The sequence below is a fragment of the Podarcis tiliguerta genome, assembly GCF_965153285.1.
Source record: "Podarcis tiliguerta genome assembly, chromosome: 2".
Lineage (NCBI taxonomy): Eukaryota > Metazoa > Chordata > Lepidosauria > Squamata > Lacertidae > Podarcis > Podarcis tiliguerta.
In genome coordinates, this window is record NC_139535.1 from 102,432,106 (window position 1) to 102,718,978 (window position 286,873).

General features: G+C 43.4%; 8 protein-coding genes across 22 annotated transcripts; 4 read left to right on the forward strand and 4 right to left on the reverse strand.

Annotated features, from left to right (window-relative positions):
• Positions 1-9,195: 9,195 nt before the first annotated feature.
• On the reverse strand, positions 9,196-63,569 carry RHOT1 (ras homolog family member T1). Of its 4 annotated transcripts, XM_083427493.1 has the most exons (21): positions 63,237-63,539; positions 53,472-53,530; positions 51,861-51,942; positions 48,089-48,132; positions 45,972-46,025; positions 44,800-44,852; positions 43,727-43,835; positions 42,291-42,392; positions 40,305-40,403; positions 37,476-37,584; positions 36,710-36,830; positions 36,388-36,472; positions 35,788-35,933; positions 34,427-34,527; positions 32,608-32,738; positions 31,817-31,900; positions 29,998-30,117; positions 28,385-28,587; positions 24,048-24,170; positions 13,782-13,925; positions 9,196-10,426 (listed from the first exon to the last, which is right to left on the reverse strand). In XM_083427493.1, exons 1-21 carry the CDS (start codon positions 63,271-63,273, stop codon positions 10,309-10,311), a joined length of 2,124 nt encoding a protein of 707 aa, XP_083283619.1. In that variant the 5' UTR covers positions 63,274-63,539; the 3' UTR covers positions 9,196-10,308. The 4 variants fall into 4 exon arrangements, with proteins under 4 accessions (XP_083283619.1, XP_083283620.1, XP_083283622.1 ...); XM_083427494.1 differs by lacking the exon at positions 13,782-13,925 and having other exon boundaries at positions 63,237-63,569; XM_083427495.1 differs by lacking the exons at positions 9,196-10,426; positions 13,782-13,925 and adding an exon at positions 19,332-19,716 and having other exon boundaries at positions 63,237-63,537.
• A 1,202-nt stretch (positions 63,570-64,771) lies between these two features.
• Positions 64,772-74,270, reverse strand: RNF135 (ring finger protein 135; the record flags this gene model as incomplete). Of its 3 annotated transcripts, XR_014508034.1 has the most annotated exons (9): positions 64,772-65,101; positions 66,706-67,026; positions 67,143-67,850; positions 69,236-69,337; positions 70,479-70,571; positions 70,944-71,106; positions 72,109-72,315; positions 73,200-73,289; positions 73,905-74,270. XR_014508034.1 is itself a non-coding variant. In XM_083427653.1 (7 exons), the coding sequence occupies 7 exons, from the start codon at positions 74,268-74,270 to the stop codon at positions 67,321-67,323; spliced, it is 1,551 nt and encodes a 516-aa protein (XP_083283779.1). In that variant the 3' UTR covers positions 66,082-67,320. The 3 variants fall into 3 exon arrangements, 1 of the variants encoding a protein (XP_083283779.1); XR_014508035.1 differs by having other exon boundaries at positions 66,706-67,850; XM_083427653.1 differs by lacking the exon at positions 64,772-65,101 and having other exon boundaries at positions 66,082-67,850.
• A 131-nt stretch (positions 74,271-74,401) lies between these two features.
• On the forward strand, positions 74,402-81,416 carry TEFM (transcription elongation factor, mitochondrial). Of its 3 annotated transcripts, none has more exons than XM_083427862.1 (4): positions 74,402-74,539; positions 76,752-77,215; positions 78,390-78,539; positions 80,814-81,416. In XM_083427862.1, exons 1-4 carry the CDS (start codon positions 74,509-74,511, stop codon positions 81,249-81,251), a joined length of 1,083 nt encoding a protein of 360 aa, XP_083283988.1. In that variant the 5' UTR covers positions 74,402-74,508; the 3' UTR covers positions 81,252-81,416. The 3 variants fall into 3 exon arrangements, with proteins under 3 accessions (XP_083283988.1, XP_083283987.1, XP_083283989.1); XM_083427861.1 differs by lacking the exon at positions 74,402-74,539 and adding an exon at positions 74,937-75,052; XM_083427863.1 differs by lacking the exon at positions 74,402-74,539 and adding an exon at positions 76,482-76,670.
• Positions 81,417-83,824: 2,408 nt separating this feature from the next.
• On the reverse strand, positions 83,825-111,674 carry ATAD5 (ATPase family AAA domain containing 5). 3 transcript variants are annotated; one of them, XM_083427291.1, is made up of 23 exons: positions 111,371-111,674; positions 107,030-108,705; positions 106,802-106,856; positions 105,720-105,878; positions 103,949-104,075; positions 102,648-102,729; positions 100,826-101,007; positions 99,079-99,239; positions 98,699-98,843; positions 97,879-98,124; positions 97,402-97,498; positions 95,737-95,816; positions 95,310-95,455; positions 95,074-95,224; positions 94,380-94,541; positions 93,400-93,512; positions 91,918-92,011; positions 90,755-90,819; positions 89,785-89,950; positions 88,906-89,087; positions 87,212-88,035; positions 84,743-84,910; positions 83,825-84,580 (listed from the first exon to the last, which is right to left on the reverse strand). In XM_083427291.1, the coding sequence occupies exons 1-23, from the start codon at positions 111,431-111,433 to the stop codon at positions 84,502-84,504; spliced, it is 5,223 nt and encodes a 1,740-aa protein (XP_083283417.1). In that variant the 5' UTR covers positions 111,434-111,674; the 3' UTR covers positions 83,825-84,501. The 3 variants fall into 3 exon arrangements, 2 of the variants coding, with proteins under 2 accessions (XP_083283417.1, XP_083283418.1); XM_083427292.1 differs by lacking the exon at positions 107,030-108,705; XR_014507987.1 differs by lacking the exons at positions 83,825-84,580; positions 84,743-84,910; positions 87,212-88,035; positions 88,906-89,087 and having other exon boundaries at positions 89,785-90,039; positions 90,249-90,819; positions 111,371-111,669.
• A 2,149-nt stretch (positions 111,675-113,823) lies between these two features.
• On the forward strand, positions 113,824-142,620 carry CRLF3 (cytokine receptor like factor 3). Its single transcript, XM_083427792.1, has 8 exons — positions 113,824-114,017; positions 122,323-122,530; positions 123,011-123,098; positions 124,283-124,460; positions 126,849-127,071; positions 128,481-128,613; positions 136,674-136,786; positions 138,372-142,620. Exons 1-8 carry the CDS (start codon positions 113,907-113,909, stop codon positions 138,629-138,631), a joined length of 1,314 nt encoding a protein of 437 aa, XP_083283918.1. The 5' UTR covers positions 113,824-113,906; the 3' UTR covers positions 138,632-142,620.
• A 1,518-nt stretch (positions 142,621-144,138) lies between these two features.
• Positions 144,139-177,036, reverse strand: SUZ12 (SUZ12 polycomb repressive complex 2 subunit). 3 transcript variants are annotated; one of them, XM_083427401.1, is made up of 17 exons: positions 176,809-177,033; positions 176,500-176,592; positions 174,792-174,838; positions 174,644-174,708; positions 167,516-167,584; positions 165,392-165,441; positions 164,165-164,250; positions 163,394-163,625; positions 162,551-162,653; positions 158,865-158,970; positions 157,999-158,176; positions 152,683-152,774; positions 152,410-152,553; positions 151,422-151,579; positions 149,556-149,754; positions 146,740-146,819; positions 144,139-146,458 (listed from the first exon to the last, which is right to left on the reverse strand). In XM_083427401.1, the coding sequence occupies exons 1-17, from the start codon at positions 176,855-176,857 to the stop codon at positions 146,107-146,109; spliced, it is 2,103 nt and encodes a 700-aa protein (XP_083283527.1). In that variant the 5' UTR covers positions 176,858-177,033; the 3' UTR covers positions 144,139-146,106. The 3 variants fall into 3 exon arrangements, with proteins under 3 accessions (XP_083283527.1, XP_083283526.1, XP_083283528.1); XM_083427400.1 differs by having other exon boundaries at positions 176,500-177,036; XM_083427402.1 differs by lacking the exon at positions 167,516-167,584 and having other exon boundaries at positions 176,809-177,034.
• Positions 177,037-191,183: 14,147 nt separating this feature from the next.
• UTP6 (UTP6 small subunit processome component) lies at positions 191,184-212,972 on the forward strand. Its single transcript, XM_083427570.1, has 19 exons — positions 191,184-191,396; positions 193,241-193,325; positions 194,143-194,184; positions 194,708-194,800; positions 195,731-195,778; positions 197,031-197,094; positions 197,870-197,988; positions 199,443-199,520; positions 201,925-202,006; positions 203,331-203,412; positions 204,024-204,205; positions 205,382-205,461; positions 205,580-205,657; positions 206,339-206,518; positions 208,727-208,807; positions 209,863-209,972; positions 210,102-210,168; positions 211,476-211,548; positions 212,714-212,972. The coding sequence occupies exons 1-19, from the start codon at positions 191,305-191,307 to the stop codon at positions 212,869-212,871; spliced, it is 1,794 nt and encodes a 597-aa protein (XP_083283696.1). The 5' UTR covers positions 191,184-191,304; the 3' UTR covers positions 212,872-212,972.
• A 2,938-nt stretch (positions 212,973-215,910) lies between these two features.
• LOC310671688 (uncharacterized protein) lies at positions 215,911-222,929 on the forward strand. 4 transcript variants are annotated; one of them, XM_083428113.1, is made up of 4 exons: positions 215,911-216,099; positions 218,160-218,238; positions 220,326-220,526; positions 222,316-222,929. In XM_083428113.1, exons 1-4 carry the CDS (start codon positions 216,040-216,042, stop codon positions 222,483-222,485), a joined length of 510 nt encoding a protein of 169 aa, XP_083284239.1. In that variant the 5' UTR covers positions 215,911-216,039; the 3' UTR covers positions 222,486-222,929. The 4 variants fall into 4 exon arrangements, with proteins under 4 accessions (XP_083284239.1, XP_083284238.1, XP_083284240.1 ...); XM_083428112.1 differs by having other exon boundaries at positions 215,948-216,099; positions 220,317-220,526; XM_083428114.1 differs by having other exon boundaries at positions 216,093-216,223; positions 220,317-220,526.
• The last annotated feature ends 63,944 nt before the right edge of the window (positions 222,930-286,873 follow it).

Below are 286,873 nucleotides of genomic sequence, written 5' to 3' on the forward strand. Positions count from 1 at the left end.
TTTCACAATTACTTCTTTTTTTAAAAAAAGATTTCCCCAGCCAAATGCCCACCATTTTGGATGAGAGAGGTGTGTGTTTATGTGCAAGGCGGGGCAAATGCTATAGAAATTGGCTGCACTTGGCCTGCGATAGATTTTCTCCTTTCAAAGAAGACCCTAAGTGTTCCCTGTGTTTGATCTGTCGCATTGTGCATCATGTTTGTCGTTTGTCAGAGACAAGAGGAAGGAAACACTTTTCTCTCAGCAACATCAATCAAGTCAGATTCTGGGAGGAACGATGACAGCGTGAGAAGGAAGGTGAAACAAGCGGCAGAGCAGGGACCATCCATCTTTAAATGCTATGTCTTGGGATGTGGAAGATCAAAATGTGGTCCTTCGATTCGCAATGTATCTTGTTTATCTTTCTCCACAAATCAGCACCAAAAAAAGTCATGTCCGTGTGCTCGCTCCAGGTTTCTCTGGACACTGGTTGCTGTGAGTTCGCAGCAGGGGCAGAAATAACCAGTCTCTTTACACTTTTGTGAGAATTTGAGGGGGAACGGCTTCTATTGGGTGAAGATGGCTTCTTTCAGAGTATGGAAGAAGGGCAGGGGGATGGATGGAACCCTGTGGGTACCAGGGAAAGCCAGAGATTGCACATTGGCAATCTATGCACGACATATTCTTTGGATAGGTTAAAAAATTGTAGAATACTGAGATGCAGTCTTGACAGAAATTGTTGTTGTTGTTTACTCGTGTCCGACTCTTCGTGACCCCATGGACCAGAGCACGCCAGGCACCCCTGTCTTCCACTGCCGCCCGCAGTTTGGTCAAACTTATGCTGGTAGCTTCGAGAACACTATCCAATCATCTCGTCCTCTGTCATCCCCTTCTCCTTGTGCCCTCCATCTTTCCCAACATCAGGGTCTTTTCCAGGGAGTCTTCTCTTCTCATGAGGTGGCCAAAATATTGGAGCCTCAGCTTCAGGATCTGTCCTTCCAGTGAGCACTCAGGGCTGATTTCCTTCAGAATGGATAGGTTTGATCTTCTTGCAGTCCATGGGACTCTCAAGAGTCTCCTCCAGCACCATAATTCAAAAGCATCAATTCTTTGGCAGTCAGCCTTCTTTATGGTCCAGCTCTCACTTCCACACATCACTACTGGGAAAACCATATCTTTAACTATACGGACCTTTGTCGGCAAGGTGATGTCTCTGCTTTTTAAGATGCTGGTTTGTCACTGCTTTTCTCTTGACAGAAATAATAATAATAAAATCATTGGATACAACAACAACAACAGCAACATTGGATGTTAACTACCAAAAGGTCCTTTAATTGCATGTTTTGGACATCTTAAAAGACTGGTATCCCAAGACCTAGAAATGGCAATGAATCTGCTAACAGATGCTTGAATGGCCATTTGCCAAAAATGGAAGAAAAGCTAGATGCTTCCACAATAGTAGCCTGGTTAATAAGAATCTGGGAAATATATTAAGTTAACAAAGAGAGAAAGCAGCTGGAGAATAAATTTGTTGAGAAATGGTGTGTGCAAGATGCAATGAGTCCGTTCACAATTACTAGTGACATATAGATAACAGTTAGCATTAAATGAGGGCAAAGAAACAAGGTGAATGTAATCAAACAACAAATAACATATATATGATTAGGCATTTCTAAGCATGTAGCACCATTATGAAAGGTAGTTAATTATGTGGTGCCTATTTGAACATATAGTGGTGGTCAGTTAATGATTGAGCAATAAACTGATGCAATTGAGATCAATAAAATACGGTGGGATTTATTTATTTTTGAAGGGTTGGTTTGATGTTCCAATACTTATTTAAGCTAGGTTAAAAGTTATGTTGCATCGTTTAAAGTCAATAGAAGCCAAAAGTGAGTAGTGTGTGTGTGTGTGTTACCTAGTAAACAGAGATATTCCGCCCCAACCCCTTGATGACCAAGTGTGGGGATTCTCTGAAGCACTTAAAAAATGCACCATCCATAAATGTTAGATACACATTCTGGTTCGAAAGGGAAGTCAGTATTATTCCTGTGCCCCACTATGCCTTGCTGGGACTGGAGATTGTTGCAGCAGGCATGGTCTAATCTCACTAAATCTGCAAAATCCCTCCTTCTTCTCCTCCATTCCACTTTAAGACTTGGGACATTTTGGGAGGCCAAGCAAGGTATTTTGCGCTTCCTTCCTTTTGCTGTTCAAGTTCCTTAACATCCAGGCTGAAGACAACATCCAGATTGCAGAAAAGCTTGCTCCCTACTTTGTGACTACAGTGGTACCTCGGGTTAAGTACTTAATTCGTTCCAGAGTTCCGTTCTTAACCTGAAGCACCACTTTAGCTAATGGGGACTCTCGCTGCCTCCACGTGATTTCTGTTCTCATCCTGAAGCAAAGTTATTAACCCGAGGTAATATTTCTGGGTTAGTGGAATCTGTAACCTGAAGCGTATGTAACCCGAGGTACCACTGCATTCAGTTTGGCCCTAATAAAGGGCATTTCCCCAGATGACCTTTTCTTGAGAATTCATCCCGATTGGTTTGCAGCGTTATCCAAAACTTTCTACCATGTTCGCACCACTTTCCTCACGGCAAAATGCAGTCTTTGGGGGGGGGGTGAGTTTGTTGTGCGTGACCCATCTCCTACAGCCCTGAATTTGCTAGCGTGTGATTGAATCCCACTCAAAATTAACAAGAGTCTGGAAGCACCCAAATATAATACCCTGCTGTTGCTGCTTGGATCTCCCCCCCCCCAATGGTCTAAGACAGCTTGCTGCACGATTTGTGAGACCTGTAACTATTTTTACAGCTCATGCTCCTCTGAGGCCAAACCAAGTCCTTTGCAGAGCATGTCAGCCTCCTCTTCCCCTTGGTTAAGGACAACTTGTTATTGAGAACCGTCTTCCTTTTGCCAGCCTCGGCTTTAGTTCAGTTCCAAAATTAATTTCCCACCCGCCTTCCTTGGAGTAGCCTCATTAATTGAAATAGCAACTGCAGAGAACTGGAACAAAACTGATGCGGCAGAGCACTTTAAAAAATAATAATCCAATGCAGTGTGACATTGCTTTAATACAGCTCTGTCTTATTGGTTGGTGGAATTTGCATGAGCATGTGAGAGAGACAAGGATTGATAAAGCAGGCTTTTTTCTTTCTTTCTTTTTCCCTAAAGACTCCCCACACCATCCTAAGCAATGTACATTGCATTGCAGAATAGGCTGTAAATCAGGAAAGAAGTGGAAACCGCAATGGATGTTGCTGAGTTTACAGTTGTTCCGTTAGAACAGAACATTTGTTAAAGTGGACGTCGGTCCAGGAATCAAGAGGAAGTTGGGTTTTTAAGAAAAATACTGGTTCCATCTGGAGGCAGATCAGAGTGCATATTAGCGGCTAGCAGAGAAACCACTGCACGCCGTATCTTATCTTTCCCAAAATGATTCAAGGGAGCTTCTAATTTTTCCTCAGTAGCAAACCAGGTTTATTCCAAATCTAATACAGTGGTACTTTGGGTTATATACGCTTCAGGTTACATGCACTTCAGGTTACAGACTCCGCTAACCTAGAAATAGTACCTCGGATTAAGAACTTTGCTTCAGGACGAGAACAGAAATTGTGTTCTGGCGGCGCGGCGGCAGCAGGAGTCCCCATTAGCTAAAGTGGTGCTTCAGGTTAAGAACAGTTTCAGCTTAAGAACAGACCTCCAAAACGAATTAAGTTCTTAATCCGAGGTACCACTGTAATACAAAAGAGTAGGCATGATCCTACTACAGTCAAGTGATATTTAAATATTGGGTTTCAAAGGCAGAGTTTGAGGCTGCTTGGCTCACTTCTGAGAATGTGTTTCCCTCCTTCAGCAGCAAACCTGCATCCATAAAGTGGATTAGATGGTGTCCCTTATTCAAGGAAGAGGGACCTGCAGCCCTCCATGCGTTGTCAAAGAAAAAGTGCAACTCATTTCCATAGAAATCATAGAGTTGGAAGGGATCCTGAGGATCATGTAGTCCAACCCCCTGCAATGCAGGAATACACAGCTGTCCCATACAGGGGTCAAACCTGCAAGTCTGGTGTTATCAGCACCATGCTCTAACCAGCTCCTGGCATCCTTGATCATTCTGGCTGGGGCTGAATGGAGTCCGATATCAGGCGAGGCCTCAAGTTTCCCACCCCCATTCTAACAGAAGCAAAGTGGCAGGAAAGAATGGTCTTGGGTGATCTTAAAAGTAATTTTTAACTCTGTGATGGAATTCTGCAGCGCCTCTTCTGCCCCAAGGGGGAAAACCTTTGGTGTTTACAGCACAGGAAAAACGCTAAAAATAGATCTGATGCCACTGTGTTCTGGGGGGGGAAGTGTTTTTCCACTGTAGCTGGAGGCACCCTGTGTGTGTCAAGAGTCCCATTTCTGGCTAACGAAGCAATAATAGGAACAAATAAATAACCATGATGACAAAAGTTCACCTTCCTGTGGCGTAAGACTTGCTATGGAAGTTTTTTTAAAAATAAAGCAAATGCATAATTAGCAGAAGGTATTAGAGGGAGAAAAGAATGTGCAATTAAACCAGGTTTCTTACGCAAACCAAGAGGACCAAGGCAGAAGCTGAAAAGCATGCAGACATTTCAAAGCCACACTGCCACCAGGCGGCAACCAGGCACCACTACATAAGCTAATTTTTAAAAAATTCACCGCAAGCTTTATACGTACTGCACATTTTGTAAATTTTGTAGATCTCTGGGCATAGGGCAGTATATCAATTCAAATAATGATAATGATGATGATAAATCAGTTGCTTACCTGTAATTGAGGTTGAGCAGGCTTGAATGATGGAAAATTCTCAAGGTTTGACCAAAAGCCTATATACTTATAGGCTGCCCCTGCCCTGTTGCCTGCCAAGAGAGACTTACGTGTCACAGGACAGGACAAACCCCCCCCCCTTTTCACCTTGTTTCCTGGCAGCTGCAGACAAAGTACACCCAAGAGCAGCGGTAGGCAAGGTGGTAACCCCCCAAGTGTCAGTGGACCCCCCTCAGTCCCAATCAGCACACGCAATGGCAAGGGAAGACGGGAGCTGTACTTTTAACATCATGGGGAGCAGCAATGTGGGCTATCCCTGCATTAGAGGCATTCTGTGGTAAGAGAACTTGGACCAGGTATGTGACTGCAGCAATGCAGAAAACTGCAAGAAGCTGCTTAATTAATCCTGGCTATGGAATACCCATAGCCAGGGATGCAGGTGGCGCTGTGGGTTAAACCACAGAGCCTAGGACTTGCCGATCAGAAGGTCGGCGGTTCGAATCCCCGCGACAGGGTGAGCTTCCGTTGTTCGGTCCCTGCTCCTGTCAACCTAGCAGTTCAAAAGCACCTCAAAGTGCAAGTAGATAAATAGGTACCGCTCTGGTGGGAAGGTAAATGGCGTTTCCGTGTGCTGCTCTGGTTCGCCAGAAGCGGCTTAGTCATGCTGGACACATGACCCGGAAGCTGTACGCTGGCTCCCTCAGCCAATAAAGCGAGATGAGCGCCGCAACCCCAGAGTCGGCCACGACTGGACCTAATGGTCAGGGGTCCCTTTACCTTTACTGAGAGAATGGGATTTGGGATAGCTGTCTCCCAAGAGCGCATTTTGATTTTAAAGTTGATGGGCGAAGAGAAATCTCAATGGAGAGTCAAGGTCACGATGATACAACAAAGATAGAAGACTTGTTATCCAAGACCACTAAGGGCCGAGTCATCAAGAACAAGGCAGGTCAAAAATGGTACCTATTGTTGTGTGTAGAAAACAAGGAACCAATGCAAGCAGCAGAAGAGGCAGGCCGTGACGGTGTTCTGCACCAGCTGAAATCATCAAGGACCACCCAATGGAGGGCCATGCCTAGTAGCCCGTTGTCAAGTTTCAAAACCCTATCCATATCTGGCATTAAATCTGGACCGCTAAAGCATTAAGTGGCCTCTCTCCTTAGGTGAAACTCCAACAGAGATGTTTATTCTCAGTTTCAACACCTGAAGCAGAAACGGTGCAGGTGGTTTCAAGGCAAAACGTCAGAGCATCATGTGGGCTTGTGGTGATTTGCTGTCATTGCATCCCTGTCTCTTTCTGAGAAACTTGTCAAGCCAGATCAGCGGGGGGGCACAGCACATGGCACCCTGCCAGCTTTCTCTAGGTAGCTGGTATAAGGTGGAGAGGAGAAAGTGCAAGATGGAGGGAGGTTGCATTGCCAGTGAAATGGAAATGGTACCAAGAGCCAGGTTTCACACTACAGTAACTTACATCCCACATCCCTAAGAGCCAGTTCTATTTGTATTCTTGTTTAATTGCAAGTATCCTATACTTCATCTTGCTACTCTAACATGCTGTGGCATTGTCCTTAAAGCCCAAATATGATACCAATTAGGGGAAATGTTTACAGAGCTCCAGAAGCAACGTGAACATATATTTGGAAGTCTGTTCCACCTAACGGGTAGACCTGCATGTTCTGCTTGCTACGTATTGTCTTTCGGCTGGCTCCTTCACACCGTCTTTCTCAAGCACCAATCAGCTACTGCATTCCCATCTGCCAAAAACCAGATATAGCAACTGGCTGATGTGAAAAGCTATTTTCACACATTGCCATGGCAATCTGCATCCTATCTCGATTCTTGTTGAAAGCAAAGTCAGCCGGCACCAAGCGTACAAACTCGCAGCAAATGTTTTAAGCAGAGAAGCAAGAAAAACGGTTGGTGGGTTTTTTTTAATGGAAAAAGTAGAAAACCTGATGGGGAAACACATCTATCCAGATGAGTACATGGCATTTTCCCATGTTGACTAAAAACAGATGTAGCAAGGCCACTCACATTCAGCTTGTACTTTTGCACTTATTTACCGTATTTTTTGCTCTACAAGACTCACTTTTTCCCTCCTAAAAAGTAAGGGGAAATGTGTGTGCCTCTTATGGAGCGAATGCAGGCTGCGCAGCTATCCCAGAAGCCAGAACAGCAAGAGGGATCGCTGCTTTCGCTTCTGGGATTCAGAATATTTTTTCCTTGTTTTCCTCCTCCAAAAACTAGGTGCGTCTTATGGTCTGGTGCGTCTTATAGAGCGAAAAATAAGGTATGCGGTTGTACCTTGGAAGTTGAACAGCCTAGTTCTCTAACGTTTTGGCTCCTGAACAATAAAAATCTGGAAGTGAGTGTTCCGGTTTTCGAACTTTTTTGGGAGCTTTCTGCAGCCAGTCAGAAGCTGCACTTTGGTTTTTGAACGTGTTGGAAGTCAAACGGACTTCTGGAACAGATTCTGTTCGACTTCCAAGGTATGACTGTATAATAATAAATAATAATAATAATTTTTATTTATATCCTGCCCTTCCGCAGCCAAAGCCGGCCTCAGAGCGGCTAACAACAATAAATTGTTCATAGTATATTGAGCATAGATATCTTGCCAGGTGTTATTCTCACCCCCCCCCCCGCAAACACCATGAACAAATGTTTCTATTTTCATGGTACTTGAAACTGCATGGGAAATGATTTTATAACACAGCAACTGAGGTAGTAAGGAAGCTTCCAGTGCAAGATTAGCAAGCTCCCCACAAGATAAATGTAACAGGTTTGGCATTGGAATCGACATGGAGGCAAGGCCCAGTTAGGCCCCAGGTCTTAACAGAGTCTGAGATTTTCAGCTGATGATTCTATTAACACTGAAACCCTATTTTAAATTAATTTCCCAGCACCTGAAGTAGGCCTAGAAAGGACCTCTACTTTTCAGAGCAGACCATGCTTGGGTTGGAACCAGTATAAGGCACTAGCTGCAAAGGACATTTGTGTGTCTCACTGTGGGAACAGAATCGTATTAATTCCTCTTGCTCCATGTTCCCCACACCTCATGGCATGAAACCTATTTATCATTCTGCCTTCCACAAGCAGAATTCACTTGGCTCCTTGCAAAAGCATTTGCATATATGAAGAATTCAGCTGCTTCCCATTCCTTTATCCACGAGAATGATTCCATCCCCATGATAGCAGCCACTAGTCATACAAGCACAGTATTACAGTAGGGGATATATATATATACCCTCATGTTCAAGTTGTCCAATGCTCAGCAATCTGTAATTAGGATGTACAGCTAGAATTCTCATTGCTAATGTCTAGTGCTTTTTCTTCCTTCCTGGCAACCAAGTTTCCTCCTATAAGCCAGCATCAACAATTCTGTGGAGATTCTACAGATCCATTTGTAATGAAAAGACATGAAGGGGAACTCCCACGTTTTACAAAACCAAGTTCTCCAAAGAGCAGTGCTATGAGCAGCAGCTTCCTGGTAATTATGGTATAGAAATCCGAGCTAAGTCTTAAACGATGTTTTCTGAGTATCAAAATCTCATGGCATTCCTAACAGCTGATACGTGGGCAGACAAAATCCAACCTAAGCTATAGGAGCAAAGTAGTGCTTAATTGGCTTTCTGAAACCATGCCGTTCACTGTGAACAAAATGGAAGCTGAAAGGGGTCCCCAAAACCACCTTTTCCAACACTCTGAACTAAGGTAATGGCAGTGGTGCCCACCTTTTCAAGGAGCCGGCTGCCTGAAACATTAGCTGAAAGTTGTCCATTTACATCTTTTGAAATGGAACTACAGCCACATGATATGGGGAGGGGGTTCAACAGATAAAAGGCCGCGAGTTCTTCACAAGGGTCTTCCAGTTCTCATGTGTGCCTAGCAAGCATTCTGGGGGTTTCTAATGCCTGAAAGCCCAGGCCAGTCACTGCGCTGCTAGAACTGTGTTCTTCTCAATTCACACAGTATGGCCAAAACTCCTCTATTGTTCATGGGGAGTTTCCCAGTGGAAACTGTGTAATGCATGAACAGGAACACAGAAAGTTGCCTTTTGCAGAGTCAGATCATCAGTCTGCCTAGCTCAGGACCGTCTGGCAGCTAGCAATGCCAGGGACTGATATCTACCCACTGAGCTCTACTGCCGGTAACTGTTCTAGGCCTACAAGCAGTTCTGCTCTTCCTCCTGGGCCCTCTTGAATTTCCCCCATTTTTATGTTAACAGCCCTAGTGGTGATTAGCCAACATCACCCAGTGAGAGTTGTGACTGAGCAGAGATTTGAACTAAGCGAGAGTTCAGCATTTCTTAGACAGGTTTAAACATTTCTTTTAAGCCTTTGGATTGTGCTATAGTGCCGGGGAACCGTGATCATTGCTGTGCACACTGAATCAATACCGCTTAGAAAAGCACAAGAATGAGCGTTCAAAACACAGCACAGTAGAATTATTTATTGAAATACTTGAAAAGGCCAGTGATTGGGGGGGGGGGGGGGAGAGAAATAGGTTCGACAGTGAGGAATTTCCGCTTATGAGGTTTCCTGACCTTCTTTTTTGTTCAAAAATGCCACCTACAGGTAATTCCAGCGAAGTATAGGACGCAGTGCAAACCATGCAACTAATCTACCAAGTAGAGAGTAAAGCACTGTGTAATATTTCGGCTCTACCCCATACGCCCAGCTTTTGGGAGAATGGCTTGCGGAAGTGAGGATGAAACAAAACACTTTGGAATTATAAACAGTTGTAATATACAAATTGATTGCCCCTTTGAAAAGTCTGCAAAACACAACAGAGTGGGAAACGAGAGAGTTGCGGAATGGCACACAAGAGTCAAGATTCTGACAAACACACGGATGATGCTTGCTGCTCTTCTATTGGAGGGAATGCACAGCTCTCTCCCCCCCCCCCCCCAATATCCTTGACCTGCGGCACATTTTGCTGCTTAACCTAGGATGTAAAAATAATCAATCCAAGTCCAATAAAAGCTGCAGTGGGAATGAAACACTTGTGAAATAAGATCTGTGGGGTAAAGGAGCAGTTCAGTTACTGAAAGAGGAGGGAACTCAGCCCTCCCTCAAGCACTGTGAGCCCAAAGAGAGAACATCATACACCTGTGAAATAAATAAATGAATGGTGATCCTGGACTTGAACCTACATTGCTTAAAACAAATTCTAATTACACTCTCGCTCACTCCATTTGAAACATCTATTAATGCCAATTATAATAACTTTGGGGGACATTACGGCTCGCAGCCTTAATATATACAAGTTATATTTACAATAATTCCCTTTGGGCCTTAACAAATGTAGCCATTTTCAGTTAGCCACAGTAATGCAAAAACATCTTCCACAACCATCGCAATACTGCAAGTTTAGAGCTATCATTTAAAATAATCTTATCCATGAATTACAAGTAATAAAGTAACTCGCATATATAAATATTTCTAGCGGATTTAGAATGTACATAAAAGTTTCTTTTTCTTTCCCTTTTGGTAGGCCCCTCCCCTGCGAGAAACGTGCTTTTCTTCCAGATCATCGCTGCTTTAGTAATGCTCTGTACATGGCAAAGCCCAAAACGGCAAAGACTGTAGCACCAAAACTCGCTCGAAGCCAAAAGGTGGAGCTCTTGAGGTCTGCTTGCGTCACATGCCTGCAATACGAAGAGCATAAAAAAAAAAAGTAACTGATTTTGCAGTGGCAACACCAGAAAGAAAACACACAGATAAGCCTGCTTTTGGAAATCTATTACACGAGTCAGTTTCAATCCAGTTACACAAACTCAATTTTATTTCTTGTAAAATCTTAGGAGTCAATGCTTTTGTTCCAACTTTTCAAAGCACTGCTCAGTTACAGGAAAAACCAATTTGATATAATTGAAATTATCATTTGATGAATCAAACTTATTGCGTGGAGACAGTAAAGGGCTCAACGAGGGTGAGTAAACGGAGACTGAATACTGATAAGGCGGAAGAACTTATGAGTAGTTCCTGTGTCCAGGAAATGTGGAGATGAACTGCCTGGACAAAATCATGATCCCTCTCAAAGAGCAGGTATGTAGCTTGGAGGTACTTGTGGATCCAATAGCGTCACTGGAAGATCAGCTGGCCTCAGTGGCAATAAGTGGCTATTTCCTGCTCCAGCTATTCCAGGAACAGGTAAAGGTAAAAGCAAAGGACCCCTGGCTGGTTAAGTCCACTCAAAGGGTACTATGGGGTTGCGGTGCTCTTCTTGCTTTCAGGCCGAGGGAGCTGGCGCTTGTCCACAGACAACTTTCCGGGTCATGCGGCCAGAATGACTAAACCGCTTCTGGTGCAACAGAACACAGTGACGAAAGTCAGAGCGCACGGAAACACCGTCGCAGCAGTACTCTATTTATCTACTTGCACTGGCGTGCTTTGAAACTGCTAGGTTGGCAGGAGCTGGGAGAGAGCAACGGGAGCTCACTCCATCGTGGGGATTCAAACCGCCGACCTTCTGATTGGCAAGCTCAAGAGACTCAGGGGTTTAGATCACAGTGCCACCGGCATCCGGCTATTCCAGGAGCAGGACTGTCTTGCCACAGTGACCCACGCTTTGGTAGCCTCATGCCTGGAGGTGTGTAGGACTTCCATTGAAAATGGTCTAGAAGCTTCAGCTAGAGTATTAGGTGGAATCATATTACACCTATTCTCAAATTTGGCTCAATTCAGCGTGTTGATATCAACTTATAAAGCCCTGAACAACTTAGTGCCCAGATACAGGAAGGACCTGCCCCTGTATCTGTTGGCCCAGGCCTTAAGATCTATAAGGGAGGCTGTTTTTGCAGTCCTGCTTGTTGCCCTGTGACATGGGATAGGGTCTTGTCTGTGGTGGTGCTCCATCTGTGGAACTCCCTTCCCTTGGAGGAGTGCCAGTCACCCTCACTGCTGAGTTTTCACAGAAAGCTTTAGATATATTTCATTTATCTAGGCTTGATGTTTCGTGCTGGATCATTAATACAGATCTGCTGATGGACACTTTCAATGTGTTTGAACTTCTGGGTTTCAATGCATATGTTGGCTTCAGTGATTTTCTTGTACTGTTTGCTGTTCTGTTAATATGAACAGCCCTGTGATCCCAAAGCAGTCTAGAAAGAAGTGATAATCAAACGTAAGATAGTATGATTCATGCATTCATTTGAGAGGCTAATATATGGCACAGACACTAATCCAGTAGAAGCTATTGCTGGCTTAAAGGGGTGGAGCTGGAAGTATTTTGCAGACTGCCCCCATTGAGCCTTAGAAATCTGTTCTGCAGGGTCGAGAGACCCTCTGGAACAGTGCAAGTGGCTGGGGGCTTCAAGAGGGAACTGGCAGTGGCTGTTTGCCCCTCCACCACTGGCGAAAGCCTCCGCTGATTGGAGCTACAAGAAAATTCTCAAAATGGGAAAAGCAGACTTGCGGAAATACTTTGGCTATAGAAAGTTGGTGCAGAATTACACACTAAGATATAACCAATAATTATCTCCTGGTGCATTGGGCTCAAGAATTGCAGTCGATGTGTTAAAATTGTCTTGCCATCATTTCAAATGCTTGAACTCCCATTTTGGGGGGACTTTTGACAATTTAACCTGTTATTTTCTCATGCAATGAAATGGGCCATTTTGAACTGACAAGTGTAATACTTTCCAAAAGCTAGAGCAGCAAAATGCCTGTTAATGTATTTATCATATCAAAACAACACACAATCAGGGCCGGCTATAGGTATTTTAACCTCCTAGGTCTACCCTCTTCTCCCTAGCGCCCACCCCTTCCCCTCTGGAGCTGTTTCTACGGATACCAAGGACTGATTTAGATAACATAAGCGCAAACCCATGCTGGTGATTCCCAGGCTACAGTAATCATCAGCTTCGCAAAACACCTAGAGAGGGGTGCTGGAAAAGTGCTCTTGGGTGGCTTTCATGTGGTTGTTGTTAAGAGCAGTTTTTTTACAATTTTATTTTCCTATTTTATAACTGCAATATTCCCATTTGCTTCCTGGTTTGCTGGGACTGCATTATATTTTTATGTTCTTGCATGTCTCCTTAAAACTTCAATCCAAGTCGTCTTTCAAAAAAACTTGTTAACAACATTTTCTTAGTACAGTAGACAACTACAAAATTATCGCCCTCCCTCCTCCTCTTCATTTTTGGCCCATGTGTAGTAATGGCACAACTGGAGGACTCATAATGCTGTAAAAACAGTAATGTGAGCTAAGAGGTTAGTGAGCCAGGCCTTGATATCAAACGAGGAAAACAAAATGCAACAGAAGAGCATGGGTATGGTAGATGAAAGGAAGCCACAATGAGCTTGACAAGACCAAAGGAAAACACACAACCAGTGACCTGGAAGCTCCCATCACGCACCATTTTGTGAGCATGCTCAGCTAGCCTGGCTAAAATCAGGTGGCTTACCACAATGCGACAGACACGGTCTCAAGCAAAAAGGTCACTGCAGCGACCTTAGTTCAAGGCACAGCGATTCTCAAATTGAGTGTTATGGAACTGATTTAGGACTGCCCTATAGAACAAAAGGCTAGAAAGAATTTTCTGGCCTAGGCGTTTTAAAATCAAAATTAGAAATAATGGGGAAACTTCTAAAGTACACGAGGCAGACATCCAAGTGCACGTACACTCTAACAGATAGAGCAGGTTTCAGAGTGCAAATTCAAAAATGACCAGGGCTCCTTCAATAAAAGCAGGGATTATACAACTGCTACACACTGTTACACAAGGAGGCCACAGCAGATTCTCCAGGGATCTAGGCAGCACTTCAAGCACATCTCGAAATCCCATGCAAATTAAGTGCTTTGACTATTTATTGCGGGCGATCAGTGAAGCCACGTACAAAACCACCTACAGACAAACTCCACATCTTTTTTTGGGCAGGGGTGAACTTCAAACGGATTAATGGCAATTGTTTCTAGCATGGGGTTAGTTCTAAGTATTTTAGAGCAAGGCATTGTCTGAGTTTCTCCTCTAGGGAGAGATTAAGTTAAGATTGTGTTACCTGTCTTCAAGTAACTGAGGATCAAGGGATGACTCCATGAAGATGGAATCCTCTACAGAGCGGACGGCGTGCACCTGGTGAACAATACTGCTCTCCTCGTCTGATAACAGCATGGCACCCAATTCAGCTACAGCGGCTCTTAACCTTTTTTACACACATGCACACAGTGGGCAGTTCATAGCATGGCGAGAAACAGTCAAGTTACGCACCAACACAGCTTACAAGTCAGCTATCAGTCTGTTTTTTAACAAGGAGAGCCTTTGCTTTGTGTGCAGGTTATTAAAGTGGCACGTTAAAAATTAATTATCAAAGTGGAAGGAAAGGAAAGTATTTTTACTTTTTTTTTACAGCCATCCCAAGCAAAAGAACTGCCAGGTGACACGGAAATTGATCCAGCATGCTTGCCAAAGAACAGGTGATATTCCTCAGAGATATTTTTAACTCACAAAAAACCTTTTTGTTTGTTAACTCTGAAATGTGCCTTAATTTTACAGAAGGGCTGTTGGGAAAATTTGAAGTTAGATCACATGGATTGTTTTTTTGCTTCCAAACTCGAATGTTCCGTATTTTATTTGTTTTCCTTCCGCTTGCGTAGAGATTTAAGGTTCTCAAATGCATGGTCCAGTATTAAAAGGATCCACACTCACTCATTATTCCTGATTTTGTGTTGTGCTTCTGTATGCTTGCTTTGTTTAGTTTTACAGTATGCATGGAAACACTGCTTTTTTGAATAAAGCATAGAATTACTGTGCAAGGTCAAGTGGTGCCATCATAAGGGCAGAACGTTACGCCACAAAACAGGTTTCCGAAATGTGCCTGCCACTAAATGAAAATGAGGAGAGGGCATTTGGATCGAGGTGCTTGGTGTTTCTTCCGCCAACTAATTCTCACCCTACAAATGCTCCCAGAGTCTTCTAGACTAGCTGGAGCAACAAAGCAAAAATAGCAATTGGGACATGCACAGAGGAGAATCAGCTGTTAACCAAATGTCCCCTTGGTCCCTCATTAGCATTAAGAGGGGTACATGAGCCTGGGAACTGCCTGTTTTCCTCACAAAACCTGGTTTCATTCTAAGTGTACCACTGTCTATTGTGTGAGTGTGCCACTGTCTATTCTAAGGTAAAAGTAAAGGGACCCCTGACCGTTAGGTCCAGTCGTGGCCGACTCTGGGGTTGCGGCGCTCATCTCGCTTTATTGGCCGAAGGAGCCGGCGTACAGCTTCCGAGTCATGTGGCCAGCATGACTAAGCCGCTTCTGGCAAACCAGAGCAGCGCACGGAAACGCTGTTTACTGGAGCGGTACCTATTTATCTACTTGCACTTTGACGTGCTTTCGAACTGCTAGGTTGGCAGGAGCAGGGACCGAGCAACAGGAGCTCACCCCGTCGCGGGGACTCGAACCGCCGACCTTCTGATCGGCAACTCCTAAGGCTCTGGTTTAACCCACAGCGCCACCAGCATCCCTACTGTCTATTCTACTGTGGTTTAAATATACCGGAAGCTACCTTAAGATCCCCATTCGCTAGGCAAGGCAAACATACTCAAGGCATACATACTCTGTTCATACAAAATATTCATAAAGAAAAAGAAAGAAAGCACATAGCTTTCTTACAGTGTGTTGGGAGCAGATTCTCACTGTTTACTTCTTATATTCAGAAGCATGCCCCATAAAGTCACACACAGAATTAAGGTGCATCTAAAACACCTCAGAAGCAGCAGCTGGCAAAGGATTTCCCCCCGTTTTTAGAAAGGTGTTAATCTAATTCTGCACATTGCTGTGCACTTCATGTGTATAATATCTGTATTCAGGTATCCGTGCCCACAAAGTACAAAATGAAAGAAGGGAAGAATAGCCACTCCCAGCCAGCTAAATGCCATCCATAAGCAAAGCTCTTTATTCTGAAATGTATTTGAGAACTGGGGATGGTGATGTAGGAAAACAGCCAAGAAAGCATCTGTTTACCGAAAGATATATGTTTCATCCATATGCATTTTCTAAAAACTTAAGTTTGGGCCACTTCAAACATATTTTCCTAAGACCAGAATATATCTGTGCTGACTTTGAAGGGTGCTTAGGGTACTTTTGCACTACTTAACTGTTGGAACAGCCAGTCTCAAGTTTAGTTTTAGCCTCTAAGAACTGAAAACCTAACAATTTCATCCAAAAAAATTCCCATGCTAGCAGAGATGGTCTGAGAACAAGCACACAACATGTGCCAGCACAAGCAGATATATTCCATTTATCTTATTTATTTCACAAAATTTATATGCTGCTTGATAGTAACCATATTAAAATGATCAAGAAGTGTTAAAGAACAAGTAATTGAAAATGTATCAAAGCGGTCGAGGAAGGAAATCCTGAAAGTACACAAGGTGTCAAGGGCTTTATATACCCATCGTAACTTGGCCTAGTAACAAATCGGCAACCACTTCAGATCATAGGCGTTATCTGCTGACAGGGTCTCACTCCTATCAGCTGCTGTACTAACTGCGGTTTCTGGATCAAACACAAGGGAAGTCCCACATAGAGTGCATTGCAGTAATCCAGTTTTTAAGTCACTGATGCCCAAACTTCTGTGGTCAGGCTCTCTTGGTGCAGAACAGTTGTGCAGCTGTACCTTGGAATTCAAACGGAATGCATTCTGGAAGTCTGTTCGACTTCCAAAACGTTCGCAAACCAAAGTGCGGCTTCTGATTGGCTGAAGCTCCTGCAGCCAATTGGAAGCCACGGAAGCCCCATCGGACGTTTGGGTTCCAAAAGAACGTTTGCAAACCGGAACAATCACTTCCGGGTTTGCGGCATTCAGGAGCCAAAACGTCCGAGTTCCAGGGTGGTCTGGATCCAAGGTATGACTGTATGTGTTGTACCAGGCACACCTGGTAAAAGGTGCTTCTAGCTACTGAGGCTCCCTGGGCCTCCAGTGACAAAAGAGAGTCCAGAAGCCCCCCAAGGCTGCGTATCTGCTCTTAAAAAGGAAGTGCAGCCCCATCCAGGGCAGGTAATCAACCAATTTCTCAAAACATGGGAGTCACTCGCACACGGTGCCTCCAGGATTAAAGCACAGATTTTTTCCCCTTCATTTCTAAAGATTTCAAGGGAGGGGGATGTAAAGCAATAGCTGGATTATGTATTAGTATCCTATGTGATTATGGAACAGTGGCTTCAACTTGTTTAGGATAAGCAGGAAAGTTTTACAAAGCCATTTACAGTGCAACTTTAATACCCTATAAAATCTCTTTGGATCATACAGGTACAGTATTAATAGTGCATTAGGCTTTTACATTCCCTTTTTAAGAGCACATGCACAAGGGTTTACCAATGTTTCAGAAAGACCATTTTTATTTAATCAACAAAACAAGCATTTTGTGTTAATAAATGCAGCCTGTGCTTTCCAAACAAAAGCAACAGATATTCTATTTTGTAAGCAGAGTGTACACTGTCAATTCAACACAGTAACTGGGCTAACTAGCAGTCGTAAGACAAGTTAACAAACCAGCAGCATTAACTGAGCAGAACCATTAGTTTTGCCTGGGAATGTGATGCTATTCAACAAGCCAGGAACATGCAGAAGCCAAGATGACTAAGACATGAGTAAGCAAACTAAGGCCCGGGGGCTGGATCCGGCCCAATCGCCTTCTAAATCCAACCCGAGGAAGGTCCAGGAATCATCATGTTTTTACATGAATGTGTCCTTTTATTTAAAATGCATCTCTGGGTTATTTGTGGGGCATAGGAATTCGTTCATATTTTTTTTCAAGATATAGTCCTCAAGGTCTGAGGGACAGTGGACTGGCCCCCTGCTGAAAAAGTTTGCTGACCCCTGGTCTAACGCATTGTTCAATCCTTGCTCCCTCAAAGTTTTAGTAGCCTTAACTAGAAAACTGGGAAGAGTTATGACAAGACTCAGGACTTCTGCATCCTAAATATGAGGAAAGCTTTATCACATCACTAACTTGCCTTTAAACGCCCAGATCGGCGTCTGATAGGCAAGTCCTAGGCTCTGTTGTTTAACCCACAGCGCCACCCGCGTCCCTAATGCAGAGATACACATCCACTATTTTTTCTTCCTAGATTCCTTTTCAAAAGCCTACCCTAACCTGTTGCACTTTTGAAACTCTGTCAAGCAGATCTTTTATTCTCCTCAACCACACTTTCCCATAATTCTCTGAATTCAAGAGAGTTTAAAAAGAAATTTGGGAGCTTCTTTTTGGCGACAAGACGGGGGAGATCCTCCTGAATAAAAGGAAAAGAAAATAGGTGGCAAGTATTTCATTTGGACTAATTATTTATTTTTACCTGCCTACAGTTGTATGTCTACTACTGAGTTATAATGGGCCTGCCAGGGTAAAGAGTAAGCACAATATTGACAAGCTTCTTCCAAAGACAAACCAAATGAATAATCAGGATCAGGACTGCACAGACTTAAATCTACTCTTAAGAACTCAGGAGGACATACAGTAAGGCTTATAAAATGTGGGGAGGCTTCATAAGTCCCCAGTTACACATTACTTCATACAAAGAAGGATACAGCTCATCTTGCCATCAATACTGAGTGCTGAATTGATAATCCAACCTCTTGTTCAATCAAGCGTCACACTTGCAAATACCAATTGGCCATTCATGAAGATGGAGGGAGGATGAATCAAGCACATCAAAGACAACCCTCAAATGAAGGCAACATTGTGGGTGGAGAGGTATAGGAGTTTGGAGAGAAGAAATGATGGCCCTGCCACACACAACAATGACAGGCACTTGTAAATTAAAATGCCATGTGTGCCAAGGCTAGTCACTATGGTTGCTGGACTACAATTCCTATGATCCCAGACGAGTTGGGAGTTGGAGTCCGACAATATGTGAAGGGCACCATGTTGGGTTTTTTTCCTGATCTTTGTAGTCTCAATGCCACACCTTTGGAAGGGGGCAAAGAAATTGGGAAGCATAATCATTTCCCACAGCATCAGAAATAATAATAATAATAATAATAATAATAATAATAATAATAATAATAATATATTATTTATACCCCGCCCATCTGGCTGAGTTTCCCCAGCCACTCTGGGCGGCGCCCAATCAAGTATTAAAAACAAAACAGCGTTAAACATTAAAAACTTCCCTGAACAGGGCTGCTTTCAGATGTCTTTTTTAAAAAAGGGAAACAAGCCAAAGAATTGTGACTTTTTAAAAAATCTTCAGGGTGGTAGAGAATATAAAGTAAGGATATACCCTATTTTTCCGTGTATAAGACACCCCCATGTATTTTTGGGGACTAATTAAGAAAACACCCCTCAGCACTACCCGTGTATAAGGCGAGCCCCAATTTCAAACTTTTTTTTTGTAAAAAAACCCCATAAGTTCTATACACAGGAAAATACGGTAATTTAAAGTGAGAGATAAAGATGGCTCACCAACACTAGTTGGAATCATTCTTGGCTCAGCGCATAATCAACGCAACATACCAAGATATTGATTCCATGTAACTGGAGATGCGTGGCTCTTTTCCATTTATGAAACTCACAAAAATGAAAACACTTGGGTTTTTGCTTCTCCTTCTTTTAACACAATGGCCAATCTATATTTATTTTAAGAAAAAGCCTTTCCAATAGGCTTTCAGCTTCAAAGAATCAAGATGGGGGGGGGTGACCTCTCAAATGGAAATTCCTACCATCATATTGAGCTTCAACTTTACCCATGAAGGGATTCGGGCCAGAGTAAAACGCTAATCATACCAGAGGAATAAGGCAACAAGGCAGACACAGAATATCAGCCTCCAATATATACAAGACATGCAGACAACCAAATGGAAACAGCCAAGCTGATGGATTAGAAACACACACATGGAATTAGAAGGCACACTCAGAAACGTCATTTTCAAAGAGAGGCACAAGAATGCAGCAAGAGGAGAGTCAATGCCAGCCAGACAAATGAAAATGAACACCTAAAGGAGAAAATGAATGAAACAAAAATAATCCAGCATGGCTCAACTGTTTTATCAAAGGCATGTGGTGTACAGTATTTGTTCCTAATCAACTCTATAAAGTCAGAATTCCTGGAAAGCTCAAACCAAGACTACTGCATTCAACTGTGCCAGGGGTGGTGAACCTACAGCCAAATAACAGACCCTTTATTTTGCCCCAAAAACTTTCCCCAGGCCACACAGTCTGCTTTATACCTTGGGCATTTTTGCCTTCCTGGAATCTGTCCTTGAATATATCAATGTTTCTTGCTTGTTCAGAAGAAACAATAAAGAAAGCCGACTATATAAAGGTAATAATTAGTTGCTCCTCCCACTTTTGCCTCTGGCCCCGCCCACCAATGGCAACAGTCCTCAAAAGGGGCTCAGAAAAGGGGCTCAGAAAAGAGCGCAGCCTTTCGGCTGATAAAGACTCCACACCCCTGCACTACAGGATATACTTCAGCACTGCAGTGGTTTTCCTTCTTTATAATTTCTTTTTAAAAGGTCTGTGGATCCAGAGCACTTGTTAAAAGTTCCTGTGAAGCATACTGTAGGCTTTTTGCCTCTGCCCCCCACACCGCTGCCCACTCCACCCCCAAGGGTGACATGAGGCTTACAACTTCAGTCTTGCAGCTCCCCGCTTACCAGCTAGAATAAAGTATCATTAAACTTCCAGGCTTGTGGTCCAGAAATTCATTTTCTCGAGACCTCAATTAACGGAATGCACTTTCTTTTTGGGAACAGTACCATCGCAAAGATTAGAAGTGTGTCTAATGTGTGTCAGCTCTAATTCAAGGCTGCAATGCTCTCCTCCTTTACCTCGAAGAGTCCCACTGAGATCAGTGAGATGTACAGAGGAGAGGCACGAATACTCTGAAGTTTCCTGAGAAGAGAACTATTGCTGTTCTCTGGAACTGCAGAACCACTTATCACACTGTTCTTTCTATGGGACTCACACATAAACCTCCCACAGGTAGTAAAATGGGCGCAGTGGGGGATATAGGAAAACCCAGATAGGCTATGCTCACATCCTGAAAACCTGCAGGCAGTTTTGCATATGCACTCAAGAGGTGACAGATCCCCATTTTTTTGTTCTGAGTGCATATATGCAAAGCAGATACTGCACACAAATAAGGAGGAGCCAAAGAAGTGGAGGTTTAGAATACAGTCGTACCTTGGAAGTCAAACGGAATCCGTTTTGGAAGTCCGTTCAACTTCTAAAATGTTCAAAAACCAAATCACGGCTTCTGATAAGCTCCTGCAGCCAATTAGAGCCATGGAAGCCCCATTGGACGTTCAGGTTCCAAAAGAACATTCGCAAACCGAAACAATCTCTTCCGGGTTTGTGGCATTTGGGAGCCAAAATGTCCGAGTTCCAGGGCGTTTGACAACCAAGGTATGACTGTACTCTGTTCTTATTCTGAACCAGATTTTAACGAAGTTAGATGACATTGCCTGTAGCCTTCCCAAATTTCAGGTGCAGGTTTCTCTCAGCCAAAGCACCTAAGATTCTCGTAGTTCCGGTGTGACTATCATCCATAACAATCGGTCATGCTGTCTGGGGCTGATGGGAGCTGGAGTTCAACAACTTCTCAAGCCAAGGTTCTCATAAACAGTGGCCGAGGTGAAAAACTGTGTGTCTGCACTGTGCCACTTCAGTCTATGGGTGGGAGCTCACATGACTGAATGCTGTTCCGTGCAAACACACCCACACCCAAAACATCTGAAAGATTAGGTTCAGAATGAAATCATCTAGCCAAGCCTTCTCCCTGACTTGCTAATGTCTATGTGTAAAGGTAAAGGTAAAGGTACCCCTGCCCATATGGGCCAGTCTTGACAGCCTCTAGGGTTGTGCACCCATCTCACTCAAAGAGGCTGAGGGCCAGCGCTGTCCGGAGACACTTCCGGGTCACGTGGCCAGCGTGACATCGTTGCTCTGGCGAGCCAGAGCCACACACGGAAACGCCGTTTACCTTCCCGCTAGTAACCGGTCCCTATTTATCTACTTGCACGCGGGAGTGCTTTCGAACTGCTAGGTTGGCAGGCGCTGGGACCGAACGAGGGGAGCGCACCCCGCCGCGGGGATTCGAACCGCCGACCTTTCGATCGGCAAGCCCTAGGGGCTGAGGCTTTTACCCACAGCGCCACCCGCGTCCCTCCCAATGTCTATGTGTAGCAATGCTTATTTTGTGGAAGAGCCATGGGTACAAAAAAAGGAGCCCGACAGGCCCAGGTCTCAAACAATGAAGACAGAAAGTTATCTGGGGATCGAGGGGAAAGATCCTTATCCTCTCGCTCCAAGTTCAGATTCTGCCTACCCAGCTCCGGCTGAACAACTGCCCCCCAACCTTTCCGTGCCCTCTTGCCCTCAAGAGGAGATTGTATTCTCTTTTGAGTGCCCATCTTGATGAATGAGGAGAACTGTAAGATTTGAGACCTGTTGCTGGCACAGTACCATGCTCTAATCTAAACAGAGGTCAGGGGAATGACCTCATTCTTCTTGCCTGGGTTGCAGGGAGGCTGCGTATGAGCACTTAAGCTATCCAGGAGTCTTCTGAAAAACCACTGAGAAACTGGCTTCCTACTTAAGTTTTCCAGCTGGAGTTAATAGCTAGCTCTGCAGCTGGAAGGAACAAGCGGCATAGGTATGGGGTGAGGGGTTCAGACTATGGAAGACCCCCCCCCCGCACGAATACTTTCATGTTCCTTACAGATCTTCCTAATAGACAGTTAATGAAAAGCTGTGGTGAAATGTTCGTTGGAAAACAGAACTGCCTTCATGCACCCTGTGTGTGTTGCTAGCCGACGTTCTACAAATCAAGCTACAGAATGCATTTTAAACTTTGCTTTCCAACCACAGGCAACTAAAACAAGGCTACCAGCTAAGGGAGTACACAGGTATACCTCGGAGATGTTGCGAGTTCTGTTCCAGACCACCGCAATAGAGCGAATGTCACAGTAAAGCAATTCACGATTTTTTTTAGGGGGGTGTGTGTTTCCCAGTGCATATAAGGATTATAATTATCCTATACTGTTGTCTATTAAACAAGTTCCCCCTAGCTACGGGGGGGGGGGGGAGAGGGGGGACCCAGCTCCAGCCCCAGCAACTCCAACCCTGTACTACGCCATGGAGATATACTTTTATTTTTAACTCCCATTCATCTGCTGGGTCTGATCTGACACTAGTGAACGCTGGCAAATCCTGTTCTATGTTCACAAAAAGAAAAAGAGGATTTAGCAGACACAAGGAGCAGCGTAAGTAAGCTGCGGGACTGTGTGTAATACAGTAGGCCTGCAACTCACGTTCCAAGGATTGTGCCCCAAAAGCCAAAATCGCGTATAGTCTAAAGCCACTGGGTTCAATGGCGGGTGGGATTGCCAAAGTCCTTTTTTCTGGAACCTTTCCGTCCCTTTATTGTTATTATTATTTATTTATTTGCCTTGCGCATAAAGCTGAATGCATCCAAGTTGCAGGCTTACTGTACTAAAAAAGTATTCAGCCAGTGTTAGTTTGTTGCTAGTAACTTTCTAAAAAATATATATGAATGTCTTGAACAGAGAACGATTCGCCCCAGCTGCATTCGTAAAACTTATGTAAGTAGGGATTATTTTCTAAAGGAGGAATTTGTTGTTAATGCCACAGATCTCGTCGCACCATATCCATTTGCAGGGACTGAGCATTTGTGCTCTAAACTCTGGAAGTGATTTTGACTCATATCGATAAACCAAAATATACACACATTTAGACTGTACTGTGGGCGTGGAGGTCAGCAACCAGAAGCTCTCGGTCAAATCTAGCCCCCTAAAAGATGTTAATTAGCCATCTGGTTGCTGAACAAGAGACAAAATCATGGTGAAAATGGTTTCAGAGGTAACAGAACCCAATGGCAAGTCACTTTTATGGTCGAGGGTACCACTGGTCCACTCCCTTGTCCAAATTGCCTTGTGGGAAACTTAGTTGCTGACCAGGGCTGTACAGTGTTTCTCATGTCTTAACTTGCCTGCACATAGACATTTTAAAATCTACATCAAAGCTGCATATTTTGTATGAAATGACTAGCAAGGGCTTGCCCCCCCCCCCAGCTCTCTAGCAAGCTACATTAAGCTACTTTCGTACTTGCTAAATGGCTGAGATTCAATATGCCAATTAGGATAAGCCCTACCTGAAGAGAAAAGCTTGTATATCGGGTACATTTGCCTGCTCAGTGGATATGGAGCAAAGTGCCTGTGTCTCAGTTACAAAGTTCAACCATTTGTTTTAATAAAAGTACTTTTAAAGCACGCCTGGTACCTAGTAAATAAAAATCAAAGACCTGTTAAGAACTGCGGTGAAGAGTTTGTTCTTTACAGATTGCAGCAAGTCTGAGTTGAGGAGGTTCTGACAGATGCAAAATGTACACCTGTTGCAGGTGCACATACAGCGTAATCGGGCATGGCTGCAAAAACACACAGAAGGATAGGAATTGAGATCTCAGGCAGAAACCAGGGCTGAGCCAAAACCAAGAGCGGTGAGGATAAAACTGGTTACATTCCGGGGGAAAGTGAGGCAAGGGTAGGCTAAAGTTGTACAGATTTCCAGGAGGAGACTATTTTAGAAAAGTGAATTGTGCCCACATGCCTGCATCCCCAACAAGAGGAAGAGAGAGAGAAGGGAGGGGGGATTCAACTTTTATTTTATACAGAGCTTAGACAGAGAAGCAGAATGTAATATGCTCTTGTTTAACAAGAGGCAACTCCTCCACAATCCATAGAAAGAATGGAATTCAGTTCCTTTCTCCTGCTACTGAAACTGAACAACTTCATGAAGCCAACAGCTACCCTTACCTCTTCCATCCCAACCAACACACACATGCTTAAGAATTGGGGAAAGAGAAAGGGAAGGTAAGAAAGTCAAATACACTGTTGCATATATTTCTCAAAACATTTGACTATTCCAGCTGGGCCAAATGCATTGAAGAAGACTTTTTTAAAAAGGAGCCTGAACTTAAGATGTCCTCTGCACCCCACCCCCCAAAAATCTGGACTTCCTGGTGAAAGCAATCAAATTAACCCATTTGAACAAGTGACAGCCATAACCCTTCAGCAATGATGTTCAAGTGCACAGGAGCACAGAACATTAAAAGTGGTTTTCGGGAGGGGGGAGAATTAATTGATTCTCCATGAATCATTCACTATAAGACCAAAAAATGGAAAATGAATGTTTGAAGGTATTCTACGTTTGATTACTAGATGTGAGGACAAGGTTATTGCCAACTTTATTGAAAGATTCACAGGGCATGTAGTTAGCCCTGGAGGGTGAGTCCCTGTGGCAAACACATGGTCCCTCACAGAAAAAATGAAAAATAAAAATAAAATAAAAAGTTCCTGTTCCAGTAAAGTCTTGGATTGCACTGAATATCCACTATTGTACTATAATGAACCTGTCATTTTAAGCGATGTCTAAACCAACAACGCAGAGAAGGTTAGACCTACCAGACTCACAAAGTCTGAGGACTGAACTCGTTTGGCAACAGAGCAAGATGCTTAGTGAGAAACAGCAACTTTGAGAAGCATTCAATCTCTGGGCTCCCAAGCATCTACATGAAATGTAGGCTAGCTATTAATTTGAGTAGCAACAAGTGTGGTCCAAAAGAGAGATAAACAAAAGCAAGAGAACTCCTATGGTGCTGCTAGAGAAAATATGGTGCAAGAATCGTGGAAAACAATGACAGTATTAACCGTGACTGTAGGCCAGCTTGCTTTAGCAAATGTGCAGCTTGAAACCTCCTGAGGGTGTCACATTTTTTCACATCAGTATCTACCTTTCTATAGAGCAGAGCTTTCCAAATTGTGTGTTGGCTGCCTTGTGTAGGTCTCACGCACATGCTCCCCATGCTCCTTGCTAGCAAAACTGAATTACTGTGTTACGAAATGATGCATGTCTAAAAAGTGTGTCACCAACATGAAAAATCTGGAAAGCTCTGCTATAGAGCTTAAAGGTAAAGGTAAAGGGACCCCTGACCATTAGGTCCAGTTGTGGCCGACTCTGCCGTTACGGCGCTCATCTCACTTTACTGGCCAAAGGGAGCAGGCGTACAGCTTCCGGGTCATGTGGCCAGCATGACTAAGCTGCTTCTGGTGAACCAGAGAAGTGCATGGAAACGCCGTTTACCTTCCCGCTGGAGCGGTACCTATTTATCTACATGCACTTTGACGTGCTTTCGAACTGCTAGGTTGGCAGGAGCTGGGACCGAGCAATGGGAGCTCACCCCATCGCGGGGATTCAAACCGCCGACCTTCTGATCGGCAAGTCCTAGGCTCTGTGGTTTAACCCACAGCACCACCTATGTCCCAACGCTATAGAGGTTACTACTGCTGTAAGTAAGTATTGTAATTAGGATTTGTCATGTAACTTGCAGTAGTGTGACTATTTAAACAGAGGAGAATTAAAAATACTTTCAAGTTGCTTTGCTTCCAGCTTGCCAGGAGCTCCAATTCTGAAAGGCAACTGCAAATGCTCCAGTATCCCAAGCTGAAACCAAGCACTTCTTATTTGACAAATCTTTGCTCTGTCCAGTATGTGCACCAATGTCTACACCCCACCCTAGAAAACTGAGCCTTTTTTTTTTAGCAGTAGTCTTCTCTGTAGTTCTTCTCTGTACAATGGGCCTTCTCTGTAGTGGTTCCCCATTATATCACAGTCGTACCTTGGATCCCGAATGCCTTATGAGTCGAACGTTTTGGCTCCCAAATGCTGCAAACCCGGAAGTGACTGTTCCAGTTTGCAAACGTTCTTTGGATCCCAAACGTCTGACGCAGCTTCTGATTGGCTGCAGGAGCTTCCTGCAGCCAATCGGAAGCCGCGCCTTGGTTTCTGAACATTTTGGAAGTCAAACAGACTTCTGGAACAGATTCCGTTCGACTTCCGAGGTACAACTGTATATCTAATATGTTTATATTTGTGTGTATTTTATATATTTCTAGGTGCCAGGCAAACATTCCTCTTCAACCAAGCCTTTGGCTGATTAATATTCTACAGCCTTTTTAATGTATCTGTGGGAAGGTGCGGTTACTGCTTTGCTGTTTCGTTTTACTTATTTCCATGTTTTTATCCTGTATTTTACTCTGTGAACCGCCCTGACATCTTATGATGAAGGGCGGTATATAAATCTAATAAATAAATAAAAAGGATTCGAGAAACATGCTGCCCCCTGCAACACTGTGGTGAAACATAACTGTGATCCAAAAAACGAGTTTACATATGCCTAAGAGCTTGGCTACATCAAGCAGGATTCAGGAAATTTTCTTTGAATAGCAGACTACCATGTCACGTTTCAAAATCTGTTTCCAATTCCCTTCCATTTTGGAAGTGTTTTGCCATGTGGCATAGAGAGCTGCTCTTGAACCCAGAGCCACCTTGGACACCTGGAACTAGTTTCACGATTCTTGGAGCTTGGCCCATATATTTATGAAGGCCTACTGAGGAAATGTGCTAATACTGATAAACCAGATACCACCATAAGAGCCAAATACTCTCAAGTCTATATTTTGAGGTTCAGCTCTTCTTCATCTGTGAAAATATACAGTGTTGGGGACTTCCAAAAAGGAAAAAAAATGTTTTACCTGAAGCCTTGTGTTTTGCCCCCCCCCCCATGTAAATATACCTGTTTTGGTTCCCAGTAACACTGCCCTTGAATCCCTGAGGCAAAGGCTTTGGGACATCTCACATAGCGACCTGCGATCCCAATCTTATGTAATTTGCAGCCTGGTTGCAGCTGGAATCCAATACTGGTACGACTTTCAGATATCCTCATACCTTAGGAATTTGTCTGTACCTACCTATCGGAGTTTATTTACCAAAGCCAGACTAAATGTATTTCCCTCAGAAGTTCTAAATGGCAGACTGAGAGGCATCCCCCATCAGAATAGGCTTTGTTTATGTTCCCAGGAGGTCGACTGTATGAAGAATATCCTATTGCATTGTGGGCAATATGAGCAAGCAAGGGATCAACTGATCAAACCCTTACTGGCAAATTAGCCGGGAAAATCCGAAGCCTCCCACATTAAATATCTTTTGGAAGACAGGTCAAATGATATTACACTGGCCATGGCAAAGTTTCTTTCGGAGGTTATAAGAAACAAAGATCATTATGCCCTAGATAAAACAAAATGACTGCCTTGGTTTCTTCCATCTGTCTGTCTGGTTGTTTTAACTGTATCTAGTTTTGAAATTGTTTGTTGGGTCTTTGGACCGCAATAAAGTTTTGATTTGATTTGATTCCCAGTAAACGAGGGTCCAGTCTCCTTGGGACATGCTCAACACTCTTCGTTAATGAATGAGTAATGACAATGAGCAAGGCAGTGCATGCATTTATGGATAGAATAGAACTAGATGCGATTCTGCAATGTATTCAGACAAACTTCTCAAAATCACATTACGTGCAACAGTTGGTACGCAGGAGCTTTTTGCAGTCAATTTAGATTACTTGCATTTATTGGCCAATTCAGCATTAAAATTCTTTGTTATGTTGCATCACCAACATCTCCCTCTGTTGCTAAACACAAATTTCAGTGAGGCACAGAGTTCCATCCTTATGGCAACATCAACAACAACATGCAAAGTTGTCATGATCCATGCAGTTATGAATATTGGGGTTCTTTGGGTACTTACGGATACATGGCCATCGTTGTCAACTTAACAAAGATGTCCTTACTCGGTGCATCAACCGTGTTACAAGAAAAGGCTTGTGGTGGAGGCATTTTGTGTTTTTTGCAGAATTCGGCCGGGGAAATGCTGTACTCTTGTCTAACTTCATGAAGGTCTGACTTGGCAGCTATCACTAAGCAAGGTATCCTGCTGTCCATGAAGTGTTGCTAAATATTTAAATAAAAAACAAAGCAAAACACAGACAGACACAAAATAGAAAACATATACAAATGGGGAAAATTCATAGAATCTACTTATTCACACTGACTGTCCTTATGCAAATCCAAAAGGGCTTTCTATAAGCTTTTCCTCAAACAATAATCTCATAACCCATGTCCCGCAATCACAAAGCAAGACTGCTTTTGGATTCTTACAGAGAGTTAAACCCAAAACTGTTGTATACAAATGCTCAATGTGACATAGAAGTTCGGAAACTTAGAGAAGTGTGGACTAGAATGCATCATTCAGCCTAAGGAATGAAAATAATCTATATGTACTGCTTCTTTAGATATGAAATTGAGACTGATCCAGCAAAAAAATTAAAAAATTCAGTACAGTCGTACCTTGGAAGTCAAATGGAATCCATTCCAGAAGTCCGTTCGACTTCCAAAATGTTCGGAACCCAAAGCACGGAGCTTCCTGCAGCCAATCAGAAGTTGCGGAAGGCCCGTCGAATGTTCAACTTCCAAAAATAGTTTGCAAACTTCCAGGTTTGCGGCGTTCAGGAGCCAAGTACGACTATATATTATACTCCATAGCACTTCTCCAATGAAGATAGTTTTTGGGAGCAGCTATGCTGAAAATGCCGCATTGAGGTATATGATTCTTTTTAATCTGAAGTTGTTATCTGAATCAAATTTGGGGAAATCTTTGATATTCTGTAATGTTTGAAGTTACACAAGAAACTATTTGTTGGGGAAATCTTGTGAACAATGCCTGAAATCTCTTTACTTTTATGATAAATGCTTCCCTCGCAAAATAAAGTACCAAATTAGACTCCATATGGCATTATCCTGAACACTGTAAATCAGTTTGCTAAGAAGGTGCAGTCAATAAAAGCTTCCCAGAGCATCCATGCAAGTGAAGGAGAATCACACACAATAAATCTACATGCACAATTATTGCAAATTTCAACGTAGACATTATTCCTGTAGGAATCCTGTTGCATGTAAAGCAGCCTTAAGAGGAAACCTATCATACTTCCCTTTGCCAAGTACAGGTGAGAATCACAGGTACCTCAAAATGTCATCTAGTCCAAATCTCCTGCCAATACATCCCTGATGATAGTAACCTGTTTTTAATTCATTTTTTTTTAATACTGTCCTTCTTCTATGGAGTTCAGGTTATAAAGCTGATTCCCCTCCCTCTTGTAACGTAAGATATAGAGAGATTAGAGGGAAGGGGGCGGGGACAAACTATCTTGAGTCAAATGCATTTGACGTATTATTTACAATACCTGCATGTTTCTGCAACATTTATTTGCTATACTGCTAAAAGATATGTGTATTTTTTGTGTGTGTGCATTTATTTTCTAGATTTTTTGTAACTGTTAGAAGAGACACGTAAAACATACAAACCTTAAAAATCCTGGCACAGTATTCAAAGGATTTGGGGTTGCTGACATCATAAACTAGGCATACAGCATCACACATGATTTCAGAATCACATAAGAAGTCAGATTCACAAACGTTATGCAACTAAGGGGTGGGGGGGGGGGGAAGAGATAAAAAATTATTAAATATACTTTGCAAGCATCAAGCATACTTCTTTGCTTTCACACTCAGGTCCCCCGTTCTTTCTTTTAAATGTACCCAAATGCAACTAACATGAGTGTTTTTTCTTTTAAATGTACCCAAATGCAACTAACATGGATGTAGACAGCATCTACTTATAGAGATCGGCCACTCTTTACTAGGACTGGAAGATTTCTTGGAGCGAATGAGCCTGTGTGCCTATATGTGTGTATTTTAAATGCGGTCAGTGATCTTTTCCTATGAATTCAACAGGACATACATACATACATGCTGCATAAAGAAGCCACAAGTCAAGAGTTACCATTGCAAATGACCTATGGGATACGTCTGCACACATCACTATTCGGAATACTGTGTAAGATGCAGACTTGCTGGCATATAACTGCCTGTACTTACACATCCTGGTAGATCAAAAGTCACGTGCCATGCATTTCATTGTCCCAAAACCACTTTAAATGTGGATGTCAGGGAACTGCTATCAGAATAGGGGCGGGAAATAGAGGGGCAGTTGTGTTACAGGGAGCCTCCGGAAATCTTGCGAAGCAGTTCCTCTTCCGGTGATGAGGAAAACCCCACCTCCAGTGGGGAAGAGGTGAAAGGACCAGAGGATGCTGGTGGGAGCCTCAGCACCACTTCTGGCAAAGCCGGCCAGGAGGGAAGCACACCCATTCCGTCGCCCACCCTGCACAGAAGTCTAAAGAGCAAAGAGGGAAGGAAAAGGCTGGGCATAACAAGACTGGGGGAGGTCCAGGAAACAAGCACTCCCAGATTCTGCTAGCAATTGAGGCAGACATGAACTTTGGGGTTCTGCACCATAAATAGTTTTGCACCTAAATAAAACCTGTAAAAGACAGGTCGGAGTCCTGCCTGGTTACTCGTGAGCAGCCACCCTTGCCATCTGATAGCAGCATATCATTGTTCAACCATTTCTTCATAGCCTATCCAATCCTAAGACAGCAAGCAAATGCTTAAGCAGTTAAGGGTTAGGTGGCAGAAAGGAATTAATTGTGTGTGTACTTGATAGCTCTTAAGGCTGCTGTATAAAGGAACGCATGTGGCAATGGAAAACTAGGTGCAGTGCTAAAGAAGCAGGGATAGTGAATGCACACTATGGCCCAGCCTTCATACATCTGTGCCTGAAGATTTCACCACCATGAATCAGCTCAGCATAATATAGAATTTAAAGTTGCCATATTTCAAAAAGTAAAAATCCCGACACAAAAGGTATTGGTTTTTTTATAGGAAATTCGCCCCCAAGCCAACACTTCTGACACTGCCATACGCCCGGGCTTTCCTGAACATTTTTTCTGATTTCTGGAAATTCTGGACTATGGCAGCCCTATTATAGATACAATTTCACCTGTGAAATACTGCATTACAAATCAAAGCCCGAACCGGACAAAGCCAAAAACCAGTGCATTAAAAACAAGTCTCATGGAAGAAAGCAGTTTCAGCTTTCCATTTCTAAATAGCAAGATGTTTCACAATTGGTGCATTTGTATGGTGTCAGAAGTAAACACTGCACTTTTTTTGTATACTAAATGGATTGCAAAACTTTTATAGAATTCCACGGATACTCTGAAAAGAGGCATAAAAGAATAATGCTTCATATTCATATACCAATATAATGATATAGTCTTACCAGTAAGTATTTTTCTTGTCCGTACACATAGACTGTATTAATTGCATAATAAGATTTGTGCTCTGGACGTATATGCTTCTGTCTCTGAAAGCACAAAAGAATTCCATTATTTTAAAAGCAAATGCTTCTCTCATGAACAAACTAATTTACGCTTAATCAGAACAGAACAAATCCTATATTGCCGAAAGATAAATAAGGAGTCTCTCAGCAGAAAACTGTGTTAAAAAAATGAGTACAATCTCATTTTGTACGCAATTAACTCGCACAATTTCAACCTTATGTGGCTGAAAGCCGGGCAGTTGAAATCTGGCAAATCAACTGCATGCAAGGCAAGAGAGTTTAAACGCTCCTTCTGCATTGCATTTTCCTGGTGTGGAAAGAACTTTCAAGCTCTCAGAACTGCTTGACAAGCTCTGGGATTCTCTCAGAAGATACTGCGGGAACTCTGACAAACACACACCGCAGCAGCAGCTCTGCAGTGCTCCTTCTTTGGTCCAGATGGAGCACTCTAGAGAAAATCTGTCGCTTTTTCTCTTGGCCATAATCCAAACCCAGAGAATAAGTGCTGTGGAAGTACGCTAGACACTTCTTCTAGCCTTTGAGAAACAGCCTCTATACTGACCGGCTCTCCATCACCTCAGAAAGAGGGAGCAGACAAACAGAGGGAGAATGAAAGAGAAGCAGCAAAAGAAGGGATAGATTGGGAAAAGAGTTCAGAAGTATGTTTGCAAGGCAGCAGTTACTGCCTAACCACAATACTGTTTTAGTGTCACAGGCAGAATAATTCTTACCATTAGGTTTCTTCCAAGCAGTGCCTGAAGGACTCCACTTTTTCCAGAGCCTTTCAACCCAATTAGATTGCACCTGAACACGTTCCTCTGAGTCTGTTTTTTCTGCAGGTCAATCTTTTTATCTCTAGTTACTTTAAAAAAAAAAGGGGGGGGGGAGAAGATTTCACACAAATGTACATATTACAGACACAGGAACACTATGCTTTGTAACAATGTGCACAACCATAAAAGAATCAAGAGTTTGGGATCCAGAGAACTTAGCTAACTGGATGCCCCATGGACATCTGTAGGATGGGGGAGGTCAAAAACAGTGTGAGAAATGGTACTGGGGGGGTGAAGGAGCGAAATGGCAAAAAAAAGTCTCTTCCCCTCCTTCCATTGGATTAGTTTCACTTCTGCAAAGGGACCCGGAAAGCTGTCTGTTGAAAAATGCCAGCTCCCTCGGCCTGAAAGAAAGATGAGCACCACAACCCCATAGTCGCCTTTGACTGGACTTAACCATCTAGGGGTCATTTAGCTTTACCTTTACCTATATTGTTACAGAGTTGGCAGCCAACTGGATTATAACCAAATATCTCCTATGTAACAATCTTAAGAAGAGATTAAATTAAATTCTTCAGAACTTCCCGTAGCCTGCTGTCCTTGTGCTTTAAAGTGACAGTGGAAGCATTTGTCGAAATACTACCTACGGTAAAAGTACAATCCATCATTTATTATATGGACACAGGACTATCAGTACCCTAAAGGTCCCCTGGATGGGTCTAGCTAGCAACAGGGGAGAAGAATGGATGGTGATCCTCGCATGGGACAGTTGCTTTTTCCTTCTTTGCAGGGGTTGGGATCCTCAGGGTCCCTTCCAACTCTGCAGTTCTATGATTAGCCATTTGATATGCAAAATTCAATACCCAGTCCCCTACCTCTTTGCTCACTGCTAACTTCTAACACAGTCACAATGTTGCCGTCATGGTCAAAGCAACAACTGGCAGAAATATCCCTTGAAGGCAAGCGGCCAGCTTAGGCTCTAGACCTGGCAACACTTTGCCCCTCTTGGCTCACTAGCCAACTATCCAACATTTTTTGTGCAGAATTCTCTATTCCATGGATAGGCAAACTAAGGCCCGGGGGCCGGATCTGGCCCAATCGCCTTCTAAATCCGGCCCGCGGACGGTCCAGGAATCAGCATGTTTTTACATGAGTAGAATGTGTCCTTTGATTTAAAATGCACCTCTGGGTTATTTGTGGGGCCTACCTGGTGTTTTTACATGAATAGAATGTGTGCTTTGATTTAAAATGCATCTCTAGGTTATTTGTGGGGCATAGGAATGCATTCATTTCCCCCCCAAAAAATATAGTCAGCCCCCCCCACAAGGTCTGAGGGACAGTGGACCAGCCCCCTGATGAAAAAGTTTGCTGACCCTGGTTACTCTGTTCCAACGACCCTTCCCTCTAGCCCCCACTTGACAGAGGGGTTCATGGGTGGTGCTGAACAAAGTCTCCTGAAGAACAAACTGAAAAAACTTTGATGCAGCATTACTGGCACCATTATTTACTCAACACTCCAGAAATGGTAGCCAATGAAGTGGATTTGGTGGGGTGGGGAGAAGGTGAATGGGACAAAATCATATGTTTTTTGAACTACACATTACTGGACAGGTAGATGCCTCTCCCCTCCTTTTGTGTCATGCATATCACTTCACGGCTTGCCACTCTGCCCTTTGATACTGCACATCCTCAATTGAAAGGGAAACGGAAACTAAGCAGTGAAATTTTTTTTTTCTAAAATCCTTCCAAAATACAGCGCAGCATTGCAGGCTGTTACCTGTAATTGCTGATGCCTGGGATTCCTGTTCAGTCAATATTGAATATCCTAAGTAGCCCAAATATTCCAGGCAGCGCTGTACATCCAAATACGTAGTTAGTCTGATGGAGAACAAAAAAAGTAATTTTCTAAGTTGTCTAAATTCCTCTGAGTCTAGAATTCAAAGATAAGGCACTTCAATATTTGTATACATTTACAAAGACTTGTAAAGAAACCAACGCAATTGACAAATTTATATTTTCACATGCATTATCTCAAAAAGGCAAGAAGTTGTCAAAAAACAGGGAATGGAAAGGAAGGACAGAGAAGGGCATTCATTCTGTCTGCAGAAAGCAAAGCCATTTCATTCCACTTCTAGTCACGGTAATTAAGTGTCTCCTGGTCAAAGTGTCATTGCAAGAAGTTTTAGCAAGCAAACTCAGAAGGCATTTTCTGGGAGACTTGCTAGCTTTCAGCTATGGCAGAATCAACTGGCAAAGTTTTTCATGGACTGCAGATTTAGAGCTGCAGGCTCCACCCCCCCCCCCCAAAAGCTCCCTACAGTTAGAAAATTAACATGTTAGGCTAGACTGAAATCCTACCCCGTTCTTCCAAATGTGCTTGTTGTCAGTGTACAGTGGTACCTTGGCTCTCAAACGCCTTGGTAATCAAACAACTTGGAACCCAAACACTGCAAACCCAGAAGTAAGTTTTTCGGTTTACGAATATTTTTCGGAAGCCAAACATGCTCCATTTTGTGTGTTATGCTGAGGTCTGCCCATTTTTGCTATTTATTTTGCATTTTTGCGGTTCTTTTTGTTTTGTTTTTGTGACTGTGTGGAACCCAGTTCAGCTACTGATTGATTGATTGTGTGACTGCAGTACATTATTTATTGCTTTCAGTTTATGGATCAATGGTCTCTATGGATAGTAAAATTCATGTCAAAGGGCTGTTTTAGGGGTTGTTTTTAAAGTCTGGAACAGATTAATCCATTTTGCATTACTATCTATGGGAAAGCCGCCTTGGTTTTGGAATGCTTTGGTTTTGAAATGGACTTCCGGATTAGATTAAGTTTGAGAACCAAGGTACCACTGTATAGGTTGTTGTTTTTTTAGAAGGTAAGGAGTGCCTTCAGTCACCTGAGATTGTTACCTGCAGCAGGAAGCAGGAAAAACATTACTAGCTGCTTCTGATGATTGTACAAATTAGCTTTGAGCCTTTCAAACCCAGAATGGACTTTGTCAAATCACTTTGTGCCCTTAAAGCTGAACTGGTTGGATTGATTATGAGGAGTCATCCATTGCCCACCCATCAAACTCTGGCAGCCCTTTCAAAAAGCAAAATAAATACGGGAGTTTCACAGTTTAAGTGTTGCACTTACGTCCACTGAGAGAGAAATCCCTGATACGTTATCCATCCCCTTTCATTTGTACAAACGGTGCTGTTGACATCTGGTCCCCACGGCATATAAGGGAAGATTTTGAACAAATCCTTGAGTTCGTCAGGAGACAAAGCACAATCTCGGTCCTGAAAACAGAATTAGGGAACACTGGTGCTTTTTATTTATTCATTATTTACAAAGATGTGTTCTATGTAAGAAACAAATATGGGCTTGCAAGCAATGTACAGAAGAACAGAAGTGAATGGTAATCACGAAAAGCAGAAAATAATTAACTAAGCCAGTCGAATAACTCCCCATAATGCCCTTGCTTTTCCATAATTCTTTAAGCCTTGCCTCTATTGGCTTAGATCATGAACCTCCTGGACAGGGAAACACCTGTTATGTAACACAGTCACTTGACCTGTGAGCCCTTGAAATAAACACTTTCGATTTATTGCCTAGGGTAAAGGAGATTTCTATGGGTCTCAGAGTGTTCTCCCCACTGCCCACCCACCCAATACTTTCAACTGTGCAGACACTGCTAGAAGGATGCAATGAATATTCCTTACGCAAATAGCCCAAGTCAGATTAAAAGCTTACCAAATCATGCTTATCAAAAATGCTTTGGAGGAACAAATACGCATGGTGATTCAACTCTGTTGTGCAGTCCGGAGGTATTTTTAATCTGGTTAGAGAGCAAGAAACATTTTTTATTTTATTACAAAGGTGTTTGCGAGATGTCCACAAGCAGACAGGGCACGAGGGAAACAATATGAATGTAGTTCTATCCAACATAAACATACACACGTAAGATATTTAAGTATGAAGATGTTGCATTGGATTAAGGAACCTACCTTTCAAATGTAGAACAATTATTTGCATTTAGACTTTTTTAAAAAACAAAAAACCTACTGATACCTACAAAGGAAATAAATACTCTGGTGTCAGCTCAAGGTCATCATCATATCCAAAACGCCGCAATACTGTCCAGGTTGTTTCATGTCTCCCTCGCTGAATAAATAGTGTGTGTAGAAAAAGAAAACCTGGAAAAAAAGAAAGTTCTTAAATTACTAATCTTGGCCACATAGTGATGACAGGTGTTGGGATATTTAGATGTTAACAGAGGGTGAGCAAATAATCTTCAGAGTAAAATCCCCTACCCCCCAAAAAAATGTTACCCAAGAATCTCCTGTAAAAACTGTTGCGTTAAGCTTGAAGTTTTCCAAGTCGCAGCTGTAGTGACAGCACACTGAAAACTGCCTCCACCTCCAAGAAAATAGTAATTGCGATTCCTCCAGCTCACCTCTTGGTGGCAGGTAATATAGTGAATTACCTGGGGGGGGGAGGGGATTAAAATCAAAGGAAGTCCTCCATGTACTTTTGCTTGCATGTTTATCTCAACCTTGAAAATATCCAGAAAGGCAGAGAAATGCACAGATGGAGCTAATTTAAGACGCTGCCATTTTGGAGTGACAGGTTTTGTGGACAAGCCCATTATCTACAATTCAATATATCCATAACATAATGGGTACTACACTTCAGTGTATTAACGCTTAAAAACATGCAGTTGTGTGTGGCTCCAAAAATAGCAAAAATAGGTTAAGTAATGCATTCTTGTCATTATCTTTGTGTCATCTTCAGGCTCCATCCCATCTTCATATTTCAAGGAAGAAACATGTAGTATTTACCCTTTAATGTTAATCCATTATCTGCAACTCCATCGCTTAGATTTTTCCGGACTACATTCTTTACGTCTTCTAGTGCTTGAGGTGCCAACGGTGTATTAAAACAAATTCGCTAAAAAGAAGAAGTAGGAATATTAGAACTATTTCAAACCAAGGCTTGGTAATATAGACTCAATGGCCTGGAACATTTCACTACAGCCCATGATCTCATGTTAGAACCCCAACTTTCATACCAACAAGAAAGCTACCAGATCCTGCAGTAGCAGAAGGTGTTTGAATGCATAGTGCCAACAATGGCTACAGGCTCAGAAACAAGATCACAGTTTCTAAGCCAGTCTTGTAGTTAAGCAGCGGCTTGGGGGCAAATAAAATTTCATTCGATGACCACATGAACTATCTATCTATATCTATATCTATATCTATACAGTAGTAACTCGTGTGAATAACTTATTACGTTCTGGAGGTCCGTTCTTAACCTGAAACTGTCCTTAACCTGAAGCACCGCTTTAACTAACGGGGCCTCCTGCTGCAGCCATGCCGCTGAAGCACAATTTCTGTTCTCATCCTGAAGCAAAGTTCTTAACCCGAGGTACTATTTCTGTGTTAGCAGAGTCTGTAACCTGAAGCGTCTGTAACCCAAGGTACCACTGCGTTTATAATTTAATTACTGCCCTATACCCACAGGTCTCAGAGCAATTCACAAGATAAAATAGCTTATTGGGTTGGATCCAAACTCCATTCCTAAAGGCAGTTCTGTTCAAGGGATGCCCCTGCTGGCAGAGAGGGAAAAGACTTGCCAGTTCACCATCCCACCAGCACAGCCTCCCACACAGTTCCAAGGGGTCCCCCCAATCCTCCAGGGCAGTGTGGGTGGGGTTGCAGGGTTAGAGAGGATCAGTAAAAAAATTAAATCTCTTCTCCCTTCCCCTGCTGCTGGCATTCCTTGGATACATCATAAACCCGTCAAAGACTGAAGATGCCGTTCTGTCTGTGGAAGGTAGTTTGAATCCAAGGTAATATGCATGAGCTCAGAGTTCTGCGTGTGAACCGATTCTGCCCCACGGTGTTCTGTTGCAGTTGCACACCTATGTATTGTTCCTCTCTCTCTCTCAATCTCTCTCTGTCTCCCAGCAGAAAGCACTCAAATTAGGCACACCCAGAGCCCTGTTATTTTCTCCCTGCCTCTCCATAGGAGGAAGCACAAACATACACAATACTGAGGACAGGCAAAGCTTGTCATTTTCCTGCAGAGGCAACAGAAGCAAAGTCAGAGTGCGCAGCTCTGTTTCTGGAGACACAGTAATCCTGGGGCGCTGAATGGCTGTCCCCATTTTTCTAGGTTATTATTATTATTATTATTATTAATACCCCACCCATCTGGCTGGGTTTCCCCAGCCACTCTGAGTGGCTCCCAATAGAATATTAAAAACACAATAAAACATCAACATGATAAAACATATTTGAAGGTGGGGTACAGTATCTGAGTTGGGGGAAGGCTATAAGTTTGATAGCAGTAGTACTGGGGAAGGGGGTGATTAACGTTTTCCAGATGGACCATTTTTATGGTCTTACAGACGTCTTCTTCCAGAGGTATAAAGCAGATGGAGAGAAATCTTCCTTTGATGCTACTTTTTGTTTTTGCCGGATAGGCTCCTGCCCAATCACAGGTATACAAAACCCCTAGATTCTGCATTTCCTCCTTTCCTTCATATGGGCAGTGGGGGAAACAAAAACGACGCAGAAAGAACCCGAAAGCTCCCATTCCAGACACCCGAGGTGCGACTCTACATTTTCCACATCTACAGTGGTACCTCAGGTTACATACGCTTCAGGTTACGGACTCCGCTAACCCAGAAATAGTACCTCGGGTTAAGAACTTTACTTCAGGATGAGAACAGAAATCGTGCTCTGGCTGAGCGGCAGCAGCGGGAGGCACCATTAGCTAAAGTGGTGCTTCAGGTTAAGAACACTTTCAGGTTAAGAACGGACCTCCGGAACGAATTAAGTACTTAACCCGAGGTACTACTGTATTTGCATATGCTAGCTTTTGCTATTTTGACCTCAGTTGTCAGTTTTAAATGTTCTGGTTTATTTCTTACATTGCTTTTATAAGCCAACATGAAGATGTTTGCACCACAAGTCGGTTATAAATCCTATCAACGAATAAATAACAGATGCCAGCTATTTTAGTTATTTGCAGGTAGGTAATTTTGGACCCAGGGCTTAATGGTCTTGTAGCAGACGGGGTGGCTCCGTTACTTCAGTTGTGAAGCAAACCTGTGCTTCAGGTTAAGAACAGTTTCAGGTTAAGTACGGACCTCCGGAACGAATTAAGTACTTAACCAGAGGTACCACTGTACTGCTTTTCTCCCAATCTGGCTGCTGCTAAACAATCCCCTCACACAGGCTGAAATTTTTGCTGGAGAGGCGGGCTTAGGAAATGGAAGGGTGACACCTCTCTTCGCTATCGTATCGCCGTCTCCCCCCCCCCCCCATCTCTCTCTCTCTCTGCCAGAAGAGAAAGCAGCGGACAGGGTCCCAAATGCCGCAGGCTTCTGCTCTCTCCTGTCCTGCCGCAGACCTGCTCTGCCTCCTGGCAAAAGCTTTCCTGTAAGGCTGGGGGGCCCCTCTGGATCAGCACCTCCTGAAGCATAAAGGACTGGATCCAGACAAGAAGCATTCTGCCTCCTGTGAGCGGGAATGTTTTCCACTTTGGGGTGGAAAGGAATGCATTAAAATTACACCACTGGATCTGGCTGGTTTGCTTTCCTTAGGACGGAGGTAACAGCCACAGATGAAACGCAGCAGGCGACAGGAGGAGGAGAGAGGTACCTGAAAGAAGTTGAGTTCTGCATCATTAAGGGTGCCATCGTTATCCTGATCGGAAATCCTGAAGATCCGAGTTAGTGCTTTTATACAGGCAGGCTTCATCTACAGATCAAGAAAAAAACGAGAAGTGGGGTTTCTTTTTATTCTGGCAAGCCTGCCATTTTTTTTATTCAATAGGAAAACCCTAAATCCTGTTTTTTAATGGAACAGAATTCTAACAAAACTCTGCACACCCAGTTTCTTTTCTGTTTGTGTATGCTAGGAAAAGGAAAGATGGGGAGCTGGGACAGAAAGCAGTGCAAGAGACAGGAAGTATTCCCCCCCCCCCCAAGACTTTATTTTAAACCCAAACATTTGATACCTTAATGCAGATTTGTAAAGTGGTGGAACTGCCATTCTGTTTTGCTGTGGGTCTTTTGCAGCACATCTTTAGGATGGGGAAAGCTACTGATTAATCTTCAGGATTGGGCAAATAAATATAAATATTTGAGCATTTTCTCTGTGTGTAAATGAACGTTTTGCCTGTTACAAGCTTGGACTGAGAAACATGCCGAAGAACTCAAGGACTGATCATTATCCATCCCTTTCGTCCAAGTTCTTCATCAGTTCAAGAACAAAGATCAGTAGGAGCTTTCATGGTGGCAGTGTTAAGCCTTGTTAGGATTAAAACAGATAAGCTTTATAATTAAAGAGTTTAATTCCTAAAGGGGCTTAAGTCAATTTTGACTAACATTCCATTTGGAAGAAAATTATTTCTGACTAGGGCCTTTTTGAATGCAAACACAATTTTCAAGGCTTGCTAACGCAGTGACTTAGGCCCAAAAATTATACAAATCCCCCCCCCCCCCCGGGTATTGGTAGGACTCACAGCAATATCTACAGGTCAAAATTGATTTTTTTTGTCAAAACTGACTTAAGCCCCATTTGGAATTACAATCTTCCATTTTAAACTTATTTCTACGTTTGTATTCTGCCCTTAGATTTGTGAAATACTGGTGCATCTGAATATTGAGAATGATAGCTGTTGAATGTCTTAGTCAGGGATTCAGATATCCTAAAAATAACACCCAGAAGATATGGATATTTGTATTCACTGCTGTTGTATTATTACCATCCATTACTGTCATTTCATCAGACCTAGTTCTTCAGAAAACCAAGAAGCCAGACAAGCTCTATCAAGGGAGAGAAGGCATTTAAGGACAGTTGTGCTGGTCACCTAGACAGGCTTTCCTTCATCTCAGCAATCAAATACGATTTCAAATGGGACTGGCCCCAGCATGTAACTCTCCAAGAGCCATCAGGAAACCAGCTGGATCCATCAGTCTCTGAGGGCAGGCTGTTCTAGTCAATCTACCACAGGCTAAGTGCCTGTCTAAAACCCTACGAAGTTGTGGCTCTGTCCTCCACTTTCAGATCACCTTCATTCTGCCCCAAACACACACACACACACACACACATACGAGCAAGCACGACCTACCATGACATGGAGGAGTGGGATTCGGGCCTAAAAATGGTTGCTGAAACCTCCCAGAACTCTCAATCTGGGGCACTCTTGCGTTCAAGAGGGGAGTGTGTTGGGCAGAAATAGGGGCAGTAGAACAAAATCTCTAAAACTGGGAGGGTAGCTGTCACAGCAACCTGGATATCCCTTGGATTGGGAGAACAACCAGAAGCCCCAAGATATTTCATGTTTCTTCTCTTATGATGCCCTGTCCAATTCCCACTGCTGTATCTCCTCTGACAATTTTTCCTGGAATACCTCGACCCAGGCTACCCCAATATCAAATTCACACTAAACGAATATCAGCCTCAAAACAAAAGCAGAGGATAGCAAAGATTTGGGAACTCCAACAGGTGCCTCTTTTAGCTTTACAAGACTGAGAAATACCAAAGCGCTCTTTTTGGAGACAGAAAGGACTGTGCTGGTGCACAAACTTTAGGGTATATTACCCGCAACGCTGATTTTAGAACACAAAAGCAGCAAAATACCTCTTTTTCCTCTGGACAATAGAGGGGTCCTGTAGGATGTAGAACAGCTTTCTGCGCATAATAAAATAGCTCGGATATGTTCTTCAAGTTCTTGGCTGAGCACTAGAGGAAAAAAATGAAATTATGAGTCTTGTCAGCTTAATACAGAAGCAGGGGGAAATCCTTGCCCATATGTACTGGGCTGTTTTCTTTGGCCAAGCAATGAACATTCTACATTTTATTGACTCAGGTCCTGATGGGATTATTTTTTACATTGAATGGTTTTAACTGCTGTTTTATCTTGTGTGTTCTAATGCTGCTTTCATGCTGTTAAAGTTAGTTGACTGATCTACACCGTTTTATTTACTGATGCCTTAACCAGCTGTTATGGTTTTACTGTCAGCTTAAAATGTTAGTTTACCTTGAAAAGCAGGTTATAAATACTTGAAATAAATAACAGACTCTGTAAGAATACAGAGACACTAAACATAGCATCAAGGCAGCTTTAATTCCACGCAATATTATTTTAATGCCAATATCATCCCCAAAGCAGCTCACATCAATTAAAAAAACTGAGATGAGGGCCCAGAGGTGGTGATGGCTCTGGTCTTTTGAAATGGTCCTCAAAATCTCCTGGCCCTTTCTCCCATTTGGAAAAAAAATTTTTTTTTGAGGAGGTGGTAGAATCCAAGGTTGCACAAGCAGATTTCTGCTCGTGCAACCCACTGGAGCAAATTTTGGAGGTGGGCAGCCGAGAGAATTTGTGTACAGGCCTGCATAGGTACCATTCTAGAGAACTCTTTAATTCTGCTTTTAAGCCTCCTGGGTGTACGGCGAAGCCCAGTGCTGGTGAGGCCCCAGTCACACAACTGTCAGTGACTGATAGAAATAAACTAGCATGTGCTAAATGTCATGTAAAAGTTCTGTCATGGGCCTATGCACAGGCCCTTCTATCACGGCTTATAGAAAAAAATGACAGGACACCCAGGGAAAGGGGAGTGGCGTGGGAAAGAAAAAGATAAGGCTCCACTTTGGCATTGTCAAATGTGAGTATAGCCCTGAGCTATACTGGGAGGACAACAATAGCAGTGGAAGAATTTCAAGGGCATTGCAAGAGGCCAAGAGAAACAGAAGTGGGACATATTAGACTGACACACACAGGTTGAAAAGAGTTAGAGCTCCTGACTTGAAATCCTATCAAAAGTTAAATAATGTAACAACACAAATAGAAATCATAAAGAATGCAGATATTATCTGAGTGATTATTGTAACAATTGGAACGTAACTAGAAGTTAACAATAACATGAATTGCAGAAATATAAGAATCTGATGAGAGCACTGGCTATGGAGCGCGGGAAACCACTTTAATAGAATTGTATTAAGGGGAACAAATATTATTAAAGTTAACAATGTAACCATTAAGCCACAGTGAATGCTAAGAAAAAGCTTTTGATTACCTCTACGCAAGTTTCTATCTCTGTATATTGGTTCATAATGGGAAGGATCGTCTCCATACTACTGTATTCAACCAGATCTGATTTGTTCCCAACTAGTATAAGAGGCAGCCTGAAAATAAGTTGAGAAAAGTTTTTGCAATCAAATATAATAGCAGTTATTTGGCACCTTATAATAGACTGTCCATTGAACTATTTTATAAGCAGGTTTGTGTTCCAATTTGGTAAAAAGGAAACAAGTCTGAGTAAAACTGGGTCTTCTTCCAGAGACAGCATTTGCAAAATTGAAGATTCTGATTTCCCTTGGAAAAATATTTATGACTAGCAAACCAGTTCGCCAATGAAAATTACAATGCCTGCTAAACCTAAGTCATAAAAGACTTCACTTTGAAGTTCTTTACAGCAGGTGGCCTCAAAGCCAAGAGCTCCAGCGTGTGTATCAAAAAATGAATTAAGTGCACAATAATTAAAAACAAGGCAGCCTTGCAATTTTAAGTAACCTCTGTACAAATTCATGTACTATACATTCACTAAAGTACCCAGTGTATTAAGCATATTCACAAAGTCTCCCCATATAATGTACAAGCTAATTGGAAAATGTCATTTTTAAAACTTTAGGAAACTTAAAAACAGCTTCCTGAAGTGTTTGCCTAAGATATGACCTGATTTAAGCCAAGCAAAGAAAAAATGTTTAGAAGGTAATTTGAATTTATCATCAACCTTCTTCTGAAACACAATTGCAATTTCAGCTTCCAACACTATTCTTCAGATAGCGCAACAGTTTAACTATTTGGGTTTAAAGAAATAAAGTGTTTTGTGAAGCATCTACTGCCCTTAGATAAATAATTGTCAGAACGCTGCAGCTCGCCAGAGACTATAAATATTACGTTCATAACAACAATCGCCCAAATAATAAAAGACAAATACAGTATAAACGCCACATAAAGGAGATCATGAGTGTTTAAGCAGTAAGTGTTTAGGCCTTATTTCATACTAACACTTTTTGCTTCAGCAAAGCTTGTAAAACAGTCTCAGATTTGCATTTAATCTATTTATATTGTTTTTAACTTATGTACCTGCTGTCTTTGTCTGTTCTTTCATTAATGAGAGGAATCCATCGACTTGTTACCTAAATCAACAAATTAGTGTTAATTAATAATATTAGACTGGGCCGTTATTTACATTCAACCTGAAACTAATGCTTTACCACATGCTTTCTGGATTCAATGAGTATTGGAACCCCTTAAAAAGAGTGGCAGACAAATTCCTCCCAAGAATTGGAATAAAATTTGGGAATCCTGACCCTAAAAAACCGCTTCCAGTTTTTAAATGGAAAATGCTTTAAAAGTATTATACAGATGGTATCACAAATGTAAAAAATGTTTTCTTCTATATTGCCCAGTTGTGGGAGGTGTTGCAGTAAATTTGGTACGCACAGTGGTACCTCGGGTTAAGTACTTAATTCGTTCTGGAGGTCTGTTCTTAACCTGAAACTGTTCTTAACCTGAAGCACCACTTTAGCTAATGGGGCCTCCCGCTGCTGCCGTGCAGCCAGAGCACAATTTCTGTTCTCATCCTGAAGCAAAGTTCTTAACCCGAGGTACTATTTCTGGGTTAGTGGAGTCTGTAACCTGAAGCGTATGTAACCCGAGGTACCACTGTATTAGCATTTATGGTGGGAATGCTAGCTGGTACAAGATTTTTGGAATTTAATTTTGACAGAAATGATAAATACTACTAAAGTTTTCCAGAATACTATGGAAACACCAGAAGAATGGAAAAGCAAGTCAAATAGCATACCCCACAACAGGAAACTCAAAGAAGCACAGAAACGTAGTCACTCTCCACCCAGAGAAACTTGTGTTTCAGTGCATTTTATCATTATTTCAGTGCTTTGGAAGTTGGGAGTCCTTCCCTTCTAATGCAGAATGCTCATGCAGTCAGGTTACAAAAATACAAATGCTAGCTTTTTCTATCTCCCACACCCTTCCTTAAATGTAAGCAGGACAGTTGTCTTCCAGGAGGCCAATGCACCAAGGCAGTTGTAATGTACTTTGCAAGACTGAAAATGCTGTATTTGGGGGGGGAGGGAGGGGGATATTTGGCATATGCAGGTAAACCACGTCTTAACATTCAAAGCTTTTCCAAATGAGAATCTGGACGCCTTAAATATAAACTTGCACATTCAAGGGGTCGGCTACGTCATGAACACCAGCTAGAGAACAAAACAAAAATGCTTTCCTCATACCTTTTCAATTGAGTTCTTGTTGTTAACTGCATATACTATGCAGATTACATTCGCCTGGAACAGAGAAGAAATAGCCAGATGAGGACGGTAAGGTTTTCCGAGATTTTAGCACCTAGAAGAACAAATCTTAGCATACATTACGGGTGGAAATGGTAAAAGCTGTGTAACTGTAAGTAGAGGTTTACTTATGAATATGATTCAGTCGACAACTAAAATCAAGATGACACAAATAGACAATATGCATTTATCTGCATATTGGGCTGTAATGAACGTTGTGAGAGTTGAAGACCAGTTTGCAAAACCAATCTTTCCTTTCCTGTCCAGTCCCCTGCAATGCCTTGTATCCCCAGAAAATCTTAAGAGAAAGCCAGAGGTAGGGAATCACCCAAGATCAGGTGCGGGAATCTTGCATTCTGTTGCAGCAAGATTATTCTGCCTAAATTAGGCCAGAAACACCATTAATTGCATTTATCTTTTGTTTATGGATCTCCAGCATGTGCTTCCTTCAACATTTGTCAGCACACACAAAAAGCTGATGGGAAAGACTTTTTCTTCCAAAGGGTTTTGCAAAGATTTATCCAAAAGATGTTCTATAAAGGAGAAGGAAAATATGTTTTCCACACCAGCATCTGGGTTAGCTGTGCCTAAGAGAAAAGGCTTGCTTCTTATGCCTATTGGTTTGGATCCCACAGAGCAACAGCTCAAGCAGAAGGCAGTTGTAATTGTGCATGGGAAAGCCCTAATTGGCGTGTCATGGAATCGCAGAGTTGGAAGGGACCACGAGGGTCATCTAGTCCAAGCCCCTGCAATACAGGAAATCTTTGGCCCAACGTGGTGCTCAAACCCACAACCCTGAGATTAAGAGACTCATGCTCTACCTACTGAGCTATTTTATCATCATATCCTATGCCACACGGGGTGTCCCAAACCTTGGGAGCAATGGTGTGTGCAGGCAGTGAGAAAATTCTGCTCACAGCTCATTGGATCTAAGCCAATATGTTCATGCGGTAAAAAATGGAAAACGCCAAAGATTACTTCTTGCATGGTTCTGGCTTTTAGGCTGGAAAAGCATTTTTTAAAAAAATAAAAGATAGAGCTTTGTTTTGTTTTTTTAAATATTTTTTATTAAGATTTTTACTTAAAGAAAAAAGAAAATAACAAAACAAAAAAACAAAAAAAATACAAAATGACAAAAAACAGCAACACAAAAGAGAAAAGAAAAAAGAAAAAAGCAAGTAAAAACAGTTCCATCTTCATAATATTCCTTACATTTACTTATTTCCCAGACTTCCCCACACCTCCCTTCACTGTATTCCAATTCATATATTTAATCAGCAAATCCCTTCCCTCTATCTTAGCTGATCTTTATCTTAATTTTAATATCTTAAAATATCCTTAATAACTTAATATATTAAATCTTTTAATTTTGCACCTTTTTGCTAATAACCTTTTACGTTCAATCCGATGTCATTCTAACATTCAATAATCTTATAATGTTTCTTTAAATAATCTTTAAATTTCTTCCAATCTTCTTCCACCGTCTCTTCTCCCTGGTCTCTGATTCTGCCAGTCATTTCTGCCAATTCCATATAGTCCATCATAAAAGATAGAGCTTTGAGGACTTGACTTCATCCAACAGCTGGCCTCAATCAAGGCATTTCAGTTTTCAGCCTAGACATAGCCAACATGGTGTTCTCCAGATATTGCTGGAATATAACTCCAGCCAGCCCCAGCTTGTATGGCCAATGTTTTTGGCCATCTCGAAGGCCCCATGTTGGTTACCAGTGATCTAACCCAATGGCAGGAGATAGTGAAGGAGGGAATTTTACAGTCTGAGCAAAGTAACCAGATCATTCTCTGCAGAAATCAACTTGTGCAATCTTATGAACATTACACCACACATATACAAAAAACCAAAATAAACATCAGTCGCCTGTTATTTTACAGGCAGCACCAATTCTCCACACCTGTGCTCCGAGACCTATGCCACTGAATGACTCCAGAGTAAATTAAAGCCAGTCTAGCCTTTCTTAGGTGGAAATAATTTCACTCTGACACTGTTTTACAAGGCAAATATAAAACAAAGCATTTCGGCGCAAAAGGCACATTTGACTCACTTGCGATATTTCATTATGGAGCTGTTCGTCACTTTGTTCAGATTCTGTGCAAAACAAGAGAAGTTTTGTTATTGTTCGTTTGTTCTGTGATGGTGATGATTCAATCAATGAGGTATATGAAAACTGCTAATTAAGTGGAGAAGCATTTGCCAACCGGAATCAAGTTTTCAGCTAAAAATGCATTCTGTCTAAAGCTGACACATTCACCTTTCTTAAAAAGTTTTATATCGCCTCCAGCAGATACCATCATCTCCTCAGGCCTTCTTTAATCAAAGACCAGGTTTCTTACATTTTTTTTTCTTTAGTAGTCTTCACAATGTTTGTGGCTACATTATGCAAGAGGATTTTTTCAGAAAGCAACAGCAATTTTACTACTGTTTTCCAACACAGCCATGAACATATGTGAATGTATGACAGTTTTACTATTTAAAATGTGCATGTTTTATCTCACAGCTTCATTGCACTGGTAAAATAAAGACTTGGGTGCACTCTTCCTGTGTGGTTTTGTCCAAAAACGTGGAAATATCCTTGGCTACATGCTCTTTAGCCTTCAGCTCCCAAGGGAAATCACATGGAAGTGGAAAATAATTTAGATGAGAATGAAAAGTATATACTGTCATTAGGAACGAATGTCACAGAGAAAAGAATTCTTGCAGCACAGTCTCCAAAGCAGTTTCTAAGATGTCTTTTCCTGAATACCATCTTAAGAGCAATGCTGATACAGATGGGGAAGAATCTCTTGTTTTTCTTGCTTGAACAAGACACTGAGTTTTGGAAATGAAGTGTACAGTGGAACCTCGGGTTGCGGACATAATCTGAGACGGAGGCACGTCCGCAACCCGCAGCATTCGCATCCTGAAGCGCCGCGTCTGCACCAGTGCGATTTGGGGCTTCTGCGCATGGACAAAGCACGATTTAGCGCATGCGGTGAAACCTGGAAAAACCCGTCCCGGTACTTCCAGATTTCCCGCGGTCCGCAACCCGAAAACACGTAACCTGAAGCGTTCGTGACACGAGGCATGACCGTATAGGAAAGACAACCGAAAACTTTACAAATTCAAGAAAACTGTCAGGCAAAAGCTGTTTTGCATGGTTAACTGGAACAAGTTTGGGAACTGGGATTTGCAAAGCCTTGGCTTTAAGGCATCTCAGTTAGTCCTACATAATCCTGGCTAGGCTGTAAGCCTCACACTGGCCCCCCAAGTATTGCTGTGGGTGGTGACACAGAAACTTGTGATTATCTATAGCAGGGCTATACCTTTAAAACTAGCTAACCGGGGGGCCACCAGGTGGCGCACTGGAAGATGGCCGACAATAACATCTCTCCGACCCATACGAGGTAATTAAGAGGCTGCTATGAGAAGTATGCAGTCTTCCTACCCCCCCAAGGAGATGGGGGGGGCTGCCTTGCCAGCGGTGTCCACAACGCACCCACGGATTCGAGAAAAGGGGGTGCCGGTCACTTGGCTGAGCCCTTGATGAGGCTGGCTCTTCCTGACGCCGATTCCAATCAGCGTGTGCTGGTTCGCTTTAGCTCGGAATTATAATTGGAAACATACGATTGGAATGAAGCTAAAGCACATACATCAAGCAACGTTCAGGAGATAAGTATGCTGATTAATGGATCTCTGTGACCGGAGTGACGGACTAACCACAAGCAGGAATTCAAGAACTGTGTGGAGTGGATTATAGTTAAAGAGATGATTGGTAAACAACGAGAACGGAGGAAAATTTTATGACGCAGCATAGAATGGCATCTCGCTAAGACAGGCTTGCCTGAGAAAGAAAGACAGGGGGAGGAGAATCAGGACCATTGGAATGAGAATGTTGGTTGGAATGTGATCTTATCCTGACAGAGCCCTCCTGATATACTTGGTAAGCCTGAGAAAATTAAAGGACAGACTGAAGATAAATTTTTTATGGAAGCGTGGAATGGCGGCTGTCCCTGAGCGATATGATCTTTGGAGAGAACAAAACCCACACAGAGGATGCCTGTCTCTAATCTGCTTGTGAAGATCATCAGAGATCGTAAAGAAAGGAATACATGATAATAACAACAAGAAGATGAAGAAAGTAATAAAGGACTATCTGGATTGAAATAGATAGAACTGTTTAATTAAAGCAGCAATATAAGTGATGTTTGGACTCGTTTGGAGCTTGATGTATGGGTACCCCCAATAAAATTTAAAATTTGGCTGTATAATTTGGAACTAATGTGATTTGGATAATGTGATGTGATTGGCCTGTTAATAAAAATTATTTTTAAAAAAACAACAACAAAAAAACTAGCTAACCACTGTGCTTGAGAACACTTTCGCATGTAGCCAGATAATGAATTTTAGCTATAGCCAAAAAGTTATTCCATTCCATTTACATATATACAGCTGGCCCTCCTTGACAACAAGGGAGAGCGTAAAGCTAGTCCTTGATTCACAGGATGGTACTCTGTATGTGCACCTCAACTTTCATTCTGATGGATGCTGCTGCTTTGAATTTTGCATCATCTTTCATTCTTATCCTTAACTATTCAAATAGTTACCGGAGTACAAATGATCCTACAAATGGAATGCCAAAACAGTTAAGCTAAACGCAAGGGCTTGCTTCACTCAGACAAAAAGCATGGGTGGAAATCCTGCTAAGATGGCTGAGAGCTGAACTGCTCCAGATTTTTTCCATAAATTCTCTCACTTCAAACACTCCCGTGATGAGACGATATAGTTGTCAGAGCACTGCTAGAATGGAAACACTGTGCGGTATCCAAAGAACATGTTCCTCTTGGGCAATGTAACTTTTATCTCCTGCATCCACCTATATCTGTTCCCAGGGTTCTTCCAAACCTCAAGAGCAGATTTGAGGAGGGCGTGCCGGGCTGTTGCGCTAGTGAAAATCCTTGCGCTGATGCAACGAGTTAGTTGGATACCGCCCACTTCTCTCAATAAAGCACAAGGGTTTACAGTGCATGTACAAATAGGAAGCATTGCTATTCAACCAATTAAAAAAACACACTTGCTTTACTCCAAGTATTTGGCAGAAGCTAATGTAGTTCTGCAGCTAGCCAGATGTACATTAAATCCATCTTAAATACCAGGTGCCTTGGTAGCTGCAGGCAGGCAGAGAAGCAGCCAGGCACTCTATACCTGGAAGATACTCTAAGAGTTGCCAGGAGCCTTCTCAGCAATCTTCCTGTCCAAGATCTTCCATCTCAGCTACTGCATGACTACAGGCAGCTTCCAAAGAGCACAGACCATATTTCAGGGTAGCTAAGCGACTACTTCCATTTATGTAACAACAACAACAACTTTTGAACTGTCTTCCAAACACATTTCAAAGAGATTTATAAAAACAGCTAAGAGAGTTTTAAAACCAGTAAAAAAACACAACTAAATAACAATACAAAATGTACACCTAAGCCAGGTATCTTTTCATACATCTGAATAAAGGCCTTTTAGCCCCTGGCTAAAAAATTGAGCATTTTCCATCTGTTGGGTTATATGGGTGTTAATAAGGAAAAAAGTGATGTGTGTGGGGATCATGGGAGTGTTTGGGATATTAGTTTATCAGTGGAAGGATGCATGAACTATAGAGGCAGGGAGCCTGTGTCCTCTTTTATGTGTTGATAGGCAGAGGAAGTTTCTTGGTTCTTTAGTTCTCTGTCTTGTAAATGTACTTTTCACCATCTTCCTTTATAGTGTCAGTCAATTATATTGTGATCTCTCTCTCTCTCCCACCACCTTTTCATTTTATAAAACTGTCAAATCATCAGATCCATTACCTGAATAATCCACTATGTGGGTTGGCACTCTCTCTGGGGTAACATCAGCTGGAATGGTGATTTCTTCTGCTCGTGGAGGAACCTGCATTTGCGGAAAAGAAGCATTCTTGAAACTAGCCCAAATGCCAAAGAAAACTTGATAAATACAATCAGAAACCTTTGAAGCAAACGGAAATTTAGCTAACATACTTCAGATCCTTAACACTTGCATGGTTTTACGGCCTCCATCAAGGAAATTCCAAGCCCTTGCATATTTTGCCAAAGCCAAGTTTTGAAATTGAACACTTTGTAATAAATAGTCCAATATATTTTAAATTAATTTCATGGTTTCTATAAACTTCAGCTATGAATCAGTTTGAAGTATTTTTGCTATGTATCCCCCTGATCAATGAATGAACATCACGTTAAACAGGATTGAGCTATGAAATCCCACTAAATATTTAGCATATTGGCTGATGTCCTCAATAGTCTGGAATGAGCAACAGGATGGATCACAATAATGCTATTCTCAGACTAGTCAGTGACTTTGCCAAGTCTTTCACCATCTCTGTAAATTACCATGTAATTTATTATTTACAGAATTTATATACTGCCCTTCTTTTGAAGAAATCTCAGGGTGCTGTACAAGAAAATATCAGAACAAAAACACATTAAAACAACAAAGCATGATACCTTTTATAAAAAAAACAACAAATCACATCAGCAACCCCCATCCATGATACCAAAAACCAGTCAATAAAAATCATCACTAAAAGCTGGGTAGTGAAAGTTCAGCAAATGCTTGGGTGAACTGGCGCTCATTCAACCCAGCATGCTGACAGATTTTATCCTAATGGGAATTATACTAGTATCACCGTGCAGGCTGGTGAATGAAATCGATTGCCAAAGCCAGCAGACAAACAATCAACCAACTTGAAATGTATAAAACAGTAGCAGTGCACCCTAATGGCATAAAGGCCTTTGCATTTTATTTTGCTTTGTGTTTGCAAACATCCTTCTGACAGCTACTGATCTTTATTAAAACATATTTTAATACCTATGTTAAGAGTTTTAGGTGTTTGCAGAGGAGAGAGAAGAAAAGCAGAGTTCGGTCTGGGTATCTGACTGACTAACAGAGCTTGTGGAAGCTGACATTTGTGCCCCATCCTCAGCGCTTCTCAAACAACCTTCCCCTTGTGACTGGGAAGGGCTGCGGCACAGGGGGAGATGGCAAAAAAAGGAGGCAGAGGCTGTTCTCATCATCATCCGTGAGTGGAGCTGAAAGTGTCTCTGCCTCGTTTTCTGCCACCTGCCCCTTACCTGTTCAGTCTTCCATGCCAACTCCCCCCTCATCAACAAAGTTCATCTGCCGCTTGGGGGAAATGTCAGCTTCTGCCACAACTGTGTTGTGTGGACAGATCTCCAGTTTCAATCCTTCAGATTCCATAAAAACAATAACTGCATAATGCATTGTTTGATTTTATGATTTTTCTACTTCTTTTATGGGACTTTAAAAAAAACAAACACTTTTCCTAATGGAATTATCATGCAAACTGTTTATGAAACTGCAAAATGCCTGGAGGATGCTGTTGCTCGGGAAATACAGAGATACCTAAAATAAACACATCTTACCTCTTCGGGAAATTCTTCACTGACAAGAGACATAATAAGTGATGTCTTCCCAACTCTGGCTGTGAAATTGGAACACACACAAATTAGCAGAGGATTTCCATAACCACACATCTTATTCTGGCAGAAGGCCAGAGTGACATGAAGTTTTATTTGAACTGACCAGCAACAAATCTGTAGTGTAGACATGCCCTGCTTGAAGAAAAGATTCTTCTTCTTTTTAAGTGACAGATACAAAAATAAAATGAACAAGGGGCATGGATGATTTCTAGGTGCCTTAGCACAATTCACATAAACAGAGCATCACATGGGAAAGAAAGAAACATTCCTGCTTGAGTATAAATCAAACACTACTCTGTCAAGAACAAAACCCTCGCATTCCCTGAGTTCTGAGTTTAATTTAACAATTGACAAATTAGAGTTTGTCTTACTGAGTGACTATTTTGAAGTCTACTTGGCTTCAGGGATAGTGACCAGCCCTGTCTTCAGGTTTGCAGAAGTTAAATTTCGCCTGCTTCAACACTAGAGAATGGAGTAAATGGCTTTTCAACAAAGGGCAAATTATTATATTTTGGTGCAAAGTTAAACTTTAACAATAAGCAGTACCAAATCTGAACAAATCCTGTGAGAAATACACCAGGGTAAGCATGCAGAATTTTGACTCTTTTTAGAACGTGACAGTAAGGCAGATACTTGGAAAGCCCTTGAGATGTCACAATGCACATTTCAAGGCAAAGACTTCCACACAACCAGGACATGATGAGTCCCAGTTTCTGGATGTCTAACAGGGCTGTGAACAAAACTGGTTCTGTAGCATTTTGCACAAGCGGAGAAAGGGCAAAATGTGGCTTGGGTGCAGAATTCAGCTTTCTCAGCATCTCAATCTTCATTTGATGAAATGGCGGAGTGGGGGGGGGGAGAGACAACTTGTATACTAAAATACCCACAGCGCCACCCGCGTCCCAATGATTTCTATACTTTTAACTTAATCTTAATTTTTAAGACAACAAATATTTGGAGCTTGATAATACTTTTGGGTGGCACTGTGGGTTAAACCACAGAGCCTAGGGCTTGCTGATCGGAAGGTCGGCAGTTCGAATCCCTGCAACGGGGTGAGCTCCCTTTGCTCGGTCCCTGCTCCTGCCAACCTAGCAGTTTGAAAGCACATCAAAGTGCAAGTAGATGAATAGGTACCACTCCGGCGGGAAGGTAAACAGCTTTTCCGTGCACTGCTCTGGTTCGCCAGAAGTGGCTTAGTCATGTTGGCCACATGACCCGGAAGCTGTACGCCGGCTCCCTCGGTCAATAAAATGAGATGAGTGCTGCAACCCCAGAGTCGTCCGCGACTGGACCTAATAGTCAGGGGTCCCTTTACCTTTAATACTTTCAGGAGTAATATCTTTATACAGTATGGACTGTCTCCTCTAAAGAATCTTGTGCAATTCTTCTCTGTTACCAACATTTATCCTCTCTGTGTGATATTTGGCCAGAAGACTACAGCACGTGCCTCTCAGCTGATGCTGCGTTTCAAGTTTAAATAAAAGCTTCTTTCAGCAAAATCTTCACAATGAATTTTGGCATCAATTACATTATGTTTTGGGATTGGCTAGGATCACAGTATCAGGGATAGTTAGGTAGTTAATTATATCCTGGCCCAAAGTACTATTGAACCAAGTATTAGGTTACAAAAATCACCACAAAATCAACTCACAGTAATTCATAAATTTTCAATATAGAATTATGAAAATCCAACAACACAGAGATTTGCCTGAAACCTCCCATTCCAGCTGTCCTTTCTGCTGGCAAATGCAGTGCTATGCCTTTGAGGCATCTTCTCCTCCATTGTTTCACAGCAGGGATGGGAAACCTGTGTTGGACTCCATCAGCCCCACCCAGCAAGCCCACTAAGTCAGGGATGATGGGAGTTGTAGTCCAACAATATTTGGAGGCTTACAAATTCCACATCCCTTCTTTAAAGGCATTACTCTGCCTCCAACCCTGTTCACACAGCTTTTACCACCTCGGGTCTCCAATAAAGATCTGCCCTGCTGCTGCTTCTTAACCATTTCTACCCCTTTCCTAAAATCTGATCCTCTCTCTCTTCAGACATGGGGAATGCCCCTGCGTCTCACACTACTGCCTAATCCGCTCTCCTTCCTTCAGCAATGTCAGTCTCCTTCAGAGCTACAGCTTCTCAAATTTCTTTCAATTATATTCCTAGACACCCATTAGGACCCAGCTGTTAGACCCCCAGACAAGTAAGGCAGCTAGCTTCTCAAGTACTTATTCAGTCAGGTCAGCACATTATTCTTATCAGAAACACTATGAGGATGAGTAGATTTTGTGCCTGGCCTAGGAAATGTGCCATGTTTCTGGAACACATTTGATTTGATCCATGTTTTAATAAGGATGCTATAATAAAAAGGCTGCATTAACTTTTAAAAAAAGGTGAAGTAGCACAGAAAAATGGTAGAAAAAAGAAAGGTCAGCTTTCAATTTGCAAACGTGAACTGTAGTAGCTCGGGAATAGAGAGCTTTCTTCACAAATCCGTAGTTCCTTATTTTAAACAAGGAGCAACAGAGACTGTACATAACAAGCAGTGTCAGCAACCCAGATATATGAGCTAAGGACCAAATGGTTCCTTAAGCCAGGGTTAAAGTTGCCAAAACAGAACACCTAGTTGCCATTTAGGGCCTAGATGCCTCGAAAGTTGCATTTTTCAATATGGCTTTTTGGTTCCTGAAATTAATTCTGATTGTGCAGATAAAATATAACGTACAGGATGTGTTGCTAGTGTGTGAAAACAGTCCAGATCCAAGGTTCCCCAGGCATGCATCTTCACTTGGTTGCAAAGTGGCAGATAGTCAGGTGTAAAATATGCCTGTCCTATTTTGAACGCTGGTAAAAAGACTTGCAGAGACGTGAGTGGCGCTGTGGGTTAAACCACTGAGCCTAGGACTTGCCAATCAGAAGGCGGTTCGAATCCCTGCGATGCGGTGAGCTCCCGTTGCTCGGTCCCTGCTCCTGCCAACCTAGCAGTTCGAAACCACATCAAAGTGCAAGTAGATAAATAGGTACCGCTCCGACGAGAAGGTAAACGGCATTTCCGTGCACTGCTCTGGTTCGCCAGAAGCGGCTTAGTCATGCTGGCCACATGACTCGGAAGCTGTACGCCTGCTCCCTTGGCCAATAAAGCGAGATGAGCGCCGCAACCCCAGAGTCGGCCACGACTGGACCTAACGGTCAGGGGTCCCTTTACCTTTTAACAATACTTGCAGGATGAAGTCTTCAGCTAAACTTTTACTACTCCCTTTTTGGGCCCAACTCCCTTTATATTGGTAGAATTTACTGTTTCTATAAATGCTATTTCAACAAAATCCAGCAACGTGCAAAAGTTAAGCAAATGCAGCATGTAGTCATGAAGCCTCGGTGTGAATTTTATGGAGTTCACCAACAATGCTATGCGTCACAGCTGCAGAAATAAACTCAGCCTCAACTATGGCTATTAGAGAATACTGGAAAAGTAGGAAAACCACCAGGATACGAAATAATATGTACACTTAGGCCAAGTGCACAAGAGTCTACCTGATGGGAGTTGGCCACAGAAGCCTATGTTTTACGTAGAAAGCCTCTAGGCTCTCACACACAAACCCAAAAAGACCAAATTTAACCCTCTCCAGTCATGATCTGGCAAACGTGAAGGGCAGAAAGGTACAGAGTGAGATGTGCTTCAGTAGCGGAAAGAAGGCAACTGAACGGCTCCCCACCCCACCCCACCAAAAATGTTTTAGCTGTTCTGCCCAAAAGGTGTTCAGGTGTTCAAGATGAATTACAAGCAGTACTTAACAAGACTTCTGCAATTCTAACTGTTGTCCCCAAATGATTTTTTATACAAAACCTGTTGCTGCTGGGGGGGGGATCTCTTGCTGTTTGTTTTCTCAAAAGCAGACTCATATAGGACATTATCCCCTGTGTAGAAAGTGCTTCTTTAGCCTTTATACCGGATTTGGAGAGGGTTTAAGCGCTTGCAACATTAGGCAAACGCAGTTTGTCTATGTTGCATAATGCATCATTTTTTATTTGGTTCAGAATGCTTTCCTGTGGTTTTGGGGAAATGAGGGAGAGGATGAAAGCAAGGCAAGGGATAATCGAGGCAATCCTCCTATGCTGATATATGCCACCAGTTTTAATTCAGGTGATCTTTAATGGCTGTTACTTTGGGACACTTTTGTCTACGCATGATGGATGATGAGCTAGTTCTTAAACCTGGACTGAGAATTTGCTTGTTTGATTCTATTTTAACTCTGGGGAAACAGCTTTATATATACCAATTAGTGTTACACCTCAGAGCTTTATGGCGGTGTGGTATTTAACCTACTTTTTGTGTTTTCATGTACTGCAGAAAAGCCTGCTTCATCATGCCACTTAAAATAGCATTCTGGAGTTTTCCTGCAAATCACTGAAGTTTAATGACCATCTTGTTCTCCCTTCCCCCACCAAAACAAAGACTTTATCACCAAAAAAGAAGTAGGAGAAGGTCCCTGAAGTGAAAATATGGTGCAGGTCAGGGGGCCTGAATTCATTTGAGTATTCAGACAGAGGTTTCTCTCCTTAGGACAGGTTACAGAGATGTGAGGCAAGGCTTGTTTGCTTTTTAAAGGTTTAGTATTAAAATAGGAATAAGTTCCTGAAAAACCATACGTGTTGTAGACAGACAGCACCACCCACAGCAACCCCATAACTGCTCCAATCTGTAATGCACTGCAGGTGAATACAGGGCCAATACTGGCTGAACACCATAGAAGTTATATGCTATGAAAGGGTCTGATGTGCTGAAAGTGCATATGCTATCTGCAGAATTCTCACTTGTGACCTCACAGGATGAATGTGATGGAAAACTGCTACTATCTTAACAGAAGATTCAAAATGATTTTTAATATATGGCACCTTTGTTCGGACCTCTAAAAAGGGTCACCCTGCTGCTAGAAATAATCACACTATTCATTTTGTATTTGATAGCCAAAACAGTTGCAGTAGGATGTTAAAACTCCTTACAATGGGAAAACAGTAGCTAAGAGTTGGGCAAGTTCCTCTTGATGTCAGTTTTGTATAAATAACAGTAGTAAGGTAAAGGTAAAGGTACCCCAGCCCGTACGGGCCAGTCTTGACAGACTCTAGGGTTGTGCGTTCATCTCACTCTAGAGGCCGGGGGCCAGCGCTGTCCGTAGACACTTCCGGGTCACGTGGCCAGCGTGACAAGCTGCATCTGGCGAGCCAGCGCAACACACAGAACGCCGTTTAGCTTCCCGCTGGTAAGCGGTCCCTATTTATCTACTTGCACCCGGGGGTGCTTTCGAACTGCTAGGTTGGCAGGCTCTGGGACCGAACGACGGGAGCACACCCCGCCGCGGAGATTCGAACCGCTGACCATGCAATCGGCAAGTCCTAGGCACTGAGGTTTTACCCACAGCGCCACCCGCGTCCCGTTAATACTCTGGGCGGCTCCCAACAGAATATTAAGAACACAATAAAACATCAGACATTAGAAACTACCCATCTTTAACAGTTCATACAGACTCCTACTTATTTCAATCACAACACACACAAAAAAATGGTGTCCCTCCAAATCTGGATTAGTAATATAGCTGAATACCTCAATTTCAGTAATAATCATCATAATTTTATTATTTTTACCCCTCCCATCTGACTGGGTTGCCCAAGCCACTCTGGGCAGCTTCCAACAAATCTAAAACCATAATAAAACAACAAACATTAAAAACTTCTCTATCCAGGAAACAGTAGTAGTGAAGTAAAGAATTATTCGGCTTGATACCACACACAACCAGTAAATCTCAGTTCCTTTTCCATTTCAAAATCCCGTTGCCTTTAAACTAAGTAAAGTTATCCCATAACTGTCTACCATAAACACCAGGGATTGACTCCAATAGTGCCTTTAGGGGGTGGAACAGACTCTGGCTCACCCAGCTTTCCTCTCTTCCGCACTGCAATCTTAAAATCTTTTCTGGAGGGTTGTGAGCCACTGCCTCCCACCCACTGCAGATTCTTTGAAAAGAAACCGTACATTAACGTCTCACTTAGAGAAAGTTTGCTTGTACATTTATATGAAGGCAAGTTTATTTGTTCAAAACTTTTAACTAGCTACAACTGCACTGAAATTGGGGGGGGGGGGGGGACGACTGTTTTCTAGACAGAAGGGTATCGTAATGCCGTTCTCAAGATACATAATACACACACTTTTTGGCAAAGCAGACTTTAATCCTTAAGCAAAAACCAAAGAGCAGCTGTAAGAAAATAATATGATGCCTGGTTTGACTGCATCCAAAAGTGAGCACATCTATACAATGATGCCAGAACTCATTTTAAGTAAACGTCATGTTCTACATAAAGCAGCATACAGTTTAATAATAATAACTGGAACACACCCACAGCCCTTTCACAATCTTAAAACGCCAACTATCTTCAGCTGACTGGGCTCTACATCTCTGCTTCTACTGGTCAAGAAGCAGTGCAAGATTATTTTGAGCTATATTTTCATTTTTATATTAAGTCTGCAGAATAGGGTGCAATATGAATTCAAATAAATATCCAGCAAGACAACTCAGAATCTCAGTTATCTTCAGTATGAGTACAGGTTGTTTCCATTAAAAATGATTTTAAAAAGTTATATTTAAATGTGGTGTGGGCATAATGGAGAGCTGGGGGAAAGAGGTAGAATGTACTGCATGTCCTACATATTATTCAAAAGGGGGAAACCATATCAAAAGATATACCTGCTTATTGCAGAAGTGCAAGTTTTGACTTTTCCATGGTACAACTTAACGTGTTATGGAAATCTAGCATAACTGGAATCCACAGCAGAACATCAAAGTGAGCATGTATACCGCAGGCCATTACATATCTACAAATCCCACGCATGATCACAGTAGGAGAGCTCTAAGGAGCACTCCAAACTTTACAATTCAAGAATAATTCTACAAATAACAATGCAATTTGAAGGCAATACTGCCTGATATTAGTCCCTCAAATCAAATTTCAGGAATGAATTCACAATCAAAGGCAATACGCCCACCCACACCCTGGACTCATTAATACACAGAACAATGCCAGACATGTTTATTTCCTGGAAAACATGCAGAGGATTGAAAGTCAAAGTCATATATAGTTGTGCCATTTTTTACTTTCCCAATATCCTTCACAAATTAGCACAAACAGCAACAAATTAAAATAGCGCACTAGTCAGGAAACCCTTGCTGTCAGAGCTGGCTCCAGGTCCCAGCTCACAGAGGACCAACGCTAGCCAGTAGTAATGTGCAAAAGTCTTTATTGAAGTACAGTTTCCATTTTCAATCCGTAGCGCCCCAGCTCTACGTCTAGGGTTAGATCGGCGAAGCTCCATCTGAATCTCCGCCCCCTGTACACCAGTTTAAGATTCTAGCCTTACTCCACCTCTTCCGTCTCTCCTTTCTCCTCTGGGTTCTGCTACCCCCCGGGGTCCCTTCCTTCCTGGATTCTTCTGACGCTGACGTTGACCCCCCTGACTCCTCCCGCTCTTTTCGGCGGGCTTTGGGACCTGGCTCCCTATCCGGGCTGCCAACTGTGCCGCCCTCCTGTACATTTGAACTTGGCGCGCGCGCCCAGCCTTCAACCTTCCTCTCGACCGTTTCCTCGCTCCCCGATGGAGGCGTGGCCAATCCTGACTCATGTCCTCCCGCTGGCAGTGCGCCGCCTGATCCCGATGCCTGGGACTCCTCCCCCCTTCTGCACTCTGGTGTGGACGCTGGTCCTGATTTCCAACTGCTGCTCTCTGAGTCCCCTCTGGCCCCTTCGCCCTGGGGTGTCCCCCTAGGCACCCCCCTTGCCCTGACCATGGGAGCCCCTTTCTGTGAATCTTCCGATTCGCTGGAAAGACTCAGAGACCTCGGACCGCTGTCATCGCTAACATTTCCTTCGGACTCCTCCCCCTCGCTCTCTATTTCCTCCCTTTCCTGTGCCTCTGCTCCTGAACCCCTGACACTTGCATTAAGGGAAAGTTGCATTAGGTAGTAGCTGTTTAGCCTACGGACTGGTTAGGCTGCCTGTTTATCTTATACAGCTTCACAAGAATACATTCTTTGCAGATAACATGTTTTTTATCACAGGGAAACACGACATTATTTGCATACGTTTGTGGAACTGCTTTAAAAGTCATCAATCACAAATTTTCAAGACAGCTGTTAAGCAGAAGGGATACTCATAACAGACTGCCACTTTCAAACAAACTTTATAACCATCTGCATTTTGATTCAGCATGAGTCAGTAATGTGTCAGGTAGAAATCACAGACTGAGCTATGGCTAAGTTTAAATAACGAATGAAAGACTATCTATAGCAATCTTTCCCAGTGTGAGACAGCTGACCTATTGGAGAGGAAACTTGGTGAGGAATATTGCGAAGAATTACTGCTGTCAGACTTCCTCACAAGACACTACTGACTGAAGGTGCTTGGTCTGACAGCAAGAATATGAAGACAGAAGAAGCGCTGGAATACACAAATAAATACAATGCCCCACCACACCAAAGTAAAAATTTAAACACTAGTCTCCCCCCCCCCCCCAGCGATTAGAACAGATTGTAAAAGGGTTACTTCCCTTCCCAACCACTTAGGAACATAGGAAGCTGTCCTGTACAGATTCAAGCCATTGGTCCACCTAGGTCAGGAGCAGGAAGGTGGCTGAGGGGATATTGCTGAACTACAACTCTCATCAGCCCTAGCAACAATGGCAAATGGCAAGGGATGATGGGAGCTGTAGTTCAGCAATATCTGGAGGGCTAAAGGCTCTCCATACCTGGTCTACATCAGGCAGGAGCCTCTCCCAGCAGTACCAGAAGATACTGGGAGTTGAACCTGCAATCTTCTGTGTACAAAGCAGTTGTGGTGAGGCCATGGAAATTCCAAAAAGAGTGAACCACAAAAAAAAGTTAGAAAATCATTCCCTAACTTCCTATTCTGAAAAGCAACTTTTTATTTACCTCTCCTTCCAGGATTTATGTTGGGGGGGGCAGGACACCCACCTGTCATCCTCCTCTGTCTGGCTCTGTCTAGCACATTCGGAGTGAAACGTCTCAACAGCAGTTGTTTTAAATTTTCTTCCGACCCCAAGCACTCAGAAAAACCCGGCAACATCTTTCTACGATTCCTACTTTTGGTTAAGTATTTTATTCACTTATTTACTTGATTTAGCGGGGCGCCAGCTATGCCCATGTTCCTTATGTGCCACCCACTTTTTGCCCTGTTCCTCAACCATCATTCCCACCCCCCACTGCCCATTTGACCAGCCTCTCCTCATCCTGTCTCTGCCCGAGTCCTGCAAAACTTTCTTTTTCTGCATCTTCAGCCTCCCCCTTCGTGCTCTTTCCAATCCACCTTCGTCCTCTTTTAGATATCCCCACACACCCCAAACACACACACACACACACACACATCCCTGTTTGTCCCAGGCGCCTGTTTTCCTGGACTCCCTTTTAAGTGAGCCCAGGTAAGCCTTTCCCTTGCCCAGACAGACAGAAAATCTTCCATAAAAACAATTTTTGGAAAAATAAAAAGCCACGTGCGCCCCAATCTCCCCCCTCCCCCCTTCGCCCCCTCCCCCCCCCAGCATCCCCCTCCCCGTTTATCTGGCCATGGGGGGAGCGGCCGTTGACCTGCGCCCCTCCCCCCTCGCGCCCCCTCCCCTCACAACCTTGACCTTCCCTCTCCCCTCAACTCACGTTCTCCCACCAGCAGGATCCTCACGTCCTTCTTCATCGCCCCGCTCCTCTCTCTCTCTCCCGCCGGGCCCTCGCAAGCCGGGGGCCCCGCTCACATGAGGGCGAAGGGAGGGAAGGGGGAAGGCGGAGAGCCCCGCGGCCTGCTGAAACCTCCCGCCCTCTCTCGCCTCAGCCAGCAACCGGCTCCTCGTTGACTCCGCCGCCCCGCTCGCAACCTTCCCCCCCTCCGCGGCCCATAGAGATGGGGAGGGGCGGTGGCGGCCGGGCTAGAGTGACAGGGCGGAGGGGAGGAAAAGGGGGCCGAGCTTCCGGTGGCCGCCATTGGAGGCCGCCGCAATGCCTCCGCCGAAGGAGCGCTGCCGCTCTAGCCAATGCCGAGCTCTATGGTGAAAGGCCTTGTGCAGTATGTTGCCGCCGGTCCGCCGGGCGCCTTCAAGTCTATGAGCCTAGAGCGGCACTACCCCCCCCCCCCCCGCTTCGTTTTCGCGACGGGAGTGGAAATGAATTCAGCGCGGGAAGCTGCGCCCAAAGGGTTACGGGCGCGAGGGGATTAGAGGGGCGCTTCCGGTTGTCAGTTGAACGAGCGAGGTAACCCGTGCGAAGAAATAGGAAGGGGCGCCATTGAGATTTGGATGTGGAACGGCTTCCTAGCCTGCAATATTCTTCTTACAGAGAAACACAAAGGCTGAATTAAGAGGGTCACTCACACACACCTTCCTCCAGTTTTCCAGTGCTTTTTTTTCTTAAAATGTTCAGGGGTACTCATTTTGACTCAAGTAAATTACCATTTTACATTTCAGATTGGGAAAAATAAATACAGTAAATGGACAAAAGTACAAAGATTCACAAAATGTTTAGGGGTATGCGTACCCTCCAGAAAAAAACACTGCAGTTTTCTATCTATCCATTCCCTGTGTGCTGTTAACTCAGAAGTGTGCTGTCTCATAGAATCACAGAACTGTAAAATTCAAAAGGGACCACGAGGGTCATCTAGTCCAACCCCCTGCAATGCAAGAATCTTTTCGGCTAACGTCAGGCTAGAACCCACAACCCTGGGAGAGACAGACGGAGACGACATGAAATACAGGACAAAATGTCAATACAGGATGTAGCATTTTACATTGAAATAAGGGACAACTCTGTACTGTATTATACAGGACAGGTGGCAGCCCTACTTCTGGCCAACGTCAGGGCTTGAACCCACAACCCAGAGATAAGAGTCTCATGCTCTACCTAATGGGCTGTGTTCAACGTGATGCACTTTGGTTGTTTCCCAATGCACTCTCCACAAGAGTTATGGCCAAACCTGCCCCCCCAGACAACAGTTCCCTTCATCCCTGACCACTGGTCCTGTTAGCTAGGGATGATGGGAGTTGTAGTCCCAAAACAGCTGGAGGGCCAAGTTTGGCCATTACTGTTTCACAACAAGTATTTGTATGGTTGTTTTAAGAGATATAGCACGGAGCAAAGCTGGTGGGGTGCCGTTATCCAAACAGAAATGGTTTATAGAAACAGCACAAGGGAAAGTCTTGTGTGCTAAAAAATAAAGCCATTTTATTAGAGAATTTTAGAAAGTTATTTTGGATGCCTCGTGTTTCACAATTTTAATTGTAAGATTCTACAAAACAGCCAGCGAACATAAAAAAGCAGAACGATATTATGTAAAAAAAAACCCCAAACATTAATATTCCTTCATTTATTCTTGACCCACATTCTAGACTTTATCATCTCTACAAAGTGTGTCTGAACCCTGCAAAGTTCTTACTATCCTTCTGCATACGTAAACTATAAAAAAGTGAACATAAGATTGCAAAGGAGGTCAGCCTCAAAGCAGCATCAAAAGATATATTTCAGAGGTTAGGAACCTGTGGCCCTCCAAAGATTGTCGGATGACAATTCCCACCATCCCTGACAGTATGGCATGCTGGCTGGGGCTGCTGGGAATTGGAGTAGAACCAGTAGTGTAGGTAGCCTGGGGGGGGGGCAGTCCACACTGGTTGGGGGGGCGTTGGGCATCATGGGTGTCTATAGGACGGCACAGCAGTCTTTTGTGTGGCATGCTGACTGCCATGCCTTGGGGGCTTGCGGTTCCTTGGTTTTTTGAGCGTTGCAGGGTGGTGGAGTTCAATAACTTTAGCCCCTCCCAGGTGCCAGTGGGGGTTGCTACACTGCTAAGGAGAACATTTGGAGGGCCACATGTTCCCCAAAAAAAGGTAAAGGTAAAGGACCCCTGACAGTTGAGTCTCAGACAACTCTGGGGTTGCGGCACTCATCTCATTTTATGGGCCTAGGGAGCCAGTGTTTGTCCGCAGACAGTTTTTCAGGGTCATGTGGCCAGCATGACTGAGCCGCTTCTGGTGCAATGGAACACCAAAACCAGAACAGTGCACAGAAACACTGTTTACCTTCCCGTCGGAGCGGTACCTATTTATCTACTTGCACTTTTGGCGTGCTTTCGAACTGCTAGGTTGGCAGGAGCAGGGACAGAGCAACGGGAGCTCACCCTGTCACGGCGATTCGAACCGCTGGCCTTCTGATCGGCAAGCCCAAGAGGTTTAGACCACAGCGCCAACTGTGTCTGCACCCCTGGTGTAAATAAAGGCTCCTCTCTAACTGGGGAAGGAATGGAGCACAGTAGTTATGATCATTTTGGATTCCTGGCCCCTGTGGAAAGGAGACCTTTGTAGCACATGAAATGAAACAATGGAAGCTGATTCACATACAAATAAACACTTGCCTTCTTACTAAGCAACAGCTGGTATTTTGTGCTGCAGCTGTATCAGTCACTGGATTACAAGCTGGCTCCCAGTAACAGAAAGTTGGTTTATTGTTTTTTTTTTTGGGGGGGGGGAGACGGGTGAACAAAGCTTGTTCATGCTAAACTAATTTGTTACATTTGAACAGAAGAGAAAAGACAACCTTCTGACTTCTTTTCAGTAAATTGGTGAACTTCCAGTGCGGGGGTGGGGGTTGTTATCAGCTACTGGAAATTGAAGATTTGTGTAACTATAAACACTGGTCAAGCATTTGAACATGTTCTAAAGTGCAAAATATGGCTTAAAAAGAGACATCCAATATTTTTCTGCCTGCCTTATTTAGCATGAATGATAAATCTGCTTTGCCAGATATGAAACTGCTGCTAGGAACAAAACTAAGATAGGCAATTTAGTACAACTTGAAGAGCACTCATGTGCTAGGCTGGGCATTCTGTTCAAAGAGCCAGCGATAATATTCCAAACCTGAAGCTCTTTCTACAGCCATAATTCTGCAGCCTCCATCCTGTGACAATGTACAGTACAGTGGTACCTTGTTTCCGAAACGGCTTAGCTGATGAACAAATTGGATCCTGAATGACACAAACCTGGAAGTGTTCCAGTTTGTGAACATTTTTAGGAAGCCGAACATCCGTATCGGCTGTCGGAATTGTTTCCAGGCCAATTAGCCAATCAGAAGCCGTGCCTTGGTTTGCGAATGTTTTGGAAGTTGAACGGACTTCCAGAACGGATTGAGTTTGAGAACCAAGGTACCACTGTATTGGCACACTAGAGTCAAACTGGCTTAGTAAGTACAATGGTACCTTGGGTTACATAAGCTTCAGGTTACATACGCTTCAGGTTACAAACTCCGCTAACCCAGAAATATTACCTCGGGTTAAGAACTTTGCTTCAGGATGAGAACAGAAATCGTGCTCCAGCGGTGTGGCAGCAGCAGGAGGCCCCATTAGCTAAAGTGGTGCTTCAGGTTAAGTGTGGACCTCCGGAACGAATTAAGTCCTTAACCTGAGGTATCACTGTAAATTAATTTCCTCTCAGAGGGGAAGGGGGAAGCAATTCACACATCAAAAAGGGAAGCATGCTAACCAAACTACAATTCTCAGGAATCCCCAGGGCAAATCGGCATAAAGACGGTATGTATTTATAGTTCTGGTATAAGGTAATAAAAGGTAAAGGAGCCCTGGATGGTTAAGTCCAGTCAAAGGCGACTATGAGGTTGCGGCACTCATCTTGCTTTCAGGCCGAGGGAGCAGGCGTTAGTCCACAGAAGCTTTCCGGTCATGTGGCCAGTATGACTAAACCGCTTCTGGTTAATTCCTTTTGATATCTTTTATAGTTAAGGAGCCACCTATTTCTGTACCATAGATCCAAAAAGCCGGGTAGACAGGGTTTACCACATGGATTTCAAACTGATGTAAAAGGGTTACCTTATCAGTGAGAGAATAAAAAGATAAGCGATTGCTTGGAATGTCCAGGAGAACGCCAACCTGCAGAGGTTTCTCTTCACTAATTGGAGTTTCTTGATTTCTGTGCCATGCCGAGAGCCATTTCCTTGACCATTCTATGCACCAGGATACCTCACTTCTCCCTAGCTTGTCACTCCTACCAATGTCCTCACTGGCGACACCAATAGCCCATCCTGTGCTGTTTCTGGTGCTAACTTCCCAGTAGTGACACCCTTCAGAGAAACTCTGGGAGCCCAACACCTGGCTGATGCGGAATCTCTTCGGACAATATTCATAGTCAGATTCCCAAGGGGTCACAGAGACTGTCCTTTTATTTTCTGCAAGTTGAAGCATGTTGCTGACCCTCTTGGGATCGAAAGTCACGTAGGATGCCCCTATAATAAGCAAAATCATTAAAATTAAACAAGATCAACGTGCTGGATCAAGAGAATTTCTTTAACAGGCAAGGACCGCCTCTTTCTATATGAACCTACCCGGACTCTGAGATCATCTTCTGAGGCCCTTCTATGTGTGCCTCCTTCACAAGAGGTCAGGAGGGTGGCAATAGGAGAACGGGCCTTCTCTGCAGTGGCTCCCTGTTTGTGGAAAGCTCTCCCCAGGGAAGTTCGCCTGGCGCCTTCATTATACACCTTTAGGTGCCAGGCAAAAACGTTCCTTTTTAACCAGGCCTTTGGCTGATCTGATTTACATCCTATGCCCTTTTGAAATGTGTTTTTTTGTAAGGGGGGGGGGCTATTGGGTTGTTGTTTTTATATTTATGTATTCTGTGGTTTTATATCTTGATTTTATTCTGTGAACTGGCCTGAGACCCCTGGATATAGGGTGGTATATAAATTCAATTAATCAATCAATCAATGTTCATTTTGTATCATGGCTATTTAATTAAAACTCCCAAAGTACATTGGTGGGGTGAGTACTGTATATGATAAATATTTCTCTGTGGCTAGGAAATCATTTAGAACCAGATCCTATCTCCCACAATCTGGAGAAGTTTACAAAACATCTTGCAGCTCAATAAAACTAAATGTACCAATGAACAGGCTTTCTGAAAGCTGTCAGTTAACAAAGCTTAAGAGATGCCATGCTGTATTTTCAAAACATAGGATTGAAAGAAAGCAAGTTCATGACTTCAGTGTGAAGGTTTGACTCTTAAAACAGACAAACAAACAAGTATGACTCTTCAGGGCCAGATTTAGGTTTGATGAGGCCCTAAGCTACTGAAGGTAATGGGGCCCTTTATATGTCCAGCTGTCCTTTGTCAATAACAAATTGTCACTATTTTTGTGTGTTGAATATATGCTATATGGTAATTTATGGACCTAATAGGTATCTAAAGCCATTTGCACATAACAAAGTATGTATTTTATCAAAGTTATTGTTGAACTGAAATACAATTAAGAAGAAGTATATTAATAGAGAAATACAATTAAGAAGAAGTATATTAATAGTGAAATTATTATTAAGCTCTAATTGTATGTAGGTTTTATTTTATTTGTTTTTTATCTTATATTTTGGAAATGTACATCCAGTTGTTTTTTTCCTTTAATTTTTTGGGGTGCCCCCAAGAGAGTGGGGCCCTAAGCTATAGCCTGTTTAGCTTATACGTAAATCCGACACTGCTTTAACTGGACATAAGCTGACAGAATTCAGCAGCAGGACAATCAATCTAGGTCTTGCAGTACCAAAACAACGGTTCATTGAATGTCTTGTCCACACTTCCAAACACCACTATCTTGTATATACAGTGACTTATACTTACATTGAGAAAACTGACTGGAAATTGCTGGCATTGGACTATCTCTGGCCGATAACGTTGCTGAAGAAGAGCAGCTGGTTCCCTCAAGAGAATCTTGATGGAGTGCTAATAAAGAGAGTCCTCTTGTTAGCAAGTAAGGTAAAGGTAAAGGGACCCCTGACCATTAGGTGCAGTCATGACCGACTCTGGGGTTGCGGCGCTCATCTCGCTTTATTGGCCGAGGGAGCCAGCGTACAGCTTCTGGGTCATGTGGCCAGCATGACTAAGCCACTTCTGGCGAACCAGAGCAGCGCATGAACACGCCGTTTACCTTCCTGTTGGAGTGGTACCTGTTTATCTACTTGCACTTTGATGTGCTTTCGAACTGCTAGGCTGGCAGGAGCAGGGACCGAGCAACGGGAGCTCACCCCATCGCGGGGATTTGAACTGCCGACCTTCTGATCGGCAAGTCCTAGGCTCTGTGGTTTAACCCACAGGACCACCCACGTCCCTTTGTTTGCAAGTAAGAGGTCCTTAACCAACAACAGAGGGATGCTATCATGTGATAGCTGCAGAATATACAGGTGGCCCTAAAAACTCCTCCCTGGGATTATACATTTACAGTCGTACCTTGGAAGTCGAATGGAATCCGTTCCGGAAGTCCATTCGACTTCCAAAACGTTCGGAAACCAAAGCGTGGCTTCTGATTGGCTGCAGGAAGCTCCTGCAGCCAATCAGAAGCCGTGGAAGCCCCAGCTTCAAAAAATAGTTCACAAACCGGAATAGCCACTTCCGGGTTTGCAGTGTTCGGGAACCAAAACTTAGCAGTTCGAAAACCAAGGTACGACTGTATTTATTTACTTTTCTTACATTTCCATTCAATCTTTCTTCTGCAATGCAACCAAAGGTAGTATCCATGTGTTTTCCATGTGGTCACCCATCCGGGAACTAACCAGACCTACACCTGCTTAGCTTCACCAACCTCATGTGCTCTGAGACCACGCAGTGTGGGACTATACAGAGAAGTTACTTGATTTCTTACGGGGCTCAACATTTAAAGCACTGTTTTTCTTGAAAAGATCCAGGGGTCCATTGAACGTTAACTAGAGGGAGCTGTGGCTTTCAACTCAGAAAAAAACTTCTGCCACAACTTGAATCATGAGGCTGCAGTCCCATGAACTTCTGTGCAGCTGCTCAAAGTTGTAAAATCACTCGTGTGCATGAGAGCAACAGAAAAGGAATAAGATTCAGTTAGTTAACTACTCACAAGAATTGCTGGTGGAGGCAATTTCATCCTCTGCCACGTTGGTTTGGATATCATTAGAGGCACAAGTCATGTTACTTGTTCCTGGAGAAAATTCTGCAGTAAAAAAAAAACGCACGCTCAGTTAAATTATTGAAACGCAACCCGAAGTCTCTGTAACCCAAGGTATGACTGTAGTGGGAAATTCCAGAGATTCAGAGTGCTCTGTGGTGGGGCAAATCATCTATGAATCCCTTCTCACTTACCTCCCAGGGGCATTTGGCTGCTATCATTGTCAGACACAATGCCAGACATGGTCTGATCCAGCCAAGGCAGTACTACCTGAATGTTTCTGGCTGTCAGCACTACACTGGTGTAAGTATGCAGACTCCTATTTACTTCTTCAGCATCTTACAGGACTCGGCTTGGTAATGATCAAACACATTTCAGACTTCCTTTAGCTAGTGGAAAATTTCAAACTCCACTCACCATAAGGCTGCTGCCTGGGGCATTTTTCCAGCACTGCCCTATCCAGCTGCCTTCTGAACTCTTCCACTGCATATATGATGCCAGAAATCTTCTGAACACCAAGAACAACTTCGGTCACTCTGATAGGCTCACCGATGGAAACTTCTTGTTCCGATGAGGTATTCTAATAATTGGGGGGGGGGGGGGATGTCACAACAACAAGCAACATTTCCAGCAAGGATTTCTGACAACTCTTAAGTTAGAAAAGTATAGATTCAGAGCGGTGGACTGAAAACATCCAATGGAAAAAAAATATCTGGAATACATCTGTATATAAATCTATCCAGGGCAGTCTAAAACCTTCCAAAGAATGCTGATAATATTAATAGAAAGTTTAAAAAAAGTATTTTAATTCAGGGGCTAGTATGAATGAATGGCGTTTCTAAAATCCTCCAGTTCTGTCACATATATTTGTTATTCCTTTTGCCCTAAAATCTTAATCCTGGAGCTCCTGGAAAACAATTTTTTATTTGTTTGTTTATATGCCACTTTTTAAAATCACAAATGATTTCTGCTGTAGTCTATGGATGAATGCAATAAATGCTATTCTATATTCTATTCACATAAGAACTCAAGGCTTGCTACAATATTTTTAAAAATCATGAAATGCATGACTAAAATCAGCAGGCAAAATGTTAAAATCAGCCTATCTGATAAACCTGGCGTAACAGAAATGTTTTTACAAGTACTGTGCCTGACAGGTTCCATTTGAAAGAAGTTGCATATGGTCCTTAAGATACAGCCAATATAAACTGAGCCCATTCAAATATGATTCTCAAGTTTCTGCGTAACTCATAAACACTTTTGGGCAGGGGGATGAGGACTGAGAAAAAGGAAATTTAAATGCTGCTTTAGGGGTTTATGTTCAGAAGTGCTACAACAAAAACAAAAGGGGAAGTTTTCTCTAGGTTCAGGGATTCTGGGAGTTGGTCCAAATTTACATATCATATCTTTAGAATTGGAGAGTAAGGTTAGGCATTGTTTTTGTATTGCACTGGAAAAGCCACAATGGCATGCATCTCGATCCTATACTTGTTTTCCCAGAAAACAAATCCAATTTGTTCAATCGATCTTATATCCAAGTAAGTGTGCACCGTTAATCTCATTCCTCCCCCACCACTTTTACCTTAATCACTTCCTCAGAGTTACTTTGCAGTTCCAAAAGCCTGTCAATTCTTGCTGTGAGTTGCTCATTCATTAAGTCTATGCTTTGTTGAGCGGCAGCACATTCTTTGTCAATAACATTCAGCACCTTTTCCTCTTGATCATTAATATACTTCTTCATAAAACTGAAGCCTTCTCTAATGGAACTTTTGATCCGAGATACAGAATCCTAAAACCAAGGGAAGAGAAGCTGATTTAGGAGGACACATAAGCTCAGAGCTTCCTAAGAGGTGTGACACAACTCTTCAAATGCTTTTGGGATAGTTCAGCTCCCCCTCTATCCCACAGACAGGAATTCTCAACCCCTACATGGGCTTCTGCCTCTTTAAAACTATGGGATTTTGTATAAGAAGGGACATATCAATATCTGGCTTATGATCTACAGACTAGGATAGCACGATTCGAAGTACAACTTTACAACTTGACTCAATTGAATTAATAAATGCCCTCTTGTGGTATGTGGAATATTGGGGCGAATGGATGTACAGTGGCACCTCGGTTTTCAAACGTCTCAGAAGTCAAACGTTTTGTTTTTCGAACGCCGAAAACCCAGAAGTACATGCTTCGGTTTTCAAATACTTTTCAGAAGTTGAACATGCTACATGACTTCCGTATTGACTTTTCCATAAGTAAATGTTTCCGTAAGTAAATGCTTTGGTTTTCTAACGTTTCAGAACTCGAACAGTCTTCCAGAACAGATTACGTTTGAAAACCAAGGTACCGCTGTAATAACCAAATTGGATAGCTCAGTCGGTGGAGCATGTGGCTTAATCTCAGGGCCCCAAGTTGGGTGAAAGATTCCTACATTGCTGGGGTGTGTGTGTGTGGACTAGATACATGACTCTTGCGGTCCCTCCCAACTCTTCAGTTCTATGATACTAGAACATGCCATCCCCCTGAAATCTTATGAATTATGAGGAAGGGGCACGGCAGACCTCAACTGAACACTCTCTGACCAAATAAACAACAACCCTGAAAGGCCTCTACGTGTTCCAGAAGAGGAGAGGGTAGAAAGAAGCCAAACATATCATCGCAACTCATTCAAGGACCAACCTTCATTTCAGCGCTGTCCTTCGTGCACTTGTCGATCGCTTCAAACGCCACTTCTATTTGTTTGCAGACTTCACTTATTTTCACCACTTCCTGGAGGTTGGAAAACCACAAGCCACATCTAAACCTAGATCTTGAAAACAATACCTCACAGACCGCCTCTCCCCATATGAATTGACCGGGATCCTGCGATTCTCATCCTAGGCTCTTCTTCCCCAACAAGAGGTCCAAAGTGTGGCAACAAAGGAATGGGCAAAGTATCTGCTCTGGAGGGTTAGAAAACCACAAACATATTTTTGGGGGGTAGGGTCAAGGGGAGGAGGGGATTTTCCACTTTCCCAAGGAAGCACTTAGCACTACTTTCAATACAAGCCATTATCAAATTTTCTTTGCTATACAGCGGGAGATATTTTCCTTCGGTCCCTTTGAAATGAAACACTTAGTCCTCCTGCCATTAAGGAATCAAACACCCCTGCTTGAAGTTCTAGAACCAGTTCATATGAGCATGTACACCTCCTAATTTTTTATTGCTTTATCAAAACTCAATATTTGACCAGTCCCAGCCTAATATGTGTACTAACCACCGACAAGAATCGCCTTTGGTATTTGATCTTTGCCTGTGGCATTTGATAGTTGCTTATCCTTTCCCACATGCAATCTGTTGACAAATGCATGTGTCAACAGCGTCCTAATCAAGCCCGTACATACCTTGAGCTGATATGGGAAAACTCCAGCTGACAACTTCAGATCCTGGGATCCACTGGCTACTTGGTGCTCTCTCCAGGAGGGTCCCAACAATTCCTGGTGGTTTTTCTTCATCTGCTGGTAAGTTTCCACTATGTTCGCAAGTGATCTATGGTCTACCAAATTATTTTGACGGAGCTCCCCCCTGCACCTGGGGCACAATGCCTTGGGCCCCATCTTTTTGCAGTGCTCAGAGATGCACTCCTTGCAGAAGCTGTGGGAGCATTTTATAATCAGTACTGGCTTGTTAAAAAAATCCAGGCAAAGGCAGCAAGTCAATTCGTCCTGCAAATTCTTAGCAAGATTAACAGCCTCCGCGGCGGTAGCCATGGCTGAAGGGAGGCAGAGCTCTGAGGGACTTTCAGTTTCTTTTACAGTATTGGGATAGAAAAGTTTCTGCACTTGGAAGGAAAAGAGAGTAGTTTGCGCTTCCGCTCCTCTTCTCTATCGCAGGGCTTGTTGCTGTTTTTAGATGGGGGCGGGCGAAGAGCTGTGAATTTGTGGCTTTCAACAGCCTCTCCGCCGTGTAAAATGTAGTCCCGGTTGCCGGGCAGGCCTGAACGTGCGAATGCAAGAGTGCAGAGTCAGGAGCAGCCGAGGTACGTCGCCCCCACTAGCCTCCCCCTACCCAGTTGCGCGGGGAAGGGCCGCGGGCTGTGTGTGGTCTCCAGCCTCACGTTAGAGCGGACATGAGTATAATAACCCTTTGCGATTCTCGGCCTCCGATCGTGAGAAGGGACGCGCTCCCGTGTAGAAAACAGCTGCGGGTCACACGCGAAGCAGTTCTCTCATCTTCTTTTAAGGGTGAAAACAAGGAGCAGCCCTCCCACCTCCACCCCCGGCAAAAGACAACGGGTGGGGGCGTTAGGAAGCGCGGGTTCACACGAGCAGCGGCGGCGGCCGAGGGAAACACGCGTGTTAACTTTCTTAGAGCCGCGGGAGGGAGCCGGAACGATGCGCACTGGCTTCGGTTGCCATGTGGGGACGGACGGACTCCTTTTGAGGGCGTGCTAATGGAACGGAGGCGGAGAAGGGGGAAGGAGAAGCGTGTTGCACCGAGCCGAAGTGGGCGAGGATGGGCTTGAGAGGGCTTCCCGACCTTCTCCGGGCAGGTAGAGACGGCACTGGTGCTTTCGAGGGAAGGTTTCCTAACGGGGTGGAAATTGGAAGAGAAGCGGGTGGCCTCTCTGAGGCCTTCTTGCATCTCTGCCTCCCAAAGGCCTGCACAGCTGGTTGTTGTTGCAGCAGCAGCAGCCCTGGCTGCAAGCTCCCTGCGTGAATGGTGCCTCTGGGGCTGGCAGTGTAAGGGGGCACCTCTCTTTGGGGCATCTCAGAGACCAGGGGCTGCAGCTGCCCAAGGAGAGGGGAGAAGAGAGGAGGCTGAGGGAACTCCCCACAAAGGGAGGCGTTTGAAAAGGGTGAGGGGTTGCCGGTTCAGCAGGCAAGGGGTGACCTATCTGGGCTCCTGAGCCCCACAGGGGTGCTGCAGAAAGAAGGTAGTTGCGTCAAGGGAGCCGTAGACTCAAAAAGGTTGAAAAGCTCTGCCTTAAAGCAAGATGCTGGGCTATCTTGGAGGCCCCCAAAAAATAAAAGGAAAAAAAAACACTGGATGTACGTTTCCAAAATATAATAATAATAATTTATTATTTATTCCCTGGCAAGATAAGTTCAACAATTACTTTGATAAAATACATACAGTTGTACCTCGGGTTAAGTATTTAATTCGTTCCGGAGGTCCGTTCTTAACCTGAAACTGTTCTTAACCTGAAGCACCACTTTAGCTAATGGAGCCTTCCACTGCTGCTGCGCCACCGGAGCACAATTTCTGTTCTCATCCTGAAGCAAAGTTCTTAACCCAAGGCACTATTTCTGGGTTAGCGGAGTCTGTAACCTGAGGCGTATGTAACCTGAAGCGTATGTAACCCAAGGTACCACTGTATTTTGTTATGTGCAAACGGCTATTAGGTCCTTAAATTACCATATCTTATATTCAACACAAAAAAACAGCGACAATTTGTTGTCAACAAAGGACAGCTGGGCATATAAAGGGCCCCATTACCTTCAGTAGCTTAGGGCCGCATCAAACCTAAATCTGGCCCTGCCTAAGGGTCATCTAGTCCAACTGCCTGCAATGCAGGAATCTCAGCTAGATCACCCAATGACAAATGGCCATCCAGCTTGCTTAAAAAGCTCCATTAAATGGGAGTTCTCCAACTCCCAAGCGAGTCTGTTCCACTGTCAAACAGCTCTTACTGTCAGAAATCTCTTCCTCATGTTTATTCAGAAACTCCTTTCTTGTAACTTGAATCCATTGGTTCAGGTCTCCGGAGCAGGAGAAAACAAGCTTGCTCCATCCTCCATGTGACAGCCCTTTAAATATTTGAAGATGGCTATCATATCTCCTGTCAGTCTCCTCTTATCCAGATTAAACATACCCAACTAACTAACCTTGGATTCTTGAGAAAGAATACATAAAATATTCTTTTTTTGCCCATCACACAGATTCTTCTTCCAAGGATGAAGGGCAGGATGTTTAATAATAATGTCCTGTTCAATACACCTACTTGTGTCTTTTATTGCTGACTGGCACAGAAAAGTTTGGCTAAACTATTCCCTATTATTTGGCATAACAATTACAGGACATTGAGAATCTATTTACAAGTTTTTGGAGAGGAATGTAGAGAAGATCCTGACAGTGTGGCCTTTTTGATAGATCTGTGATGAGAATTGGTGTGTACGATCCACTGAATTTTTCAACATATTACTCATGCTGGTGGAATGACTCAAACATGACAGGCGCTTTATTTTCAGGTAGAAGATGCTTTCTGCAGGTTCCATTTGGTTCATCTTCACTTCAACCTTTATATCTTCTACTGTGTCACAAGAAGTCAACATATGTCACACACCTGAATTCTGCATCAGCAGCTGAGAATTTTAAGGAGACAAAACGTGCAATAGATGACTTGTATTCTACCGAGCAGAAATCTACTGTTTTGCAGCTACTAAATTCAGCATCTGAGAAAGAACTTAGTGCTGTGAAACTAATGCGAGGAAGGAAGTCCATGAACATAATAGAGTACAGGAACAAGCACGGGCCATTTCGGAATTTACAGTGTTTACTAGAAGTGCCTCTTTTTCAGTATAAAACAGCTGTTAAAGTCTGCAACTTTATTCTCAATCCCAATGCAAAAGAAGAAAGAAAAGAGAAAAAAATACAGAGTGTCACGTCTGCAATGAAATATATCAAACCTGATATAGAAAGAGAGCGGCTAGAGGTATCGTTTTCATTGGGTCCTATGAATATTGCCATTTCCCTCATAGTAACATTAAGTCTTCAGTCATGCAACTTGGGAACAAGTCACTGAATCCCATTAAATCAAGCAGGGCTTACTTCCGAGTAAATATCAATGAAATTCAGCTGTGTGGCTTTTAATATTTTAGATGGTTAGGCAGAATTATGTGTAATGGTGGATTCAAAGACTTCCTCCGAAGGTACCAAAGGGCTTGAATTTTCTCAATGAGATTATTTAAAAAAAAAAAAAAACTTGTCCAGCAAACCCACTGCATTTTAAAGCTTACTTAATAGCAATTGTCTGGTTATTTTGTAGGGAGGGGGGCACTGCTGTTCAAGAAACATGAGGCAGAAGTTCCCTCGGGTGGGCAGAACTTGGTGTACTGTTCTTTGGACAATGTACATTTTATAAGAAATGTCTTAAAACAAGCTCACCCACAGCCCAAGCATGTGGGTATCAGTGCAGCAAGGTGAAGGAACGTATCTGCACATACTGCCTATGAGAGTAGGTCATTAATGCAATTCAGCTATTTTCATGGCAAGAAGATTGTGCAGTCGGGCACTGCTTGTGGTGGTGCTTAGGATTTATACAGTGCTTCATATTAGTAGCTATTTGTTCTGTGAATAAGGATGGATAAGCCAACTACTCACTTCTGTATTCTGCCACGTGTTTAACCTGCATGTGTGAAGAATTGCCCCTTAGCTTTTACAATAGGGGTCACCAACCTAAGACACATGGGCCAGAAGCAGCCCACGGAGGTCGTTTGATCGGCCCACGAGCCACCCCCAAACTGAGCTGCCCGCTCATGCGCTGTGCTAAACCAGCGCGGGGCAGGGACTTGCTTCCTCAGTGCCGGAAATCGCGTCAGATGCCAAGAATCTCAGGCCTGCGATCCGGCCCCCAGAGGAATCTCTACGGGACCGATCCGGCCCAGGCAAGATAAACCTTGCCGACCCCTGATTTACAACCATCTTAGCATGACTAATTGCCATTCTTCTTTTGTAAAACTCAAAGAGAGATGCATTTACAGTGTTATACCCTTCATTCTGGGGTGATTCTACAACCTGTAGCAAACAGATGGGGGAATTATGTATTAGAAAACATGATGTTGTTAATGCTGTAAGTACCAACAAATCTTTCCTATGCTCCCTTTTAGACTGCCAATAGCATTGTATCTATTGTTTTTGGCACTCGCAAAATTGCATGGGCTCATGTTAATAGACGCTTGGCCGTTCAGGATTGGCAGCAGCAGGAGTGCACTATGTTTATGAAAGGTGCTTATATGCCAGCCGTCTATCTTGAAGAGGTAAGCCACATTAAGTTTTGATTGTATGCAGTTTTTCTAACAGCATATTTCTTTTGCGAGCAGCATGGTTCTGTTAGCTACATATAGACCCAGTTTGCAGAAACCACGAAGCCAGATCATGGTTTGGTACAAGTGTGTGAGGGATTGTGGCCACTTGCTCCTCCTCCAGTCCTGCTTTTGTGAACTAAGCCATTGATTGGATTAGTGCAGAGGTCACTCATCTGGCACCTGTGAAGGCTTCCAGTGGCACCCCAGACTCCTGAGATTTTAATATTTTTTTGAAGTAGGTCTCTAAGCCCTCCTAGAAAGTAAGTTATGGAGCAAAAAGTGCAGGTACCTTTAAAGCCTGTGAACTGAGTGTAGCTACCTACACTCAGAAGGACACTGACAAACTGGAACGTGTCCAGAGGAGGGCAACCAAAATGGTCAAAGGCCTGGAAACGATGCCTTATGAGGAACGGCTAAGGGAGCTGGGCATGTTTAGCCTGGAGAAGAGGAGGTTAAGGGGTGATATGATAGCCATGTTCAAATATATAAAAGGATGTCACATAGAGGAGGGAGAAAGGTTGTTTTCTGCTGCTCCAGAGAAGCGGACACGGAGCAATGGATCCAAACTACAAGAAAGAAGATTCCACCTAAACATTAGGAAGAACTTCCTGGCAGTAAGAGCTGTTCGACAGTGGAATTTGCTGCCAAGGAGTGTGGTGGAGTCTCCTTCTTTGGAGGTCTTTAAGCAGAGGCTTGACAACCATATGTCAGGAGTGCTCTGATGGTGTTTCCTGCTTGGCAGGGGGTTGGACTCGATGGCCCTTGTGGTCTCTCCCAACTCTATGATTCTATACCTTGTATATTTTTCCTGGTATGATAAATGATCCCTGTTGCTATTAGGTAGCAACAACATCTGTGTGCATGTGTGATCTCCATAATCAGAATCAGCAGGACTTCCCAGGGTAAAAATAAGGTGGTTGGGTGTGGTTGTCTAATTTTGTGTTATGTCGTGGCACCCATTTTGTGACTGGTGCCCCCAGCACACTCCTTGCTCAATTGGAAATGCCTATTTACTCACGAAAGATATTCTTCATCTAAGCTAATGATTCTAGCTCTACTTATGTTGCATATTTGTTTTTAAAAAAAAATGTGTAAAATTCCCCTCATTCAAAAAAAAAGAAAAAAAAAAGGATTTCAGAGAAATTCTTTCATATGTTGAACCAGCCTTACTTTGAAACCATTCAGGGATCCAGTAGGTTAAATAGAAAAATGTTAACTTGTTCTGGATCCTTGTAGAAACAAGCTTTAGCCACATCTCAAATTTCTTTGTATTTCATACTGGCAGATGAATTTCTTAGAAGCCGTGACAGCTTAATCCTAAAACATGGTTTTACTCCCTGTTGAATCCATTCGTTTGAAAGAGAGTTAAGAGTCTCCCGAGGTACAAGGTTGTGCCACTAGTCTTAGTTTTTGGGCCAGTAGAGGAAAAGGCTGGTACAGTCATACCTCAGCTCCCAAACGCCTTGGGAGTCAAAAGTTCTGGCTCCCAAATGATCAAAAACTGGGAGTGTTCCGGTTTTCGAACATTCTTTTAGAAACCGAATGTACGACGGGGCTTCTGCCGCTTCTGATTGGCTGCAGGAGCTTCCTGCAGCCAATCAGAAGCTGCACTTTGGTTTCCAAACGTTTCGGAAGTCGAATGACCTCCGGAACGGAGTCCATTCGACTTCCGAGGTACGACTGTACTTCTATTGTAAAATGTTTTTTTGCATGATGCTCTGTACAGGAAAGGGAGCCGCTTTTGTACACTAGGATTGATGCTACTGCAGTCTATGTGCTGAGCTAGTGTCAGCTCCCAGGGGACAAGTTGTTCCTTGTTTCTAAATCCCATTGCTGGAACTACTGAGCCTGATCTTTTTGTTAATTATCAAAGTATAGGTGCTTATAGGAGTATGAACAAAAATAGCTGAATACATTTTGTGGGTTGAAGTCAAAAGGTCCAATTCCTCCCGCTTCCTTAATGGTGATACAATTTGAGTTTGCTGCCCTTTAAAGGATCCCCATAATCTGCTACTTGAGACAAGCCATATCACCCTTCCTAATGATAATGTACAGAGCTAGCTAGTTGCAAGTCCCAAAACCTTTTAAAATGTACTTCATCCTACTATATATAATTACTTGCTTGCTCTGGGTAACAAAAAAATAGTGTAAAACATTTCTCATAGGACTGGAGATACTATATTTATGGTGGATTGCTACTATTTATTATGTGCTTGTTTATTTCAGATTTCTTCAGTAATATCCCGGCTTCCTGAAGCAGATTTTTATGTCTTGGAAAAAAGCGGACTTTCTGCTCTGAATGCAAATCTGTTTCCAGTAACGTTACATCTTCGTACAGTGGAAGCCATGCTCTATGCGTTGTTGCAAAAAATATTTTCGCAGGATGGCCAGTACAAAGTACTAAGCATGGCCCGAAGTGCTGTAGGAAAGCACTTTGAGTTGATGGTTGGGGACTCGCGAACTAGTGGAATAGACCTTGTGAAACAGTTTCTCTTAGAATCCGTTACGCAAGCTGAGCCCCGTGTGAACTTTTCAAGAGAGCAGGTAGTAAATTATCGAAACGTCTTGTCATCAAACAAACAGTGGAGAGACGAAGAGCTGTGCGATTCCTTGCTGCAGGCAATAGCTTTTTATGAGCTACTGATACTGAACAATACGACTTAGTTCTTATCTTATTCAGGTTTGTTCTTTGCTGTCATGGATGATCTGTACAATAAGTTCCAACTGATTCACTGTATACGGGGTGCTGTACAGCACATGGAAGACTGTGATAGGAAAACAGCATTTAATTCCTGCTGACCTATTAAAATTACTAAATGTGTAGAAACACTTTGTGTCAGGATTGCTGATAGTAACATGGTGTTTTTTAGGTTAGGATTGGCTGAAAAAAAGTGGAAGAACATAAAACAGGATCATTTTAACCATGGTTAGTAACAGCCTAACAGAATGAATTAAGTGACTGGTGCATAAACCTGGGGTGCAGTGCCTAAAACTAGACATGGGGAACCTCTAAGCCCTCCAGCTGTTCATCAGTCACAGCCAACACAGCTAGTGATCAGGAATGATGGGAGTTGTCCTAAAACACATGCAGGCAAGCAGGTTCCCCATTTGTAACCTAAACCTAGTTCTTGTTATATTTACATGAGACTTGCATCAAAGCCAGCGTTAGCTAATGTGGCGTGTTCTAGATATTGTTGGACTCTCAACTCCGATCAGCCCTGGCGAGCATGTGCAATGGTCAGGCATGATGGGAGTTAGCATTGAGTAATATCCAGAGGGCACGCAATTAGCTAACCCCGCCTTAGATGCAGGTCTAATGTGAATGTAACAGGGTTTACATTGAGATTACAGATGGGGTACCTGCTCCCCTTCCGACAATCGTGGTATCATTAATACCGGGACGCGGGTGGCGCTGTGGGTAAAAGCCTCAGCGCCTAGGGCTTGCCGATCGAAAGGTCGGCGGTTCAAATCCCCGCGGCGGGGTGAGCTCCCGTTGTTCGGTCGCAGCACCTGCCAACCTAGCAGTTCGAAAGCACTCTCGGGTGCAAGTAGATAAATAGGGACCGCTTACTAGCGGGAAGGTAAAAGGCATTCCGTGTGCGGCTCTGGCTCGCCAGAGCAGCGATGTCACGCTGGCCACGTGACCCGGAAGTGTCTCCGGACAGCGCTGGCCCCCGGCCTCTTGAGTGAGATGGGCGCACAACCCTAGAGTCTGTCAAGACTGGCCCGTACGGGCAGGGGTACCTTTACCTTTTACCTGCATCAAAGCCAGCGTTAGCTAATGTGGCATGTTCTAGATATTGTTGGACTCTCAACTCCGATCAGCCCTGGTGAGCATGTGCAATGGTCGGGCATGACGGGAGTTAGCATTGAGTAATATCCAGAGGGCATGCAATTAGCTAACCCCGCCTTAGATACAGGTCTAATGTGAATGTAACAGGGTTTACATTGAGATTACAGATGGGATACCTGCTCCCCTTCCGACAATCATGGTATCATTAATAACATGTCTATACGTAAACCAAATCAGATGTTTAGATTCATGCAATAGGCCCATTTCCTTTCAGAGCTGCTACTATCCTCATAGCTCCACATAGCAACTATGGAGGCTAAATCTAAATAAAAAGTTGCCATCACTAACAAGTCTTAGATCATCTACTGTTTGCCTCTGCTGTCCAAAGTAACAAAACAAAGATGCAGTATGCTAAATGCTTGGATTCTATGAAACATTTTGGATTCCTGGTGGAAGATCTTAAATGCTTGTCAGTTGATATGCTTATGTGGTGGTGCAGTTTCCATATACAACAGGGTTGACCACTGTGAGAATGGAACAGTGGACTAGATGAGCATTTGGTTTGAGCAGACAGAGCTCTTAAAATTATTACTGTATTTTTCGCTCTATAGGACGCACCCGACCATAAGACACACCTTGTTTTAGAGGGGGAGAACAAGAAAAGAAAATCTCTCCCTCTCTGCGCAGCGCCCCTTCAGCAAAGCAGCAGGAGAAACGGAGCCCCTTCCATTTCTCCTCCCGCTTCACTGAAGGGGCACTGCGCAGCTCTCCCTCTCTGCGCAGCGCCCCTTCAGCGAGGTGGCAGGAGAAACGGAGCCCCTTCCATTTCTCCTCCTGCTTTGCTGAAGGGGCGCTGCGCAGAGAGGGTAAGCTGCGCAGCGCCTCTCCAGCGATGCAAAACCAGGAGAGCGAGAGGGATCGGTGTGCAGCGACCCCTCTCGCTCTCCAGGCTTCAGCAAAAGCAACGTGAAGCCTCCGGAGCACAGCGGGAGCACTCCCACTGCGCTTCGGAGGCTTCACATTGCTATTGCTGAAGCCATGGAGCCTGCATTCACTCCATAAGATGCACACACATTTCCCCTTAATTTTTGGAGGAGGAAAAGTGCGTCTTATAGAGTGAAAAATACGGTACATTTTGCTGCTACTTCAAAAAGCTTTCCACAGCTCTTGATACAAGATCTTCTTATTGCTTCAAAGAGAACGGCACTAAGGATTTTAATGGTTTGGGACTGCATTTTAGTATAAGCCATTCAGAGAACCTCAGTGATGGAGTGGCAAAGAGTTGTTATTAATATATACATATAGGCTATTTTTCCAACCTATCAACATGTAGGCAGCAGTCTTCAGCAATTTTCAAATGCTTTCCTAGTTCGGAAGTATGATTAATGGTTATAACTGGGGATAATGTATACTCTTACATCTAAAAGTCACCCTGCAAGAAATAGGTTTCAAAGCCCATCCAGATATTTATTATTTCGCTGTAGGTAAAAAATTAAAAAATAACCCAGAAGAACTTCAAGTGTAGTGGTAGGAAAATATCAGATAGTATAAAAATAAAATGTACAGGGTTACAGATAAATACAGATAAATACGACTATACAACCCAGTAGAACTTTTAGTATAAATTTACAAAACACAGATTATTTCTCCAAACTGATTGAAGACCTTACTGTGTTGGTGAAGAAAACATTACTGGCTCACATGCACACACATAAAACCAAGCCCAAAAGCAGCCTTTGCAATGTAACAGCAAAAAAGTTTACGGTTACCTCATTATCAGCTGGCTAATCTTTTCCCAAGTAGCACCATACTTATGTGGAAATTAGAATAGCACCTTATAAACACAGTATTATGCCTAAATATATGGGACAAAACCCACACCCTAAAAAGTCAGCCAATACAGTAGTTGCAGCAATGGGCTTGATATGCTTCAGATTGTATTTGAATGCATCTGGTGTAGATTTCAACACATAGTCACTTCACATTTGGAATGTGGAATGTGGCAATAGATATATACAAAATACAGTTTGTATTTTTAAATACTTAAAAGATTCACAATATAAGCAATACTCTGTACATATAAAATCATTAATGTATATTCAAAGGTCCTACAGGTTTGTTTTATGGAAAGTCATTTGCCAGGCTGTTCAAAATTTCTCTTGGAAAATCAAAGTGAATTCCTTCAAGGTAGTGGAGAAATCTGTTGAAAAAGAAATGAAGAAAAATGGTCTGTCTTTTTGAAAGAAAGAAGGGAAAGAAAATGAAGCATGCATGAGTTTAATGTTAAGTGAGCATAGGATTGCAGTGTGTGTCTCCTGATAAGATATGAACATGATTGTGTTGCTAATAACATGAAGATTACCTTCTTTTGGCTTTCCCCTGTTCTTTCTGTTTCTCCAACTTGCAGATGTTGCGGAGAATAGGCAGGTAGTCCACTACACTTGCTTGTCTGTTACAAATATTTAAAGAAGGTCTACTGGAAAATACAGTTTCGATTATTTCCAACCTCTTCTGTGCATTATGGTAAATGCTGCAAAAGAAAAGCACATAAGTTTTTCCCCTGTCCCAGCTATAGTTTAACAAGAAATAACAGATTAAATTTCAGCAAATGTGCCCAGTGTACAATCGCTGTTACACTGTGCTGAACCAGCATCTATTTAATTCCTGATTTTTTATGATCTAGTTCTAGTATTTTTGCCCTTATAGAACCCAGGATTTAGCCTCAAGCATCCCACTGAAGGCAAACATTTTTCAAATATACTACAATAAGTAGTTCTGATGTAGATCTCAAAGCTTGTATCTTTCTTGGGAAGAGTAGATTGCAGCCCTTTTCAGTTTGAATCTGCTTGGGCATTTGACCAATATTGCCTCTGGCACGTCTGAACAGACAAAAGCTGTTGTAGATGGTGGAGCAATACCTGCCTTTATTTCCTTGCTGGCTTCCCCCCCATATGCACACCTGTGAGCAAGCTGTAGGGGCTTTAGGAAATATTGCAGGTGATGGTTCTGCCTACAGAGACCTGGTTATTAAATATGGTGCACTTGAACCGCTTTTGGCTCTGCTTGGTGTTCCTGATCTCTTCTATAGCTCTTGGCTACCTGCACAATGTAACCTGGACTCTATGAAACCTCTGCCGTAACAAGAACCCTGCGTCACCCATAGAAGTTATTAAACAATTTGATTGACACCCTATGCCCTTTTAAAATGTAGGGGTTTGGGGAAGGAGGGTTATTGGGTTGTTGTTTTTATTTTGAGTATATATTTTGTGGTTTTATATTTCGATTTTGTTCTGTGAACAGCCCTGAGACCTCCAGGTATAGGGTGATACATAAATTCAATCAATCAATCAATAGCGTAAATTGTTTTGTGAGATTTGCCTGAAAAATGTTATATGCATTACCAAAATTAGGTTGCATGTGTCCCAAATGACAGGCTTAAAAGAAAGCCAGCCATAGAACTTATACATGTTGGCTTGGGGGGTGGGGGTGTCATCTTTTTACATTGGTACCTCAGGTTAAATACTTAATTCGTTCCGGAGGTCCGTTCTTAACCTGAAACTGTTCTTAACCTGAAGCACCACTTTAGTGTTGGTGCTGACCTTTAAAGCCCTAAACGGCCTCGGCCCAGTATACCTGAAGGAGCGTCTCCACCCCCAGTGTTCTGCCCGGACGCTGAGGTCCAGCGCTGAGGGCCTTCTGGCGGTTCCCTCATTGCGAGAAGCAAAGCTACAGGGAACCAGGCAGAGGGCCTTCTCGGTAGTGGCGCCCGCCCTGTGGAACGCCCTTCCAGCAGATGTCAAAGCGATAAACGACTACCTGACATTTAGAAGACATCTTAAGTCAGCCCTGTTCAGGGAAGTTTTTAACGTGTGATATTTTACTGTATTTTTGGTTTCTATAGAAGCCACCCAGAGTGGCTGGGGAGGCCCAGCCAGATGGGCGGGGTATAAATAATAAATAATTATTATTATTATTATTATTATTATTATTATTAGCTAATGGGGCCTCCCGCTGCCGCCGCCAGAGCACGATTTCTGTTCTCATCCTGAAGCAAAGTTCTTAACCCGAGGTAATATGTCTGGGTTAGTGGAGTCTGTAACCAGAAGCATATGTAACCTGAAGCGTATGTAACCCAAGGTACCACTGTACCTGTGTCAGCCCACAGTCAGGCAGCTGACTCAGGATACTCATCCAAAGCTTACTGACATCTGCAATCAATAATGTTGTTGCTGTTTCAATTCCAGAACATTGTTTTAGCTGTTTATTTCTATGTTTTACCACCTCTTCCCAGTTCACAGGGGCTTGCTGCACATGGGCACGCAAAAGGCTCTAACTGTGGGGAGGTGTAACATAGCTGGCAGAGAAAAGATTCCATGTATTTTACTTGCAAGGTCCTTTTGCTGTTAAAATCTCTTCCTTCCCTACATTTCACACATGACTGGGCAGCCCCGTATTTAAAAGATGGTTCTGCTACCATCTTTGTTATAGCTAAACTGAGGCTGAAACCGGACCCAAAAAAACCACACCAACCTAAAAACCAGGCATCACTAAGACTCCAACTAATGTTAGAGTATTAGTGAATATTTGTAATAATTAAACACTATAATTAGCTCACAACCAACATTCCATGGCTCTTCCAAAGCATACATGGAGCCACTGTGTAAGCAGTCTCCCTTGACTGCTTCAACTGCTTAGAAGTACCTCTGCAAATAAATATTCACAACATGAAAACAGAAGGGGGAAGCCCTTGCTCTCCCTGGAACTTTATATACTGAACAAAGCATCCTTTCCCCTGTTCATTCAGCATACACCTGTGGTATTTTGACCTTACCTGGAATTAGCTATTGACTGACCAAAGTATAAATCAGCTCTGTCTTTTGAAACATTGAGTGCAAGTTCTTCCAATTCATCATTCCCAGGAGTCCTGCAAGAGTTACTTTCCATAATTTTTGAAATTGTCTTAATGCACTTGTGAAAACTGAGTGCTTCCACAGATGCTTTCAGCTCAGCAGAGCTTTTGAAGTTCCACCAGTCATCATGCTCCATGCTGAACTCATCTGACAGACCATTTTTTATCTTCCCTTTTGTCCAAATAAATTCCTCATATTTACATGATTGTTTTGATTCCTGACACCTCCTGTTGAAGCAATAATCTAAGAAAGACATGTTGTCCACAAATTCAGTTACTGAATTTAGGCACTGGTATGCTGGTGCAGAGCTCTTTGCTTTTGCTGGCGTTCCACTGTCCAGTGCTGCTGTGTTACCCATCGCAGGCTCCGGTCCACCCTTTTCTTCTTCCAAGCATGAACTAGGCATGCCAGATGGTAAAGTAATGAAACCAGAATAGTCTAAATCACTTTCAAATAAATCACTATCATCTAAGAAAGCTGTAATTCTTTGGCGCTTTGTCCGTTTAACCTTTTTCACAGGGCTTGTTTCCTCTAAGCAATCGCTGTCCAAAGACTTATTACTTGAATCGTTTTCTGTAACTGTGTTACATGAAGGATTAGCCATTAGCATTGGTTCTGGAAGTATATTAACTGGTAAAGGTAAAATGAATTCAAGATTACTATAAATAAAGTCTATATTCTTCATCTGGAATTCTGTGAGCAGATCTGTCAGTCTACTCCAGTCTTCTTTTGTTGTGATTTCATGCTGTGAAAGATGGAATTAATGAATAAGTTTTAAAATTTTCCTTAACAGATTTGTAGCATATACAGTCACTCTAAAGCAAAGGTGTCCAACTTCCAAGAGACTGCGATCTACTCCCAACTATAAATAAACTGGCAGTGATCTACCCATTGGGTTGACCAGAACTGTTGAGCTTTGGGGGGGGGGGGGGGGCTGTCGATCCCACAATCAACCAGGGACGCCCAGCGATTGAAGAAGGAGAAGAGTTTGGATTTGATATCCTGCCTTTCACTCCCCTTCAGGAGTCTCAAAGCAGCTAACAATCTCCTTTCCCTTCCTCCCCCACAACAAACACTCTGTGAGGTGAGTGGGGCTGAGAGACTTCAAAGAAGTGTGACTAGCCCAAGGTCACCCAGCAGCTGCATGTGGAGGAGAGGAGACGCGAACCTGGTTCCCCAGATTACGTGACTACCGCTCTTAACCACTACACCACGCTGGCTCTGTAGATCGGTTGGACAGGCCTGCTCTAAAGCATGAAAGCAATAAACAATAAACCAGATGAAACAGTATTTTCTAAAGCAGCCATTATGAGCGCAGAAGTGCGCAACTTTGGTTTAAGTGAGTAAACAATATTTGTCTGTGTGTGTGTGTGTGTTTAATTCCCTAGGAGTTCCCTCTCTAAAGTATTTTTCATGTGCCAACATGGTTGCTCATCCATTCTACTTGGATAGTGCTAATTTGACTTCCACCTACAAAAATGCATGAACCAAACATTTTTTTAAAAAGTCTTTGAGATGCCACAATACAATTTGTTGTAATAGTATTCTGTTTCATTTATGTCATTAATCAGCAGCATGCCCTAGGGATTGTACCATTGTACCAAAATAAACGTACCTTAAGAAATTGGAACAAATCTTCGGAAGGCAAAAAGATGTTCTTAAGGCCAAGCAAGTTCTCAGTGCAGCCAGTGTCACATTTTGGAAGAGTCACTGGAGGGCCAGGTTTACTGATCTTGGAGCTGGTTGCATCTTCAATGCAAATAATCTGTTCTTTGCCACTTACCTCTCTCTCTCCTCCTATAAACAAGAGTTTCAAATGGAATTCATAACAATGATAAGCTCTGACAGCAGAGTAGCAGTTCTGTTCCTTTTTTAAAAAAAAAATATATTCTTGGTATAGATTTTTTGAAATTTGGATATTTTCTCTGCTGCCATTACTCATTTGATTGTTTACTTCTTTTAGTCTAGTTTCCCCTTGTTGCAGCTTCATTCTGTAATTTCCTCATCTGTTCTATGGTGCTTCTTCATCTATCCAATAAAAATCACACTAATTCTCTCTAATAACAAATTCTGGTGACTGAGTGCCAACAGGATTGGATCCTAAAGGGTGCCATATACTCAGGTGAAAGCAGATGTATGCAAAAGTTAAAAACGTTAAAAATACCCCAAAAAGCAGCCCGAGAATGCCATCAGCTGGAATAAGAAACCAAAAAAACCAAGGGGGAAGGACAATGAATTGGCCTGCTTTGTCTCCTTACACTTTAGTATCCTGGAGGAGGACATAAGCTAGCTGGAACAAGAGCTGTCTGTTAGGGATCAAGCATACATTGCAAAGTTTTCTTACCAGTTCTATTGTTCTTTCTAATAGACAAATAGAGTGGATTTTTAAAAAGCATTTTAACTGTTTACCAGGTAAACAACAACAAACACTTTTGACATGCGAACTACTTTGTTCACTACCCCAGCTGAGCAGACTTGCTGCGCAGTTCCATACCTTTTTCTTTTAAATAGCCGCCGCCACTCCGAACCCAGAACTGTAAGTATAGAATACTTTGTCTGACGTCACAATTATTTGCAGTTAACAAAGCAGCAAGATCTCTTATATCCATTCTTAAGTTCTCAGCCAAACAGAGAACTTGGAGATAGCTGGCAACATTTATCTAAAACAAAACAGATTCAAAAATTAGTAATACAATTTGGAAAAGAAGCACAACAGCAGAATGTTACTTTACATGCTAAGAATCTGTACCTACAGAGGCTACATTTTAATATTTTAATGTTCCATTATTTTAATGTTGTATTTTACTTTTGTTTTTAAGTTGTAATCATTCATCTTGTTTTTATTATTGCTTGTAAGCCGCTCTGAGCCCGGCCTTGGCTGGGGAGGGCGGGGTATAAATAAAAAATTATTATTATTATTATTATTATTATTATTATTATTATTATTATTATTATTACCTACTAACTAATGTTGTCTGCCATGAATGGGTAGTGTTTAAATACAGCACATGTAAGCAAAATTTGAGCCTTTAGGGGAAGAGCTGTAGCTCACTGGTAGGGCATCTGCTTTGCATACAGAATGTCTCAGGTTCAGTCCCCAGCATCTCCAGGTATGACTGGAAAGCTGCTGCCAGCCAGTGCAGACAAAGCTAAGCTAGATAGAGCAATCATCTGACTCAGTATAAGGCAGCTACCTATGTTCCTAACTGCAGTGTTAAATCTTATTTAACTACTAAAAAGTAGATGGCTATAAGCCAACTGTGCTGTATGGTGCATTATTTGTAAAGATTTGGTGTCATTGCAACAATGTCTTAAAACCCCTTGCATGGGTGATGCTTTAACTAATGCATAAATTTCAGAAATCTATGAATTCAACTGCAGTTGCAATAATAGTCGGGTCCACGTTTTGTCATACTATGAAATCGTAAACTACTTATTTTATATTCCAAAAGTAAAAGACTTACCATAGAAGGTATACTGAAGGTGATTTCTTCAAGGCAGCCATCAAATATTAAACTAAATGATGGATCTACACAAAAGATTCAGAAGTAAAGCCTTTTAAAATTTGACCATTGAGAATTATTTTAATGTAATATTAAAATGTGAGCCCTGAACATATTATAGTTAACGTATATTACAACAGGAGAAAAGGAGGAAAAGATGCATGCCGGGGGGGGGGGGGGAGAGACAGAAGCCAATCTTCAATGATTCTACTCTCCAATAGCTCTTGAATAGGAAAAGAGCTCCCACTGCTCTTTGTATAAATGCCAACATTTATACAAGTCCTAGAGGAAGAGTTCACTCAGTGTGAAAACAGGTAAAGAACTGCCCTACATTTTGTGTAGTATGGTGTAAGGTAAGGTAAAGGACCCCTGGACAGTTAAGACCAGTCAAAGGTGACTATGGGGTTGCGATACTCATCTCACTTTCAGGCCAAGGGAGCCGGTGTTTGTCCACAGACAGCTTTCCAGGTCATAGGGCCAGCCACTTCTGGCGCAACGGGACACCATGACGGAAACCAGAGCACACGGAAACGCCATTTACCTTCCCGCCACAGCGGTACCTATTTATCTACTTGCACTGACGTGCTCTCGAACTGCTAGGTTGGCAGGAGCTGGGACAGAGCAACAGGAGCTCACCCCATCGCGGGGATTCGAACCGCCGACCTTCTGATCAGCAAGCCCAAGAGGGTCAGTGGTTTAGACCACAGTGCCACCCGCGTAATATGGTGAACAACAAAGATAAAGGTGAAAACAGAAGTAGGGTGCTGACTTGTGGGGCGAGACTCAGAAAAGACAAAATGTGGGCACAACAAATAGGGTTGCAGAATGAATTAGATCCACTATGCTGTTTCTAAGAGAGACCAGCCTACAAACAACCATAAAAGGAACAGCATGTTTTGTTCCCTCAGCATAGGGTACTGAAAAGTAAACAGTTACATTGAGCAGAAAGCACCCGTAGGGAAAAGGGTTAGGCATCCCTCCTGCATTGCCTGAGAAACCTTCTTGAATTCAAGATTCCAAACTGTTTTCTCAAACTCCAAAACAGAAATTTCACTGTTCTAATGTTCACTTATTCAAAGCATTAACAAGATACTTGGAATCATCATCATAATAATAATACTCACCATTGGTAGTAAGAATGACAGGTCTCTTGGTAGTGCTCATGAATGTTTTTATTGCATTTAGAAATCCAACATCTTCATCAAATATTACATCAACCTATGAGAAGTGGAAAGTGTTTATTCATATAATGTCCAACAGATTTCATATTTGGAAGCCTTAAAAGAAGCTCCTGCAGGAGAGACACTGTGAGCAACAGAGGGATGTTTCTAGGACTCTGGTGAAACTGTGATGCTCCCTTCTTATTTTTGCTATTGGATGCTACATGCTGTTTAAGTAATCTTGTTACTAAAATATTAAAAACAAGAAATCTTGGTTTTTTGTATGTTATTGTTTTGCTATGTTATTATGAAATTGTTACGTTATGTTATTATAAAATTGTTTTGTAGTGTATGTTTAAAATGCATCCTTATCTCTTTGTTGTAAGCCACTTTCAGCATGATCCTTTAGTGGAAAAGCAGCATACAAATAAAATGTATGAACGTTTGGACATCAAGTTAAACCATGGTCTAGTGTTTAACATAAATGAGCTTAAGCTCCTCCCCAGTTCTTCAGCCTGCAGGGACACTCAGAAGCTTTTGCTTTTTATTTAACTATGGGTTGTCATTTTATCTGGAGTGATAAACTATGTATACATTAAGGATGATTCATTCAATACAATCCAGCTTCAAAAAATAAAAGATAGTTGATGTTAGGCAGTACAGAATGTGGGAGCTGCCATATAAACTTGAGCACTGCTACAAAAACTGTGCTGGCAAAAAAAAAAATGTCTAAGGTTGTATGCAAAAGTGTCAGAGTGAATCATGCAAAGGAAATTATTCTTCCTCTTGTCCGCCGCTCCCCCCTCCCCCCGTGGCACCCCATGCTCCATCCAGCGTTTGCTCTGGAAGCTTGGAGGCCCCTCCAAAGTAGGTGTTGGGTATGGGGACTGCAGGGGTGGGAATGTGAAGTCCCATTGTGCAAATGGATTTAACCCATAGTAAGGTTGTATGGGACGCGGGTGGCGCTGTGATGTAAACCACTGAGCCTAGGGCTTGCCGATCAGAAGGTTGGCGGTTCGAATCCCCGCAATGGGGTGAGCTCCCGTTGTTCAGTCCCAGCTCCTGCCAACTTAGCAGTTCGAAAGCACGTCAAAGTACAAGTAGATAAATAGGTACCGCTCCAGCGGGAAGGTAAACGGCGTTTCCGTGCTCTGCTCTGGTTTTGCCAGAAGCGGCTTAGTCATGCTGGCCACATGACCCGGAAAAACTGTCTGCAGACAAACGTTGGCTCCCTCGGCCACTAAAGCGAGATGAGCACCGCAACCCCAGAGTCGTTTGTGACTGGACTTTTCTGTCAGGGGTGCTTTACCTTTACTTTAAGGTTGTATTATGGGAGTTGGGGGAGATAGATACATCATAGGCTGGCCAACTCTGGCCCTCTTTCCTTTATTTTGGATGGTGCTGAAACTTTTTCTTCAGAAAGCAAGACCTGCATTTATGTCTTACCTCTTCAAAGAGGATAAGAGAAGTTGCACTTTTTTTACTGGAATCCTCTTCTCCATTTTCCTTTTTTAAAGATTGGATCTGCGCTTTTTCTTTAGGCAAGCGTTCTGTATATCCTGCATGAATAATATAGTAGGATCTGTATCAGTGGAAAAGAAAGGTCCAGCAATGCTGCCAAAAAAATCACTTAAGCATGTGTGATTTCTGCCACATATACATAAAAATATCTTCAGATTGCCTTTCCTCTCAGATCTGATTTTACAATGATTTGTAATATCTAAGCAGTACATCAAGAGTTTGCTCATGCTCTCTACATTTTTATTCTGTAACATTTGCAATCATTCCCCAAGCAGCAACCTTTTGATTTATCACTTGTCTGGTCTTAAATGCATAGCCACTAACACAGAATGCACCCATGGCTCTCATTGTTTCTCTGCTGGTACCGAAAGGATAGAAAGGAGGCAGGGAGCGCTGCGTGTGACCTTCATTGTGCTGTTCTAACACAGGGCTAGACCATGGAAGCTATACACAGTGCTTCTAAATCCATTCTATCTGTTTGCAAGCAAAACTCCAGAATAAGGCAATTATTTCTACATACTCGAAAAACCACTGAGATACACTGAAGTATATTTGTTTGTAAAGGAGGGAAAAGTTTTTTTTAATAAAGAAACTTGTAAGACTCAGTGGCTTCCAGCACCTCAATTAGGTTGAGGGTGTTAGTTGGGGAAGCGGCGGAGGAAAAGGAAGACCAAGGAGGTGAGGGAGAGGACATTGTTCTGCTTTTGTACCTGGAATAGTACATCAACAGGTGCTGAGTTGGCAGAATGAACAACCACCCTACATTTACATGGCTGCCATAGATTATAGCTCAGTTTTCATGTCTGATTATACATGCTGGGAGTTCATTTCTACACAAATACACTATGATCTTTTGTTTCCCATCTCCAAAGATCAAGCACACGCATGTGATGTTAAAAACCTACCTTTGTTGTTTTCTTGCACCTTTTCTTCTTCATTCTTAGGCCTAGGAGAAATTTTGAAGTAGTTTGCTAGTGTTTTGGATGCCGAGCTTTGCTTTAATCCAACTTTTCTGGGTGAAAGGGGAAACTTTCTTGGGGACTTCTCTTTTCTGGGAGAGCTTTTTCCTGAAATATACATTTTATTTTTGTCTTAAACTTGAAAGAGAAAGCATTGGCTTGCATAATCCAGTTGCAGAACTCCACACCCTTTCCTCGCAGGACTATGGTGAGATGTGCTGCCATGTCCAGCAGGGGCAGATTGCTTCCATCATAGATGAGAAAAATTCAGCTGCCCAATCCCTTATTAACTGCAGCCCAGCAGCAGAGGTTTGGGATATTGGCCAGGGAAGGGGAAGTAGGAGGAGGTCAACCTCACTCCCTTCCAATTAGCAATATGTATTATACCATCAAAATGTACGTATACCACTTCTATAAATGGCAACCATGACAAGCTGACACCTGAGTTCTGCCTACATGAAAATTAAGGCATTTATTTTACAGCATAGATTCCTTTTAGTCAGCAACTGTGACAGTACACTGCCCTGAAACTCATTTTTTAAAAAAATGGTGTGGTGCATAAAATCTTAAAAAATAAATTCATGTTCCAACCAATTTTGTTCACTTCTCTACTGATAAAACAATGAAGCTCATTACTTACTGGGTGATTTAGTGCTACTGTAATTGTTAAAGAAGCATGGCTTATGAACATTTACACCTTGTTTGTCCACCTGATGAGACTGAGTAGCTTCCTTTAGCTGGGAGAGAATCTGCCTTCCGCTGCGCTGACAAGAAGCATTAACTTCAAATATCTGCAAGAATGTTATAAAATTAAGATTTGCTAAAATCACTTTGCAGGTTCCACATCTGTTATGTAAGTAGCTACCCAATACAAACCTTGAAGCCAAGCTCCTGTGCGCAGGCATAAACCGCTGCTGTCTTCCCGATGCCTGGGGGACCGATAAGCAGCATTGTATTGCAAAGAACACTCTCTTCCTCGCTGTCCGACTTCTCATATTTAAAATCCGCATTGTCAAAGGATTCTAGAAAGGTATATCAGAGTAAACACACACATTTGGCTGTGTTATTTTATATATTTTTTCTGCCTCCCTTTCTAAGAAAAAAAAAAAGCAAACTCAAACTAACTTCCATTTTTTTTAAAAAAGCAACAACCAATAACCCTAGATGAAACAAAATTTAAAACAATCTTACATATTCTAAAGCTTACATCCAACTCATAAGTCTTCATTTGGTTTCTGAAATAAATCATTTTTATTAATATAAAACACATTATTTTACAGATTGAAGAAAGGTTCTGAAGTACCATCTTGGCTGCCACCTTTTGCTTCATTTTGAGTTCTGTCTTCTTCACAGTCAGCTCTTTTTTTCCATTCACATAGCCACCTAAAAATAAAGACAGGACTATTTTGGTGTCTTTGTGCACATTTGTACTATTTACCGGGACGTATAAGACTGGTTCTCTTTTCACGCTAAGCTATGGCTTAGCAACACATGCATGAGCAGGACTGCCAGCTGTTATTTTTGCTTTCCCTTAAAGACACAAGAGATAATTTCGTATCCGATGAAGTACTGCATCAGAGAATCTGTATTATTAAGTTATATATGTGGTATATTAATTGTCGTCTTCATCAGTTTCTGCTCTCCAAAATGTTCCCGTTGGCGAAGGCTGACTTTCTGTATTATGTAGTCACCCACCCTGCAACCATTAGTTGAAGGGTGGGATATAAATACTGAAAAATAAATAAATTGGACCGAGTGGGTTATAAACCACAATCTTTGGTCTGGATGGCAGGACAAGCTGAGAAACTGGGGAGTGGGAGAAGCCGCTGAAGTCATGCGTGGATGGTATGCAAATTAAGCCACTATCTAAATGTGCGGTGTGTTCTAACACGACACTGAAAGGGTGGTGGTAGGGAGAAGGAATAGCACATCACCAGAGACTGTTTTCACCAGGGGGTGGGGTTCTTATGTGAAACCCTCAGTGCTTTTAAAACTGAAAGGTGTTTATAAAAGTCGTTTAGGAGCTTCATGAAGCTGCCAGCATGGACCCAACAGAATCCCAACTACTGAGCTGATATACGCTTAACACTGTCAATTTTCCTAACCAGTTAGGAGACTGGCTCAAGCCACATACTCAGGTACTCTCCTATGCCAACACGGTGCAGAGTCACACCTAGTTAACCAGAATGACCTTTAACTAGCAAAACATATCACAAAAATCTGGAGGGAAACCCAGTTGCTGCAATAAGCACTTAAAAGTGTTGCACGGATTTTTAAAGTACCTGTGACCCAATCAAATTGTGTCCAAGAATTGACAGGCACAGCAGTGGAGAAAAAGAAAGTGATATTTATTGCTGAGCAATAACTGACCCAGTGGAATCTTTTCCAGAGACTGGGCACCCCAGATCTAGTGCCCTGAGGCTTTATACCTGAGTACATACATGACATAATCGAATACAATCGCAAACGGCAGCAAAAATAAAACTAATGAGCACATTCAAGCCTTGCCCCTGATCATACAAAGAGTTCCCTCCCAACTTCTGCTTTCTTCAGTCTGTACATCAGTCCGACCTTTCCCCTGGTTTATGGTAAAAGGAGAAAGGAAACCTAAAGAGAAAGGAACTGTATTCGGCCGTTTTCGCTGTTGATAACTTCTCCTACGCAACATCTGTTATACAGGGACACTTGTGGTTAGCATTTTCCTGTTTTAGTGGCGAGACATTTGAGGACATAAGAAGAACAAGGGGAGAGAACTGGGGCAGAGGTCATTTTAGATTTTCCAAATCTAAGCATTTTGCATTTAGCTGTGCAGAAGCCTTCATGATTCAAGCATGGATTATGTAAAATATATATGGTTATATATGGATATGTGGATAACTGATTATATGGAAAGCATAAAGATAAAATTCCTCCAGGTGGTCCTGCTTCAAAAGGAAAAAAAGATACAAGAAATTCAACAGTTTCTAACCTGTGTAGTTTTTGAACTGCTGCTGTGTTTCCTACAAGTTCACTGGAGTGCTGTGGCTGGTATTTTTCTGTCCAGAGCACATCTTCATTTGAAAAATCTGCAGATTATGAAAACAGAAATTACCTATTTTAATAATCACCCCAAGCAGAAACAAGGAAGATTTATTATTTCATTTTCTGAAGATGTTTTTAGCCCAAATGTCTGGCCTACAGAAAGGAAACGCTGGCTCCCTCGGCCTGAAGCGAGATGAGCACCACACCCCTTAGTCACTTTTGACTGGATTTAACCATCCAGGGGTCCTTTACCTTTTTAAAGAATTTGTCATCTTGAGCACAACATGTATTAATTTGAGGACATTTCAGATTAGCCATTTTAGAATGGATTCACTTCCACATCTAGTTAAATAAGAACTATGTTCTTAATCACAACAGCCATGCTTAATATGTTCTAAAATATTATGGATTAAGTGTAAGTTACCAGAAGCAAAACTACTTTCTGATCCAAGTTCAGAGTCTTCTGTCTCATCTAAATTTATTATGGGGATTATGTTTTCCATGCCAGTCTGTGTTTCACATGGAACCTGGTCTGGAAATTTAATCTCTGCTTTTCCAATTTGTTTCCTCCTTTTGGATTTGTGATCTTCAGCTTTTCGTTTTCTTTTGGTTGCTTTTCGATTGTCAGAGTCTGCATTTGTCCCAGTGCTAACAGGTTCACATTGCTTTGCTAGACAAAGAAAAACAAAACATGCAATGTGTCATACCGCTGAACAATTCCTAGCACCTCTTACTCTTGCCACCACCAACTAATCTAGACAAATAGGCTTTACTCACGCTCGTTAATATGCAAAGTACTGTGTTCCACAAGAGTGTGGGGTTTTTCCAGCTCCCCCCTGCAACCCCATGTTCTAAGACATGGCCCCACTACCTGAAGATCTATGTGGAGCAGCAACACCCATGAGGAAGTGCGGGGTGCTGTCAGCAGCAAACCAAACCATCACTACCACTACTTGCTTGAAGAAGACTCTGCTTGCATGCATGCACAGACTCCCACAAAGATCTTTTAAGTCGCCTAGGCTGAAATCCTGTGTATACTTTCCTGTGAATAAGTTCCATTGAACAGGCTTTATTTCTGAGCAAAAATGCTTCAATATAGCCAGGCCTCCACTTTGTCTGCCCCCTCTAGGGGAAGGGACTGCAGTGGTAACGGTTAACAGCAAACATGCTTAGGATTGTGCTACTAGAAATTTACTTGCTACCCATGCCTGAATTTTACATGTCAGTTACATATACTTGCCAACCTTGTTTAGTAGTTTGGTAAGCAGCTTGTTTTTTCAACAGCAAATGAAAAAACCGTTTCACAGGAAACTGGGCATTGGAAGACTGAATCTCCTCCATCAAACAATTCCTTTGTGTTTCAGAAAAAACTGGTCGCCATCCAGAAGACTATAAAACAGAAAAAAACCAACACAATATATTTATACCCAATTAATATTTTTGAAGATAGAAAACAAAGTTTAGTAGTACACTAACAGACACAAGGAAGCACGTGATCTATGGAATTGAAAAACATTAAGCTGCTACGTGTCAATTTAATAAAAACAAAATGATAAGAGCTTTAATAACAATAGATCAACTGAACTGAAAGCCATCATGGCAACAAAGATTTGTAAATACTAACCACAACAATTGGAGAATCAGTACTGTCAGGCTGTGTTTTTAACACAGAAAATTCACCAAGCGGAAAAGTGAGTTTTGCAATATCAGTTACTTCAGAATTCACCTCTCTCAGATTAGTTAGAAGAGGTGATGAGGGTGGTGCCAACCTCCACATCAAACATCCTATGAAAGAATAAAGACTCAGTTAGCAAGTTAGAAATAGGTAACAAGGAATACATTATAGAAGAATATTCACCTGTTGGTAAAACTCTGTTGATAGTAGCCAGGCTCCTTGCAAAGAGCATTACAGACAGTGCAGCACAAAAAGGATGAATTCAGACTCAGATGAATTCAGACACTTGAACTAAAAGAACTTGACAAGTAGGTCCCTTTAACTAAAACCAGTGATCCACTTACCCTGGCATGCACTGTCAGCACTTTGCAGTCCCATATGTGCTGTTAAAAAACCAATATCTGCTTCTTAAAATGGGTGCATCTTTATATCTAGGTTGCTCCTATGCAAGCTGTCCTTAACATTTTATCTCTTATGGCTCTTCTACACAGCTACTCTTCTTCTAATATGATACATCTCTGGAGAAGCACAAAAAATTATCTGATCGTATGCTATTTCTCCCAACTATTAAAATGAACATTTAGCAGCATTAATGTCTATAGTTGGAGCAGAGGAAGGACTAAATTAGTGCTTGTTTTTGTCGCTGCCTTCTTCCTTATGAAAGAAGCTGTCACTATTCCCACTGCTCTTTTCATCTTCAAGTTCCTGCAAAGTAAGAGGCAATCATCTTCTAAGCTAGGAGTGTGAACAGTGTCTAGGCTGAGAACCACATTATAAAAGCAGTCAGAACCTGCATCCGCTGGTAGATGCACACACAGTCACATAACACAGAGAAAGCTATTCCTCATGGGGACAGAGGCATAACTTAGTAAGTCAAGTTCCATCTTCCATTTTCTCCACATTTCGTAAAACTTGGGTTTTTTTAAAAAAAGCTGTCCAACATCCTTTACCTGCCCTGACTGCTCAAAAATGTAAACATGACTCAATCTCTGTAAAATAACACAAATGTCAATTCACAAGTGAGCTACAAACCCTTGCCCTATAGCTATTTAGAGCCCCTAACTTCAAAAATGCAATTGCAAAGTGTGTGGACGTGTTTTTCTCATACAGTGGACCCTCCGGATATGAACTTAATTCGTCCCGGGGGTCTATACTTACCCCAAAAAGTCTGTATCCAGAGGTGCTGCTTCTGCCCATGTGCGAAGTGCGCAGAGCGCTTCTGCGCATGCAGTGAAACCCAGAAGTATACACTTCCAGGTTTGCCGCGTTCGTAACTCGAAATCATGTTGCCCGAAGGTAACGCAACCCAAGGTACCACTGTATTTGAAAGGAAGGCAATCTACCACTCTTGCTGAAGCATTTCCTCCTCTTGCTTTGATCTTCTTGAAGCAGATACAGTATACTGGCAGAAGAAGGATCTGTAATTGCACACTCTGCTCAGTATCAAAGCCCTTTCCCTTATCAGCTGATACCTACTGAACAGCTGATGAACAGGAGAGGGTCCAGGGGCCCCAAGCCGGGGTGGCCACCTCTGGCCTAAGCCCAAACAGAATATAGTTTTATGAAACTCCTCTAAATTTATGCCACCCAAACATTTGTTAGTCTCTTGTAGTAACAAAAAGTCAATAAATGTTATTTTAAGGCAAAAGCTCCAATAATGTAGTCATTGCAAGAACTTTAGGAAGTCAATACTCACCACAATCCTTCTGCTGAACATGGACCACTGTTCGAAAAGAGGAATTAGCTGAAGAATATGCTTCCAATGCTGCTGCTTTCTTTGCAATCTGCCTTTTTAAAGACTCTGGCAAACCACTCATTAAAAATTCACGTTTCGCTTTGAACTGCTTGCCATCTTGAGAATTTTCAGAATCTTGATCACTAGGCGGAAGTGACAACCAAAAGCAGATAAGCTTCACTATTTAATATTGGTTTGCATTCCTTGCAGCAAAGGCTTTGGAACTGTTCAGGAGAACCTGAAGATTCCTGAGCAGCTTACCACAATCTACAATGATATGATCAGTAATGGGAGGAAAGCTTCTCCGAAACATTAGGTAAAGGTAAAGGGACCCCTGACCATTAGGTCCAGTTGTGGCCGACTCTGGGGTTGCGGCGCTCATCTCGCTTTAGTGGCCGAGGGAGCCAGCGTACATCTTCCGGGTCATGTGGCCAGCAGGACTAAGCTGCTTCTGGCGAACCAGAGCCGCGCACGGAAACACCATTTACCTTCCCGCCGGAGCAGTACCTATTTATCTACTTGCACTTTGACGTGCTTTCGAACACGTCAGGATTGTAGGCAAATACTACTTGCCTACAATTACTGACTGTTCTCTGGAGCATGCAGCTCTGAGAAGAACCGTCAAACATCTCCTGCCACCCACTTTATGCTGCATTTTTGCTTGTTACATTGCACCAGACAACCCTTTCACCAAGTTTCCACTTGTGTACTAATAATGTTAACACACTTCTCCTCCAAGGGGCTCAGGTTTGAATACAGTGAAACACACCGCCACATTTCACCCTCTGTAAGATTAAGCTGGGCTGAGAGAAAGGGGACGTCCAGGGTCACCCAGTGTGCTTCATGGATGAGCAGGGGTTGAAAACTGGGTCTCTCCAGTTCTAGTTGAACAGCCCATTCATTCCATTATGTTGCTCATGGTTCTATAAAAATGGGTGTGGATTTATGCAGTTCCATCTCATTCATTAACACACACACACACACACACACACACACAAACCTCATTTCTAGTCATAAAAAGTATCAGAGCAGTTTACAACAATCGTACCATAATATATAATAAATCGTATCATAATATATAATAAAACCATAATATAAATGCCATATTAAAAAGTTGCTGATCAGAACTTGCTGATCAGAAGGTCGGTGGTTTGAATCCCAGCGACGGGGTGAGCTCCCGTTGCTTGGTCCCTGCTCCTGCCAACCTAGCAGTTCGAAAGCACGTCAAAGTGCAAGTAGATAAATAGGTACCGCTCTGGCGGGAAGGTAAACGGCGTTTCCGTGCGCTGCTCTGGTTCTCCAGAAGTGGCTTCGTCATGCTGGCCACATGACCCGGAAGCTGTACGCCGGCTCCCTCAGCCAATAAAGCGAGATGAGCGTCGCAACCCCAGAGTCGGACACGACTGGACCTAATGGTCAGGGGTCCCTTTACCTTTACAAATGCCATATTAAAAAGTTGAAATCAGCTATTATGGAAATAGGAAATTCTTAATTGCCTGCATAAGGCTGATGAAACAGAAATGTTTCCAGCAGGTGTTTAAAACTTGAAACAGAAGGTGCCTATTGGCAGAGTATTTCATAATACTGAGCCAATGACACTTAAAGGCTCAGTTTCTTGAGGTCAAATGAGCCTCACCAGCTTGGGGAATGAGCAGTGATGCTCCTACAGATGATCACAGTGATCGTGCTGGGATAGAAGGGTTTAGACAGTCCCTGAGGTACTCTGGACCTAAGTTGTTCAGGGCTTTGTAAATTACTACAAGGATATATGTGACAAACTGACCTGCTTTCATCCAAAACATAAATTGCTGCATCTGTAGTCTTGTGGACCTTTTTCCTAATTGATGAAGACACTTTCTCTTTGCCTTTAAAAGTAAAATATTGCCAGATTAGCAAGGCACAAATATAGCCCTAACTCTGTGCTGCAATATGAAGTTATGGAAGGAACAGACAGATATACATCAAATTAACCACAATAATAATTAACTGCACACTATATCTCAGATTCTTAAATTATAACATAATATGTTTTCAAAATTATACTATTTAATTTCCCTGATGATATATTAACTATGTATATTTTAGCTGAATTCCATGGTTCTGTTTTACATAGTCATAGGACAGATATTCTCTCGGTTTCTGAAAATCTTAATATTCTGTGACCACAAAACAGTTACCTGAATGAGCATGTGTACCAGGGTGCACATATTTCAGAAAAAGCGAACAATTTCATTTTCATATTTATAGTTTAAGGAAGTATGTTACAAATTTTAGGAAATTTTTTTAGGAATGTGAAGTTTTCAGAACACTGCACAAAACTCCTGTGAACTTAGTTGTTTAGCATCTGCTCATAAACATGTTTTAGCTGTATTTTAAGTTCTGACAATCTGCACAAGCATTTCTCTCATTATGCATGTAAAATTGATACCAACCCCCCCCCCACAGGAGAAGACAACCAACAGGGTTATACCTGTAACACATACTAACACACAAAATCCAGATAGTATTACCTTAATGGGGCACATAACATGAACCTCCCCACCCATTGAGGCTATATTCATTGGGCAAATAGTGCAGCTTGAGAGGGCTAAACTTTGCCCCTAGCATCATGGTCCCAATCTAAATAACTCCCATGGCTGCTTTTAAAAACATATAAAGAGATCGGAGATCAAAGATCTCCAACATTTCAATATATTTTGGCTCTGTGATAGTTGCTTAATACTGTACTCATCTCATGTTGAGTGAAGGACACTGTGTGGTGACACAGACTAGGAACCTTCTTTGTGGTGGCACCCTGACTGTAGAATGCCCTTCTCATTAATTTAGGCTTGGTGTTGATATTGCTTACCTTTGACACCACTTGAAGACGTGCCTCTTTCCCCAGGGTTTTATAGCAGCCCACATAGTGGCTAACACAATGCAGTGAGTTGAAAATTGAAGAAGTGTCCACCTGCTTTTGCTACAATGCCTTAAAAATGCTATTATTTAAATTGTGAGTTGTTTTATCATTGAAACCTATTCCAATTTTATGAAACACTGAAGTATGAGCTAGAAATTGGAAAGTTAGTGAGTAAAATTTGGTACCATTTGATTTCATAGCTGTCATCACATTTCCAGTCTTCTTCCCCAATACATCATTCAAGTTTCGAAGTTTCTTTGGATTGTTCACATTTTCTGAAACAGGACTTGAATCCAGAAAAATCACTGAATCCTGAACACAAACAGGATAAATATTACAGGTCTCAGGGTGGTTCACAGAATAAAATCGAAATATAAAACCACAAAATACATAATCAAAATCAAAACAACAACAACAACAACCCAACCCACCCACCCCCAAGTAATTTTATTGTGCCTATGGAGCCCTGCATGAAAAAGCTCTTGCTGCTGTTAGATAACTCACACATTCCCAGTGCATAGTCCCTGACAAGGAAGAGAATGCAAAAATACATGCTTCTATAGAGCTCTTGCATACACTACAGTTCACTAGACATTTATTTCATTTTATTTAAAGTATCAGAAAATTCTAGGGTAGTGCACAACATTTTTTATAAAAGCAAATATAAATGAATGCAAACCGAAAGACATGATACTAAGTAACAAAATAAGCTTCAGCAACTTGCATTTGGTTTCTATATTTTTGTGGTATCGGCTGCTACTATATTTCAAATGAACAGTTGTATTTCATACAAACTTCTGTCAGTATTACATCAAATAAAACTGAGCCTCTCTATCTACTCAGTGTAGTATGCAAAAACTAATGCACAGCTGGAAGTGGAACTTGAGCTCAATTCAAGTTCAGCATTAAATTCACTTGGTAACAGTGAACAAGCCACTTTCCCTTTCTCATTTTTCCTTGTGTAGAACAGGACTAGTGAGAGATCAAGGAAGCACACTGCATAGGTACAGTTAACAAAAAGTTCATTTTTTATAGAAACCGTGTTATACGTTCACTGAAAATGTTAGAAGAAACTATACAATTTCTGCTTACTTTTCATAATCTAAGGAAATGTTATATTATTATAGCAAATACTCAAGAACACTAACAATCACCTAAAATGTGATCATCAGTATTTATTGGAGTATGGCTGAAAAGTGAGAGCAAACAATTTTCAGTTATTCATGAAATTAATCTCAGCGTTTACACCAGAGGTCGGCAAACTAAGGTCCGCAGGCTGGATGTGGCCCACCAGGCTTGTTAATCCGGCCTGCGAACCTTGCTGCCCAGTCGGTCAGTCCCTGCGCTAAACAGGTGTGGCGTGGCGGCCTCGCAGCACGGAGACTGACTTCTGCGACGCAGCACGGAAGCTCCTGCAGCCAATCAGAAGCCACGGGTGCCTCTGGGCTCCGCCCCTTCCTTCCCACTGAGGCGGCTGAGTGGGAGAAAGCAGCCGAGAGGGAAGGAAGCGGCAGTGGCGCGGAGGCTGCCTCCGCCGCCCAGGCCAGCGGCTTGGGCTCTGCGCCCCACCGAGACAGAGGATGCTGACGCTGCTGAAGATGAGGCGGCGGCATGAGTGGCATCGGCGGGGAGGTGCTTTTGGGAAGGGGTCCATCCAGCCCGCCACAAGGTCTCAGAGAAAGCTGCATATGTTCAGAGCTACCGTCTCTAGATAAAGTTTAGGTACTTAAACAACTCTTCTGAAAAAGTTTGTTGACCCCTGGTTTACACTCATCTACTTTATCACTAGAACAGATACTTTAAAAAATTGTTTTCAGACAAACTCATAGCAACGACTACAAGTTTATTCAAACCCTTTATACTATAGAATAGAGAACAGGTCAAAGACAAACTGTTGCTTAAAGCAAGTGAACAACAATGCTGATTCCATATATAAGCTAGAGTTTATGGACTTACTTCTGTGTTCTGTGACTTTTTCTTTTCAGTCAAGGCCTGTTGTCTAGAAGAGCGTCGCAGAGGCACGGGTAATGTCTCTTCAGTAATCTTCGTTGCTCTGTTATGCTTTAGAGCCTTTGCTTTCTCAACCAATTTCTTTGCTTTCGATATACTGTTCATCTACAGTAAAATTAAAAGGAATCATTAATGGGCCAAGGGCCAATGCACACTGCGGCTTGGATCGAAAGATGCAAAGGTGGAAATGTTCTTCACCAATTCCTCCTTCTTATTAAAGCACCCCCACAAAAAAACCCTGCTGCTGAGGGCTGGGGGACTCTCCAAAATAGCATGGCAAATGACACGGGGCTGCAGCAGGTAGGGGGAAGCCCGGGAAAATCAGACACCATGCCTTGTATGAACAGAAATCCTTTCTGCTCAACAAGGCACTGTTCAATCTAACGTGCTATATTTAAATCTATTAATCCAGGTAAATATTTAAAAGCTGTGTATGTTGTACTTTTTTAAAATAATTACATAATTATATTAAACCATTTCTCACTGAACAAAGAAATATTGTGTATGCCAGTGTATTCAAGTGTATGACCAGATATATATTCAGGGCCTTTTCATACAATAATTTCCCTCAGAAACCTAGACATGCACAAAGATCAAAAGAGGTTCCAGATTTGTCCTCCTCACACTCAACATTCATTTGTGTAAACATAAAGCCAGAACAGGAAATTCTAGGTGATATGCAATGTAAGTCATATAGACCAACTGAAATCAATGTGCTTGAAGTCCATTAATTTCAACAGGTCTATAACTCCATCCTTATTTCAAATTTATTTTCAAATTTGGATTGCAAGTAATGAAGATGGTTATTCCTGGTTTCAGTGTTACACTCTAAATACAGTGAGGAGGTTGGAAGAACACCTAGAAGTAGTACAAGGCTTACTTACATCCTACTTTTGAGGGGGAAGAATAATATCATCCAAAGTATTCTGTGCATAATTTAAGGGCGTGCAACAACTTTTCACACTAGTATATTTAATTCTATTGGGCCTTCATATTCAAATTACAGTGAAATTTATTCAAAACAATACCTTCACACTCTGTTGCGTAAATCTTTCAGATGTACTAATTCGAGTGAATTTCATCCTGTATGAGGGGGGAAAAAATCCCACTTATTATATATTTATTAAAAACCACTCCTTAATACTGTTTTGGGATAAACAGCAAAGTGCTAAAGCTGCATATGTTCAGAGCTACCGTCTCTAGATAAAGTTTAGGTACTTAAACAAAAATTACTTACACTCTAAAAATATGTTTACCTTATTGGGCTCGTTGAATCAAACGGTTCAGTAATCACCACAGCCTTATACAAGGCACTTTTATTAAAGGATTTTTTTGTTTGGGGTGTAGAAGCCTGTACAGGAATAGGATCTGATGCATTTTCATCAATAGTCTCTGAAAACCTTGCTTTTTCTGGTGTAATATTTATGGAACTTTGGCTTTTCTTTTGCCGTGGACTTCTTCTCAATCCATTCTTTTTGGGGGACAATGTGCTTTCTGCTTCAGTTGAAGTGGTTTCCCCAGCAGCATGGTCCAGGCTTTTGTTTGTATTTAAATCTTTCTCCTCTCCTCTTAGTATCATCTTTTTCCTGCTGAGTTTGCTGTTTCTTACTCTGGTACGATCTTTTTTAACTGTATTACAATGGGAATCACTACCAACAAAATCAGATGATAATTCATTTCCTAGTTTTTTATTAGAAACATCCTCAGATTCTTCCACTTCCAGTTTGTGTTTTGAAGATTTTTCTACTTCCTTCTGTTTACTGGGTCCTTTTTTAGATCCATTTTTTACCATATCAGATGCCGGTTGTCTAAAAGCTTTCATAAACTGGTATCTTTCTTCTGCAGTGCATTTTGACTTCATGCTCTCGGAACCTGCAGCTTCTAATACTGCCAGTTCTAACTCTTCTTCTGCTATCACCACATTAGATTTTCGCTTCTGTGTAATTTGCTCAGCATACATCTCTTCTGAGGCAGGCGGACTGCTTTGTCTTCTAGCTGCTTTGGTTTTTTGCTTTAAAAAGATAGAGGCTATTTTCCTAGAAGAGGGAGATTTTGGAGGCACAGAATGAATTTGTGCAAGGACAGTTACTTTCTTAAGTGGGAGCTGCTGAGCAACTTGGCAGCTCACCGTTTCACAGGATGCAGTGGGACTATCTGCTGTTTCTGCTTCAGGAATTTGATGGCTTTTATTTTCACCTTGGCTTTTTAGAAAGTCTTCAAATGATACAGTAACTGTGCAATCATTTAAAAGTGGTGTCTCATGTGCATTAGTCTCAGGATGCATAATATTTTCTATGCTTTCATTTTCTGGTTTACTCATAGATATACCTTGTTCATTATCAACTTCTCTACTATTATCTTTCTGTTGGGTTTCAGTAGAAAAATGTTTAGGCAAGTCCACCTTATCTTTGTGTTTCCGTTTCTTTAATCTTTTTATGTTACTCTTTATTCCTTCTTCATGTTTCCTGTCAACAGTACTGAGACGGTGTTTACTACAATCATTTAACATTTCTTCCAGGTTTGTAGGGCCAACCAATGCAGGAACACTATGACTATTGAAACTACCTTTAGAGTCTTCTTCTTTCGGCCTGAGAAATTCTTTACTATCATCACTATTAATTTCTATCACAGGGTCAGGCCCAATTGTTTTTATATCTTTTAATTTATTATTTAAATTACATCTCTTTCCTTTCCTCTTGAGTCTTGATAAAGCCTTTGAAGAATTTTCCAAGGATGATCTATCTGTTTTACTTTTCATCTCTGTTACAGGTGCAGCATTATTCTCATATGTGGGGGAAGTTCTTTTAAAATAATCCATTATATTGTTGGACTTTGGTGGTGACAACAATTTATCAACATTTTTTCCTAATGGTGAAAAATATTTTGTAATTGCTTTTATAGAAGGATCATCTTCTTTCCGTTTCTTACATGGCTATAAAGGAAAAGCAGAGTGGTTTTGTATAAATGAACAGCTTTAGCTAGCATTAAAATTGCTCGTGTTTATTTCTTATTTGTTATTCAGAATGCAAATTGTCTAAAAAGCTTGTCATGCTTATTACACAAGAACTACATTCACACATTTCTTTTTAAAACAAATATGGGGCACCATGTTAATCGGTAAAGCTATGTTAATTGTTAAAGGCAAAATAAAAAATAAAATATGATCTATCTATTCTACCTCAGAAGCGGTTAAGCTGGACATATTATTAAAGCAGGCTGTCACCTATGAGACTGGGTTGAATGAAATAACAAATTATTTAAAAGCATACAAGCAGCCCCTCATTTATGCATGTTCAATATGTACGTGACCTTGGAAGTGACACAAAAATGTTTAAAGATTTCACTGAAATATCATTAAAAGGGCAGAACAGGAGTGGGGTGGAGGCGGAATGAGATGTTTGCGGGCTTTTTCTATGAGTTTCAATTATATGTGATTTTATGTAACCCCAGTATGAACAGGGGGCTGCCTGTATTTAATAGCAAACATACATTCTCCTTTCTAAACTGACATGAACTTTATTGTTCGTTCTGAAGATCCCAGGTATTATTTTTATTTTAGCCCGTGAATACAAAATTGGGCTCAGACCCGGGAAGCTCAGGTTCTGGCTAGAGCTCAACTACTGGGTCAGGCTTGCAAAACAAAAAAGGACAATGTAAATAAATACCCGAACTTTGGCAGGTACTTCTGCACTCTCAACATCCCCACTATAGGTCAGCCAAATGGAACTGCTCCTCATCCCGAGCTTTAGGGCCCAAGTGGGATGTTTAACAGTTAAGCTAGACTGTGACTGTAAAAATATTCCCTAACGAAAAACATTTGGGGTTAATTTTTTTTTAAAAAAATACACATATTTTCTCTGAAAGATGATCTCTTTCAGAACATGGGATATAGCAACAAACCAATCACATAATGCACCCTTGCAAGGTTGCTACGTTTTCTCTGGGACAGGCCACTATGCCCTCTCACCCACAACTACCATTCCCAAGATTCCTTGGGGACAGAAAAATGTGGTTCTAAACCGGTTTAACGCCACACACCCTCAACAGCATCACAAATGAAGTTTTTCACCGAGGCCCTCATGCCTGCCTTTGTGTGTACCTTACACGTTTATTTTTATTCTATTTATTTATTAAATTTATTTACTGCCCTTCATCAAAGGATCTCAGGGAAGTTCCCTGAATAAAATACAAGACTATTATAAAATTATGGAGGAGAAATCTGTAATGGAAAACTCACCGACCCCACTGAGACAGTAAAAGGCGGTATTTTTCCAGATCTCCCCCATCAGGCTATGAGAGACAACCTTGAGCCACCAATCTGTTTCAAATGTTTAGAATTTGCATGGGGGTGGGAAGTGAAAACACGCCTGATGGCACACAACCCGGTAAATAGAAAAACATCAAGACTGCTATTTTAAAAAGAAAATAAGATGGTTAACCACTTTCACAAGAGCCAACTCCTAGGGGCAAATAAATAAATAAATAAATATCTGAGGGGGCTGCTTCCCCCGAAAAAGTTGATGAGCATTGCCATCCAAATGGTGCGAAAGTGCTGAGCATCAATGCGATCAATGACACGGGCTGAGGCTTATCGGGGGGGGGGATATTTTCTTCAAGTTATTATTACTTATTATATTTGTAATCTGATTTCTTTCCGCAGGGCCTGTAAGACAGAGTTGTTCCACTTGGCCTTTGGCTTAAAATCAGTTTGATTCCCTCCCCCTCTTTCTTTTTCCTTTCTCCTCCTGTGAAGAGGATGCATCCTAATGTTTTAATGTTGTATTTTAATCTTGCTTTTTAAATTGTATTTTAATCAACATGTTTTTATTATTGGTTGTTAGCCACCCTGAGCCTGGTCTTGGCTGGGGAGGGCGGGGTATAAATGAAATTTATTATTGTTGTTATTATTATTACATTTGTTATTATTATTACATTTGTTAGTTGCTTTATCTTGACCAAGGCAATCCAGAGCAACTTAGTACTGTACAACAACAAAAATCTAGCCAGTAATATGAATTTGAAATATGGAATAGACGGGAGGTTGGGTCTTTAGTGTTAAGACCAACAGATGTCTTATTGTTTGCGAAGAAAATTATGTGTCTATGGTTATTCTTGTGTGTAATTTGGTATTTGTGTTTGTTTTTTTCTTGTTGTATCAATAAAAAACTTTATTAAAGAAAAGAAAAACATCTAGCCAGTTTGCATGGCACAAAGTAGCCCAAAAAGTTGGCACCGCTGACTCCTTTACCTCTGCCACAGGAGCCAACTCCTGGGGGTTGACCTCTAATAAAATAAAATATTTGAGAGAGCCGGGCCAGCCCTCCCCCCCAAAAAAAGTTGACGGCCGTTGACATTCAAACGGTGTGCGTGCACCCACGTCATATGATCGATCATGTAGGGCTGGGCTTACCTACCCCCCAAAAAAAACATTTTATTCGAGTTGGCACTCCTTGGCTCTGACAGCTGCAACTCGTCCACAGGCGGAGCCGCCTCACACCTATCCCTTTCCAAGCCCATTTCACTCGCTTGCACACGCACCAAGTCCGCGAAGCCGGAGGGAAAAGGAGCTTCGGCCTCTCTCTCTCTCTCTCTCTTACCTGGACGTCGCCGTCGGTTGAGGCAGCCGCAGTTTCGGCGGCCATGGCCACCCTCCCCACCATCCGCCTTCTTCCCTCAGCAACGGCCGGCGATTTCTCTCGCCTCTCAGCTCAGCGGAGGAAGGTCCTCGGAGCCATGAAGGAGGCAGGCGCTCGCTCGACGGAGGCCGCCTTTGGACTCCCGCCTACCGGCCGGGCGGCCCGGTTTGGGAGGGCGCGGAGAAAAATCCTGTCAGAAATTCGCGCGCCAGACAACAATCGGGCAGAACTAGAAAAGCGCGCGCTGGAGGGATTCCGAGCTCCGCGGCTGCGGTGGGCGGGGCGTGCGCCTCTGGAGCTCACGTGACAGGGGAGCGCGCAGCCGCCTTCGTTCCCCCCAACCTTCTCCCGTGTCACGTGAGCTGCTCCCAGCCCAATGTACTGTAAAGGGACCAGACTTATCTCGGGGTGGAATCGCGCCCCAACCCCCCCTCCTGCTTTTCTGTTTTCTCGCGAGAACTTGGCCTCTCTCGAAGGAAAAAGCCTCACGCGCGGCTTTTTCGAACTGCAGTTCGCCGGCGGCTGGAGCTCCCTTGACAGGTCCTACACCGTGCATTTAAAGCACGTCCGGCGCACATAGAATTATAGAACCGTAGAGTTCGAAAGGGACCTCCTAAGCGTCATCTAGTCCAACTCCCTGCAATGCAGGAATGACTTTTCAAAATAATAATAATCAAATCCTGGGAACTGTAAAATGTGTTATTAAAGGTGCTGGGAATTGTAGTTCTGTGTTGGGGAAAAACTGCAGTTCCCACAATTCTCTGGGGGAAATGGCATGTCATTTTTATTTTGGGCGTGTTGTGCTCTTAAACAACTAATCTGTAAAATAATTTTATATTTATCTCTTGTGTTGTATTCACCTCTATCATTTCGTTTAGAATTTTTAAAAATTATTGTCATTTTTCATATAAGAGGTTGCATTTTTGTAAAAACAAATAGTTGCTGTTTTAGTTCTGACTTCAATACTGTTTTGTAGTTATTACTAGTATTTATTAAATTTATATGTTGCCTTTCATTCGAAGATCACAGGGCAGTTTATAGTATAAACACACACAAAAAAGCTGTAAATACAAATAGGAAATTGTTTATGCAGTTGCGCTGAAAGAATATGCAGACTAGAATTTGTCAGCTTTTTTTTTTAAGTGCCATATTGTTTTGAAGAATTTCCCATCAAGAACTGTAAATCCAGATATTGTTTAGTTGTTTCCCACTCTTCGTGACCCCTTGGTCCAGATTGTTTAGTCGTGTCCGACTCTTCGTGACCCCATGGATCAGAGCACGCCAGGCACTCCTGTCTTCCACTGCCTCCCGCAGTTTGGTCAGACTCATGTTCGTAGCTTCAAGAACACTGTCCAACCATCTCGTCCTCTGTTGTCCCCTTCTTCTTGTGCCCTCCATCTTTCCCAACAACAGGGTCTTTTCCAGGGAGTCTTCTCTTCTCATGAGGTGGCCAAAGTATTGGAGCCTCACCTTCAGGATCTGTCCTTCCAGTGAGCACTCAGGGCTGATTTCCTTAAGAATGGATCGGTTTGATCTTCTTGCAGTCCATGGGACTCTCAATAGTCTCCTCCAGCACCACAATTCAAAAGCATCAATTATTTGGCGATCAGCCTTCTTGATGGTCCAGCTCTCACTTCCGTACATCACTACTGGGAAAACCATAGCTTTAACTATATGGGCCTTTGTTGGCAAGGTGATGTCTCTGCTTTTTAAGATGCTGTCTAGGTTTGTCATTACTTTTCTCCCAAGAAGCAGGCGTCTTTTAATTTTGCGACTGCTGTCACCATCTGCAGTGATCATGGAGCCCAAGAAAGTAAAATCTCTCACTGCCTCCATTTCTTCCACTTCTATTTGCCAGGAGGTGATGCTTAAAAAACCATACAGTGGTACCTCATGTTAAGTACTTAATTTGTTCTGGAGGTCCGTTCTTAACCTGAAACTGTTCTTAACCTGAAGCACCGCTTTAGCTAATGGGGCCTCCCGCTGCTGCCGCGCCGCCAGAGCACGATTTCTGTTCTCATCCTGAAGCAAAGTCTTAACCTGAAGCACTATTTCTGGGATAGCGGAGTCTGTAACCTGAAGCGTATGCAACCTGAGGTTCCACTGTATTTACAATTTGAACTCAGTCAATGTATTGCTCATTGCATGCCGCAGGCATGCATCACTGAACATTTTTATAGCAAAATAAATAAATAAAACCCCCAAGTAACTAAGACTCCCGTCTTAATTTACCCATTGTCTCAACTTCCTCTCCGTGCCCCGCCCTGCGATGCCTCTGCGAGAGAAAGCGAGCCAAAAAAAAAGCGGGCGCGAAGCCAGGAAGAGGCGAAGGGGATGCGGGGCGGGGTGAACCCCCGAACCCCGCCCTTTTCCTGCGCCTGCCGACGGCGCTGGGTGCCCGGATGCGGACCGCTTCCGGGTGTGAGGCCACTGCCAGCAGTAGGTCCGCCCGCGGCCTGCGAGCCTCTCTCTCTGTGTCCCCGCCGACGGGGACGGAATGGAGACGGAGGCGTTGTTGCTGGAGGCTCGCGAGAGCGTCGAGGCGGCGCGCACCTACCGCCGCGAGCTGCAGCAGCGCCTGAAGGGGCTGCAGCTGGCCCGGCAGCAGGTAACGGGGGCGCGGGGCGGGGGGTGGAGCAGCTGAAGGGGACCGGGAGGTGTTGCAAAGCGCTGCGGAGCCCCTCTCAGGCTGCAGCTGAGATATCCCTGCCGAGGGTCGGGGCAATTCGGTATGGTGTCGGTATTGCTCCTTCTCTACTCCTGACAGGGCTTTTTGCGCCTTCTCTGCAGCGACGGCTGCTGCTCCTCCCGAGGGCGCCAGGAGGAAACGTTTTTATCCCTCTCTCTAGCTATTTCTTTAGCTTTTTTGAACATCCTTTTAAACGTGTTTGCTAGGCGGGGCTTATTAGTTTGTTCTGGGTTTTTGCGTTGTGTTTTTTGTTGTTCTCTTTTCTTTTCGTTTTTTGAATAACATTGTTATTATTATTATTATTATATTTTCCAAGATTTTTAAAGCAACGTACTTCCATATATATATATATATATATATGAAAGTACGTTGCTTTAAATATAAATACGAATTAAGTACTTAACCTGAGGTACCACTGTCTGTGTATGTGTGTGTGTGTGTGTATATATATATATATATATATATATTTGAAAGTACGTTGCTTTAAATATATATATATATATATATATACACACACACACACACACACACACACACACAGACAGTGGTACCTCAGGTTAAGTACTTAATTCGTTGCGGAGGTCCGTTCTTAACCTGAAACTGTTCTCAACCTGAAGCACTACTTTAGCTAATGGGGCCTCCTGCTGCCGCTGCGCCACCGCTGCACGATTTCTGTTCTCATCCTGAAGCAAAGTTCTTAACCTGAAGCACTATTTCTGGGTTAACGGAGTATGTAACCTGAAGCGTATGTAACCCGAGGCTAGGTACCACTGTGTGTGTGTGTATAATATTTGTCCAGTAGCACCTTAGAAACCAACTAAGTTTATTCTGGGTATAAGCTTTCGTGTGCATGCACACTTCTTCAGATACCAACATTTTCCCATTCATCTTGACACCAAATTCATCTTGTCTGACTTTCCGCGTCCCCCCTGGTTTCCAATTTTATTTTATTTTTGCATTTCTTCCCCTTGCATACAATTACTTTTGCATTTCATTTTTTAATTCTTATTTTTTAACTAAGATATCAAATTACTTCATAAATGCTACACCAATCCTGCTAATCTTTTAACATATTTACAGTGTTCTTTGACATAATCTATAAATTTTATCCAATCTTGCTTGAGTTTCTTCTCGTCTTTTTTTGAATAACTTTTTATGAGGTTTTATAAAACAAGAATAATGTTATACAAATAAGTATGCCAAGTTTTCTCATGTCATTTGTATGTCAGAAAAAATAGCATAATAAATGTGGAGTAATATGGTTCATTATTAGTGGTCAGTGTATAAGTTATTGGTTCATGAACTGGTTTAAACAAAGGGGAAATAGGATAGAAGAGAATCTTTTTTTTTTTTTTTGTAGGAAGAAAAGAGGGGGAAAGAAGGGAATGGGGGGGGAATGGTAAGTGGGATGGTGTTGGGTGGTTATGTTGTGGTGTTGTTCTCGTTTTGAATTTTTCATGCCACAAACCACCTTGGTAATCTTTGGGTGAAGGGCGGTATACAAATTTAATAAATGATGATGATGGTGGTGATAATCAGTGCTTTTTTTCCTGGGGAAAAGGTGGGGGAACTCACCTTGAAAGTTAGTTGGTTAATTATGGGCCTAGTGCCCCCCCCCCACACCAGTGGCGTAGCGTGGGTTGTCAGCACCCGGGGCAAGGCAAGTAATTTGAGCCCCCTAACCAGGTAGGGGCAGAGATCTGCGAGTGTGAGCGCCCCCCCCCCAGATGTTGCGCCCGGTGTGGCCGGCCCCCCCTGCACCCCCCACGCTACGCCACTGCCCCACACACATAGACACCCCGCAGGCGGTAGCAAAATATTAATATGTATGTGATTAAGGAACTTCAGCAGACAATGATATGGATCAGAAATGGCCACAAATTTATTGATTACAGGTATAGGTGGATTTTGGTCTCAGGTATAGGGTGTATGTCCGTTCCGGCCCCCCCAGATATTATTATTATTATTATTATTATTATTAATTTGATTTTTTTAATAAAAAAAGGTAAGGGAACTCAAGATGCCCCGAGTTCCTGTTCAAAAAGCCCACTTATTATTAATAATAATAGGCATCATCAGTGTGCTCTTGTGCCATAGCCAAGGGCAAAACTGGGCATTATGTTGCCTGGGTCAAAGACTCAGTTTGGCATCTAAGAGCAATAGCTATTGGGGGGGGGGGGAGTTAGCTGAGTTCCATTGAGGCTTCCATCCATGGATATCTATGTAGCTGGCTGCACATTGTTTTTTGTATTTTGAAAAGAAGTTCTTGCTTGTTTTGATTATGATCAAGAACTGCAAGCATGACCCCTATAGGACCTAATTTTTAATGAGCTCAGACAGCTGTGTGTCTTAAATAGACAGGAATTAAGTAGATCTTAGATCTGCTTGCTGACCTCTTCCAAATGTTTGAAGATGTTTTTGCCTCTTTAGAACCAGGTTAATTAAATAACTCTGAAATTATATAAAAGACAAACATAAATTATAAAAGCTATTTCACTGAATATGCACCTCACTGTAGTAACGGTCAGAGAGGTAGCCGTTTTAGTTTGTGTTGCAGCAAGAAGTAACAAACTTATCATTAAATAGGGTCCACTTCATCAGATGCATGAAATATTATCCCCACTTGCAGGAGGATTGTAATCGGTGAGATTAGGGGGGAATTAAGTCCAAAAAAATTCAGATAGTGGACAATTCAATAAAAGCTTGAAGGTGTGCAAAAATAAGCACAGTGACCTTTCTCTTCATAGCAGAAGTGACAGGTGAAACACAATCAACTTAGCAATACTGGGTTAATTAATATCTGCAGTGAGACAGGAAACTCTTGTTTTTGTACAGACCCAAAAGAAACTCTTAATAAATTGTAATCCATCTGCTTTACATTGGAGCTCCCTTTGAAATCTCTTTGTTCAAGAATGCCCCCCTTATGATCAGCAACAGGAATCAGCTGGTTTTTTTAATATTGCCATTTCACCACGACAGATTTGTACTCATTGATTCTTTTCCAAAAGCCTGCTTGACCTATCCGGAATGTGCTGCCTTGTTGTAGCGTGGTTAAATAAGGGATTGGAGCTCCTTCCCAGTGAGGAAAGGGTTTTTTATTTAGAAATAAATATTCGCAGAACATAATCAGGTCACTGGGTTCACTGCCAGTGGCTTGTGTCTGGAATGGGCAATGGCTTGTTTGACTTTAAAAGTGGATTAGACAACAGTATGGAGGATTGGTCACCTAATGAGACCAACCTGTTCAGAGGCACTTTGCTACTAAAGAGCAGTTGCTATTAGGAAGTAGGCTGGCAAGCTTCCTTGAATTCCTTGGTTGGTAGATCTTTGGTGGTCTGTTTCAGCTAGGCTACTCTTGCATGCAGACAAGACCTGCAGCCGGATACAAAGGGTTAGTTTGAGTGGGATTTTCTTCCAAGGAAGTTGGTGTTGAATTTCAGCCTTAGGAAATGTCTACAACAATGTAACAGTTTCATCATCAAGGTACAATCTGGAAAAGTGCCCACGGTTACATACAGGGTTGTACAACAGCCAGTCTTGCTTGCCACAGTGTAAGCAACATTGAAAACATGCGTTGGTGGTGTGAGCATTTAATCAAGAGAGAAATCTGTACTGCACATACTTCATTCTAACATTTGGTTTATTGGTCTTGCCTTCTGTTTAACCTAGTGTTGTGTGTGCATATTTAAGCTCAGTACTGTTTTGAGAATACTTGCTTTGATTTCTTTGAGTTGTTATCAGGGCACATGTTGATATTTGGGTTATAGGGGCTCAAGGGCAGGGGAAGGCTAAGACTGAGTGATTGCTCTGAAAGCGTTATGCTCCTCTCATTCTCAATTATTTTTCTATGTAGCCGTGAACTTTAGCATAGTGGCTGAAATGCTTTCATAGGTTACCAAACTTGGTGGATCTACACTCTCTTACACGAACCTCAACATATAGGATGCAGTGGAGTATTTTGACCATTATGCGTCACTGTCATTTTTCTTGAAAGCTTTGGCTCCAAAGCCATAATTTTGTGAGCATGTATGTGCACGTCTTTCAAGTTCCCACAGTTGGATAGTCAGGGCAGATTGAGTAAAACTGATTCCTTTATGTAAAAGGAAAGCTTGGACATGCTAGGTGGTGGGTGCTATGAAGCTCCCTTGCTTAAACATTAACCATAGTTTATAGGATTCAGATGACATGCTAAACTGTGATTAATTTCAGAAGTGAAATCTTCCAGAATTTGATTGGTAAATGAAAGCAAAACTTCTTGTCTATTGCTGTCTTGTTGGCCTGTTAGTTCTGTGCCTCCAGCAACAGCCAATACAGTGGTACCTCGGGTTAAGTACTTAATTCGTTCTGGAGGTCCGTTCTTAACCTGAAACTGTTCTTAACCTGAAGCACCACTTTAGCTAATGGGGCCTCCTGCTGCCGCCGCACCACCGGAGCACAATTTCTGTTCTCATCCTGAAGCAAAGTTTTTACCTGAAGCACTATTTCTGGGTTAGCGGAGTCTGTAACTTGAAGCGTATGTAACCTGAAGCGTATGTAACCCGAGGTACCACTGTAACTGCTTTCATTTAGCCAATATTTTCATGGCACTCTCTTTACCACAGAAAAGGCAGTATTTAACTACAACTGCTTATCTCTAAAACTTCTCAGACTCTTGGTGCCTGTTGCTGCCAACGTCTTCTGTTAGTGCCAGATAAATGTTTCCTGCAAAATCCAGATGCTATTTGGCCTTGTATTTGTGCATCTAATCTCTCTAATCCAAACAACTGTAGGTGGATCGGCGTAGTTACTTCCATTGTTGATGCTGTTCAGGCAGTGAGATAGCCATATGTTGACTTTAAGGCCAGGTGTTGATTTGAACCTGGAGAATGTCAAGGGCCAGTGTGGTGCAATGGTTATAATGTTGAACTTGGACTGGAGAGATTTAAGATCAGCCATGGAGCTAACTGGGGCTGCACCCTTCTCCCCACGTGCCTGGGCATCAGCCTCATTGAATTTAAAATGACTTGCTTTTGATTGGGCGCTGTGAATAACCTTGTTCTTTTTGGAGCATTCTTGTTCTTGGCCTAATCTTCCTTAGTCCAAGCTGTGACTGACATGCTCCAGGAATCCTGGGACAACGGAGCCTTTAGTATTGAGATTCTGTTAAAAACATGAATTTGCAGTATAGTTACCCAAGTTTTCAAGCAAGTCCACATAACTCACTGGTCCACAATATTAGATAGAACACCTGTCCACATGGGCTTTTGGTCATCATTTGTGGCCCAAATAAGAGAAAACAGAACCAACTCAGAGCTGTAGCCTAGAGACACTTATTGCTTGCCCCAGATGTGCAAGCAAGAAGCCTCTTCTAATCAAATGTAGCTGCCTGCAGGCAGTGTTTTTTACGCCGGGGCAAGCTGGCATCTTAGATGGCATCCTGTTCTTAACCAAAGTCCTGTTCTCTGATTAGCCTTGGCATTAACGTTTCTGAATAAGATACAGTACTTGCATTTTCTGACCAAAGTATTGCAAGGATCCCTGACGCAATTGATGGAATCACACTTAATGTTACTTTTTCTCCACTCTGCTTCTGCGTTCTGCATCCCTCTTCATACTCAACTGTCCATTCATGCAAGTGCCTGCTCATAAATTCATAGAAATGGAGGAGGCTGTATTATAGACCATCTTGTGTGACTGCCTGCTTGATGGAAGAAATCTAGAACTCTAGAGAACATTCTGGCTGAGGCTTATAAGAGTTGGACTCGCAACAACCTTTCCAGGATCCCAGATTGCCCATCCCTGACCTAAAGTACAGTGGTACCTCGGGTTAAGTACTTAATTCGTTCCGGAGGTCCATACTTAACCTGAAACTGTTCTTAACCTGAAGTACCGCGCCGCCAGAGCACAATTTCTGTTCTCATCCTGAAACAAAGTTCTTAACCTGAAGCAATATTTCTGGGTTAGCGGAGTCTGTAACCTGAAGCATATGTAACCTGAGGTACCACTGTAAATACTTTTTTTTTCTTGCCCAGGCATTTTATATGCTGTTTGAACTGTTTCCTTTGCTAACTTTTTTTAAAAAGTATATTCTTTTTATTCCAATGTGAATGTAGCTTTCATTACATCACCTTTCATCACCTTGGTAAACAGCCCTGGAATCTGTTTCAGTGAAGGATAATATATGCGATTAATTTTTAAGAGACCTTACACTACTGTAGTTGTTCTGTCCTGAGTTGCTGCATCAGTGGTTTGTTCCACTGGATGCTTTATTTATTGTGCTGGATAAATAATATACTGTACCAGCTGATAAGTTGAGATTTACTCATGCAGCCACCTGGCCCTATGTCCCTTTTTTTGCCTTGCACACCATGGTGGAGGATCTGGCCTGAAAGATCTAGGGGGAGAAAATAGTGCTTCCCTTCTCTTTTTCCTGCCACTTCTGTTTTATGTATACTTCCTTTTTTTTTTCTGAAGCACTGAAAGAGCAAGTGAAGTCTTAACTGCAAGGGGACTTCAAAGTCCTTTGAATGTGGCTTAAAGAGGAAGTTGAGCTTTACATAATGGTAGAGCATCCTGTGTTTTTCTGAAGATCAAGAAGTTACATCTGGCTAACATCTCTGCAGCCTCTCTGATTGAGAGAAACGTTTTAAACAACTTTTCCATCTGGACCAGGATTGATTTCTCTCCTACTGAGTAGCTTAATTCTCTTTCCAAAACCAGATTAAATTTACAAACTAGCTCTATTCTTTATCATGTGAAATGGTTATTGCAAAATCATTTTGGCATCTTGCGGAGGTGATTGCTCACAGAAAGTCTGTTCTGAAATTCGGCTGCTCTGCTTAGCATAAATTAGGCACGTTGCCGTACAATTAGTGCCACTGGCTTCTCTTTCCTTGCATCGTTGCATTGCTGATTGCATGAAGCTGTTGATTAAATGAGGGTGGCAGCAGTGGACCTTTCTGGAAGGGATGAGAATGACTTGTGCCCAATCACTCTTCCCCCCCCCCTTTATGCCTGGTTTTCAGGACAGAAACTGCCCACGCTGCTTTTCTCCTTAATGTAAGCAAGATGCTTTGTTCTGTTTTGTTAATCAAGGATGTGTGGAGTTCTGGGGGGGAAGTTCCGCCTAATTCTGTCGTAGTCATTCTGCTTCCCCATTGCAGTGCAGATCCTTTTGATGAGCGATGCCAAGTGACATCCACAGGCTGCGCCAGATGTGGGGTGGGAAGACCTGTAATCAGCTCTTCTGTTTTCTTTTTTAAACTTTAAATTGGATGCAAGGAGACCAAGTTCAATTGCAGCGACGAGAGGGGGAGATGCTGCTCCTTCCTGTGCCAGTCTAAATCGTATTGTTAAAATAGTTTGTAGGGATCAGCACAAAATGTCAAGGTGTCTGTGTATTCAAGAACATGGGTTATGAAAATAAATGAATAACATTGTAGTTTCACAAAGTGCTTACAAATGTGTTTATAGCCCTGCTCCCCAATCCAGTTGTTAAACTGCCTGGGGAGGGGGGATATGTCTCTTCCCCCTTCCCCATGGAGCTAACCGTAACTTTGAGAAGCGAGTGGTTTTTACTTTGGAGACCTTGTTTCTTAGATTTAGGAATACCGATTGGGCTGTTCATTCTCGTTTTCTGACAGGTATAAATACCGTATTTTGTGCTCTATAAGACTCACTTTTTCCCTCCTAAAAAGTAAGGGGAAATGTGTGTGCGTCTTATGGAGTGAATGCAGGCTGCGCAGCTATCCCAGAAGCCAGAACAGCAAGAGGGATTGCTGCTTTCACTGTGCAGCGATCCCTCTTGCTGTTCTGGCTTCTGAGATTCTGAATATTTTTTTCCTGTTTTCCTCCTCCAAAAACTAGGTGCGTCTTGTGGTCTGGTGCGTCTTATAGAGCGAAAAATACAGTAATTAAATTAATGATGATGATGAGGATAATTGTATTCCTGTAATTTTTCTCTGTTGTGCTACATGGTTTTGAGAGCTCTCCTGAACCCTGTGATGTTACTACAGTCATACCTTGGTTTTTGAACAGCTTAGCTCACAAACAACTTGGAACCCGAACGCTGCAAACCTGGAAGCAGGTGTTCTGGTTTGCGAACTTTGCCTCGGAAGTTGAACGGACTTCTGGAACGCATTCTGTTCGAAAACCAAGGTACAACAAATTCTGAATGGCAAGAGCCCGATTGGTTTTGGCCCTGCCCCAGTTGGCCGGGCTTCTCATGCCTTTTGTCTCCTTCCAGATCAAAGAGAGTGCGGCACTGACAAGGGATGTACTTGAACAGCATTTTAACGACTTGAAAGGGACCTTGAGGAAGCTTCTGGATGAGCGGTTGGTGTCCTTGCTGCAAGAAGTAGATGCCATCGAAGAGGAAAGCATCAAACCCTTGGACGAGTGCCGAAAGCTAATAGAACAGGGTGTTGGCACAGCTGATGAACTCCTCCGGGAAGGTAGGAGGCCATCTTAAAAACATGCCAGTTCTTTTTGAGCATGGGGGCTTCCCCCAAAAACCCCTCACTTGTTTACAGCATGCATGCAGGGATTACACTGTCTTGCCCCACTCCTCTGCCAATGATGCCCCCTGCATCTTAGGTGACAGTTGACTGCTCCTGCTTAGGTACCAATATAAACATACAAGACACCTCCAAGCGAGGTGTGGGTGGAAGGAACCAAATGGACCTATGGTACCGTATTTTTTGCTCTATAAGACTCACTTTTTCCCTCCTAAAAAGTAAGGCGAAATGTGTTTGCGTCTTATGGAGCGAATGCAGGCTGCGCAGCTATCCCAGAAGCCAGAACAACAAGAGGGATCACTTGGCATAGTTCATAGCTTCTCTGAGTTCTTCAAGCCCCTTCGCCACGGCAAGGCAGTGATCCATGAAGGGGACTTTTCTAAATTGGAACCTCTTAATTTTTATTTTTTATTCCAGGAGAAACTGTCATCCATGGTGTAACAGGGGAGGAGAGTGACAAGCTTTGCAGCTTTACCAAAAAGGCATTGCATATTCAGCTGGATAGGTAAGAGCATGGGTAGGCAAACTAAGGCCCGGGGGCTGGATCCGGCCCATTCGCCTTCTAAATCTGGCCCGCAGATGGTCCGGGAATCAGTGTGTTTTTACATGAGTAGAATGTGTCCTTTTATTTAAAATGCATCTCTGGTTTATTTGTGGGGCATAGGAATTTGTTCATTCTTTTTCTCTAAACTATAGTCCGGCCCCCCACAAGGTCTGAGGGACAGTTGACCAGCCCCCTGTTGAAAAAGTTTGCTGACCCTGGGTAAGAGCCGTGAATTGAGGGTGGAAGTTTGATACTTGTGTGACTGGATGATAATGGGTGTCAGGGTTGATTTAGAGCTCCTTTTCCCCAATTTAGGACAGTTGATCTGAATGAGAAACACCCTTTCTTTTTTTTTAAGGTACAGTCTAGACCAGCCTTTCCTGACCCGGTGCCCTCCAAATGTTTTGGGACTGATGGGAGCTGTAGTCCAGAACATCTGGAAGGTGCAAGGTTGGGCAACGCTGGTTTAGACTTCCCTGGCCTGTTAGTACATGAACTAGCAAGACTGGTGTTCATAGCAGCATTTAACCTTCCAACTCAAAGCACTGTCTGGTCATCATTTGAAATGCCTGGATTTCAGAAGAGATTACAGTGGTGCCCCGCAAGACGAATGGCTCGCAAGACGGAAAACCCGCTAGACGAAAGGGTTTTCCATTTTGGAGGTGCTTCGCAGGACGAATTTCTCTATGGGCTTGCATCGCAAGACGAAAATGTCTTGCGATTCCTGGGGTTTTTTCCCGCTCCCCACCCCCTTTTTCTAAGGCACTAAGCTGCTAATAGCCTTTTAGCAGCTAATCCGCTAATCCCTTAAGCCTTTAATAGCAGCTAATAGCCGCTAAACCGCTAATAGCGCTAATGGGCTTGCTTCGCAAGACAAAAAAAACGCTAGGCGAAGAGACTTACGGAACGGATTCTTTTCGTCTTGCGAGGCACCACTGTACTATGAAACTCAAGTAGGCTAAATTTTGGGTTTTGTAAAAAGCTTTTTGAGGTTGGGGAGATAATCAAATACATGTGCACTCTCTTGTAAATTCTGTCTCTGTAATCAAATCAAGAGCGCCAAACCTTTGTTGATTCTTTGAAAACAGTTGCTTATCAAGTTACTAGCAGTGCTGAATAGTCTCTCTCTCTGTCTCTCTCTCTAGTTTGCCAGAAGTACCATCCTTAGTTGATGTGCCTTGTTTATCTGCCCAGTTGGATGACTCTCTCCTTACAGTAGTGAGAAATCAGATCTTTAACCATGGAACAGTAGCATCTCGACCACCAATACAGATAGAAGAGCTGATTGAGAAGCCTGGGGGCATCATTGTTAAGTGGTGCAAGGTGGGTGGAAAAGAGTCTTTTCAAGATCATTCTCCAATATGCACTTACTTTCTTTTTGTTTGTGCTTTAATCACTTTAATCACTTTCGTTTAAGTGGGTGGCACTGTGGGTTAAACCACAGAGCCTAGGGCTTGCCGATCAGAAGGTCAGCGGTTCGAATCCCTGCGACAGGGTGAGCTCCCTGCTCCTGCCAACCTAGCAGTTCAAAAGCACGTCAAAGTGCAAGTAGATAAATAGGTACCGCTCTGGCGGGAAGGTAAATGGCATTTCCGTGCTCTGCTCTGGTTTGCCAGAAGCGGCTTAATCATGCTGGCCACATGACCTGGAAGCTGTATGGCTGCTCCCTTGGCCAGTAAAGCGAGATGAGCGCCACAACCCCAGAGTCGGCCGCGACTAGACTTAATGGTCAGGGGTCCCTTTACCTTTAAGACAGTTTGTGATTATTGATTCTCAGGCAAGACAGTTTGCAGTTACTCTGACCTCATAGACTGAAAGTCCAATCCTAATCATGTATACTCAGGAGTAAGTCCTGTTGAATTCAGGGGAGCTTACTCCTGGGTAAGTGGGGTGTAGGATTGCAGCCTTAGCTGGCTATGATATTTTTTGCGTTCCATGTTTTCAAAAATCTGTCTTTTTCTGCTTTGCCATGGAATGTTTTGGACAGTTTCTGCAGACGTCTTGAAGTTCTTTGCAAAACCAAAATTAACTTGCAGCATCTATAAGCAAAAGCAAGAAGAAGGGTACAGAAAAGATGCCTTCCTCTCTCTGTGCGTTGACCCAAATTATTCCCCTTTTGAAATTACAGTATGTTTCATTGCTTCATATTTTATAGACTCAGGAATAATTCTCCACAAATTAAAGATTTTCTCATGAATTCATATTACAAGTAGCAGTTTTTAACTCCATGATTGTGTGGCTTACAAATACCTACTTTGAGATGGTTCCCTAAACAGATATACAGTGCATTTTTGGATAACTTTTTGCTTTTTAAAAAAAGAAGTAGCCAGCCTACATAGTGAGTGAAGACAGATATCCCGCTAATGATTGCAAACAGCTACAATGTTCACATATTGATTTATTATTATTATTATTATTATTACGTCTTTAGGCCAAGGTTAGGAACATTACACATAACATTGCTGTATAGGAGAGCAGGATACAAATGCAATACAATAGTAAGCACCCTCAACAACCCATTAAAGAAAACACAACTCCACAAGGATTGTCAATGCAGTAATAATATAGGACCATCATGTCATCAGCTGCTTCCTGGTCTTCTCTGCCTCCGACAGGATTTATGCTGCAGTCAATGAAACTCCAGTGTTCAAGGGAAACTTTGGTGGTCTGCATGGCTTCCTTTTCCCTTCCTTGCGATTTATTGCAATTCTTGACTGCCATTCTCCTTTGTTCCGTCCTTTTCCTTCTGAAACTGTGCAGGTTGTTTGTTTATTTACTTATATGCCATTTGCATGCCAAAATAGCTTCTAAGCAGTATAAAATGACACACAACATAATTTACTTTCACAATAAAACAATGCCCTCAAAAAATAATTAAAAACCATCCACGATTAAGACATACAGTAAAAACAAGCCCTTTCAGAAGCATAGGAATTAAACTGACTCAAAATACAATTAGAACAGTTGGATCAGTTACCGTATTTTTTGCTCTTTAAGACGCACCAGACCACAAGACGCACCTAGTTTTTGGAGGAGGAAAACAAGGGGACAAAATGTTCTGAATCTCAGGAGCCAGAGCAGCAAGAGGGATTGCTGTGCAGTGAAAGCAGCAATCCCTCTTGCTGTTCTGGCTTCTGGGATAGCTGTGCAGCCTGCATTCGCTCCATAAGAGGCACACACATTTCCCCTTACTTTTTAGGAGGGAAAAAGTGAGTCTTATAGAGCACAAAATACGGTAGTTTAAAGTTCAAGGGAATGCTTTTCTAAACAGGTTCTTGAGCCCCCATGCCTGTTTCTTTTTCTTTCCACAAAAATTACAAAGAGTGAGTTCAAATGACACATGCAAACTGAGTCCCTTGCAAATCGAACATTGGTTTGCATAATGATCTGTTTACGCTTTTTTATTCAGAACACACAACTGAACTTTCTGGGCACCCTAATTTTTATTTATTTATTTATTTGCTGCAGAAAGCAATTACCACTAAGATTTTTCTCCTTTCGCTGCTGTGACATGAGAGCTTGCGTTGCCCTCCTTCCCCTTGGAAGAGGTTTCGTCAGGACTTCCCGACCCGTGTGACCCTGAGCCAGAAAAAAATAACGTGCTTTGCAATATTACCTTGCCAACATTTCACTTTGGAGAGCTAGTAAGGTAGTTGAATTGGAGGAAGATTAAAGGCAGTGTGTTAATCCAATAACTGGGCTCTGTTTCAGGTTGATGAGGACTTTGTGCCACAGGATTACAGGCTTCAGTATCGTAAGAGTACGGCCAGCCACTTTGAAGATGTGTATGTCGGCTCGGACACAGAATTCATAGTGCTCCATATTGATCCCAATGTCGATTACCAGTTCAGGGTTTGTGCACGAGGAGATGGCCGCCAAGAATGGAGCCCGTGGAGTGTTTCTCAGACTGGTCGTTCCACCTTGGTGCCCCACGGTATTATTCTTTGCATTTATTATTATTATTATTTACTATATGTATCCCGCCCATCTGACTAGATTGCGCCAGCCACTCTGGGCGGCTTTCAGCATATGTTGTTGTTTAGTTGTTTAGTTGTGTCCAACTCTTCGTGACCCCATGGACCAGAGCACGCCAGGCACTCCTGGCTTCCACTGCATCCCACAGTTTGGTCAAACTCACGTTAGTAGCTTCGAGAACACTGTCCAATCATCTCATCCTCTGTCGTCCCCTTCTCCTTGTGCCCTCCATGTTTCCCAACATCAGGGTCTTTTCCAGGGAGTCTTCTCTTCTCATGAGGTGGCCAAAGTATTGGAGCCTCAGCTTCACGATCTGTCCTTCCAGTGAGCACTCAGGGCTGATTTCCTTCAGAATGGATACGTTTGATCTTCTTCCAGTCCATGGGACTCTCAAGAGTCTCCTCCAGCACCATAATTCAAAAGCATCAATTCTTCGGCGATCAGCCTTCTTTATGGTCCAGCTCTCACTTCCATGCATCACTACTGGGAAAACCATAGCTTTTACTATATGGACCTTTGTTGGCAAGGTGATGTCTCTACTTTTTAAGATGCTGTCTAGGTTGGTCATTGCTTTCCTCACAAGATATACATATACAGCATATACAGAAACATAATAAAACGCCAAACATTAAAAACTTCCCGAAACAGGGCTGCCTTCAGATGTCTTCTAAAAGTCAGATAGTTGTTTATTTCCTTGACATCTGATGGGAGGGCATTCCACAGGGCCGGTGCCACCACCAAGAAGGCCCTCTGCCTGGTTCCCTGTAACCTGACTTCTTGCAGTGAGGGAGCCACCAGAAGGCCATTGGAGCTGGACCTCAGTGTCCGGGCTGAACGATGGGGGTGGAGACGCTCCTTTAGGTATACTTGGCCAAGGCTGTTTAGGGCTTTAAAGGTCAGCACCAACACTTTGAATTGTGCTTGGAAATGTACTGGGTGCCAACATAGGTCTTTTGGGTAACTATTAATATAATTACCATCATGATGCCCAATTGATGCGAGGGCTTGCAGAGGACTTCCCCCAAAAGGACTCACTTGGATCCTGCGCTTAGGCATTGATTCCAGCTGGACCTCTCTGTGAGTGTACATATTTGAGTCCGGATGTAGGTGTGTTTAGGAACAGAGACTTGTCATCTTCGTAACGCTGCTGGTGTGGAGTCCCCCGCCCCCACTTCAAAAAAATGCAGTCTTCCCATTTGGAAGTGCAGACAAACGTTCTCTAAACATGAGAGTTGCAGCCCCTCTTTTCCTAGATGGTGAGCTGGGGTCCCAACATCCTGGGAAGGCTGTGTTGCATCGCACGGCCACCTTGCACCTCCGAGTGATGTGCACGTGTGTGCTAGTTCCTGTTTGCCCTTCCTTTGTTAGAATGGACGCCTGGCTTTGAAGGCTATAGCTTGAGCAGCCGAAGAAACATTGCGCTTCGAAATGATTCACAAGTGGGCGGGGTGCTGTACTCCAGAGCTCCAACCTACTATTGCGGTCAGACATTGACATTCCGGTAAGTCGTTTTGCTTAGCTAACGTGCCACAGCATGTTTTCCCCAGCAGGATTTTGTGTGTGTGCTTGCGTTTGTTTCTTTCTTCTTTGAGAATAGCTGTCAACCGTCCCTTATTTGGCAGGAAACTCCCTTATCCCAGTGCTGTGTCCCACTGCTGTCCCTTATTGATGATGTCCCTTAAATTTCCCGGGTTTCAAAGGAAGCAGCTCCTCTCCCTCCCTTCCTGCCGGCCAGGGAGGAGGGAGGCTCCAACTGTGTTGCTTGGCTGCGTTGCTCACCCAATAAGGAGTCTAAGAACGACTGGGGGTGGTGGAGCTTGCATGCTTTGTGCCGATCAAATCAGCCGCGTTGCCTGGGGACTCACCTTTGCTCAGCGCTTCCCAGTGGAGAGGTGGCGATGGTTTTCCTTGCTACATCCCCTTTGCCGGGTTGCTGCGCTGTAGGAACCACCGCTTGAGGCTTCGTTTGGATGCTGGCTGGGCTTTCTGCCTTTGGCTCGGAGGGGCTCAGAAGTTGAACTTACCTGTGTTCGGAACATCCCTTATTTTGGCTGCTGATCCCTTATTTTGAGGCTGCTGGTCCCTTATTTTCAAATCTGTAAATTGACTGCTATGTCCTTGAGAGATCTGGCCACCTGTTGTTTTGACTCAGTTTGACGCATTGTCTGATTTTACCCAGCATTCCTTGAGCACAAAAGGGGCAAACCTGTAGCACCAAGGGCAGTGTTAGAAACTCAAGATATATAACCTAGGCACCATGTGGCTCTTTAAACCAAGGTTACAGTTGCCAAATTGGAATGTCTAGTTGCCTTTTGGGGGGCAAGATGGCTCTAAAAGTCTTTTTCTTTTCTTTTCCGAATGATGGACTGACTGTGATTGATTTTCAGTTAAACATCTGGCTAGATCAGATGACAACCTTGAGCTAGGTTAAGAACTTTGAGGACTTAAAGAAGAAAAGTAACTTTATCCAGGGACAGTCCACATATATATATACTGGCCTGTCCCAACCTCTTTTTCTTAACGGTGCCATGGATCATTCATAATGTGAGAATACTTTTCACAACTGTGAGTGGGGCAGTGGGGTGGGGTAAGTGAAGACAAGCTACAACAATTAAATATAACGTTGTTCACAGGTCGTGCTCAGGCTGCACAGAAAAATGCATTTTGGTTCCTGAAATTCATTCCGATTGGGCAGATGAAATATAACCGGTAGAATTCTACAGCATGCAGTATTAGTGTGTGAAAACAGTCAAGATCCAATGATCCCCAGGCACGCACCTCCAGATGGTGGAGAGGTCAGGTGCCATCCTGATCCCCAGGCATCTTTACTTGGTCGCAAGTGGCCGCTAGTTTGGTGCAAAATGCGCCTGGCACTTGGCTAATTTCGAACACTGGCCAAGGGTTGGCGTGGATAAAGGGCTGCACGCTGCTGACCCTCAGAGATCCCTGACACTGCTGCTTCTCTTAAATAGTGGTGCAGACTGGGGTCAGAGCAGAGGTGGGGCGTCTGCAGCCCAGCTTTTCTCTACGTTCTTCTTTCATTAGATTCCAAGACGGACCATACCCACCCAACCCATCAGTCTTAATTCAAAGATATTTGAAGCCCACAGTGCCCTAAATTGTCCTGAGTGATCCCTTATCTAGTCATTTCCTCCCTTGGCAGAGGAGCTCGCTCGTTCCGCTGGAGCCGTTGCAAAGATTCCAGCTGCAGTTGCTGGTTCATTTGTGTCCAGTATTTGCCACCTCCCCCTTAATTATAGATCCGACTATGCTACGGATGGCTGACTTCAGCGGAACTCCCAGCGGGAGGCGGCTGCTCAGGCAATGTTGGCTTTCAGACTTAAACTTTCTAATTTGATGTTAGAAATTCTGGCACTGCTCCTGTCCCCAGGGCGATGCTGTTTGGGCCAAGGAAGGGACCCTGTGGAGCTGCCCTGGTGCCAGTTGCTATTAGTAGGGTAAGAGACTGAGTCTCTGATTACACAGATGCTTAGCTTTAGGAAGCCTCATTCAATAGGCTTCCCACTCGCTCTAACCAGCTCCATATGGCCCTGGTAAGCTATTGGCAGAGGCCCTACATTGCATCCTCCTTCCTTCTCCAGCTAGGAGACCCAGGAGTGGACCTACTTGGCTGCTGCACCCAGGTCTTGAAGCTGGGTGTGGCTGCCCTCCTCCCCTCTTGACTTTCCGTCAGTGTATCCACATTCCCACCCCCTGAGAGCACATAATGCAGCCGCCTTGCTGGAGCTGAGCTTAATCTACGTCTGTTCAGCGCCTGAATGGGTCATCATCTGAGAACCTCGCATAGCTTTGCTTTGAGTTCCACGACCAGAGAAAGGTGGGGTGTCGTTTTTCTTTCGTTTTTAAAATAATAACAACCCTAAAAAATAAAGCAATCGTAAAACACTGCAGGTATAAAATATCAGTTACTACTAAGCTCCTCCCCGGCTCGGGTGGTGAACCTATTTGGGCTCGTCCGCGAAAACTGATGGATCCTGATAGATTCCGACAAGCCTTGCGGAACCCTGCTCCTCCTGGCGACTCATTAGATGACCTTGTTGAGGACTGGAATAACCGGCTCTTGGCAGCCATTGATGAGATCGCGCCTAAGCGCCCTCTGCGACCCCGTCGAAACCGGGCCCCTTGGTTTACTGAGGAGCTCCGGAAAATGAAGCGGGATCTCAGACGGCTAGAGCGAGTATGGCGACGGACTCGTGACGGAGCCTCAAGAACATCTTATAGGACGCTTATGAAAGCCTATGAGATGGCTATGAAAGCTGCTAAGAAATCTTTGCAGCTTCCATTGCATCCGCTAGCTCTCGCCCGGCACAACTTTTTAGAATAATTAGGTCAATAACGTCGTTAGGAGGACAACCAAATTTAAGCACAAATTCGACCCACAGCTGTGAGGCATTCGCGAGCTTTTTTGCGGAGAAAGTCCTGTTGCTCTGCCGTGACCTCCCTGCCAATTTAGATACAGTGACTGAACTGGAGGCCCCTCGACTGACTTCGGGTCCAGTGTTGGACCATTTCGATCGGATACTCCCTACTGATGTGGATAGATTTCTCCAAGTTGGTAGGCCCACCACCTGCCTCCTTGATCCGTGCCCGTCTTGGCTGATTAGGGAGTGTCCAGATGTTGCGTGGACCCCCCTGGTTGAAATTATCAATTTGCCCCTTGACATGGGGACATTCCCAGGGGAACTGAAGGAAGCAGTGGTGTGTCCACTCTTAAAGAAAACTTCATTAGATCCCTTAGACCTATCCAATTACTGCCCAGTTTCAAATCTTCCATACCTGGGTAAGGTAATTGAGAGAGCGGTTGCTGAACAGCTTGGTAGGTTTCTGGAGGAAACATCGGCATTAGATCCATTTCAGTCCGGTTTCCGTCCTGGTTTTGGGACGGAGACGGCTCTGGTTGCCCTAACAGATGATCTCCGTAGACAACTGGATCGAGGCGGGTCAGGACTGCTGATCCTTCTAGATTTGTCAGCAGCCTTTGACATGGTTGATCATGATCTTCTGGACCACCGCCTCGCAGACGTGGGGATACAGGGCATAGCCCGTAACTGGTTGTGCTCTTTTATCTCTGGTCGGGGACAGAGGGTGGCACTAGGGAGGGAAATGTCGTCACGCCACTCCTTGGTGTGTGGAGTGCCACAGGGCGCAATTCTCTCCCCGATGCTTTTTAACATCTTTATGCACCCCCTTGCCCAGATTATCCGTAGCTTCGGGCTGGGCTGTCACCAATATGCTGATGACACTCAGCTCTATCTGCTGATGGATGGCCACACCGACTTGGCCCCGAACACACTGACCAGATGCTTGGAAGCTGTGGCTGGATGGTTTCGTGGGAGCCGATTGAAACTAAATCCTTCGAAGACAGAGGTCCTATGGCTAGGTCGGGATGGCATGGGGTTGAGGGACCAACTCCCTTCTCTTGCGGGGGCCCAATTAGTGCTATTGCCTTCCGTTAAGAGTTTGGGTGTAATCCTTGACGCCTCCCTTTCCATGGAGGCGCAAGTTACAGCAACAGCCAAGGCTGTTCCATTATTTTAATGTTGTGTTTTATTTTTGTTTTTAAGTTGTAATCATTTTTTTAAAAGTAATATTTTATTGATTTTCACAAAAAAGAAGAAAGAAGAAAATTACAAAAATAATAAAGAAAAACAGTTAAAAAAACAATTCGATTTTCATAATATGTCTTGCATTTGCTTGTTTCTCGGACCTCCCCACACCTCCCCTGTTTGTATTCCAATTCAATTTATTTATTCAGCAAATCCTTTCCCTCTACCTTATCCTTATCTTATAAGTTGTAATCATTCATCTTGTTTTTATTATTGCTTGTAAGCTGCTCTAAGCCCGGCCTTGGCTGGGGAGGGCGGGGTATACATAAAATATTATTATTATTATTATTATTATTATTAAAGCCAATAATAAAACAGGCTCAGAACTTCAGCAACATAACTTCAGCAACATAACGAGAATCCTGCCTCCATCCAGTGAGCGAGACAAAAAATTGCTCTGGGGAGGCCAGCTAAAACCAACAAGTCTTTAAGGCACTGCAACAAGGCTGAAGTGCAGCTGTCTCCCGCAGTTCTACTAGCAGGGAGTTCCAAAGTTTGGAGCCACTGCAGAAGAGTCGGTTTGCTCGTGTTCTCTTATGGACGCCCACCTCACAGATTTAGACTGTTCCAAGTTACATTTTGAAGAGTAACCTTTTCATGTCCTTAGGGTGTTAGTGGATTCATTTTCTTTCCCCTCATTTTTGTGTTTTTCCTCTCTGCCTACTGTTCCTTCCTTTCAGTGGGAGTAGGAATGGCTGTTTTTAAAATGCGTTTTGCTGCCGCGAGCTTCCCTGGATGCTTTTTAAACAGAAAAATGGGACAGAAATGTTTTCAAACAACACGCTGCCTCAGAGCTCTTTCACCCACAAGGCTCACTCTTTTTTATTACTCTTCCACGGATGCGTCTCTTGACTCAGGCATTGCTTTGACAGAGGTCTTTCTTCAGGGTGATGTCAGTCATTTTACAGCCCCCGCTGTTCATCCGTCATGGGTGCGTTTACCTGTCATGGACTCAGAGGAATGGTGGGAGGCGTCAGCTGGGGAACAACCAAGGGAAGAAGGCTCAGAGCCCAGGGGTGGGGGTAGGACATTAATGAGTGGTCAGAGGGAGAAGAGGGGAAAGACTAGGAAGAGGCAACAGGGCTTAGTGAGCTGGGAGAATCAGTGACGGAGAGAAGTCTAGAATCAGAAGCAGCTGCTGAAGCAGGAGACTAGGAGGAGGGAGGCCAAGAGGCAGCGCTGGGTCAGGATGGTGAGACACAGGGGTCTCCCACTCTAGCTTTGACAAGCTTCCCTCCCCGCTGGTATCCCAGAACCAGAAGAGGACTGAAACAGGTGGAGCAACAGCATATAGGTGCAGTCTCTGATTGCTTGGGGAAAGCCCTGGAGAGGAGGTGACTTAGATGGCTGTGGGGAGGTGGGGACTTTCAGCCTCGGCAACTGAATCATGGGGCAAGGCCTACTGGGGATGAGATGAGCTGCTGTGCTCATTTGGCTTGACACTCAGCCAAGGGTGAAATGTGAAGGTTGTGTTTTTGCTAATAAAGGGTTGTTAGAATGGTGTGATTTATTGCCGGCCGACATCAACTCAGTTTCTAGAGCCATCATTCCCCAAACACAGTAGCGTTCCGTGTGCGAGTAGTTAATTAACTGAATGAAATGCTGTTGGGTCCATAGTTGTTCCCTGCCTCCCCCTCCCCACAACTTGGGAAGAAACTATAGGTCAGTCGTAGAGCGTATGCCTCACATGCAGAAGCTCCCAGCATCTCCAATTAAAAGGAACAGGTAATTAGAAAAAACTCTTCTCTGCCTGCGTTAGATCCTAGAGAGCTTCTGCAAGAGTAGACAATGCTGTCTGGTTTAAGCACATCTGAGCCAATGGCTATAAATAAGTGCAGAAGTTTAAAATCGTATTTTAAAAAAAACACATTAAAAAACCAACAACATTGGCTGACAAAATCTGATTGTAATTCTCGGGTTTACTTTTCCAAAGAGAGCTAGATTGCTTCCAGATGGAAGAGATTTAGGTTTTCCCTACGCTGCCCCCCATTTTGCAATGCACATTTTGGGAGACAGGAAGGCTTGGTGGGAGTATTTGCAGTGCAATATGGTTACAAATTTGAGCTGTACTCAAAATGTCTTGACAGGCGTCTCATTATTACCCAACCTGTTCTTTAAAAAAAAAAAAAGCAAGCAAAACAAATGTAATTTCCTCCTGAAAATTTCAAGCGATACTTATCGCTCAACACATGTTCCATATCCAGTTTGTTTTCATTGCTGGCTATAGGAAATTGCGTCATCTCCAAAATAAACTGGTGTGTTTTCTTTTATGTCTGCCACTATGATCAGTGTCTACAACTTCACTGGTATGTTTAACCGGCAAGAAGCAGGGCTGTAAATGTGCTCCTCTTCTTGCATAGGTCCAATCTGCAGGTGTTTTGTCTCATTGGTCAGGCAGATAACATTCTTCCATGAATGGTGGGGATTTTTTTGAAAGGGGAAAAAGAATGATGTCTTCCCCATTAATAACCCTCTGAACAAGGATAATGCATTGTTTTCACATAGCGGTGCGTATGACGCATTGATGAAATGGGAAGATAAATGGGTTATTTAACTTGAATCAGAATGAATACTAGACTAATTAAAACTTGAAAAACATTTTTCATAAAATAAAAAAGAAACTGTCTAAAACTGTAAGAATACTAGAATATTAAAAAAAAGCACCTGTGGTTGTTTGCCTGGGGGTCTAGGAACATGATGTGGCCAAATATTGGGTTGTTTTTGTTTTGAGTATGTATTTTATGTTTTTATATCGTCATTTTATCCTGAGAACCACCCTAAGACCTGCGGATATAGTGTATAGGGTTCATGGGATACGGGTGGCGTTGTTGTCTAAACCACTGAGCCTCTTGGGCTTGCCGATCAGAAGGTCAGCGATTCAAATCCCCATGACAGGGTGAGCTTCCATTGCGCTGCCCCAGTTCCTGCCAACCTAGCAGTTCGAAAGTGCGCCAAAAGTGTAAGTTTCAAGGAATGTGAAGTGCAGATTGCTGCTCTGCTCCTTCTGGGGGCGTGGGTGGCGCTGTAGTCTAAACCACTGAGCCTCTTGGGCTTGCCAATCAGAAGGTCAGCGGTTCGAATCCCCGTGATGGCATGAGGTCCTGTTGCTCTGTCCCAGCTCCTGCCAACCTAGCAGTTTGAAAGCAAGCCAGTGCAAGTAGATAAATAGGTACTGCTCCAGCGGCAAGGTAAACGGCATCTCCGTGCGCTCTGGTTTCCGTCACGGTGTTCCATTGCACCAGAAGTTGTTTAGTCATGCTGGCCACATGACCTGGGAAGCTGTCTGTGGAAAAATGCCGGCTCCCTCAGCCTGAAAGCGAGATGAGTGCCACAATCCCATAGTCGCCTTTGACTTGACTTAACCGTCCAGGGGTCCTTTATCTTTTTTTTTGAATAGGGCAGTATACAAAATTTAATTAAATTAATTAATAAGTAATAATAATTTGTGTCTCTTTCCTAATGTGATCCCTCAGCACTTTGAATGTCATCTCTTTATCTGTGTGATGGTTCAACATTCTTAGATGTGCCTATATCCAAAATGGCACATGACCCATGAATCCATGCGATCAGCTTACACCCTGAGCTGTCGCAGTTTTGCCAGTTTACTTCAGTGCTGAATGAGTTGCACATAGTGTGGTTCCATGTGCTGAGAATGAATGGGCAAACCCTCACCTAGAGGGATTTTATGAATTGGGTTTTTTTTGCTTTAGTTTGCTCCACTTTAACAAAGAGGCAGCCATTCCAACGAGCCGCAGATTCAGCAATAAAGTTTCCTCTACCAATTTACTGCCGCTGAACTGAGGCAAACGTCCATTGAAAATTGTTGCCATAATTTTCAGGGTGTGGGTGATACCATAAGAAAGGTGCATTGTCATTGATAAAAACTGATGCAATTTATATTAATAGCACAAAATGCATCCAACTTTCTCCCCAGAATTGAAACAGTCGGTCAGCCGGACAAAAAAGACAGTATAGGTGTTTGTGTGGCGCAGCAGAATGGCGCTGATTCCCTGCAGAGAGATAAAGCGGTTTGCGTGAGCACCAACGGTGAGTTGCCCAAGAATTCACTTGCACAACTTTTTTTAAATGAAAAATAATCTGATTAATACCAGATTTTGCCCTCTTCTGTCCTCTAATATAGTCTACAAATTCCAGAACTATATAAAACCTTAGAACTGTGAATTTCTTTATTTTTAGAACTTACTTGTTTTATTTTTATTTCGTAAAATTTTTATCCTGCTTATGAAGGTGAAGCTTCAAGAATCTGGGAGCTATCGCCAAACCTGGTGACCTCCAAACAGCAACGGGAAATTTATAAGTCTCTCTCCAAAGGCAGCTTCATTCAAATACAAAAGGCATAGGCAAACTCGGCCCTCCAGCTCTTTTTGGGACTACAACTCCCATCACCCCTAGCTAACAGGACCAGTGGTCAGGGACGATGGGAATTGTAGTCCCAAAACATCTGGAGGGCTGAGTTTGCCTATGCCTGAAATACAGTACAGTAGTACCTCAGGTTAAGTACTTAATTCGTTCCGGAGGTCTGTTCTTAACCTGAAACGGGTGTTTTTAACCTGAAGCATCACTTTAGCCAATGGGGCCTCCTGCTGCTGCCGCGCCGCCGGAGCACGATTTCTGTTCTCATCCTGAAGCAAAGTTCTTAACCTGAAGCACTATTTCTGGGTTAGCGGAGTCTGTAACCTGAAGCGTATGTAACCTGAGGTACCGCTGTATAACTTAGCTTTATATCCATAGCAGCGGCTCTCAGCTGGAGCATGATGGAGGAGGTGTGCCTGGTTGCTGATAGCCGCAGCAGAAAGTGTGCCTATTTAACACACATTTAATTATCGCTGACTTTCATTTTTGCATCTCATTGGGATTCAAACACACACACCCCTTACAGTTTCCCCCATTATTTACCTGCCAACTAACATTTCACTTCGTGCATCGTGACAAAGCAGGACTGTGTCCACAGAAGCTTATGCCTTAATAAATGTATTCGTCATTAGGGTACTGCAGGACTCCAAGAGACTTAGCATGGCTAGCAGTCTGGAAATTTATAGTTACTTCAGGAAATCAACGCATTGTGGAGCAAAGGGTAGGGCTCTTGAGAACAAATTCAGGGGAACCTTGGTTCGCAAACTTAATCTGTCCCAGGAGTCCGTTTTACTCCCGAAACCATTCAAAAACCAAGGTGTGGCTTCCGATTGGCTGCAGGAGCCAAATACAGATGCCAAAAATATATATAATTTGGCATCTGTATTTGGCTTCTTCTTTGGTTTTAATTGGTATAAAATGGAAAGCTTAAAAAAGAAAGAAAGAAAGAATAAAAATTGGACCGATTAACTAATGCTGATTTCTTGCTGGCCTAATAATATAATACTATATAATAATAATTTATTATTTATACCCGCCCCCCCAATCTGGCTGGGCTTCCCCAGCCACTTTGGGCGGCTTCCCAAAAAATATTAAAATACTGCAAAACATCAAACATTAAAAGCTTCCCTAATAACCTTTATGAAGTTGTTTGCAAGGCTGCAAAGGGGGATAGAATAGTCAGATCACAGGTCCAGACCTTACTGGGTTTTCATGTCTAGTTCATGAAAGCTAATGTTTTTTGCCTTACCTGTTCCAGGTGCTGTCTTTGTAAACGGAAAAGAGATGACAAACCAGTTGCCTGCGGTTACTTCAGGATCAGCTGTGACATTTGACATAGAAGCTGTGAATTTAGGCCCTTCCAATAATAATAATGAAGGGGGGAACTTCAAACTCAGAGTGACCATTGGCTCCAACAACAGGGAAGTGGTCTTTGACTGGGTACTCGATCAGTCCTGCGGTTCTCTTTATTTTGGGTGTTCGTTCTCCTATCCAGGCTGGAAGGTGCTGGTGTTCTAACTTCTCCACCTCTGAAACGATGCCAATTGCTTTAAACTGTATCATTCCTCCAGTGGTTGGACTTGGTGATACAGCGATTAACTAGCGCAGGCTCTGAGTACACAGGTGTGAGTCTGTGCAGGAGGGAGCCCTCTTAACGCAACCTGCCGATGTGATAAACGTTACTTGAACTATTTACTGTATACAGTTTAAAATACTGGTGGTGTGTTTATGTAATCTGGGGTGGGGGTGGGGAGTAAGCCTTCACTGTTGCTATCAAATTTGTATTACTATTATTATTAATTTTAAGGGAGGAAAAGCCAGAGTTGAACCTTTTTGCTGCGCTCCTGCCTGTGTGGTTACGCTTAATGAACAGCCCAGTTTTGCTAAAGTGCTGTTCTTTTGGCTCAGGGTTTATGGACCAAAGTTCCTTGTAGGCTTATCCTATTCATCAGAGTACGGTACTGTAAACTGCTGCTGGGCAGACACTCAGCAAATGCTTCATTTTTGTCAGTCGAATACCAGGCATTAGTGTTTCTTGAATCCTGCTCCCCCATTTACTGCAGCAAGCTGAAGTATTTGTTTCCCCATGGGCAGTACCTCGGTCTCATCTCTTTACCTGTGTGCCTTGGTTTTTATTCAAAAGTATTGTACAGGACAGATAGATAAGCTTTCCAACAGTGAACATGCAGTGCCCAGTTGGGTGCCATTGAACGGCTGATATTTAACTTGGGCTTTATTATTACCTCCTGCTTCAGAAAGTGCCTCTACCAAGATGATGTCACATGTTCCCAGGGGAAATTCTATAGTAGGGGAGGCCAGCCTGTGGGGCAGATCCTGCCCAGGAGGCCATGTGTGGCAGCAGCCTGTTAAGATCAGGCAATTTTGGTTACCTTCGAAAAGTGTCTCTTTTCCCTCTGGCTAAAGTAACATTGCAGGAAGATCTAGAGTAGCGGTTCTCAACCTGTGAGTCCCCAGATGTTGTTGGACTACAACTCCCATCATCCCTAGCTAGCAACGCCAGAGCTCAGGGATGATGGGAGTTGTAGTCCAACATCTGGGGACCCACAGGTTGAGAACCGCTGATCTAGAGGCTCTGAGAGGGAACACACCATTTCTTGCAGTGGTGGCTCCCAAAAGGAGGAAGAGATTTTTTACAAGGGAAAAGAAGAAGTCCTGATCTAGGAGATGTTCCTCTCCTAGCCCAGTACTCCCATCAGGAAAAATGCTATTGAAAAGATCTCTGTCTCTCCCTCCCCGCCGTGTTTTTCTGCTAATCAGCAGAAGGGGAGGGTGTGTCTGATATATGGCTAGTGACTGTGTTGGCCACTTCTGGCACATGGCTGTCAGTGGGTTGACCTCAACAGCGTCCTTCTGCTGAAAGAATTAGGCTACACTCATTCTGTAAGGAGGTTTTGTAGAACTTCTGAGCATTTGTGGGTGGGTGGGTGGGAATCTATAGTAGGTGGCAGTCAGAATTAACTAGCATTCTTATACATTGTTGCTTTGCCTTTTCTTACCCATCAGTGAGTTCCAAGAACAACTCTGCAATAACTTACTTAGGATAGCGTGCTACATGAATGATGCTGAAGTTAAGGTACCATGTAGACAAAGGTGTCTGTAAATGCATCATCTATCAGGGATTTTATTATTTTGCTGATGTAACAAGGTCAGTGCATAGACAGGGTAGTGATATTAAGAGGGAATAACTGCTGTGTGGCACAGTTGTGCACTCAATCGGGGTTTCCCAAACTTGGGTCTCCAGCTGTTTTTGGACAATTTCCACAATCTCTGAGCATTGCTTCTGCCAGCTAGAGATGGCGGAAGTTGTAGTCCCAACAGCACCTGGTCTAATGATAGTTTAGGCCAGGTGTCACCCTCCAGATGTTGTTGAATTACAACCCCCACTAGCCTTGGTCATTGGCCATACTTGCTGGGACTGATGTGGCTTCTGGAAGGCCAAAGGTTTCTCTCCCCCCCCCCCTCCACCCTTTGTTTAGGCAAATTCAACCATGCAAGTGACGTGAAATGCCCTTTTTACATGTTTAAAATATAGTACAGACCAGTATTGCTTGCAGACATGTCCTGTCACAAACTGTAGCTGTTCAGTGCCAGCCAGAGGCTGCTTACCACAGCATCCTGTTGAGGACAAACAAAGTAAGATGTTGTTGATGAAAAACAGAAAAGCACTTTGCTGCATATCCCAGCTGCTCTAGGGCTGCGCTGATGCAAAGACCTGGGGTGCTGGCACAAGAGCTCCAGTGACCCTTAAACTGGAGCCTAAGAGGATGCCAATATCTCCTTCCTGCACCAAGATAGGGCCTCTCCCTTGTCCTGAAGCCTTAAGGCAATTACTAGTGGGGATGTTGCTAACGACAACACCCATCAGCAATAGCAAGCGTAGCCAATGTCCTAGAATGATGGGAGTTGTAGTTCAGTAACATCCAAAGGTCTAAAGGTTCACCCACCTTCTCTGTAGCCCAACAGCTCTGCGGAACGAGGCTGTTGACATTTTGCAAGCGAAAGGCTCCCCCCCCCGACACTCCCTTGGCCTCAAAGTAAAAAGCTGGGGTTTGTCGGGTTCTCTTGTGCCACGTGCCGGTATATTTCCCTTGCACTCAGGCAAGCAGCCTGCCTTAGTCATGTTAACGCAGGTGGCATCGTAGAATTGGGAGGGACCCCCCCTCCCCGAGGATCATCTAGTCCAACCCTCCGCAATGCAGGAATCACAATTAAGGCATGAGCTACAATTAGGCAATATAGTAAAATCTAACGTAAGCAAGCAGAGCTCTGCAAACTTGAAATGGAGCAAACAACAACACTGTATGAGATGTTAAAGGTGGCTAACTCGCCTTCCCCTCCAGATCTGTTTCCTAAACCTCCCATAAGATTTTGAGGGCGCATTGGGGAAATCCTGTTGCATGATCAGGCCAATCCTGTCGGATGTCACCCTGCTGTTACGTAGAGAAATGTGATGGCAAAGACGCAATTCACATTTAGCTGTCAAGTGTGTGTACATGAGATATATACACCGGAGGGTGGGAATCCTCTTCCTCCCTCTCGAACAGCCTTTCTCAACCTGTGGGTCCCCAGATGTTGTTGGACTACAACTCCCATCACCCCTAGCTAGCAAGGCCAGAGCTCAGGGATGATGGGAGTTGTAGTCTAACACCTGGGGACCCACAGCTTGAGAACCGCTGCTCTAGAATGGGTTATAGATGAACTGGAGCTTGTAAATGTGCCTGACCAGGAGGCGGCTGTGCTGCCTTCCACAAAGGCACACATATGGTGGGAATTGTGGCCTGCCACATGCTGTTGGGACTACAGCTCCCATCATTCCTGACTGCTGGGTATGCTGCCTGGGGCTGACGGGAATTGAGAAGTCCATGCATACAGTGCTTGGTTCATGGAAAACTTGTAGACAGAACTGGGTGGCTGAAGTTGCTTAGCTTCACTCCTGCAACAGTAGTTTCCAACCCTGTTTTCCCAAATGAGGAAAAGGCAAAGGGCCCCATAAATAAATGTTTTACCAGTTCTGGTGCTTTCATTTAGCCCGAATGCCTTTCTACCATTGACTGGGGGGCAGGGGAGTTTACCTAGGATTGATAATCCTTTGTGGTGGGGGGGAGAGCATGTGTGAATGAGTTGTATTTGGGAACAGCAGCACTGTGCAAAATATTGGTTTGAAAGCTTACCAATAAAGCGGATACGAGGACCAAAAGGCTTGATGGAGATTAAAGGCACCTAGCAATTGACCAGTGATAAACTGCTTCGCTAGTGAAAAATGTATGTAAAAGGGGAAGGTTCCCAATACATTTGCAATATTTTTGTACTTTAACAATACCTTACAAGTATTTGGTCCTTTGGAAGACATTTTACCCATACAGTGTTAAGGTAAAACATGGAGACAATGTTGGGAAGGGAATGTGTTTATAAAACTTGTATCTATTTACCTCAGCATACGTACTTTGTATTATGACTTTTTAATAAAAGTTTGTCCATCTGCTTGACTAGTGTTATTCCATTACTATTAACTTACTATACACTGGTGGCACTGTGGTCTAAACCACTAAGCCTCTTGGGCTTGCAGATCGGAAGGTCGGCGGTTCGAATCCCCACGTCGGGGTGAGCTCCCATTGCTCTGTCCCAGCTCCTGCCAACCTAGCAGTTTGAAAGCATGCCAGTGCAAGTAGATAAATAGGTACCAAGGTAAACGGCATTTCTGTGCGCTCTGGCGTCCGTCATGGTGTTCCATTGTGCCAGAAGTGGTTTAGTCATACTGGCCACATGACCCGGAAAGCTGTCTGTGGACAAACGCCGGCTCCCTCGGCCTGAAGCGAGATGAGCGCCACACCCCCTAGTCACTTTTGACTGGACTTTACCATCCAGGGGTCCTTTACTTTTTAAAAGAATTTGTCATCTTGAGCACATGGATTAATTTGAGGACATTTCAGATCAGCCATTTTAGAATGACAGCCCATAGCTGTCATTGACTGGACTTAACTGTCTAGGGGTCTTTTACCTTACCTTTACCTTACTATATTCATCCCACCTTTTCTACAGAAGACCTAAAGGTGGCAAACATGGCTTCCCTATTCTTCCTCACCTAATTTCCTTTTTATCCTCCCGAAAAACAAAGTGGGAAAGGTTACACCCAGTGTGGTTTACCACAATGCTACTCAAAAGTGGTGGCCCACAGACCACTGCCTGCCTGAATGTCATCAGCTTCTACTTGACAGTAACTCCACCACATCCCAGACCAGGTGGGACCCCTCAGGGACCAGATACGGTATTTGTCCCCGACAATGGGGGAGGGGAGTTGCCAGACTACCACATCCAATAGCTTGAGAAGCCCTTCCTTAGCAGAAATTGGCCTGGTTTTGATACATCATTAATTCTTTTGCCTGGAGCGTGTATATGTCTAAGGTGGGGGACTGTGACAATGTTCCTTCTCCTCCCATAAAAGAAAAAGGTGCCATTTTTGAATATTTCTCCATCTCAACAGCCTCCTACATGTTCCAATTAGTATTTAGAGTGCTGGAGACATTTAAATACCGCACACTCAAAGGGAGAGAAAAAAAATTGGTGTCATGAATCAATTTTTATTTGACCCATTTTGATTTAGTCACCAATCTAGCAGCCGCATTCTGGATTAGTTATAGTTTCCAAGGCACCTTCAAAGGTAAACCCACGTAGAGCGCATTGCAGTAGAGCAAGTGGAAGATAACCAGAGCATGCACCATGACTAAAGGATTTCAGGCTCAAGAGATACAGTCAGTCCTCATTTCATGCAGGTAAAAAGGGAAAATAAACAGAAGTTACTTCATTTCAAGAAACATATAATGCACAAATTAATGCATAGAGAACTGTCCATATCAGGCTGCAGATCACAATACCTGTTCCAAATTAAAAAACTCGATATGCCTGGTTCCAAGTCAGAATCTCTCTCTCTCTCTCTCTCTCTCACACACACTACACACCCCTTACCTGGTTGCTCCTTTAAAAAAGCAATAGCACACCACAGAAGATTTTTATATTATTGAACTTTATGTACAAAATCCAATTTCAAATAAACATTTAATGTAAAAACAAAAAGGTCCATTAAACACTTCTTTTATATCTACTGTACCATTCAAATGTTCACCCAGTTTACATGATTTATTGAAAGTCTCATTAAGGGTACATATAGAAAATCCATCTTTATTATAAATAGAAACAAAGGGATTCTCAGCTTTTATTATAAATTGACATGACATACAAAGTTTATTGGACAGAAGTAATTTCATTACTATTTTGGGAGGGGTCACCAACTTTTTTGTGCAAACAATGCTAGCCTCCTTTTAAGCATTAAGAGCGCGGCTGCTTAAGAAGTGACATAAGCAATAGTTCTACAACTACGTCTCTCCTAAAATATATTTTTTTACATATGTGCACAGCTTTAGCAAATTAAAGCCCAAGAGAAATGCTTGACCGGCTATTCAAAGGTGTAATAAGAGTTTGCTACAACTCAAGAGCAGGAAATTCGAGAAGTCTAAAGAAAGCTGCAGTCTCCCTCTTTCCTATTGACACAAACCTGTGACCAAGAACTTAATACTGGATGACAAATCACATCCACACCATTAGTTAAATAGTCTCACAGTTAAACACATCTTTAGGGACCAAAGTCAGTATTTACAGTTTTATAAATTTCTGGAAAAAAACCCATTACAAAGCTTACCCCCACCCCCCACCCCAAACAAAAACCAAAAACCAACAGGGATCTGCCTTCTTGTGGTGGTGGAATGAAATAAAAAATTAGAAACACCTGTATTTACATAATCAATCCTTTATAAATAAAGAATATGAAAAAATGAACTATTCAAGAATTTTAAAAAAATGAGGCGATGCCACTCAACTACAGTGCTGGCTGGAATAAACCCTTGAAGCTGATACTGTACCAGTAGTGAAGCTACTTTCCATTGGAAAAAAGAAAATCTGTAAACATGTGCATAAAATGTGTTAGCAGTGCAAGACTGCACAGGTTAGCATCTGTATTGAATGCAATACATCACAGAGTACTTGCATAAGAAGTGCCACACATTTCCTGGCCTAATTTTACAGTGCATTTCCCCTTCAAAACTAGCAACCAAAAATTTAACGCCATGCTTCGATCTTACAGTCTGTATATAGGCAAAATAGGTACGTATCCAGGCACTGCCTACCATGGCCTCCAGGTGTTAACACTTGACCTCTTAGCCAAAAGGCCGAGAAGCGATCTCCTAGGTGTTAAACAAAGCATTCTATTAAACAACTCTCAACAGTTATGCTTGATTAGGTTAAAGGTTGGATCTAGTACACCTTGTTATCTGCAGATTCGTTCGGACTACTGACAGAATTAATATGGTACTTCCCCTGTGTTTGTAATGAGAAAAGCAGAGGTGGTTGTTTTTTTTTTTTCCAAAAAAGGTTTGAGGCAAAGAAGTGCTATGTTACAGCTGAATGTTTAAAAAGTGTTTAGAAATTTGCAATCTGTAGTTTGACACCTATAAGATCAAGGTAAACTTTAAATGGTGTGTTATTTGCCACAAAAAAAAGTTAACCTAAGGAATTTCTAAGTACAAAGCATAAACTGTCCGAATCTCTTTCCCTAATTTTCAACTCCATGGTAGGAAAGACAGCCAGTACAGATGCAAAAAAAAATTATCAAAAAAAAATCTTTATATAAAAACTGGTTTACATATACTCAAGTTATGTAAATTCAGTACAGTTCATAATTAAAATTCCCAAAAATTGTATTGCTCTTCATGCTCAAACTTTGAGTATTGTCATTACACCACTAGAACTGATATACATGTAGTACTTGCATAATCAACTCAAAAGGAACCATATTGTTGAAATCCTGTTTCCAGCAGTGCCTGTTAGGAGCCTGTGTGTCATATTAAATTCCTTATAAGAGTTCATGCATCTTAAAATGTCACTTCATTGTTTGTGCATTGAATGCCCCTTTGCTCTTCTTTTCAGATCTTCTGTTTTCTATTCTGTTTTGCCATACATGAGATGGCATCCATTTCTGAGGATCTTTCCCTAGTGTTAGTTTCACTGCAGCCATTGGTAATTCCAGTTTGTTCTTCAGAAATCTCCTCCATTGTTGGGGTAGCAGCAGTAGACTCTCCTTTTTCCAATTTCTGCTGCATTTCTCGAAGCTTAGTAACAGCTTTGTCTATGGACATTATGCTTATAAGGTTAAAGTCATGCATGCTGACTAGGTGAAGCATGAAGTTTTGACACAAGTTCTTCTTAATTATTTTGTGTCCATAATTTTCAACAAACAGCATACAGGCATGATTCATTTGATTGTCTGCAATAAACCTGTAACATAAAAAAATGACGCAAGGCATTATTACAGATTTGGGTGCCCAAAGATGCCTACAATATCAAAATCCTGCTCAGACATGCTGTCATGTATAACTTGCTTCTCCACAATTCCTACATAGGGTTTTTTAAATGCTCAGTAGTTCACACAATAAAAAAACACATTAAAATAACAGATATGTGAAAGGCTTAAAAGCATTTCAGGGTTGTTGTTTTATTTTTAATTGTAATCTAATCAGTTTTCATAAATTTATAAAATTGAAGTTCTAAGTACGCACCCGTGCTTCATAACGTGTAGATTCCATAATTTCATCACTTCTTTTTCTCCTTCATTCACATCTGAAAACTCTTCAATTTGCTGCAGTGAGACAACCATTTAAAGATCATTAGCATGCATCTATTTAAGTCAGGCATTGCTTGGCTTGTTTTCCCCATCATCTGCTTATTATTGTCATAATTGCTTTGCATAGTCAGTACAATTCCACACAGCCAGAACTAAGCAGCAAGAGCTGGGGAAAGGCACACAGTTTTGCTACAAATGTCCCTGAAGTTACTTTTGGAAGAAAGTGAAGAGATAACTGTTAATGTATTTTGGGAGGGGAAGGGGGAATACAATGGTACCTTGGGTTACATACGCTTCAGGTTACAGACTCCGCTAACCCAGAAATAGTGCTTCAGGTTAAGAACTTTGCTTCAGGATAAGAACAGAAATCGTGCTCTGGCGATGCGGTGGCAGCAGGAGGCCCCATTAGCTAAAGTGGTGCTTCAGGTTAAGAACAGTTTCAGGTTAAGAACGGACCTCCGGAACGAATTAAGTAGGTAACCCGAGGTACCACTGTATAGGGAACGTGCCTTGTGCTCGCATCTAAGTGTTTACACTAACAGAGAATATTTGGGGGGTTTTGCGCAATGGCAGAGAGAAATGAGAGGGGAAAGTCTATTAAATCCCTTCAGTAGGTTGATGCAAAGGCTCTTTCACTTCAGTTTACACATTATTTGAATTGGAGGTTTCATTTAAAATAATTGTTAGATATCACTTCATGTCAAATCAAAAGGATGAAACAGGAACAGAAAGCTGAATGCTGTCAAAAAGCAGGGATGTTACATTATTTGGTGGTGTGGTCCTGCGATACCAACATTATGGAGGTGAATTAAGGAAAATTAAGGCTGTAATGGAGGTAAATATTTCTTCAGAACTTTTAAATAATTTTACTTTAAATAATTTTATTAGGATTTTTGGAAGAAACAGAAGAACTAGATTTTGTGGGTTTTTATTGGTGGCAGACAAAATACTAATTGAAAGGAAGAAGTCCAAAAATGATTAGACGTTTAAATGTTAAAAATGATCAAGTTGGCAAAGTTAACCTGCTGGATTAAAGAATAGAGAATAAAAAAGAAGTCTGTAAAATGAATTATTTTGAAACTTCAAAAAAAAATGTAAAAGTAATCTAATTTTAAGCAGAAATTAGATCAAATTAATGGAATTCTAAGCAGGTGTTTATAGAGATGGAATATATAGAGATTTAAAATAACTGTTGTATTTAAATGATCAATGTATAGGTTAAAATATTAAGTTGCTATCTGAAGAAATGTATTTTCAGATTTTGTGATTGTTATGAGCATTTTGTTTCTAAAGCTGAAATTAGAGCAGTAATAAGAAAAAGAACAGGTTCTTTCATGAGCCTAAAATGGGTTATGACAAATGAGGATTGCCATGCCTAACTTCAGTTTCCTGAACAGTCCACAATGTTTTGTATTACGATTATTTGTGTGGCATCCAAGAATGTCAGTCTGCCAAAGGAATGGACAAAGCAGGTGGGATTCCTTTTCCTCCTACCGCACTCCCAAACAACCCTGCTCTGGAGAGTTGGGGGTCACACCAATGCAGATTTGGGGAGGGGTGTGTGGGAGTTGCAAGGGCGAGGAGAGGAAATCAAAGCCTGCTCATGTGACGTTAGAGGTCACTCCGTGGTATGCCCCATGGAGAGCCTCAAGGTCCATAAATTGCAACACCCTAGTGGTCCCGGGCCCTAAGGAAGTTAGATTGGCTTCAACCAGAGCCAGGGCCTTTTCAACTCTGGCTCCGGCCTGGTGGAACGCTCTGCCTCATGAGACCAGGGCCCTGCAGGATCTGATTTCTTTCCGCAGGGCCTGTGAGGCAGAGTTGTTCCGCCTGGCCTTTGGCTTGGAGCCAATTTGATTCCCTCCCTCCCTCTCTTTCTTTTTTCTTTTCCTTCTCCTCCTGTGATGAGGCTACATTTTAATATTTTAATGTTCCATTATTTTAAGGTTGTATTTTACTTTTGTTTTTAAGTTGTAATCATTCATCTTGTTTTTATTATTGCTTGTAAGCCGCTCTGAGCCCGGCCTTGGCTGGGGAGGGCGGGGTATAAATAAAAATATATTATTATTATTATTATTATTATTATTATTATTATTATTATTATTATTATTATTAAATCTTCCTTGCCAAACTAGAGTCCTAGGCCATTACTGAATAGTCTAGTATTGTCCAAGTCGTAATATTCTGTTACGTAGCTTCTAGCAGACATTCGGTATCCGGCAATTCCAAAATGTTTTTAGCACAAAAATGTGTGTGCATGTAATTTTAACTGCCTCTGACAATCACAACTTTCTATTTAGCGGGAAGAAATCCCAATGAAACATGGATGATTTATGATGGCCAATACTTGTAATGCCTAATAAAAGTTTGGCAAAGTATGCAAGCTAGTCACAACCATCAATTTGGTCCCGTTTTATCACCAAGCTCGTCTATTGCCCACATCCAATATTTCACCACCCCATAAAAACTAATTGTGTTAATAGATGGCTTCCTCAACCTCGGCCCTCCAAATGTTTTTGGCCTACAACTCCCATGATCCCTAGCTAGCAGGACCAGTGGTCAGGGATGCTGGGAATTGTAGTCTCAAAACATCTGGAGGGCCGAGGTTGAGGAAGCCTGGATTAAGACATAGTATCGCAATGTGCCTTTTCCAAGAATGCAAAGTGGGAAACACAGTATGTAGGTTTGTCCCATGGAAAGCAGGAATATCGCTCAGCAAAAGAAGAACTATCTGCTGTCGGACAAAGTTACCGTGATAGTTTTCTCCCTTAGCCACTCAGGGTCCTTTTCATCTTCACTGTCAACTTCCATTTCTTGTGGACGGAGAGGTAAGCATGTATCACTGTGGAAGTATAACCGATTGTGTCCACTGCTGTATGTTCTTTGCTGTTCCACTTCTCCATCTTCAGATTCAAGGAATTCAGACATGCTGGCTTTTGTACGCTTTGGTCTGGAAAAAAAAAAAAAAAAAGATGCACGTAGAAGAGGAAAAAAATAGTATGTATGGTTTGTAGCAGGTACCTAAAAGCCTGGCAGCCATATATCTGCAACGTATAGAACAGATGATACCTACAAAGCTCACTTTTCAGTCAGATCAGGGCTATTCTATGATCCTAGAGTTGCTGCCCATCTGCAATTTACCAAGACCTTAACCACATCCACGAAAAGAAGGCCAGAGGGGTAGCCATGTTAGTTTCTTGCAGAAAAAACAACCAAAAGTTTTATATGGGTAACCTTTAAGGTGCCACAAGACACTTTGCTGCATTTGTAGGGGGGAAATGGAAACATATACAATGGCTAGCAATATGGAGTGTCTTTGCTGCATATTTCCAACTATTTCAAGAACCCAAAATAGTCTGTTTTGACAGGTTTCTGCCTCTGCATAGCATGTCACTAACGAATTATCTGAGCCTGACTAAAAATCAACCTCTGATAAGTGGTGAGTATCACAGACAATGTCCTAGCAACCAAACTAGCTGGGTACCGCAGAGTAAGAATAAAGAGCTTTGTTTAATTTTCTGACTTCTATAGCTATGGGAGTAACATTCTGATCACTACAGCAACATTAGTAACAGCACAATCCTAACCTTGTCTATGCTACTGAATGCACTGGGGCTTACACACAAGTGGGGTTAGGACTGCGTCCAAAGTTACTAGAAAATAGGAAGATTTAGATCGGATGCTATAAATTAAGCCAATTTTTGTTAGGCCTGCAAGCTTTAATAGGTTTTGCTTGGTAGAAGAACCAAGTGATCAGGGGAGACCAATTGGAATCAGCAGAGCTGTGAAAGAAGAGCAGACTATTTCATTTTTTGAGGCTGTGGCATTGCAGGAATAGCAAAGTATTAAGGATGGCCTTTACTTTCAGTGGGGGGTAATGCTTATTAATGGAATTTCTTCAGTGTGTCAAAGCAGGCTTCCACATTTTCATTTGTCACAGTGGCTATGGACACATGTAACACTGAACCAAACTATGGCTTAGTACGAAGCAGCAGGAATGCTAATGCGGTGAAAAAACAGCAGTCATTGTGCTCTTACGCTGCTCCTGCTACACTCCTGCGAGCTAACCCATGGTTTGGGCTTAGTGTTACATTTGTTTGGGGAGCCAAACAATGAGATGTAATGCTAAACCAAACCATGGCTTAGCATGGCAGCAGCAGGACTGGAGAGAAGCACAGCGGCCATGGTTAAAGTCCAAATGTTTCAAAAGGTAGGCATAATAAAAGTTCCTCAGTTGACGGTCCTAAATTAAAGTTATGTTTAGGTTTGTTGCTGAATTTATGTACTCTACTTTGATCAATCCCCACCACTGGCTTTATTTAACAAGCAGCACATATACCAATGAAGTTAAATGGATGTACTATTGTGCACCACTATAATATGCATGTCCTACAAAGAGGAGGGCAATTTTTAATATCCACTGAGGAAGTGGGAAGAAAACATGGAGATCGAGAACTTACAGTAATAAAACTGCTGTAAGTCGCTTTAAGATTTTCAGCAGCAGGCAGTACAGAAACATTTTAACAGAGAGATAGCTATATAAACAGATAAATAAGATCTTACAGACAGGGAATGCAAACAGTTGCAGATATCTGCAGAACACGGTTTCCTACCAACCTGCATACAAGAATGTGAGTAATTGGTGTTCGCTTGACTGGCCCATTACGGCTGAATGCAAACCCAGGCTGGCGATGAATATCCTGAGGATTTCCTGCATATGAGCCATCATAACACTCATTGATGGAAACATCTATCCTAGCACCTTTGGGATGATACTGTAATAAATAAATATTTAGCATCGTAAGTGTTAATTGCAACCACCCATTCCTTCTGCGACGTGAAAACTCTGCTTTCCTTGACACATCTCTTACTCTGGCTAAAGCCCCTGAACACAGCAGCGTTAACCAAATTTAAAATAACATTTTCCAGTCCTATCACACAATGTCTGGGAAACCAAGTCTCAACCACTGTTAGTCTGCTTTCGGGCATGTTATTTATGATAGTTATTGTAGCTGCACTTTTGTCACTCTGCCTTGAAAGTATCAAATTTGTTTCACTTGACCTTCTGACTCTGTATCATACCAAGAGCAGTCCTCTGCCAAGGTAATAATATCAACCGCTGCCCTTGTGCTCACAGAAGTGCTTTTGACCCAGTGAAAACAACTGCCAATGAAACTAGTGGGGAGGCTATTTCCCCAAATTCCATTTCCCCTGCACCCCCCCCCCCCAATGCATAATTCTACCCTACAATGGTACCTCCGGTTGCGAATGGGATCCATTCTGGAGGTCCGGCCACATCCCAAGGAATTCGCAACCAGAGGACCGCTTCTTCGCATGCACGCGGTTTAGCACTTCTGCGCATGCGGCGAAACCCAGAAAAACACTTCCAGGTTTGCCACGTTCACATCCCGAAGTTTACGTAACCAGAGGCATACGTAAGCGGACTGTATTATGGAGGATCCCCCAACCCTCTAGAGCTGATCTTCCAGGGTGCCATCTCCCTTCGTCTTGTTAGTGGATCAAGAGTCCTTGTGTGAGCATAGGAGCAGCAACTGGATTCCCTCCGCACCAGAGGTGTTACAGAGATACAAGGAAAAATACTTACCACATAATTGAAAATAAACCGGCTGTGACAAAGCTTGAGATGTTTGAGTAAGCTGTAAAGTTTACGGCAGTTCAGGGTGCACCACGGGCAATGCAAGTCATCTCTAGCTTCAGTCTGCTGCCTTGTATTGTTATTATACAGGAACTGGCAAAAACAAGAGCTTGTTATTAGTATAAAGTTGTCTCCTCTTTTTCTACTACGCAGATGGGAAGCAGTACTTGCTAATGGTCAGGTCTAATCATGCACCGTCTCAAATATTAGATTTTTCAATACCTGATAAAATATTCTCAGTTTCTGTCGAGGCTCATTTGAAACATCCCTTTCTTTTCTTGCTTGCAGGTCTGGCGGCAAAGATTCTTTTACAGCTGCAAAAGAACACGGATGTCACTAACTGTACTACTGTTCAAAACAAACCTGTACAGGACTCAATGTTTTGTAAGTACCGTATTTTTCGCACCATAGGGCGCACCGGACCATAGGGCGCATCCAGTTTTTAGGGGGGGAAATCAAGAAAAAAATATTCCCCCCCCAGCCCCAAAGAGCAGCGTACAGGCTGCACACAACCTCTCCCTGCCAGAGGGGTTGTGTGCAGCTATGGAACAAGCCAAGGCAGCAAGCGGGATGGATCCCGCTCACTGTTTTGGCTTCCCCTTTAGCCCCGTGCAGCCTCTCCGTGCCGGGAGACGCTGCGCAGGGCTAAAGAAGCCATAGCCCCGTGCAGCCTCTCCCTGCCGGGGAGGTTGCAACGCGCAGCTATGGAAGAAGGCAAGGCAGCGAGTGGGATGGATCCTGCTCGCTGTTTTGGCTTCCCCTTTAGCCCCGTGCAGCCTCTCCTTGCCAGAGGGGTTGCACGCAGCTGTGGAAGAAGGCAAGGCAGCGAGTGGGATGGAACCTGCTCGCTGTTTTGGCTTCCCCTTTAGCCCCGTGCAGCCTCTCCTTGCGGAGGGGTTGCGCGCAGCTATGGAAGAAGACGAGGCAGCGAGTGGGATGGATCCTGCTCGCTGTTTTGGCTTCCCCTTTAGCCCCGTGCAGCCTCTCCTTGCCGGAGGGGTTGCACAGGGCTAAAGAAGCCATAGCCCCGTGCAGCCTCTCCCTGCCAGAGAGGTTGCACGCGGCTATGGCACAAGCCTGCATTCGCTCCATAGGATGCACACACATTTCCCCTCAATTTTTGGAGGGGAAAAACTGCGTCCAATACAGCGAAAAATACGGTAAAGTGCCCCCATTTTGTTATAAGTAGCTGCTTAGCAAAAGGGAATTGAGTGGTCTCATTGAATAATACACACATTTCAGAACACAAGACAGGGCTCCTAATTAAGACAAGTAGGAGAGCATAGCATGCTTTTAGCACTAGCTTCAACCTCTCTTCCTTCCACTTTTTAGTGCATAAAAAGTACAAAAGAAGAAGAAAACAAAAAGAACCTCTTGTAACATATGAATGGATTGCTGATAGACTGTGTATGGACATTTCGAATGCAGACATTAACTGTGTATGGACAAATACACTGACAATTGGAATGCATTTATAAAAAATATAGCAGGAAATAAATAAATGAATAAATGAATGAATGTATTAAAATAATCATTCCACTTATATACCTTTGTATTAGACAAGCGTGTACGCAATCACCCCTACTTGACATACTACCTAGATTTGTTCTTGGAAAATAATTATGTTAATCTTGCAAACACAGACTCCAAGCCTATACTACATTTGTATCAGCCCTTCCTTCCATGAAGCTTATTATCCCATTCTATGATTTTAAACGCTTGCCTAAAGCTATCCACAACCTTCATGGCTGAGCAGCTATGTCTAACACACCATCTACTAAATCACACAAGAACCTAGTCAGTGTATGAACTTTTTAACAATTGGCTGAACAAAAAAAAACACCTTTATTATAATTCCTCACGGTAGACCACTCCTTTTCACCCACCAGCATGGCAGCATACCATGATTTTCAAGAACCTTTTGATAAGAAGAAAAAAGTATTTCCACCCTCAGAAATACAAGGCAAACGATGCTTCATACATTATAATACTGCCACCACTAAAATTCTCACATCAATTTCACTTTTCCCACCAATCTTTTTTGGAGTGAAAACTGCTCTGCATCTAAATCTTCCCCGTACCTGTGCCACTGCTACATGCTGATGACAGGAACTGGAAGCAGTACAGTTGCTTTTTAATGGATATTCTCAATATTATTAATTTGAACCCCCTTGCTTTGGCACCTTGTGTGAGGGAACTGCTTGCACTGCCCTAAATTCGGCGCTGGCTTAAGAGTCGTACAGCTAAAGACAGCACTAAAGGTCTTCAAGATCCACACATTGATTCTTTGCAGGTATAAGAACAATATATCCAATTCATTCTGGCCAGTGACCGAAATAAATCAATTCACTCATTCATTCAATATATCCAATACCATGACACTAAGAATGGTTCTTACCTAAAAGGTGACATGGGTGGTTATACTGTCCTCTTGTGAGACGACAGAAAACAGAGCTCTTTGCCCATTACACACACACACACACACACACACACACACACACAAACCCCTGCTCTGAGTCAAGACGAAGGTTGCCAGGTTTTTTTCAATGAATCCAGGGACACTTTTCAACTTCAGTAGGAATGATAGGATTGTGTATAGGGACTAATTTGTAAAACTGGGGACTGTCCCAGGAAATGGGGACGTCTGGCAACCTTAGTCAAGACAGGGAAAGGACTGGTCAAGAGGAGAAGGAAAGTACCCTAAGTAGCTAACCATGTGATTCCAGTCTTATGGCACTAGAGGGCAGCATAACCCACCATGTGATGTGCTTACCACCTTTGGAGAGCTCAAAAATACGATGTTTTACCTTCTGTACCTTGTTGAAAGGTGAACTACGCAAAATTTCATCTGGCAGAATGAGAAAACCTCAGCAACCACATTTTGTTGTTATTTTGACATACACTTCTAATACAGGTCATGATCTTTTAACCATTACTGAGATGCTTGCTTGCCTTCTGTTAGCCTGATTCTGCTTAATATTAGCTAGGGTTTCTCTTCACTGGAATTTGCTAACAGATAGCACTGTTAAAATCTGTAAGAACAATGTGCTTGTTTGCGTGAGGTGGGAGTACTCAATGGTTAGGAGAGGTTGCCTGCACTGATGTTTAATATCATTTCTAATTGTTATAATTGTCAGAGTGTGTGTCGACTGCCCCCAGTTATTTTAACAACTGGCAGCCCCCATTCTATGGAACAGCATTTCTGTTGAGATACAACAACAACAACAATTTATTATTTATACCCCGTGTATCTGGCTGGGTTTCCCCAGCCACTCTGGGCGGCTTCCAACAAAATATTAAAATACAATGGTCTGTTAAACATTAAAAGCTTCCCTACACAGGACTGCCTTCAGATGTCTTCTAAAAGTCTAGTAGTTGTTTTTCTCTTTGACATCTGGTGGGAGGGCATTCCACAGGGCGGGTGCCACTACCAAGAAGGCCCTCTGCCTGGTTCCCTGTAACCTCACTTCTCACAGTGAGGGAACCGCCAGAAGGCCCTCGGCACTGGACCTCAGTGTCCGAGCATAATGATGGGGCTGAGACGCTCCTTCAGGTATACTGGACCGAGGCCGTTTAGGGCTTTAAAGCTCAGCACCAACACTTTGAATTGTGCTTGGAAATGTAAAGCATCCATTATTTGTACTTTCTGGAAATAATTGAGGACATTTTTGTTTTGACAAGCTCAGATGTTCATATTGCATCATTTTAAAAACCACATTCAGTTGGTTTTTGTACAGTGGTACCTCAGGTTACAGACGCTTCAGGTTACAGATGCCGCTAACCCAAAAATAGTACCTCAGGTTAAGAACTTTGCTTCAGGATGAGAACAGAAATTGCGAAGTGGCGGTGCAGCAGCAGCGGGAGGCCCCATTAGCTAAAGTGGTGCTTCAGGTTAAGAACAGTTTCAGGTTAAGTACGGACCTCCGGAACGAATTAAGTACTTAACCCAAGGTACCACTGTACTGCTGTACAAAACCATATTCCAAAAACCAAAATGAGCCCAATTCACCCTAAACATCTTTTGTATTTATCAGAAAACTTCGTTTCTTCTATCACATATGAACTGCTATAGATGAAAATGGAAACTCTTACAAAATTAATCAACCTAGATAGAAATAAAAGCAACCACAAACAAGCTGCAGATTTAAGTGCAGGGCTCATTAGGGAGTGGAGCTCCGCTTATGGAGGGACGGGGTTGCTTTCGTCTGACTTTTGGCAATTCCCCTCTTCCTTCTCAGGTTCTCCTCCCCAACCCCACCCAAGATATACTGTGCGTTTATAAGCTTCATAAAAACAGGTAACAAGAGCATTCGCCAACAACTTTTTATCTATTCCATACTGAACATATCCAACTCATGTAAACATTAAAAAAACAGCATAGAAATATAAATGTAAGTAGGAAAAAAAGCTATTAACACAATAGACTTAAAACAACATAAATTGAGGTCACAGTCAGCAGCAGAACACAGTCTAGAAAATAAGGAAACTGCAATAATGGGCAATGACGTTATATAAAGAAGGGACCGACTGGAGTTCCCTAGGCATAGAAATTCCTAAGAGGATACCATGATGGGGGAAAGTAAACTCTTACAGATCACACCAACAAAAGGGATGGGGTACATGCAGAATTTCAGTTGCTGATCTCACAGTGTGATGAGGCAAGTATAGAAGCAGGTGTTCCCAAAGGTATGCAGGATGCAAACGTTAAGGGCTTTAAAGGTCAACATGGTCATACTGAATTGGGTTCAGGAACAAATCCAAAACAGTGCAGTTGGACCAGCACCCGACTGAAAGACTCTCTCTTGCGCAGCCAGCTAGGAAGCAAACAAGCACATCCTGAGCTCTGACACAACAGGATCAATTTCCCATAGATTTCCAAAGAGAGATTTCCACCAGATAAAGACATTTAAGCATTGTACACGTTAATCCTACCCAACTTTAGACAAATCCCCATAAACATATATATTTCTCTTGATTCTAGACTAGTAATAAAGGTAAATGGTCCGCTGACCATTAGGTCCAGTCGTGGCCAACTCTGGGGTTGCGGCGCTCATCTCGCTTTATTGGCCATGGGAGCCGGTGTACAGCTTCCGGGTCATGTGGCCAGCATGACTAAGCCGCTTCTGGCGAACCAGAGCAGCGCATGGAAACGCCAATTTCCTTCCCACCAGAGCAATACCTATTTATCTACTTGAACTGGTGTGCTTTCGAACTGCTAGGTTGACAGGAGCAGGGACCAAGCAATGGGAGCTCACCCCGTCGCGGGGATTTGAACCGCTGACCTTCTGATCAGCAAGTCCTATGCTCTGTGGTTTAACCCACAGCACCACCCGCGTCCCTAGACTAGTAATAGAATCACAAAATTGTAGAGTTGGAATCGACTCCCAAGGATCATCTGGTCGAACCCCCTGGAATGCAGAAATCTCAATTGAAGCGTACGCATGAAACGCATTAGAACAGTGTTCAGAACTAGGCAACGAAAGAAAACAAAATCCAATGTATGCAAGCAGCACTATCTGTATGCCAACACTTCCTTACCTATAGTCTGTGTAGGTTTCACAGAGCTGGGCTTGTTTTCTTGAGGGAAGCTCTCCGAATTCCGTGTTGAAAGCGGCTTCGCAGTAGGAGTTGTCGGCTTGTCGTTTGCCTCTCCTGACCATCGTAGGGTAAACTGAAGTGTGGGTCCCTGAGAAAATGTTTCAAATGGAGGTAACCTCTGAAACAAAAATATATTGCTTTGAGAGATTTTCAAAGGAGCTTCAAATTGGGACCGTTACAGATGCCACCGCCAGCTACTGACATCAGGCACCTTTTCGGCGCTTGCAAAAAACAGCAAGCGTATCCAGAAGTACAGATGTTTTATGCCTTTAATCTGTTTTTAGCTTACTGTTGATTTCATGTTTATTTTTAAAGTACCAGTTTTTAACTCTTTTTACTGATAAATTTAATGACTTGTGGGGTGTTTGTTTTTTGTTTTTTTTGTAAACAGCTTTGAGGTTTTATTACAGTTAAACAGTACAGTGGTACCTTGGTTTGCATACGTCTTGGTTTGCATACATTTTGGATTACTAACACATCAAAACCGGAAGTGTGTGTTTGCAACCTTTTTTGGGGGGATTACAACCCATTTTCTTACAAACAATTTTTTTGGGGGAGGCCCCATTGGCGAAAGCGTGCCTTAGATTACAACCTGCTTTGGTTTACAAATGGACCTCCACAACGGATTATGGTTGTAAACCAAGGTAAATAAATTTTGTTAATTAAATAGTCTACTTCGCTTCAAGGCTTCGGTTCTACAGCTTTCAAGAAGCATCACTATTTTCAAGGTCCTTAAGTGTTTTGAAGCTCCTCATTTTATATACACTTTTCAAGAAGACTTTTTGGCAAATACCAGTGGCACAAACCTTCCCATCCAGTATTGTCTCCCATGTTGCTCTTTTCTTGCTGACAGGGCACTCTTCCATTTCTTGCATGGCTACTTCATATTCCCCATCAAGAAGCTGCAGTCGTCTGTTGCGCAAAATATATGTAAAGAGAAATTAACTTCATTAGCTGGTATTCAATAACAAGTCATGTTAATTTGCATGAATCCATCATCCACATCATCATGCGAAAGACTGGGCTGGATGAATCCCAAGCCGGAATTAAGATTGCTGGAAGAAATATCAACAACCTCAGATATGCAGATGACACAACCTTGATGGCAGAAAGTGAGGAGGAATTAAAGAACCTTTTATTGAGGGTGAAAGAGGAGAGCGCAAAATATGGTCTGAAGCTCAACATCAAAAAAACGAAGATCATGGCCACTGGTCCCATCACCTCCTGGCAAACAGAAGGGGAAGAAATGGAGGCAGTGAGAGATTTTACTTTCTTGGGCTCCATGATCACTGCAGATGGTGACAGCAGCCACAAAATTAAGAGACGCCTGCTTCTTGGGAGGAAAGCAATGACAAACCTAGACAGCATCTTAAAAAGTAGAGACATCACCTTGCCTACAAAGGTCCGTATAGTAAAAGCCATGGTTTTCCCAGTAGTGATGTATGGAAGTGAGAGTTGGACCATAAAGAAGACTGATCGCCGAAGAATTGATGCTTTTGGATTATGGTGAATCCCATGGACTGCAAGAAGATCAAACCTATCCTTTCTTAAGGAAATCAGCCCTGAGTGCTCATTAGAAGGACAGATGCTGAAGCTGAGGCTGCAATACTTTGGCCACCTCATGAGAAGAGAAGACTCCCTGGAAAAGACCCTGATGTTGGGAAAGATGGAGGGCACAAGGAGAAGGGGATGACAGAGGACGAGATGGTTGGACAGTGTCTTTGAAGCTACAAACATGAGTCTGATCAAACTGCAGGAGGCAGTGGAAGACAGAAGTTCCCCATCCTATTGCAGTTCCATGTCACATACCTACCCCAAAGCATACCTGAGCAAGGGCTTCTGTGAATCCGCCAGTTCTCTCAATAGTCCAACGTACATAACAACCGAACACAAATATTCCTAATCTATTTATTCCACCCCCCCTCCCGGAAAATTAGCAGCATGACAATAAGGTGTATAGTTTCATTAGAACAGCAGCTGCACTTGTTCATCCAATGGAATTTATTACTTAAGTAGCAAATACCTAGTTAAACCCACCACAGGAAGCCCTTAAAAACTATGATGATGGTGCACAGAATGTGCACAGAATGTTTAAAAACCATATTGTCAGGAAAGTATTGTTCAATGTTTGGATAAGGTATAAAGACCTACTCAAAAATAAAACCCAAAGGTGGTTGTCACCGATGGAAGCGAAGGCCTTGAAAAAGCTCAATATGGAGGCCAAATGGCCGAAATATTGGGAAATCTTGGAACAAGAAGGAGACAAATTGAAATTGCAGAGCTTTGAGAAGTTAAAAAATAAAGTGCGAGATTGGCTTCATTATTATCAGATAATGGAGTCATACAAATTGGACAAGAAAATTGGCTTCCAGGTGGAAAAATCAAAATTGGAAACAGAATTACTAGAATCCAAAACTAAGACTTTGTCAAAAATGTATAATCTGCTGTTGAAATGGAACACTCAGGATGAAACGGTAAAATCTGCTATGATTAAATGGGCACAAGATGTTGGTCATAATATTATGATGGCTGATTGGGAACAGTTATGGACCACAGGTATGATGTTTACGGCATGTAATGCCTTAAGAGAGAATATTATGAAAATGATATACAGGTGGTACATGACACCAGTCAAGCTAGCAAAAATCTATCTCTTGCCCGATAATAAATGCTGGAAATGTAAAGAAACTGAAGGCACTTTTTTTCACCTTTGGTGGACGTGCCCAAGGATTAAGGCTTTCTGGGAGATGACCTATAATGAAATGAAAAAGGTATTTAAATATACCTTCCAGAAGAAACCAGAGGCCTTTCTCCTGGGCATGGTTGGCCAATTGGTGTTAAAGAAAGACAGAACTTTTTTTATGTATGCTACAACAGCAGCAAGAATACTCATCGCGAAGTATTGGAAGACACAAGAATTACCCACTCTGGAAGAATGGCAGGTGAAAGTGATGGACTATATGGAATTAGCAGAAATGACCGGCAGAATCCGAGACCAGGGAGAAGAGTTGGTGGAAGAAGATTGGAAGAAATTTAAAGATTATCTACAGAAACAATGTAAAATTAATGAATGATGGAATGATGTTGGATTGAGGCTAAGGGGTTTTTAGCAATAATGTTTGAAAGACTAGGAAAAAATGGAATGTTAATAGAGGGAAAGGTAAAGTTAAAAATATTAAGACCAAAATTAAGATAAAGGTAAAGAGGAAAAGGATTTGCTGAACAAAGAATTGAAATGGAATACAAAGGGGGGAGGTGTGGGGAAGTCCGAGAAACAAGCTAACGTAAGATAGGTTCTGAAAGATGGAATTGCTTTTTAATTGTTATTATTTTTTGTATTTTTTTGTATTTTTTCTTTTTCTCTTTTTTGTTTGTTTTCATTGTTATTTTGTGAAAATCTTAATAAAATATTATTTAAAAAAAACAACTATGATGATGGCACATGAATTCTAGACATCAAGTTCCAATATAATCCATGAAAGGAGAGTACAAAGACAGTGAAAGGCAGCTACTTATAGTTTAACCAGGAACTTAAAGCTGCAAGTTTGTAACTTTTGTTTGCATGTGAAAAATGTATAAATTCAGGAGTTTAATCACAATAGCACAGCCCACTTGAAGGATGAAAGCTCTACCCTTTTCCATAATATTTTGAGCATTCCACCAGATCAGGACCCCAGCAGTCACATGTTTTAAAACAAACACAGACCTCAGAAATGTGTGGGGTTTATTTATTGACACTATTTTGATACTATTATGTACACGTGAGCAGCTTGCATTTTAAATAGAGATGGGGCAGTAGGCATGTTTCAGGCAATTCTTTTTACTATGCCACTACTAAAAATGTGAAGGCTGGGGGTGTGGAGAGAGAGAAAAACTGGGGAGAGGAATAAAATGTTCAGAACAATATATTTATTCCCCCTAAATGATTTCTAAAAACTATGCGAGAGGAAGACTTTTATGTAAGGTTATGTACTGGAGGAAACAGTTTCTGGAATACTTAACATTCTTCTTTGTTTTACTATAATGCCAGTGGTTTCTTTTATTTATTTTTTTCTTGTTCCTCATAAATTGGTGCAAATAAAAAATGTGGTGGCTTCTTATAGTAGCTCATTTGTAGCAAAAAATTAAAAAAGGAAATTTGCTCATTTGTTTAAATGAATTGTGTTTTTAATACACCAAACATGATAATTTTATGGCTAACCAATTCACACACAATACATTTTATGCTTCTAAATTGATGGTTGACTTGTAAAGGCGGTTTAAAAGTAAATCTTGCATTTTTTTCATTTCCCCCAAAATTTCTGATTTCCTCCTGTTGCTTCAAAATTTCACATCTCTAGCCATGACAAAGAATTTCTCAATGCCATTTTGGGAAACATGAATCTCTAAAATTAGGATTTATTTTACAGAAGATATTTAAAAGATTAAAATGAAATTCACGCAGAAAATGCAATACATGCCTTGGGAGAAGTCTCTTTTTAAAAAGTATTACCTGTTTTTATCAAATACAGTCATTTGTGCTACAAAAGTCTTCTCCCCATCTTCACGGTTGGAAGAATTGCGTTTTCTTCTAGCTGGAAGCTCCTCGTTAACATCTGCGTTTAAGCACACTAAATATTATACTTTTAAGGAATAAATATACACAAATTTTCTGGCATAGCTGTTCAGTAAGAGCCACTGAATTAGATTCAATGAGGGTTTATTTTAACGATTGTTTCAAATTTTAGACAAAGCTCTTTGTTCAACCCCTGGTAAAGATTACATTATTAGAATAACGTTCACTTCCAAGGACATCGAAAAACGGAAGTTCTATTCTAGCATGAAAAAATGCATATAGAAACCTCAAAGTTAGTATTTTTGCAAGGAGTGCAGGCTTCTTGAAATCTTACACACACATTTCAGTTGTAGTGGTGGTTGTGCAATTGTGTATGCCAGTGTAACATCCAAACAGTTCCCATGTTGATCCTCAACTTTTTAATGGGAGGGAAATTATTTACACCAGTTCCTGACGGGTTTTTAACCATGGAACGAATAGGCATAGATGTGCTCTTCCTCTATGCCACCCACTTCACCAGCAGAGCTTGTCTGCAGTACGTGGGGGAATTTCCATGGACACATCTACAGTCAAGGCAGTGGATCTGCAACCTCCACGGTTGTCAGGAACACTTTGTCTCATCCTAAAAGCACTCACCCAGGAAAACTGTTGAGTATAGGATTGGAAGTATAAAGCAATTAACGCCCACACATTCAAAAGCCTGCTTAATATTTTTCTTTTAAGCAGCTAGCTGATTTCCCCCGATTAAATGAGTAAGTTCTGGATATACTTCATGCTTACCAATGTTTTCATTAGTTTCACCATTTATCATCCCATTAAATTCTCTTCTTCCTGGACGCGTTACTCTGAATAATAATGAGTAAGACTTCACCATATGGCTGTTACTGGGTTCAAATTCGTTGCTGGAAACTGCTAGTGATGGAAAGCTGCCTGGTTTCATTTGGTTGAGGTCTGGATTCAAGGGCACCTGCTTTTTACCAGTAGGGACTTGCCTTACTGGACAACTAACATCCTGTAGACATAGAACACATTTAATACTTTTCAGTATCTGGATAAAGTGAAAATGAAATGCCTGTGAGGTTTAACGAAGACCCATTGGGGGGATGGGAAACAGTTTATAAATGATGAACATGTATTGCCAAACTCCCTCTTCTATAGATTATTGTGTAGTCTAAATCTAGGATATGACACATGATGAAGTTAACAAATCTGCTTAAAGTGAGAGAGAAGACAGCCAGTAATCTCTTTCAACGTTTATTGAATTTATTATTTTATTAGAGCAACAAAGCACAAGATTCTGTGAACCCATACTCTTTAGGGGAATTTTAAAAGCAGAGAATACAGACAAAATATTAAAATAAACTGGAAAATGATTATTACTTTTTTCTTTATGACTTGTAGAAATACTCAAATGATTGATTTTCCACCAGGGAAAATGTGGGCTATAATTAATGATGATGATGATGATAGCAGCAGCATTTTGGAGATCTTACAGTATCTTACAGTAAAAGCTGCTTTCTCCTGCTACTGCTAAACCATGCCTAAACTTACCTTTCGTTTCTTGTGGCAAACTTTTATAAGCAGTACTTCCAGAGTTACAGAACTTTGTTCATTTTCTGAGTTTTGCAATGGCTTATCTAAAAAGAGCCCAAGGGGGAAAATGTTTTAAACTTCTGAAAGAGAGGTTCTACTTCAGTGCAACCCAAATACATATCTGCCAGTCTAGGTGCTGTCTTTTTGCTTTAATGTGTCACTGGCCCTTTAAACTATATAGAGAACCTTAAGCACAGGCCCTGTAGCACTGTACTGCATTACCCAATTTGCGTGCAGGGCAGGGAGGAGAGAGATCAAGGGGAGAGTTGAATGGAGAAGTGCATGTTAACTCGCAGCTGTGCTCACTGGAGCCACTGCTGAAGCCCAGGGTTAATAGCCGCAAGAAGGGGCAAATGACAGGGCCCACTGAGGCTGATACTGGATCCCTGATGTCCCCCTCTTCTTTTTCAAGCTGCTGCTAGGGTGGCAGTGCTTAGCCCAGCACTATAAAGTGCCGTGTCAGGTGAGGATGAACCCACTACCAGGTCCAGAGTAATTCCAGGGAAATGAAGATTACATGCAGCTGCTTCGTCTATTCTATCAAAGGACTGGGCCTTACTGCTGCCAGCTCACCACCTCCCTAGTAACTATTTTTTTAAAAGCAATTTCATTAGCTATTGGTTAGCTAATGAGAAGAAATCCCATAGGACAGAGCAAGGGCTCCAGCAGGGCACTTGGACCACGTTCCCCTGAAACCTGATTCCAACCCTGCAACAGCTATTCATTTTGGGGAGCCAGCAAACAGCAATTTGCAGAAAAAGAGGACTGTTGCCAATTTTCATGGACATGTAGAGCTCAACACTTTCTGACAATTTAACACCATTCAACCAAGAGGCCAGTCTTTAATGTTGTCTGCCTGCACATGTACCAATAAATTTACACGGGTTACAACACTAAAATTTAAATGTATCTTGATTCTAGCTTAGATCATTTCTACTGTTATTTTTCTCCATGATAACTTATCATCCCAAAATGTTAAGTGTACTATAAAATGATATACAGTTCAGCTTAGTCATAATGAAAGGATTTTATAAGGACACATTTCGCAGTCTACAAGCAAATCACAATAAATACTATTTCACCCAGTGAAAATGCAGAGGTCCATGAACCTCAGTTACACACCAAAACATTCCTCTATCATCAGTAAGCGACATTGAAAGAAAAAATGTATGATGAAATACGTACCATTTTTATGGAAGAAACCAGTAAAGGTGAGTTGTAGATGAGCAGACAAGCTAAAATAAGGAAAGAAATATTGTTTCACTCTTCAGACATTCTAGGCACATTTAAGAAATGTGAGAGAAGACAACAAGTAATCTTTTTTAACATTTATTTTCTTAATCTAACCTGGCCTCATTCATGCAATAATTGCACCAAGATTATGTTACAGCAATGCACTTCACACGTGGCTGCCTTTTTAGACAGTTTAGGAATTTCTAGAAGTATCTGGCTGGCCAATGCGGGATGTTAATCAGATGGGTCCTTCTCATGTTCTTATGAAAACATGAAACATGCCTCCCTTTAGCAACATCATGGGACAAAGCATTGGCCCAGGAATTTCCTAAAGGCATTATACTTAATGGTCAAATCAGTGTTTTTCACTCATACTTTGGATCGTATCACAACTAGATGATTGTGCTCGTAGAATGAGTTCAAGTGCAACAATGCTTCCCTTCCTATTACTGTATTTTTTGCACCATAACACTCACTTTTTTCCTCCTAGAAAGTAAGGGGAAATGTCTGTGCGTGTTATGGAGGGAATGCCTACGGGTGGCGTGCCTACGGATTTTCCTCCTCTAAAAACTACATGCGTGTTATGGTCAGGTGCGTGTTATAGAGCGAAAAATACGGTAATTGTATCTGTTTTTCCTTTATTTTTATTGTGTGCCCTCTTACGTGTTTTATGCTTAAGCAGCCTATGATTTTCTTCTTACAATAAATAATTGATAATAGGGTCACCGATTCATTAACAAGTTCAAAATAGCTTTCTTTGTTTTGTATTCAATTCAGGTTTTTAAACAGGTTAATTTTAAAAAATCATTTATACCCTATATTTCCAAATAGTTCAAGGTGGCCAACAAAATTAACATTAAATTTAGATATGAACGATAACACATAATTAAAAACTGTACAGCAACAAAAAACAAAAACAAAAAACAAACAAAAACAAAAAACACCTTAAGGATGGTCAACCAAGTGCACTAAAATAACTAACAGACCAAGGATTTCCCTAAAGTGGAAGGTTTTCACATTGCAGTGGAAGACATGTCAGGTAAAGAGTGAGGTACATGTGTCTGGGAGGCAATTCCAAAGTGTGACCAAGGCCACAAAAAAGGCCATCACTCTGGTCCCAGGAGCACAAAAGTTTTCCTGTTAATTATCTTAATATATGAACAGACTCATAATGGAGAAGATGGTCCATCAAGAATCCTGGTCCCAGACTTCACATGTCTTAACCAGCACTTTGAATTGGTCCCAGAAACCAACTGGAGGCCAATTCAGCTGTTCCAACAATGATGGAATTTACCCCTGGCATTCATCTCTAGTTAATATCCTAGCCATCACAGTTTATTTTTCTGAACACTCTTCAAAGGCTGCCCCATGAAGTAGTTCAAGCATGTGATCACCAGAGCTGGGCAAAAGCATATTCCACCACTGCTTGTCACCTGGTCACCCAAGGTCAAGGCTGGGTCCAGAATTACTCCCAAAATATGAAGCTGCAATTTCAAGAAGATACTTCCCCATCTATCAACTGATATGTTGACAATTGGGAGTCATAGAAATAATTAAATAATGACGATCAATAAACTTATTCCTATCTACAACATAGCACAGGCATTTTATGAAGGTTTTCTGGCAAGATTTCAGCATATTCACCTAACACAAATGCAACAACAGTTTTGAACAACAACAAGCAACCTGCAGCAATAGATGGAAAGGTGTGTTTTCGCACATGCACTACAGAATAAACTGTGATTCAACTACATAATGGAAATCAATGAAATTTCAAAAACAAATAAATTACTAGAGCCGGTTGGCATGTTTTGCCGCTTTTCAGGAAGTGACTGTATGTTTTATTTCATCCATATTAAGAGCTAAACACTGTAGCGCAAGTTTACCAGAGAACAGACAGACACCACACACAACACCTCTGGTAAAATTAGTTTACATTTATTTTATTATGGGAGGAGCAGAATTTCATTATACTTCCAGTCATATTTCAGTATGACTTCTACTGACATAGAAAATACATAATCCCATTTGAAACACTGTTACTGAAACATTCTCGGTAGATAAAATGAATGTTACCTTTGCAAGTCGTGTTCTCCCTGTTTTTTCTCTACTTTCGTCAGCATCCCGTCTACTCTGAATGTTTTCCTGTAATAAAAGTTGTGTTTTTTTGAAATTTCACTGATCTCCATTATGTTGTTAAGTTTTGCTTCATAAAGATTTGTTCCAATTGCTTTTTTTTAGGACCTGGAAGGGAGTCGGGTGCACCAAGTTGTGAAATACTTCACAATATGACACAGAAAGCTAGTGTTTAGCCGCATGATGTTAATCCCTAAATATTTTGTCTTTCAATCATGGCTATTTTCAAAACGTTTCAATATTTACGCTTAGCTCAAGAACACTTACAGAAGTAAAATGTACTATCACTTAAGAATCACCACAGGCATAAATAGACAAAGGTATCAGAAACTGAATTCTAGAGTTACAGAACTAGAATTCAGAAAAGCTGTTTTTGCTTTGTGGGAGCTCAGCTGAACACTAGCGACATTCCTTGTACTAAAAACATTCAGGTCTGGCAGTGTGCCAGTGTCTTCATATGACAGCCCTTTACTGAATATTGGGGTATAGTACAAGGAGGACTTAGGCCAGGCATCAGCAAGTGGTTGCTAGATGCATTTCTCTAAGAAGATAACTGGAAAAGGTTACACAATCGTTTAGATCAGCCTGTCAAACTGAAAATAATTCACAATTGAGAAAAAGCTGGTTTCTTATCAAATAGATCTTGAAATCCCATACCAGACGGCACTCGTCAAGCTTTAATACTTTTATTTCTCAAGTTGTAAAAGACTGAGAAATTAAATAAGCATATATAATTGGAAGGTACTTCCCTTTCCAATTCTAAGGACAAAAAATACAAATATGAGAGAATGTTCATACAACGATAGGAAATTTCAAATAAGGTCTAAGTATAATCTGTAAGGCAAAGGACAAAAGTAAAAAAAGGAATAGTACAAGTTCCTTAAAGGCTTAAGCAATGCTATTTTCATTGCTTTGTAAATAATTTACTCAAACGGAAACATGAATATATATTTATACAAGACAATCCATGCCAAACTCACTCAGCCGCCTTATATTCAGAAAGCTAGTAACTGTGGTCGTAGCATTTTATACTTGCTTTGACTACTCTGAAGAATAAAAGGCGAACATTTTGACATCTCTGCAGCTTAGGGCTTAAAATATATAGTTTAGTCTCTGCAGAACATAAGCACTTGAAGGCTAATGTGTGGAACCGGTGTTAAATATTTGGGAAATGCTTTTTGACTGTTTATATTGGGAGTATGTTTCTGAAGCGAGACAGATGGGGCCATGTTACTGGATATGTGTAGGAAGGTGTATGGGATAGGGAAGAACACGCCAGGTAATCGGAAGCTGAGATATCACACAAGTGTCTCTCCTGATCCATCCTTCAGTCCTGGGAACTGAGGTAGCCTTGCTAGCAATCCACCAAGTCTTCGAATGTTGAGGGTCAGTTAACAAAGAAACCAAGTTCATCCACGATTTGATTCTTGGTGAGAAAATAGACATGTTGCATACTAGAGTATCTATTTGGGGGAAGGAAGCATAAATCTCCTATCTCTGCCCACTAGGCTGATTGATGCAACAATCTCCTGAATCAGATGAGCATGCGTGTGACCCTAGGATTCAATACCCTTTTTCAAGGAGCCTTGTCCAACACTCTGCTAGCTTCCATTGTGTGTCCTTACAACTGGGTTTATAAAGACAGGATACTAAATTTGTAGAATTTGTACCCTGTTCTTCAGCCAAAAAGGCTTTCGGAGCTGCTTACATGAGCAAAACAAAACAGTCGCTACCCGCAGGCTTACAATCTAAACACACACACACACACGGAGGGAAGATGGGGGAAGTGACACCAAGGGTTATCTAGTCCAAAGCCCTGCTATGCGGGAATCTCAGCTAAAGCATCCTTGACAGGTAGCCATCCAACCTGTGCTTTAGAACATCCAAGGAAGAAGCATCTGCCACCTTCCAAGGGGGTCAGTTCCGTTGACAGCTCTTATTGTCAGAAAGGTCTTCCTGATGTTTACTAGTAATTTCCTTTCTTGTAACTTGAATCCATTGGTTCAGGTCCCAAGCCTGCTCCGCCTTCCATGTGACAGCCCTTTCAATATCTCCTCTGTCTCCTCTTTTCCAGGCGAAACACATCCAACTTCCTCAACCACTTCTCATAAGGCTTTGTTTCCAGACGCTTGATCATCTTGACTGTCCTACTCTGCATGCATTCCAGCTTGTCCTTCTCAAATTGTAGCACCCAGAACTGGACGCAGTGTGGCTGACCAAGGCAGAATAGAACAGTACTATTACTTCCCTTCATCTGGACGCTATATTTCTGTTGATGCAACCTAAAATAGCACTGGCGTGGTTTTTTGCTGTTGCATCACACTGTTGACTCTTTTGGTCTATTATGATCCCAATATCCTTTTCATATACAGCGGTACCTCGAGTTAAGTACTTAATTCGTTCTGGAGGTCCATTCTTAACCTGAAGAACCACTTTAGCTAATGGGGCCTCCCACTGCCGCAGCACGATTTCTGTTCTCATCCTGAACCAAAGTTCTTAACCCGAGGTACTATTTCTGGGTTAGCGGAGTCTGTAACCTGAAGCATCTGTAACCTGAGGTACCACTGTATACTACTGGCAATCCAGCTGTCCCCTATTTTATATTTGTGCAGCTGGTTCTTCCTGTCTAAGTACAGAACCTTGCATTTCTCTCTACTGAAATTAATTTGGTTAATTTTGACCCAGTTCTCCAATCTGTTAAGGTCATTTTGAATCCCAATTCTGTCTTCAGTGGCATTAGCTGCCCCTCCCAGTTTGCTCTCATCTGCAATTTTGATTAACACCCCCTCAATTCCATCATCCAAATCATTGATAAAGATGTTGAACAACAAAGGGTTCAGGACAGAACCCTGCGGCACCCTACAAGGAACCATTCATGAACACTCTTTGGGTTTGGTCAGTCAAATTCACCTAAAAGTTACTTTGTCCAGTCTACATTTTACCAGCTTCTGTACAGGAATATTATGAAGGACTTTGACAAAGCCTTACTGAAATCAAGGTACACTACATCCACAGCACTTCCCTAATCCACTAAGCTGGTAACTATAAAAAAGAAAAGAAAAATGAGATTCATCTGGCATGACTTCACCTGTTCTCCAAGAATTCTCAAAGATTATAGACAGAGGTTCTGAGATTACATCCAAAAGCTCCTACAGTAAGATCATGTTCTTTCCCTTTCCTACAATTTTTACACAATCTGCCTTCCATGCTCAAAATCTTAGATATCGTCACAAGTGTACACATCATTTATTTTGAGCAGGTTGTACCCCTCAGTTTCTACATTCCAGCCATGAGTCTCATCTCACCAAGTTTCAGCAATGCTTATTGGGTCATATTTGTCATCCTATAAGAGCTCAAGTTCTTCTTGCTTGCTTCCTGTACTTTGTGCATTCGGATAGGGACAACTAAAACCACCAGTCATTCCTCCACACATTGCTGCCCCGTCCTCTGCCACCACACATCTTTTCTTCTCTGGGGAGCGACAGAAATCATTCTGTCCACTGTCCACTACTACCTCAATGTATTCCAAGGCCTGCAGTTGTAGTTCTTGCTCCTCAGGCTGAGAATCAGTATCTGAGGTGAGGACATGAAATTGATTTTGTAGCTCCAGAGACACAGCATGGCTCCTGACAGTCCTGGTTTTCTGCCTCAAGTTGCTGTAGCTTCTCTTCCAGCAAGGCAACTAGCTTGTACTCACTGCAGGTGCAGTTTTGCATTCTCAGGCAGGAAGACAAACCTGGCACTGGTGTTGCAGGTCACTGAAGCAGCTCCCTTGCTGTCAATGTCTCTTGGTCCTACATGCACCATGAGACAGCACTGCAGGCTTCCCCCTCAAACTTCCCTCATAAACACCCTTGTTTACAAGTCCCTCCAATGCTCCAAACACATTCCTTCCTCCCTGGAACTCTCGACTTTGACTCTCTTGACTTTGTGGAATTTAAATATCGTTCCCCGCGAGGTCATTTGTTCATGTCCCCTAAAGCACCTTTGTCTTGGTTGGATCCAGCTTAAAGCACAGAACTCTCGACTTTGTGGAATTTAAGTATCATTCCCTGCGGGTCATTTGTTCGTGGCGAAGGGAAATGTGATACGTTTTGTTAATAGGAGGGTGGGTGTGGACAACTCTGCTAAGTAACCCTTTTCTCGCTAGAATCTATATGGGATCTCCTGCTTTGTACTGCCCTTTGCAAACATTAAGAGCCCCGATGGATCAGACGAAAGGCCTATTGTCATGTTTCTGATAATGTCCAACCAGATGCCTGTGAGAAGTCCTGCAGTTTGCTCTAAAGCACCTTTTCAGACCTCCCCATGCCTTATACTTTCCATTTTGCACAATCTGAGAATGTGGACAAGATTCTTGAAACTGAAAGACTCAGCATGATCTTTGTTCATCATGGCTTGTAAAGGCAGTCAGAACAGGGTTTGGGTTGCAGAGGTTGTTTGACAGCACTTAAGTAATTGTGAAGACACTCTTGAAGATATCCTTGCACTTCTCTCCAATATGAATGAGTTTTGCCCAGTTTCTAATCTGCATTTTTGATTAAGATACCTGACCATGTTGTGGTGAACCAGCTCCAGCCTTTGATTTTTGGAGTCCTAAACAGTGAGGTGAGGAAACACTGACTCCTGCATGAATCTGTCCAGAAAGTCTGTTATGGGTCTCCTCTAGATTCCATAATGGGAGGCCCTCTTCCGTGTTCCCCTGCTATCTGAAGAATGGTGAGCAAGCACAAGAGTGGGCCTTCTCACCTGTGGCATCCATATTGTGAAATAACTCTTTTACAGAGGTATGGTTTGGCCCCCATAATACATCCTGTCCTTTGGCGCGTGGTAAAGACAATTTTATTTCAGCAAGCATTCTCCTAATTTGGTCTCTCTGTTTAAACTGATGGCTTTTACAGTTTAATTCTTTGTACTTTATTATTTGTAGCTGTGAGCTGCCTTGAGAGTACACTTCAGGAAAAGACAGAAAATGTATTCAACAACATTGTTGTTTTTGCTTCTCGCAGAACAGTTGACATGACCATCATTCACCTACAATTCAGATGACCTTATTTTGCAATTCTCGTGGCTGTGCTTGCACATTAATATTCTTATGAATATTACACATAGTTACTAGCCCTTAACACATTTTAATAGTCATTTATGTCCACACTGTCATTTATACCACATTGCTGGAAACAACCAACAGATCTCATTTACAAAAGCTTCACTGCCTGGCTTCTTGGATGCAGTTCTTTCTTACCACATGTTTACCAGTCAACTAACTATATGCAAACATGAATTAAAGATTAAAGCTAAGAATCTAGGCCTTTTGCATATCACAGTAAGCTATGACTTACTATGCACAAGAGAATAGCAGCTATTTTGCTACTTCCCTCTTGGGATGGGAGAAAACAAACCCATGACCCCCAATTTAGTGTTACAGCACCAATTAGGAACCAGTTTATTTTGCTCAAGCTATAACTGGTATGCCAAGAAGAAACATTGGCTTATCAGTATGGTTTTCTTTAAAGAGCAAACCAAACCAAACCATGATCACTTGTTTGGACTGCTAAGCCAGTGATCACAATTTGGTTCCTCCCAATGTGGCTGAGAAAGCACAATTCATTTGAACATGGCAATCCATGGTTTATGGTTTACCATGATGTGCAAACACAGCCAATTTCATCTTTCTCCATCACACTGCAGAAATAAATACTAAGTATGGATGTTGCAGTAAAAAAATATTCTTTGGCTATCTGCAGTAGCAGAAAAAGCAGGCTCCCATACTGTCGCTAAATGTAAGATATTTCTGGAAAGAAAACAGTTTTAGTTTGAGGAATTCTATGAGTCCTTAAATAGCCATACTCTTTCAATACCACAACTACATTGAAACAAAGACATACCAAAAAAATACACCTATATGTAGCTGATGCTCCCTATCATCCAGTAGCAGCACTGACCATTACAAGTTATTTGACAAAACGTCCCAGACTCAGAACATGATCAAGGATTCATCCCTCTGTTTGCACTAACACCCTACAGCACACAAACCTAATTCCTAGATGTCTACTGACCTATACTCCACTATAGTCTTCTGACTAATTAGACCTATTTTTACATTATTTAAATCTGTTGGTTCTTGCTTTATTTTAAATGGCTTTCGAGAACAATTCATGTTAATGGGCAACAGCAATGCTATATGCCTAAGAATTAACTCCCATTGTAGTTCCCTTTTCCGTGGCAAGCATACCCCATTCCTTCAGTGTACATTTTATCGCTTTGTTTTTTTCCATCCTCTGACGTATCTTATGCGTATCTTGTTGACTCAAACAATGTTTTGCACCACTAATTCCATTCAAGTGGAGTTACAAATTTAATCTTTATAGGTTATCTGAGATAAAAACATTACGTTGCAAGCACTCAAAGCTAAAGGCAGTTTTAATTATTTTGAAGTGTATTAGTATTTCAAGGCTCCTGATTGCTAAACCGACTGCAGAAGCTCAAAAATGAAGTTAGTTTGGATTACCATTTTTCTTTACTTTCCCACAGACATTGTCTATAATTATTTTTTACTGAGAGGCTAAGTTTAAAGAAAATATAAAGTATTACCTACATTGACCTGAAGCAAAGCATTGTGACTTAAGATGGAAGTACCACAAGCAGTAACAGCTAAATAGCAAGCACAATACAATGTTAATTAATTACCAAACACTCCCAATTACTTATGAAGTATATACATTTTTTATGCAATGTGATTTCATCTTTGACAGCAAACAGTTGATATTTTTCATTGCTATGCATCAGCAAAGTGAATCTCTGAAAAACTACCACTTGCAAGCTCACATTGCAAACCAATCCACATGAAAATTTAAGACAAATACAAGGCTTCATTACATATGTACATGTGGTCATTAAGTTCATTTCCAAGTGAAGTTTACAAAAAGAATTTAGGTCCCAATTTTGGAGAAAGTTATCATTCATACTATACATAGGCAGTACCCTACTATTATCATCATCTCAGTTGCTAAAGAGGGGACGACGCTAACATATTAAATAACAAACATTTTTAATATGTGAAGTTACCTTTTGATATTTGTTCGAGAGTTTCTGTGGGACATATACGTGAGAGTTCTGTGCAAGAATATTGGCTGCAACGGAAAATGAAAAAAGTCAATTCAACATTGCCACGAGTGGATCAAAAAATTAAAATAAAGGATTAACAGTTACTCACAGCTATGAGATTGCGGGTGCGTAGAAATCTATATATTTGTGTTGGTTCTGTGAGAGAAAATAGAGCAGTCTTTTACAAAGCAGAAAATTTGACACTTTACTAGCTTTTCCCTGAAACACATTAAATTTTTGAATATACAACATTATCCATTCATACCAAACATGTGTAGTACATAAATACCTAGACTGTAATGAAGCAAGTGGGCACTTTCAAGCAGCAACCTAATCACTATCAGCTACAACCAAGTGACCACTACTGGGACCACTACCCATCTACTACTGTGAAATATGGCAGTATATATTTGAAAATAAACACCCATAACATACAGCAATAGATCCAATAAGATAGATTAAAAATACTTTTGTGGAATGGAGTATTTCCAGAAGCTAATTTTGCATCCCTTACACTTGAATAACCAACAGCAGCATTATGCCCTTGGATATAATACATTCTATCTTGCTAGCAAAGTCTTGACTACTTAGCTCCTATGAAACACAAAGTTCACAAAGGAGGAAGAATATTCAGATGCTTAACCAGAGTTATGCCTGTCAGCGTAGAACCCTTCAACATTTCTACACCATCTCTGAAAATATATAATTTAGTGGAAGAAAACATCTTAAATTCTTAGAAAACTGACCTCTGGGAAACACACTAGTTCCTTCCTAATCCAACTTTATTTAAAATCTTACTCTATAAAGTGTACAGATTTATCATTCACAATTTCATTTTACAAGAATCAGAAGATGTGCTTTAAGTGTTCTAAGAGCAACTGCTGTCCCCCCCCAATGTTTTTGTTAAGCTGCTGTCTTGTTAGATGAAAGTTCTAGGGAATGAACCTTTTCACTTTAAAAACTAGTTGTTGCAATGTTTAAAAAATGGGTGGCAGTTAAAACCTTTTTTCTATACATAAGGCAATTTTGTAAGGCTACCAAATAATCGGCCACATTCTTCAGACTAATTCCTGATCACAAGTTTCCTTCTCGAGTTCTCCACTCCTCCTTGACCAGCCTTATCCATACCATCAGCCTTCACCACACAACTCAAAAGTCTGCAATTTTTGCCCCAAATAGAATAACCAACCTTTTTAAGGTCCAAAACCAGAGGCCAATTCCCTAACCCTCCATACATCCCCCCTTGACTTTCCTTACAGTTCATAAAACCTCAGCTTCGAAAATGATCTTTTGTGGGACAATCGCTTAGGAAAACCAGCTTCCCAATGAGATCTCAAGGGGTTGGGAGGGAGGGGGAGAGATGAAGAAGACACTCGTAGCAACATAGTATCAACTTACAACGCCCCCCGCGGCTCTCCCGAGCCCCGAAAGGTAATCCTACCGAGAGGCGCAATCTGACTACTCCTAAAATCCTTCGAGGTGGAGCGTGTGTGGCACGGCCTCATTAATGTAACAATTAGGCAGGGCGCGGGTTCCCCCCCCCCACGGGCAGCCCTGGGGGCTGACAACCCTGGCAGAGGAGCAACAGCATTGCTTGCAGAGCACCCCACCCCAACCGAAAGAAGGGGGGGGACCACCTCCCGCCGAAGGAACCGCGCGCGCCAGGGGGGAAGGGAAGGCAGCCCCGCCGCCCCACGATAAGCGGCCGATGCTGCTCCCTCTCCTCCGCCCATCACGCCTCGACTCGGGCGGGAGGGGGGAGGGAGGGGAACGGTTGTTATTTTCGGACCCCCCTCCCTCCTCCCCACGAAGCTCACTCTCGAAGGCCTGCAGAAAGAGCTCGTGGTCGGCCTGGATCTGCTCCATCTTCGGCTTCTTCACCGGCGGGAGGGCCGCAGCCGAGGAGGCCGCTGCCGACGACGCCGAGGAGCCGCAGCCGCTGCCGCCCCCCGAGTAGCCGCTGCCGAGGCCTCCCACGGCGCCGCCGGACTTGCCGCCCGGCGCGGCGGCCGAGGTCGAGCCGCCGCCGCCGCCGAACCCGCCGCCACTGCCACCACCGCCTCCCGCGCCTCCGCCCGTGGCGGTGGCCGCGACGGCGCCTCCCCCTCCGCTAGGAGCAGCAGAGCTGGGCCCCGCGCCGCCGCCTCCTCCGCCGCCGTGCTTCTGAGGAGCCATGGTGGGAGGGGGGGAGAGGGCCCTTTCCGACGGGGCCGGGTCGCGTGGCGGGAGACGCGGGGAGCGGCGGCCCGCTAGGGCCAGGAGGCGCGGCGCGGCGGAGGAAGTGGGCAGCGCTTCGACTCCGCCAATTCGCCCCGCCGCCGATCGGTTCTCCTCAAGCGCCCTCTCTGCTCCAGCCAAACCCGACGGCGCCGCCGCCAGCCGCTCCCGCCCCCTCCGCCCAGCGCCCATTGGCCCGCGCCCTGGCGCCGCGCCGCTCCATTGGCCGGCCCAGAGCCCGCCCAGAAGTGACGGCAGAATGATTCCGCGAGAGTTTGGTTGGACCGCGCGCTTCGCCGCTGGGAGCTCGCCTCCCCCCCTCCCCCTCCTGCTTCCTTTGAACTGAATTCGCGGGAAAGCGGAGCTGCTCCTTCCTCCCCCCACCCGCACGCTTTCGCCGCTGCGGTGCATGACGGGAGAGGACGTGGGCTTTAGGGAACTTCTTTTAACCGACGGCTCACGTCGAGGCGCGAGGGGCTCTGAGGCGCGCGCCTTCGTTCCGTGGAACGCGCCCCGATTGGAGCCGGAATTCGAGCGCGCGGAAACAGGAGTGGGGGGGGGGGGTGCGCATTCGCGCGATAGCGAGGCTAGGTCCACACGTGCCGCGCAGAGTAAGGTGTCGGCTGCCATCTTGGTCTGTTTCCCTCCTGCAGCACCAGGTGCTCTCTGCAACTCCCATTAGCCCAGTGGGGGGAAACTGCCCCCCCACTAAATAAAGTAAATAAATGACAATTTGCATCGTAGATAACTACACCCCCACCCCCAAAAAAATCTTGGCTATGCCCATGGCCGCAACCAAGCATATGGGGAGATGGTCATGGCCCTCTTGTTTTATACCCCTTTGCCTGGGGTGGGCGGACACAGGTGGCATTGTGGGTTAAACCCACAGTGTTGGTGCTGACCTTTAAAGCCCTAAACGGCCTCGGTCCTGTATACCTGAAGGAGCGTCTCCACCCCCATCATTCAGCCAGGACACAGATCCAGCGCCGAAGGCCTTCTGCCGGTTCCCTCATTGCGAGAAGTGAAGTTACAGGGAACCAGGCAGAGGGCCTTCTCGGTAGTGGTGCCCGCCCTGTGAAATGCCCTCCCTTCAGATGTGAAGGAAATAAGCAGCTATCTTCTCTTTAAAAGACATCTGAAGGCAGCCCTGTTTAGGGAAGTTTTTAATATTTAATGCTGTATTGTTTTTAACACTTGATTGGAAGCCGCCCAGAGTGGCTGGGGAAACTCAGCCAGATGGGGGGGGGGTATAAATCATAAATTATTATTATTATTATTAAACCACAGAGCCTAGGACTTGCTGATCAGAAGGTTGGCGGTTTGAATCCCTGTGATGGGGTGAGCTCCCGTTGCTCAGTCCCTGCTCCTGCCAACCTCGCAGTTTGAAAGCACGTCAAAGGGCAAGTAGATAAATAGGTACCGCTTCGGCAGGAAGATAACCGGCGTTTCCGTGTGCTGCTCTGGTTCTCCAGAAGTGGCTTAGTCATGCTGGCCACATGGCCCTGAAGCTGTACGCCAGCTCCCTCGGCCAATAAAGCGAGATGAGCGCCGCCACCCCAGAGTCGGTCACGACTGGACCTAATGGTCAGGCGTCCCTTTACCTTTACCTGGGGTGGGCAGCCTAGGTTCAAATGGCAGGAACTACAGTACCGTATGTGTTTTTGTTAAAGGAAAGGGTGAAGGAGCCTAATATTTTACTACTTATCTGCTTGGCTGACTCCTAGTGTCTGCCTCTCCCAGGTTGGCAGCTACTTCTGACACAATGTGGTTGATATTGTTGAGTGAGAACTTGCACAGGTTTTAAAGGTGGAAGGTATTCAGTTGTTCACAAACCACAGAGTGATGCCTTCTTGAGGAGAGGTGATTCGGGTGCACTAGCTGACAGAAGAGGTGAGAACTGTTGCTAAGGCCATTTGCTTCCTTTAATGATGGTCCACAGGGGAGGGGGGAGCTCTTCAGTGAATCACAATCTGCAGACCACCCCACCACCCCTGCTTGCTTTCTTTTTTAAAGAGAGCTGCTAGCCTTTGTAGAACCTAAAACACGATGTACATATTCTAATAATCCTTTTCTTTTTTAGAAATTGGGCTGCTTCCCTTTTTGGTGTTTTATTCCTGCAGACACCTGTGGTTAAATGCCGTATTTTCTTTACCTAGGTATTTTGTTAAAATGCAAACTCTTAACTCTTGTTTTGCTTTACGATGGAGCTGTTAATTTGATTGTTACTTGCTGGACTTTTTTTTTATAGGTTTTGCCGTTTTTGTATATTGCTTTTTTTGTATCATCTTACTGTTATTTTGTTTCACTGTTCCCCACTTGAGGATTGAAATGTTCAGTGAAGAGGATTTATCAATAATATCCATAACGGCAAAAAGTGTTTCTCTTTTCAACATCTTTGAAAGGTAACCCAGAAGGCAATTTAAAGAATAAAATTCCAGAATTACTACTGTGTGATTACCCTTGTAGCTTTGATATGCCACCTTTCCACAGCGAACTGTTGATATGCCACCTTTCCACAGCGAACTGTTGATATGCCACCTTTCCACAGCGAACTGTTGTTGAAGCAGCTAACAACAGACATCCATTCTTCAGAATTCAAAACATGGTGGGGAGAAACTAGTTTTGTAAAGTTTAATAAATTCAAATAATACAATATCAACAATTCAACAAACAATTCATGACTGCAGATAATCAACCCAGGCTTTATATGTAAGCACAAATAAAAATAAAAATTAATGGGCAAGCAATAAACACAGTTCAGTGTGGAAGAGGACTCTTCTCAGCATGCTTGATGCTTCAAGGCTGATTCCCTCAGCTCTCCATGGAAGAAGGGTGAAAGCAGCAAAGAGGACAATGATGGTAAATTTTATTTGCCACCTTACCCAAAACAGCAGCATTTATAAAGTATATAATAAACAATGTGGTGGTTCTGGTAATCTCTTGGAGTTTGTTTTTTAAAGTATCAAGTGCTGTGTAGCAGCAACCTATTTTGCCTTGCAGGACCTTGACATATGGTGTCCCCCGTCCAACTTTAGTACTTAAAGGTTCTAGGTAGTTTCTAGGATGAAACCCCACTTCTTGGTCTTCTCCAGATGTTTTGGAAGAAACATCTGTTTTACTCCAAACATGCAAACCACTTTCCATCATGAGACATTTTCAAATTCTACCTCTAAACTCATTAAAAACTGGGTTTCCCCCAATTCCTGAGTCCAAATAATTATTATCTATCTTCTCCTTTGAAAAGGCAAAACTATAGAAGATCTTCTTCTTTGGTGATCACGCATAGCCGAGTAAGATTGTCTTCCATGAACACTGTCTTAACAGTGAGTCTGTCTGTAAGTGACTGTGGAGGCCAATTCTGGATCCACACAGCCTTACACAGTGGGGACACAGGTTTCTGGGCGGGAGACTGCAGTGCTAGGGAGTGGGCAGGCTGGTGAGGTCCCCTAGATCTAGAGGCCCTAGGCTTCAGCCTACTTAGCCTATACATAAATCTAGCGCTGGCGGGAGTTGATCATGGTGAGGGTTTGCCAAACGTGCCTCCTTCTTGGCACCTTTCTCCCTTTTGTCCCGAGTTTGAGTGTCTTCAAAGTCCACTTTGATAAAGGCTGTTCTCCAGTTGCAGCGCTTGCAGGCCAGTGTTTCCCAGCTGTCGGTGTTTATACTACATTTTTTTGAGATTTGCCTTGAGAGAGTCCTTAAACCTCTTTTGTTGATCACCAGCATTATACTTTCCATTAACTGCTACTGAATCATGATTCTGAATCTAAACTTTTTATGAGTCATAATTGCCTACTATTCATATTCAGAGTTAGCTCTGGATTTGAACATCTGTAGGCAGGACATTTTCCGTAAGTGATAGGTTTGGCATGACCCTTAAATATTACTGAAATACAGCTCACATTGTTAACCATAGGTAGCTTATCTACTGGCTGCAGGAGCTACAAAGAAATCTGCTGAGGTTTTATATTCAGCTTGAGCCCATTAATATTAGCTATAGGAACATCTGAATACCAGCAGGTGAATCTCCAGAGAGGCATATTATGCTTGACCAGACATTACATGTGGAATAGTGATGCTTTTAAAGAGGAATAGAAGCCTTTCATTTTGGGGGGGAGGCATACAGAGTGGTAGCAGAGCTATTTCCAAGTGCTTATTTCAGAATGGGTCACTATTCTCTCAGTGGAGGGAATTGCTCAGATTTTGTTTCCTTAAACAATTTAAAATGTGATACATACCTTTCCATAAATTACATTTAAATTGGTTAAGCGGATTATCCTTACACTGATAAACCCTGATCATATTTTTTTGGTCAATGCCCCATGTTTTGATGGGAGCTAGCAGCATTAGCCTGGGTGACTTAAAATAACTTTTACCATGAGAAGGGAGAGCAGTGTATGGTACTTGATATATGTGCTCAAGGGAAAATTGCTCTTAAGCAAATAAAAGATTAAACGATTGCAGCAGCAACAGAGCATGAGGGACAGTAATGGGCCTCCCTCTGATTATCCTGTTGTAGCATTTCTGAGACAGTCTCTCCCCTACTCTTAAAAATGTGTAATAGATCCTTTTTGCCTAATTTTCCGTGATCCGTTCAGATGATAAGCTTACAAAAAGGGCACATGGGAAGCATTTAAAGTGGATTTTCCATGGGGGAAAGAACAAAGGACATGTCAGGTTGCATTTTGATTTGCATTCCAAATCTACTGTGCACTGTTCTCGTGGGTCTGGTCTTTGCTTGCCTGCCATGTGCGGCATTTGTTACTTTGGTTTGAATACTTCTGACAGTCCATAATGTTAATTGTTCTAAGGATCACTTTGTTAGACTGTGAATTAGAAATGAGGTCTATTTTGGTGATTTCCCCCACCCCAGAAACAGAGTATTATTTTCAGTTATTGGTTATACTTAGGCTGGCTATTTAACATCACACGCCAGCATTTTAAATATATTTGTTGTTGTTTCTTCAATGTTTGTGTTTCTAGCAAAGAGACTTCAGGCACTCCCGAAATATAAAAGCTTTGGAATTCCATTGTCCTGCTGTACTGCTTTCTTTTTGTTCTGCTTTGAGCCTAACAGCTATAGGTCATGCAGAGTGGTTTCAGCTTTGTCTGTGTGCTCATATCAGTTGCAATATTGTAAGGCTGCATACACCCTAACCCGTTTGTAGCGCAAAAATAAAGTTTTTCTAAATCTGTAATCATTCGTGCTCAACCACAACGTAATCTAGATTGATTCTAGATCCTGCCACCTGCAAGGGTGGGCGTGGTTACTTGAAACATGTTTGAAAGCTTTCCCCTTGAACAGGTTATCCATGTGTTTTCCTCTCTGCACATGCCCCAAATGAATTGAGAAGGAAGTGGTTATTGCAGTATTGGCATGTGCACAACATAAGTAGGAAGGCATGGATGCATACACCACCCCTATTGACAGGACTGCCCACATCTGTTTTCAAATGGACATGTAATGGTATCATGCACAATCAATCCTCAGCAAGGTTTTATTTCCAGAATAAAACCAGTTTCTCAATAAGAGCTTTTCAAGGGCAAAAATCAATGCAATAGATCTAGAGTGTGTGAACTACATAAGAAAAAAAAATATTTGGTCCTTGATTCTAAAATAAAATGTTGTGCGTACATTGACTCTGACAATGGCAATGGCCAGTTAGCCAGCTTTGCTTTATATTTTTGCTCTTATGTGGACAGCATCTGAATAACTTTTCAAAAGCTGGTGAGTAGATTAGTATTTTGGCCTAAGGATGACTAGTGAAGTGGCAACAAAGAGGAAGAACCTACTGTTTCTCTCCTTCTGTTCCTTTTTTCAGAAGGCAGTGTTAGAAACTATAGGCAGTGTTAGAAAGGTAGGTATACAGTTGTACCTTGGAAGTCAAACAGAATCCGTTCTGGAAGTCCATTTGACCAAAGTGCGTCTTCTGATTGGCTGCAGGAAGTTCCTGCAGCCAATCAGAAGCCGCAGAAGCCCCATTAGACATTTGGGTTCCAAAGAACATTCGCAAACCGGAACACTCACTTCTGGGTTTGCGGTGTTCAGGAGCCAAAACGTCCGAGTACCAAGGAGTTTGGGATCCAAGGTACGACTGTATAAACTATTCACCAAATGGTACCTTAAACCTAGTTTATGGTCACCACAATAGAATGTGTAAGCACCTTTTTTGAGGTAGGATGTTGTTGTTATTATTGTTATTATTTCTATACCACTTGATATTTTAAAGAAAAAAATCTCAGAATGGTTTACAGCACATTAAAACATCAGATAAAACAATCCAGAAACAAACACATTCAAGATTCAAGGAAAATATTTAAAATCCTTCTCTAAGTGACACATTGCTTTCCCCATAATTATTTACCTACTTTATTTATATAGCTGCTCCATAGCAGAAGTGCTCTAGGAAGTCAATGTGGTGTAGTGGTTAAGAGTGGCAGACTAGGACACAGGAGATTAGGGTTCGAATCCTCAGTCAGGAAACTGCCTGGGTGATCTTGGGCCAGTCAGAGTCTCTTAACCTACCTCACAGGGTTGTCGTATGGATTAACAGGAGGTGGGTGAACCATGCACTCCTTGGAGGAAAAGGTGGGATAGACAGTAAATGCAACAAATAAGTTATTCTGCTTACCTGCTTAAGAAAGCTGGAGGGGCCAGCCAGATGGAGATGTCAGTTGCTAACCTAGCATCCAGAGATAGCCACATGGTCGCAGTTGGACTCAGGCCAGTTGCAAAACGTGCATGGCATCTGGGGAGGTTTCTAACACTGCCTGTAAGAAAATGAATCACACAGCCTGTCTCCAGCTTTATATCATGCCAACCAGGGTTAGAACACAAAAGTGTTTGGGGGGTTAGCATACTGATACAGCAAAGATGCTGAAGTCATTCCATTCCCAAGTCAGTAGACCTGCTTCAGAGTTGATTCTTCCAATGGTGAATCCAATGTTCTTACAACCACCACCTTGCTCTCTACTACCAACGTTTGTACAGTGGTAACTTGGGTTAAGAACTTAATTCGTTCTGGAGATCCGTTCTTAACCTGAAACTGTTCTTAACCTGAAGCACCACTTTAGCTAATGGGGCCTCCTGCTGCTGCCGCGCCACTGCTGTGTGATTTATGTTCTCATCCTGAAGCAAAGTTCTTAACCCAAGGTACTATTTCTGGGTTAGCGGAGTCTGTAACCTGAAGCGTCTGTAACCCGAGGTACCACTGTATTAACTGCTTTGCCAAGTTGCAACACTGAGCACCTGTAGTTGAAAAAACGGCTGCCGTTAGGGCTCACGTTGCTTTTTATGGTATTGTGGCTGGTTCTGTCATCGCTGTTTCTTCACTGACTGGGTTATAAAATTCCAGAGAGCATAATTATTTTTCCAGGTAAGGGGGCAGAACACAGTGGTTGCTAAGCAGAGCCTTGATTTGTTCTCCACTGCTTCCTGTTCACAGCTCAATTCTGGTATGTTCGCTCATAAGGAAGTCCTAATGTGTTGAGTGATTCTTATTTCCGAGTAAACCTGCTTGGAGTTGCATCAGCGGGTGAAAACAAGTTATATTTTCTAGTGATATCACCCCTTTTTATAGTAAATAAGTACCTTGATGTAACTGTAATATAGTTCTGGTTTTGCCATCAAGGATGTTTCTAACTGATATTCTATAAAGTGTTTCATATAATCTACGAACTACAGAGAAAGGCATTTGAGGCCCCATATGGTGACAGTGCAATCCACTTTTCTGCAATTCCTTTGAGCAGTAGAGTAGCAAATATAAATATATACAGTGGTACCTCGGATTACATACGCTTCAGGTTACATATGCTTCAAGTTACACACTCCGCTAACCCAGAAATAGTGCTTCAGGTTAAGAACTTTGCTTCAGGATGAGAACAGAAATCGGACTCCGGCGGCGCAGCAGCAGCAGGAGGCCCCATTAACTAAAGTGGTGCTTTCAGGTTAAGAACGGACCTCCGGAACGAATTAAGTACTTAACCCGAGGTACCACTGTACTTCAGATGTATGAATTCCAGATTTACAAGGAATATGATGATCATCGTTGCACCAGAAGATGGGCATCTTTATGGGTGTGAGCTACAAAACAACTGGATCTGTAGCTATTGGAGAATAGACCCTACTATAAAGGATAGTCAATGAGGTGTTGTAGTCACAGAAAGGTGACGCTAATGTAGTATAATATATAATGTAGTAATAATGTAGTAAGAGGAGAAGAGTCCTCCTCTTATGACTCCTCCTGAATAGTCTTTTGATATATTAAGAAGAAAATACTGTTAAGGCAGGTAGTGGTCATGGTCATGTGGCCAGCATGACAAACCCACCTCTGGCGCAATGGGGACACTGTGATGGAAGTCAGAGCACACGGAAACGCCATTTACCTTCCTGCCGCAGTGGTACCTATTTATCTACTTGCACTGGCATGCTTTCGAACTGCTAGGTTGGCAGAAGCTAGGGCAGAAAAATGGGAGCTCGCCCCATGGTACAGATTCAAACAGCTGACCTTCCGACTGGCAAACCCAAGAGGTGCTGTGGTTTAGACCACAACCCCACCTGAGTACCAGTAAAATGGTACATAAGTATATATTGTTCTGTAGATCCAAAATGGTGAAGCTTTCAGTGCCTCCAAAGCAAACATACAGAAGCATGTAAGAATGGTCAGAAAAAAAGCTTATCACAAAACCTGGCACACACACACATTGCGTTTCAATTAATGTCAGTCTTCAAGGTTCAGAGAAATGAGGACAAGCCAAGAATCAAAATTTCAGAACATTGCTAGGAAATCAAGGATGTTGCTAGGGATCTAGAAAGAATGCTTCAGATGTGTGTTAAAAACGTTAAAATACAGACTTGCTTAATTATATTCATGAAGCCATATTCTTTGCACACATATAAGTAAGGGAAGAATGATAAGGAAAACAGAGGAATGTAGTCTACGAACACAACCTGATTTTACTTTATAGCGTCTGGTAAAAATAATGTATGTGCAAAATCATTGATTTTTATATGGGTTTGGATCCTTAGTGTTAACGGAGAAATCTGAGGGCTCCCTTAGACAAAAAACAAGGACACCAGCCAGAAATATCAGAGCAAAACAGCAGCCAGTAGGCTTGGTCTTTATTGAAGACTGTCACGACAGGACTCCCACCTGCCACAAGATGGAACAAGATGGAAGCCCCAAACAAAAGAGCCCCCAAACTTTTATTAGCTGCTAATCCCCATGTTACACCCCCCCCCAACTTCATCACTCATACATCACGGTTACATCATGAAAGGGGAGGTTTGGTGGCAGTAATCTGAGCATCCTGGACCCTGCCCCATGGTTCTCCTTGCCCTCCACCAAACACCCATCAAGTGTAACAAAATATCCGCCCTCCCTTCCCCACAGGTGGGCGGGGTTTGCGGCACCAAGCGAGGCTCACCTGGGCGGGTGCCACCCACCTGCCTGAGCTGGCCTTTGACCCGCCCTCGGCCAGGGAGGACAATGGACGGCAGGGCCGGGGGTGGGCCTAAGGCCAAAGAAAAGAGGCTGACTCCTGGGCTCAAGCCTCTTTTGCTGCTCTATGAGCATTACCATATTTACATTTCCCTGTTTCCCAGCCAAGTTAATCACACCCTTTTGTCTTCATCTGGGTTTGTTATTTATAGAATGGCTACCTGTCTGGAACTCAGGTATCAGGATGCCTGGAATTATCACTCAGGCAGAGGGGCTGCTGAGTAGCTGAGCTCACATGTCTATATGAATTTCTGAAGTTTTCCCAGTGAGCCAGTACATAGATACATTTATCAGTGAATTGTTACATTTGGTATGGTGCAGCAAAGGCCCTTTGAATGGATAGGAAGAAACTGATGAAGTGTTTTGTGGGGACAGCTCATAAAAGTCACAAAAGTGATTGTGCTGGTTCTGGTAGTGGGTTGCATGTGCATGATATCTGCTGGAGGGGCAACCCCCCCCCAACCTATACATAAATTCCTGCAACATAAGAAAAGTTAATGAAGTTCATGGAAGGCAAATTTTTTCTTTCCTTCTCCCTGTGTGGCACCGTAAAAGACCCCCTGCAGGGTCAGAGGATTTCTGAGCAATGTTTGACAGAGGCATGGGAGTCTGCTGCTGGGAGAAAAGAACAGGAAACCTTTCTGTGAACTTCCCTAAGTAAATTTACTTAGGGTGATTCCCCCTAACAGCAGCAGCCCCCTCTACCCCATAAGACTACCTGTACATTGTTCCTATCTAGACTTTTAAGGGAGCTGTAGTGGAAGGGTGAGGCAGAACGCCTTAATTCCATTGACTTTTGTAAGTTAATTTAGGATCTAAGTGGTTATGTTCAATTGCCTATCATATACACGGTGTTGTAAACAAAAGTTGCCCTTTTCCCTTATGGGGTATCCAAAAGCCCATATAGAGTCCTTACATAGGTTCCCTATTGATAGGAGAGAATAACCCTGTAGATCAAGACCACCCCCAGAAACATCATACATACATCACAGAAGGGGTGTAACCTAAGACCACCCCTCAGATACATCACACCTACATCACAGAAAAGGCGGTCTAAATCAGAAATTTTAATACTGTTTTTCTCCTGTTGTTTATCTCCTGTCTGGCAGGTTATTTGATTGGATTGCCTGGGGAGCCCGCTCATTCTTTTGTAGTGATACTTAGTTCCTGGGCCAGGTCACAGGCTCACACCCTATTCATATCTTAAATGTGTCCTTAAGACAGGATTTGTGAGGAAAGAGACAATGGGGAGGTTTCCCACTTTGACCTTGCAGAGAAAACATTTGGTCAGTTTAGGAATCGAAATGGTTCCAGGTTGGCCTTCCTGTGCTGATCTATGTATGTGCTTGGTTGGTACACTTATGAACATTACCATATATCTAAGACCAGAAAATTCCTATCACAAAATCTGGATTTGTTTCACACACACTGGAACATATGCATTCGTCAACACCTCTACAGTTTGTAGCAGCTACAATGTACTGCAGCTGGCTCTTCGAGGCCAGAACTCCTCCTAAAACAGCATACAAATACATCCGTTCTCAGGGCCTGCAGCAATACAGAAATACAACTATTCTCAGCCTGACCTTGGCACAAGGGTGAGTCACAAAATGTGAGAGCACGTTTTGAAACCTGTTTGTTATGAAAGGCATTCTCAAGGGCGGGGAGCTTTAAGCATTTAACCTGTCCTGCTGCCCTATCTGTATGGGGATGGCAGCAGTGGCGTAGCGTGGGTTGTCAGCACCCGGGGCAAGGCAAGTAATTTGCACCCCTAACCCATGGATTTTAGCACTCGAGTGCGAGCGCGCCCCCCAGATGTTGCGCCCGGCCCCCCTGCACCCCCCACGCTACGCCACTGGATGGCAGTAAGGATGCTCTCTTTAAAGAGAGCTTGCATTAGCTGTTTAAACATGTACCAGGAATGATCTTTTTCGACAGGAATATAGCTAAACATTTGAAGTTATCCTGGCCAAAGCACACTTTCTGGGTCAGGGATGAACCTTTATTATTCCCCTTTTGCCAAGCAGTCACATCTTCTAATCTGCAAGCCCCTTCCCTTTCATCTCAGGCTGGTTTTATTCAGGATCAATTCAAACAAACAAATGTGTGCTTTGAAAATGACAATAAGATTTGAGCTTGAGAAGTTGCAAAATGTTTTACACAAACATTTAGTCAAATAGTCCCTAAGGGCTTAATTGGAACCAGGGCTCAGGTGCCAAGCCCTAGTTTTGTGTCAGGCTTAATCCTGGAACAAGATTTAATTATAGTACAGTACCTCTGAGCCATGTTCAAAGTGCATTTCCCACAGCACTTGCAGTCTGATGCTACTTAGACATGTGCTCAGTGAAAATTTAAAGTAATTACAGCCCATCTTCAACATACTCAGATAGGGGAAATATTTCAGGTCGGGGGATATAGTAAGCTCCATCACCTCTCTTATATGTACTGGTTAGTGAACCCTGGCATTGAAAGTAGGTTCTGGAGCAAAGCCCTGGAAAACTCTGGCTCAGTCTGAGCATTTCAAATCCGATGTGTTTGGTGTGACAGGGAAATAATGCCCTTTCAAGTCTTCCTACTATAGACTCAAAAAGCCTTTTAAGGCATATCTAAAACAAACCTTATATTGGCTTTCTACCAGTTTAACACCCAGCAGAGCCAGTGTGGTGTAGTGGTTAAGAGTGGTGGACTCGTAATCTGGTGAACCGGGTTCGATTCCCCGTTCCTCCACATGCAGCTGCTGGGTGACCTTGGGCTAGTCACACTTCTCTGAAGTCTCTCAGCCCCACTCACCTCACAGAGTGTTTGTTGTGGGGGAGGAAGGGAAAGGAGAATGTTAGCTGCTTTGAGACTCCTTAAAAGGGAGTGATAAAGCGGGATATCAAATCCAAATCCAAATCCAATCCAGTGCCTTCTGTGAAAGAATCCAGAGAAACTGTAGTTTGGTGGAAGGGTGAAGTTCTCACCAAAGAAGAACCGATAAGTAAAGTGATGAATCAGGAAAGTTAACAGCTAAAAGAAGAGAACCTAATGCTGATTGTTTGAAAAAGGCCTCCATTCTTCCATAAAACAATTTAAAGAAATATGATAGTATGACGAATTCACGAGCTGGACTATGAGCAACAGAAGGAATTAAGAGACTATTGTCTTATTGCCATGATATAACAGAAGAGAAGACAAAGTGCAGCAAGGAGGGAAATTGAAAAAACATCATGGAAAAACGGGATGGGAAGTCGACAAAGAAAAAAATCTATTGTGTATTGGAATGTATGAGTGAAATTTGTGGAAATTTAATAAAACATGCTGGGGAAACAAACAAACTGCAGTTTGGGAAGGATGAAGGGAATTCCTGGTGCAGCTGCTCTCAAAACTGGTCAAAAGGAGGGTTTTTTCCCTCTCAGGGGGAACTCGGCGGAACTCAGTTCTGGCTCCTCTCAGGTGGGCGCCATTGCCATTCTAAGAGAAAGAGGGAGGCATTCGTGGTGAACTCTGGCACCTCTTTTTATAGAAAAAATAGTTTTATATCTTGATTTTATTCTGTGAACTGCTCTGAGACCCCCGGGTATACGGCGGTATATAAATTCAATTAATAATAATAATAATAATAATAATAATAATTTTTAAATAGATACATTTCCACCTAGCTTTGACCCCTAGTGGAGAACAACGGCTGTCATAGATAGTATTAATATATATATATAAATAAAAAATTGTCCAGTAGCACCTTAGAGACCAACTAACTTTGTTCTTGGTATAAGCTTTCATGTGCATGCACACTTCTTCAGAAAGCTTATACCAAGAACAAACTTAGTTGGTCTCTAAGGTGCTGCTGGACAATTTTTTTAATTTTTAAAATATATTTCGACTGCGTCAGACCTACCTGAATAGTACTGTGAACAATAATTTATCCTACACATTCAGATTGGGACCCGGGTGGCGCTGTGGGTTAAACCACAGAGCCTAGGACTTACCAATCAGAAGGTCGGCGGTTCGAATCCCTGCGACAGGGTGAGCTCCCGTTGTTCGGTCCCTGCTCCTGCCAACCTAGCAGTTCGAAACCACGTCAAAGTGCAAGTAGAGAAATAGGTACCACTCCGGCGGGAAGGTAAACAGCGTTTCCGTGTGCTGCTCTGGTTTGCCAGAAGCGGCTTCGTCATGCTGGCCACATGACCCGGAAGCTGTATGCCGGCTCCCTGAACCAATAAAGTGAGATGAGCGCCGCAACCCCAGAGTCGGCCACGACTGGACCTAATGGTCAGGGGTCCCTTTACCTTTACACATTCAGATTGCAGGTTGGATTTTTGTTTTGTTTTATTGGGTGCTTCTGTGGGGAAGGTACAGCTAGTATTTTATAGCTGGCACTCGATGCCATTATTTTCATGATATTTCACACTATCTGTGCCAGATAAATGCAACTCCTTTGATTTTAGAGTGTTGCAGATGATATATCAAAGAGGGAGATCCCGAATGAGAGCGTTTGTAGTATGGAAGACAAGATTAGTAGGAATTTGCTGGGGGTGTTTCACAGAAATTGGTAAATTTTGATTAATGAAGTGTATATTCCTTGAATTAACGAAGTGTATAGTCCACATCTTAGCAACTCAGTTGTCACCAGGCCCTCATCGCACCTCAGGTCTGGACCAGGTTTTCCTTTCACAGGAGCGGAGGAGGAAAGGCTGACAAAGCGGCCCTGATCTGCCCTGACCCCTTTTCCCGGCCGGTGCCAGAAATGCTGCAGTTCCCCTGGGAGCCGCAGGGAGGCAGCGAGCCCTGCGCGGAAGGGAAACGCGGCGATACCCCGGCGGAAGCGGAAGCCGAGTCTCTCTCCTGGCGCGGGCATGTGTTGCTCGCTGCTGCTGTGCATCTAGATAGAGACCGGCGCTCGGAGGCTGGTCGCCTTTCCCGGTTATGGCGGAGAGGACCGAGCAGCGCATCGAGGACCGGATCCCCGAGCTAGAGGAGCTGGGGAGGGTCGGGCTCCTCACCACCAAAGAGATCAGGTTGGGCGAGGCGGGATCTCCGCGATCCCCGGGGATCTAGGGAGGGAACGACCCCATGGATTGGGGGTGGAAGCAGGAAGGTGGGGAAAGGGAACCTCGTTTGTGTGGGTCGGTTTTACGTATAAGCTAAACAAGCTCTAGCTTAGGGTCACACTCTCTTGGGGTCCCCCAAAAATTTAAAGGAAAAAACCCCCTGGATGTACGTTTCCAAAATGTAAGATAAAAAGCAAATAAAATAAAACCTACATACAGCAACAGTGTTTTGTGTTGTGTAGGCTCCTGTGATGTAAGTAATGGGCCCCCAACCATTTTAAGTTAGAGCTTAATAATTATTTCACATTTAATGTACTTGGGACGCGAGTGGCGCGGTGGGTTAAACCACAGAGCCTAGGACTTGCCGATCAGAAGGTTGGCGGTTCGAATCCCTACGATGGGTGAGCTCCGGTTGCTCGGTCCCTGCTCCTGCCCACCTAGCACTTCTAAAGCATGTCAAAGTGCAAGTAGATAAATAGGTACCACTCCGGTGGGAAGGTAAACGGCGTTTCCCTGCGCTGCTCTGGTTCACCAGAAGCGGCTTAGGTATGCTGGCCACATGACCCGGATTCAGCTCCCTTGGCCAATAAAGCGAGATGAGCGCCACAACCCCAGAGTCGGTCACGACTGGACCTAATGGTCAGGAGTCCCTTTACCTTTACCTATTAATGTACTTATTAATTGTATTTCACTATTAATATATTAATATACTTCTTCTAAATTTTATTTCTGTTCAACAATTACTTTGATAAAATACATATTTTGTTACGTGCAAATGGCTTTGGATACGTATTAGGTCCATAAACGACCTTGTAGCATATATTAAACACAAAAAAATCAGTGACAATTTGTTGACAAAGGACAGCTGGACATATAAAGGGCCCATTACCTTCAGTAGCTTAGGGCCTCATCAAACCTAAATCCAGCCCTGGTCCTACTCCTTCAAGGGTGGTAGGGAGCAAGCTGTTCACCTTACTCGGCAGACCTGCAAGCAGCCAAGCCATAGTATCTTCTGTAAAAAAATAAATATGATTTTTATTAGTTTTTACTATTTCAGAGAAACATTTAACATACTTAAGATATCAATGACTTCCCTTCTTCTCTTTGCATGGTTCATTTTACATATCTTACATCCCTGTATTTTTTTTTACAAAAACTATACCATTCAGTTATTCCATTATTGCATCCATCAAAACTTATTTACACTGTGGAATTTATCTCAGTGCTACCAACTGTGTCTTTTGTTTCTCATAAATGCAAACTGAAAATATAATGCCAGGAAAGCACTGCTTAGTGCTCAAATGCACATTCTGATATATCTCGTGGGTTCTAAATTTCACAGCCAAGCCATTACATCTTTTATTTTTAGTAAATGTGATTTTTATTAAATCTTCTGTTTTACAAGTTCAGATAAACATTTTACATACTTAAGACTTCCCTTCTTCTCTTTTCATGGTTCATCATATATATTTTATATCCCTGCATATTTTACAAAAAACTATGCCAGTCGCTTTTCCATTGTGACATCCCTCAAAACTTATTTACACTGTGGAATTTATCTTAATGCTGACAACGTTGTCAGCTGTACGCAGTTATTTTCCATATATTCAGTAACATCTTTTCAGGATTTTATCAGCCCCCCACCCAGACCATTATAGCAGCCAGGCACCGATTTAGAACCTGCATGTCCCTCACCAGACATGGACAATAAGGAGGAAATTGAGTTGTTAACACCTCAATTTGTTGTGATACCTATGTTTTTCTGTGGATTGGGAACCATGGAAGCATGTTGCCTTTTTGTATTTCTGCAGGGCGGTTATTAAGAAGACATTAGCCCTTGAATATAAAATACAACGGAGAGCACTCCATAAGGAAAATTTTATCAGTTACATTCAGGTAGGTTTCTTAAGAAGATTCATTTTCGGTATGCTTTCATCTCTTGAGATTTATCTCAGTTAACAAGCATAATATTTTCTGGTGTTTCTTAAAAATGTGAACTGAAAACATAATGCAATAAAGCTTGGCTTAGTTTTCAAATGCACAGTCTGGTATATCTCTTGGTTCTAAATTTTGCTGCAGCAGTTTTATACATTAATTACGATGCAGTTGTAAGGATGTAGAGAGGGCCTTTTAAAAACAGAGGAAGCTGCCTTATATCACCAGACGACTAGATAACTTATTGACCCTCCAGATGTTGCTGGACTACAGGTCCCATAATCCCTGACAATTGGCCATGCTGGCTGAGGTTTAAGGGGTTTGGACTACCAACATCTGGAGGTTCGCAGGTTCCCCATCCCTGGTCTATGCACTGATTAGCAGCAGCTCTTAGGAATAGACAGAAGTCTTTCTGGACCCTACCTAGAGAAATAAGTGTGTGTGTGTGAGAGAGAGAGAGAGAGAGAGAGAGAGAAAGAGAGAGAGAGAGTGGTAAATGTATATTTTTGGTTCCATCAAAATCCAAGAGGATTCAGCCCACTGATTGAGTGGGGGGGGGGAGCGTTTCTCCATGTTTAGTAGCTAGGATGAATGGGCACTGGATAATTCTTGATTTATTCACCTCATTATTACAGGCCTTAATTGCAGTTGTTATTATATAATATCACATAAAATCTATATAAAGCAATAAATGCATGGCTTTACTGTGCTAGCTATTGCTCGGTTTTTATCATCCTTGAAGTATTGTTGACCTTCTAAATATTTTCTTCCCGTTCAGTATGAAATCAATCTGTTGGAATTGATTAAGAAAAGAAGAGCGGTAAGTTGACATGTAACTGAAAACTTGAAGGGGTCTGTAATGGTTCTAGGGGTTGCTCGTGCGTAAGTTGCCGCCACTCCTGGCTAGGTTACCTGGTTGAACCCTTTCTGTCTGGACAGCCTCAAGTTTCGTGGCTGCCTCAGTCGCTGGCAGAATCCGTCAGTGGGCGTTTCTTGAACCTTTTCCAGCATAAAAGCTGTTTGACGCCCAGTCTCCTCCTACTCTCCCTGCGCGGAAGTCTTCTGCGCAGGGAGGGTGTGGGCAGCGGAGTACCCGTACTCTCTCCGCTGGTCTCTGGCGAGGAGTCCTGGAGCCACCTCTCCGATTCCCCCATCTGCCCCCCTTCTCCACTGGTGTTACGCTGATTTCCTTCCCCAGTGGATGGGCTGCCTCTCTCCCTACTGGGACCCTCTCCGGCATCCCTCTGGAGCCTTCTCTCCGCCTCCAGCTCCGATGGCAGTTCCCTGACAGGGTCCTTATGGAATTTACCAAGGATTGTAAAGTTGGTCATTGTTTTCCATAGCGCACTGGCTACTCGTTCAAGAAAGATGAGATTGAGTACTCCATTCTGCAGAGAATACATGGTGTCTTCAAACGGGCCACAACAAAATGGAGTGTAAGGCTGTTTTATTCTATAGCACTTGGATGATTTTGTATAACCTCTTGTGTAACATGATGCATAATTCTAAAGCATAATTTGTGCATAATTCTAAAGCCAAACTGCAGTTAAGTATGAATGAGCAGGTGTCCTAGCGACATAGTTAGAAAACAGCAGCTGTTTCACTCCTCTCCTGGTGCTGCTGCTGTTTTTCTTGGAGCTGTGACAGAGTTTGGCTTAGTGTTCTGTTCAAACCTGGGCTCATGGGTTGTCTTGCTCCAAACAAACCATGAGTGATAAGCCAAGAACAAACCAGTTGCAATTTGTAGCTTTCTAGTTTCTAAAATAGGGACACGGGTGGCGCTGTGGGTTAAACCGCAGAGCCTAGGACCTGCTGATCAGAAGGTCGGCGGTTCGAATCCCCACGATGGGGTGAGCTCCCGTCGCTTGGTCCCTGCTCCTGCCAACCTATCAGTTCGAAAGCACGTCAAAGTGCAAGTAGATAAATAGGTACCACTCCGGCGGGAAGGTAAACGGTGTTTCCGTGCGCTGCTCTGGTTTGCCAGAAGCAGCTTAGTCATGCTGGCCACATGACCCGGAAGCTGTACAGCAGCTCCCTCGGCCAATAAAGCGAGATGAGCGCCGCAACCCCAGAGTCGGCCACGACTGGACCTAATGGTCAGGGGCCCTTTACCTTTTTAGTTTCTAAAATGCTTGTTTTAGAATACTGGTTCTTCCTCCTCCTGAAAGACAGGTCCATCACTGACTGCTAGTTGAGACACTTCTTCATTCCATAGTTTCTTTTCTCAATTGCTGGCTGTGGAAGCTTTGACTTTCCCATATCTTGCTCCTTACGCCATTGTTGTAAAAAGGATAACAATTCTGGATTAATGGTACTTGTTGTGTTCTTAGCTTACCCGTACCCTCCTTTTTGTTTCACTTCCATAGGATGATCTTCAGCTGTGGTTGTCTCATGTGGCCTTTTGCAAGAAATGGGTGAGTATCAGAGTGTAATTTCCTCATTTCAGCTGTGAGCTGATAAGCAGTTGAACCTCCTTTCAAGGGAGCCACGGGATGTGGTCTTTGCATTGTGATAATTTGGAAGAACCTTGTTGAAATGACCGGATTTGTTGGAACGACTGGACTTGCTTTTGATATTTTTACCTGCCAGTACTATCAGTACTGGGAATTTGTCTCCGTCTCATATATATATATATATATATATATATATATATATATATATGCACGACAGAGTTTACAACAGCCAGAGTTTGTGATAAATAAATAAATGCTAAATAAATATTCACAGTCTTGCTGCTGTTTGAGCTTTGTTGTTCTGCCTGACCACCCCAAGCTTTTGTTATGGGGAATAATAATAATAATAATAATAATAATAATTTTTATTTATACCCCGCCTGCCCCGGCGAAGGCTGGGATCAGGGCGGCTAACAAGCAATAATAAAAACAAGTTGAATGAATACAACTTAAAAACAAAATTAAAATACAACATTAAAATATTGAAACAATAAAATATTAAAATGTAGCCTCATCGCAGGAGGAGAAAGGAAATGAAAAAAGAAAGAGGGGGAGGGAATCAAATTGGCTCCAAGCCAAAGGCCAGGCAGAACAACTCTGTCTTACAGGCCCTGTGGAAAGCAATCAGATCCTGCAGGGATCATGAGGCAGAGCGTTCCACCAGGCCGGAGCCAGAGTTGAAAAGGCCCTGGCTCTGGTTGAAGCTAATCTAACTTCCTTAGGGCCTGGGACCACTAGGGTGTTGCTATTTATGGACCTTGAGTCTCTCTGTGGGGCATACCGGGAGAGGCAGTAGGTACGAGGGTCATAGGCCATGAAGGGCTTTAAAGGTCAAAACCAGCACCTTAAATCTGACCCTGTACTCTACCGGGAGCCAGTGCAGCTGGAAAAACACTGGGTGAATATGCTCCCATGGCAGAGACCCCGTGAGGAGCCTCACTGCAGCATTCTGCACCCGCTGTAGTTTCTGGGACAGCTTCAAGGGCAGCCCTGCGTAGAGTGAATTACAGTAGTCAAGCCTGGAGGTGACCGTCGCATGGATCACTGCAGGTACTAAAAACTGTAAGTTGCCTGCTGTGCAGATCCAGGTATATTTCACTGTAAGATGGCAAACCAAACAGTATCAAAGTCCTCTGTAATGAAGGTGAATCTGTTTCACTTGAAAAGGTACACAATATAAGAGAGTGATATGATGCTTTCTGTTTCCTAATAGAACAGGAAAATACAGCTGAGCAAGGTCTTTTCAGCCATGTTAGCTCTTCATCCCAACAAACCAGGTACGGTACTTAAGCTTGTATATGAAGTGAGCAGGATAGGCAGTCTTGGAAAAGATGGGTGGGATATCCTGGCAGTGGCACAATTCGCTTGCCTGATCTGGCTCATTTAAGCTGATGGAACAGGTTGTGCTATACTAGAGTTATTGCTATACTAGAGCAACCTTCCCCAATGTTGTGTCCTCCAGATCCCATCAGCTCCAGCCAGTGTGGCCAATGCCCAGGGATGATGAAAGTTGTAGTCTAGCAGTAAGGGACGTGGGTGGCGCTGTGGGTTAAAGCCTCAGCGCCTAGGGCTTGCCGATCGAAATGTCGGCTGTTCGAATCCCTGCGGCGGGGTGCGCTCCCGTCGCTCGGTCCCAGCGCCTGCCAACCTAGCAGTTCGAAAGCACCCCTGGGTGCAAGCAGATAAATAGGGACCGCTTACTAGCGGGAAGGTAAACGGCATTTCCGTGTGCGGCTCTGGCTCGCCAGAGCAGTGATGTCACGCTGGCCACGTGACCCGGAAGTGTCTTCGGACAGCGCTGGCCCCCGGCCTCTTTGAGTGAGATGGGCGCACAACCCTAGAGTCTGTCAAGACTGGCCCGTACGGGCAGGGGTACCGTTACCTTTTACCTTAGTATCTGGAAGGTACCAAGTTGGGGAAGGCGAGGCTAGCAGAACAAGGCATAAGAACCATTACTTGGAATGACTTCTTGGTTGTCAGCTGGTTTTGCAGTGACTGTCTTAAAATAGCACCATCTCTCTCTCTCTCTCTCTCTCTCTCTCTCTGTTGTAGCTCTCTGGATCATGGCTGCAAAATGGGAAATGGAGGACCGTCTGTCATCTGAAAGTGCCCGGCAGTTGTTCCTTCGTGCGTTGCGTTTCCATCCAGAATGTCCCAAACTGTATCAAGAGGTAATATGTGATTCTGATGCTTCCCCCCTCCTCCACTGCAAATGTTTAACTAGTTCGTTTCAGCTAAGATCTGCTTGTTGATTGACTGCTAGTTTGTTGAACTGAAGAATAGAACGCCATTCTGGTTTTCCATCCTCACTGGCAAATTATTCTTTTTTTTTAGTTGTAGTAGTTGTATACTGCCCTTCCTCCGAAGATCACAGGGCCATTCACAACAGAAAAATACAAAATGAAAACACAAAATGCATAATAAAACGAAGCAAAACAAACCAATAACCCCCTCCCACAGACACATTTAAAAAGCCATATAATGCTAATCAGTCAAAGGCCTGGTTGAAGAGAAATGGTTTCGTTTAGTGCCTAAGGAGATGTAATGAATGTGTCAAGTGAGCCTGGTTGGACATACTGTTGCTTTTTTATATACGTATAACTTTCGATATAATAGTATGATGCCCTTCTTTCATTGGTAGGCATTGAGTCTGAGTGTGTCTGCCAGGAAAAACTACAGATGTAATTCTCTTTACCATGGGTGGGAAAGTAAGATATGCAATAGTTATTGTGAAGTCCTTCGTGTTTTGTCTTTGCAGCCTGAAAATGATGCAATTTAGTATTGCTTTTGTTGTTAAAATCATCAAAAGTCCAGGGGAGCTTTAAAATTTCTCTCTAAAATTTTAACATGCCAACTTGATCGCCACTGTTGTCATTATTTTTATGTGTCAATAGTAGCCTCTGTTGTTGTGAAACAGCCATGTTTATCCACAATCATGGCGTCAGTTTCTGGTGAAGCGCTTAACCGGGCAAAGTCTTCAACAGTTTCAAGAACAGTAGTGAGGGAAAAGTCAAAAGAACCACGAATGCAAAGTATTAAGAAGAAGACTGCTAATTTTTTTTTTAGTAGTACAGTGGTGCCCCGCAAGACGAATGCCTCGCAAGACGGAAAACCCGCTAGACGAAAGGGTTTTCCGTTTTTCGATGCGCTTCGCAGGACAAATTTCCCTATGGGCTTGCTTCGCAAGACGAAAATGTCTTGCGAGTCTTGAGATTTTTTTTCGCTCCCCACCCCCTTTTTCTAAGCCGCTAAACCGCTAATAGCCTTTTAGCAGCTAATCCACTAAGCCTTTAATAGCCGCTAATAGCCGCTAATAGCTCTAATCCGCTAAGCCACTAATAGGGTTGCTTTGCAAGATGAAAAAACCGCTAGACGAAGAGAATCGCGGAATGAATTAATTTCGTCTTGCGAGGCACCACTGTAGTTATAATGCTGGGAGTCCCTGAACCATGGTTAATTGGGAGCGTGCCACAAAATGGCTGATTTCCTATTCCAGATTTTACTCCAGTTACGTTTTACATCAGCACCACTATTAACCACAGTAGTAACAAGGAATCTTTCTCCACTGGCGTTTGAAGCCCTTGCCACCTCATTTTCCCCTCTTTGCCTTTCTTTGTTTCTGTAGTATTTCAGGATGGAGCTCATGAATGCCGAAAAGCAAAGGAAAGAGAAGAAAGAATTTGAGCAAGCGAAGATGGACCTGGTAAGAAGTGAGATGTCGTTGTCACGGAAAATTTCTGCCTGTGCCAGAAACAATTCCACTTGGGTCAGGGGTGGGGAAACTCTAGACCTGTCCGTTGAGCCCTTGGGATTTTTTTCCAGGCTACATCTCCTGTCCCCAGGCCACTCTCCTCTTCTGCCTGTCTCTACACCCTTCTCAAGTGCTTTTGCTTGGCTGAAATAAGTCCTTGAACTGTGCAGGTGCCTCTTACCTCCCTGGGTGGAGATGCGTGTGTGTTTGTGGAAACCTGTGAGCGTTGTGTGACTGGCACTGCCGGATTTACGTATAAGCTAAACAAGCTATAGCTTAGAGCCCCATTCTCTTGCGTAATAATAATAATTTATTAATTATACCCCGCCCAAAGGTAGCCCCATATAGAGCACATTGCAGTAGACCAAGCGAGAGATAACTAGAGCATGCACCACTCTGGCGAGACAGTCTGCGGGCAGGTAGGGTCTCAGCCTGCGTACCAGATGGAGCTGATAAACAGCTGCCCTGGACACAGAATTGACCTGCACCTCCATGGACAGCTGTGAGTGCAGAATGACTCCCAGGCTGCGCACCTGGTCTTTCAGGGGCACAGCTACCCCATTCAGGACCTCCACACCCGCCTGTCTCCTGTCCCCCCAAAACAGTACTTCTGTACCCAATATACTTCTTCTTAATTGTATTTCACTGTTAAGATACTTGTTCTTAATTGTATTTCAGTTCAACAATTACTTTGATAACATACATATTTTGTTACGTGCAAATGGCTTTAGATACCCATTAGGTCCATAAATTACCATATAGCATATATTCAACCCAAAAAACAGCGACAATTTGTTGTTGACAAAGGACAGCTGGACATATAAAGGGCCCCATTACCTTCAGTAGCTTAGGGCCTCATCAAACCTAAATCCGGCCCTGGCGACTGGGATGCACTTAACTTTGTACGGTAAAGTGTCACAACAGTTGCTGTACTCACTTTCGGCTGCTTCTGGCCCTCTTCCCATCACTGGTGTGCATCCCCCAAAACATGGCCCAGGAGGGTATGGGGACCCTTAATCTGGAAAACGTTTTCCCGCCTCTGACTTAGACAGTTAAGTTGTATCATTTGAAGTGTTTGTGATACAATAAATTACGACACGCTTATACAGTACAGTGATGCCTCGCAAGACGAAATTAATTCGTTCTGCGAGTTTTTTCGTTCTACGAGTTTTTTCATCTTGCGAAGCACCACTGTGTATTGACGGTTTCCCGTAGGAATGCATTGGCGGTTTTTAAAAAAAAGGTGCAAGACGTTTCGCCTTGCGAAGCAAGCCCATAGGGAAATCCGTCTTGCGAAGCAACTCAGAAAACGAAAAACCCTTTCGTCTTGTGAGTTTTTTGTCTTCCGAAGCATTCGTCTTGCGAGGTACCACTGTACAGTCATACCTCGGGTTAACAGACGCCTTAGGTTGCATTTTTTGAGGTTACAGACCGCCAAAACCCGGAAGTACCGGAACGGGTTAATTCTAGGTTTCGGTGGTCGCGCATGCGCAGAAGCAGTAAATCACGCTATGCGCAGAAGCGCCAAATCGCAACCCATGTGTGCGCAGCTGTGGGTTGCGAACGTGCATCCCTCACAGATCACGTTCGCAACCTGAGCGTCCACTGTACTTTCCTGTGCTATGTGTCCATTTGAGACACCTGAAGCAAAAACAGCTATCCCTTAATTGGTCTTGTGCTTGCCCTTTAAGTGCAGCTCAGAGTCTACATGACTCGAGGAACGTCGCTGGCGCAGCTTTCTCCTGTGGAGCCATGTTTCTGTGCTCCTGTAATAGTGCCGAGTCATTAGCTTGGGACATGTGCTGTGGAACAGTTCTTGTAACTTGTACAGCTGTTAACAAACGCAAGGCCAAAACCAGATTGTGTTTTGTTGAGTGACTGCGCTCTTTCAGAGACCACACACCTCTTGTGAAAGGTTCTTTGCCAAGTTTCTTTTTAATTTATGTATTCTGTTGAACATGTAGTCCACCCCATCCAAATGGCTTGTGGTGGGTAGGAAAAAGCTAAATTATTCCATCTTGACCTTCCCTGACCCTGCCCGCCAAAGTGTATTGTGTTGCTTCTAGAAGACGTTGACAAGCTGCAAGTTTCTTGTGACCTTCTGTGCCTTATGGAAAATATATGTCAACAAAGCTAACCAGAGGCCACACTATTGTTGCTTTTTCAATATTGGGGAATGTCCACCTATCAAGATATGTGGAGCATTTCTCTGACAGTGCAGTGCAGTGGCCCATATGTGCAGTGGGGCCCCGGCTGCAACTCTGTGGAAGAAAAAGTGTTGGTTGTGTGTCATGAATTGTTTTTTATCTGAAAAGGGTCTAGGACATGAAAGCTTGACTTTTGCCTGCAATTTTAGGGTGAATTCAGCTATTCTGAGGAAATACTTAATGGTGCAATGGCCCGAGTTGTCTACAGAAATGCTGTTCAGAAAATCAAAGGTAACTCCATGTTGTGTTTCTCTCTCTCTCTCTCTCTCTCTCTCTCTCTCTCTCTCTCTCTCTCTCTGTGTGTGTGTGTGTGTGTTTTAAGTAGCAACCTGCCTTAGGTAAAGGTAAAGGGACCCCGACCATTAGGTCCAGTCATGACCGACTCTGGGGTTGCGGCGCTCATCTCGCTTTATTGGCCGAGGGAGCCAGCGTACAGTTTCCAGGTCATGTGGCCAGCATGACTAAGCCGCTTCTGGCGAACCAGAGCAGCGCACAGAAACGTTGTTTACCTTCCCGCCAGAGCGGTACCTATTTATCTACTTGCACTTTGACGTGCTTTCGAACTGCTAGGTGGGCAGGAGCAGGGACCGAGCAACGGGCGCTCACCCCGTCACGGGGATTCAAACCGCCGACCTTCTGATCGGCAAGTCCTAGGCTCAGTGGTTTAACCCACAGCGCCACCCGCGTCCCAGCAACCTGCCTTAGGTTTTTTTTAAAAAATATAGGCCACTGGTGACTGAAGTTTGGTTGGCTGGGGTGAATATTGCGGCACCCATTCTAACAGAATGGCTTGGGCATGGCTACAACCCTGAAGGTGTTACTGACAAAGGGGTACTTTCACAGACAGTTAAAAGACCTCTCCTCACCCTAGCTTTCCACAACTGTTGATAACCGAGTTCTGGTTTGGTTCTGGCTGCTGAGGTTGCTGAAATTAAATTAAATTGACTATATGGATGTTTTCACTTTTGTTTATTGTTTCGAATGGTTTTATGAATTTTGGGACTGATTTTAAATTCAAAAGTGGCACCTAGCTTTTAAAGAAATATATTTACTAGTATGTAGGATGAGTTGTTCAGCTTTCTTGTAGCATCTGGATTTGGCTGCTCTCAGGATGCTCATGTTGATGGGCCAGTTGTCTCTGACCTGGTATTACCTGCATATAGAATCATAAGAGTTGAAAGGGACTCTGAGGGTCATCTAGTCGAACCCCTTCAATGCAGGAATCTTTTGCCCAATGTGGGGCTTGAACCCATGACCCTGAGGTTAAGAGCTGCATGATCTACAGACTGATCTGTCCCAGCTGCTGAGCATTCATGAATTGTGTAGGCAAGTTCACATACAAGTCAATCCAAGCTTTGCGGCAAAATTTGACACTCCGCATTAAAGAGATGCATTTCAAGCAAAGTTTGGAGAGTTCTTACGGTTTTATTCATTTTTTAAATTAATCCTCTTGTTATAATATTTTATTTGTTAAATATTTTCTGGCTTAAGAGAGACTGTTTATGAGGTTCTGGACCCCCCCAAATTACTGTCTGTCTGTCTGACTCCATTCTAGGTGCCGAGTTTCTTCTGTCACTGCTGTCAATTGCAAAACTTTTTGATTTTACACAAGACCTTCAAAAGGAAATTTTGGAAAAGTAAGTTTGGGGTGGGTGTGGAGCACAATTAGTGTGGTCCATTCAGGTGGTCTACAGCGTGTCTGTAAAAATACAGTTTTTTTTTTAAAAAAATCATACAGCATTTTTTGCATTTTACTGTTTTGTTGGAAGCTGCCCAGAGTGGTTGGGGAAACACAGCCAGATGGGCGAGGTATAAATAATAAATTATTATTATCATCATCATCCATTGTAGCGCATTGCAATTGTTACAACAGGCAGAAAAATCATTAAGTGGTCTGCCAAGACCTTCAGCAATTTCCAAGTGGTCTGTGGGAAAGAAAAGTTTGGAAGCCACTGTGCTAGAAGTATTATTTTGTTTAACATGGAAAGCATTCAGATGTGATCTCCTCGCTTTCAGTCTACCACCTCATCCCCATTCTGTTCTTCAGCCTGTGTAGACCAGACTGTGACTTGGCAGACTCTGGCATGTCTGACGTGGCTTCACCTGAAGTGGTGCCAAGAGTATCTCAGGATAAATAAAATGTCACTGTTGTGATATAGCCGCCTGCTTGGAGAGCAAAGCACTCTTAATGCTCCCTCCTAAGAAGAGGGTAGTGAATGGAACAATAGCATGATAGTTTTCCTCTTAGCCTGCAGGCAGAATACGCCAATGATCCTCTTATGTGGGACTACATAGCACGGCAGGAGCTGGAGAAGGACTCATTGCCCACCTCAGAACATCGGTCCAAACAGTCAAAAGCACAGGAAGCAGCCCTAAAAGAAGAACGGTGTTGCATGGTGTTTGATGAAGCAGTTGCCTCCCTTCCCACAGGTTAGAACTTGTGCCTCTAATATATACCAGCATTTATAAAGTATAAAATCTCTAAAACATAAAACGATACTTCCAGTTCTTGCGGTAGAGCTTTGAAGATGTATGTAGTCATGATTCCCTATTTAATTATGAACTGATGGACTTGAGCTCAATACGTGTGTGGTTATTTATTAATTTTTAACTGTTCAGATTTCCCCCGAAAGGGGTATATTTGAATGAAAATGGGAAGGCAATTGGTTTTTGCCAATGATGTCATGCAGATGCTGCGAAGAATTTCCATGCGCGATGAGCCTCCTTCCCACGCTTAAACACCCATCTGGAAATGCAAGAGAGGCAGCAAGCTTTCCGAGTGCTTGTCCATTTGTCCTTCTCATCCGCTTGCAATTGTTAATCAGGTTTCACGATGCGGGTGGCGCTGTGGTCTAAACCACCGAGCCTCTTGGGCTTGGCTGATCAGAAGGTTGGAGATTCAAATCCCTGCGACCGGGTGATCTCCCCCCGCCTGTCTCAGGTCCTGCCAACCTAGCAGTTCGAAAGCACACCAGTGCAAGTAGATAAATAGGTACCGCTGTGGCGGGAAGGTAAACAGTGTTTCCGTGCGCTCTGGTTTCCATCACGGTGTCCCATTGCTCCAGAAGCAGTTTAGTCTTGCTGGCCACATGACCTGGAAAGCTGTCTGCAGACAAACGCCAGCTCCCACAGCCTGAAAAGCAAGATGAGTGCCTCAACCCCATAGTCACCTTTGACTGGACTTAACCGTCCAGGGGTCCTTTACCTTTATTGGCCGAGGGAGCCGGCGTACAGCTTCTGGGTCATGTGGCCAGCATGACTACGCCGCTTCTGGCGAACCAGAGCAGCACACGGAAACACTGTTTACCTTCCCGCCGGAGTGGTACCTATTTATCTACTTGCACTTTGAGGTGCTTTCGAACTGCTAGGTTGGCAGGAGCAGGGACCGAGCAACGGGAGCTCACCCCGTCGCGGGGAATCGAACCGCCGACCTTCTGATCGGCAAGTCCTAGGCTCTGTGGTTTAACCCACAACGCCACCCCCGTCCCTAGCTTTTGCTTAGGAGTTGAATTTTTCTTTAGTGGGTCTTGGAAAAGCAGTGTTGTTGTTTTCGTTCAGAAGGAGTGACTGCCATTTTTATTAAGAAAAACATTTTTAACCTTCCAGAGGACATGTGGGAACGTTACGTCGTTTTTTGCTTGGAAAGATATAACCGGAAGACAAACAGTGAAGAGTTAAAGCAGAAGGTAAACGCTTTAAGTATTCCTGCAGACAATTTCAGAAGTTTACTTTTGTTTTTGTGGAGGCTAGTCTGCGTGGCAGTGAAGCTCATTCTTTTTTCCTTATCTCTTCTTGTTTTTTTAGAGGTTGGAAAGGATATCAAGTGTTTGCAGCCGGGCTCATGAATTACAGTTGCTGCCAGCTTCTCTCTATCAGCAATGGGTAAGGATGTATATGGCTCTTGCTGGGTCTTTTTTTAAATATATAAAAAAGCACCACACTGCATGAAACGAGAAGACTTGACTTCTCTGCTCTGTTCTGGTCAGACCTCACCTGGAGTACTGTGTCCAGTTCTGGGCACCACAGTTCAAGAAGGACACTGACAAACTGGAACGTGTCCAGAGGAGGGCAACCAAAATGGTCAAAGGCCTGGAAACGATGCCTTATGAGGAACGGCTAAGGGAGCTGGGCATGTTTAGCCTGGAGAAGAGGAGGTTAAGGGGTGATATGATAGCCATGTTCAAATATATAAAAGGATGTCACATAGAGGAGGGAGAAAGGTTGTTTTCTGCTGCTCCAGAGAAGCGGACACGGAGCAATGGATCCAAACTACAAGAAAGAAGATTCCACCTAAACATTAGGAAGAACTTCCTGACAGTAAGAGCTGTTCGACAGTGGAATTTGCTGCCAAGGAGTGTAGTGGAGTCTCCTTCTTTGGAGGTCTTTAAGCAGAGGCTTGACAACCATATGTCAGGAGTGCTCTGATGGTGTTTCCTGCTTGGCAGGGGGTTGGACTTGATGGCCCTTGTGGTCTCTTCCAACTCTATGATTCTATGACTTTGGGTCTTGGGACACATTTCTCAATAAAGGCTTCCGTTTTATCTTTGATTTGCATCTCGTCAGCTCCAGCTCTTACTGGGGCTCGACCTCCGAGAAAAGGCTGAAGAGGTGGCAGCAGCGGCAACGAGACGATTCAGCCACTTGGTAGAAATGTGGGAGATGAGGCTGAAGTTGCTACTCCAGCTGAACACGGATGGTGTAGGCCCTTGTTTCCAGGAAGCATTTAGAGCAGTTAAGGCAAAGGTAAGCGACAAGCCCCTGGAATGAAAGGATCGCTGTTTGCAAGCCTGGAGGGGCAGTGTGGCGATCCCACACAGGGCCCCCAGACGTCTGACGGTCTATTGACCCTGTGCCGCCACTGCGATTGCTTTTTCCCCTGCCACCACCCCGTATCTCACGGGGACACACGGAGTCCAGTCAGTTGTTAACATAAACAAATAATCAAGTTTATTTTTAATACAGGAACAAGCTTATGGTTTCAGTTAGTTTTCCTTGACAGTTTCTTAATCTTAGTTCCTAACAACTCCAAACTGATTATTCCAACTATCTATCTGACTCCACCTAACAATTCCTCTCACTCTCTCACAATACAACTCTACCAACCCACACCTAAACCTCCCTCTTCCTTCTTCAACTCCCAAACCTCAACTCTCAACTCCCAAACCTCAACTGACTTTCAAAACCTCCCACTCTAACTTTTATTCCCCCCTTGCATTCTCACTGGCCAATCACATCACACCCATTTTAACCCTTTCCTTATGACCCATCCTAGGAGGCAAACGCCACAGGCACCTCACTTGCATTGGGGGGGGGGGGCATGTGTTCTGATCTTGGGTGGGTGGGTGGGAAATGTTCCCCTCATCTTGGGGACAGATGGTGTTCAGGGATGTTTACTGTGATGACAGGGGCAACAACTCTTCTCATTTGCTCCTTCCATTTAGCGATGAAATTTATTACGGTCAGAGACCAGCTTGAGAAACAGAAATGGAACTACCATCCCAATAGCAAAACAAACATTTAAAACAACATACAACAATGGATTTTAAGTTTAAAAGTGCGATAGCCATGTAAACTCATAAAAACTTCAAAATAGACTACCTTAGAGAAATAACCTGAAGTCGCCCGTGGATCCGGGTTTGGGAATTTTAACAAACTAGATTGAATTGGGGGATGGTCTGCGCCTACAGATCTGTGCGCAGAATCTGGCTACAATCCGGGTCATCTTGTGGTCTTTGCCTAACAGGAGAAGATCGAAATTTTGCTTTACCGGGAGGTCAGCAAGCCTCACCAGCAGGGGGGTCAATGGTTTCTCTACATGCCTCATCATAAAAGGGACATCTAAAAAATATGTGTTCAGGGCTTCCTATATCCCCCAGTGGACAGGCGCAAATTCTCTGGACCTTCCATTTAGTGTTTTTCCCCCCAGAATGCCTTTGGAATGATGCTAGACTATGGGTTTCCTCAGCCATGGTGGGAGGGTGTCTTGTATGCATGCCTTTGTGCTTAGAGTACTGCAATGCATTCTCTGGGGGGGCTACCTTTGAAGGTGACTTGGAAACTAAAACTAATCTAGAATGCCACTGCCAGACTGGTGACTGGGAGACCACATTGGCTGAGACCACATTGGCTCCCAGTACGTTTCCAAGCACAATTCAAAGTGTTGGTACTGACCTTTGAAGCTCTAAAGGGCTTTGGCCCTGCATACTTGAAGGAGTGTCTCCACCCCTATCATTCAGCCCAGACACTGAGATCCAGCTCCAAAGGCCTTCTGGCAGTTCCCTCACTGTGAGAAGTGAAGTTAAAGGGAATCAGGCAGAGGGCCTTCTCGGTAGTGGCGCCCTCCCATCAGATGTCAAGGAAGTAAACAACTATCTGGCTTCTAGAAGACATCTGAAGGCAGCCCTGTATGTTTTTAATGTTTGATGTGTTTTAATTTGTTGGAAGCCACCCAGTCAGATAGGCAGCATAATAATAATAATAATAATAATAATAATAATAATAATAATTTGTATAAGTTGCACTCCATGGGGGTGGGCAGCAGCTGCAACTTGGGGAAAGGCACATGACTATGGGGACACCCCAGAGTTACTAAGATGGTGTGCCACACACCCCTTGCTTGTAATGCTTAAGTTAAGGGCTAAGTTACTTGCCTAAACACCTGTAATTAGAACAAAGGTATCACCTATTATTGTCCCCATTGATATTATCCTCTGCAGCAAGGGGTTCCAGATGCTTGATATGCCTAGACCCCTCCAATAGGAAGATAAGTGCATTAATTCTGCTGCCATCCTAATCTCCTAGCCCACGCTGGGCTTTCTGGTGGCTTTTAAAAATAGCTGTCATATAGCCTCAAATGCTGGGTCTGGCTCCTATGTGTTTGCCTCGCATCCAACATATCATGCCCAGTATTTCCATGGCCTAAAATTAATTTTTCTCTCTTCCTACCACTAGGACAGCTTGCCGTTATGGATTCTATGTACAGAATGGAGTGAGAATGTCAATAGCACTCCTGAAACGGAAGCACTCTATCAGGTATTACATATCCTATTTGAAAACAACGACAGCTCGGCATGGGTAGAACTATTCAGGAAAGCAGATGGGAAAAGTTTTACTAGCAACATTATCATGTTAGCATTAATTTTAGAACCAGCACTGTGCTTGGTAATCTGCAGGTCAAAGAAATTATGTGATCCCGAGACAGAGCCTTTTAGAGTACAGGAGCCAGACTAAGTTGGGCTCAAGGGCTTTGGCGAGGGAAGACAGTGTCCGATCTGGCTGCCATACTTGGGGAAAGCCTTTGCTGAAGATGTGAGTTGTCTCTGACAATAGAGAAGTGGATGCCAAGCAGGAGGGGGGTGCAAGAAAGGGGGCGAAGGAGGAGAATGACTGGAGACAGTAATACTCAAATGGGGGGGGGGGGCGCACACCCATTGAAAGCACCCCAGATATAAATGTGTGTATGAATGCGTTCAGACACAATCTCCATTTCTAAATACAGTGGTACCTCAGTTTTCGAACGTCTCCGTTGACGAATATTTCGGTTTTCGAACACGCCTCGGAAGTCAAACATGCCACGTGGCTTCTGCTGAGTGCAAGATCCTGAGGCCAAGCTGTCAGCTGTTGAGTTTTCGGTTTTCGAACGTTTCGGAAGTCCGTTCGACTTCCAAAACGTTCAGAAACCAAAGCACAGCTTCTGATTGGCTGCAGGAAGCTCCTGCAGCCAGTCGGAAGCCCTGTCGCATGTTCGGCTTCCAAAAATAGTTCACAAACCAGAACAGTCATTTCTGGGTTTGTGGCATTCGGGATCTAAAACGTTCAAGAACTAAGCTGATCGAAAACCAAGGTATGACTGTATATTGATTTGGAAAGGACAGTCGCAGAATTACAAGATGTACTCAGATGTACTCAGAATTATTCCATCTGTGTACACCAGTCCTGCTCTCTTATTTGAATCCTTAGCTCTCTGGGTTGAAATATCCCACTTCGGATCAAAATATGGCAGCTCCTCATAGTCCATGACATGTGCTTCAGAGCTTCACAGGTCTTCTCTGAATGTGCTCAGGTTCTTTTTATGTTTAAACTTGCAGAGATCTTTGGCAGCCACACTGCCTGCTGACTCGGTAACCATGAAGGAAAAGTATATCGAATGGGCGTACAGGGCTGGTGGCTATAAGAAAGCAAAGAAAGTCTTTACCAGGTTAGAAGAACTCCTTCTGAAACACACACACATATACACACACATATAAATACAATTATTTATTTCTTCCGCTTTCTCTGATGGTTTTTAAAACACTGAATCCCTCACACACCATCTTTTATGTCCTAGTTTGCATGAAAGCCGTCCGTTTTCCCTTGAGTTCTTCAAGAAGATGATTCAGATTGAAAAGGAGCAAGTAAGTAACGTAACTTAGGCAGTGGCGTAGCGTGGGTTGTCAGCACCCGGGGCAAGGCAAGTAATTTGCGTCCCCTAACCCGTGGATTTGCGCCCCCCCAACCCTAACCCCCAGATGTTGCGCCCAGTGCAGCCGGCCCCCCCTGCACCCCCCACGCTACGCCACTGAACTTAGGACAAACTTAGTTTTAGGATGTTCTGTATCATTAGAGGCATGTGCCACTGTGAATTTTCTAAAGGGAGCAGTGGTTAATATGCTGGAATATGTTGGGATTGGACTACTAAAAGGTGCCTTTTTAGAAAACATCTGGAAACTTTTTTAAAGGATTTGACCTATATCAAGTGCATCGTTGCTATTCCGTTTCCTGACATGACTCAAAATGTTGTGTTGTTTTCTGAAAACCCTAAACAGCTAGAGATGTTGCTTATTTTTTAATACTTTTTTTGTTTGTTTGGGGAAAAGGTCATATCTCCACAGTGTCAGATTATACGTTGTGGATGCCTAGTACATTTTTTATTTTTATTTTACCAACCAACAATTTTAATAAACCAATTTTGATACATTATTGCAGGGGCACTAAAAGGTGTGGGGCCCATAGATCAGTGCCTACTCTGCCTATTTGGTAGTCTAGCATCATCATCATCATCATCATCATCATCATCATTGTACCCTGCCCATCTGACTGGGTTGCCCCAGCCACTCTGAAAGGCTTCCAGCACATATAATAAAGATACAGCAAAACATTGAACCTTTAAAAGCTTCATTGTGCCTTCAGTGGTAGATCATCTGTTTTGCGTGCATAAGGTCCCAGGTTCAAATCCTGGCAGCTTTGAGTAGGGCTGAGAGATAACCCTGCCCCAAACTTTGAAGAGCCACTGCCAGCCAGTTCTGAGCTGGATTGACTTGTGTTCTGTCTTGGAATAAAGCTTTCTGAATGTTTTTAACTTTCACGTTATTTGCTGCCCAAGGTTGCATCTGGTGGGATAGGAATATGTGTGTTTTACATATAGTTTTTGGGGAGCTCCAGGGGGTATGGTGGGGTAGTGGAAAAGGAATATCAGGGGAAGCATTCAAGGCTATGGGTTTGGGTGGTGAGGCAGGAAAAGTGCCATGTGAGAGGGGAAAGCTTCTCAATACTTTATTGCCCAAGCCTGTCACAGCTTCTGCTCTTATTCCTGTGCCCTTTTAATTCATGGGCTGAAGGACTAAATAGCAATACACTGTTTTATGTACTTGGCAAATCTATTTAGCAGCTGTAACCTTTGGCTCAGCATCCTTAGTTACCCCGCTTTTTTTCTACCTCCAAGGAATCCTGTAAAATGTCCAATATCCGAGAATATTATGAACGTGCCTTGAGAGAATTCGGTGCCACAGACCCCGGTAAGAAGTTTTATTTCTTCAAGTGTTGTGGGTATAACCAGAGATCTTCTCTTCCTTCCATCTGCATTTTGATTAGAGTAAATTTAAACACACGCACGCAAAAAACTGGATTTTATTGCGTGTCATCTTGAGAACCTACTTAGGCCAGAATCATAAGAAGCAGGCATAGGCAAACTCTGGCCCTCCAGATGTTTGGGACTACAATACCCATCATCTCTGACCACTGGTCCTGTTAGGTAGGGATGATGGGAATTGTAGTCCCAAGCATCTGGAGGGCCGGAGTTTGCCTATGCCTGGTAATAAGGATGAAGCAGGCAGCCCAAATAGCAACGTCTCTCAGATGAAATCCCCACACCACCCCTCAAATCCCCAGAATTAAGCATCTGGCTAACCTGGGGGCTGGCCATAAGGCTGTGGTAGCCAGAGCCATCCAATGTACAGGAAAGGGATATTTTTTTAAAAGTTGTGCACAAGTTATTTTACTCTGGACTTTGCCCAAAGGTTGCTCATCATCAATGTCTGCATTGTTCAACATATAAAGGTAAAGGGACCCCTGACCATTAGGTCCAGTTGTGACTGACTCTGGGGTTGCGGCGTTTATCTCGCTTTATTGGCCGAGGGAGCCGGCGTACAGCTTCCGGGTCATGTGGCCAGCATGACTAAGCCGCTTCTGGCGAACCAGAGCAGTGCACGGATATGCTGTTTACCTTCCCGCCAGAGCGGTACCTATTTATCTACTTGCACTGGTGTGCTGTCGAACTGCTAGGTTGGCAGGAGCAGGAACCACGCAACGGGAGCTCATCCCGTCGTGGGGATTCGAACCGTGGACCTTCTGATTGGCAAGTCCTAGGCTCTGTGGCTTAACCCACAGCGCCACCCGCGACCCTTGTTCAACATACACCATAACGTAAATCGAAACCCACCACCTCTGCTGGAAGCACTTTCTCATCTTTGATGCGGAGTACATAATCTTTAAAAAGGAGCTATTGTAAGTACTATAGCAACTGCTAAGTGTTTAGTCCCAGATTTTGCAAAAAAACCAACAACACTCCACACATATACCCCAATGGTGGAACATACATAGGGTCATGTGTTTCTACGTTTTGGGCCCATGGGGGCATTTCCATTATCACAATATTAACTAGCCTTTTTTCTTCCTTTGAAGATATTTGGCTGGATTACATCAGAGAGGAACTGACTCAGTCCCAAGGCAAACCTGAGAACTGCGGCAGCATTCACTGGAGGGCGATGAAAATGTTGCAGGGAGAACACGTTGAAACTTTTATTTCAAAGTACACATTGCTGCAAACTGGACACCTGTGAGAAATGTAATCCTAGATGTGTCTTATCTTAAGAGCTAAACCTACTTTAAATGTTGTTTGTAAATTTGTAACCCAAAGGCAAATAAATATATTTTTGGGGGGCCTTCTCTCTTCATTGTTGGTTTTTTGATGGGTGGATCAAAGATTCTGACTGGTGTTCATACGGCGTACTCCAGTGGAAAAAAAGAACTATAAGAAAATGAGAGTGGAGTTAGAGGAAACAGTTGGCACATTGTTATGTGTGTTCTGTTGATCCGTAATACGGAAGACACGGAAAGAAAAGCTTACATTGGTATGAACCACCTTGAGATCTTTGGATGAAGAGCGCTATACAAACAAACAAATAAATTTATTGCATTGTCCAGTAGCACCTTAGAGACCAACTAAGTTTGTTCTGGGTATAAGCTTTCGTGTGCATGCACATGAAAGCTTATACCCAGAACAAACTTAGTTGGTCTCTAAAGTGCTACTGGACAATTTTTTAATTTATTTTGACTGCGTCAGACCAACATGGCTACCTACCTAAATTTATTGCAGTAACCACTTTGTCCCTGGCTCTTCCAGCTGTTTATTGTTACACAATTGATTAATTTGTTATACCCATCTTAAACTAGCTCATTTGGACTCTAAAGTTGTTACAAGAGACATCTCTAGTTCAAAGTAATAGCCTGAACTAGGGTTCCCCCTGCTTAAGAGAAATCCCCCCCCATCCCATAACACTGTTTTGTGGTTTTACTGTGTGTTTTTTGTAAAATCTATTTGTTTTGTCAAATTTTTCAAATCCACCTTGTGACATACACTGAAGAGTGGTCTACAAGTACAATAATAAAGAGTATTTAAATAAATAGGATTTCTGACTCTTGGACATTAACTAGTTAGCAGTGCATATAGAGCCAGTAACAGTGGTGTCCAAAGTATCATTAACAATCTAATATCCAATCACTGTCAGATTTTTTTGGAATGCATTGATATTACTCAAGTTGCAAGGAACTTAAGACTGACTGGTCAGTTTGGTCTCATAAAGTTTTTAAATTTAAAATGTACCAATAGATTGTATCTAAAGATGTCCTCCTGCAAGCAGAAAGCCTCTTCACTTCAGACTTTTGCCTTAGCAAGTACCGCATTGCACTAAAAAGTAATGTGAAATCCAAGTACAGCGGTGCCCCGCAAGACGAATGCCTCGTAAGACGGAAAACCCGCTAGACGAAAGGGTTTTGGAGGTGCTTCGCAGGACGAATTTCCTATGGGCTTGCTTCGCAAGACGAAAATGTCTTGCGATTCCTGGGGTTTTCCCCCTGCTCCCTACCCCCTTTTTCTAAGGCACTAAGCTGCTAATAGCCTTTTAGCAGCTAATCCGCTAATCCCTTAAGCCTCTAATAACCGCTAAACCGCTAATAGCGTTAATCCGCTAATCCGCTAATGGGCTTGCTTCGCAAGACGAAAAAACCGCTAGACGAAGAGACTCACGGAACGGATTCTTTTCGTCTTGCGAGGCACCACTGTACATCCATTTGCACAAAATCCTTTGCTGTTTTTCCTCCCGTCTGGATTTATTTTGTTTTGATTATTTTATAAACACCTTGTCTAGGGCAGATCAAGCCCAAATAAATAGCTGGGTCACGTGCTGTTGCACACTGCAAAACGATACCCCAGTGGCTGGAAGACAAATGCTGGAAAGCGAGGTTTGCTGGCCCAAGGCTTGAGATCTCAGAGACGCTGCTTGCAAACATATTTTAAGGGGGAAAGTGCACTCCAGCTATTGCTTTCCACTAACAGACACGCAGTTGCAGGCATATTGGCTGCACTTCCACATTCTTCCAAGACCTAGCAGAAGGGTTCGCACAAGAATGCAGTTAACAGAACGTGCTCATCGGTGCACTTGCATTTAGATTTCAATAGATGCAACCCAAAGTTTGCGGGCATACAGTTGAAAGCTAAAATATAAAATACAGTGGATGCTCGGGTTGCGAACGGGATCCGTGCGGGATCTACGTTCGCAACCTGCAGTGTTTGCAACGCGCAGCGGCGCATCTGTGCGCACATGGGTTGCGATTCGGTGCTTCTGTGCATGTGCAAAGCGCGATTTAGCACAACTGCCGAAACCCCGAAGTAACCCGTTCCAGTACTTCTGGGTTTCGGCAGTCCGTAACCCGAAAAAACGCAAATTGAAGCGTCTGTAACCCGAGGTGTGACTATAGGGTACTACTACGACTTCCAGGCAGTATTCTTGCATCCATTATTTTAGGGGGAAAACAAAACTCTGTGCCACTGTTCTGTGTCAAGACTCCAAATGTAATAAAATGTTTCCACTGGCCCATGTTTTCAAACAGGTGTCATAACACCACTGCCCAGTTGAAACCTGTAGCATGCTCTGGGTAAATGATTTTATAAGTTTTAAGCATAAACACGAGTTTAGAAAGCATAATAAGGCAAAACTCGTGCAGTGCTGGCTCGCATGCCAACAATCCTTTCGGACACAGGACAAAGCGAATTCCTCCTGAGTACGCGTGCATACCCAAAAATAAATAATCACCGGAATAATAATGGATGATGTGAGGTGGAGTTCAAACTTCTATACAGTAATAATAATAATAATAATAATAATAATAATAATAATGGATTATGTGTAGTGGCGTTCAAATTTCTATACAGTAATATAATAATAATGGATGATGTGAGGTGGAGTTCAAACGTCTATACAGTAATAATAATGGATGGTGTGAGGTGGAGTTCAAGCTTCTATATAGTAATAATAATGGATTATGTGAGATGGAGTTCAACCTTCTATACCAGCAATAATAATAATAATGGCTGATGTGAGATGTAGTTCAAACTTCTATATACTACTACTAATAATAATAATAAGGCAAGCTGCAGGGCGCAACCTCCTCTGCGCCCTCACCCACGCATGCGGCGGGCAGGCGAGACACCGGCAGGGGCGCGCGCGGGGGAGGGTTCCCAAGGGATCAGCTTCTTGGTTCCGTGATCGGATTGGTCGGCTGCTCAAGGGGAGCACCCCGAGGGTAGGCCACGTGACACACGCGCGCCTGCGGCCGCGGAGTAAGTGGCGGCGCAGCTGCATTTCGGGGCGGGCGCCGGTTGTGTCCGGTTGACTCTGCGACTGAGGGGAGGACTCTGGCCGCGCGGGGCGGGGGGCGGCAGCGCGCGCATGGAGGCGGTCGGGCAGCGCGAGCCTCCGGGGCGCCTCCTCCTCCTCCCAGAGCAGCGGGTGAGGGGAAAACGGCCACGGGATAGGAGAGAGAGAAAGAGGCTCTGGAGTTCACGTGCAGGGGGAGGAAACACGTGTTAAACTTGTGCTCACCTTCGAAATGTCCAGCTACTTTTTTGGGAGGGTGAGGAAGGGAGGTCTCACGAACAGCTGTCGAGCGGGTCCTTTAAAACAGTGGTTCCCAACCTTTGTTTTTGGTCATGCCCCACCTAAGCATCTCTCAAATCCTAATGCTTCACATATCCTAATGCTTCCTGAATTCTTATTATTCAACAACAGGTTAACTCCTATTCACGTGGAGGAAGCCTAAAATGCCATTCACTGAGATATTATTTTCGAATTGCCCCCCCTGTGGTTGGGAATCACAGCTTTAACATGTAAAAGGAAACCTGGATGCCCCCCCCAAAAGAGGACATTAGGTGGGGGTGTGGCAGGCTTCTGTTAGGAGGAGCAGAACTTTAGTTTGTTGAAGTGTTTCTATTGATTTTTAATACTTTTTTTTGGGGGGGGGCAACTGCCCCTCGTGGGTTATGCCCATGTCCCCCAACAAGGGGGAATTGAGAATTGCTGAATTGGAAGGAAACCTGTGAGGGTCGTTGAGTCCAACATTTTGCTGCTAATTTTGTTCTGGCAAAATGCGGGGCGGGGAGGTTGGGGGATGGGTTTTTAAAATAAAAAAATTGATACTGAAGTGATTTCAAATAATAGGTGCCAAGGTCCACGCCCCAATAAAATATTTGAGGGGGCCAGGCTACCCCAAAGTTGTTGGGCATTGCCATTCAGATTGTATGTGCCGTGTCTAGCGATGGATTATGTGGGTCCCCCAATGTTTTATTCAAATTGTCATTCTCCCTTCAAAGCAATCCGTTGCAAGCTGCTGCAGCCTAACAGGATGGCTGCTCTGAAGTTTGTCACACACACGTGCACACATGCATACACATGAAATTGTAAATCTGTCTTGCGCTTGGCTACGCACAACTTGAATGCATGACCTTTTTCACAACCTTTCCAACACATGCATTTGGAGAGGATCCCTAACTTGGCAGAAAGAGAGCCCTGAAATACAGGACAAAACTGTTGTGAATACAGGACTAGCATTTGACATTTAAATACGGGACAGTCCTGTAGTATACAGGACAGGTGGCAACCCTAAAATGCAGGAACATGAGGTTCCCCATCCCATTTGAAACCATACCGGACCCTGCTTAGCTTTGCAAATGTGCTAGTGGTTTTATTGCCTCAGACTCACATTTCCTCTGCTCTTGTAAAGAACAGCTTCCCAGGGTACCGGCTTTTTCTTGGATGAAGTAAGGTGGAGTTCAAACTTCTATACAGTCCTCCAGAATTATTATTACGTTTTGGAGGGAGTGGAAATTAATAGGGGCCTTTTGCATCTGAGGCATTTTGTATTATTCTGGGGAATCGCTGGATAAATTATTTACTTTCTGAGGGCTTTTAAAAAATCTGTAGAGTGTTTCCCTGTGGTTGATCCTATATCTTCTGTTGTTCTGCTCCTGACAAAGACAAAGAATGAGCATTAGCGGGTGAACAAATGGGTGGAGTCTTAGAGGTTTTTTGTTCATTTGGATAAACTTGTTGACACCCTTCTTTAGAAATAAAATTTCCTGCCTCTGAGCAGGAGGGTTGGAGTGTGTACCTCTTTATACGGCTTCCTTTTTTTACTCCAGCGAAGCAAGTGTGCCAGTGCATTTGTATATTGTGGCAGAAGGAAACATTTTCTTAAGACAAGTGTTGTGATTGTTCTCATGAGGTTACACGAGGAGGCTAATAATTTGCATAACATACGTTAGGAATCATCATCTAACAATTTAGTTAACCAAATAGGTCATAACGGTGAAATCAGCATTAAAAATATACACAAATAGGTCACAAACATTTTGCTCACCGAAAGGTAATTCAACACAATCTTTCAAAAATAAAGAGATGGTTACCAAAAGCTCAATAATAGGATAATTTATTGTCCAGTAACAGCCAATCTCATGAGGAATCCAATCAAAGATGTGGATCATTTGACTTCTTAAATGTTTTCCCCCCGCTAGAAAAAGGCTGATGCATCTGCTTTTGCTGGACAGGAGGAATTTGAAGTGGTGAAGACTTTCAGCTGGAGGCCTGGAAAAGGTACTTTTTTGGGGTGGGGAGGAAATGGCTGAGAAGTACAGTCTTAGCTTTGAATACCAGAGATTCCCATATTCCTGGGAGAAGGCCCTATGGTTCAGTAGTAGAATACATACCTTGTACAGTATATCTCCCAAGCTCTCAATCCCTGTAAGAGACTTTGAGTAGCAGAACTGGGAAAGAGGACAGCCACTGCTAGTCCTTGCTGGTTTAGGTGACACACTGGTATTGTTCAGTAGATGGTGGCTCCTTATAATATTATATACATATATTGCTGGGATCTGCCCTCTCGGGAGACAGTGGAAAAGTGCGCCTTCGGGGATGAAGTCCAACTGTTGGAGCCTGTTGTGGCTATGTTTTTATCTCCATGAGCTGGAACGTGTGCTGAGGAGGACAACCAAGATGATGAGGGGTCTAGAAACCAAGCCTTTTGAGGAACAGTTGAAGTTGCTGGGTATGTTTAGCTTGGAAAAGAGGAGACTCAGAGGAGATACGATAGCCATCTTCAAATATCTTAAGGGCTGTCACATGGAAGATGGAGCAAGTTTGTTTTCCCCTGCTCTAGAGGGTAGAACTCAAACCAATGGCTTCAAGTTACAAGAAAGGAGATTCCGACTAAACATCAGGAAGAAGTTTCTGACAGTAAGAGCCATTCAACAGTGGAATAGTCTGCCTCGGAAGGTTGTGGACTCTCCTTCCTTGGAGCTTTTAAAGCAGAGGTTGGATGGTCATCTGTCAAGGATGCTTTAGTTGAGATTCCTGCACAGCAGGGGGTTGGAACTGATGACCCTTGCGGACCCTTCCAGCTCTTACAATGAGAGCTGTGAGGCTATAAACCGAACAAGGAAGTGCTACCATGAGAGCTGGAAACCAAGTTTGCGACCTGGGAAGGGAGTTTTGAAGATTACACAAACACCTTTGCTAGCTGAAACAACTTTTGTTATAAATGTTGGATGGAGTATCCATCCCATAGCATGTATCCATCCCATAGGAGCCAAGGGGTCTTTGCGTCTCCCCCCCAATAAAATATTTGAGGGCACCCCCCCGGCTGATGGTCATTACCATTCAAATGGTGTCTGTGCACCGTGGCAATGTGATCAATCAATTATGCAAGGCTTACTTGCCCCCCACCCCACCCCGCAATATTTTATTCCAAGATGGTACCCCTGATCCACTCTTGTATAACGAGACCAACACTTCTGTCCTGTCCCCCCGTGTCCCCCAGGTATTTCACACTACTCTATGAGTGTTGCAGGCTCCCTCACAGTTATTCTGCACTCCATCATTGTGAGAGCCAGCGTGGTGTAGTGGTTAAGAGTGGTAGTCTCGTAATCTGGTGAACCAGGTTCGATTTCCCGCTCCTCCACATGCAGCTGCTGGGTGACCTTGGGCCAGTCACACTTCTCTGAAGTCTCTCAGCCCCACTCACCTCACAGAGTGGTTGTTGTGGGGGAGGAAGGGAAAGGAGAATGTTAGCCGCTTTGAGACTCCTTAAAAGGGAGTGAAAGGCGGGATATCAAATCCAAACTCCTCCTCCTCTTCTTCTTCTTCTTCTTCTTCTTCTTCTTCTTCTTCTTCTTCCGTCTCTCTCTGCCGCAGTCATTCCCAGAACGACCAGTCTTCCCTCCTCGGATGTGCTTCACAAACCCACGGCAACATTTTCTTCTTTTTCTCTTAACTGCACCATCCCTTCCTCTCTCTGCGCTAACTGCCCCAACCGCCACTTGACCAACATTCAGATTCCCTTCACAACAGTTGCCAAGGCTTCCCTGAACTGCCTCTCCCTCCCAACTAGTTACGTTTTTACTTATCCCTTGTTTTCCTCAGTCAACTAGCTTTATGAAATAATAGCCGTTAAAACTGAAAGGGAAACCTCAGACAATATCTGATACTAAAAGATTACCAGGTGGGAATTTGTAATATTCAAAGATCGCCTCAGTTATTTTCTGCTGCCACGTACAATGAAGTGAGGAAATGGCTAAGCTGATTTATCGCCTCAACCTATCAAACTCCCTAGGTTTCTGGATCCATTTTGCTGTTTAATTTTTCCAATAAATCAACAAAGGCTTCTTTCTTTATAGGTTTGGCAGAACATGCGGCGGAGAAAGCGAAAAGCGCCCTTGAGGAACTGGAAGACTTTGAGTCACCCTACGAAGACTCTGAGTCAGATGGCGAAGACTTAAGCATGCCCACAGATGCAGCTTTTATGGAGACGAAAACTGTATCTCACTATGTAGAAGAGGACTGGGATAAAGAGTTGGAAGACAACGAAAACAATAGCAATCCTTATGGTAGGTGGATGCTTCAACATGGTTCTTTTTAAAAAAAGGAAAGAAGAAATGCTAGAAAGCCAGGTGTCTAGGGAGAGGTGCATTGTGGGAAGATTTCTTTAGAACTGCTCTTGCGATGGGCCAATAAAAGTGTCATAAGAACATAAAAAGAGCCTGTTGGATTGCTAGTCCAGCATGCTGTTCTCATGGTGACCAGCCAGATAAATGTCTGTGAGAATCCGATAAGCAGGAGGTAAGTTTAATAGCACTTGTGATTCCCAGCAGCTGGAATTCAGAGGTATACCAGCTCTGATGCCTGTGGTGGTACATAGCTTCATGACTATTAGCCATTCATAATCATATCCATGATTATTATTTTTTAAAGTATTCTTTGAATAAGTTGTACCAAATTGAGTATGAGATTAAAACTTAAGGGGTGTGGGTGGGTGTTTAAAAGGAAGCTACTATGGACTTCTTCTTTTTTTACCCACCTGTCTATAGAGGACAGAGTGTGGTGTAAAAATAGGGATGTTTCAAGAACACAAAGGTATCTCTTTTAATCTGTGAAACTTTGGAGATACGCAATCTAAGACTACATGTGTCACTCAGTTCATAGCAACAGCATTAGATGTGTGAGAGAGTGGAGCAGTCTGGGAGAACAGAGTAGGCCGGGCATATGCACCAGTCTTTTGAAAAAGCAGTTGTAAGACAGCTAAAGATCAAAATCTACTTGGCACCTAGATGCAGTGGTTGTCGAGACTACATTGACAAAACGTACATCCCATCTTCTTGTAGGGCCAGCCCTGTCATGAGGCGGAGTAAATCAGCCGCTTCTGGTAGCAGGTGCTGTTGGGTGGCGGCGGCAGCAGCAGTTTGTTGAGCCGTTTCTCCTGAGCCCTCTGGCCATTCCCATTCTGAGCTGGTGCTCTGGAAGCAGCGATACTTCCTTGCTGTTGGTCTGGGTTGGCTGACTGTCTCGCCTAGTTACCTTCTCCCAGTACATCACAGATGGTTGGGAAAAGCCCCCGAGAAAGCAAGCAGAGAGGGAAACAGGCCAGGGCTTGTAGTCTAGCAGCCATCAGACATACACACATATTGCTCTACTCAACATGATGTACTCTGGTGCTACCACTTCTGGATTACGTACAGCATTGGTTTGAGCAGTTAGTGAGCAGTAGCGCTGGAGAATATTATCTTCCTGAAACTTCTTCTAATCAATAGAGGAAGTTTCCATTTGTTCTGCATGACTTGCTGACATGCTTATTGCAATATGTGTGGAGTGGTGAAGGAAGGGGAAATTAATTATTCAGTGGTATAACAACAACAACAACAACAACAACAAACAACAACAAATTTTCTTGCCATGCCATGTTATTTTACTTAACAACTTGGATCCAAATTTCACTGTGTTCAGCATAGACCTTTACAAGGCTAAAGTAAGTTGACATACTGCTTAAGTAAGTTGATATCCTTTGATGAGAGTTGCAACCGAATTGCAGAATAAGCACACACTGATAAACACTCTTGAGATCCAATTTTGTGCATGTATTTAGCTTTCTGTTCTCTTGGCTCAAGGAAGAAAGCTGACAACATGGCCTTAAGGGTTGTTGGGAAGATAAAATGATATCCTCTCCATGTATCCTGCCCTAGGCTTATTGGAGGAAGGGTGGGATGAGAGGAATAATTGTTATCAAAAATAATTTGCTCTGATGCCAAGAGGGCCTTATTCCCTAGCGTGGGTTCTTAGAATTGCAGCCTGTTGAAAACAGCTTTATAGACATAATCAGATTGATTTAAAATCACTCAACAGATTTTGAAGATGTGATTCACGGCGGAGGTTTCTTGGATCAAGAGCCAGTGGCATGTTCAGTTCGAGAAAAGCCTTTGTATGACCCAAGCTTGCACCATGTAGCACCGGTGACTTGGAGACAGGTAGAGACTATGCCAGTGGAAGGCCAATTTGACGATGCTGTTGACTGAGGTGACACTGGGGTAGAAATGTGGACTTCTAAACTTATATCTCCTTGAAACTTACTCGAGACTCAACATGAACACCTCTTGTATTTTATGGAATAGTTTATACAACTTGGAAACTAGAGAAGTGGAAGATCAGAAACTAGGTGGATGGCAATTTTGTAGCACTTTTCGCTTTAAACTGGCTTGGAAACGGTATAGGTTTTATTTTTCAGTTCAGCATGCTGTTACTTTGAGCTGCTTCTTACTTTCCCCTTGTCTTGTGTGCAATTTTAGTTATTTGATTTGACACGAATGACCTCATTGAGCTGTCAATCCATATTTGTATCCATGTTACAAACTCAACATCGTAACTGTTGCGCTTCAGTTTTCTTGTAAATGTTATTTATCGGACTTTAGTGTTCTGACAGGATCGCTCCTGAAGAATACAGGCTTTTTGAGTGTGTACAATGTGTGTGTCTCATTTAATGTGATTGTCAATATAAATGTGGGGGAAATGGCTGATGCAACATAATGCTTTGGCACCTGAATGCTTTTGCCTGCCTTCCATTGATTTAACCATGCAAACACAACGGAGCTCTTATCAGCAAACACAAGATAATCCCCAATTAGTTTGAGAGCTATCATCCCCTTGTCTTGGATTGAGCCTCAAACTTGCTTCCATGCACCTGATTTCCTAGAAGCCAAGGAGCTCCTGTGCTGACCCTGTGCCTTTCCCCAGTAAAAAGTTAAAGGACCCCTGACAGTTAAGTCCAGACATGAATGACTCTGGGGTTGCGGTGCTCATCTCGCTTTTTTGGCCGATGGAGCCGACGTTTGTCCGCAGACAGTTTTTCCGGGTCATGTGGCCAGCATGACTAAGCCGCTTCTGGTGAAACCAGAGCAGTGCACGGAAATGCTGTTTACCTTCCCACCGGAGCGGTACCTATTTATCTACTTGTACTTTGACATGCTTTTGAACTGCTAGGTTGGCAGGAGCTGGGACCGAGCAACAGGAGCTCACTCCATCGCGGGGATTCAAACCGCCGACCTTCCGATCGGCAAGCCCAAGAGGCTCAGTGGTTTAGACCACAGCGCCACCCACGTCCCTTTGTTCCTGTAGTTCATTGCAGTTGCAGCCTGTGCATATGCAGTGCCATTTACATGGTGAAAACATACACAGAAATCTGTGCAACATGGCACCTTTTCTGTATATCGCACTTTGCATAGCTGTCAAGTGTCCCTTATTTGAAGGGATAGTCCATTATTCCAGCGCCATGTCCCGCTGCTGTCCCTTATTGATGGATGTCCCTTAAATGTCCCTTAAATGATGTCCCTTAAATTTCAAAGGAAGCAGCTCCTCTCCCTCCCTCCCTGCCGGCCAGGGAGGAGGGAGGCTCCAACTGTGTTGCTTGGCTGTGTTGCTCACCCAATAAGAAGTCTAAGAATGACTGGGGGGTGGAGCTTGCATGCCTTGTGTGTGGCTAGTTAATGCAAGCTGAGGGGTTTTTTGAATGCTGGACGCCATTTTGTTGCACGTGCTGCTGCAAACTTTGCAGTGCAAAGCCAGGCCAGGGAGCCATCTTAAGTGGAGGCTGCATAGGCCTTGTGGTGCATGTGATTCAGATTCTATTCAGTTGAACCTCTGGTCACAAAGTTGGTTGGACAGTGTTCTCGAAGCTACCAGCATGAGTTTGACCAGACTGCAGGAGGGCAGGAAGACTGGAGTGCCTGGAACAGGTGAGGTTGCAGGTCCCTTATTTTGGCTGCTGGTCCCTTATTTTCAAGGCTGCTGGTCCCTTATTTTCACATCTGTAAGTTGACAGCTATGCACTTTGGCACTGAATTGAGTTCACTAGATGCTTCCCACCAGCTGTTGCCTTGAGTCTCTGGTTATTTCCCGGAGATACAAATAGAACATTGTGACCTGGTGTTTGATGTTGATGCCGAAACTCTTGAAACACTTCTATGTACGTGTGTGAAGGCTGATCCCTCCTTTGAGGATTAATTTGAGTGACACCTGCTATTGCAGTCCATGCAGAACAGCCCCTAGAGGGCAGCACCAACCCAGCCCATAGTTTATGGCCTGTTTCCTCAGACAATAGGCTCTTACAGGGTGCAGCGGCAAAGCGATATAGTCCGAGACATGTTTAAGTGTTGATCAGGTGATACTGTGCAGGTGAAATTGTGCTTAATTGGGCCAGTGAGGTTCCCCCACCCACCCCCAAAATTGTAACATCTTGAAACTCACATATTTTATCTGCCAGTTATCAGAATAATAATTTAAAAACTAATGATGATTTATATTTTTTGGTTCAGTTTAACTGGTATCCAGCTGCACCTGCCATATTTGAAAACAAATTGAGCTGCCCTTTCCTATGAGCTCAGAAAGAATATCGCCTTGTCCTTACTCTCATTTTCAAGGGATCAAAATTAATACGTCGAGAATTAGACTGCACATCATTCCCTCATAAAAAAAGCTCAACAACTTTGACCCAACCCCCCCCCCCCCCAAAAGGGGTAGATCACTGCCAGTTTATAATTGTGTGAGCAGATCATCGCAGTCTCTTGGAAGTTGGCCGTCCCTGGTCTATCCCATCCCATTGCTAACAATGATTTCAGTGTCTGCGTGTGGATCTTACATACGGTAGCTGAAGCACAAGAAGGAAGTATTCATTTGGGGAAAACCCCACGTTTGCAGAAATACGATAAATGTTTAGGAAAAAAATAAAACCGGGTGAGCCCCTCACCCCAAGCCCCATAAGGACTGAAGCCTACTCAGTAGTCACAAAATGCCGGCTGACTTTTGGGTGTGGACCCAGGGATAAGAATAATGGAACAAAGTATCTCAGAAAAGTGTTGCTGGCTGCCTGCTTGGTCAGAATCCTGACTAGGAGCACCCCACACTGCAACATTTTGTTGCCATTCCCCCTTACTTGGAAATAATTGTCATACGCAGACATTCCTCCATTTATTTATTTTTTATTATCAGGAGATGCAGAACTGGGTGTCACCAGCACAGTAGTAGCGGCACTTGAGCTCAAACCTCTGGCAAATCTCCCCTGGGGATTTGAAACAAATGTTAAGATGGTACGGGATATGAATACAGTGGTACCTTGGGTTACATACGCTTCAGGTTACAGACTCCGCTAACCCAGAAATAGTGCTTCAGGTTAAGAACTTTGCTTCAGGATGAGAACAGAAATCGGGCTCCGGTGGCACGGCAGCAGCAGGAGGCCCCATTGGCTAAAATGGTGCTTCAGGTTAAGAACAGTTTCAGGTTAAGTACGGACCTCCGGAACGAATTAAGTACTTAACCCGAGGTACCACTGTATTTGTGGCACTGTGTGAGACAACACTTAAGAGATGGAGCTGCTTTAACCTGAGGCACCATCTTCTGGAACCTGTCAAACAGGTGAGAAAGGGATGGCTGGGAAAAGACGCCTCTGTTCCCTAACCCTGAGAGCCAGTCCTGAAGGGTACTATGGTTGATGGGAGAAAAAGCTACTGAGAGATCTAGGGTTCACTATTCTTCTTCCAGAGATAGTCATCAAAGGCAGACTCCACGCGGAAACTGGGCCAGAAGCCAGACCGATAAATTATCGCAATCAGTATTATGCAACAGTCTCCGGAGTTGTCCTGCCACCACATGCTTGATCACCTTCCCCAAGAATAGGAAGCTGCAGAGGAAGCAAAAATAACTCTTGGCTGCTTATTTTATTTGATGAGAGAATGCTCCAAAGAGGCAACCCCTCCATTGTGCATTCTGGAGTCATTTTGGACTCGCAGCTGTCCATGGAGGTGCAGATTACTTTTGTGTCCAGGGCAGTTGTCTACCAGCTCCACCTGGTATGCCGGCCGACCCTACTTGCTTGTGCACTGTCTTACCAGAGTGGTACACGTGCTGGTTATCTGCTGTTTGAATACTTCAATGTGCTCTATGTGGGGCTACCTTTGAAGGTGACTTGGAAACTAAAACTAATGCAGAATGCGGCAGACTGGTACTGGGAGTGGCCCCTGGGACCATATAAAACCAGTCCTAAAGGATCTTCACTGGCTCCCAGTACATTTCCGAGCACAATGTTGCATACCTTCCAACATTTCTCCAAGGAAAATAGGGACTTCCTATTCCATAATGATCATTTTACTATTTTTACTCCACACATCTTACTGGGTTGCTGCAGCCACTCTGGGCAGCTTCCAATATATAGAAAAACATAATCAAACATTAAACAGTAAAAACCTTCCATATACAGGATTGCCTTCAGACGGCTCAGGGGTTGGATAACTTCATACCCTCCAACATTTCTCCAATGAAAATAGGGATGTCCTAAGGAAAAGCAGGACATTCCCGGGTCAAATCAGAAACCGGGACGGCTTCTGTGAAACAGGGATGTCCCTGGAAAATAGGGACACTTGAAGGGTCTGGTATTGGTGCTGACCTTTAAAGCGCTAAATGGCCTTGGCCCTTCATACCTGAAGGAGTGTCTCGACCCCCATCATTCATCCTGGACACTGAGATCCAGCTCTGAGGGTCTTCTGGTGGTTCCTTCACTGCAAGAATAGAAGCTACAGGAAACCAGGCAGAGGGCCTTGTCAGTAGTGGTGCCCACCCTGTGGAATGCCCAAGATGCTGATTGACTATACAGTGGTACCTCGGATTAAGAACTTAATTAATTCTGGAGCTCCGTTCTTAACCTGAAACTGTTCTTAACCTGAGGTACCACTTTAGCTAATGGGGTCTAACACTGCCACCGCTGCACAATTTCTGTTCTCATCCTGAAGCAAATTCTTAACCCGAGGTACTATTTCTGGGTTAGTGGCGTATGTAACCTGAAGCGTCTGTAACCCGAGGTACCACTGTGTAACCTCTAGAGAACATCTGAAGGCAGCTCTGTATAGGGAAGCCTTTTAATGTGCAATGTTTTATTATGTTTTATATACATATGTTGGAAGCTGCCCAGAGTGGCTGGGGCAACCCAGTCAGATGGACGGGGTACAAATAATAAAATGCTGCTGATGTGGTAGAAACCAAGGAACAGCATCAACATTGTGGATACAATTAAATTATGCTTGTAAGTGATGCATGCTTTAGTGAAGCACCTGCCAAAGATTGTATTTTGTGTGTGGAGGTGGTTGGGAGATCTTTGACAATCTAATTCTTTCTTTCGCAAGGAAAATGTTCAACACCCCTCCCCCTTAATTGCATGGAATTCCTCAAGCTGTGCATTTCTTACCATTTCCTTAGAAAAAGAAGATAACTGAGGAGGTTTTGTTGTTGTCAGTTGCCTGGCGAGCTGTTACATCATTAAACATGTTTAGCCTGAAAGTGTCTCAGTTAGTGTCTGCAGTTCCAGATGTAAAAAAAAAAAAAAGGGGGGGGGATGCAAATAATTTCACAGACTGGGGAAAAAATGCTGAAGACAGCAGCTCTTCCTAGCCATCTGCTATTCTTAGGGATTCTAGTCTAAATCCCTGAGAGTCTGGCAGAGGTCACCTGGATTAAGCAGGCCGATAAATTCTAGCACTCTCATGAGCGAATGGCAAAGCTCACAGTTTAACAAGGACATCCTGTGGATGGAAGCCAGGACCAACTTTGGGAACTTCCTGTGACCGTGTGCTGAAGTGCTCCCTCCAGATGCTAAAGAGTATTGCAAACATCTTTATTTTTTATCTGCATTTATAATAATAAATATACAGTATACCACTAATATCAGCATCTTAAAAAGTAGAGACATCACCTTGCCAACAAAGGTCTGTATAGTTAAAGCTATGGTTTTCCCAGTAGTGATGTATGGAAGTGAGAGCTGGACCATAAGGAAGGCTGATCGCTGAAGAATTGATGCTTTTGAATTAGGATGCTGGAGGAGACTCTTGAGAGTCCCATGGACTGCAAGAAGATCAAACCTCTCCATTCTGAAGGAAATCAGCCCTGAGTGCTCACTGGAAGGACAGATCCTGAAGCTGAGGCTCCAATACTTTGGCCACCTCATGAGAAGAGAAGACTCCCTGGAAAAGACCCTGATGTTGGGAAAGATGGAGGGCACAAGGAGAAGGGGACGACAGAGGACGAGATGGATGGATAGTGTTCTCGAAGTTACCAGCATGAGTTTGACCAAAGTGTGGGAGGCAGTGGAAGACAGGGGTGCCTGGTGTGCTCTGGTCCATGGGGTCACGAAGAGTCGGACACGACTAAACGACTAAACAACAACAACAACAACAACATACCACTAATTCATAAAATATATCAAAACATTAAAAATATAAAACATACAATAACAACATGAAAAGGCAAAAACAACAGAAGTTAAAAACAAGCATCAATGAACTGCTGATCTAAAGCATTAGCCTCCTGTGATTGGCAGGCACTGTAGAACCTCTGGATTGGCCAGGCCTGGTAGAGGCCTTTGACAGCTCCCAATACAGCATCACCTGTTGCCCTGTGCCTTCAGCATCTTGCCTTTCCATGTCCTCCAGGCTTAGATTGCAGCGTGGCGGTCCAGGACTCCCAGATCAGGACTGGTAGAGTTGCCACACAGACTCATTTAGCTATTTTATAGGTTGGAACTGAGGAAATCAGACATATTTAATGTCCAACAAAATACTGGCAGATAATCAGAAGTGGCTTCAAGATTCAGTGCTGCACTTTTGAGAGAAGGATAAGAAATCTACCCTCTCTTGCAAGCTTCCCTTGCCCCCCTGTAGAATCTTCCCTGGCTCTTTCCCCTTCTGCTCCAGATGTGGATTTCCTCTTGTTTTGCAAATTTGCAGATTCTGAATGGGGAATGGCTGATGGGATCTGGGTTAGCCGCATCTCCCTGCACCACGCCTCTGCTTGGATCTGTGGCCTCTGGAAGGAGATTTTTATTACCTGCTGGGGTCATGCACAACTACCGTATTTTTCGCTCTATAAGACGCACCAGACCACAAGACGCACCTAGTTTTTGGAGGAAGAAAACAAGAAAAAAAATATTCTGAATCTCAGAAGCCAGAACAGCAAGAGGGATCGCTGCGCAGTGAAAGCAGCAATCCCTTTTGCTGTTCTGGCTTCTGGGATAGCTGCGCAGCCTGCATTCGCTCCATAAGACGCACACACATTTCCCCTTACTTTTTAGGAGGGAAAAAGTGAGTCTTATAGAGCAAAAAATACGGTACTTGCCCCTCTGTCAAGGGATAAACAGCAAAAGAGCCCAGCCATATGCACCAGCTGCCCCAATTACATGCTCTTGTGGAGAGCAAAGAGAGTCTGGACCCTGTTAGAAACATCCTGCAAAGCGCATGTGGGCGTGTGCCACAGCTTCTTGCACTAGTCATTAAGGCTTTGATTAAGCTCCTTTGTGCAACTGGTGACAGGATGTTGCAAACTAGGCCATGCTGCTGCTTGCCATTTACTCTATTGCTGGTACTGCTTGAAGTTTCAATGTAGTTGAAGTTTCAATGTAGTAAACAGCTCCCACCTCTTCAATACAGTAATCCCATGATCTGGCAGGAAGAAAAGTGAACCTAGCCTTATTTTTGCTGCTCAAGGTTGATTCCAACGCAGGAGATGGCTTGTTTCCATGCAGTCACCGTGTTTCTGTAACTATCGGCAAGAGGAAGCTCACAAATGGAACACGTTCAGTTCTGGATCAGAGAAATTGATTGCTTTGCAGCAAACTCTTATTATCAGTCCTAGGGAGGCTTGACTGGATCATAGCTGTCAACTTTTTCCTTTTCTTGCAAGGAATCCTATTTGGAATAATGGAATTTCCCTTTAAAAAAAGGGAAACGACAGCTATGGACTGTCGTTCTGCTGGCCTTATAAGCAGAAGTAGCACCCTGTACCTGTGGCAGAAAAGCAGTGGGGGATGGCTGTGAGTGAGGTCCATAGCTGTCAACTTTTCCCTTTTCTTGTGAAGAATCCTATCCAGAATAAGGGGATTTCCCTTAAAAAAAGGGAAACGTTGACAGCTATGGTGAGGTCCTAAGAGATGGAGAGTGATGGGAGAATCTGGATACGTAGGGAGGAGCTGCAACCCTGAAAAGAGATGAGGCGAAGAAAGATGAGCACCTGGTCATTTTCTGCTAAAATGCTTAGAAGGCCCTGCTGGGCTTAAGCCATTCCCATCCTTAAAAGTTTGAACTGGATCTTGAATATCCTGTGCCTTTAAATCAGGGTTGTTATGGACCCCCAGCTCCCAGCGTGGCTAATCGTGGTCAGGGATGAGGAGAGATGCAGTTCAGAGACATCTGGAGATCCACATCCTGGTTTTTAAGTCAAATACAGAATGCTATCTTGAATGAGGGTAAAGTGAATTGAGGCTCCTTTCTGCTAGCTCTCATTAACAAGACTCTCAGAACAGTGGCGTAGCGTGGGGGGTGCAGGGGGGGCCGGCCGCACCAGGCGCAACATCTGGGGGGGGGGCGCTCGCACTCGCAGCTCTCTGCCCCTACCTGGCTCACTCACTCTCTCTCACTGCAGTGCTGGCTGTGCGAATCCGATCCGAGCCGCCGGGTCGCCGCCAACTGTGGAGGGGAGGGTGCCAGGCGTGCGGTGCGGTGCGGAGAGAGAGCGAGGGACTATCTGGGGGAGGGACAGTGCAGCGGGGGGGGGGCGCAAATTACTTGCCTTGCCCGGGTTAGGGGGCGCAAATTACTTGCCTTGCCCTGGGTGCTGACAACCCACGCTACGCCACTGTCTCAGAAAAGCCCTTGAGAAACACAATCAGATTTCCCAAGCAACAGGCACTCCCTTCGTGCAACTGCCCTTCCAAACAGTTCTTTTTAAGGGCAGTGATTCTTAAGGTCACTATACAGTGATTAGTCCTGTAGTAAAAGAGCCCTGTTGGATCAGACCCAAGTCCTATCCAGTCAAATATCCTGTTTCCCATCATGACTATCAGATGCTTCTGGGAAGCCCACAAACGGGGCGCGAGCAAAAAGAACACTCTCTCCAGCAGCTGATCTAAATAAAGGCATCGCCAAGATTGAAATACTGTTTAAAATACTGTTTAGGATACACAGATACACACAAACATTATGGTAAATCTTGAACTGTGTTTATCGGAAACGAGCCAACTTGAACTTCACAAAGGAGGTGGCAAAAAAATACCAAGCACCTTTCTTATTGAAAGAAGCACAATTCCTTTAATTCCACACCATTCCATAAACACAACCACTTCAGTCATGGAGAATCTCAAGACATTTCTTCGTACATCACATGACTTCTTCAGTTCCTTTGAAGTTTGCCAAGGAGTCTCTGATGAAGGAATTGCCTGCTCCATTCCAATATACCACTTGCAGCAGCTAGGAAGTAAACAAAATGACTCTGGCAATCATTATTGTGTGGAATTCCCCCCCCCGACAATCTTTTTTTAAAAAAGTTTAATTATGTGTCAAATTTCTTTTTAATTGATTAAATCCAGGTAATTCTAGTTGTTACCAATATCTGTGTCTTTGGCAGATATTGAAAAAACAAATGACTGAGCAACAGCTACTCATTTTTAAATTGAAAGTCTATTTTTAATATTTAATTCTTCTCATTATTGTGCTAAAATAGCCTCAATTAATTCCCTATTATAATAACAAACAAAGCCCAAAATAGCCTCATGACTCATACTATAAACTGTTTGTTCTTCCCCCAGCCCTATGGGTTCATCAGCTAAATATTTAGTTGATTAGCCAAATGATTAAAATGTGCAGCATTTAATTAGAATTTTTTCAAATCATTGCAGGATACTCTATAATTAAAAGCAGCTGCCACAAGGGGGCAGCCTTTAGCAGTAGCCTGCAACATTCTCTGGAAGCACCGAATATAAATCTACACCATTGTAGATTCTGCAGAGACAACTAGCACTGTATTTGCACTAAGACACTGCGGAACTGGCCAATCAAGGGAAAGTAAAATGGCAAGCCCCTTTCTTAGTTGAAAAAAAGAAGGAGGAGGAACTGGTAATAAGAAAAGTAAGAAAATGTTAGAGTTGGGTCTGCAAAGTTCGTCAGCATAATACAACCTCTCCTGAGCTAGTCTGGGCAGGTGCTAAGACAGAATGAATGCAAAAAAGAGGGGGGGGGGACAGTATTTGTCAAAATGAGTTCCAAAATGCCCACTTAAAAAGTGTTTTTCAAAAGTTACCCTCTTCTCCCGCATAGGAAAACAACAACACATTTGGTCAATTAAAAATTGGTTACTTACAAACTCTCCAAAGGTCAGATTCGTGTGCCTCAGAAAAGTTCAACAGGGAGTAAAACTTAGTTTAGTTACAAAGTGGTGAAAGTTTCTAGATTCTTCTCTGGTGATCACTCATACCCGAGTAAGATTGTTTTCCATAAACACGGTTTTAACAGTGAGTCTGTAAGTGACTGTTGAGGCCAATTCTGGATCCACACATCCTTCCAAAGTGGGGACATTGGTTTCTAGGCGGGAGTTGATCACGGTGTGGATTTGCCAAGCGTGCCTTCCTCTTAGCACGTTTCTCCCTTGCGTCCTGAGTTTGAGTGTCTTCAAAGTTCCTAGATTATTAGTATAGTGGCTTGTGCGAGCCATGTGGTTTTGCTGGAGCAACCAGTTCAATTCTCTTCATACACTGAGCTGCAGGAGAACAAAGGCTTGTTTATCTAGTTCCTCCCAAAATGAAGGGCCATGGACATAGCTAAGCCTGGCAGGACAGCTTGCTTTGTGGTATTAACCCTTTCATGCATTAATTAAACTTAAGCAAGTTGGTTATATGAGGCTGGTTAACCCCACAGTTGCCATGTTAAGCCAGCAGAGCTGATAGCTGTGGCCACTGATCCTTCTCAGTCTGCTTAGGACAGTGAAGTTCCTAGTTAAACACCTACCTTTTCTCTGCTATTGAAAAGCGAGGAGTGAAGAAGAACTGCAAGAAAGCTAATGGTATTGCAGGAATCAACCAAGAGCAAGCAGGGAAATAGCCTTTTATAGCTTCCAGACAGAGGGATCCCAGAAATACCATATACGTTAGCAGTTGAATTGACATTTTGAAACAGGTACATCTCGCCATCATTTTAGCACCCTATTTGATTTGTGTGTGTTTTAAGTCAGCATCATTTTTTAAAAAATGTATGAAGCTGCTGGAATAGGACAAAATGGGGAGTGAATGGATGGCTAGACCCAAATAATGTTCTTTATTTAAAAAAAAAATATTTTTGGAGACAGGGAAGGCTTTTCCTCTGTTCTCCTCTTTATTGCTAGTTTGTTTTTTCATCCATTAATATATTAATCCCATATTAGTTGATATAAGAGTGGATCCTGCAGGGAGACATGATGAAATGGGTGAACTATTGTTGAAATTGGTTTGGACAATTTCATGCCGTGATTGTTCAACGCTATTTGAGAAAAGAGGTAACGTTGTTCAAAGTGGACCGTTCCTCTTGAACCTTCTCCTCAAGGAGGCACCAAGGCTTGTTGTCTTTTATACACCTCAAATATTGTTGATCTCCACATGGTCATCACATTACCCAGCCACTTCCTGCCTCCTGAGGGGAGCCATTTTTGACGCAAGTCTACCAAGTAGAAAAGGCCAACCAATCAGAAGTCTGGCGGTCAAAACAATAGTAATGTCTATTAGGTTTGGCTAACCTATTGAGCAGAAATGGTCAGTGCCTAGACATTTGTATTCTGTTGGGCCCAGATAATGCTTGATTACTTGGCTTGCCCTCTTTTCAATAGTTGAACTTTTTATGAGAACATTAAATACGCTGGCAAACACTCCGTAAAAAGCTCCCAGTGTGTTTTAATCCAAAGCGATGGTGCCGATTGCATTCCTAGACAGCAGAATTGAGAACAGAAGTGCCAAGTGTACAAAAGCAGAACGTTTAAGATCATCGAGAATAAAGAAGAGCCTCACTGTTAATATTATTAGCTCACTGTAGATACTTGAGAAGTGGGACAGGGAGAGGCTGACCCAAATGGTTTGTGCAGTTTTAAAATAGCCCTAGATGGGGTAGGTTGCCAAGGGTCAAGCTACAGGAAGAAGATCTAGAAATAAATATCTATCTGCATAGCCTTTTGCAAGCAGGTGCACAGCTACAAATCAACATTTCTTCTCTAAAAGATGTCCTGGGCCAGATGAGTCTCCAAATCCCCAAACCCGAATCGCTTTGATTATGGAGTTGCACTAACATTATAGGACTTAACACCATAGCTTTGTTTGGATCAGGGAACACAGTTGACAAGGTCACTTATCCAAGGCATGTCCCCCTGAACACATCACCCTTCTAGATTAAGATTATGCAGCACAGCCAGCCCTGGCAGAAATGTGTCCCAAGCCGCAGGCCAACTGCTAGTTTGTGTTTTTGTTACATGGAACAAACAACATTTTATATTATATCACTGTTGTAAATGGGAAAGCTGTTGGAACTCCAGCAGGTGGGCCATGTTGCATTTCCTAGATAGGTCATATTTGAGCTGGGCAGCATCTTAAGAGAAGCGACGAGGACCAAACTGGCACTGCCATGGTGAGATGTTCCAGCTGGAATATTTAACAGCACCCTATGAATTGGGTAGAGTAAATTCCCCAATCCAGCTTCAATCCATGTCATTGGGGGCAACTGTCAGGGAAGCAAGGAACTGACAGCAACAATCTCTAGTAGCTTAGTTCATTGGTGGCGGGGGGGGGGGGAGATTATTGGTTTGTTATTGGTTGTTTTCTTTGTTTTTTATGCTTTTATATTGTATTTTTGTGTTGTGAACCACCCTGAGATCTGCGGATGCCAGGCGGGTATACAAATTTTAACAGCAACAGCAAACCACATTGTGACCACCACTTCAAATGGTGGTGATGACAGTTGAATCCAATTATTAACTGGATCTTATCTGCCACTTTTCCCCATAAGGTGAGACTTTGACATTGTTGTTGTTGTTTACATGTTTACAAGCAATTTCCCTAATATGCATTTTGGCATCTTCTTTCCATGGATATGTACACTTTTACCTAATAACTCATTTTTGTAAACATTGGTTGGTTGGAGAACTGCATTACAAAATTCGGTTGAGTGTGAATTTCAACAGAGAGCTGTGCTTTGGATCATCTATTCAGAATGAGCAAATTTGAATGATTCGGCTTTAAATACAAGCTGAATCAAATTCCGCCCTCACCCCTACTTCCAGATCTTTAACTTTTGTTGTTGTTTAGTCGTTTAGTCGTGTCCGACTCTTCGTGACCCCATGGACCAGAGCACGCCAGGCACTCCTGTCTTCCACTGCCTCCCGCAGTTTGGTCAAACTCATGTTTGTAGCTTCGAGAACACTGTCCAACCATCTCGTCCTCTGTTGTCCCCTTCTCCTTGTGCCCTCCATCTTTCCCAGCATCAGGGTCTTTTCCAGGGAGTCTTCTCTTCTCATGAGGTGGCCACCAAATTTTCAAGAAATTGGCATTATGGGTGTTATACCTCCAGCAAATCCTAGAGGACCAACCCATTTTGGAAGTCTAGCAAATGTGTGATACCACAGATGTATAATACTGATGTACAAGCCTTTCTGAAAGTTTTTTTTTTTAAAGCTGACATGCATTGAAATATCCAATCCTTGTTTACATAAATAAGAACATTCTTCATTATGAATGGAATTGCTTAGGACTCTCTCCCATCTTTTGTTAGCTTTGTCTTTCCCTAATTTCAAGTTCAAAAGAATATTATATAATAGTAATCTTTTAATAGCTGTTGAGTCTGTTAAAGAAAGAAGCATTTTTATTACTCTTGATTAATGCAAAAAAGTTATCATTAAACAAATAGCATAAAAGACTTTATCTATAATATTGTAAAACTGGAGGGCCTTTAATGTAATAATAATGGACACACAAAACAGTGGCTGGGATGGCTGGCAGCCTTAGCGGGACTGCATGTATTTAAGAGTGGAACTGCACGTTGCAAAGAAAACGGACCCACTGCCCCAAAGAGTAGCATTGCCTGAGATTTCCTTTCCCCTCTCCGCAATGCCTTGGTCAACTTAAGCCCTTGCTTGGTCCTTGGTGGGCAATTTATCAACGTGGAAGTTTGCTGGAGTGGCAGAAATCACGATGCCTTTGTTTTTGTAAATTCTGTACTTTGCCAGGCAGTGGATGAGGGGACATTTATGCCTTGCATCCCTACCATAACAGTTCACAGCAAACAGAAGATCCCCCCCCCTAATTCTTGCATATGCTGCAAATCCACTAAGGAAGTGGTTAATGAAACCATATGGTGGTGCATATTTGGAACCCAGAAAAATGCTTTTCAACTGCAGCTTTAATAGATGCAGAAATGTAGTGGAAATAACATTTTGACATCTCAAAGGGATGCTGGTGTTGTCTCACAGAGTCATTTAATGTTTTTTTTAAATGTTTGACATTTTATTAAAATTTTTATGTATGCCGGAAGCCACCCAGACTGACTGGGGAAACACAGCCAGATGGACGGGGTATAAATTATAAAATTATTATTATTATTATTATTATTATTATTATCATCATCATCATCATTATTATTTCCAGTGACTGCTGTATACAGCCTGTGTTGCAATATATATATGAATCGAATGGGCATTCATTAGGTGGAATTGACTGTGCAGAACCTGCTATCATTTTGTCCCCTTACATAGAAGATTATCTACCTCACCAAAATAGGAGCTTAAGTGAGGGAGAAGTGGTCAGAAACATGATATCAAAATTCATGCTTGAAAACGATGGTTTCCAAAATAAGATTGTTTAAAGTTCCTTTTAAAAAAAATATTGAACTCAGTTCAGCTAAACAAGCACATTTATGATAATGTTATGAGTGGCTGCTATTTCAGCACTAAATAAATTCATATTTTTTGGGGGGTAGAAAATTGCATTCTGTGTATTAGAATAAAGCTATTTAGCAGCGATGTTTTTGAATCAGAAATGCTCCTGTTGATTTGAGTGAATACCTCTCAACTTCTTAACATGGCTGTTCTCAGGGTGAAACAGAGGAGGGGGATACCACCATCTTGAAAGACAGGGAGACTGCAATCCTAAATGTGCACTTACTTGAGAGCAAATGGCATAGAACTCATTGCGACTTAGTTCTGAGTGAGGATTGCCCAAGTAAACTGTGAGCCAGTGTGGTGTAGTGGTTAAGAGCGGTAGTCTCATAATCTGGGGCCAGTCACACTTCTTTGAAGTCTCTCAGCCCCACTCACCTCACAGAGTGTTTGTTGTGGGGGAGGAAGGGAAAGGAGAATGTTAGCTGCTTTGAGACTCCTTAAAGGAAGTGAAAGGCGGGATATCAAATCCAAACTCTTCTAAATAAATAAAAGACTTTGGGTCAACAACAACAACAACAACAACTTTATTATTTATACCCTGCTCATCTGGCTAGGTTTCCCCAGCCACTCTGGGCGGCACCCAACAGAACACTAAAAACAGAATAAAACATCAAACATTAAAAACTCCCCTAAACAGGGCTGCCTTCAGATGTCTTCTAAAAGTCAGATAGTTGTTTATTTCCTTGACATCAGATGGGAGGCCATTCCACAGGGCGGGCACCACTACCGAGAAGGCCCTCTGCCTCGTTGCCTGTAGCTTCACTTTTCGGAATGAGGGAACTGCCAGAAGGCCCTCGGTGCTGGATCTCAGTGTCCGGGCTGAACGATGGGGGTGGAGGCACTCCTTCAGGTATACTGGGCCAAGGCTGTTTAGGGCTTTAAAGGTCAGCACCAACACTTTGAATTGGGCTCAGAAACGTACTGGGAGCCAATGAAGGTCTTTCAGGACCTGTGTTAAATGGTCTTGGCGGCCACTCCCACCAGTCTGGCTGTCGCATTCTGGATTAGTTGCAGTTTCCGGATTACTTTCAAAAGTAGCCCCACATAGAGCGCATTGCAGTAGTAGTCTAAGCGGGAGATAACCAGAGCATTCACCACTCTGGAGAGATTGTCTTTGGGCAGGTGGGGTCAACATGTGAAACAGCAGACAGGCCAAAGAGCAGCAGTCTGACAGACCAGAGGAGGAATCTGCTGGTCTTGCACAGGTATATAAGCTGCCCACACTGACAAGCATTCTACCAAACAGACATAAGGTTGGTCCTCTAGTTTCACCAGACTCCCTTGATCAGGATTCTGGGAAGTTGCATGAACCCCATCTACAAATTCCTGCAGATCTAGTGCCCAATAACTTATTTTATTAATTAGAAATGCAGCATGATTCATGACCAGATCAGATCAGAACCCTCCTTTGGCGGAGAAAGAAACTTGATTTTTTAAAAATATATTTTTTCTTAACTTTACGACCTTGGAGTTCACAATGCCACGATTGGCATTAGCAGCCGCCGCCGCCACTGCTTGTTGCCAATTTGTATCTCTTACATAAAGCAAACATATGAAAACACTTAGCTTGTTAAAACATTGTCAAGAGCAATGATGGCAGAAGTGGGAACCGTTTAGCAATTTTTCTTTGTCAAAGTTGATAGGAAAATTATATTTGCAGAGCAGCTGTGTGCCGAAGAGCTTCAAATTTCTCTGGCTGCAGGCACAAACAGCTTTGCGAAGAGAAGTTTAAGAAGCAGAACACTCTTTCTTGATGCGGCTGGGAACTCTAGTTATTCAAATTCACCACCGCGGCTCCCTATGATTATCATCAGATGTTAATTACAATAAACAGTAGTTGCCATGCTAGCTCCAGAAATGAAAAATGCAATCTCAAAACATGTTTACTCGGAAGTGAGCCCCATTGGGGTTAGTGGGACTTTTTTTTCTGAGTATTTACAAGGTTGTACTGTCAGGCTAGAGTCCTACAGTCAGGGTGAACTACACATTACTCAGTGGCTGTTTCATTCAATCACAAACAAACCCAGGAGGCTGCGAATTTGAGCAGCGGAACAGCTTACCGTATTTTTCGCTCTATAAGACGCACCAGACCACAAGACGCACCTAGTTTTTGGAAGGGGAAAACAAGAAAAAAAATATTCTGAATCTCAGAAGCCAGAACAGCAAGAGAGATCGCTGCGCAGTGAAAGCAGCAATCCCTCTTGCTGTTCTGGCTTCTGTGATAGCTGCACAGCCTGCATTCGCTCCATAAGACGCACACACATTTCCCCTTACTTTTTAGGAGGGAACACACTTCCCCTTACTTTTTAGGAGGGAAAAAGTGAGCAAAAAATACGGTAATCCTTTTCCCACTAGCTGACTTCCTGCTCCTAATTGCCCCCCACCCCTTTGGACAGCAAATCCCATCGAACTCTGTGGATAATAGGATTGTTGAATCAGTTTGCACATGTGTTCTGGGCCAGTTGTCCCACACAGTTTCCCCACATGAGTTTTGGGACAGTGCCCAGATAGGATCCACACCATTTTTCCGAGTTGGAGCTGCTGAACGTAATATGGACAATCCTATCCATTGGGGGCTGGACTTGAAACTCACACCTCTTGGCTGAGGAAGAAGAAGAAGAAGAAGAGTTTGGATTTGATATCCCGCCTTTCACTCCCCTTCAGGGAGTCTCAAAGCGGCTAACAATCTCCTCTCCCCTCCTCCCCCACAGCAAACACTCTGTGAGGTCAGTGGGGCTGAGAGACTTCAAAGAAGTGTGACTGGCCCAAGGTCACCCAGCAGCTGCATGTGGAGGAGCAGAGATGTGAACCCAGTTCCCCAGATTACATGACTACCGCTCTTAACCACTACACCATGCTGGAACTGCTGCAATAGCTGGGAAATGTTGGTGTGAGTTCTGATACTCCCTGCCGCTGATGCGCACTGAACTTCACTTGGTTCAGCCTCTTCCGTATTTATTACCTATTCCACCATGTCTCTCCAGCACATCCCTTTGGATGTTGTTCCGTTGATGCATTGTGTTTTCACCTGGCTGCTTCCTTGAGAACTACCTAAACTATAAGTTAGCAACCACAGGTTAAACTGAGGACTAATCCACACTGTGATTTGTTTGTCCTGTGATTTCCAGATATGGTTCTGAGAGGTTTTTTATTTCATTCTGGTGCTTTGCCCAGGAAAACCCTCTGCTTACTGCTGAATCAAAGAAAGTCAGTCGGATTTTCTGAAGAAGAAGAGTTCGGATTTGATATCCCGCTTTATCACTACCCTAAGGAGTCTCAAAGCGGCTAACAATCTCCTTTCCCTTCCTTCCCCACAACAAACATTCTGTGGGGTGAGTGGGGCTGAGAGACTCCACAGAAGTGTGACTGGCCCAAGGTCACCCAGCAGCTGCAGGTGGAGGAGCGGAGACGTGAATCCAGTTCACCAGACTACAAGTCTACCGCTCTTAACCACTACACCACACTAGCAGTTTAATAATAATAATAATAATAATAATAATAATAATAATAATAATAATAAATTATTTATACCCTGATACCCTGCCCATCTGGCTGGGTTTACCAAGCCACTCTGGGCGGCTTCCAACAAAAGATTAAAAATACATTAAAACATCAGTCATTTAAAAACTTCCCTAAACAGGGCTGCCTTCAGATGTTTTCTAAATGTCAGATAGTTGCTTATTTCCTTGACATCTGATGTGGGGGCATTCCATAGGGCTGGCACCACTACCGAGAAGGTCCTCTGCCTCGTTCCCTGTAACTTCGCTTCTGGCAGGGAGGGAACCTCCAGAAGGCCCTCAGAGCTGGATTTCAGTGTCCAGGCTGTACAATGTGGGTGGAGACGCTCCTTCAGGTATACAGGGCCGAGGTTGTTTAGGGCTTTAAAGGTCAGCACCAACACTTTGAATTGTGCTCGGAAACGTACTGGGAGCCAATGTAGGTCTTTCAGGACTGGTGTGATGTGGTCTCGGTGGCCACTCCCACTCACCAGTCTCACTGCCGCATTCTGGATTAGTTGTAGTTTCCGGGTCACCTTCAAAGATAGCCCCATGTAGAGCGCATTGTAGTAGTCGATTTTCTTGGTGAAAGTGGCAGGACTAAAGAAAAACTTCTCAGACCCATGGCTATAAATCACGGGACAATTGGAAGAAATTGCAGAACAAAGGGAAGTGAGGATAAGCCCCAAATTAGCAGATTTGTCCCTTGGCATATTCTGAATTCATTCTTAGCACTAAGTGTGCTATGAAGCTGTGAATGAGATCCATGCCTATTTGACACATGAATTGTCCCCCCCTTTTAATGGTTTTGTGGGTTTTAAAGGTTAAGCAGGGGTGTCCAAACTTTTTTCAGAGGGCCAGATTTGATGAAGTGAACATGCGTGAGGGACGACCAAAGGGACAACTAAAGTTGTTGAGCTTTTTTTAGGATTGAAATTGTTCAGCTGGTTTTGGGATTTTACCCCAGAAAATAAACTGCCAGACCCAGCTGCCAGTCCCAGAAAAATGTACCACCTAGAGAAAAGTACTATCCCTTTTTTAGCTCACAGTTTTTAAACGTTCCGTTTTCCTCTCCCACTTACCTTTGAAATGCAACTTTGTATTTCTTTTTTAAATATAAAGTTTAAGTGCTTTTAACGAGTCAACAAGCCTCTCGATTAATATCTGGGGCCCTCTGTTCAGTAGGGTGGCCTTTAAAGAGCACTCCCGCCCAGATATGTAATACGGGGGTGTCCCCTGAGCCATTTTGCTGCGTCAGGACTTAACTGCGGCTTCAATCCTTAATCATGGATTTGGTGAGACCACAAACAAAAGCTTGGGTTTGGCAAGAGCTATAAACGAAGCCATCAGGCCTTGCATGCCCAAGCTTGGTTTCCGCACAGGAACTGGAAAAACCCATTTGATTCTGCATGGGTTGCAAAACAGGCCATGTATCTGTCCCATGCGGCTCTGCGGTTCTCAGCACGTACACAGCGAAGTCAGCAGGTGTCTTGATTTACGGGATGCATTTTGCACAATTGCTTCATAGGCGAAGATGCTGAGAAAAAGAAGAAGAAGAGCAGGAATGGAGGGCCAAATTGTGTGTGTGGTTCTGTTGTGTAAATTGGAACATTGGAAAGCTTGAGCATCTTTTTATTTATTTATTTTTCAACACAGGTTTTTGGATATACCAGATTTGCACAAAAGAGAGGAAGAAAGTCCTTGTTGCTCCAAAAGCCACTCCTGACATAAGGAGGGTGTGTGTGTGTTGCGGGCTCACGCCCCACCTACATCCTCGCGGGGCTGGCTGCAGCCCCGCGGGACTTGGGAATCCCGGGAGTCATCATTTAGCGGGCCAGCCAATCGGCTGGCGGCAGGGGAGGGCTTAGGAGAGTTCATTTAAGGTCGGGGCAGCCCGTGCTCGCCCCTTTCTTCCAGCCACCTGCGGTTTCCCACCCACCCACCCTCTAGGTTTTCACTTGGCCTTTTCTATGGACTTTGGCTGGTCGCCGCAAGGGGCCTGGTAGGAGTTTTTCCACTTGCCTAATTGGCATTATTTTGGAAGCCACTTGTTTTTTTCGCCTACCTCGTAGCAAAATGTCACAACACCTTTGGTTTGGGTGGTTAGGCATTGGCAGGGGTATTATTATGCAAATGAGTTGGGGGGGAGGAATGCCATCACCTCCCCCAAATGTTGAAGGGTAGTTCAATAAAGGACTCCGGGGGGTGTTGCCTCGTCCGAAACCTATGGAGGCGAGGGCCTAAAGCGCGCTCCCGAGTGGTAACCCCTTGGGGAGCGCCTAGGGATGTGCATCTCGGGGGCTCCCCCTGTTGGTGCTTAACCCTTCCCAGTTCTATGCCGCTTAGTCTGATAGGGCTAATGCCTATCAATACTGCTCTTACCTGTAATCAATAAAGTTGTGGCCATTTTTCACCCATTGACCTAAATTCTGGTGTCCATGTGTCTTTATTTATTCCATCTGTGGGAGCGGGCAGAAATTGCCACGCAACCAGCCAAGGATTTGGAGTCAGTCACACAAAGAGCTGTTACCTCTTGTTCTCTCCCTTTGTTTTTGTATTTTTTTTAGCCTCCTGGATATGCAACGGCAGATTTTCTCCCCCATCCCTAGAAACAGCTTCTGATTTCCACATAAGCAGTTTCAGATAGTAGACTGGTTTTGTCACAGTGTAATTTGTGCTTGTTTTAATACAGCTGTTTTCTGCAAGAGCGCTTCTGTGCAAAAGAGCTGTTTTAATTCCCTTCCCTCCCAAAAAACAAACAAAAACAAAAACTGCATACCTTCAGCAACAACTGGTGGGGAAAAAAAAGCTGATGAAAAGAAAATGGAAGCAGAGGGTATAGCTATAAATGGCACACACAGAAACACCACGGCACATGTAGAATAAGTCTGCCCAGTTGGGGAGCATGCGCTTCTATGTTAAATTTTCTTTCCTTATTGGACTATCCACAGATAATCCAGATTTGGGGGGCGGGCCCACAGAGTGAGTGCATCCTGCCCCTTCAAATCCACATTAAACTCTGGTGTGGACAGGACCTAAGTTGAGAGGGGAGTCTTTGGTTCTAGCCATTTCCTGCTGTCTTTTGCTTTGTCACTGTCTTAACTATCACTTGCAAGAAATAGAAGTCAGGGTGGGCGAAGCAGATAACAGCAGCCTTGGATATTAGCGGATCCCATTAGATTGGGTGGGGCATATTAAACAGGCTACATGGGGGAAGATTTTGAGAGCTTCTCTCCAGGCCAATAAAATGGGCCACCAGGGATGCAGTATTAACCCCAACTCCAACGATGCCCTTGAAAACACACTTTTATTTTCTCCCCTATTAATGATTGCCATTTACTTATATGGGGGAAAGTAGAATTGATGCTTTTGAATTCTGGTGCTGGAGGAGACTCTTGAGAGTCCCATAGACTGCAAGAAGATCAAACGTATCCATTCTGAAGGAAATCAGCTCTGAGTGCTCACTGGAAGGACAGATCCTGAAGCTGAGGCTCCAATACTTTGGCCACCTCATGAGAAGAGAAGACTCCCTGGAAAAGACCCCGATGCTGGGAAAGATTGAGGGCACAAGGAGAAGGGGACGACAGAGGACGAGATGGTTAGACAGTGTTCTCGAAGCTACTAACATGAGTTTGACCAAACTGTGGGAGGCAGTGGAAGACAGGAGTGCCTGGCGTGCTCTGGTCCATGGGGTCACGAAGAGTCGGACACGACTAAATGACTAAACAACAACAAAAGTTAAAGACCTGGAAGTAGGGGTGAGGGCGGAATTTGATTCAGCTTGTATTTAAAGCCGAATCGTTCAAATTTGATCATTCTGAATAGATGATCCAAAGCACAGCTCTCTGTTGAAATTCACACTCAACCGAATTTTGTAATGCAGTTCTCCAACTAACCAATGTTTACAAAAATGAGTGTATTAGGTAAAAGTGTACATATCCATGGAAAGAAGATACCAAAATGCATATCAGGGAAATTGCTTGTAAACATGTGTACGTTAGCTTTTTTTAGGGGGGGATTGCTGAAAATCGCTCACCACAACGCGTCACAAAATCTGCCTCTCGTATGTCCCGTCACTGGCAAGAGCTGCCAATCGCCCACTCAATCGCCGCAGCGCCAGCCAGTCAAGTCAAGTAACCTTTATTGGCATCACATAAGAACATTCAGAATGCATTCAGAATAGATAGGCCAGTGTGATCTCGTCACCACCGCAACGGCACAGTCACCTGCCAAAGGGCATAAGAGGCGAGCAATCCGCTTCATCTCTGTGGGTTTCCAGCAAGGGCAGGATCCTGTAGCATACTTCGGCGACAAAAAATCAAATAGAGGAAGTTAGCTACTATCTTGGTGAGCTCCTGGGCCAGCCAATCAACACCACCCATTGACACAGCAACCAATAACATGCACAATAGCCACTGACAGCTGCAGCACTAACCAATCAAACGACCCCCCTATGCACTACCCATGTATAAGACGACCCCCATTTTTGAGCATGGTTTTTAAAGAAATAAAAATAGTCTTATACACGGAAAAGTACGGTAACTATTTATCCAAGGAAACAAAAATACAGCTCAGGCCTAGTGGTCCCAGCAACCCTTCCGGGTAGGTTTTGCCCCGAAGACACAGTTGTGTCTTCCCACCCCTCTCTAAGGCTCATCCTCTTCAGGGTCCCCCCCCCCCCAGTCTCAAACTCTGTCTGCACACAACTAATCTCTGTTCTGCTCCTTTCATTTCTCTGTGTGTTCTCAGAGACCAGGGGAGAGGGGAGTTGGTCACAGCAGGACAGGGAGACTCCCTGGATTCTTCAGCAACCTCTTGACCCCACTCCTCTCCAGCTTCTGCTTCAGCCTCATAGTCTGAACTTCACTCTGTCCCAGACTCTTCCTGCTCACTAAACCCTGTTGCCCTCAGTTGCATAGAGTGGGATGGGGCACAGGGGATGTGTGTCACCCTGGGTGCATAATTGTTAGGGGTACAAAATTTCAACACTCAGTGCTGCCTCAATACAGCTGCACGCTTCTGTGCTCTGTTGAAAATGGCTTTTCCTTGTGAACCAGGAAGTGACATTTCCAGACAATGGAACAAATTTTCCTTTCTTATCTCTGCAGCTGCGATCTCTTAGGTGACATGGATGCCGTTAGGCAGTTGACTGTGCATGCGTACTCCACCTGTTTCCTTCCCTTCCACCCCACCTCCTCCACACAGCCCTGGGCACTGGCAACCCATGCTATGCCACTGGTTGCCTCTCCAGCTTCCAACCCCTCAACCCCTCAGTCTTCTCCCTCTGACCACTCATCGTAGTCCCACCACCACTCCCCTGGCTCCGAGCCTTCTTCCCTTGGGGGTTCCCCGGCTCATGCCTCCTACCACTCCTTGGCATCCAACCAGTCTGTGACACTTACTTTTTCTCTACTCTTTCCTGGCAAAGCCTGCTCTTTAAAGCTCAGTCGAAGCAAGCTTCCATCCGCACAGAATCTGAATTGATGTTTGCTCCCATTGGGCAAGAAGTGCAGATTTTCTGGGGCAAATAACCCCAACTGCTTAGACATGGAGCTTTTAAGCACAGAGCTGTGCCTGGAAAGAGCAGAGCAAGAGTAAGTATGGATAAGCCCTTACGGATCTCTGGTGAAGGGATGGGGGATTATATGGAGAGTAGCAGAAAGTTAATTGGGTTTTGAGACTTGTCCAAGTTCCAGTTGGTCCATTCTCTTTGTTTAAATGTTGTTTTGAAGGATTTTAGTACAGTGAGACCGCATAATAATAATAATAAAAAAGAAATGGCTCCTTACAGATACTATTAAAAACTTACCAAGATAAAAACGATCTTGTATATTTATATCTCATCTCCAGTTTTTCAAAAAAATACAAAGGAGCTGCCAAAGAGGCCAACCGTGATGGTCATTATTCTTCCTTGTCGTATAAGAGCACAATAGGTCATTTTATTAATAAAAGAAGCATCCAGATTTCAGCCAGCTATTCCAGTCAACAAGAAGTGTGCTTCGTTCTCCATTTTTATTTTATTTTATTTTATTTTTATTTTGTAACTGCAGTACTGGCTGTTGTAAGAGGACATCATACCAAGGAATGGCACTCTTTGTCCACATAGGTTTAAATAAAAATACAACTAGAGTAATTACTTCTGGTAGCTAAAGAGGCTGAATCCAATTATTAACTGGATCTTTTCACCAGTAAGGTGAGACTTTGACATGGTGCCGCCAAATATGCAATAAATAGCATTATCGGTGTTATACCTCCTGCAAATCCTAGGAGACCAACCCATTTTGGAAGTCTAGCAAATGTCTGATACCACAGATGTATAATACTGATGTACAAGCCTTTCTGAAAGTTTTCTTTTAAGCTGACATGCATTGAAATATCCAATCCTTGTTTACACAAATAAGAACATTCTTCACTATGAATGGATCTGCTTAGGACTCTCTCCCATCTTTTGTTAGCTTTGTCTTTCCCTAATTTCAAGTTCCAAAGAATATATATATGAGTATTCTTTTAATGGCTGGAGGAGACTCTTGAGAGTCCCATGGACTGCAAGAAGATCAACTATCCATTCTGAAGGAAATCAGCCCTGAGTGCTCACTGGAAGGACAGATCCTGAAGCTGAGGCTGCAATACTTTGGCCACCTCATGAGAAGAGAAGACTCCCTGGAAAAGACCCTGACATTGAAAAAGATGGAGGGCACAAGGAGAAGGGGACGACAGAGGACGAGATGGTTGGACAGTGTTCTCGAAGCTACCAGCATGAGTCTGACCAAACTGTGGGAGGCAGTGGAAGACAGGAGTGCCTGGCGTGCTCTGGTCCATGGGGTCACGAAGACACGACTAAACAACAAAATCCCTTTAGAGTCTGTTGAAAAAAAAAAAGAAAGCATTTTTTTGGATTACTCTTGATTAATGCAAAAAATAGTAAACAAATATTATAAAAGACTGTAGCTATAATATTGTAAAACTGGAGGGCCTTTAATGTGATAATATTTAACATTTGTATGGTAGTACAGATGTTACTTATTGTGTCTTGCTGCAGTCATTAAAACAACCCTGTAAGTCCATTTATTGCAGACAGAAGCCCTGAGGTTGAAAGTGAGCCGCTTGCCTGATATCATCTTGTACTGTGAAATTTGACCTGTGGACTTTCAGAGATACAGCTCAATTTCAGGTATTACATCCAGTCTCATTTTATCTTGTTAAGCCTAGAGAACGGAAGTGTGAATTATACGTCCTTCGTGTGTGCCTTTGCCAGACTTTCTTTTCTCAAACGCTTTCTTAGTCTGCTGCAATGCAGATGGAGGGGAGCTGGTTGAGTTAGGACTAATCTACACTGGTGAGTTAAAACGTTTTAAAGGTGTTATAAACATGCGGCACCAGAGGGCGCTGTAGAGCAGCGATCCATCATCAATGTAAAAGTGCCTTGAGAGCTATATAACTTTTTGAAAAGCGTTTTTACAATCGGTGTAGATCCAGCCTTACTCCTTAGTCCCTACTCTTCATTCAAGGAGTCAAAGAGGCAACTGGCCAATTGGTGGCCAGAGGTAGAAAAAGCATTTGATCTCTTCTTTCTTCTGAATTTAAAGCAGCATCCTAAAACAGAATGTTGATGTAGTTGTGGGTTATGTATGATAAAATTTAAAAATGGAGTTTTCGAGTGAAATCTGCAGAAAAGGGTCACAAAATGCAGTGCAATGAGGGATTTCTTTTCAATGCAAATGTAAGCTTTACAGAAAGGATTTTGCTTAGGCAAGCAGGGAAGTTAAGGCTTAATTAGCTCTTCACAAAATACTTCAATGGGTTTAGCACCAAACTGGCACAGTAAATATACCTTATTCCTAAAAAAAAAAGTTTATCCCTAAACTAAAAATAAGAACTTCAACATTATTAAAATGCTTAGCTATCATAATGGGAACCAATTTATAATCAATAATACTGGCTCCATTGGAAGAGAGGACAGTGTAATTCCTTTGCTGATTCCTGGAGTCCCCAGCTTCACAGATTTGAAACAATACTGAAATAAAAATTTCAGAAAATTGTATCTGGTCTCCGTGGAAGGAAGAAAATGAGTCATTTGTATCTAGGTTCATCAATTGTACCACAAAGTTATTTTCATATCCAGCATGAGCATTCCGATTTCCCAGTAGGATTATGACTCACTTGGGATTTTTGCCCTCCGGTTCATCTATCACTTATTCCAACTGTTTGCAGCTGTCCTGAGAGTAATATTTGGATGGGTAGTAAGTTGATTTTTTAAAATAATACTTTTTAATTAGTTTTCAATTACAGTCCAATAATAGCCTCATTAAGGGACACGGGTGGCAATGTGGGTTAAACCACAGAGCCTAGGACTTGCCGATCAGAAGGTCGGCGGTTCGAATCTCTGCAACGGGGTGAGCTCCTGTTGCTCGGTCCCTGCTCCTGCCAATCTAGCAGTTCAAAAACACATCAAAGTGCAAGTAGATAAATAGGTACCACTCCGGCGGGAAGGTAAACGGCGTTTCCATGCACTGCTCTGGTTCGCCAGAAGCGGTTTAGTCATGCTGGCCACATGACCTGGAAGCTGTACGCCGGCTCCCTTGGCCAATAAAACGAGATGAGCGCCGCAACCCCAGAATTGTCCGCGACTGGACCTAATGGTCAGGGGTCCCTTTACCTTTAACTTAATAGCCTCATTATAACAATACCAATTTATAGTACTGTTATTAATAGCAGTCGTTCAAATATTGAATTATATAATTTAGATAAAGTGCCCCCCCCGGATATTAAATTGATTTAAGGAGAAAGCAGAAGCGACCGGGGGCTTGTTTGTTAATGGGTATTTGTTAACAGGAATTTAAAAGCACAGTTTTCACTACTGGAATATGGTGGTTGCTCCTCTTTGTTCACTGAAATGACTTGTGGTCAACGGCATTCTTGTTAACGCTGCATTCTCATACATGCCTGAAGATATGAGGCTACATTTCTCCAGGGAAACGTATGAGTCTATAATATCAACAAGTTCAGCCCCTGTCGGGCAACTTGCCAAGGAAGTGATGATGATGGAGAGATGGGGCGTTTCTGTGTCCCATCGAGAAGATCGCAACGTGCCTCATTCATCGGAGAATGAGTCAGCAGAAACAACCTCTCTAATTAATAGATGTTTGGAATTGCATGATAGCTGTACTATTAAAAAGAAGAAGTTGTCTTTCATCTTATTCCAAGAAGATATTGTAAAGATGCCAGCTATAGCAAGATGACATCGGGTTGTTGTATAACCATGTATCCCAAATCCAGAAAGGATTTATGCTTATATAGAGCTTAGAATGCTTTGCCCAACATGTTCCACATATGAGCCTCCTCACTGCCAAAGAAGAAAAACTAAAGAAAAGGCTGGATTAACTGCAAAGTATACGATCCAGATTGCAGGGTGCATAGCTCTGAGCGCTGCATGGACAGCATTGGAGGCAGCCTCGAAACAAGAAATGGCATGAACCAGCTAAGGCATATTCTTTCTCCCCTTGAAGGAAATCTCAAATCCAATTGCTTTCAGATCCAATTAGCATGGCCGACGTAAGGTTCAACAGCCACTCCAGTTGGCTTCTGAGTTTTTTGTACAAAGAAATCTAAAAATATTTGCACAGCCGTGCTTAAAACGAAACAGGGTTTTAGAACAATTTTTTAATTGTTTGAAACAAAGAAAGAAACGGCCACTGTGCTGCTTAGTGCTAGGAGCGGCCCTACCGGAAGGATTTTCTAAGAGACCCCCCTTCTGCACGACACATCAAAAGCAGTATTATGGCTTCCCCCAAAGAATCCTGGGAACTGCCGTTTGTTAAGGCTGCTGAGAATCATTAGGTGGCCCCTATTTCCTTCAGTGACCTACAATTCCCAGAGTTCTCTGTGAAGAGGATTTGGTTGTTAAATCACTCTGGGAACTGCAGCACTGTGAGTGGAAGAGGAGGTCTGCAAACAACTCTCCGCATCCTTAACCAACTACAGCTCCCAGAATTCTTTGGGGGGAAGTTATGACTGTTTTAATTGTCATGATACTGTGCTGGTCCTGAGGGTTAAGCGGGCGGCGAGGTCTGAGTCCAGTCCGAGGTCGAGGGTGCGGTAGGGAGGCAGTCCGTCAAAGCTGAATCTGGGTCCAAGGCAGGGAGTCGGGTGAGGTCAGGAACTCTGACGGAAGAGCAGGACAGGGTGCTCCTGCAACTTGGGACTGGGGCTCGCTGGCTTTTATCTGCCCGAGCTATAGGGCAGCCCCGGTCCACAGGTGACTCGCTTCTCCTGGCCTGGAGGCGAGCACTCCTCCTGCAGGAACTTAGTTCCCTCCACCTCTCTGCCCTGAGCCCCCGCAGCTCAGGAGAGGCTGGAGAGTTACTGGACCCAGAGGCAACCTCAGCTTCCCCTGACGGGGCTGAGAGTGGAGCAGCTGCAGGCAATGGGTCCTCCACCCCCTCAGGAGCCAGAGCAGACTCAGCTTGTGCCTGCTCCTGAGGATCCGGCACAGGTGAGGGCCCTTCAGGCTCAAGCCCCAGCCCCGGCTCATCTGGTTCTGGAGGCGGGGAATCCTGTGCAGGCTGGGATCCGAATCCCACGCCATCACAGATACTGTTCCAGAGCCGTCTTTCCTATTGGTCTTAGTGGTTCATTGCGCCCAGGCGCTGGCCTCTCAGGGGCGCCTTGGCGAGGGGGGGAGCTGCGTGGCTTGGCCGGCAGCCTCCCCTTTCCCTGCATGCCTGCCAGCTGTGCCCCGCCAACTATATGGCTGGCGGGCTTGCAGCTTCCTTCCCAAGCTTCCACAGGAGGACAGTGATCCCTGCAGAGGCTTAGGATGCCAAGCCTCTTCATCTGCTAAAGATGGCCCTGCTCCCAGCGCACAGCCTTCCCAGGCTGCCTTCTCAGGTGCCCCGACGACGGAGAGCATGTCTGCCAGCACATTTTCCTGCTTGATTGCCGCCACCACGCCAGGGATCGGGATGGTGGGGGAGGCAGAGGACATTTTCCACCCCCCTTGTTTTGGAGTTGCCAGGGGGTGTGGTGCCAAAGGGATCATTGCAACACGGCACCAGATATGCTTAAGATGGCCCTGTACTGTTCTAATAGGTAAAGGTAAAGGACCCCTGGATGGTTAAGTCCAGTCAAAGGTGACTATGGGGTGCGGCACTCATCTCGCTTTCAGGCCGAGGGAGCCAGCGTTTGTCCACAGACAGTTTTCCAGGTCATGTGGCCAGCACGACTGAACTGCTACTGGCGCACGGAGGACCGTGACGAGTCCCACAGCGCACAGAAACACCGTTTACCTTCCTGCCGCAGTAGTACCTATTTATCTACTTGCACTGGCATGCTTTTGAACTGCTAGGTTGACAGGAGCTTGGTGCAGATGGGGCCAGATAGACATTTGAAGCGACCCTTTTTCTTAAGGCGGTAAGTTCTGCCTTCTTCCACTGGAGTGGATTTTCAGACAAAAACTTCCCCAAAGGAAAAATCCCCTTGTGTAGTTCAGAAGGACAAAAATGGTTGGGAGTCAAAACTTTTTGTTCTTTTGGTAGGTTTTGCAAACTGTTTTTCTGGCTGCGGTTGCCACAAACACACAGTGGACTCCCAGCTCAAAAACCTATATATATATATATATATCCGCAGCATGAGACACACAGCTATTCCCGGACGAAAGTTGGACTTGACTATTAGATATGGCTGATGCTCCTGGCCAGAAACATCTCGCTGGCATATACAGCAATTGTATCCTCCTTAGAAACAATCATAAAGGCAGGGCTGTGCATTTGAGTGTGTGGGTGTGAGATATAAATCATACTGTCCTCAGCATGGCTGATCTGGCAGCTGATCTGTATGTACGAGGCTTTGTACTGACATTCATTTCTTGCAAATGTTTGGCTTGGGCTGGCTGAAACCAGGGAACAAAGCAAAGAGCACCATGATCCACGTGCCATCAATGGTTTCACCTTCCCTTTGCTGATCCTCCTAGTTTGTTTGAACTAACACCTGGTACCCTTCGCACCTTGCTTGCAGGTATTCAATGTGTTTGGTCATAATACAGGTCATGCCCAGAATCCCTTTCCCCCCAAGGAGTTATCTAATGGGCTTTGATTTTGTAGATATGGAGGATTGTTTCAAACCTTTCTTGTGCCTGCAGTCAAGAGAAACAACTTGCTCACAGATGCAGTGTATACAGGCCATTTAAACTCTGGATTTCATGCACAAAGATGGAAAAGTACTGAAATACCAGCTAAAGAAGAATGGCAGAGAGAACTGATGGAATATGCTGAAATGGCAAAACTAACGGAAAGACTTCGAGATAAAGACATCAGAGATTTTAAGAAGGACTGGGAACCATTTATGTTATATTTACAGAATCAACGTAAAGAAGTGGTCTCACTTGCAGGGTCTGATTAAACACTTGCAATTCACAAAATAAATGTAGAAACAGAAGCAGGATGTCAAAATGATAAGAGAATAATAATAATTATTTTTAAAACTATAAAGAATAAGAATGAACCAATAAGCAGGGAGAGATAATATGCCAAAAAACCAGAAAAGGAAGTTGAGGGAAGTCAACTTGGGGTTGAGGATTTATAATGCATTTTGTTTTTGAAATATTGATTGTGATTATGATAAAATTGTAAAATTCTATACAAATCATTTTTTAAAAATAAAATAAACTCTGGGTTTCATGGGCTTACAGGGAGCTCTTTAGATGGTAGACAAGCCAGCCCAGCTGCGTTTGGGCGTCTTCCTGCTTATTCTGCTGTGTGAGGTGCATCAAACTCCTGCCCTCTCAATACACAATTGCACATGTATGGTGGGTGCAAATTGCCGGATCAGCGTGAGCATTGCTGTCCTGGCTGTCCTGGCTTACTGTTCCTTTTCATTTCCTGGCTCCAGATTGCTCATGTTCCCAGTTGTGTGTCATGCAGCCAGGCCAGGAGCACGGAAAGTTGGTCCCTAATGAAGTGCACAGCCCAATGCTTTGTCTTCCAAGCAATTTCTGCATCAGACATCCAACTGGCCCAGATGTGTCGCAGCGCAAACGATGCATGTTGGCTGTACACCTCTGCCCACCCAGTGCTCAGCCAATGGGAGAATTGAAGCAGAAGATTTCTGGCCTGCCATGATGGTGACAAAGTGTTCTGAAGCAATGTGCAGAGAATGTTTTCATTAGATGGTTTCAGAACTGTGTAGGAAGTAAGCAAGTACCGTATTTTTCGCTCTATAAGACACACCAGACCATAAGACACACCTAGTTTTTGGAGGAGGAAAACAAGAAAATAAATATTCTGAATCTCAGAAGCCAGAACAACAAGAGGGATCGCTGCGCAGTAAAGCAGCAATCCCTCTTGCTGTTCTAGGTTCTGGGATAGCTGCGCAGCCTGCATTCGCTCTATAAGACGCACACACATTTCCCCTTACTTTTTAGGAGGCAAAAAGTGAGTCTTATAGAGCAAAAAATACGGTAAATAAATTTTTATTTATACCCCACTCTCCCCGGCCAAGACCAGGCTCAGAGTGGCTAACATCAAATATCAAATACATTGAAACACAATCAAACAATTGATTAAAATACATCTTAAAAATTAGAATCAGGATAAAATTAAATGATTGCCCACGAATTACAACCATAGGGTCCGGAACCTCAAGTATTCACCAGTGCCAGATATCCATGTTGGTCCCACATAAGCCGATAAAAAGGTCAAAGAGGTAACTTACAGGATCCCCTGGAGGGGAGTCAGACTGGGCCCAGACTGAAGGGAAGGAACAGAATCCAGGAAGTGGTGGGGTTTGTGTGTGCATTTAAATCTTTTTGGATCAAGGGTATCTCTTTCGAAACCAACCCAGGGGGTTGGGAAAGGTGGGTAAATGTGGGCACCTCAACTCCCCTACCTTCTTCCCAGAGCATCTGAAGTTCCCTTTGATGAAGGCAGATGCATCTGCCTGATATTACCTCATCTACTACTTTCACCAGCTGTAGTCTTTGACACAATAGCTCACTTTTATGTGGTGGAGAAGTATGTTAATGAAAGGCTTTCTGCTGCTCAGCCTGAAATGATAAAAGGGGAGGGGGGGGAGAGAGAGAATAAATGAGAGGGATTTCTTGCCCAAGAAACATATTTTACATATTAAAATGTGCCTCTGATCTCAGAATAAGTATTTGTTGCCAAAGCCAGCTCCAAAGGAGTCTTGAATCAGCCTCACGTTGATATGCTGCAAGTGACTCAAAAAATCATGCAACTCATTTAAGCGATATTGCTTTAAGTAAGGTTAGCTTGAGAAAGGTTGAAACCAGAAGCAGATTCACATGGAGCTGATTCTGAAAAGGGATTTGCGAACGTTAACAAGCCTTCTTTTAGTGGGGAGAAGAGCCTTTAGAATACGGTCTCAGTAGATGCAGGTAGGGCTAAGGCTGCAGCCTGGCTTTCTACGATCGTTATGAAACTCCACCTCTGTAATTCCAAATGACTTCGAATTTGATTTCTCTTTGCTTTCAAAGTGATTGGGAAAATGGCAGCTAAAACTTTATTTGTGTTGGAACTTGAAAACAGGTTTGTTTGTTTGTTCAAACACTATTAAGTTGCCTTCTATCACTGTGCCATTGAGAGCGTGCTCACTTACGGCTTATGTGTGTGGTACGGAAGCTGTACTACCCAGGACAGGATGGGGTTGCGCAGGGTTGTTAAGGCAGCAGAGAGCATTGTTGGCTGCCCACTCCCCACCTTAGAGCAGATTTATGCCACAAGGTGCCATAGGAAGGCACTGGACATAGTAAAAGATCCATCGCATCCTGGTCACTGTCTCTTCGAGCTCTTGCCGTCGGGACGGAGATACAGGTCGATGAAGACAAGAATGAGCCGTCTTAAGAACAGCTTCTTCTCCAGAGCGATCTCGGCCCTGAATGGGAAGCCCGGACTTTGAAAGTCATCTAATCTCCCTTGCTGTATTTTACTATATTGTTTAATTAGTGTTTTTATGGAGCAGCCAAGTAATTTCGTTGTCCCCGAAGGGGGCAATGACAATAAAGATATTATTATTATTATTATTATTATTATTATTATTATTATTATTACAAAGCATTTTCGAAAACCCCCAAACTGCACTTCAAGTGAAGATCAGGCAAATCTATGAATGTTGGGAAAGTAGGAAGCTGTGTTAGGAGCATCTCAAGAGGCTCCTAATCCTTTAATTGATTGAGGCTAGAAATGGAATACATTCAATAGTTCCCTGTGCTTGTTATACATTCCTAAGGCATCTGAATCTGCCCATTCTCAGGGACAGGTAAAGGTAAAGGTAAAGGTAAAGGTAAGACGACTATGGGGTTGTGGTGCTCATCTCGCTTTCAGGCCAAGGGAGCCGGCATTTGTCCACAAACAGCTTTCCGGGTCATGTGGCCAGCATGACTAAACCGCTTCTGGCACAACAGAACACCATGACAGAAGTCAGAGCGCATAGAAATGCCATTTGCCATTTACCTCAGGGACAGGATACTGGGTTGGGTGGGCCTTTGAAGTGAATTTAACAAGAGCTTTACGACAGCAGGCTATAACCTCCTCCAGACCAGCATCTTGTTCTTGCATTAGCCAGTCAGATGCCTATGGAAAACTCACAAGTAGATCCCCAGGGCAACATCACAACTGCGGTTTCCAGCAACTGGTATTCAGAGGCTTACCATTGATTCTCAAGGTAGTGCCATTCTGACAAATAGCCATTGCTGGCTTTATCCACCATGAATTTGTCTAAACTCTTTTCACGTTCCTGGCCATCGCTACACCTTGTTGGTCAGGGATTGGACTCAAGAGGGCGAGATGGATGAGGAATGGTGGAGATCACCCCCCCCCCCATCTCCTGATGCTGCAGGAGAAGAAGAATTGATTTACAGCAGGGGTTGAGGGGTTATTATTATTATTATTATTAGTAGTAGTAGTAGTAGTAGTAATACTACTAATTTATTTGTACCCCGCCCATCTGGCTGGGTTTCCCCAGCCACTCTGGGCGGCTTCCAACAAATACATTAAAATGTTACACATTCAAAACTTCCCTGAACAGGGCTGCCTTCAGATGTGTTGTAAATGTCAGGTAGTTGTTTATCTCTTTGACATCTGATGGGAGGGTGTTCCACAGGGCGGGTGCCACTACCGAGAAGGCCCTCTGCCTGGTTCCCTGTGACTTTGCTTCTCACAGTGAGGGAACTGCCAGAAGGCCCTCGGAGCTGGACCTCAGCATCCGGGCAGACACTCCTTCAGGTATACTGGGCTGAGGCCGTTTAGGTTTGAGGAAAGTCACAGCTCAGAGACAGATGAGCAGCAGAGCTGGGAAGAGGGGAGACAGGGCAGTCAACTGATACGTTATCACTGGAGAGTATTTCTGATTCCCCTTCTCCCAGAACTCGGCTTTCAAAAGGGTGCAGGAACAACGGAATCAGAGACTTTGGGCCACAAGCAGCCACCATAAAGGGAGATGCTGTTGCTAGGAAGGGAGGAGGAGGAGCCCAGTTTGGAGCAACGCCATTGTTAATTCTTGTTGTGTTCTTTTGTCTCTAACTATTAAGATTGAATAAAACTCATTAAAAAGGACTCTGCCTTGTTTTCTCTGCTCTTGCTGCAACCGGGAGAGGAATAGCTTTTCCGAAGCCTTGACAGAGCCTTGACAGTGTCGTAGGGAATTTCATAAGTTTAACTATGTACTATGCACAGAGAAGCTGCTTTTGTAGCAGAAAAAGAACTTATATGAAATGAGAGCCAAACCCACACTAGGGCAGATGAAAAGGATGTCTAGCTGTGAATAAGACCACAGCGCTCCAAATATTTACCAGAGTATCAGTGCAATTCCGTGCAAGTTTACTCAGATGTATATCTCATTGCCCAAAAGGTTTACTCCCAAGTAAATGTGCACAGGATTGCAGCTCAAGGCTGGGTCTTACCCCCAGCCATCAACACATCTGCTAGACCAGATCCTATAACAATATTTTTCAAGGCTATTGCTAAAGTGCATTGGAGTTAATTGAATAACACAGAGGTCAATTGACATGCATCACATGGTTGTTTCATTGGCCATCACCACTTGGAGCTGTTAGTTTGTTTAGTTGGCACAAAGCTGTGTTTTGAATGCTGAGGCAAACGTCCCATTCTCTTCTCACCAAAGTGTTCCTCCCATCGCTGCAGCTGCTCATTTTTTCACTTATTTCAATAAGGTCTTCCTGAATCCTGTGGCAAAAAATGAAGCTGCCATATGTTTCCAAACACAGAGCACGAATCAAAGACTTTGCAAATACAATGAGGGGCGGTGAGGGGAAAAAAAAAAAGTTCAAATCAAGGACGCCAGTGACAATGAGAGATTCTTGCCAGATTTGAATTATTGCCCAAACTAACAACATTCTGATACATTGCAACACTCTAATTGTTATTCTTGTGTGGTCCATTTAACTTTAATTGTATTATTTAATTTTCCGAAAACGGATAGACTAAACAACACCGTGGAGATAACACGCTGAGTCATGATCTCCCACTTGCCTCTTTTTAACAAAGGTTTTTATGTGTAGTGCTTTGTAGCCCAATGGATCATTAAAAGCCATTTTTTGACTCTCGCCATCATTTACATGCAATGTTAGCTATGTCTGCATGCTTTTATGCTTCCAATCAGGCATCTCTGAGGGTCAGGTAAGGATTTTATGTAATTTACAGAAGTGGCTGCAACAAAATTCCTGATCCTACTCTATTCTCGCTTAAGGAAGAGCAGTCCAAGTTAGATAAGCTTCTAGAAAAGACCCGTTAATACCTCCTCCATGTCCTATGGAAGTGAGCTGAAAGAAAAAAACAAGGGTTGTTGGATTAAAATGAGAACTCTAGAAGCTATGCTTTAGTATCCAATGATACAAAACCCATCCATATCACTATCTTGGAAAATTCTAGGCTCTCTGGACCACAGAAAGTCATGTCAAAGTCAATGTTTCAGTCTGTCATCTTGATTCAAAACAGTACCTGGTGTCTAAATGTCAACAAAGACTCTCACCTCCACCTCAGGAACCCTCATGCTGAATTTGGCAATGATATAGTAAGAGGTCAAAAATGGACAAAGCCATCCCAAATGATGTTTTGGTCTGTTAACTGATCCCCACCTTGAGAACCCTTATGTCAAGTTGTTGTTGTTGTTGTTGTTGTTGTTATTACGCGCGGGTTGTGATTCGCCTCTTCTGCGCATGTGTGTGATGTCATTTTGTGCTTCTGCGCATGCGCGAGCAGCGAAACCAGGAAGTAATCCTTTCTGGTACTTCTGGGTCACTGCAGGACGTAACCTGAAAGAACGTAACATGAAGCGGACGTGACATGAGGTATGACTCTACCGTCCTATAACTGAAGGTCTCAGGGCAGTACACATAAAATATAAAATACATAAAGTCAAAACAAAACCAACAACCCAATAACTCCCCCCCCCAAAGAGCCAGCATTTTTAAACAGGGTATAGGATGCAGATTGAGTCAGGAAAGGCCTGGTTGAAAAGGAACGTTTTTGCCTGGCGCCTAAAGGTGTATAGTGAAGGCTATACTGTCTCGCCAGAGTGGTGCATGCTCTGGTTATCTCTCGCTTGGACTATTGCAATGCGCTCTATGTGGGGCTACCTTTGAAGGTGATCCGGAAACTACAATTAATCCAGAATGCGGCAGCTAGACCGGTGACTAGGAGCAGCAGCCGAGACCATATAACACCGGTCTTGAAAGACCTACACTGGCTCCCAGTACGTTCCTGAGCACAATTCAAAGTGTTGGTGCTGACCTTTAAAGCCCTAAACAGCCTCGGTCCAGTATACCTGAAGGAGCGTCTCCACCTCCATTGTTCTGCCCGGACACTGAGGTCCAGTGCCGAGAGCCTTCTGGTGGTTCCCTCAAAGAGAAAAATAACTACCAAACTTTTAGAAGACATCTGAAGGCAGCCCTGTTTAGGGAAGCTTTTAATGTTTAATAGGTTATTGTATTTTAGTGTTTTGTTGGAAGCCGCCCAGAGTGGCTGGGGGTCCCAGCCAAATGGGCGGGGTATAAATAATAAATTATTATTATTATTATTCTTAGGCGCCAGATGAACTTCCCTGGGGGGAGCATTCCACAGATGGGGAGCTACTGCAGAGAAGATCCGTTCTCATGTTGCCACCCTCGTGTTTGGTGTGGATGTCTTGAGAGGAGGCCAAACCTATGTGAAAAAAGGGTGAGGTCATGCCAAAGTCATACTTCAGGATGCTATCTTGACTTGAAATGGTGTCTGGCACCACAACATCTATATAGACCCCCCATTCCCACTCCAGGAATCACTGTACTGAGTTTGTGACTAGGATCTTGAGAGGCAGCCAAAACTATGACCAAAATTGGTCAAAGTGACATTTAGACCCACCATCTTGATTCAAAATGGAACCCAGCAGTGGTGTAGCATGTGGCGGGGGGGGGGCATAGGGGTGGTTGTCCTGGCTGCAAAAATGTTAGGGACGCAAAATTTCAACAACTAGTGCTGGCTCAATACAGCTGTGTACTTCCATTGTTGGACTCCGTTGAAAATGACTTCTCCATGCGAACCATGAAATGACCTCTCCAGACAATGGATCGACTCTTCTTTTCTTATCTCTGCAGCTGCGATCTCTCTATTCCACCCATTTTGCTTTCCTCAGACCCCTCTGTGTGACCCCGGGCTCCAGTAGTCCATGCTACGCCACTGGAACCCAGTGTAAAATGTCGATGAAGAGTGCCGCCCCCACCTTAAACTTGTATCAAATTTGGCAGCAACATCTTGAGAGGTATAGAGAAAAAACAAAGAGACAGACAGACAAACCACTTTCCAAAATGTATAGTAGATGTTGGACATGAATACTTTAAAATCAGTTGCTCAGTCAGTTTTCCAAAGTAACATAAACTCAGAAAGCTCTTCATCCTGGTTTCCTTGCTGAGCAACTGGGTGCTGCTGGAGAGCAAAGGGAACATTTTAATGTAAGCATAGAATCATAGAGTCATAGAATCATAGAATCATAGAGTTGGAAGAGACCACAAGGGCCATTGAGCCCAACCCCCTGCCAAGCAGGAAACACCATCAGAGCACTCCTGACATATGGTTGTCAAGCCTCTGCTTAAAGACCTCCAAAGAAGGAGACTCCACCACACTCCTTGGCAGCAAATTCCACTGTCGAACAGCTCTTACTGTCAGGAAGTTCTTCCTAATGTTTAGGTGGAATCTTCTTTCTTGTAGTTTGGATCCATTGCTCCGTGTCCGCTTCTCTGGAGCAGCAGAAAACAACCTTGCTCCCTCCTCTATGTGACATCCTTTTATATACTTGAACATGGCTATCATATCACCCCTTAACCTCCTCTTCTCCAGGCTAAACATGCCCAGCTCCCTTAGCCGTTCCTCATAAGGCATCGTTTCCAGGCCTTTGACCATTTTGGTTGCCCTCCTCTGGACACGTTCCAGTTTGTCAGTGTCCTTCTTGAACTGTGGTGCCCAGAACTGGACACAGTACTCCAGGTGAGGTCTGACCAGAGCAGAATACAGTGGCACTATTACCTCCCTTGATCTAGATGCTATACTCCTATTGATGCAGCCCAGAATTGCATTGGCTTTTTTAGCTGCCGTGTCACACTGTTGGCTCATGTCAAGTTTGTGGTCAACCAAGACTCCTAGATCCTTTTCACATGTACTGCTCTCAAGCCAGGTGTCACCCATCTTGTATTTGTGCCTCTCATTTTTTTTGCCCAAGTGCAATACTTTACATTTCTCCCTGTTAAAATTCATCTTGTTTGTTTTTGCCCAGTTCTCTAATCTGTCAAGCGTTTTAATACATCTTGCCATTCGCTGGTAGATCTTCTAGTTGAGGTGGCGGCGGCCACATTCTGCAGTAAACCCACTTAGGTGTAAAACTGCCAATGACAAATGAAAGGGCATCCTTTTTGTTTTCTCCCTGCCCCACTCCCATGATGTACTAATGGGAGTTGGGATTTATAAGCTGTGCCAGATCCAATAAACCTGTGTTATAGCCTTTTAAAAATTGTTATATAGAACATGCCTTGTAAACTGCCACCATCTTCCTATTGTTTCATAATTTGCCCCAACTTGGCTTAACCGGATCATTAGCAGGGCAGTAAAAGTGCTATCGAATAAACTTCATTGAATATGGAAACTAATTTGGGTCCATATTACGATAACTTCTGCAGAAGGAAACAATTACCTCGTGATTTGCCGCTGTGGCTCTGAGCGCAGTATCTTTCTCGTTCACTTAGCTGCAACATCACTTGTAGATTTTTTTAAAAACTTTTTTAAATGCCCTTGTATGGTGCTATCTCCACAGGGCCGGGTTGATCGCCATCCCATATGTTCGCTATGGATACAGATGCTTGTAAATATACAGGGCTGCTTTAAAAAGCAAACTGTTTTGCATACATAGCATTATCCTTCATTGGTGGCAAGCTTGGAATACATCTGAGGGTTTTATCTCCCCACTCCTGGTAAATCTGCCTGCCAGCTATTGCTATATTTATCTATTTACATGTGCTAACTACACCATACACTGCTTCCTTCTGCATTCTTTGCGTATGGCCAGTGTAAACTAAAGATAACTTCTTATCCTTGTTTTTCAGAGCATTCTGCGATTATGTTTTACAACACTGAATCAAAAACATTTCAAAATCCTCTAGTCAGAAAATACACATTGGGGCATTTATTGTGAAATTGCTAAGGTAAACGTAAAGGGACCCCTGACCATTAGGTCCAGTCGTGGCTAACTCTGGGGTTGTGGCGCTCATCTCGCTTTATTGGCCGAGGGAGCCGGCGTACAGCTTCTGGGTCATGTGGCCAGCATGACTAAGCCGCTTCTGGCAAACCAGAGCAGTTCACGGAAACGCCGTTTACCTTCCCGCCGGAGCAGTACCTATTGATCTACTTGCACTTTGATGTGCTTTCGGACTGCTAGGTTGGCAGGAGCAGGGACAGAGTCACAGGTATTCGAACTGCCAACCTTCTGATCGGCAAGTCCTAGGCTCTGTGGTTTAACCCGTGCATCCCTACTTTGGTAGGAGTACAGTCGTACCTTGGAAGTTGAACGGAATCTGTTCCAGAAGTCTGTTTGACTTCCAAAATGTTCAGAAACCAAAGCACGGCTTCTGGTTGGCTGCAGGAAGCTCCTGCAGCCAATCGGAAGCCACAGAAGCCCCATCAGACGTTTGGCTTCCAAAAATAGTTCACAAACCAGAACAGTCACTTCCGGGTATGCAGTGTTCGGGAGCCAAAACATCCAAGTACCAAGGCGTTCAGGACCCAAGGCATGACAAATTGCATTATTCTCAAATTTTATGTCAATATTGCATGAATTATGCAGCCTCCCCTGGGCTAATGGCTAGGGATGAGGAGAAATTTGGTTCAGTTTGTTTTTAAAGGCCAGTGAACCTAATTTGCACCTTCCGAAACAATATGCAAAATGAGACACAGCCTTTGAAATTTGTACTTCTCTGAATTTTACGACACAGTTCTCCAGCCAATTAATGTTTACAAAAATGCATGTACTGTGTTAAAATGTGGAAGGAGATGCATATATTAGTGACAATAACATCAATTCAAAGTGTTGGTGCTGACCTTTAAAGCCCTAAATGGCCTCGGTCCTGTATACCTGAAGGAGCGTCTCCACCCCCATCGTTCAGCCCGGACACTGAGATCCAGCGCCGAGGGCCTTTTGGCGGTTCCCTCACTGTGAGAAGCCAAGTTACAGGGAACCAGGCAGAAGGCCTTCTCGGTAGTGGTGCCCTCCCTGTGGAACGCCCTCCCACCAGATGTCAAGGAAATAAGCAGCTATCCTATTTTTAAAAGATATCTGGAGGCAGCCCTGTTTAGGGAAGTTTTTAATATTTAATGCTGAATTGTTTTTAACACTTGATTGGGAGTGTTATAAATGCATTATATGAGTGGAAATGGCTGTGCAAACAAAATTATGCGTATTAGGCAAAAACCTGCATAAAATATATTGTTTATATCAAAGAAATTCACACAAAGATGCTGATGAATCTTCATTAGGACTATCTATCATCTATCTATCTATCTATCTATCTATCTATCATATCTATCTATATCTATCTATCTATCATCTATCTATCTATCTATCTATCTATCATCTATCTATATCTATAATCATCTATCTATCTATCTATCTATCTACCTACCATCTATCTATCTCTATCATCTATCTATCTATCTATCTATCTATCTATCTATCTATCATCTATCTATCTATCTATCATCATCTATCTATCATCTATCTATCATCTATCTATCATCTCTATCATCTCTATCATCTATCTATCTATCTATCATCTCTATCATCTATCTATCATCTATTTATTTATCTGTCTATCTGAAGGCAGCCCTGTTTAGGGAAGCTTTTAATGTTTGATGGACTACTGTATTTTAATATTTTGTTGGAAGCCGCCCAGAGTGGCTGGGGAAACCCAGCCAGATGGGCGGGTATAAATAACAAATTATTATTATTATTATTATTATTATTATTATTATTATTATCATCAGCTGTCAGCTGTCGGCTGTCAGCTATCTATACTGCGCATATATGGCAAACTTATTTGGAAATACAGACAACTAAACCTAAGCCTGGAAAGAGAAGAAACTTAACTTGACATGTTCACCCTTCCCCTACTGGTGGCAGCAGAGGCCAGTATGTGTTTCTCCGTTGGATCCTGCTGTCCTAGGGCAATATATGTCCCATAAGTCACCTTTCTTCCATGAAGTTCAAGGCTGCATCCACTGGGCTCCCTAGCAGCCTCCCCATCCAGACCTGTATAGCTTCCACAAGGTACCTGTATCATGTGAACCACCTCTGTCAGATTGCCAATGGCAGAAGTGGAACACCAAACGTAAGTGCCAGTTGGAACTCAGTAGCCTCTAATATCCTGGTGGGAGAACGGAACTTGCATTTCAGCATCCTTTCCAATATGGAATGTGTTCCCTTAGCATCCACAAGCATCTTTCATACGCTGAAACCCCATCTTCCGCCCATGCCTGGAAAGGATGAAAAGCTAAGAAGGCCCCAGGGAGTCTTACTTCAGCCCCCAACTGGAAATTTGGTTGCTAAATGCCATAGGATATGACTGGCTCCAAATCTTTCCTCCAGACTGCAGGAGGGAGCGAAGATATAATCAGAGCTGTCAGATCCTTATAGCCTATTACTCATATCGGGAGAGGGGAACTTTTAAAATAAACGAATAAACAAAGTTCCAAACATTATTCACCCCCTCAGCTCTCACATGTTGGCTACTAAAGCTGCAATGGAGGATTATGTGTCATGAATATGGACAGAGTTAGTGTTCATAACAAATTGCTTCCTCATAGCCCACCTGTTGTTCTCTGTAAATCCCGAAAGCAGAGAAAATTTGGTCTCTTAAAAGGTTGTATTTTGGAAGGTAACAGGGAGTGTAAATGAAAGACTTCAGCTTTCCTGTCCTTAAATAGGAACCTTCTGAATTATTATATAATAAATTATTATATATTTATATTTATATATTATATAAATTATTATATAATGGTAAGGCTTTTACGAAATCAGCAAGAGAGGCTTCAAGGCAAGTGTGCCTCAGTAGAAAAAGCTTGACACCATGCAAGGAGTCTATGACAGCCTGGACACTTAATAAATAATCCTCCAAATGTTGGGTTTAAAGAGTACAGTGGTACCTCGCAAGACGAATGCCTCGGAAGACGAAAAACTCGCAAGACGAAAGAGGTTTCCGTTTTCTGAGTTGCTTCGCAAGATGGATTTCCCTATGGGCTTGCTTCGCAAGGCGAAACGTCTTGCACCTTTTTTTTAAAACCGCCAATGCATTCCTATGGGAAACCGTCAATACACAGTGGTGCTTCGCAAGACGAAAAAATTCACAAGACGAAAAAACTCGCAGAACGAATTAATTTCGTCTTGCGAGGCACCACTGTACATTGGGCCCATTTTACAGCGGAAACTTTCCATGCTGACCTGTATGTAATGGAAAACAATATGTTTGGAAAGAAGAAGTGGAAAACTTTGCCTCTGTTTTCTTCTGAATTGTGTCAAGATTTATGCTCAAGATCAAGCATGGTGGTGTGTAGGGATGCCAGCTTGCATAAAATATGTCCCACCCCACATAGTCAATCACATGACATGGCACACACACACCATTTGAATGGCAATGCCCATCAACTTGGGGGGAACCCAAGCTCTTCGAATACTTTTTTGGGAGGGCTGAAGGGGAGCCCCTAGGGTAGAGCTGTGGGTCTGTTCACATTACGGCTTACTCTGCATCCAGTGAGCTTCCCACTGCTAATATTTGAAGCCACATTCTCATGGCGTTAGCCAAAATCCATATTGATCCTGTAGTCTTTTTCTTGTATCGAAATAAAATTGGATCCAGCTAATCTTTACATTTGCAGCCTATCCTCTGCTTGTTTACCCAGTCCTGCTGAAGGAATGAAACTGTTCAGCCATTTTGTTCTTCATCCCTCGCTGTAAAGTGATTGCTTACTTTTTAGAGGTGGCTCCCGCTAGGAGGTTTAAAAGTTCACCCAGGAAATTGAAACTCAACATTTCTGAGATGGCGAAGAGTCTTCTTTAGCCCAAGTGATGGCTATTGTGTAGTAGCGGAATGATCTGAATGTGAGGCGAAAAGGTTGCTTGGAAACGGCTCAGGAAATAGCCTGACGCTAACTCTGTCCAGGAAAGGATAGGCCCACAAAACACCAAGATACCTCCCAGGTAGAGATGAGCAAATCTGTCCCTTTTCAGTTTCTCATTTTTCTGCTCTTTCTTCATTTGTGATTTTTTTAAACAAAAAGTCCTCCGTGTCTAATACACACATTTTTGACAAAGTAATATTCCCTCATGGAGAACATTTGTGAGCACTATTTTCACCATTATTATTATTATTATTAAAATTTCTATAATGCCCTTCATCTGAGGATCATAGGATTGTTTACAATATAAAAACACAAAAACATATAACATAAGAACAGAGACAATACCGCCCCCGCCCCCATATGCAGAAAAAATACAAAACTCTTCACGATACAGTGGTGCCTCGCAAGACGAAAAGAATCCGTTCCGCGAGTCTCTTCGTCTAGCGGTTTTTTCGTCTTGCGAAGCAACCTTATTAGCGGATTAGCGGATTAGCGCTATTAGCGGTTTAGCGGCTATTAGCGGCTATTAAAGGCTTAAGGGATTAGCGGATTAGCTGCTAAAAGACTATTAGCAGCTTAGTGCCTTAGAAAAAGGGGGTGGGGAGCGAAAAAAAATTGCAGGAACTCGCAAGACATTTTCGTCTTGCGAAGCAAGCCCATAGCAAATTCATTTTGCGAAGCACCTCCAAAACGGAAAACCCTTTCGTCTAGCGGGTTTTCCGTCTTGCAAGACATTCGTCTTGCGGGGCACCACTGTATTGCGTGTTGTCCTTGTGCAGGGGCCCTGCGGATCTTCTCTGGATCATTACAGTTTTACAATATGTTCTTTTGTAGAAAGGATATTCATCTGTTATGTACACGTTACTCTTGTATGTGCCTTTTTAGTACTCTTTACATGGCTGGCAAACTGCCTTGCGAAATTCAGAGAAGTGCAAATTGGTAAGGGTGGACTTCGTTTCAGTTTGCATGGTATTCTCAGAAAGCGCAAATGAGTTATGTTTGTCTTGAAACATCAGCTGAATCAAATGTTTCCCCACATCTCTACTCCCAGAAGGGCAGTGTTGCATTCATCACAAATGCCTGGTAGCTTGGCCTAACTCTCCTCATCATCCAGCTGGTCCACAGGGAGCTTCCTCCCTACTCCCTCCGCTGGGCCTGTCCGTTCCTGATCAGATCCAAGCAACTTGTTGTTGTTGTTTAGTCGTTTAGTCGTGTCCGACTCTTTGTGACCCCATGGACCAGAGCATGCCAGGCACTCCTGTCTTCCACTGCCTCCCGCAGTTTGGTCAAACTCATGCTGGTAACTTCGAGAACACTGTCCAACCATCTCGTCCTCTGTCATCCCCTTCTCCTTGTGCCCTCCATCTTTCCCAACATCAGGGTCTTTTCCAGGGAGTCTTCTCTTCTCATGAGGTGGCCAAAGTATTGGAGCCTCAGCTTCACGATCTGTTCTTCCAGTGAGCACCCAGGGCTTATTTCCTTCAGAATGGTGAGGTTTGATCTTCTTGCAGTCCATGGGACTCTCAGGAGTCTCCTCCAGCACCATAATTCAAAAGCATCAATTCTTCGGCGATCAGCCTTCTTTATGGTCCAGCTCTCAGTTCCATACATCACTACTGGGAAAACCATAGCAGCTTATTAGCTCCTCGCTAAATGTGTTACCACAGACGACTGTCTCCAGAAACGGCAGTCTCTTCACATGAGACCCTGTCTTGTTTTCATCATGGGGTTTTGCAGTGTTTATTTCTGAAGTGTGGGCAAAGCTTGTTCTTAGTGGCTTGGGTAACTTCAAACCTCATCCCTCTCCAATTTCCATATGCAATCTTATATGTATAAAATGCATTTATATCCGAGCTTTTTCCACTAAGGAGCTCAAGGTTGTTCACATGGTTCCATACCTTCCAACATTTCCCTGATGAAAATAGGGACATCCTATTCAACAACAACAATAGGACATCCTATTCAACAACAACATTTATACAATATTTATACCCGACCCATCTGATTGGGTTGCCACAGTCACTCTGGGTGGCTTCCAACATACATAAAACATAATAAAACATTAAACATTTAAAAAACTTCCCCTATACAGGGCTGCATTCAGATGGCTGGGGGTGTGTGTGTGTCACATAACTCCATACCTTCCAACATTTCTCCAATGAAAATAGGGACGCACCATTCCATAATGATAATTTTACTATTTGTACCCCACACATCTGACTGAGTTGCCCCAGCCACTCTGGACAGCTTCCAACATATATAAAAACATAATAAAACATTAAAAAACTTCCCTATACAGGATTGCCTTCAGACAGCTCCGGCATCGAGTAACTCCATACCCTCCTAACATTTCTCCGAAAATAGGGACATCCTAAGAAAAAGCAGGACATTCCGGGATCAAATAAGAAACTGGAATGGTGTCTCTAAATCAGGGATGTCCCTGGAAAATAGGGACACTTTGAGGTGTCCCATACCCTCCAACATTTCTCTGATAGGGACATCCTAAGGCAGCCTTTCTCAATCTGTGGGTCCCCAGATGTTGTTGAACTACAACTCCCATCATCCCCAGCTAGCAAGGCCAGAGCTCAGGGATGATGGGAGTTGTAGTCCAACAACATCTGGGGACCCACAGGTTGAGAACCATTGTCCTAAGGAAAAGCAGGACATTCTGGGATCGAGTCAGAAACTGGGGTGGCTTCCGTAATCTGGGACTGTCCCTGGAAAACAGGGACCCTTGGAGGGTCTGTGGTTCTCCCCTTCCTCCTTGAATCCTCTGTGAAATAGTTTAAGCTGAGAGGCAGTGATTGGCTCAAGGTCAGCCTGTGGGCTTCATCAATGAGTGGTGATTTGAACTCTGGTCCTAGTCCAGAACTCTAACCACCTGCACCACACAAAAATATGCCAGGTGTTGTTGTTTTTGGTTAGTTTCCTCTAGCTTTGTCCTGGATTTTTAAATCCTTTCTGGCTTCATAAACTTAGAAATTTCCCTTGATTTTCATTACTGCAATCTCCCCTGCCCCTTCTCCTTGCTCTTCTTTTCCTCAGTTTTAAGGATGAGATGGTGGCAGAGAAGCCAAATGGGCTCTTATTCATGGTACCAAAATAGATGTAGTGTTAAAATCTTTGGGCCAAGAAGGCAGCTTTCATCCAAGAATACCCTTGTCAGGGGCAGGACTGAGGATATGCAGTTTTCCTTCCATCCTGCCAAGTTTCCCTCAGGAAGAAGCCAAGCATGCTGACACAGGGCAGACGCTTGACCTGCGGAGCACAATGCCAAGCGATGCCTGCAATGGGAATTGGCGTTGAGGTTGGGGGTGTGAGGGAAGAAAAGCTGTCTGAGACCCTTTCGCCTTTCTACAGCATTTTTTCAGGCCTCTCCCTCCCTCTCGAAGATGCAGAGAGACTTAATTTGCAAATTCCGGGACGCTCAAACATGTCCCGCAGACCATTAAACGATATTATAGTTTTGCAACTTTTAAAAAAAGCACCCCGCCCGTCCAAACCACATTTGTTTAATGAGCAAAAGGCCCGTCTCTTGCGATAAATCCACATGGCAGGCAAATCACATGGTGTCAGGCATCGTTATATATGATGATTTGCTGATCAAAACCCAGAAGAGAAGATTTATTGTTCAGATTTACTTTCGGTACGGTGCATGTGTGCGACATTAACCGAAAAGATGGGATGGAAACAATATAAAAACATCACAAGAGCAAAAACACATTATCGGATTAACGATACAAAACCGCCTCCTGTATTGGTTATTTTATAACCTCTGCTCGTGTGGGAGATTTTCTGCGTCCTTTTTAAGCGACTTTATGTATAAATCAATCACTGCAATAACAGGAGAACAATGGTAGCCATTCTCTTAAATAAAAATAAAGGTGTTCAGTTTCATCTTCCTGAGTGGAGGGATTTCGGAGCAAAACCCTCTGGGATGCTTTCCTTTTGTAGGAGAGCTGCACTTTTACTGTGAACAGTTACCATGGCCAACACACGGCCGTCTCCAAACCAAACCCTGGTGAATTGGGTGGGGGAGAACGAATCTTCAAAGATGCATTTTGAAAGAGCACTTTAAACCTGTGTGCATTTAACACAAGAGGGAGTGATGAAGGTTAGAGGCAGGAAAATGGCGTGCCTGTCAGGAGCTCGTCCTACACTTGAGTAGGACCCTGGTAGAGACACATGCCCGACTGGCATGTTCTTTCCCTCAAAAGCTTTCTTCAGCCTGAACATCACAGCGACCGATGCCAACAGACATCGGCCCACTTAGGGATCCGCAGAGTCTGCGCAGTTCGCGTGACAGACCTCAGCAACTCAGCATTTTGGCCAATCTACTTTATTTACATATAAACACACACGGAGCACTGCAACATGGCTCCCTCTCTCTCTAGCATCAGACAGCAAAGTGTATGAACAAAGGACAATAGTCCCACTTTACGGAACACAGTAACACAAACATCCTGTCTCCGTCACTTCCCACTCTGTGGAGTCAAAACATATACCGTCATGGGATAGGCAAAAATCCCATGACTGCAACCACGGAGCAGGAATTCTAACAGTGCCTTCTGGAATCTGTCGTCTTATGCAACCGCCTCACAAGAAGGCCAGCACCAGGTGTGTGCATTCCTTTCTGGATCATGGCCAGCAGCTGTTGGGAATTCCATTCCTCCCGTGCTGCAGTTGTGTGGGATTGTTACATGTCACATGTCTGTTTACATTCCAGCACTGATTACACTGGTCAACAACAAATTTGTTGTCTGCGTTTTTTCAGCTGATTTAGGATGCGCTGAATCCAAAAGTCACATTGGTTTTGCTCAATCAGGTCAAGTTTTTGAGCTATGGCCACATGTCTTTTTTTATGTTTTTGTTCACATGTACGCTTGTGTGGAGCATTTTAGAAGAAGTTGGTGGGGGTAAAATGCCTTGTCAAATAATTGTTTTGATTGGAAATGATTATTTTAATGACAAGAAGTATTCAGGTCCGATAGTTCTGGGTGATTATGTCGAAAAGGGATCAGTTTGAAGTCATAAAACCATTCAGTTTACAGAAAACCTGACCTGATGGAGAGAAACAGATGCCATTTCCTGATTCATCAGTGCAAAAATACCCTAAATCAGTTGTAGAAATATAGACAACATTCAAAAAGTAAAAAATTGTTGCCCGGTGTTATTGGAGTCTTGTGAGAGGAAATCGAGATACGCTGTTTCCGCTCTGTGTAGCTTTTGTTTTTGCAGTGCTCTCTCCGAGGAAGAAAGACAGAGAGAGAAGCCATGTTTTCTTTTTTCTGTTACGTTTGATTTAATTTGCAATAAATTGGGCTTAGATGTTACTCCTCAAGGCTGAGCTTCTGCTTGTCGTGTGCTCATGTCCCTGGATATGGCCACATCAGCGTGACGGGAGACCGGAGTGATGAATCCCGGGTGACGCTGCATTGGGGGGAGGTACCAGGCCTCAGTGTTATCACCCAACAGCAGCAGCATATTTACAATGGCACATTTACGATGTGTCAAAATGTCCGTCTGGAGAGGCCCTTGTGTAGCTGATCCCCTGCTCTTCTATCCCGTGCAAGTGGTGTTTCCACCTTCTTCCGCAGAAGGCTTCTCCTTGCATTTTCTACGTCTTTGCCTCCGCGCCCCACCCTTAGGAAGCCATCATGACAGAACCGACGCTTTTTACTGCGAGCAAAGATTAAGGCTCCCCTCTCCATGTCTTAGTATGAGGAAATGCCTGTGATTTAGATGTCAGGTTTCTGGCCCATTAATAGAGCATGGCCTTGTGATATATAATCTTGAGCTGACAAGTGGCCAATAAAAAGAAGTTTCCAGCTATCAGTTCCAGATCATGGTGGAGAGAGAGAGAGAGAGAGAGAGAGAGAGAGAGAGAGAGAGAAGGAAGACATTTAAGCTAAATTTATGAATCAGATATCTGACTAGTGGCTACACCAGTTAACACGGACTGAAGGGCTGGCTCTTTACATCTGGTGGTTGGAAATAAGAGAGACAAACTATTTAGCGTTTGCAATTCAGTTCCCAGTATGTGCAGGAATGTGAATATGGGACAGTCTCTGGGACACTGCCCGTAGTGCAAAAGATTCAAATTTAGAATGCTGATCCCTTTTCTTTTTTTTTTTGCAAAAAACTAGCTGCCTAGAAAATAAATATTACAATGCAAAAGTTCTCAGACTCCATCATGACATTCTCAGCCACTGGACAATCAAGGCTTGTACTTCCTGCTCCTCTTTTTGCTTGAAGCAGGTTGAATTCTACAAGCAATTTATCACCGACTGTTTTATTACCACCGCTGCTGCTTTTCTCCTGCCAGTGGGTTTTAGAGGTGTGATGTTGCGGTTCTTAGTGTGGCATCATTTTTATTTTATTATTTCCATGCAAGCTGCTTCAGTTGAAGGCAAATCAGTCATACGTTCCGAAACACCGTGCAAAGTGAAATACAGCCACTCTTAAAAATCCACACTTCTTCAAATTTTTACGATCCAGTTCTCCAACCACGGTTTACAAATAGGCCTATATTTGGTAACAGTGTGCATAAAAATGAATATATTAGTGAAAATAACAAAGAAAAATGCATTACATTGGGGGAAATTACTTGCAAAAATATGCACATCGGTCAAAACAGAATGCAAAAATGTGTTTATTAGGAGAAATTCATTTTCAGGGAAAGGGTCTATATATATAATTTTTATTTGATTTTACAAGTGTAAAGATACAATATCAAATACATATCCATCTAGATAGATTTCTCTGAATCTCCAGACTTCCTCTCCATGGGTCCTATTGTCAACATTTTCAGCTGCATATTATTTCATAATCCATATTTTATATCTCTCCACATTGTCCATAGTAATTGTTACATTACAAGTGTAACCAGACAGAGGGCCTTTTCGGTAGTGGCGCCTGCCCTGTGGAACGACCTCCCTTCAGATGTGAAGGAAATAAGTAGCTATCTTATCTTTAAAAGACATCTGAAGGCAGCCCTGTTTAGGGAAGTTTTTAATATTAAATGCTGTATTGTTTTTAACACTTGATTGGAAGCTGCCCAGAGTGGCTGGGGAAACTCAGCCAGATGGGCGGGGTATAAATATTTTATTATTATTATTATTATTATTATTATTATTACTACTACTAGTACTACTACTACTACTACTAGTGTTATTAGAATCCTGCTAATGTTTTCATCTGCTTACAGTGGTCTCCTAGATAAATTATAACTTTCCCCATTCTTTCTTGAAGTTTTGGTCTTCTTGGTTCCTGAGCTTTCCGGTCAGTTTTGCTGTTTCGGCATAGTCCAACAGCTTAGTTTGCCATTCCTCTCTGGTGGGGACTCTTTCTTCTTTCCATCTTTGGGCTAGTGGCATCCGTGCAGCTGTTGTCACATACATTAAAAGTATTTTCTGTTCTTTTGGTTTGTCAGTACCTACAATTCCTACTAAAAAAAACCCCTGATTTTTTTTTTAAAAAGTTACTTTAAACATTTCTCCCCAGTTCATTATATATCATTTCCATATCTAGAATATGCCTGCGAGGAACCCCTTAGACGACAGTTTCCTGACAATACAATGGATCCAGCGATAACTGAGTTCTTGGTAGAAAGGACCCCTGACAGTGTTCCAGAAAATTATCTCTACAGGTGTTTGATACACTCTGATTCCTGCGGCATTTAATTTTTAAGGACAATTGGGAGGAACAGCTATGCTTTTGAACAACTGTGAAATGATTTCGCACAAGGATTACAGAATCTCCAGGGCCTGGGTCAAGGGGTATAATATTACGCTGCTGAGTGGCTTGCACACTTTTGGAAACACAGGGCAGTCAAAGCATTGATTTGACCAAACTGCTAAGCTGAGAAGGTGAATGTGAGGGGCTCCATACAAGTCTTGTAAATGGCAAAAGGAGAGTGCAATTGCTTTGCCATGGGCAATGCCTCTCATAATTCCACACACGTGTGTTTTATCCGTGTAATATAAACCAGAGAGCTGGAGTAGCCTAGGCCCTAAACTGCATGATCTATAAAGCCCTCAGTTCAAATCCCACACGCTGCAGGATTCCTCCCAAAATAAGACCAGAGGCAATTGTATTTCATCCAGCAGAGCTTTACTGCTACTGAAGGCAGATGAGCACAATGGTCACAAATCCAATACATTCAGGACTAGCACTGTCCATAAGAAATCCAGTTGCAGCAGACTTAACTCAAACTTACAGTTTCCTCCCATTGACCCTTTGGGCTCCCCCTCCCTGGCCCAGGCCAGGAAGCAGAATTTTAACTTTCAAAAGTTGGGAACCTTAGTCTAAAGTTGCATTGCTGTGGAGCTGACAGGAGCTCTCAGATGATCTTTAGCAATACAGATCTGCTTTTCTCCTTCTATTCTCCCTCTGTTCCAAAACTCCATGGCTAAGGGCCTTTCCTGTCCCAAGAGGCAACAAGATGCAGAGAACTTTGTGCCGAATTCTCTGGGTTGCTGCTGTGCAGCCGAATACAGTTTTGGGCTGTTGATTATTTGGTTCCTTTTTAATTTTCATTTTTACAGCCTCTTGATCCCAATGTTCAGTCAGTATCCAAAACAGCCCCTTCAATAGAAAACTGTCTCTGTTTCCAGATTAAACATTAATAATAATAATAATAATAATAATAATAATAATAATAATAATTTATTATTTGTACCCTGCCCATCTGGCTGGGTTTCCCCAGCCACTCTGGGCGGCTTCCAACAAAGATGAAAAATACACTAAAATGTCACATATTAAAAACTTCCCTGAACAGGGCTGCCTTCAGATGTCTTCTGAATGTCAGGTAGTTGTTTATCGCTTTGACATCTGATGGGAGGGCGTTCCACAGGGCGGGCGCCACTACCGAGAAGGCCCTCTGCCTGGTTCCCTGTAACTTGGCCTCTCGCAGTGAGGGAACCACCAGAAGACCCTCGGAGCTGGACCTCAGTGTCCGGGCTGAACGATGGGGGAGGAGACGCTCCTTCAGATATACTGGACCGAGGCCATTTAGGGCTTTAAAGGTCAGCACCAACACTTTGAATTGTGCTCGGAAATGTACTGGGAGCCAATGTAGGTCTTTCAAGACCGGTGTTATATGGTCTCGGCGGCCGCTCCCACTCACCAGTCTAGCTGCCGCGTTCTGGATTAGTTGTAGTTTCCGGGTCACCTTCAAAGGTAGCCCCACGTAGAGCGCATTGCAGTAGTCCAAGCGGGAGATAACCAGAGCATGCACCACTCTGGCGAGACAGTCTGGAGGCAGATAGGGTCTCAGCCTACATACCAGATGGAGCTGGTAAACAGCTGCCCTGGATACAGATTTGACCTGTGCCTCCATGGACAGCAGTGAGTCCAAAATGACTCCCAGGCTGCGCACCTGGTCCTTCAGGGGCACAGTTACCCCATTCAGGACCAGGGAGTCCTCCACACCTGCCCGCCTCCTGTCCCCCCAAAACAGTACTTCTGTCTTGTCAGGATTCAACCTCAGTCTGTTAGCTGCCATTAACTGCAGCAAACCTGACTAGGCCCTTCCCTTCCCTCTCCCAATCCCTATTCCATCTTCTGTAAAAAAAGAAAGGAAGAAGAAGCCTAATCGCCACTCCCAGGTGTCTCATAATCTGGTTGTAAGTGTGGGTAATCACAGCCTCCTATTTGTGGATGCCTGCCAGGGATGGTTGTTAGAACAATTGAGGCAGGAGACATCTGTCTTGGATGAACTCTAGATAGACCTTTCAGTGGAAAGCAAGTACCTATTTGTGTACATCATGTCAGGGACAAGAAGGAAAGCATGATTTAGAGACAATTACATCTTTCTTTAGCAAGCAATCATGATATTTCACTAGGTAAGCTGTACCCAGTTTGACTCTTGCCCAGGCTGCCTGCGTACAAGCAAGCAACTTGCAGAGGGAAATTGACTTGATTGCAAAGGATGATATAGTTTTCACCGTTCATTGAGCTAGGGTTGATCTGCCTGGAGTGGTAATTTACGGAGGGGACCAGGGTGACAATTTGCACTTATGTAATTGGGGATTTTACTATTTAAATGCACACTGTGAAAAGGTAGTTCTCATCTGCTTCCTGGCTTGATGCTCTTATGCTCCTTGGACCCCCCTAGTTTAATTCACTGGAATATCATGAAGTGTCATATGCATTATTCCTCCTGGCAAATAGAAGGAGAAGTAATGGAGGCAGTGAGAGATTTTACTTTCTTGGGCTCCATGATCACTGCAGATGGTGACAGCAGCCACGAAATTAAGAGACGCCTGCTTCTTGGGAGGAAAGCAATGACCAACCTAGACAGCATCTTAAAAAGTAGAGACATCACCTTGCCAACAAAGGTCCGTATAGTAAAAGCTATGGTTTTCCCAGTAGTGATGTATGGAAGTGAGAGCTGGACCATAAAGAAGGCTGATCGCCGAAGAATTGATGCTTTTGAATTATGGTGCTGGAGGAGACTCTTGAGAGTCCCATGGACTGCAAGAAGATCAAACCTCTCCATTCTTCAGGAAATCAGCCCTGAGTGCTCACTGGAAGGACAGATCGTGAAGCTGAGGCTCCAATACTTTGGCCATCTCATGAGAAGAGAAGACTCCCTGGAAAAGACCCTGATGCTGGGAAAGATGGAGGGCACAAGGAGAAGGGAACAACAGAGGACGAGATGGTTGGATAGTGTCTTCGAAGCTACAAACATGAGTCTGACCAAACTGCGGGAGGCAGTGGAAGACAGAAGTGCCTGGCGTGCTCTGGTCCATGGGGTCACGAAGAGTTGGACACAACTAAACGACTAAACAACAACAACAACAACAATGCATTATTCAGAATCCGTGGTTAGACCCTGCTAGCTAAACCATGCACAAATATGAGTTGTGCAGAATCTGTCTCAGCGCTTTGTTTTTGTTCCCATATACAGAACCCCAGGGTTCTCGATGCAATATTTATTTATGATTTCTTGCAAATGGTATGGCCCACCAAAGCTTTAATTTATGTCAGTCCAGGACATGTTTTCAGTGCTAGGGTTTGACACAGCATGCAGAATTATAATGATGACAATGAGTAAATATTCATATCCACTCTTTGGCTTATTGAGCATCCAGAACAGTTAAGGTGATAGTACATCTGTGCATATGTGCCCAGAGCACGCCCAACCCAAGGAGAACAAATACCCAGTAGTTTAATTCTTTTATTGACAAAGCATGCACTTACAGGAGATTCTAAGGTGCATAGAACACCTACAGACACACACTTCTGGCAACTAAGTAGCTGGCGTGTCAGGGATTGTTCTGAGGAGAGCTGCACTGAGGAGGAATGATGAGTCTCCCCCTCCTCCTGCTCCTGATCAGGACCCTGAATCTTCCTAGGAGCAGTGGGACAGTATAGATTTGGAACAGTGGTTTGCAGAGGGGCATAGATCAGAAGGCAGAAGTTGGGAAGAACTGAGTGGTGAACAGCTAGAAGAAGAAGAACCGGGTGGGGAGGGGGAGAGTTAACAGACTCTCTTTTGCAGGAAAGTGTCCATCCACTCAGCCCAAGGTCAAGGAGAGCAGATAAGGGGGCAGCACAGAAAGCACAGTGGTTGCGAGATCAGGTTACAAGATGTGATGGCCCAGGACTGGGGCTCGGACTTGGAACCAGAGAAGATTCAGTTTGCACCGGATCCTTTGCCTCAGGCATCATCTGAACCAAGTCTGGGGCCTGATCCTGAAGAGTCCCAGTCTGCACAGGTTCCCCTGCAACAAACACCAGCTGGGCCGAGTCAGGGGCCTGAGCCTGCCCTGGCTCCAGATGCGGGGATTACCTCGTTGCCTTCAGCTGGGCCATCACTTACAGCTGCTCCACTACCAGTTTGGTCAGGAGAGGCTGAGGTGGCCCCTGGGTCCAGTAACCCACCGATGTCTCCCAAGCTGCAGAGACTAAGGTCTGAGAGAAGGAGAGACCTGAGTACTCGCAGGAGGAGTACTGGTCTTCAGGCGAAACAGGGAGGTGAGTCGCCGGGGGATCAGGACTGGCCGCTACCCCAACAAAGATAAAAGGCTGTCGGACCCCGCCCCAGGTTGCGGGAGCAACATTGCTGTATGCTAGATCCTGCCTGAGATCCTATACTTGTCCTTGCCTGGTTTCCTGCCCCGTGTCCTGCCTTGGCCCTGTCGGACTGACTCCCAGCAGAACCTTCGGATACTGGACTGGTCCTGGACTGCGTTTCACGGGTTACCCCCAGGCCCAGCACACAAGACGTGGTAGTTACGTGGGTGACAAGGGGGGAAGTGGGTGGAACCCTTAAGTGGGAACACCTCCATTCCTAGGACATGGATTCTTTGTTCTCTTGCTATGATCATTAAAATTTCTAACTGGTAAGAGTCTCCTTTCGCTTTGATTCTGCTTATCTACTGCCAAAGGGGGTGGGGAAGCCAAGTCCCTGAAGCCTGACATGGCATCCCCTGCCCAGGCTTGTGCTCTGAGATGGACTGTTGGAGTAACTGCGCAACCACACCCTGAACCGAATTTAAGAAGAAGAAGAAGAAGAGTTTGGATTTGATATCCCGCTTTATCACTACCTGAAGGAGTCTCAAAGCGGCTAACATTCTCCTTTCCCTTCCTCCCGCACAACAAACACTCTGTGAGGTGAGTGAGGCTGAGAGACTTCAGAGAAGTGTGACTGGCCCAAGGTCACCCAGCAGCTGCATGTGGAGGAGCAGGGAAGCGAACCCAGTTCACCAGATTACGAGTCTACCGCTCTTAACCACTACACCACACTGGCTCTCAAGTATCCTTGCCTGACAGAGCACATGCATGGAACTTCCTCTGCATGGAAGTTGCCACTGTGCCTGCCTCTTCAAGCTCCTCTTGGTCCTTGGAGACAGTGGGGAAAGGGATGATGGGGATTCTACCATCCCACAACTTGCAGGGACGGTCTCTTCTTTCACTTTTGACTCCTCCTGCACCTCCTCCCCCATCTCTGAATGCTCAGACTCTTCTCCTTCCTGTAGCCCAGTCTTCAGCCTTGCAGGTGGTACAAGACTCCACAAATCACTGATCTCCTTCTCCTGGATCAGCCTCTGCCACGCACTCCTCAGAGCCCTACCTGTCAGGTGTGCATGCAGGAGCCAGGCCCTGTGACCAGTAGGGCTTTGCAGGACTGTGGCCTTCCTGAGTTCTGGGGAGGCAAGGTGCGGCTGCATGAGTGAGGCTGCTTGGTAACTCACTGCACCTGGTGGCAAGAGCCGGGAAGGGATATAAGGTCAGCATTTCGCTTTGGCTCTTGGCCACAGCAACACATCTCCTGCCTTGCTGCATTTGGCTTCTTGCTTCCTGATTCTCAGACCCTTGACTTCAAGAATCCTTGCTTCTCGACCCTTGGAGCCTTGACTTCGTGACTCCCTGCTTCCTGACCCTCGGACCCCTGGCTTCTGGACTCTCATTCCTGCTCCCACCCCACCATCTTGCCCCCAGTCCCGATGTCCTCAGCCGGGACTTCGACCGCCCGTAAACCAGACCGTGACACTACCAGTCTCTGATAATATGTAGGCAGCCTTTATATATCGCAGTAAGCCATAGTGAATGGTTTACTGTGATATGTACTTGACCATAAAGCACAGAACCCTCCCGCTTTTCCATTCATCTGAGTGGCAGTAACAGACCACAACCTCTGGGTTAGCATTATGGCTGAATGGGGGATCATAGTGTCTTACTCCAAACAAACCACAATGTGAAGTCAAGATTTGTTCTTGGTTTACCAATCATGGTTTCTTCGTTTGAAATAAACAAGTTATATCCCATGGTTTAGACACAGTACTAAGCCAGGAATCATGGTTTGTTGCTCCCACTCATGCTAGGGGCAGAGTGAAGTGGGAATGCTCTCCCCATTCACAGTAAACCTTGAGCTGTCATACCGTGACGTGCAAACTCGATCACAGAGGACCTGTGTTGGTATCGTAGCAAAACCACTAACAGCACTTGATGTTGTAATATGTCAGCTGAGGTAATCACAGATATGATGCAGAACTTTAAAGCCCTAAACTGCCTCAGCCCAGTATACCTGAAGGAGCATCTCCACCCCCATCATCCAGCTCAGACACTGAGGTCCAGCTCTGGGGGCCTTCTGGCGTTTCCCTCCCTGCGAGAAGTGAGGTTACAGGAAACCAGGCAGAGGGCCTTCTTGGTAGTGGTGTCCACCCTGTGGAATGCCCTCCCATCACATGTCAGGGAAATAAACAACTATCTGACTGTTAGATATTCTGTTGGGAGCAGAAACAATCGACATCAGTTCTTGTGACTTTGGCAGCTGGAAGAACAGTCCATAGGAACAGCTGACAGACATGACCGTGATCAGTCTTTATATCCATTTTGCCTGTTTGCATGACAGCTGGCCCAGAGATGGTCAAGATTCTGTGTTTACAGATCAAGCAATATGTGAATCAAACCTTAAACTTCTTATACAGTGGACCCTCCGGTTATGTACCACTCTGATTATGTAACTTTCAGGTTATGAACGTGGGAAACCCAGAAGTGTATTCTTCCGGGTTTTGCCATGTGCCATGCACAGAAGTGCTCTGCATGCCACACTCATGTGCCGAAGCGCTTTCGCCGCACGCATGCGCAGAAGCACTCTATTACGCCGTGTGTGTGTGCAGAAGTGTGCCTTTGGTTACGGATTTTTCAGCATGCGCATGGACCCCTGGAATGAATTAAATCTGTAACCAGAAGGTCCACTGTATAGGGAAGTTTTTAATGTTTTATTGTGTTTTTAATATTCTGTTGGCAGCTGCCCAGAGTGGCTGGGGTAATAATAATAATAATAATAATAAATAATAATAGTTGCCGTTGTCATTGAATAATGGCAACTCCAAAATCAAAAGATATAATCTCCTTCCCCTTTCCGATAACTGCTGTGCTCTTTGTTTTAAAAATTGTAAGCATCTCATGATGATCTGATGATATCTGACGTGTTATGGAGCATGTTGGGTTGGCAAGCACACTGATTCCTCTCTTCTTCTTTAAAAAAAGGAAATAAAAAAAAAGGGTTTCAGAAACATCAGCAAATCTCAAGCCAAAAGCACAAACAAATATCATGAGGTCTGGAAGCACATAAACAAAGCAGTGTTAAAGCTGGCATGGCGAAAAAGCTGTCTCAATGTGATTTGCTCATGCGATTTATGACGCTGGGAGTGGCACAAAGAACTGGATCATATGCAGCTTCCAGCACACTCTGTTCCCCTTTGGCGGAGAGCGACTGGAGTACAACAAGGTGATAGCTGCAGCGAGGGGGACGAGAGGGATCAATCATCCAAAAATGTTTAAGTTCAGCTCTGGGGGAATACACAAAAGTATATTGCTGGGAAGATTGGGCAGGGGGAGGCTGGGTAATAAATCAGGTCGAGAGAATGGGAAAGCACACAATTATCCTCAGCATTTAAATCTGAAGGAGCGGCAGTTACACACAAGCGCAAATGACGTGTCATCTTAATATATTATTGCTGCACAACTGAAGAATTGGCAAAGTACATCGCCTTGTTTAATCAAGCAGTTGTTTCTCATTTTCATGCCAAATAACATGAGCTGGGCTTACCAAGGCCACAGTTTGTGTGTGTGTGGTGGTAATTCTGTGACGATTACCGTATTTTTCGCTCTGTAAGATGCACCAGACCACAAGACGCACCTAGTTTTTGGAGGAGGAAAACAAGAAAAACAATATTCTGAATCTCAGAAGCCAGAACAGCAAGAGGAATCGCAGTGAAAGCAGCAATCCCTCTTGCTGTTCTGGCTTCTGTGATAGCTGCGCAGCCTGCATTCGCTCCACAAGACACACACACATTTCCCCTTACTTTTTAGGAGGGAAAAAGTGAGTCTTATAGAGCAAAAAATATGGTAGTTATGAAGACATATCCACTCAGCCTCTTTTTCAAGAGTTTATTTAAAAACAATGCCTGCTTGGGTTTATAGTGCTTGCACAATGCCAAGCTAAAACGTTTAACGTGGCGGCTAAGAGATTGAGCTGGGACTTGGGGCTGTGGTGGTGGTTCAGAGCTTATGAACTCACTAAGTGAGTTGGATTTATGCTGGCTATGTTGTGTCATGGGCCAAGTGGAAGACCTCGCAGACCCATGCTTTCTAGATATGGGACAAGTGTGGATGATCTGAAAAATGAGAAATGGAAATTGACAGGTTTACCTGTCCCTTTTTAGTAACCAGTTTTATGAAACAATACATTTCAAAAAGAAAAGAAGATGACAAAAAGTCTCTGGAAGAATACAAGCTGAAAACAAATCAGAACAAATACTCAATATAACAGCCAATGCTGTATAAACTCATAGCAAACTTTGTGCAAATAAATCAAGGTGAAAGTTCAATACAACTCATCGCCTAGAAGCAACTAAATGTGTTGTCTGTAAAACCACTCCAGGATTCTCAAAAAATCACTCTTTTGTGTGAGCTGTCTTTAGAGTAACTTGAAAAAACATTTCAGTGCTGTATCTTGAAAAGTGAATCTAGGAATACAGTGGTACCTTGGTTCTCAAACCTAATCTGTTCTGGAAGTCTGTTCCAAAACCAAGGTGCGCTTTCCCATAGAAAGTACAGTGGTACCTCGGGTTAAGTACTTAATTCGTTCTGGAGGTCCGTACTTAACCTGAAACTGTTCTTAACCTGAAGCACCACTTTAGCTAATGGGGCTTCCTGCTGCTGCCGTGCCGCCAGAGCACAATTTCTGTTCTCATCCTGAAGCAAAGTTCTTAACCTGAAGCACTATTTCTGGGTTAGTGGTGTCTGTAGCCTGAAGCGAATGTAACCTGAAGCGTATGTAACCCGAGGTACCACTGTAATGCAAAACGGATTAATCCATTCCAGACTTTTAAAAACAACGCCTAAAACAGCAATTTAACGTGAATTTTACTATCTAATGAGACCATAAAATGAAAGCAATAATTATTGTACTGTACTATAAAATAAATAAAACAGTATTGTAGATGATAATTTTTCAAAAAAAAATAATTCTTACCTGCACTGATGATAGTCATTATCCATTTCTGCAGTCACTCACTCACTCAATCAATCAATCAATCAATCAATCAGTAAAAAGCAAAAACAAAAGCACCAAATATAAGCTCCAAGTATCACCCCAGAACACAGCAATTGGAAGCGGAAGGCTTGAATTACAGGGGGGGGGGGGGGCACAAATTAGCAGCGCAACAGGAAACACGGGGGGACTCAAAACGGAGCATGTTCGCCTTCTGAAAAAAAGTTCAAAAACAGGAACACCTACTTCTGCTTTTGCAGTCTTTGGGTTCCAAGTTGTTCATGAACTAAGCTGTTCAAAAACTGAGGTACCACTGTAGGGACAAACTAGCCACACTAAAATGAATGAAAAATACTAAATGCTGCCCTCTGTCAGCATCTATTCCCATTACATCACACCTGAAAAATGCCAAGGCTTAGCCTTTGATAATCCTCCATAGAAGAGAGCTTCAGAATTTCATTCAGCCACATCTCTATCTGCTCTCAATATTTCTAACTTGACGCTGGCCTGGCATTTGTAAGAGATAATTAGCGTAACACTGGTAGGTGGTATTATCGGGCAAGCAAATGCAGACAAGGGAGGAAAATGCTTATAAAAGATAAGAAAACCATGCAGCAATTTATTACCAAATTTACTAATCTACTAAGGAAGCAATCCTATGAATGCTCTGCCCCCCTGGTAATTCTCACCCCCCGAAGAAAAATCAATCAGAATTGCTCCCACTTCATTGCTCATCATTATGTTGGATGAAAAGATTTATTTAAGATGCTGAATGTCTCCCCCCCCCCCAATCTTTGGGTCTTTGGCAGCAGCCAATTACAGAACATCACTGTTTTATTTTTATTTTTCAATAAGGCTAGAGGTCTTTTCAGAACACGGAGGCAGCTGGTGTTCACTCAATTAGGTTGTTTAAATAATCTCTTCATTTTTCTATCCCTGTTCATCTTTACTGTGGTAGGCTTTCTGTTCTCTGCTCTCTGAAAATCAGTGTGCCCAGTGCTATTTTTCTAGAAAAAGAGGTGCCAGAACTCACCATGAACACCTCCCTCATTCTCTTAAAATGGCAATGGTGCCCACCTGAGAGGTGTCGGAACTGAGTTCCTGTGAGTTCCCCCTGGAAAAACCCCCTGAGTGGGTCCGAAACAGTGCATATGATTGAATGTACACAGATTAAAAAAACAAATATATTTCATATTCATCTGTCGTAATTTCTCACTCCTTTTTTATTTTAGAATTATTGCATAATACTCTAGCATTAACAGTTTAATACCTTCCCCCTTTCTTGCAGAGCGCTGTTTGTCAACAGACTGAGGTTGAATCCCGACAAGACGGAATACTGTTTCTGGGGGCAGCCAGTTGTGGGGGATTCCCTTTTCCTGAATAGGGTAACTATAATCTAAAGGACCAGTGCACAGCCTGGGAGTCATTTTGGACTCACAGCTGTCCATGGAGGCACAGGTCAATTCTGTGTCCAGGGCAGCTGTCTACCAGCTTCACGTGCTGGTATACCGGCTGAGACCCTACCTGCCTGCACATTGTTTTGCCAGGATGGTACATGCTCTGGTTATTTCCTGCTTGGACTACCAGAAGGTAAAGGTAAAGGTATCCCTGACCATTAGGTCCAGTCGTGGCCGAAACTGGGGTTGCAGTGCTCATCTTGCTTTATTGGCCGAGGGAGCCAGTGTACAGCTTCTGGGTCATGTGGCCAGCATGACTAAGCTGCTTCTGGCGAGCCAGAACAGCACACGGAAATGCTGTTTACCTTCCTGCCGGAGCAGTACCTATTTATCTACTTGCACTTTGACGTGCTTTTGAACTGCTAGGTTGGCAGGAGCAGAGACCGAGCAACGGTAGCTCACCCCATCGCGGGGATTTGAACCGCCGACCTTCTGATTGGCAATTCCTAGGCTCTGTGGTTTAACCCACAGTGCCACCTGCGTTCCTATCCAGAAGGTTGTTGGCGCTAGATCTTAGTGTCCAGGCTGGAGAATTCACCTACTGTGTGGAGAGACCATCTTGGCGTTCACCTCACTTAGAAAAAATGGTTGACCGGCGGTATAAAAATCCAGTTGGCCAACCAACCAACTTGGGTTTAATCCACCATGTTAAAATATGGTAGTGAAGTTGTATTAAGGGAAGCTGTATCAAAACACGGTTTTGAAAGAAGGAACTCTGAGATGCCTGCGGATTCCAGCTGTTACCATGTGTATGCAGAGTCAAAAAACAGAGGTGGGAACGTACTGGAGCCAGATTAACCACAAATGTGTACACAGCCCCAGACTCCTAGCAGGCGTGAAGAGCTTCTGTTTGTTCAAGCAGCTATTTAGGGAGAACATGTTGGGACTCCTTTAAGTTTTCCTGCCTTGTATACAAGCCATAAATAATTATCAGCTGGGTGAGAGTGGACAGAACAGCGGCTACAGTCATGGCATATCACTCTTCTCTCCACCGCCACCTTAAAGAATCATTTTCCCGTATGCCAGCCCTGACGGGGAAGACTGCAGACAGATGGCTTCATTCAATGTGTAGTTGGAGACAGTTTTCTACTTGCATCTTATTTTGAGATGCCACAACAGAATGAGGCACAGACTGTGATCAGTCTCCTCTTCTCTTTCTTTTCCACCCTTCCTTCCCACCCCGAACAGTTGCACAAACCCAACATTGTGCGTTCAGTGTAGTGGCCCAAACCTGTGGAACACTCTCCCAACTGAGATTAGACAGGCAAAACTTCAGGTGCATGACTAAGACGATCTTGTTCCAACAGACATTTTAAGATAAGAGTTTGGTTTCGTGATTCGTTTCTATTATTGTTATTGCTGTTATTATTACAGCATGGAGGCGCAGGTCAATTCTGTGTCCAGAGCAACAGTCTACCAGCTCCATCTGGTACGCAGGCCGAGACCCTACCTGCCCACGGACTGTCTCTCCAGAGTGGTGCATGCTCTGGTTATCTCCCACTTGAATTACTGCAATGCGCTCTTTGAAGGTGACTGGAAACTATAACTAATCCGGAATGTGGCAGCCAGACTGGTGACTGGGAGTGGCCACTGAGACCACATAACACCAATCCTGAAAGACCTACATTGGCTCCCAGTACGTTTCCAAGCACAAAGTTTTGGTGCTGATCTTTAAAGCCCTAAACAGCTTCGGCCCAGTATATCTGAAGGAGCATCTCCACCCCCATTGTTCAGCCCAGACACTGAGGTCCAGCTCTGAGGGCCTTCTGGCGGTTCCCTCATTGCGAGAAGTGAGGTTACAGGGAACCAGGCAGAGGGCTTTCTTGATAGTCAAGGAAATAAACAACTACAGTGGTACCTCTGGTTCCAGCGGTCCGTTTGTAACCTGAAACTGTTCTTAACATGAGGCGCGCTTTTGCTAATGGCGCCTCCCGCTGCTGCCGTGCCGCCGGTGTGCGACATCTGCTCACATCCAGGGGCAAAGTTTTTAACAAGGAGCATCTACTTCCGGGTTAGCAGAGCTCGTAA

What these genes read in the sequence shown, in the direction of transcription:
- RHOT1 (XM_083427493.1), bottom strand. Translation starts at nt 63,273, where the DNA reads ATGAAGAAGGACGTGAGGATCCTGCTGGTGGGAGAAC. An exon ending in CAGAACTCAACTTCTTTCAG is followed by an intron (nt 37,585 to 40,304) that starts GTACCTCTCTCC and finishes TCTTCTTTTTAG; the next exon opens with CGAATTTGTTTTAATACACC. An exon ending in TGCTTGGAAGAAACCTAATG is followed by an intron (nt 31,901 to 32,607) that starts GTAAGAATTATT and finishes TTGTGCTTTCAG; the next exon opens with AGACAGAAGCATATACGTCC.
- TEFM (XM_083427861.1), top strand. Translation starts at nt 75,016, where the DNA reads ATGGGCTTGAGAGGGCTTCCCGACCTTCTCCGGGCAG. An exon ending in TAGAAAGAGAGCGGCTAGAG is followed by an intron (nt 77,216 to 78,389) that starts GTATCGTTTTCA and finishes GCTCCCTTTTAG; the next exon opens with ACTGCCAATAGCATTGTATC. An exon ending in CAGCCGTCTATCTTGAAGAG is followed by an intron (nt 78,540 to 80,813) that starts GTAAGCCACATT and finishes TGTTTATTTCAG; the next exon opens with ATTTCTTCAGTAATATCCCG.
- ATAD5 (XM_083427291.1), bottom strand. Translation starts at nt 111,433, where the DNA reads ATGGTGGGGAGGGTGGCCATGGCCGCCGAAACTGCGGCTGCCTCAACC. An exon ending in GATTCAACGAGCCCAATAAG is followed by an intron (nt 106,857 to 107,029) that starts GTAAACATATTT and finishes CCCCTCATACAG; the next exon opens with GATGAAATTCACTCGAATTA. An exon ending in CTGATTCTCCAATTGTTGTG is followed by an intron (nt 98,844 to 99,078) that starts GTTAGTATTTAC and finishes TCTGTTTTATAG; the next exon opens with TCTTCTGGATGGCGACCAGT.
- CRLF3 (XM_083427792.1), top strand. Translation starts at nt 113,907, where the DNA reads ATGGAGACGGAGGCGTTGTTGCTGGAGGCTCGCGAGAGCGTCGAGGCG. An exon ending in TTGCATATTCAGCTGGATAG is followed by an intron (nt 123,099 to 124,282) that starts GTAAGAGCATGG and finishes CTCTCTCTCTAG; the next exon opens with TTTGCCAGAAGTACCATCCT. An exon ending in TTCCACCTTGGTGCCCCACG is followed by an intron (nt 127,072 to 128,480) that starts GTATTATTCTTT and finishes TTCCTTTGTTAG; the next exon opens with AATGGACGCCTGGCTTTGAA.
- SUZ12 (XM_083427400.1), bottom strand. Translation starts at nt 176,857, where the DNA reads ATGGCTCCTCAGAAGCACGGCGGCGGAGGAGGCGGCGGCGCGGGGCCC. An exon ending in GGTTTATTTTCAATTATGTG is followed by an intron (nt 151,580 to 152,409) that starts GTAAGTATTTTT and finishes TATTTATTACAG; the next exon opens with TATCATCCCAAAGGTGCTAG. An exon ending in TAAGGGAGAAAACTATCACG is followed by an intron (nt 146,820 to 149,555) that starts GTAACTTTGTCC and finishes GTCTCACTGCAG; the next exon opens with CAAATTGAAGAGTTTTCAGA.
- UTP6 (XM_083427570.1), top strand. Translation starts at nt 191,305, where the DNA reads ATGGCGGAGAGGACCGAGCAGCGCATCGAGGACCGGATCCCCGAGCTA. An exon ending in TGGCCTTTTGCAAGAAATGG is followed by an intron (nt 195,779 to 197,030) that starts GTGAGTATCAGA and finishes GTTTCCTAATAG; the next exon opens with AACAGGAAAATACAGCTGAG. An exon ending in CAAAAGGAAATTTTGGAAAA is followed by an intron (nt 203,413 to 204,023) that starts GTAAGTTTGGGG and finishes TTTTCCTCTTAG; the next exon opens with CCTGCAGGCAGAATACGCCA.
- LOC310671688 (XM_083428112.1), top strand. Translation starts at nt 216,040, where the DNA reads ATGGAGGCGGTCGGGCAGCGCGAGCCTCCGGGGCGCCTCCTCCTCCTC. An exon ending in TCCTCCTCCCAGAGCAGCGG is followed by an intron (nt 216,100 to 218,159) that starts GTGAGGGGAAAA and finishes TCCCCCCGCTAG; the next exon opens with AAAAAGGCTGATGCATCTGC. An exon ending in AAACAATAGCAATCCTTATG is followed by an intron (nt 220,527 to 222,315) that starts GTAGGTGGATGC and finishes ATCACTCAACAG; the next exon opens with ATTTTGAAGATGTGATTCAC.